The sequence below is a fragment of the Oreochromis aureus genome, linkage group 14 (genome assembly GCF_013358895.1).
Source record: "Oreochromis aureus strain Israel breed Guangdong linkage group 14, ZZ_aureus, whole genome shotgun sequence".
Classification (NCBI taxonomy): domain Eukaryota; kingdom Metazoa; phylum Chordata; class Actinopteri; order Cichliformes; family Cichlidae; genus Oreochromis; species Oreochromis aureus.
Window position 1 is genome coordinate 24,737,676 of NC_052955.1, and position 288,358 is coordinate 25,026,033.

The 288,358-nt window shown below is 39.9% G+C and overlaps 5 protein-coding genes, 2 long non-coding RNA genes and 1 other non-coding gene across 15 annotated transcripts; 2 read left to right on the forward strand and 6 right to left on the reverse strand.

Annotated features, from left to right (window-relative positions):
* Nucleotides 1–1,259: 1,259 nt before the first annotated feature.
* kcnj5 (potassium inwardly rectifying channel subfamily J member 5) lies at nt 1,260–24,000 on the reverse strand. The gene is made up of 4 exons (XM_031743572.2): nt 23,945–24,000; nt 13,822–13,901; nt 10,842–11,715; nt 1,260–1,822 (listed from the first exon to the last, which is right to left on the reverse strand). The coding sequence occupies exons 2-4, from the start codon at nt 13,882–13,884 to the stop codon at nt 1,437–1,439; spliced, it is 1,323 nt and encodes a 440-aa protein (XP_031599432.1). The 5' UTR covers nt 13,885–13,901; nt 23,945–24,000; the 3' UTR covers nt 1,260–1,436.
* Nucleotides 24,001–30,688: 6,688 nt separating this feature from the next.
* Nucleotides 30,689–33,682, forward strand: kcnj1a.1 (potassium inwardly rectifying channel subfamily J member 1a, tandem duplicate 1). Its single transcript, XM_031743610.1, has 2 exons — nt 30,689–30,836; nt 32,457–33,682. The coding sequence occupies exon 2, from the start codon at nt 32,496–32,498 to the stop codon at nt 33,615–33,617; it is 1,122 nt and encodes a 373-aa protein (XP_031599470.1). The 5' UTR covers nt 30,689–30,836; nt 32,457–32,495; the 3' UTR covers nt 33,618–33,682.
* Nucleotides 33,683–36,296: 2,614 nt separating this feature from the next.
* On the reverse strand, nt 36,297–66,819 carry fli1 (Fli-1 proto-oncogene, ETS transcription factor). Of its 7 annotated transcripts, none has more exons than XM_031743589.2 (10): nt 66,635–66,819; nt 64,861–64,947; nt 55,795–56,006; nt 54,906–55,057; nt 53,821–54,024; nt 47,124–47,192; nt 40,980–41,039; nt 40,522–40,581; nt 39,750–39,797; nt 36,297–39,595 (listed from the first exon to the last, which is right to left on the reverse strand). In XM_031743589.2, the coding sequence occupies exons 2-10, from the start codon at nt 64,897–64,899 to the stop codon at nt 39,066–39,068; spliced, it is 1,374 nt and encodes a 457-aa protein (XP_031599449.1). In that variant the 5' UTR covers nt 64,900–64,947; nt 66,635–66,819; the 3' UTR covers nt 36,297–39,065. The 7 variants fall into 7 exon arrangements, with proteins under 7 accessions (XP_031599449.1, XP_031599448.1, XP_039453873.1 ...); XM_031743588.2 differs by having other exon boundaries at nt 54,906–55,060; nt 66,635–66,818; XM_039597939.1 differs by lacking the exon at nt 66,635–66,819 and adding an exon at nt 66,286–66,409 and having other exon boundaries at nt 54,906–55,060.
* Nucleotides 66,820–81,587: 14,768 nt separating this feature from the next.
* Nucleotides 81,588–116,691, forward strand: ets1 (v-ets avian erythroblastosis virus E26 oncogene homolog 1). 2 transcript variants are annotated; one of them, XM_031743578.2, is made up of 10 exons: nt 81,588–81,679; nt 83,101–83,177; nt 86,705–86,852; nt 105,583–105,702; nt 106,287–106,487; nt 106,773–106,850; nt 107,367–107,615; nt 109,297–109,557; nt 113,214–113,332; nt 113,514–116,691. In XM_031743578.2, the coding sequence occupies exons 2-10, from the start codon at nt 83,109–83,111 to the stop codon at nt 113,727–113,729; spliced, it is 1,461 nt and encodes a 486-aa protein (XP_031599438.1). In that variant the 5' UTR covers nt 81,588–81,679; nt 83,101–83,108; the 3' UTR covers nt 113,730–116,691. The 2 variants fall into 2 exon arrangements, with proteins under 2 accessions (XP_031599438.1, XP_031599439.1); XM_031743579.2 differs by lacking the exons at nt 81,588–81,679; nt 83,101–83,177; nt 86,705–86,852 and adding an exon at nt 94,394–94,780.
* Nucleotides 116,692–125,028: 8,337 nt separating this feature from the next.
* On the reverse strand, nt 125,029–144,630 carry LOC120432943. The gene is made up of 3 exons (XR_005608219.1): nt 144,569–144,630; nt 125,678–125,820; nt 125,029–125,279 (listed from the first exon to the last, which is right to left on the reverse strand). It is a non-coding gene; the product is annotated as an uncharacterized LOC120432943 (long non-coding RNA).
* A 33,709-nt stretch (nt 144,631–178,339) lies between these two features.
* On the reverse strand, nt 178,340–182,845 carry smtla (somatolactin alpha). The gene is made up of 5 exons (XM_031743595.2): nt 182,715–182,845; nt 182,346–182,536; nt 181,038–181,151; nt 179,948–180,127; nt 178,340–179,350 (listed from the first exon to the last, which is right to left on the reverse strand). The coding sequence occupies exons 1-5, from the start codon at nt 182,725–182,727 to the stop codon at nt 179,156–179,158; spliced, it is 693 nt and encodes a 230-aa protein (XP_031599455.1). The 5' UTR covers nt 182,728–182,845; the 3' UTR covers nt 178,340–179,155.
* A 16,086-nt stretch (nt 182,846–198,931) lies between these two features.
* On the reverse strand, nt 198,932–200,773 carry LOC120432853. Its single transcript, XR_005608137.1, has 2 exons — nt 200,457–200,773; nt 198,932–199,892 (listed from the first exon to the last, which is right to left on the reverse strand). It is a non-coding gene; the product is annotated as an uncharacterized LOC120432853 (long non-coding RNA).
* An 83,775-nt stretch (nt 200,774–284,548) lies between these two features.
* Nucleotides 284,549–284,622, reverse strand: trnat-agu. Its single transcript has one exon. It is a non-coding gene; the product is annotated as a tRNA-Thr (tRNA).
* Nucleotides 284,623–288,358: the final 3,736 nt, after the last annotated feature.

The following is a 288,358-nucleotide window of genomic DNA, read 5'->3' on the forward strand; positions in this document are numbered from 1 at the left end:
CCATAAAGTATATAATGTGAAACATCTAGGGCTTGTGTGATGGTGGTGAATTTGCAGACTGAATGTGTGTGCTCACTAAAAAAGTTCCAGATTATAAGGCAAAAGCTGAAGGTGGCCTTCAAAGGGGGAAAGAAAATCAGAAAAAAAGGCAAGCGATAACTTAGCCAGATGCTAAAGTCACGAAATAAGACATCCTGTTTATATCTTTAGTACATTTAGCTTTAATGCAGCTGAAAATATCAAGGTCGATTATCTGTAAGCTTTTAAAACAAACAAAAAAAACATAAAAAGGATACATGGAATATTACACTTTGCTTGAGGAGCATTTGAAATGTTCATATATAAAAATCAAGAGCATTTCAAATAGGATTTGAGCTTGAACATTACATATAAGTGTTGAAAGCTATATCTGGATGTTTGTTTTAACTAGAACTGACATGCATCAGCCAGTGGCGGTGGCTAGGTGGGAGGGTAGGGTAGGTCAGTGTGGAGTCCCCTTTATAAAAAATTTGTGCTTTATGTACCAGGGGCTTGAAATGAAAGCTTCAGTTGCTGCAGTGGGCAGGGGAATTAAATCTTTAACCAACCATACCGTAGCACATTTATGCAGTTTTGCCAGCATTTGCCTTGTTGTTGTTCTTAATTTAAAAACCTGAAAATGAGTAGAAAATGAGGTACTAGCTGGTTTGTTTTGGGTCAAGGCTCCCAGTGTGTCGAGGACAGAATTAGACACCTATAACGAGACACAGCACAAACGTGAGGAAAAGTGCAATCAAAGAAAATAACACTGGACTGTGGTTGCCGGCACACGTTGCCTTCATAATGTTCTTATTTGCTTGTGCATACTTGAAGACTCGTTCCTTCTAGGTGAGTGAGATTTCTGACACAGAAGAACAACAGTGACAGAGAAAGGAAATAATAATAATCTCCTATATTAAATCATAAATCGCAGATAACAAGGTTCCATTACCACACAAAAGCTGCTGTCAGACACACGAGCTGAGTTATGAGATTATGCTTTAACGAAGCTGAATTAACACACTCTAAAATGAGAATACTGGATTCATAATAAGCCCATGGTAAGCTGTCATGGCTACCAGTTTCCGCTCAAGTTTACATTATACAACTTGAACTTTCAGAGTTATAGCAGTAAGTGGTCATTATTGATTATAAAAACACAATCTGAACCCCCCACCTGTAAGTGTAGATATAGGTACTGTACGTGTGTTTCTCTGTATGTGGACTATTTGTCTACAAAACCAATCTATACTATAGATTGACACTCTAGTAGAGGAATATTGCATGAGTTGGCGGCTGGAGATATGTCTTTTATCTCTGAGTGCTGCAATGGACCAAGCCGGCCATTGACCAAATGAAACCATATAATGTCATATGTCTTTATCCAGAGTTTTCTGGGCTTTTAGCTGTCAAACCCATCAGTCAGACAGTCCGTCAGCAAGTGGGAGCTCCTCTAAAGCAGCGGCTGAGCCATTGGTCTCCCCTCTGTCACCCCCGGAAACCCTCTCTTCATTCTCCTCATCTTGGCTTAGTGGATCCTGCTGTGACAGTTGGTTTAGGGGGTCAAAAGTATGCATTTTGGGTTCGGGGCTGAGGAGTGAAAGCTGTGGCAATAACGGCTCCTCACGAAGTTTAGCCGCCATCTCCTTGGCGCTGCAGGTGGGGGTGTTGGTCTCATAGACATCGTGGAAGTTATTGTAATCTACCTCGTAGAAGCCCTTCTCCAAGGATAGCACTGGAGTGAAGCGGTAACCCCACAGGACCTCAGTGTCCAGGTACGAACTTCTTGCCTGACACGTCATCCCTGCCAAAAGGTAAAGATATGTGTATGTACACACACAAACATTCACACAATATGAAAGAGCACACACATGGCAGTCCGAGGGGTCCATACATGAGAAACCAGAGAGCCAAGCACACACAACCAGAGTGGATAGGCAAGCACACAATGAGATAGAAAGAGGCATAGGGAGAAAGAGCACCAGTTAATTATTCATGGTTACAAAAGAACAGCAAAGAAGTGCATACTGTTTTCTCTACACTCCTATCATCAGTCTCCAATCATTTAACTAGAGTATTTTTAAAACACGGAACTTTTCGGCTAGTTTGCTGAATTCACACATAAAAAAGACTGTATGTATTCCATTAGTTGTGTTTTAACAGTAAGCAAATCTGAATAAAAAGACTACACTTCACATGGCAGTCTTGTGTCTGCACTTGCTTCGGTAGTCGAAAGGCAAAACAACTACACCTTGATTAATTTAAATGCTAAAGGCACAGCTTAAATGCATGGTTGTAGCTTTTGCTCAGTAACTGTATCGACAGGGTCTAACACGAACTTTGATGTGAACTTTGTTGTGTTAATCTATGGTTTAACACAGGTGTGACATTTTGAATAACTAGCAACAATGGTGTCACTCAAATAGCAATAATAATAGCTTGGTATAAGTATAAGACTTGGGAGGCAGCATTCACAACGTATTTTATAACAGCATTTCTGCTTGCAAAAGCACCAGTGCAACTGGTAACACTAACAATAATTCAATGACATTTAAATAGCATTCCTTTTTGATGAGCTAGATCCATGGTCTTGTTATTATACATAGTGGATGTGTGGCACAGTTACTGGAGCAGTGCAACTGTAAAAGATATTTAGTCCCTTTGTGTGTTTTCTTTTATGACAAGTGCAAATGTCTGCTCATGTTTACATATCATTTGTAGGCCTGAGAAAACTGGCTGACCTGAGTCGAACTCTTGCTATCGTTGTCATTAATTATAACTGTGTTTTTCCTCCAGTGTAGGTAGTTGGTGTGAAAAAGCCTTAAAAATGTGAGCTGCAGAAAGTTAGTGGTGCAGTTAATGCGTTCTTATTAAAAAATTAAATATGACCTAAAGCTAAATAGCAGCTAGCATCAGAAACCATTGCATTTTTCTTTGCTGGATTTTTTTTTATTGAGGATCAAATGAATCAAAATGGGAAAAATTAATAAAACAGTATTCCACCATACCTCCTCACTGACAGCTTTAAAGCAATCTTAAAATGGAGCATTTCAATATTTAATCATATACAGTTGGGCTCAGAGGCTTACATATATTCGTCATGGGCATAAATGTCTTGCTAATCTTGAGCTTTTATTGATTTCTTTGAACAGTTCTTTTTCCTGGGTGGAATTTGAACAGCATACATCTTTAATGACTTTACAAAAAAAAATTAGGTGCACAAGTGTGGATTTTCTCTAATTCACACAGGGTCAAAATTATTCCTACAGGGAACCAAACTAATATTTGGCTAAATATCCAAATATTGTTGCACCTTAACTGGACATTAGGTTTTTGCATATTTCTGGCTGCATGTTTTGACCCTAATTCTTTGCAGAATTAGTAGAGATTGCTTAATTTTTTGGTTTTCCTAGCACGGACCAGGCTTTTAAGCAAAGTCTACATATATTCATGGGGTTGAGGTCAGAGCTTTAGAAAATAACTTGAGTGTGGACAGTGACACTGATGTTCTAGCAGTTTCCAGTTCATGGTAGGCTTGAGACTTAATGGTTCCTGGGCTGTTTCTGAACATCCTAACCATTTCTCTGTGTTTGGCTCTTCTTTTAGATCTTGGCAAAGGGGTGCCACACCCAAATAACTTATACTTATAGATTTGTTTGAAATGCTGCTCTTGGAATCTGCAGTTGTTTACTCAATATTCCTTGGGCTTATCAAGTTAAAAGATGTATAACCTTCAACCTTATTAAATTATTTAAGTGTGTGTATAGATTTGAGTCTGCATAGATATGCCTTTGTCATTGCATGGAACAGAGAATTCCAAATTGTATGGAAGCTTGTCCATGCAATTTTTTTTTAAATCAGTAAAGATGTGTCCTGTACAATCATAGAGAAAGAACAGTTCAAAGAAATCATTAAAACCCCAAATTACCATGGCATTCATGCTCACAATGAATGCATAGAAACTTCTGAACACAAAGTAGGTTTTCCCATTTCTCAGTATTCTGTCTGTTTTTATATCAGCAGCTCTGAAAAGTCTGCGACAATTAGCTAATAAGACTTACAGCTTTTAAAATAGCCACAAAATAACCACTGCCACAACTTTCCAAGCTGGAGCAATCATTCACACGCTCGATATGTAGCTGTATATCACTTGAAACTGCAAACATCTGACTTTCCATCGATAACCTTTGAAATAAATAATCTGTATGTATGTAACATTCCCAAAAACATCAAGCAAGGATGAAACCGATATGGTATCTAGTGTGAGAGGAGAGGCTTTTGCACATTTTCTTCAGCTTTCCCTCTGGATATGAGTGGCCTACTTTCCACATTTAACTTGTGAAATGTTGCTTATTTCTGTGTCTACCTCATCAAAGAAAATATAGCATCTTTCACTTCCTAATGACAAGAGATTCTATAGTGTATTTTAAGGTTGTTGACACAGTATTTGATGTGTTTGTTTTAAAGCCCTAGTTTAGTAGTCTAAATCCATTAAGCTGCTCAGTTAAGATCTTTAGCTTCTCCTGTTGGCATTTAGTGGTGCACAGGCTTTGTCATAACTGTCACAAAACAATCTTTGACTTTATATTGGCCTTGTGGAAGACAGAGACCTCACAGATATAGTTACAGTATTTTGCTAATGGATTAATTTAATCCCTATTGTTGTGATCAGGGATTAGTTGTTTCCTTTAAGAGATAGTTTTTATTTTTAAGCAAAAGCAAATATAACTTGATACTGTTTTTCCCCCCTTTCGCCCAATGTTTGGTCAAAAATGCTATTGAAAAAATTATTTAAGAAAATCATGTAGCTTGTGTTTGGTCTAAAATCTATGCAGTTGGCTTCTATGTGTTAAGTAGACATATGTGCTGTGATATATTCATGTGCTTCAAGAAGTTGGCAGATGTTCATTAGCCATTTTAATAAACAAAGGTCCTCCTAATAGCCATGTGTAGATTTTCACTGTAAATTTCATTGTGATGCATTATACATATACGGTTATCAAAAAAATGGATGTCAATTTGGCCACTTCCGCAGAAGCAGTATCTGGGGATTTCCACAGCTTGTAAAGAGCATGCAGATTTGTTTCACCCAAACAGTGAGTGCAAGGAGTGCATTTCCTCCAAAACAATGACACACAAATGTAGTAATCAGGGCCAATTTAACAAAAAGAATTGGTATGCCCTTTGAATGTATATATGAACCATCACAACTCTGTAATTAACAGACATTTTACATAACTGATGATTTTACTTGTCAGACACAGATATATTTAATTGGTTTCCATTTGAGGGTGTAACTTTAAGGATCATGGTATCACGCCTGCTGGAGAGTGGAACAGAAAATGGAAAAAGGCTATCATGGAAAACCGCTATCATGGAAAAAGACCATGACCTGTGAGTATACCATGACTTGAAATCCAGGTGGAAAAGTTTTGTTGAACTTGACATATCCTTACGGTAACCAGTGACCATGATAGAGCCGAGAACATCACTGACACATAATGTGCACTGACGTTAGTACAGTGGTGAGTTTGTTGACTATCAGTGGGTCCATCGTGCAAATAGTTTTAGTAATCATGCTAACAGATAAATCATATACACAGTATGATAATTAAATTAAATTGCCAAGGTCAAGGGTTGTTGAAGGTTGCAACTTGACCATGTGTCTTGTCTCTTTTGTTTTTGCCCTCAAGGGTTCCTGTCAGTACACACGTGTCCTCTGATGACAAAGCTCAGAATTCGCACGTAATCTAGCCACACACAGAAGTGGCCACACTTTCTGCTTTTTTTGTGGACCAAAGTGGAAACCTCGCAACAATCTCTTAAAATCTCTGAAAATCTGGTTGAAAACATGTTCTAATGAACTAAACTGCTGATACATAGGCTGCAGGCTTTGCATTGTAAATCATAAATCAGCCTCTATCAAAGAAGCACAAATGATGAACAAACAATGATTCCTGAAATGTCCTTCGAAGCTTATTCACTGTTTGTATTAAACTTTAATGGCCCTATCTCAGTGTTTGAAAAGATTGTTTGCTTTATATTAATTCTGGTAGCAGATCCAAGTCTACAGTCATATATTTACTTTTTTCTTTTCATTTTTCTCTCTTTTCTAAATCTTATTTTTGGGTCCTGCAGATATCAGTTTTATGAATTTTCTTGGAAGGTATAAAACAAAAAACAGCAGTGCAGACAACATTGTTTTCACAAGCAACAATGATGATGATGCAATATTCTTTCTGTATTCTGAGAACTGGCATAGAACAGGGTTTATTTTATATGTAAATAGTTTACTGTGAAGGGCACAGGGGACAAACCCACTATGTTCAGTTCAGTTTAGAAACACTTCCCACAATGACAACAAAGTCTGTTGTTAGCAACATAGTGTATATGACTGGGCCTCCATCACAGCAAGTACTAAATACAATGAAGCATGGTCACGTACAGTGTTAGTTTCCTGATATAAATAATCAAAACTGCATCTGCTGTGTGTTGCTGACAACAAACCTTGAATTTATTGTTTTAAAGTACCGCAGTGAGTGGTTTTATGAATGAAGATGCTGTATGACTTTATCTCTTACATTGTTGTGTATCAGTTCATCGACGTTTGTGAGCCTGCATTTATGCACAGCTCTCTTAAGCTCCTACCACAGGATTTCATGCAGGTTTTGGTCTTTTCTTTTTCAGCCATTCTGTTTGATTCTGTCTACTTGGGTTCATTGTCCTGTTTCATCACTCAGTTTGGGGCAAGCTTTAGCTGTAGGACAGATTCAGACTCACATTTAACTCTACAGTACAGTTCATGATCTACTCAATGACTACAAGGTGCTCAGGGACTATGAATGCCAAACAAGCCCATATTATTAAGCCTCCACCACCATGCATGACAACTGGTATAAGGTGTACGTGTGGATATGTTGGGTGGTGCTATGCATTATAGCCAAACAGCTTGCTCTTCTTTTTTTTCACAGTTTTTTTGAGCCTTGAAAATCTGACCTTGGAATGAATTTATTGTGATATCCACTCTCGGGAAGATTGGCAGCTGTCTTGAATGCTTTCCACTTGTGAATGATCTTACTCACAGGAGACGATGGATTTTATAACCCTTCCCAAACTGATGAGATTTAGGATCATTACCTTACAATCTGAATCACCTCGAGGCCACTGTTGTTGTAATTTGGTGCTATATAAGGAAAATCTAACTGAATTGAATGTATTTCCTCTTAACATTGTTTTAACCTGAATGTTTCAGACCTGCCAAATACCTAAAACTCTACCTTTTAAAGGTGGCCACACCTGCTGATGATCAATTTATTAAGTGCATTTAATTATAAGCATCTAGCTGCTACTTATTCCCTGAGTTTATACGGAAACATCGAGGGTGTACCTTTTTTCACACACTGTTTTGGAATTTTTGTCATTTTTTTTGTTTGAATAAATATTTACACAGTGTAATATATATATGTCCTGCTTTGCAGTTCATATAAGGCACTGTTATTATTTCTTATCATATCCCAATATGTAAAACTTTAGAATTTAAAGAGCCATAACTGTACATCTTAAATCTAGAGTCTGACTCAAAGTCACAGGCCAAGTGCAACCAATGAGGAAATTACAAGAAAGGCACACTTTACTAAATTGAGTAATACAATTTACTTCCATGTTTTGACAAATGTTGGCCCACATTTCCATAATTCTTGGCCACAGCATTCATTCCAATGTTGTGATTAATTTATGCACATGGAAAAAGAGGGTACAAAAGCAAGCACAAAAGATCAGCTTTTGAATGACAGAGTGCTCTGCATTTGCTACCATAGTTAATTGTACAACATTTATTCTAAATTCACAGCCCTATAACCTACATGCAGAACAGTGCAATAATATTTCCTCTTCTCATCCACAGTACGATAGACAATGAACCACAAAGTGGAAGTCATTCTCATTAAAGAAGCCAGCCTCCTAAATGGATAATTGGATTGCACTGGACCCTATCTGTGAGCAGCTGTGATGTAACTGAGAAGAGACCTACAAAGTGCAACTTTGTAAAGGGATATTTACCCCAAATCAGTCAAGACATCAAGAGCATTCACCACAACAATTTGTAAAAACAAAAAAAGAAAAGAAAAGAAAAGAAAAGAAAAGAAAAGAAAAGAAAAGAAAAGAAAGACGAATTTTGCATCATAATTATTGTGGGGAAAATAACTAAAACCTCCACTGCAAAGAAGAATCAGCAAATTGCTGTTTGCAATCACTGAATGACTTCTCTCTTATGCTGTGTTGCACCCTAAAAGCTCAAAACAAGGCACTAATGGTCTCATGTTGGGTATGGCTATTTTGAGAAAGATGGATGGATATTTATTAATTGAGTAAATACAATATGGATTGCATGTTTGAGTCTGCATGCCAATCAATGAAAGAAGACTGAATCATTTATTTGCACTTTGCACACAGTCACTGTGTGCTCTTCTCATAGATGACTGCAAGCCAATGTTATCTGCCTACATGTGGCTTACTTTCATGAAAATTTGATTGTACCTCATTGTCCCCCTTTTACAACAGGGCAGAGGTGTTTGTGCTGTTGACCCGGGAAGTTTGGATCTGTGCTCTTTCCAACAAATTAGCAGGTGCGGTGACCACATTTTATGTGGGAGAGAGACTAGCCTGTTGTTCTGGGCTTCTCTATGAGCACTTATCACTTATATAGCATGGGCTTTTTAGTATCTACATCTATAGATATGTATGAAATTTTTAAAAATCAAATCAACACCTTACCACTTTGGAACCTTAGGGGCTGTAAAACTGGTTAAAAAAAAAGTTTTTATTATTCTAGTAGACGTAATTCACATGCTTTTGCAACTCATTAAAACTTTAGAGAAAAGGGAGCGGGGGACGTAGGGGTGACTTTTTTTGTTTTTATTAAGTAAAATCATTCCTTGCTTTCAATTAAATATGAAATTTGTAGCTTTTGTTGCATCAGCTAAAGTGAAAGATGATCCAAAGTACAGGCTTATGTAAGGATCTCATTCAGTTTAAACTTAAACTAAATCCAATTTAAATTTGGAATAAAAAGTGTGAACATGGTTGCATAATTTTAGATTTCTTGTACTCATTAGACTAGTTTATTGTATCGTGACATTTTCTAACGATTTTAAGTTGACTAACTGTGAAGTGTATTATAAGCTGCTTTTATTTCAGAGAACCGCTTTCGTTAGTGCAATTACACTTGGAAAGCAAAATGTGGTTTAATATGTCATGCTTGTGTTTTACTTTTATTATTATTTTTTTTAAACAAATAATGTGCGAGCGCCTCTTGTTAGTGATTTCCAGAGCCTGACTCACCATTATGCTGCACACCACAGGCTACACAGCTAACGAGTAATGGCTGCGAGAGCATGAAGCCAGTTTCACCACCCACATATGTATCACTTCCAAAATTTATGTCACAACGTCCACGTGAGGTCGTACTCAGGATATTTTATTTATTTATGACTTTTTATTTTCCTAACGAGGCTAGCCTGGGTCTGAGGTCGCTTTCTGTCTTTCACTGTGTCGTTTGTCACGCACAGAATGGATCTCTCACATACAAAAAAGGAAGTGGGGGAGGGCTGGTGGATGGTCAGATTAGTTTGTTGCCTAGCGGTCAAGCATAACCCCTGCATGATGCCATGGTCTCTGCCGGTGAAGCGAAAGGTGATTTAATGCCCGAGTCAAGTATCAAGCAGCGTGAGCAGGAAGCAGGATGACTGCTGGTGCTTTCAGGAAAAAGGAAATAAATAAATAAATAAGATGAAATAGAGCAGAAATGTTCACACGAATGCAAAACTGTGCCCGGTTACATGTTAGAATTTTCAAAAAGCTAACTGTGGGTTCATCAAACTGCTAATCACTGTGTGTCTCCATTACTGATGTGAAGTATGATGCAATCCAATAAAGTAAATGAGCAGCATCTATATTTCAATGAATTTAAAATGAGTACATTGCCTTCAACAAAGCCCATTAAGCAATGCATTTTAGGCACATAAACAATTATTGTTTATATGCCTGATTTATCCATGGGCCGTGTTTTTGCAAATCCCTTCAGTGACACATGGACATGATAATCTTTCATAATTTTTTTTCTTGTGTTGAACTTGCGGCCTTGACTGCAGTTTTAAGCTGGGAAATACGAGCTTTCTGGAACTTCACAGAAACACCTGGTCATCTCTGCCTCATTAATGTAACCAGCCTGCAGCACTTTTCAGGACAGCTTGGCCCTTACCAAAAACACACACCAGCATTGTGGGTAGGTACGCTTCATTGATTGAAAACAAACAGTATCAAAGGCAAAACTTTGAAGTAGCAACAGTAGAGATGCCGGTACAGATAAACATTTGTAAAGAGGTTTTAGAGTTCAGTTGTCTGCCTCGGTTGAAGGAAGACGCATTTAGTTTTGCAGTTATAGGTTAAATAAAAGAACAGTCGACAACTGTTGTGGAATTAAGAAAATATCAATTTAAAACAATTTATTAACTCCAAACTGACCCATATAGAATAGAAAAGATATAAAAGAAATGTTTTCTATCTTTCATGCATTATTATTAGGTTTTAATTAGTATCTCTGTCTTTCCATCTGTTATTCCATTTCCAATCAGCAGCACTTACTGGCAGGCTCACCTTTCTGCAATATATTCTTCCAGGCAAACCTCTTCTGCCTCTCCATCCATTAATCCATCCTAGCTCACTACTTGCAACATTTCCTCATCTCTTTTTTTATTGACTTATCCTCATTTGTATGCCCTCCCATACTTTCTTTACCTTTCCTGATAATCTTACCCCCTTCATACCTGTGGCCTCCACCATTCCCTCGAGAATAACCACAATCTCGAACTCCTCCTTTTCCATTTGCGCCATGGACATTTCCCAGAAGGGGCTCTTCTCGTTTATTTCATGAGAGATGATGAGTGGTGAGACCAAGAACAGCCGGTCGTCCCCTGTGTCAAAGCCAATGTTGATGTCAGTCTGGTTGAGCGGGATGAACTCCCCCTCTTTGGTCTGCTGTGAGCGGATCAGCTTTGCTCGAATTGATGCCTCCACAATGTGAGAGTTCCTCAGGTCGCCCACCCGAAACATCAGGCACATCTTGTTATCTCGCACCGATATGACAGCGTTGTGTGAGAACATGAGGGTCTCGGCACGGTTCTTTGGCTGTGAAATCTTAACAAACATGCAGCCCACCATCATGGCGTTGACAATGGAACCCAAGATGGCCTGCACCAAAAGTAGTATAATACCTTCAGGGCATTTTTCGGTGATTACACGATAACCATACCCAATGGTGGTCTCCGTTTCAATGGAGAAGAGGAAGGCTGAGACAAAACTATTAAGGTTCTCCACACAGGGGGTCCAGCCCTCCTCGTCGCCATGCACTAGGTCCCCACGGATGAGTGCGATCAGCCACCAAAGAAACCCAAAGAAGAGCCAGTTGACCACATAGACCAGTGTGAAAATAAAGAAACTAAGACGCCAACGTAGGTCCACCAGCGTAGTGAACAAGTCACTGAGGTAACGGTAGGTCTCTTGCACGTTTCCATGATGAACGTTGCATTTGCCATCCTTTTGCACGTATCGCTGACGTGGCTTCTTCGCTGGGTCAGCTATCAGGTGGGTTCGCTCTGTAGAGATCTGAGGCTCCCTCAAATGTTTGGGAAGCTTCTTCACCTATGTGGAAGAAGAAAGACAGACAGTGCCAAAGTAAGGAAAAGGAAGACGGTCAAAGAAATTAGGCATGCAAAGACAGAATTAGAGGAATATTTTACCCACATTGATTTGCTCTGAAGAATTTGTTAGCTATAGTGTGCTGGAAGATGTATGTGTTAACTATTACTGCAGTATGGGATTTTCTATCAGGTTTTGCTAAGCCTCACTAGAGGTGAGGGAGAGAAGATAAGCGAGGCAAATCAAATTAAGAGCCGTTATAAAGTCACTTTGTAGATGTCTATGTATACACAGAGGGCAAAAAAGAAACAGAGAGTAAGGACACAACAAGAACACAAGGACACTCAAACCTTTGTCTATGTTGGCCCAGCTCCAGCGAGGCAATCTGGCTCCACAACTGTGCCCTGCCTTCCACCCTGTCCCTTGTGTTCTTTTGCACTCACTGGAACATTTGCAACCTCAGATAACAACAGATCTACCATCCTCCTTTAAAAAGACCCTTTAAAAGACCCCAAAAAACTGATGTATAACTAAAGAATCACCTTACACTTGTATGCATTATTATAATATCATATTTTGTTGAGTTTATTTATGGTTAGAAAAGGCAATGCTTCACAATCTAGCTATAAATTCAAACATGATTTGGAAAAAAAATTACATAAAAGACCAACATACACCAAAGACAATGCTTTAAGGCATCTTTCAGAAAAGCACAAGGACTCTTTATTGAGATACTGACGCTGTCGGATCTCAGTTGATAAATGAAATGATTGTGTCGAGACAAGACGACGATTGTGTCTCTTTCTGCTAATCTTACACCTGTGAACCATTTCTCCCCACAGCCACACTTTCATCAACGGGAAAGTTATATCCTGCGTAGTGCATACACTGGCTTCTCCTCTGCACCATCATAGGGATGATCATTATCGTAGTTTAGCTGGAGAACAGCACAGTGTGAGCCACAAACAGTGTCCTTTTTGGTGCATTTGATTGTAATGCCTGAAAAATAAAACCTGCCGGATTTTTATTTTAATTTTCAAATAATTTTACTGTGTCAGCTGCTTTTTAACTGCTGCTGTGCTGGGTCACATCTATATACTATTGATTTTCTAGATATAGATTTGATGTAATCCGTTTTTAAGGACCATTCAGACAAAGAAGAACTGAAAGACTATTCTTATTGATCTGCATTGCAACTAGTGGCTTGATGACCGTGTGTTCACTAAATGTCAATGCGCTCCCTTATTACAGACCATAGTCAGGGAAAATGCATCAAACAGTCATGCAGAATGCAGTCAGAACACTGCTTTTTAAGGAAACCTTTTAAACATTTCTTCTCTACTGACAAGATGACTTGACGTATGGCCGTGTTTTCTCGAGTTGTTAAAAGCTACTACAGAGGTTTTCAATGAAAGACAGTCAAAACAGGCCTTTTCATTTCCACTCTTTGAGCTGGGTTAATTGAGTGATAGATGAAGACATCACAGCTAGTGCTGCCCAAACTCCAGCCTTTGTAGTCAATACTGTCCCTGGGGGTGATGGTCCTTAAAACAAATTCATTAGCTGTCTCTGTTTGGCACTAGTAAGTACTGGGGGTTTTCTCTCACTGAGCCTCCCTGGACAAGGTTGAGTAAGCTGCATAAGTTTCAATCAGCTTGGGGATAACAACTCCAATAGTTATTTGGGATGGCTGTTTTTTGGTCATTATCTTCACTGCCAGGTAAACTGAATTAAACACTTATTTAAACTACTAAAGAAATTACACTTTAGTAGCCTTAATTCAAGTCCATAGTATTTATTTTATCTATTAAATGATTCTACAGCATATCTATAGGGTAGATAAGATCTATATACCTTGAGCATTTCCATAATTTTTTCGAAAATGTCAAACTGCTTTGTTTTCAGTGACAGATCTTTCCATATTAATCATTCTTATCTTCTCTCTATATATATCTCATGTAGTTTTCTTCCCCTGCTTTCCCAAAAACGAGGTCTCACCTCCACTCTCTCATATTGTTTCTCTAGTATTTCACATTTAGTCTCTGCCAGTTGTTTAAATATTAAGTAATACAGATTGGGCGATATACAGTGTGTGTATTGTGTGAATACCTGTGCAGGGGTGACGCCTATCTCCATGTTGTGGTCCATTAGGACGCGGGAATCTCCTGCCATCCTCAGCTGGAGCTAACCTGTCAAAAATGAAAAAGTGCTTCATGGGATTTGAAGTACCAGAATGATCATTTGTTTATTGGTCACTAACATCAAAATAAACCAATGCGACAAACAATAAAAAGTCATAGCTATGTTACTGAAAGAGTACATACTGCATTGTAGGTACAATCTCAGGTTTTTTACATTTCAACCCTTAGGTATTGCATTACAGGTACAGGTATTAACACATAGCATTTAGTTGCATCCATTACTGAAGCTGATTTGGTCCGCATGCAACTGTAGCAAGATTTGGGTGCTTTGGAAAGGATTTTGGTCATAACTTTTGCAGACAGGATTTGTAGGCACAGCCAGTGGTTGTGCTGTTTCTTCTTCACTCTTTTTTTTTTTCACTCACTGTGTTTTTACACCATTCTGAATTTAATCATTAGTTATTATTATTAATCTCTGGCTCTCCTTCACAGCATGTCTTTTGTCCCGTCTCCCTTCCCTCACAATCAACTGGTTGTGGCAGATGGCTGCACGTTCCTGAACCTTGTTTCTTCCTGTTAAGAGGTAGTTTTTCCTTCCCGCTGTTGCCAAGCGCTTTCGTTGGGGTTTTCTCTGTATTATTGTAGGGTCTTTACCTTGCAATATAAAGTACCTTGAGATCACTGTTGTTGTGATTTGGCACTATATAAATAAAATCTAATGAAAACTGAATTAAACCATGATGACTACAACATAGGTAGTGAATGAAAGAATAACATTACCCATAAAAGTGCACTCTTTTATAAAATATAGTCAATAAAACAAACTTCAAAAGGTTTCTAGGTTCACTCTTGGATCTCAGTAATGCAGGAAGTATTCAGATGGCACAGTGAAAGGAGCCAGTTTGGGCAACAGCATGGCTCCTGGACACTTCTTAAGGCGAGGTGTTTTGAGCACCCAAAACACTTCGTCTGAAGAGGATACACTTAGGAGCTCATGTATCATCTGGCCTGGGAGCCAGTGGCTGCATAGAAAGAAGGTGCGTCTCTGCTCAGACTGCTTCTCCAAGACCAGGACCCGGATAAGCAGAAAATGGATGGATGGCTTTGAAATCGCATGAATTTGTCATTGTGTCAGGGTTTGCCAGATGGTATATTAAGACGTCACAGAAAGCTATAAGGCTAAAAAAGGTCAAGCCATTGCAGTTGTAATTGTTGCAATATATTTTTAAAAAAGTCTATATAAAGATTTTTTTCATGGAGGCATTTCCAGGGATGTACTTGTGGGGGGAAATTATTGTTATGGCATCGTGTCTTTGCTGTGTAGAAGCAAAAGTAAGCTTATTTTTGAAGAAAACAAAAGACATTCAAAATATAAAGGCACAAAATGTCTTTATTTTTACCTCTATTCAACTACTTGTTAACCTAAATATCTAACCAACAAATCACAAGACAGCAGCTCAATGTATATAGCAATGCAGACATGGCCAAGACATTCAGTTGAAGTTCAAACTGTGTCAGAAATGAGGAAGAAAGGTGATTTATGTGAATCTGAACGTGGGACGGCTGCTAACCTGCTAGGATTTTTCCCATTTTTCCTGACCTTTTTTTTAAATTTTTATAATGGTCAGTAAAAGACAAAATATCCCGTTAGTGGCAGTTCACTGGCAGAAAATGTCTTGCTGATATTAGAGGTCAGTGGAGAATGACCAAATGCTTACAGGGAGACAACAATAACTGAAAAACAAAGCAATAAAACAAAAAAAACAAACACTAAATTACAACTAAGTTATGGAGAAGAGCATCTCTGAAAGCACAACATGAAGCAGATTGGCTACAACAGCAGAAGACCACACAGGTCCCACTCATGTCATCAAAATGAGGCTACATTAGAAAATGCGTCTAGTTGTACCAGTTAAGTAAAGCAGCGCATCTGAATATTGTTGCTGACCACATTGGCGTAACTTTGTGCTGAACATTGGGGGGGTCAAGATCTCTGTCTAAATAAATAAATCTGGGTAAATTCCCAGATGATTAAACATGCAACTATTTGCTGGTAATAACTGAAATGAGTAAAGAAAATCAACAGCCTATTTATGCAAGATAATTCATAATTTTATTGGGGGGGTTATATTGGTTGGGTCTGATTATTGAGGGGGTCATAACCCCCCTAACCCCCCTGGAAATTACGCCCCTGGCTGACCATGTCATCCCTTTATGACCACAGTGTACCCATCTTCTGATGCCACAAAACTCCAGTCACCTCAAACTGGTTTCTTGAACGTGACATTGAGTTGAGCCTTAATCAGTGAGAACACAGCCATATGTATTTATTAGTATTTAGCTCAGAAAACTGCTCTACCTGTACCTACAGCCAAAAGGAGCTAGCATCATGGCCGCACACTGCTAGTTAATGAACACAGCACACTGCCAAAGTAGAACACTGAACGTGCCAAAATGTTTGCTGACAGTGTAGTTTACATGTTTTACCAATAACTGTACTGGCAATGCACTATCTGCATGTAGCAAGTCAAGCATGAATATTTTTTCACGGTTATGTTTTGGTATACACAGCATAGGGAACATTTGAGGTCAAGACTGAATCACGAGACAGGATGTGAGCATTTGTTACATAAACCTAACCACACTGAGGATATCAGCTGTGAGGCTGAGCATTTCCATGAATTCAGTTTCTTGTAAACTAGGTTTGACAAAGCAAATCATTTGTGCATTATTTTATGCACAATATAATGCACACAAATGGAGAATGTGCGGGCAAAAGTCAGCACCTGAACAACCCTGAGGTGCTCACTTAATTTTATTTCCAGTTCTGACTCATGAAGTAAATATTAAATATTTGACTATAACCACCCTGGCAAACAAGACCTAAGTAAGGGATTAGCTGACCTCATCACATGGGAGGTGACCCAGTGCCCAATGCTGACCAATTTGCTTGGATGATGAGGCTCAGCTGCACACTTTATTTTAATGATGTCATTTTCCCAAAGAGCAGGCTCCTAATCGCCATCGTTGCCAGTTCTTGTGACTGCATGTACCCACTCGCACACACCGCTCTCTCGTAAAAAACAAAACAACAACAACAACAAAAAAACCCAACACTGCTTTCACTCTTTTCATCATCCTGTCCATTAAATTTAATGATTATTCTCTTAATCAGTTAGTTGCAAAGAAATAAACACCTTCAGCTGTTTCCTTCCCTTTATATTCATTCCAATATAAAATGAGCATACATATTATCTTTGTGGTTGTTTTTAGCACAACTGAAGCCAGTAGGTGATGTGCTGTGACAGTCTCCAGTGCAGTGTGATGCGGTTTTAAAGAGTTTTTCCTCTGCTGTTGAGTTGTATGACAAAACAGGTATTTTTAAACATCTGTTGTGTGAGGTCCAAAGTGACAGGGAAGGTAGAAAGGGAACACTTTGAATGTCTCCTGAATGATGTGGGATTTAATTACTGCCACTACTATAATTTTAGAGGGAAGTGGTGTGTGTGTGAGGGGTTTCAGATAAAGCCCTAGTTTTGGAAGCAATCTTACTACACCTTTGGAGCCCCAAAAGAGGCAATTAATTTATAGAGCCCCTGGGTGTTGTTTGAAAATCAGATACTTTTAATTTGCTCAAAGAACAAGGGATACACGGGGCCTTGTAAGTAACCAAGCAAAGGAACAGTAAATTACCTTTGTGGCTCGTTCTTGACCTTAACAACACCTGACATTTCTTTGCCATCTGTCTTTGATGTTACTCTATTTGATCACTGACAAAACGAGGGGAGGGAATACAAAAGCGAGCACAGGGGAAGTGAGAGGACCACGTCACAAACCAGATCCACACAGGAATGTAGTGTTGACAATGATCGTCCAAAAGCAAAGGGCAGAGTGACGTGACAGGCATCTGAGCAGAGAAAACACAGGCAGACAGACAGACAGACAGCAGAGGTGCGCACAAAGCTTTCAGTATAACTTGCTGAATACATTGCAGGGGTTGCAAGGTGTCACTTTCTGACTCATTTTTTTAGGTTCTCCCATGAATTAAACATGATTCCCCAGAGATTTGTGAACTCCAGACCCGTGTGCGCTTTCAGAAAGGCTGTAATTGCAGTGTCTGCTCGCAGTTGCAGATTCAACAAGCCCGAATGAGAAGTGTTCGAAATGGATACCAGCTGGGGTGTTTTATCTCAGCGCTTTAAGAGGGTAACAAGCATTTATCTTGTTACCCGAAGAGTGACAGGATGCTTTGGCTGAATTGTGTTTGTGTCCTGATAACAAGAGCACTCATCTATTGTGTTTAAAGCCAAGAGGTACTAGTAAACCAGGCAACTTGCCTCCTAAGGGATATCTACACTACATATATTTCCCTTATTTGCTGACACCGCATGCTATAAACAATTATCCGTACAAAGCGCAGCAAAATGTGCTTTGTTCTCCTTCTAACCTGTAGCAAGCACTATAATTTTCCCTCAGGGGCTGACTGGTACTGAATAGCACTTGCTTTGTGATTTAATTTCCTACATTTTCTTGAACTTCAGAAACTTGTATTGTCAGCTTTGTGAAGTAAGAGCGAGCTTGTAATTGAGCTACGAGAGGTTCGTATCAATACTAATCACCAACATGCAAATAAAGCTCTTGAATCAGATCCGATCCTGAATTATAATTCTTACTTGATCAACATAATTGTAAACTGTTTGGTTCAGTAACCTCCCCCATTTCTTCTTTATTTCACATTATGTGGAGATTATCGATTGTGCTTTCCTTATTTCCTGTCGGAAAGCTTCGCAGTTGTGCTTATTTTGCAAATGCTGACGCTGCTGCTCGCCCCAGTCAGGAATATAAAATCTGCAAAATAAAATAAAATCTGCAGTATTTTTAATACAAATAAAACAGCATGCATTTATAGTGACTTCAGACTAGACTTTTACCTGACAGTGGTGCTTCATTTCACCATTCCTCATTGACCTTTCTGCTGAACATGACAGGGTTACAAATGGCAGCAAGATATGCAGCAAACACAGCAGTATCCCTTAGTTCAACGGTAAAAACAGGACTATTAGCGGGATCTCATCCACAGATTTTGAGCTCATGGATGAGTGTTTTCTGTTGTTTCATCAAAAAAAGAAAGACAAATGGTGCTGATAGTGAGAAAATTAAAAAAAAAAAACACAGACTGAGGATAAAGAGTAAGAGAAAAATATAATAAAATGAGAAGAAAGGCAGAAGTTGCGAATTTTGTGAAGATGTTTTTAGGATTATCTTAAGATATTAAGACATCAGCTAGATTTAGGTTTACCAATCCCTCCATGTTAAAGATATCTGCACTGGTAGAGTCTTTCTACAGGAGCACAAGAGCTTTCTATTTGCTTGACTGTCCACACTTCTCCACTCCTCCCTTCAGTCATAGTTACTGGACCTGTCATGATTATCCAAGGCTAAGACTGGCCCATAAAATAACATGGCTTCATCCCTATCTCTGCTCACTTATGACACTTTGAGGTCGAGCAGGTCAAATGACTAAAAATGTCCCCAGCTAGTTTGTCTCCAGGCTCTGCAAACACATACACGCACCCACACACACGAACTTACCAACTTACCATGTACCATTTTCCCATTATGCCCGATAGTGAGCTGAGTGTATCCAGTTGTGCCCTTCCTGCGAATGACCTTCTCCGGAGTGACACTGCTGCACCAAGACATTCCATTCACACTGGAGAAATAATTTTCCTAGTGATTCATCCATCTCTCACTCCTCACACACACACATCCTTTGCATCACACCTTCCCTCATTGAGTCTTTTTACTACTGTGCAGTTTTTGCAAAAAATTCACCAAAGCCAAAAATGTCAGTCTTCCACTAAGATGAGCACCTTTAAAAAAGAAAAAGTGATGGCCATTTCACATTGCTGCTGAAGTGGGAGTCGATGGGATTAAAACCCAACACCTACTGGAGCCAAATCGCACCCTCTTCAACCATGCTGGCCTGAAGTGTGAGAGACGTGATGGAAACAGAAGTGAGATGTGTGAGGTAGAGAGGTGGATATGCTCCCTAACACCCCATTACTTCTTCTGTGCAGTCTATAAATTGGACCCACTGATACAAATTCTCCGCATCCAAACTCAGTCCTAGTGTACTGCGTGTTGCTTATTAATCCTCTGCCTCATCTAACTGTAGAGGACAGAACAGGAGGGGAAGATGAGGTGAAGTGAGGCCCCAAGCATGGTAGGGGTGGGGCTGCAGAGCCGGGCAGCGCATGGAGAATGGTGGAAGAGCCAAAGGTCATGATCTGGATCAGAATTCATAACATGCTTCACTGTGTCCCCGTGCTTGTCCCTTTGAGGATGCTCCTTCTCCATAGTCAGCACATACTAAGTCAGAATGAAATGAGATTAGGGTCCGTCAGTTGCATGTTAAAAAACAAAACAAACCCAAACCTTATTCCGGTGTGTTGGGTATAGCAGCAGAGTAACAAGGTCTCTGCTCAGTGCATTTTTTTGCTGACATGTCCTTCAGCGGAAAGCTCAAACCTCTGTTTCTGACAGCAGATGACATGCTGTGAGTGAGTTGGTGTTGAAGCAAAAAGCAGAGCAATCTTGAAAACATTCTTTCAAAAGATGTCAAATTAAAAAAGAACATGGTGTCACTCCACAGGCCTTAACCGTGCAGCACGTTGCTCTTGCATCTCTGCTAATGAATGGTAAATGTACGGGGACTTTGCAGATCCATCATCTTCCTTTCGGTGATGGATGCTCACATCCCATGCATAAAACCTGATAAAAATCACCCTGATCCGATAGAGCAGAGCTGGGGTGCATTTACATTTTCATCCTTTTTGACGTTATTATTGTAAATTTTTTTTCGAGTGCTCAAAATTAAGTATGTGCACGAGCAGTATGCGCTCTTCTGTATAAAAAGCAGTATTTATCGCGATGCTGATTAATGTGCATTGTTGTTACAAAAAGAGAAAGGAAAAAAACGTGGTTACACAATATGGATCAGTGTGCGCTGCGAATTTAGTCAAGCTGTCATTGTGTCTGCAAATGATATTCAGGGGCATTTGTTATACTGGCCAAACAAAATAGCAGACTGGTGCATTTCAAACTAAACAACATCCAATCTTGCCAGCATGTCTGAAGACGGATATTTACAAGTACACGCACCATGTAAATGTCCCACAATGCAATTGCCCTTGTGTGATTTAGCTAACTGGCCTGGCTTGAAATGTTATCCACTGGATACGAGACATCAATGCACATCTCCCACAGACTGCAATGCCTGACAAAGGCAGCCGTGTGCATAGTGCAAGCATTCTCCCTTAACATAGTTCAGTAAGCCAGAAAGGCTAAGTTAGAAATAAAGGATAGTGCAAGCCATAACCTGCTGCTAACAGAAAGGAGCGCGACCCATCATGAGCATGTCCACTTAACCTGGAAATGTGACAATTTTTCAAATTTTTTAAAATGTAGCCAGTGACAGATAACATTTTACAGTCCTGTTGAGGTAGCTTTGCAGCATTAGTTTTTAATCCTCTCACACCACCTGGACAGCATATGTTACTGGAAAGCTCACTGAGGGATGATCAGAGCAAAGTGTCCTGAAACAACCGACAATTTTTAAAAGATTTCTTGGCAATTACACACTTACAGAACAACACTGCATCAAGCTACAAGATCCCTAAAGCTGTTTTTTCCAATTCATGATGGGTAACCCGAGGTGTATGTAGAAGTGTAGACATGCTTTAATGTTTTTTGTGTTAGTATAGGTGTGCTGGACAAAAACACAACCATGACACAAAGCGGTGATCCCTGAAGCAGTCATCTCATTACCAAACACAGGGTGAAGGTTTATTTGTGTTGTGTGTAGGCTGGAGCAGCAGCAGCAGCAGTCTCATGCACTCTATCAACTTTATGTGTGACGAGACTATAGAGAAAACGCGTGCTCTGTGAAGTCGTGGCAGAAGCAGAGAGTGTGCCATGCTATAAATCTGCTACATAAGCATTGTACGTGCCACTTTAACATACAGTGAACAAGCACCAATTTCCATTGGCTGCAGATTTATGAGGGCATAAACAGAGTGATTGATCTTCCTCAGGGAAAGACTAGATTATTTAAGAAATTGTATTCAGCACATCTGTCTCTTGCAAGTAACACAAGCATCAGATTGCTTGCATGTACAGCTCACAGAGAGGCGGGGCTTTGAAATATAGACAGTAGTTTATCAAGAGCACAAGCTAAAACTGAAGGAGAATTTATAGATGGCAACTAGTTCAGTAGGGCTGCATAAATAAGGCATCTTTATGTAGATCTATCAAAAAATAAGACACTTTAATTCTGAGCTGCACTCGGAGATGGATGCACATTTTCCAGGGCGTGTGATACAAAAAAAAAAAAAAAAAAAATGATGCAAAAAGCAAAAGAAAGACAGACAAAATCTTCACGGCTGGCTAATCTCTTGACACAAATGTGCCACTGTGGTATTAGAGAATCGCGGATGTGGTTTTCTCCCCATCCCCTTGAGACACGCAGTCTTAACAAAATAAACACATCCAATTAATTATTCACACCTTTAGATCCTGCTGAGCATTATTCCTGCCCTTTGCCCTGTTTTGTCCGTTTGTTAGGGAAATCTGAACATGGGCTTAGTAGGAGGGGGGAATGAGGTGCACTGCCATGAATTACAGTTGCAATGATAGCCCAATAAGGTCAAAGGCCTATCTATCAAAAAGCATTACATCACAGCAGTTCACACTTTCCCTTTGCAGCCTTGAAATAGCAAATCGCCGTTCAAGCAGATGCGAGAAGGGTCACGGTGAATTGCAGTGATTAAAAATAACGTCGAGTGTGGCAAATAAGCAGGTTTTTGTTGCAAATTTCGGCATTAAGATATCACCCCGGGCTTTCCCTTTTTCTGGGTATGAGTTTGAGTGATGTGTAAAAATGTGGTTAATGATCAGAGCATAGACAGCTTCGGCTTTAGTATTCCTCCACATTAAAAAAATCATGATCGAGTCTGCACATTGCCTTGACACCGTCTTCCCGATGTGCCTTGATGAGACGATACCAGGACAGACAGGAGCTTTAGAGATCAATTAATGTGGCCATTAAGCCCGCTGCAATGTCATCAAAGTTTTACAGCAGCAACTCTTGAGATGTGTCTCCCACAGAGTCCGCTGTACAGTAAGGGTGGTTGGAAAAAAAAAAGTGGGGTGCATGAGACATTAAAGCGAGCAGCTGTATAATCTCCAGGCCAGAAAAGAGGAATCATTTTCTCTTAACACTTTTGATGCAGTCTGCAATATTCATGCCAGCAGCTATCACGACCCAGTGTCCTTTGCTTCATCTCCAACTTTTATAGAATGTAAAAAAAGAAACATGTAAAGCCCAAACATGCTGCGCTGCATGTCGGACGTGCGAGACCCCCTCCTCTACACACACACGCACACAGTCACGCTTACAGTAACACACAGATGCACGTTCACTTTAGGTTCGCTGCTGCGCTTGTAAAACTCCTGCATTGTACTGAGAGAACTACAGCACGGAGCCCAAATAGGCACAAACAGTAGAAGTGTTGACAGGCTTTTCTCTGCTTGCGTCAGAGATATTCAATGCCTTTTTGATTACCCTGCCCCCTGCAATGAGGGGATGCATAGTGATGATCTATATATCACTGCAGTGACATAGGATTGGGGGTGGGGGTGGGGGTAAGATGTGGTGATAAAGGTTATTGCTGAACTACCATAAACATTTTTCTTTTCCCGGTCTCTTCCTCTTGAACTAGCTTACATCTTCTCTTTCTATCGGCCATTGCACTTGCTGTTTCCAAATATTGGATATTGGATTCTCACAGTTTTGGATTTCTCCTTGTAGTAATGCACACTTTTTTTTTATTTGTCAATTCTCAAACAAATAATGCTGTCATGCCATGCCATTCGCAGTCAAACTGAGAGAAGACAGCTTGGACGTGGTGCCACGGTCGTATCATGCATCAATGGCTTTAAAAACCTCCCCTATCCTCTTTTGCCTTCCTCTCCCTGTCTCTTCCTCTGCTTTTTTTTTTTCTCCTCCATCGGCGGTGAACGAGGCTTACCTTCAGGTCTCTGCAGGAGTAGCTGGCGGGCTCCCTTCGAGGCATTTCACAGCGGCTCTTCTCCCCAGGACTGCACGCTCCTTTCCTGGCTTTGTTCAATAAACAACAGCCCTCCTGCCTCCCTCCTGCCACCCAGCTCCTTCTGCTCTTCACCACTCTCTATCTACTCCTGTGTGAGAGGGGGGTCTGTCTGTGCTTGTGTGTGAGGGAAAGAGGGAGCGAGAGAGAGAGAGCTAGAGGTAGAATGGATGCGAGAGGAGATGGGAAGGATGTTAATATGCATGTGTTTTTTTCTCTTGAATGTTCCTGTCTTCTCACTTCGACCGAGATTGTACTCCCCGTCTCTCGGGATTTGTCCTTTATTGGAGTGTATGTGTTTTTGCCTGTTTGCACAGAGCATCAGTTTCAGTGTGTGTGTGTGTGTATACATCTACCACATGGTTCCTGTTTTATCTGCTGCATAGGCAGAGAGAAATAGCCTCAGAAAAGTCAAGTACAGTGAGAGGGAGGCAAAGTCAGATGAGGCTGTGTGTGTGTGTGTGTGTGTGTGGCTGCAGACAGGGAAACAGCAGTCATGTACAGTAGTGTGGTATAATCAATTGCTCTAGAACTGCAGTTGAAGAAACACCCTGAGGGTTTGAGAGAGATATAAAAAAAGTAGAAACAGTGAAAAGAGACCTCATATGAAAAACAGCCACAGCAAGACAAAAAAAAGAGCTGAAAAGGGAAAAAGGAACAAAGACGTACGAGAGGTGAAAAGGACCCTTTGGACCTAGAATTTCAGTTTTCGAGTCAAACACTAGCACCTAACATAGAATAAAGGATGCCTATTGTATAAACCAAACTGAAACTATAGTCTCATGCAGTCACATCAGCCATGCTGATGGTCACTGAGCTCGCGGGGCAATGATCAGTGTGCAGTTTATTCAAATACATCCGTGCGGATATTCATTAATCATATTTCAAATGTGCATTAGGCTGCAGGCAGAGAGGTGGATGCTTGACATTGAGATGTTATTAGCATGACATACAGAAAATTGAATGTACACTCCACTTTGAGAATGAGAGCGGAGAGAAAGAAAGATAAGGAGATGATGATAAGTAGGGGAGGAGCAACAGAAGCAGCTATTACCAGAAAGGCTCTTCTTGTACATCCTACACCAAGTTTGGAAGGATATTTATGACTCTGCATGCCCCCCCTTTTTTGTTTCTGCACGTCATCCCCCCACCCACCGCTGCCTGTCACCAGGATAGACTCTTCTTTTTTTTTTCCAATATTCACCGACTGGGGAAGCGATGACAGCGGATTATGGGACATCAAGGAGCGAAGCTGCAATAATGAGGAACCTGGGATTTGGCCGAGGGTTATGAGTTCTGGACCGTGCTCAGGGTTAGCGGCGCTAAGCTCGGCGGTGATAATGAAATGTTGTGATTTTAATTGTAATAATTCAGGTCCTTCAGCAACAGCTGCGCCGATCCCGGGTGTGGATGAGCCCCGCGTGGCTTCGAGTTGTTCAGATCTGGGGCATGTTTAATTATTTCCCCTCCTGAGGTTACACCGCTACTGATCAAAGCTTGAACCCCCTTCCACCTTATTACTTCTCCACTTCGTGCTGTGGAGAAATCCCTGCAGTTGACTTTACAGATATCACATTAACCACACATCATACATTAATAAAGCTTCCTGGCACATTTTGCTATTACAAGTGCTTGGAGGAAACCTGTGTATATTGTACACCCATTTGTATGATGCTTAAGGGGTGTACAGTATAATACGCTCTTTGTTGTTCCTGTAATAAATAATCCATTAGAAGCATGAAATGGTATTATCCTGCTAAGGTGAACTGCAGGATAAAGAAGCATAATACAAATGTGGTTAAGTGTCATGTATGCTTCGAGTCTGATTTAATATTCATCAGTGCAGAAATTTCCATATGAAAAAAACGCGTGGTATCTCCTCTTTTCAATGCAGTTATTCTTGATTTCCTTCCTACAAAATGAAAAATATATGAGGATAGCAAGCACTGGGTAAGCTGCGGTTTAAATCTTTACAAATAGTAGAGATTGCAAAAGGGAAATGTACGATGTAGAAATGTCGGCAATGCCCATTTCTCTGCAATGTAATGATAGTATGATAGGTCAGCAGATTGTGGTCCACAGATAACGGTGTGTGTTATTCCACAGGAAGTGAGGAAATGGAAAACTCCTCCTCACATATAGTGAGGTGGAAGTGCCATTTTTCTTAATCCCCCTCACTGCCTCCTTGGCACCGCCACACCCGCCTCCATCCTCACATTCCTACCAAGTCCCCCTTTGGCGCCATCCCTCTTACACTTCTCTCACCTCCTCCTAGGCTTCATTAGCTCTGATTGATCCTCTTGTCAGAGCTTGTGGCACAACGGTGAAGTGCATTGTTACCATCAACCCAGAACACAGTGGGAATGAAAAATCAGAGGCCAGCCGGGAAAAAAATATAGATAATACAGAGCACTGAATAGTTTAGCAGGATTTCTGAAGCTTGAAGCTGCTATGATTTTTACTGCTATAGTCTCATACACTGTATGGCCAAATGGAAATTACACCTCCAGGAGCTGCTCGGCCATGGAAACCCATGATATGATAAGATGGCCTTTATTAGTCCCACAGGTGGGAAATTTGTTAAATTGTGAAGTTCCCATAGTACAGGTTTCATGCTGATGTTAATGCCAGAGGAGGTTTCAGCTTTTTTAGCAACTTTCAGCGATGTGTCTAAGTACTCTGCAACCCCACATGACTGAGTTTCTGCGGTTCGTAAACAGTTCCATTCTGCAATAATACTGCTTACAGTTGGTGATGGAAGCTCTTGGAGAGGTTGCATTGCAGCAGTGGTATTCTTTTATAGTACAAGGCTTGAATTCAGTGAGCTCTTTAGAACAATCCACACAATGTCACAAATGTCTGTAAAGACAAACTGATACTTTCATCTATGTTATATATCTATAATACTTGAAACAAGTATTTTTTGTTTGTTTGTTTTTTTCATTTTGCACTACAAAACTAAAGGGCAAAGCTGTAGGTTGGAATTTCATATTATGACAAACCAGTCACTGATCCATGATCTGAAAACCTTACATACTTTATCCTTAACGGAACATAGACAACATATCAAATGCTTGAACTAAGAAAATGAACCATTTTAAGAAAAAAATTGGGTCATGTTGAATTGAATTGTAGTGTTGCTCTCATTTCAAGGCCATCTTGATGGGCATATGCTATGCTATAACATATATGTGCCTTTCTGCACTGTTGCAGCCTTTCCTGATGTTCAAGCTCCCAATTCCATGCGAGCTAATTCTCCTTTCTACCACCAGAGATGCAGGCTTTTGAAGTGAGTGCTGGTCCCACTCCTCTTTATTCTGGAGGATACAATGTCCATGTTTTCCAGAAAAGAATTTCAAATTTCAACCTGTTCGACCACAGAGCAGTTTTCCACTAATTCCATTTTAAATTAGCTTTGGCCCAGAGAGGGTGATGGCATTCACATGTTCACATATGGCTTCTTCTTTACATGACAGAACTGTACCCTGAATTTCGTGGATGGCACCCTGAACTATGTTCACAGACACTGATTTCTGGAACTGTTCCTGAGCCCATGCAGTGATTTCCATGCCTGGATTTAATGCTGTGCTGTCCGAGGACCCGAAGATCACGGGCATCCACTGTTGATTTTCAGCCTTGTTGCTTGCCCACAGTTTTCTCCAGATTCTGTGTACTATGAGATTTTCACTGTATTTGCAGTTTTAAATTAAAGAACATGACTCTAAAAAATTTTTGTGGCTTTGTACATCTTTGCCCATCTTTCCTTTTGACAAACTCTGGCTCTCTAACATTTTTCATACCCAGTTAACCTAATTATTTGTCAAATGTTGCCCCAATTGTTTCTTTTTAGTACTTTTTTTGCAGCCTTTTTGTCTCCCCTGTTCCATTTTTTGAGATGTGTTGTTGCCATTAAACTCAAATTAAGCTAGTATTTTCCATAAAAGTCACAGTTTTAACATGTCATGTGCTACTATGTTCTGCTGAAAAAACAAGAAATATGGGTTTATGGGATTTGTAAATCCCTGCAGTCTGTTATTTATATTTTACTTTTTGAAATTGGAGTTGTGCTGTAATATTTCACTATAGAAGCAAACTGCTGTAATTGTATCAAAATGTATCAACACCGTAAGAACATTTTTAAATGTAGAGTCTTTTGCATCCATGACTGTTCAAATCATAAATCCTCTTTTGCTGTTCTACACTTTTAACTGGGTAAAGAGAAAGTGATCCTTTTATAGACACCACTGCACTGCCCTGACACAGTGACACTATGTGGTGACAATGGGTATAGCAGGCAATAATTCCTGTATTGCTCTTCTGTAAGAAGTTTAGCATTTGCAAGTAGAAGAATCCTTAAAACCAAACAACTATGGCCTCTGAACTGGAATATTAGAATCTAAGTTTTGGGGAAATATTTGTTGTCATAAAAGCTTGTCATATTTAGTCTCCGATTGAAGAGACTAAATAGATTGCATTTTAGTATCTGTTTCTGTCTGCGCTACATGCATGGACTGACATAACAAAACTATTTAAAGAGTTTTTGCTGGCTTGCTTCCTTCCATAATCTTCTATTATCTTAGGCAACACTTGTTTGTTAGTGTATTCTCACGCTAAAGGGAAATCTTATACATTTCTTGGGATCTCTCTTGATTTCTTGATATGCCACACTGACAGACTGAAACACCACAAACAGCACTTTTCATTATGATGAAAATAAAAACAAATGGGGTTTTTTTTTAGGAGTGTTTATAGTTTATATTTAGAGTTTTCAGTTGAATTCAGAGCAAGTATGGTTATTACCGGAAGAGTCTTAGCTCAAGACCTGAAGAACAGGACACCGAGTACTGCAGTGGTGTAAACTTTTGCTGTTTTGAACATTTAGAATTTGTAGTATAGAGCAAGGAAATCATTCAGGCAAGTGAACATCTAGTAAGGATGAACTGAACATTGTCTCTTCAAAAACAATATCCGGTTCTTGTTCTCAGTAGGCCTCACTAATCCTATTGCTAAGAAATGTGTACGAAATCGAAGCTCGTGTCTTAGGTATGGCATTATTTGATGTGTTCACAGGGATCGGATAGCCTACGCAGTTTTGCCCTCGACTTCATTTTCTCATACGTTCTTGCCTTACTGTTTCCCTCCCACCATTCAAAGGACTTCAGCTTGCATTAGTAGATGAAAACAATTAACTCAGTGAAGAGGAAATAAAATACAAAACCCCTTTTTTAAAAGCTTAAATCACTTCTCTCAATCAAAGTTGTTTTTTTCTCACCTCACCACTCTGCAATCGCACAAAGGATTGCGAGGAATAAGAACAAATTAAATACTATATAATGTGAAATGACAAATGCTAAAATATCACTCCACTGAAAAAAAAATGTACAACTGTTCATTGGCCTTGATTTCTTTTTATATTTGAAAGGGTGATATGAGACCAATAAAAAGTAAGACTCCTGTGTTATGAAGGCTACTTTCTGCTGTGCAGTGGTTATATCAACAGCACTTGCCTGCCTATTAAGGCAAACATTAAACATTTTAATGCATGCTGGTACAGTGATGTAGCATGTACCCCAATAATTAGTTGTAAAAGTAGAAAAAAAAAACCCTGGAGTACTTGCAGGGTCTTAAAAAAAATCTGTTAATAACTGTGAAAAAAAAAATGTGGAAAAAGTTTGGAACTGGGATAATTTTTTTTTATTGTTGTTTCAACACAAATTAGTACAGCAATTGTCTAAAATTTCATTACCATTAAATTCATATAGTCTCCACTGTTCATATGTTGTTAAAGCAGACCAACATGTGGTCTTGTAGCTAATAGCCACACAACAAGAAATAAAAGAAAGAACGAGGGCAAATCATTCCTTTGCATTTAGAATGATGCAATCATTTGATTCCTGACTGACCGCTAACCTTGCAGCATTTGCACCACACCTAATGGTGTAGTGCAATGCATGTGTTGCACTTGTTGCTGTATTCCACCACAATGGAACGGTTTACTACAACAGTAAAGAGGGGAAAGTGTTTTTTGCTTAGAGAATGATGACTCAGAATTGTGAACAGTGTGAGTGCAGATGTTTGATTGACAGTGCTAGCACTACGCATGCAGTGTGCTATTTATATTCTTGTAGTGGTCATTTTTGGTAAAGTGCATGACTTAATTGTGAAATATACACGCTACTTGTTAAATGGACAACATACCTGTTAAAAAACTTCAGACACAGAAAATAGTCTCACTGTCCCAAAAAAAGAGAAAAGATTTCCTCCCAAACTGTAAAAAATATATTGTGTGTATAGAGTTTACAGTAAATACTGCAACACAGTCTGCTTCGTCATCAGCATCCAGAACACGAAACGTGTGGTGTCAACACCACACAATATCGAAGTGTGAGGGCACGAAAGCTGCAATTAAAAAGAACCAACAAACTGTGAAATCAGAGGAACTCCGACACCACAATAGGCAGGAAGTGTGATGCACAGAGGTAAGGGTGGCTCTAGGTGCCAAGCATGTATGAAATAAACCGTATTTCTTTTAACTTGGGAAGCATGCGCGTGGGTGTGTGTCTTAGTATTCTTGGTCATGTGTATGTTTTGAGTCAGAAGTGGGGATGGGGGTGGGGACACTTGATGTGTCTGTGGGCGTAAACATCACCTGGGTGATTCCAGCACATTGAGACAGGATGATATAAAGCCACTCAGGTACAGATCAGCAAGCACAAGAGAGGGACACGCCTAAACTGTCCCAATCAGCTGGAAGCAAGAAAGACAGAGACGAAACTGAAATCGATCAACTTTTCGACGTGAACTTTTCACTTCGGTGAGTTTGGCTTCAGGTCTTTTATTTTAAAATGTGAATTTTTACATGTACATTTTTACTTCAAGGAAGTTTAACAATGTTACTTCACTCGTGACCTGTTTTTGGTTTGTTTCTACCACAGCAATGTACATATTAGACAAAAAACATACATAAGATACCAATCGTGATATTTTTATGGGTAGCTTTAAGAAAAAAAAGTGTTTTTGCTACAGCATTTCAGTCACAGCAACAATTGCTCAATCAAAAAAAATCCATGAATTAAATTTTCACTACAGAAAAAATAAAATACAGAAATGTACATATACTGCTTTACAAACATGAATTACATTTAAACTTTGAATATACTAAACTTCTAATATACTATGCTTTAAATTTTAAACTTTAAGCAGTTTTAATGTACATTTAAAGCGATGAGGACACATATCAAGAGTCTCTTCTATGTCACCTTGTCAATTGGGATTCTACCTGTTTTTTTGTACTTATCATATCTGCAATTAAAAAGCCTATATAATTTGAAATTACTTCAGCATATATCTTGTTACAGCATGACAACATGGTGACCTAATGATTAGGTGTAAAATGACTAGGTTTGCTTCTAAAAGCATTAAAGCTTGCCAACAAGCAACAGCGTGTAATTATCAGATTTCATTCGGCAAAATGTCACGATTTGAGCTTTGATGACTGCAAACAAAAAAATAAACTCGCTGAACTGACTTTTTTGTCCTACTTCACACTTGCTAACAAGCACAGCATGATCCAAATGGCTGTTTGCATGGCTTGGCAAGAACAGAGGCCATACTTACTTGGAAACCTCTGTGCAGCCAACACTGCCAGCTACCATCCATCAAGCACCAGACTTATGAGAGAACTAAAAGCTTGAATAAAGTCAAAGATTGTTATGCCTGTGAGCTGTTCCCCTTCTGGCTGGGTTTGCTCAAATTATTTTAATGCCACGTTAAGTTATGCTACATTGAAACTCAGCAAACAAAGATGATCCTTGTGTTTAGACACTTGCGTAGGACCAAGGTTCCCGAATTATTTGGTTTATTTGGAACACTTACATGTTATGCTTCAGTGGAAACTTTTGTTTCTCATTAATGTCAGGACTGCACTGCAGCGCTGCATTTAGGATTACAGGCATTCAGTGATGATTAAATTTACTGTGGGACAGGGAAGCTTGGAACATTTGAGGCTGTGCATAGAGAGTTTACCGTGAGACTCAGCTAACCATGGGGCAAGGAGTAAAATCTTTCAACAGGGTATCAAAAAGTAGAAAATGCCCTGAAATAAAATATAAAATCTGCCTCTTAAAGTTCAAGAATCATTGTTTTTTCATTTACAATTATGTTATTTCATAATTTTTTAAGTTTCAAATTGTATATAGAACTCAAATTGCGTGCTAAAAATATCTTTTTGTCAATATTAAGGAAACTAAGTGGTTATTAGTCAGTTTTATATTCTTCTTTATTATAACGAGTGCAGAGCATATTTCTTTTTCTCAATATTTTTTTGTCATTTTCACAGCATCTTTGGTCTAGAGACTGTTTAATGATTTGCTATTGCGTATTTACATGTTGTGCATATCCACGTTATATCATTTCCTATTTTATTGTATTTTAGGCTGCTGGCTCGTGAAACAAAACAAAAAAACAAAACAAAATGTGTGGATCCATAGGCACAAGAATCAGGATGTACCTGGATGAAAGAAGAAATCACAGGACCAGGCTAGTGACCAAAGATGGCCGTTGCAACATTGAATATGGAAACATCAAGTACAGCAAACACTTTGCCTTCCTGGCAGATTTCTGGACCACCTTGGTAGAGGCCCGGTGGCGGTTCGTTTTCTTCAATTTCACTGCGACTCACACCCTCACCTGGTTCATTTTCGGTCTGCTATGGTACTGGATTGTGCGTAATAATGGAGATCTGACCTGGCAAAACCCCTCACCAGATCACACTCCATGTGTTTGGGGTGTTGCAGGACTCACCACAGCATACCTCTACTCCCTTGAAACACAGACCACTATTGGGTATGGCGTACGAGCACTCACACCTCACTGCCCGGGTGCTGTTGCTCTTGTCACTATCCAGGCAGTCCTCGGAGCAATTATTAATTGCTTCATGTGTGGTGTTATAATGGCCAAGATCTCTTTACCTAAAAAGAGAGCTAAAACCATCTCATTTAGTCCAATGGCTGTGATTAGCCCCAGAAACGACTATCTTTGCCTTTCAATCAGAGTGGCCAACCTACGTAAGAGTCTGATGATTGGCAGCCAGATCTATGGTAAGCTCCTGAGAACGACAACCACACAAGATGGGGAGACAATAATCATGGATCAGGTGAACATTGATTTTATGGTGGATTCTGGGAAGGACAACCTCTTCTTCATTTGTCCTCTCACTCTCCATCACATAATCGACAAAAGCAGCCCCTTCTTCGAGGTTGCAGTCGACACACTCCACAATCAAGACTTTGAGCTGGTTGTCTTCCTGGACGGCACAGCGGAGTCCACAAGTGCTTCTTGTCAAGTGCGGACCTCCTATATTCCTCGGGAAATTATGTGGGGCTACAGCTTCTTGCCCATCATCTCAAGGAGCAGGGATGACAAATACAGAGTCGATTTCTCCAACTTCTCCAAAGTGGTGCCAGTAGCCACTGCACACTGCGCCTATTGTTTCCACAACATCAAGGGTCATCATCACCACTCCAGAGAAGGACAAGACAATCCCGGCTTTGAGGTGATAGAAATCACTGAGTCCCAAGATGCCACCAAAATGTAAGAGTTGGAAATGGCAGCACATTGTGTAGCATTTAGATATGAAGTAAAGAAATCTGCTTACTTGCACTTCTTTTGTGTGTGTGTGTGTTTTAAGCCACCATAGATTCCATAGCATTATTGTGAACTATTTAGATATAAAACCACACCTGCCACTGTCTGCTGACCATAAGCCTGTTTTAAAAAAGGGGAGGCCTGGTTATACAACATGATTCAATGCAGGAACAAAGTATGCTCCTGCTTTAAATGAAGAAAAGTTCTTCTGTTTTACCACTTGCCTTACCTCAGGTTCATAGAGCATGGACATGAAGAAAAACAAACCAATGTGTAAAACTGTATTTAACCCTCACAATGCAGTTGAAGAAGCAATGTTGTTGCCTTTGGTGAGAAAACACCAAAGTTTAGGTTTTCTTTAAGTACTGCCATAGCGTGTAGAAGAATTGACACATGAACTTGAACCACTGAAATATTCTTAACTATTCAGATTCTGAGGTACAGGCAAATGGTTGGGTACTGGCGCAAGTCTTTTCAACACTAGTTTATATAGTTTCGTGTCTGTTCTGTTTGTTTGTTTCTTTGTTTTTTTAAATGAATCGAACAAAGTTCATAGAAAACAAGCGTGCAGCACTGAGTACAGTATGCAGTTGTGTTTGTAAAGTCTTTTTGTATTCTCTCTCAGGGAGAAAATGTTGATATTAATAAAAAGAAATGTCACTCAAAATGCAGTGTTTGTGCCATTTTACTGTTTCTACTGTCCATCTGAAGGAATCAAAGCTCCTTACAAGGACTTGTGATCACAAAAGGTCAAAGCACATACTGTGACTGGTGCCAACCTCTATTGTGGCTGTTTTAGCTGTACACAGTGTAAAGTTGTGACATCAAACAGGAAGGAAAAGACAAACTAGCGTAAGAATTCACGAGATGACAGCTGGGAGCTTACAAAACCATTATTTAGATTTCAGGGTCAAAACATGAAACCAAAATTCACTATTTGGAGAAACAGCACCACATACAGTTCATTATTAAGGTAGACCCCAGAGCAGCTCTCTGTTCCCAGGCATATACTCTCATGCAAAAGGCTGAACATGATGTTGCAAATCAGTAATCCCTTACTTTACTCGTTAAGCGTTACTGCCCATCTCTGATTGCCATCACAGACATTTTTTTGCTTTTTTAAATTGAAATATCATTCTGGAGCATGTACCATCTTAATTTCTTTCTAGTAATTTCACTTATTATTGCAAAAACGGTAATTAGATTACTGTTACTTTCCCGTAAGCACGTTGCGTTACTGCGTTACTAAAACGGTGATTTTTTTTGCGAGAGTGTCTCATGACAATGACGTAAGCGAGTGCGGCGTTCGTGACAACAGCTGTGTGCAGATCAACAATGGATAATATATTGAGTGCGGGAGAGAGTATGACCGTGCAGCTTTTAAGCGTGGAAGTACTGACCTTACTTTGAGTTTGATTCTGTAAAAAGTGATAAAAACATTAGCGTCCGCTGTTCACTGCGTGGGAAGAAAACTTCTTTTTACAGCGAAAAAAAACCCCTTAACTTCCGAGCAAGCACCGAGTGCGCTAACACGGATTGGAAAATTCACAGACAAACTCCCGGATTCTTCCACTGACCGCTGCGGCACACCTGCACCAGGGCAAACATCCGCCTGCTATACAGGTGAAAATAGAGCAACAGGACCGCTGAGTCTTTGAATTTATTTATTTTCTGCTGTGTTTCACTTGCATTTATTTGAAAGACTGAGTGTAAACACAAAAAAAATTATTATTATTTTATGTGCTGGAATGTGCAGAAAATAGGTTTAAATGTTAAACAAATTTCTTCCAGTCAGAGAATGTTGCATATAATTAAATTTTTGCTTGATGCATAAAGTTAAAAGATTAAAACTAATAAAACAAGTTTTAAAAAGAGACTTTTCCATTTGATTACATTTTGTATGATGGATTATGCAGAAAAAATAGAATTGGGCTGAAAGATCTATCGCTTTATCACCTGTTCAGGTTGTAAATCGTGTTTTTAAAAAGCTAAGTAAGTAATTAATTACCTTTGAAAATAAGTAATCAGTAAAGTAACGGGATTACTTTTGGGGGGAAGTAATCAGTAATTAGTTACTGATTACTTTTTTCAAGTAACTTGACCAACACTGATGGCGATTCTCTTTCCCTGTTATATACATTTTAGCCAGTATGCTCCCACATAGCTGCAGTTTGACACAGACAGCATGCACAGATGCTATTTAGCTGCCAAAACCATTATTTTAGGCTGCCTTCAGAAAGCCCATGAAGACACATAGAAGTCTCACACTGCTCTGACCTAATTAAAACTAAGGAGTTTTGCATCTGCACACATAAATGATTAGATTTCACCATGGCAAACAAATATAACACATTAACTTTGACCTATAGGAAGAAATGTGTGTAAATAGTTGCAATTCTAGGTGCATTTTTCAAGAGGATGAACAGGGCACATGAAACTCAGGTACATCTCTGCAAAATATATTAAAAAAAAATTCAAACTCAAAACGGAGATGTATTGTGTAATTATGCAAGCTACTGTCAAGATTACACTACTGTGCTTTTAGAGATGCGGTTTCTTTGAGTCTTTGTTTTTATTAGCACTCACTTTTTGGTGAAACCACAGAAAGGCAACAGGGCATTAATTGAGAGGTAAAAATATTTATTTTGTCACATTTTCCTATACAAAAGCCCTTTTCCAAAAGGTATTACTTCATACATTGCAGGAATGACAATAATAACAATAATACATCGGTTAATTGTAAAATATACACTATATATATATATTTATATATATAAATATATATATATATTTTTGATATCCAAAATACATTGCATATATGAAGTAGCAGAGATCCCTTTTCACTGATAATGCTTGTGAAACATGAATAGTCAGGGTGCATTAGAATAATTTCTTTATACTATAAATCATATTCTCCTTTCAATTTGCTCACTGCATGTTATAAATCATCAAAAGAAATTAATCGTGGATAATAATACTGTTAGTATTATTTTGCATAAAATACCTGAAACTCTGTCATTTGGCAAGAAAAGTGATTGGCAATGGAAACAAGGCATCATGATCACACATTGCATATATAGTAAAGGAATCCCCGGCCATCGGGTTATCATTCAAGCGGAATTCATGGTTTTGGGAATACACAAAAATATAGTTTACACCTAATCGCACTTAGGATTTTATAACTAACTTGAGAAATAATAACAATAAAGAGAAACCAAAAAAACAAAAAAGGTAAAATGTATTGCCCAAATGTACAGATATAAAAACGCTTAAAAGGCTTAACAAACCACCTAGCAGAAATGGACTTAAAAGTTTTGCATTTTTGACCGAGGTCAACTCGTGTATTAATTTTCTTGACTTTTTTAATACTGTGTCACATATGAAAATAACTCTGCATAATTTATACAGTAAGTTGCTTTAATGCCTAGTTGACTGATGCTTATAAAATAATAAAAAATAGGTCTGACAAACGCACAGCGCTTGCGAATCTGAGGATTTCTTTGCTTCGTCTCGTCATACTTTATCGGATTTGTTCTTTGATAAAGTTCCCAGGTAATTTATATTCAAGTGTCCATTCTCAGTTACGTTAAAGGAATACTTCCGATATTAACAGCTTTGAACACCTGAAGATGGATATGTCTTCTTACATTGTGGTAATGAAATCCTGACTTGAGATTCATGTGCATTTAGCTGGGCTTTACGATCAGTGAGAAACTAACATTCAGACACACATGTTACTCTCAAATTAGGATCCAGCCCTGGTAAAAAAAAAAAAAAAAAAAATGCAACTTAACTGTCTATTAACATGACTTGATGCATAGCCACATCTACTGTGCTGACCTATATGGTCGTGACTGGCCTACAAAGAGTAAAGAGACACCACGGCAGCTTTTACTGTCAGAGTCCATTTCAAAGTCCAAAATTGTCCGATTTGTGGTGCGATAATTCATTGCGTGCACTTTAAGATGAAGTGCTGTCTCATCTTTAATGAATAGACAAAATATGGTAAAAAAAAAAAAATACAAAATCAGCAGTTAAAGCATGGCAGGATTTTCAGGACAGCACATATTCAAAATAGAAGAACATTTAAGACAATTTTGGATAGAAAATAAATAGCCACCAAATGGCAGTTGATAACATCTACACGTCAACATGACCACATCTGCAAAAAGGCACGTTCGTGTTCTATATCCATGATCTCAAGTGTGAAGGAATTACTTTTTTTTTCATCAAACGCTTAAAAATAAAAATGAATACTTCTGACAAATTTAGATTTTTGCCAAAGGGTATCCCTTTTTAAAAAAAAAATCACAAACCAGAAGACATTCACATTAATACTGACACGGTCGAGCGACAACACATGTGGAAATGGCACGGTTGAAAAATGCGAAGACTCTGCAAACATTTAATAGCCTAATGTGTGGCCCCAAGTGAAAACATCTGACCTACGTTGAATTATTGTAACAAATTACTGCAATTATATCTTGACTCAGCTTTCCTGGCACAATCGAGTCAACACTTAGCCTAGCTCAAACGCCGCAAACAACTCACAAGAAAACATTTTAAGCAACTGAATTGACCCAAATCAGCAAAAACATACAGCGCTTCCCTCTTAACTGCATTCAACTCTTCTCTAGCCTTCCAGTTTGGAGGATAAGTTAAATGGCATAGTGAATGGCATATTCCAGTTGCCAAATTTTATTCAGTGCTGAGAAAAGTCCACCTCAATGAGAGCTCCTTCTTGTCCAGCGAATTCCAGAAGACTCTCCACATGCATACACACACACACATGAAAACATGCAGATTAACAGACCAAAAAAACATAGACAGTCAAAACAGAAGGTTAGATGTAGTGGGAATAAGAAATCCTGTCAAGGCTTTAGATGAATGGAAAATGGCAGATGCTTTACAGGACAAGGTACATACTGAGAAGGATGTTTTTTGAGACCCATAAGTAATAGGCCCATGTCTGGTACTGTAAAGGGAAAATGAGGCAGACAGACTTGCGGGTTATCTTCTGTCTTCAGGCTTTGGTTTAGGAAGCTTCTTGAACACCCACTTGCAGCTACTGTAGGTGCAGCTTTCAGGAGGAAGGAAAAGGCACATGAAACTCAGATAAATGTCCATAAATCATAAAAAATAAAAAAAAAACTTGGTAGTCATTTAAAGGTAAGTAGTATTCCATTTTTTGGACCTTAATATCCAGTTGTTTATATAATCATACAAAAAAAAAATCCTTTAGTTTAATCATCCTTCATTTTGGATCAAATTTCTTCAGAGGACAAAATACCTCTGTCTGTTCAGTCTTCATTGGTTTGGCGTCATTGAGAGTGCATGTCAGCAAATGGTGTGGGCCAGGGGAGGTTCAAGGGGTGGTGGATGATCAGAAAGGGTGGTTTTAATAATAACTACCCAGGTGAGATGGCACATGCGTGTTAGGATGGCGAGGAACATTTGGGTTGGGGTAGAGGCCTGGAGTGGGCGAGCTCCAGTACTGAGTAGTGGGTCCAAAGAAATTGGCGGAGGTGACTGGCATGGATGGAGGGTGCGGGGATACAAAGTTGACCTTCTGCTGGTGGGTGTGGTAGGAAGGCACATAGGCTAGGTCCGAGGGGTATTTGTACATAGAGGACTCGGTTGGGTGCGGTTGCAGCGCCTGAGCGATGCCATGGAAGTCGAACTTGTAGGCATAGCGTTTGCCGTGCACTTTGGTCATGATGTTTTTGTCATAGTAGTAGCGCAGCGCACGGCTCAGCTTATCGTAGTTCATGTTGGGCTTGCTCTTGCGCTCACCCCAGCGTCGCGCCACCTCATCTGGATCTGTCATCTTGAACTCGCCATTGGTGCCCTCCCAAGTGATGCAGCCCGCATTGGCACTGTCAGACAGGAGCTCCAGGAGGAACTGCCACAGCTGGATCTGACCTGAGCCTATTGGACAACACAAGAGCAAACGTTCAGGCATGGTTGCTTTCTCATCCATCTGACGGCACAGTTAGATACTAAAATTGCTGTTCAAAGGTTTTGGAGAAAGTGTGTTTTTACAGCTGATGAATTGAAAACCTTGCTATGCTGAGAGACTTACCTGGGTTGGCTAAACGACTACTGGTGGGACCCAGAACCTGGTAAGGGTCTGTGGGCAAAAGGAGAGCTTTATGAGTCATCACAACTAGTGTTATGGCAATTAGTGCTGTGCGATACTGCAGATTCTGTGGGTTACACATTTCAATGACGATTAAATCATTATGATATTTACTTTCCACAATTATTAGTTGAAACAATCAAACAGACCTTTCAACTTCAAATAATTGTCATTGTGCATGACACACTGAACTTAGTCTGTAGATACTCTAAAGTATCTATCCTATCATAAGTATCCATAAAAAATGAATCAACCATTCAAATAAGTGGATTTGGATCGATTGATACAATTTCACTTTTTATAGCTTTTTTCATGACATTACATTTGAAATGAAGTAAATACAACTAACAGCAACACTGACAAAACAAAAGAGTATTACACGCTGAAGTTTGTCATTATAATAACGCAAGCAGAAGAAACAACTACACTTGTTGTGTAAGTGTCAGTAAACACTTTGCTTAAGGCTGGAGGATTTAAAGAGAAGCTTTAGCAGAATCAGTCGAGCAAACAAACACAAAATACCAGGATCTTAGAAGAGATAATACAATGCTATTATAAACACAGAGTGATTATGCTTCACTGTCTCGACTGTTAACAGAAAGACTAAAAGAAAGATCTGTCAGAACAAGCGGCACAACAGAGAAGCTGGTATGACTTGGATTTGAGTCTGTGCTTATACTAAGTAGGTCAAGAAAGACACCAAGTAAGCCAGTACCTGGCTGAGCTCTGGGTTGCTCAGTGGACTTGGTCACATTTTGAGTAACCACTGGCGAGCCTGCAGAGAGAAATGGAATAAGTGGGGGACAAGAGAGACACAGAAGACATCAGTAGGGGTGCTCTGCAGATAACCAATATACACATCTTAAAGGCATGTCAGCAGTGGTCCAAAGTAAATAAGGCAGTAGCTGGTGGTTGGAGTGGCTTCTTTTGGCCGAGTGTAATCTTTAGGAGGCTTTCCCACATGTCTAGACTCTCTGTGGATTCTGGAAGGGCTGCTAGCATGCTGCAGAGTTGCATTAAAGGGTATTTGAAAACTATTTAACCTCCACCCCATAACAAATTATTGGGTTTGTCACAAATCATGCCCCTGCTCAGTAAGTTGCTCCACTCATACTTACCATTACTGTTCAGTGAAAAAGCTAAAGAGATTATTGATGATTTGTGTGCCCTCACCTTTGCCACTGTGCATGTTGTTGGACCACCCTGTCCGCCGTACAGCATCATATGAAGGGTCTAACAACAACAAAGACAAAAGGACAGACAAAGTTTCAATAGGAAAACAGTTACCGTTTTTTTTAACATGCTAAGTGCAATTCATAAAATACCACGGTGCACAAGCCAATCCTAACAATTACAGCTGGCCAACAGTTAGGGCATTAATAAATCCATCAAAACATCGTTAAAATGTTCTTCACAGGATATCTGGACATGGAAATGTGGTTTTGTTTGGCTTGCTGCAGTGGTTAAAATGTAGATGGCACAATCTTTTACAGAGAATACAGTTGGTTAAAGAGCTTGCAACACCCCGACCACAAATGAAAGGGACTGATGCAAATTAACGTACAACAGAGACACACACAAAGACAATACGTGTGCATGATATCCACTATCATCCTCTCTTCCCACACATGCGGCTTTCACGAAACCTTGACAAACAGCCAAACTGGCCCGGTTTCTATGGGCTCTACCTGCTGTGTGTGTGTCTGTGGTTCAAACTAACCGAGTGTGAAGCTGGACAGCTTCCAGTAACAATCAATCACTCTGACACAAACAGATAAAACAGAGGCTGTGTCGTTCCTCTGGCAGTGAACACCCTTGTATACTCAGAGTGCACCTGGCCAGCACCCTTGATGGTTTGTATTATTATGGAGTAAAACAGTTCAAACAATTGTCAGAACACGAGGGGAAAATATGATGAGCGCTGCGGCCAGACGTGCTTTATGCTGAGTAGCGCTCAACGGTGTTATTGTGATCGGCCAACTTTTTTTTTTGTCAGCAGCGTTGCTCCCAGAGGGCAGCAGATAGAGATGGTGTAATGGCGATGACAGGGGATGTTGTAGGAAGTAGCAAGCTGCTAGAAGGTCAAGAGTGGGATGAATCTGTAGTTGTTGGAATTTCTTGTTTGATAAATCAGATGCTGAATTGATACTTTTTAAGACCAGATATGTTTGAAAAGATAATGTGTGCTGGTTTTTGTAAAGATCTGAGACGATTCCTATGCTGATTAAAGTGAAAACAACTGAACACAATTTCATCTCTCTTCATGCTTGTATAGAGCTGATGACATTAAACTGTGACTTTGTTAACTTTGACTTAGATTTGTCTGACAAGTAATGGCAAATTTACTTCCATTTCCATTTCATTAGATCCTTGCAAGATATCAGTCATTAAAAATATAAAACTATTACATTCATTTTAGTGTAATTTCCTGTGTTTTTCTAAGTCTGTAGATTTCAGTTATGGGGAAAAAATCACACATTATCAAGTAATTATTGTAAGTGTGCCTGGCTTTTTTTTTTAATGTGTTCTGGGTATAGCATCTTGACCCATATTACCTCATATAGTCCAAGTGGGAAAAAACCAAACCAAACCAAGAAACAAAACATCCAGTGACATCAAATTGTGCATCATCGGCTTCACTACAGGGACAGACATTTCTACACACTGTGCTGCACTGCCCTCCAGTGGACAAGAATATGTTAGCATCGGTGTTTTCCTTATAATAAATAATGATGACAACTTAATCTCACTACAGCGAACAAACAACGTTTCCCAAGTTTGGCTGGTTCTAGTTATTTGTCTTTTTAAACACATTTTATATTCATGTTGAAAATATAAAGATTAAAACTTTAAACTCAATTATGTGTCTTGCTCTACTTTCAAAGAATGTTTTGTTGCCTGGCTTTCCCCTTCCCTTACTAGTAAAATATCCTCAAATGGGAAAGCTTCGTGCTGCTCAGGGACCTCTTGTTCTCTTCACTAAGTTCTATCATTTCAACTTTTAACCTTAAACGCTTCAGCAAAGGACTCGTTACAATCTGCAAACAAGAGAGGTTGTCCCTGTCTCTGCGTCCTCTGCAGAGTTAACAGCGGCAGATGCATGAAGCTAAACATATATGAGCTTGCAACAAGAAAAGAATTTGGAACACGATCAAATGAATAAAAGAAAAGACAGTATATGAGGAGAGAAACACAAAAAGAGAGAGAGGAGGGATAAATAACAAGCGGGCTGCCGTGGCTCAACGGGGCTGTCAGGTTCAATCTGGTGTGGGCTGGCAGGATAGCCAAGGAGCAGTGACTGGGGGAGAGTCCTGAGAGACTTGCGTTTCCTGCCTGCTTCGCCTGCAGACAACCTCTCTTTGTTTTACTGGCCCTTTTTTCCCCTCTACTCACCGCCAGTCCCTCCACCACCACCACCACCCCGAAAAAAAAAAAGACGGGGTTACCTCCATCTACGTGCGGAGGGGGTTTAGGAGATGGTGGGGGAGAGGCACAGATGAACGAGAGAGATGAGAGTGAAAGTGAGGAAATCGCAGAAAGACGTACTGAGAAGCAGACAAATTACGGTGAGGGTGTAAAAGCACAAAAGAGGTACAGAAGAGAAAGAAGTGAAGAAGAAAATCAGGACAGAAAAATGATGAAAAAAGAGTCAGACAAAACACAACTTTGGAATCTGGAAAGAAAACAATGTCTGCAAACTCAGCTACTGTCAGCTGCGGAGGAAGAAGAGGGGAAGCTGTGTTATTTGGGTGTGTTCCCTGCCTTAAGACACCTTGAGTGGTTGGTAGCATCTGCCACCAAAACAATTTTCTATGGCCAAAGAAAAATCTCAGCAAATAAACTTTTCACCACTACTGTGCATTAAGTTTTAGCTTCATTGGATCCAGTGAAAGTGAACATGCAGAAGGAGGAAGAATCACAATGCACGGCGGTTTAAGGGGGGGCAACCACACAAACGTAGACTCGACTGTGCACACACAGAGCCGCCTCACCCCTCACCACCCACCCCCCTCTCCCGCCTTCATTTTTCCAGGCCTCGCTCTGACTGCGACTTGAGCCAGTTTCCACTCTGGTCTCGGGTGTGGTGCACGCTCCTGGGAGACTTCAACTGCAGGACCAGTTAGTCAAAACAAGGCCCGAGTGCTAGACAGAGAGAGAGAGAGAGAAAGAGAGAGAGACACAGAGGGAAAATGAAAGACAGCGAGACAGGCTGGGAGAGAGAAAGAGCAACTGAGCAGTGGGAGCGGGATAGAGAATGAATGGAGAAAAAGAGAGAGTGGAGCTGTGGACTGTTTTTAACCCAGGGTCCGAGCCAAGGAGAGAAACCCAGACAGGGTAAACTTTTTTAATACCCATAATACAGGTGCTTTAAAAGCCATCTGTGTGAGCAAGGAGCCATAAGAGGAGGAGAATGATGGCAGAGTACAGGAGTTAGACACAGCGAGGAGACAGTGGGTGCACTGGAACAGAAACCCATCAGAGAAAAAGAAAGAGGGAACATCTTCGCAACACTCTTAACATTAAACGTTTTCATTTCCAAGTACGCAGTTTATCTTTCATTATATTTAGCACAGAGCAAGGTGAGCGTTTGAAAAAACACAAATCTGAGATTGTTTGTGCACGTAATGAAGCATTTCAAGCTGTTTTTGCCTTTGACTTGGCACCAGAGGAAATGCTTTTCAAAAGGTGAATCATCTTTCCTCAACATGGCAGGGGAGGATATGAATGCCTTTAGAACATTTCGACATTTTATTGCCGTGCTAATAGATCAGAAACCACAAAGGAGAAAACAAAACCAAAAAAATAAATCTTGGGGAAAAAAAGTAGTTTACAACTAGAAGTGTAGATGTTTACTTGTAACAACCACATGATGTCTAATTCCCAGCAACAACCTATAACTCTTACACTCATGAATAATGAGTGTAAGAGTTATATGCAAAGGCATAGTATGTATGTATATATATATATATATATATATATATATATATATATATATATATATATATATATATATATATATATATATATATATATACACTAGTAAGGTATGCAGGAACCCATACTTACAAGCCGATCAGCAGGCAAATAGCAGATGCAGACTTTGAGAGAGCCACACACACATCGGCGCGCACGAGTCCTTTCATAGCTGCTGCATTCCGTGTTTTATATGCTCTCTTTTATTCATAACATTGCATTTTACACCGCAGAGTCTGGGGCAGATTAAGGGTTGTCTCCTGCTGTATGCTCGTGCTTACTCTACCCCAAAGAGCCTGTATGGTATTTGACTGCTCTTGAAAGGCAATATGAAGTGGAACATCTGGCAGTGCTGATCTGAGCAAACGCTGATAAAGGCTTCTCCTGAAGCAACGCATCTTTTATTGCCGAAGCAGAAACTCTGCACGAAAGTAACACTTTGCGAGCAAAAACACTGTTGTATTTCCTTAATTTGGAAAAGTTAGCATGCTTTAAATGCTACAAGTGTTCTACTTAAGGCCAGAGTTTTAGGCCACAGTTAGAGGCAGGCAGTGTTACAGGAGCACTCAATAGAAATCACCTCTTGAGAAAGGGAAATGCTGCTAATGGGAGTGACCCTCTATTCCTGCCAGTCCAAATACCTGGAGCTGAGAATCAGGAAGACCAAGGTCGGGGGGTGACCGAGCAGAATCTTATCTGGCCTGCCCAATGGCCTATTAGTATGAAGCTGGGCGAGAACCACTACGTGGCCTGGAACTCTCACCAATGGGGCAGATAGAGCGAGAGGCAGAGAGCATTCTCTGACACTTATCAGACCTAGCATTTCCTCTGCTGCTGCCTTGATAGGGCCTCTCATCCTGTGAGCAAGGCTATCATTGTTATTGCAGTCTTTTCTCTCGACTCTGGTGGTGACACCATATAGCCTATGTAAAGGATGTGTAGCTTTTTTCTTTTTTTTCTAAACAGATACGAAGCCATCGCCTGTCTGAACTGTGTCAGCACAACAGTGTTTGTAGGGTGAAAAAGGTATCGGGAGGAAAAGGACCGTCATCCTGAGCTGCTTGGGGCATTGTTCTCAGCTTAGCACACTAGACCTGGTCTCTTTTGACCGCTCCTCTTTTGCTTTCAATAGTTCAATTAGTTCATTGTATTCTTTAAATTTTGGCCAGATTAAGATGTGGAGAACACCAAGCTGCTTGTATGGTAACATTTAAAAAAAAAAAAAGCCATTTTCACTATTGTTTTTAATCAGACACTGGCTCCTTAACCACTAAATCTCTTAATAAAACCAGCGAACAGTTTATGTTAAAGCCTAGGTTTTACATAAAATAGTAGAAAATGGCTACTAACATTAAAAGCAATATATATATATATACTGTCTCACAAGAGTATATTTTATATCTAGTGTCCCCTTAACCTCTTATCATGATTTCTGCCACTATTTCACTCATCAGAGACTCACACATGTAACCTTCTTTCCACTCTAGTCCAGTCTAAAGCAGCCAATCAGCCCCTTTCTGCCATGTTTGCCAAGCACATTGTTGCTCGGGCACCTGTCTGTGCTGCCCGTCCTTCCAGTAAACAGCCTCATTCACATAGATTCTTTCCATAATCACTACATTTACAGTCTGTTCATGCTCCCGCTGCTATGGAAAGAACTCATCAGCACTCTGCTTTTGTTTTATTGTTAACATACCTCTATTCTTCGTGTTCAGGTAGTAGTCCCGAATAGCAATAGCAGCTTGACTCAAAACAAAAGGTGTACTTGCCCAGAGCTTCATCAGAAACAATCGGCGGCTGCATTGTGCTTCCTTTTTGCTAAGCGGCGTTTGTTCTCACATGTGTGTGCTTTTCTTCATGCAAAGCCTGCAGGGTTTGGTATTTTATATTTTTGCCTTACGTGATCACCTTTAGCTTTGGTTGCACCATTCCCACCTTGTTCTGTCTGTATAGAGCATAGGTGTCAAACTCTGGCCCGCGGGCCAAATTTGGCCCGCAGCCTAATTACATTTGGCCCGCGAAGCCATGCCAAATTACTGTTAGAGCTGGCCTACTGGTATTATACAGCTAATATATATATCGTTTAGTATTAAGCTTTGCTTGTTCCATATTCAGTTTTTCAGCAAAACTTGTTTGAGTCCATAAGAAAAGATTCATTCTTATATCTGGAGGAAGATTTTTTTTTCAATAAATATTAATGTTAGCCCACGACTTTGTTCCAGTTTTGAATTTTGGCCCACTGTGTATTTGAGTTTGACACCCCTGGTATAGAGCATTTAAAACAACTCTAAATATCTGGAAATGCACAGAAAATGTATTTAAAAAGGGGGAGAAGTTTCCTACCCTCTTTGGCAGCCAGGCGTGGTGATGGGTCTGTGTGAGATGTTGTATTGTAGGATAATGATGAGCTACCTGCAATGAGACAGAAGAGAGCATGGTAAGATGATTTTTGTTGGATTTTTTAATTAAAGAGTCTTCATTGCTTTATAAAGTGTTTAATTTAGAATAAATTATCTTGAAGAATACACGCAGAATATATTTAATTTGAACTGAAATTTGCTGCATTTGCTGTGAGATTTGTTTTTTTTGTATGAGTGACAAAAAGCTCAAATTTCTTCTACTCCCAGCAGGTGGCAGTAGAAGGTTCAGCTCGATACCTATGACATGCCACTGAAGCCACTTTCATTCGATAACTTTTGTACCTTTTGCTCCTAAATTAAAAAAAGAAAACAGGAAAGCTAATTAATGACAAAGAACTCTATTCTCAAATAAAGCAAATCCAGCACACAGTCGGTCCTTTTAATAGTGGTGGGGAAGCCCTGTAGTATGTCAACATTTTAACTGGAACCACTGCCCCTGAATAAAGCAAGACAGTGAGTTAAGAGTCCTTGTATGGCTGCCTGTTCATTTCACCTTATGGAGCAGAACTCTGCACTGCATTCCTCCACTTACACAGGCACCCTGGGCGGCACCAAAATGCTCTCTTAATTTTAGCTGCCCCCAGGCATAAATCAGTGAGTGGAAAAACAGACCCAAAAATGCACAGAGAAAACACGAGAGCAGTTACTACATGGAGAGTGTAGACAAGATTTAGCACTGAGCCAGCAACAGCAAGTTGCTGAGTAGGGACCGTACCTTTTTTGGGGGGGTGGTGCAGAGAAATCTGAGAAATGAGCTAAAGTACAAATGGAAAAAGAAAAATCCAGAAAGTCTCTGATCTTAAGATTCGATGCAAGGTCCCCAACTAACGTGCTGTGCTGCTGGTGGTGGGTTGGGGCCTCATAGTGGCAGACTAGGGGTCTGTTTTTTTAAAGGGGGGAGAGTGGTGGCTGTGGGGTAGTGTGGGGTGCTCCACAAATGTATTCTAACCCTCCAAACGTCCCCACCCCTCCCAGTTCCACCTATACTCCGTGGCACCCCCAAGGCTCTGGGTCTAGTTTAGAAGGATGGGGGCCTCAGAACAGGGGAGCCATTGTATGAGGAAGGGTCCCTGCATGGCAATCAAACGCAGCTCCCCCGTACAAAAATAATTCCACACGCAGAGCGTAAGCTCACAGGGGCAAACGAGCCTCCGAAGCACCGACTTCTGGAATGAGGGAGAGGGTGTAAGAGAACGAGGAACAGAGAGGATGGAGGAAGGAGGAAGGGGCTGTTAACCCTTTTCCTACTGTGTGCCACATATGTGGTCTGACCCAGACAGGCAAACAGGCAGCATTGCTGAGAAAACCTCAAACCATCCCACAGAGAAATTCGGGACTGCTGCATGGGAGAGAGTGAGAGCGAGTGGAAGGTTGAGTGAGTGACTGAGAGTAAGCTAGAGAAACACCACGGCTGACGGTTTTGGTGGAGAGAGCCTTGGCTGGGCTGCCTATTTATTTGGATGGCCTCTTCCTCTCTTCGAAAACAAACACATCCCGGTAATCTGACAGCACAGTGGGAGGACTGGCCAGTGTTCAAGCTTTGAGACCCTCACTCTCTTGCTCTCCTTTTCCAATCACATCTGCTTCAGACTCTGTGAGATTACATAACACCCGCAAACAGTTTTCTTTTCTCTCCTTCGTATGACTGTTCGGTTTCACGAAAGCGCCGCCTGACGTGCACGTAATATTGATAGATATTTCTAAAGGCTTGTACAGCACCATGTAGGACCTCTGGCAAGCCCCCTGTACTGTTTATTCTGTATAGCTATACGATACCATTGCCTCAACATGTGGTCTGAGCTTTGTCAACAAACTCAGGGTCCCCAGTCACCCTGTTTTAGGCACCTTGCCACATAAAGGGGGGCACATAAGTTTCAGCCATCCCATTTAGTTGTACTGGATAACGCTGCACTGAGAAGACCTGCTGCCTGGCTTCATATTTCATATGAGGCATTTCTGAGTCTTCCACTACAAAGTATTGGAATTGTTTTTTTAACTTATGACCCTCCTTTCAAGATGGCACTGTTTGCAAGTAACTAAAAGAAAAAGAAAACACTCTTCTCATTAAATTACATTTGTGTTGGGCACGGATTGAAGTTCCTGCCCTCACTTCAAGACCGCCTCAAGCTACCAAACCAGTCTGCCAACTGAAGAGTTATACGGGTAAAACAGGTAGTATCAAATGCACAAGTATTGTTGTGCAGGTAAAAGCTTTTTTTATGTGGAGGCTGTTGTGAATTGATGGACTGACAAGTGCCTCTTTTCCATCAACATAGTTCCAGTTCTGGTCCCAGTGCTAATGTGGAGCCAGTTCTGCAGTGATGCCCTTTCAGAGCCACATAGCAAAATGTTAAATGTTTTCCATTAGAAGATAACCATGGTAGATGCAATCTTTGGGTTATATCTGCAAACTGAAATTCTTGCCCATAGCCACTGAAATCAGTGTGTTCAGCTTTGGGCCTAGCAGCATCAGTCCTTTTTGAGTGAAATTATTTGGGACTAGTACTAGATTAGACTTAGACTTAGTGTTGGTGGAAAAGAGGTCGAATTATGTGAAGCTGACACCAAGATTACATCCCATCCTGCCAATGATCCAGAGAATGGTTATAAATGTTCCATTATGTATGAAAGTGAAAGTGTTTATTGGTTAATGGTCAACACTTTTAGACAGACTCCGCTTGAAGGTATTTATAGTCATAAAAAAGGGCCAAAAATAGCTATAACATATCAATCCAACCCGGCCTCCCTCCACACACCTTCACATATCTGATAGTTTGCTGCGTGAAATGGGTGCAAACATCAAATTATCCATTTAGAAACGTTAGAGAGATCTGGATCCAGTGCTCTCATATCTGATTGGACAAGTGAGAGGTGAAATGTTCAGAAATGTTTAATCACTATTCTTAGCTTTAACAATATCCTGACCACAGTTTATATGCTGTTCCTAACTGCAATCATGCAGTTACCAGTCCAAGATATGATGGGAAAAATATAAATCACTTAAAACAATTAGCATTAATGTTAAAAACAGGACTATAAAACAAGGTATGCAGAACTGGCTGACATCAGTATTCGTAACTGGAAACTTACAATTATTATCTACATCTCGCTTCAATTATAGCTAGGCTCATCTCAGTGTTTACATGAATAGCAACTGCTTATTATCCACTTCCACTTATGCTAATGTGATATAGATATAAATTCCTGCGAAGCTAAGTGGCCGAACCCCAGCAGTTGAGTGAGCAGCCGCAGACTGCTCTGTAATGGTGGCTAACAGCAGACAGCAAACGGCAAAAGGCGCAGAGCCAGACTGCTGAGCCCCTCTGCACCAGTGATAATCTGCCAATAGAAAGAACTAATGCAAGGGGAGCTCAATAAAAATGTTGTGAGGGGAGAAACAGGAGAGAGTGAAAGACAGAGAGAGAGAGAGGGAGAGTGTGTGTGTGTGTGAGAGAGAGAGAGTTCTCCAGACCTCCTTTTTCCCTACTCAGCCTGCGAGCCCAGATGTTTATGGTCTGTATAAACTATTGAGGGCTCGAGAATGTCCCCCACTCTCGAGCGAGCAGCAGCAGTGCAGAAGCCCAGACTTATCACTCTCTCTCTCTCCTTCGCTCTTTCGCTCTCTCTCTCTCCTTCTGGACTCCCTCGCTGTAAATCCATCCAGACACACAAGCAACGGCGACAGCTGGGAAACAGAACTATTGCTATTCTCCAATGGCACTCAATCATGACCATCTCGGACCGTTTCCACACTCTTCGCAAAAAAACAAAAAGGAATAGTTCAGCCACCAAATTTTTTTCTTTCTTCTTTTTTTAAATTTCGCACTCCCTTTCTATAACAGCCTTTCTTGCTTACACACACTCCTGTTTTTGTCCTCAAGCAACAACCCTATCTGTCAGTGACATATTTCTTAATCTAACTCCTGCTATTATGTTCCTTCACATGCTTCTTTGGATTGTTCTGTCTCCTCAGTCCCTCCCCTCGTTTTTGAATTCTCCCCCCTCTTCCTCCCTTCTCTCTCCGCCTCGCATCTCTATGTGTCAGAAGATACAGTCTCTCCTTGTCTGAGGTTTGCTGCTCTGCTCCGTTTCCAGCACATGTGGTATCAAACCGACCTACATGGGTGCGATAAAGCAAACAGTCAGCAGTCCCCTCCCTGACAGACTAATTTGAACAAATTCTCAAATTGCGCCCCAAATTGAAAGCACATTGGGGTGTGGGCGGCCATCACTTATGAAAATCTGGATAAGTGACCAACAACGAGGCCAAAATAATGCACGGGCAACTACCCTTGTTACTGTAAGCAGCTGGGAAGCCAGACAGATGTTCAGGTTGTGCCAGCGGTTGCGCCAGTATGGATGTCTGAGCGGTATTTCTGTGTGTGTGACGTGGCAGGAATGTTTTATTATGGTATGGCTGTAGGGTGTGGAAGTGCGTCTCCCGCCCTTCACCAAGTGTACATACAGGGTCTAATGACTCTGAGGAATGTTAATCAGAGGTTCAATAAACAGAACCAATCACACATATGGTGCACACAGATGTGTATGAAATGATTGCAGTATCCCTCTGGACCATCTATTTTTTATTTTTTTTATTTTTTTTTTTTTTTTGGGTGTAGGACGGGAGGTAATAATGAAAAGATTCAGTGAATAAGATCACATGACCTGTAATCACTAATACTTCCAGGGCTTGCTTGAGCCTTTCCCCTTTTCTCTTTGTTTCTCTGCCTCCTGGAAACTAGTCCCAGCTCCAACTCTTGTGAGTGAAAACAGAGGTCTATTTTCTGGACAGGGTTACTCCTAGTCTCTGATTGTGTTTGTTTGTGCTGTGGGGGGAGACGAGAGAAAGCCTTTCATTTCTAAATTATCACCCCGTGAGGGTCGTCATAAAGCCTTGACCCCTTTCCTTTGCTCACAAACTGTTTTCACACTTGAGCTCCGGACAGTATCAAGAGAATCAGGATGCTGTCTGATGTTTTCATACGTGGCACGTGGCAGGAGATGGTCTCACAACTGGAAATAGCCTTTTTGATTTAGACAGCGAGATGGTATAACCATGCGCTAGCTGTAAAATCTGTGCAAGTGCCACATAAGTTGAAAAACTGTGCAATAGGACATGACAGGCGCTTTGCAACAGAAAGCTAGTAAGCTAAAGTGTGTTCAGTGCCTGATCTGCTTTGGATATTTGTATTAAAATTGTAATAGATAGAAAATTTTGTATGTGCAAGGCAGGTACAGTATCAGCACTTAACAAAGCTTGCGTCTTCCGAGAGCTGCCCTAAAACGGGTTACTCAGCTCAGGCAAGGGAGCGTTCATTTCGCTGATTGTTAGGAATTAATACAAAGCAATTTCAGCTGGCAAGTGGAGAGGATTCCCAAGACATCTTTTCTGTCTCCAAAGCACACAAGGTCTATTTTTTTTTTTTTTTTTAAAGAAAGAAAGAGAGAAAAAAGGGGCAAAATCGTGATGCAGCACGCCTAAGCCGTGGCTAAGTCCCGCAGCCATTGGCCATAATGAAAACTGCTCTGCGGAGTGTGCCCAGTGGCGGTCAGACAGATCCACCCGCTGCACCGCTGCACAATGAGGCTGTTATACTCATGACAAGCATCTCTCTCTGCCCAGACGCAGTGCATAGAGAAAACTGTTGACACCCACAAAATACAGTTCCCATTACATCACATTGAGGCCCATCGCAATTTTTTGAGAGTAATGTTAAATTTAGTCAAGCCATCAGTCACTCCACCCAGTGTGCTGCCCGTGATATTCTGCAGCCGCGGCACAAGCAGCTCTAACTATTCTACAGTATCCAAACTTTTTAAAGATGGGGACAGACCGTTCCCTACACGTGCATCAATCGCGCCACTCGCTTGCTAATTTTTATAGCACGCGGCTGATATTTAGCATGCGAACTCGACACCACGCTGCATGTATTCAAACCAGAGCCTCACCAGATGTTACGTTTCATATTAAAATGTCATTTGCATACCGCATCAGAAAATTGGCTTCGCTTCCTCACAGAAACATATGAAGCGGGGATTACGGCGAGATATTCTTCAAAGGTAAGGGGCTCAAATTTAGCTGCCGCCATTGCAAATTGCAGATCAACTTTCTTTTCTTTGCTCTGGACATACAAGCCTAGCGTGATTCCTGAGGCAATGCACCTGGGCTTCATCTTTCTGTGGGCCATGTGGTATAAAAGTGTAGTGGGGGAGGTTGATGATGGTTATCTGGAGAGGGGAAAAGAACCCTTTTGGTTTCTATGCTGTGCTTTAGATGTGTTAGCTATCGTAGAGAAATTAGTTACCGGCAAAGTAATTTCATTCTTTATTTGGTAATGCGAGTATAGTGTGAAGGAAAAAAGGTGTCATCCCTTTTTTTTCTTTCATGTTGGGCAAATAAGGTCATTTTCATTCACACTTTGAATCAACAACTAGAAGAAAAAAACCCCAAATGACTTTCACCCTTTGGCAAACGTGGATGCATGGCATTGCTGACTTTTCACTGTGTTTAATACTTTCTGATTTATTTTTTCTCTTCTGTTTTAAACTGTCAAAGACTTTTTGTTGCACTCCTATATTTGTTCCAGAGACCCGTCAAGTAATTACCAAAGTGTACTTACTTTCCCTGAGATAATTGAGATGAGAGAGAAGCACTTCTGCGTTGTACATGGTGGTGAGCCGTAGAAAGTCATCCTTGCTCATCTTGCAGAGCTCTTTGCCGTCCGTGTTTTGAAACATTGCCGTATCAATCTCTAACAGGCCATACTCCTTGATGGCCCACTCTAGCCACTGGCGCACGTGGTCCTGGGACCACAGTGATGGGTCTGCAGGAAGACAGAAGGAAAGGAGACTGGTTTTACTGACTGTTGTGGGCAGACCTCAGGAAAGACATATCTCTAAGTTAAAGGGAGGAGGAGTAATAAACAAACTGAAGGCATTATCTGTTTTCTTTGTATTATTGCAGGCTCTTTACCTCACAATATAAAGTGCCTTCCGGCAACTGTTGTTGTGATTTAGCTTCATATAATAATGCTGAATTGAACAGACTTCAGTTTAAGTGTGTAGTTTAGACAGGATAGTAAGTATTGCTTTTACTTTATTAAATAAAATGAAAACAGAGCAGATTCCTGGTTCAGTCATCTATCATAGAATAGTATTCATTTTTGAATCTCATCATTAAATTGACCAAACTTTGTGATACCAAAGAAAACTCAGTATTTGCAAATGTTACTTGACCCATGCCTGATACACAGCACAGCCAATTTGGAAACCAAACCACAAACTTGCCACTTTGTGGTTAAGGAGTGGCATCCAAGTGAGCTCCTATTAGGTTAATAGATGAGTGGCCTTTGGCATCAGCTAAACACTAACACTCGAACAGCTTAAAAATGGAAAATTTACCAAGTCTGCATTCAGTTTTAATTAAATAATCTGGATGTTCTCATTTTTTGGCACACTGTTTGGGATTCTGAAACGTACTGAAATGCCTTTTGTTTGGACTCTGAGTGAAAGACAAATTTCTTAAAATAAGTGTTCAAACAAAGGGTATAGTAAAAATGTATATATGTGCTTAGGTTCATTAGATTGTGCCTCAGCATCAGTGACTTTATACCAGAACAGGCAAGTGACTGCCATCTAACAATGGTAATCAATTTTGTTCTTATGTCCTGATTTATTTTTCCTAACTATACACATCTGTTCTTACCTGCAGGTACAATGACTCTCCGTTCATTGGTGGTCATGTTGGGGGGAGGAGCATTCTTCTCATCCATGTAGTTTCCATAGTTCATCTGAGATGTATCATTACCCCCCACCAGCTTATTACATTTACCCACACTGCAGTCCACTGGAGACTCCCTGCTGCACAAACACGCACACACACACACACATGCACACCAAGTAAGTTGTAAAAATATTATCAGCAGATAAATTGGGTGTTGTTGAATTTCCTTTCCAGCCATTGACTTTGGCACGAGATATTCAAGCCCTACGCTCGTCTGAGCCAAGCATATCAAAGATTAGACGCGAAACGTGAAGGTTAGCTGTGGTAAAGAAACTGCCCGCTGAATGACAAACGACAACAGCAGCAGAAGTGTCATACAAATGGGTGACAAATTAGAAGCAAAACCTGAAAATCTGCAATGAGTGTGGATCTGTTTGATCCACATAGCAGCATAATGTGCCATGGTTTGGGTCCACATGTCCCATTAGAGGGAAGGGTCACTGAAAATAAATACAGCGTTTATCTGAGAGATCGTGTTTATCCTACGCCGAAACATTTCTATTATGAAGGGAGGGGTCTCTTCTACGATGACAATAGCCCTGGCCATCTGGAGCAAGGAGTTACTGGATGGTTTGAGGAAATGCACTCACCACATCTCAACACAGTTAAAAACACCTAACAGTGAATATTACTCCATCTTACCAGGTGAACTTGAGAGACTTGGAGAGTGAAAGCCATGCCTAACTGAAACTCATTGTTGTGCCGGTTTTGCTTTTTAATTCATCACCCGCTTGCATGCCTGATAAAAGTGCATAAAAACCCATCTCTACTAAACAATGCATGCCACAGGGTGTGGCTGTCATGTCATTACCTGGATCCGTTCATGTGCTCATATTCTCTTTTGACATTGACCCTCACTGGCTGGTTGATCCACTCCTGTTGTGGAGGTAAGGGGTTGATTTTGTGGGTCTGGCCGTAGTCCTGTGTGCCAGATGCAGTCATATCTGTTTTGGGTAGAGGGGCAGCAGCAGCGTAGGGAGGCTCAAATAAGGACTGGTCTTCACTCACCACTGATAGCGCCTCCTGGAGGTGAAAATAACAAGTCCTTGGTATTTCTTTCAAAACTCTTTAATGCTTGTGAGCTGTAGAGGTGTTATAGCAGGGTTTATTCTTTCTAGCATCCCAATTTTGCACTATACTAAATATCTTTCTCTTCTGGCTTCACATACGTCAAAGCGATTACTTGACATGAACAAATACAACTCAAATTTCTTAGTTGACACTATCCAGAAACTTGTGATGTCAAATTTCGAATCTCTAGTGTATTTTTTGTTTACAGTAATTATGTGCAGTTATGGGTCATATCGCTGTCTGGCATCCTCAGCGGTTTGTGTTTACAGGAGTAGTGGCTGTAGCTTCCTGTTGATGTTACGATGACTTCAATCATGCCCACAGTGGAGTAGGGGAGATGTGAGATAGGATGCCACAGGGCCTTCTGGTGTAGTAACATCAATAATAACAATAATATTAATCAAAACACACGGCCAGCAGCGGTCACCTAGTGGCTCCCATATAAAACGACAAAAAAAAGTCTTCTAACTAACAGTTAACAGCATCCTAATCTAATTTTTCCTTATTCCTGGGGTGCAATTTTTTTTTTCTTATCGCCATCTTTGTAATTTCACTGCACCCTGAAATCCCCCTGTCAGGCCCTGGTGTGGCTGCCCTGTCTGGTGCTGGGCTTCTCCCCACAGCAGAAGACTCAACAGAAGCATTCGGGTCACGGCTCCAGTGACCCCCTCTGCTTTGACTCAGCTGGAGCAATGTAAGTTTATTAAAGAAAACAAACTCTGAAACGCAGGGCCAAGACACTATGCGGTTTCAACATGCTCCTCATGTAATGTCTTGGAAGTAAAGACTGGATTATGGAGTTTGATGGTCACATTTTAACATGCAGATGTCACCGGTTTGTGTCTGACAGGGAGCAGAGAAAGACAACGTCACCAAGTCAGATCTGTGCTCAGAATGTGTATACATGTTAACAGGAATGGAATGAGTTTTATATTAGTTTTTCCATTTATCTTTGTGGAAAAGAATAAAACAAACAAATACAATGAAAGAAAAACAAAACAATAAGACAAAAGTTTAAAGTGAAATCATTACAGCCATATGCCTCTGAGGATCGGGCCTAGGTCTGATGCGCATCTGGATCTGATAGGATGTGATGGCACAGCTTAGACTGAGACGTGTCTAATCCCCAAGGACTGAATTATTTCATTCCAACATGCCAGATATCTGCCTCGGGGGGAAAAAATGCTACTTGATATTCATTGATCAATATTTCCAACATGCAGCCGTTGCATTCTCAAAAATGTTGCTTTTATGAAAGTGAAATCCTCAAGATCTCACATAACTTCACTACTATTCACTTCTAAGGCATTTCATGCGAGTGGAAAGTTTTCACTTGCCCTCATTTCAGTGCACTTTCTTTTTGTAGGACACATTTTTCTTGGTGCAATGGCATAACTACCGTAATATATAAAATGCATGTATGCACATGCATTAAATACAAAAATGGCAAAAAGAGAAAAAAGGTGAGAAGACTCTCTCATCAGCTACAGTTTGAGAGCTTAATAAGGGACCTAATGTGCCAACCTTCTCTAAAACTTCAGTAATAACAATGGGGGTGTCTGTTGTATTGGTGCTTTTCTTATTACTGCAGTGAAAAATGATATGTCACATAAAACTTATCCAATGATCAGAAGAGATGTTTGATAGTGTCTTATAGTCACTGCTGTGGAAAAAAATGTTAACATTTGTATGTGCCATTTAGCACCATCTGTTGCCTCTCTATTGGTTGTGTTTACAGAACTGGATGCAAAACATGGATAAAATCGATTTACAGTGCATGGGTGTGGCAAATAAACCGGAGCTTTACGGGCTTTTCGCAAACTGGACTATATGGTTTTGTGTTTAACGCTGTGATGATTTGGATTAGCAAGCCTCAGTGATGGTGTTCCTTTAAACGCTGAGGAAACGTCAGGTCTACGGGCTATGGCAACTGTAGACCAAACTAGGGATTTTGTAATATACGACTCTTCAGGTTAATGGGTGGATAAAAAAAAAAGAAGAAGAAGAAAAAAAGGAAAAGCTGACCCTCTTAACTGTCTGCCAGAATTAGACTTTCCAGCGATTTTCATCAGAGGATCTGTCATAGTCTGAACACTGGCAGCAAGACACATTATCTGAGCAGAGCACAGCAGCTAGTCTGTGGATGATAAAGTGTAAGGGAGTGAGGCAATGTCTCATTGCAGCCTGATAAAGGGTTTGTTAACTACTGTGACTATTGCACGTTATATTTACAGTGACATATCAGGCTGCACAATTGGAGCAATGATTGGCAAGTGGTGTGTGCCCATCAGGATTGGAGTACTCTTTTTTTGTTTTGTTTTGTTTTAGATAGGAGTACAGCACTCTCGCAGAAGAAGCTGAAAGGATGACAGAACAGAGCCAATTAGCTATGTTTTCTTTCTAGTATCTGAAAGGAACACACACATACTACCAGTGAGAGCTACTACAGGCAGCCGATTACACACTCTTTGTCTGGCTGAAATCGTCCTAAGATAAGTCGAAAAATGTGTTAATCACCAAAGAGGAACTTTTCCTGAAGAATCATAATCACACACACACCTACACACACACACATTTTCAGAAACTTCCTAAAATTTAAACATTTTTGTTAATTAATCCTTTAAAGCCAATTCCCCAAAGCATGCTTTCTGCTTTTTTCACTATAGCTTTTCCGCAGCAACCAGACAAAGGGGGAAAAACATCAAATAAATCATAGCTCAGTTGTGGATCAACACGCACCATTATGACCATTGTGTGAGTGTGACACCTGCTGGGAGCAACCCCTGCTCTGTTTACATCAGCCAAGTCTATCTCCGCAAATGCGTCACTACGTGTCTGGAGCTGGCTGGATACTGCGTGGAATAACTCCACATCCAGACTACACGTGTATCTGTTTGGCGTTCACACACAGCCATCTACCAGGAGCCACCCACGGAGAGGGGGGGGCATTCCTGTCTTTTGTTTAAGGAGGAAGAGGAAACCTGTCAGGAAAAGATTGTGTAGAACAGGAAGCTCTCATGGCTAGAGAGTCCTTCCTTTCTTTAGCGAGCATGAATGCAAGTAGCAGCCAGTCGTTTACACCAAAAGGATTCAATTATGACTGCATTAATTGTAATGCAGCTTCTTGCTTTGTTAGAAAACCCAGGCTTATATAGCCATGTCCTCTTGCAGCCGTGGGGGGGAATTTACTTCAAGTGCGCTACAAAACAATCACAGCGCTGTGAGCGATGAGCGATTTAAGGCTATATGTAGACTGACATTTTTTTTGTCTGGCCAACGTTTACACTCTTCCAAAACTCACACCACACCCAGCCGCCACAAACCAGCTACTTTAAATTTCCGAAAGAAAACAAATCGCATTAGGTTTTCTTGCAACAATAAGAGTGAATACAGATGCTTCATTCTTCCCAGCTCACACTTGTTAACTAAACGCGTTGCAGGGTGAACTTAATAGGGACTTTGCCATTCAACATCTGGTGGCTTCAGCCATAATGCATCTGGAATTTGACTGTTGGGGGGGCCGGTAGCCAGTGGTAATGTAGACCAGCGCTCAACCAGCAGCAGCACCATTTCAAAATAGTTGTGTAACTGCACGAGGAGCAAGCCAAGGTATCGTTGTGAAGGTTTGCGGTTTAAAGTGTCGCAAACGGTGAAGTTACTGTGTGAAGTAACCGTATGACAGCCTTCCTTAGACTTTCACAAAACTCCCTGTCCGGCAGCGGAGGGGATAACAGAAACAACAACCAACAGAAAAACAGGGAGAAAGGTTATTCTTCTTCTTTTGTGGTATATTCTAAGCCGTCAGAGTTTTTAACCTACGACGAGATCTTCGTACCGAGCCGGGCGATGTGCCACACCACTGTTGCGCAGCTCGAGACATCTATCCAGCGGTACGTCCAGTCATGTCTATTGCTCAGCCCCCGCTGCCCAGACTAAACCAAATCGCTGAACACAAGTATTACTTATGAGTACAGGAAAGTACAGTCTACATGGGTTTGTATGAAACAATTCATCGCTCCTTTGTGCCTTTCCAGACGCGCGTAATTGTGCGCTCGGTCCCCCAAATCCAAAGGGTGATCTCTGATTTAGCCTCGAATCCACACCACAGCAGTGCCCTCGCAACCAGTCACATAATATATATATATATATATACAAAAAGCGAGAAGGATACTTTCAAAGAAAGAAGAAGGAAATCGGGTTACCCGCTTTCAGACCGACAGAAAAAAGCCGCTCATCTTTGCCTGACTGGAGATCCCAGCTCGCAGACGACACAGAGGGGTATTTCAAACCATTGCTTAAAAAAAAAGGAGGCGCAACTCCGAAAAAAAGCAGTCTCCCACAAACTCATACACCCCGTTCTCCACCCTTACCTTAATAGTTCCGTCCATTTTGCGCAATTTTCAGCGGACCCGGACGATACCCCAAACATGACACGCTCCTGAATTAATTCCAGTCCCCGGTATGTGGCGGAGAGAAAGAGACACTTTTACCGGATTGAGTTTTTTCTTTCCTCTAAATTTGGGAAGTGAAGTCACCACTGTTGAGAAGGTTGAGAAGGAAGCTGTGTGTCACCGAAAGCCCTGCCTTCAAAAAAGCAGGATACTGTCCCAGAGAGATAAGCAGGGAAAACAATTGAGTGTTCGCTCCGCTGTTATGTTTTTCTGGTCGGAAATATTTACAGGATGGCTGCCTGCGTTGTGCACAGCCATTGCTGTGTAGCCTGCAGTAAAATTGTGTTGTGTGTTTTGCTTTCCCAGTAATGCCACAGATGGTGTGGAAGGGTTTACTGTTTCTCCGGCTTATGAATTATTCCTGCTCATATTTGACTGAGATTTTGTGGAAAGAGGTTTTACTGTCGCCGGACAATCTAAGTTATGCGATTGCATGTTTTAGAGCGCTTTTAGTTGACGCCTACACTTCAGACTCACATTTGGCCACTACCTCCGATTCTCTATAAATCCGCTTATTCTCTCTTTTTTTAAATTTTTTAAAAATGTTTATTGTATACATAGTTAAAGTGATACATTAAATAAACATTGTCTTTGAACCTAGACAGATGTTGGACACATCTGTTTAGGTTCGATGTAGCTCTAAATCAAATAAGGAGAGCAACCTGAACACCTCTGACAGGAATTGTCGCAAACTCCTTTTTTTTTTTCTATGAAGCCTTTGTGGATTGTTTTTTCTCCCTGAGACACCATTAATAAAATCCAAGCATTTAGCTCCAACCGCACTATAATCTAAGGGTCTGGGCTACACGTGTGCGTCTGCTGTTCAGCACAGGGCTAAAAGGATGAAGCTCAGAATGCATCAACATAAACCCACTAAAAAAGGGATTATTATTATTATTCGATATATTTACGTTTTTGTCATTTTAATCATAGCTTTTTAAACTTCAAACTTTCTGTTTTACTCCATGTTTGCCTGAGTCTAAAAAAGAAACCCCAGATCCCCACCCCCACATATTTTTCCTCTTTTTTTACCTCATGAAATTCCTCCTCATCAATTTAAACCCAATTTTCAGGCACATGCTAGACGAGTAACCAGGTCTGAATATGACCAGACCAACAACACTACATTTGGTAATTCTGAGAGACGGGACATATTTACATCCAACTAAACAGGTAACTGACTTTAGAAGCCTTTAAAATGCTCACCTTAACCAAGGTTGCGCAATTGCAGGAGTCTGAGTATAAAATAAAATAAATGAGAGACTTTCTTTACTAAACTGAATGCACCTGGTTACAGTGTAATTAAGATGATAATGATGATTTATATTCTTGTGATTTGAGGGGTGGTTTCGCTTTGAGGAGCGACCTCAGTGTGCACAAAAAAGAAGCTGGGAGCTGCTGCCAGCAAAGACTGGCAGCAGGGCCGGCCTGTCTGCTCTCGGCTTGGGGGTCTGGTGAAGCTGTGGGCCCCCACCCTTGGGACCACCACATCTGGATCCTGCTAAGGGTCAAGGCTTCTCCTGCCTGAGGCCAGTTCAGACTCGTGTAATTAAGGGAGACACCTTGTTTAACTCTTCAGTGACTGGCTGGGGTTGTTTTTTGTTATTCTTATACATTCCAAAGTCTAAGGTTTTCATTTTTTTGTTGTTGGGAGACTGGTGATAAAGGGGGGAAATTAAAGAAGTACTTAAGCTGCGACCTTGAGCTAGTGACTCACTATAAGGTTTTATGATCAGCAATAAAGAAAAGGATCTCTTGAAACACTGCATCCCACCAGTGTGTGATGTGCATCTTTGGATTTAAATCACTTTCCATTAATAAAAATACACTCATCCCGCTGTGGTGTCAAAATAAGTTTAGGTAACATAAATAAACGAAATATCTTTGGAAACAGAGCTGCAAATTTACAGGATATTATCAAATGACGCAAACCCCCCTACTGCTTAAAGAAAAGAAAATATGTGATTTTGGAAGTTAACAACATGTCCTTTTGATTCAAGGCCATAACCTACCTGCCACTCTGATTTATCAAGAAGACTGGGGGTTGGTGGTGGCAGGATCTACATAGATCATAATGAATACTGTGGTAACAAACATTTTGGAAGGCCAATAAACAAATGCAAGTTGGTTTACACAGCGAACCACAGAACATCTGGCTTGACGCTGGAACTAGACAGCCAGACATTTCTTCTTACACCACGAGCCAGTAGCTCCTCTGTCTCTCCGCTGGGGCAACGAGCCAGAGGTGGGCGGACACTATGGTGAGTTTATGTTCTGCAGCTTTTCAATTGTTAGGCCCATCCTTTCTTCTTTAGCTTATAGAAGGATCTGCTGAGATTTGTCTTATGTAAATCTGATTTACAGCCAGTTAATGAGTTCAATTGAGTATTATGGTTTTGATTTGAGCGAAGACAAACAGTCTGTCAAAGGAGTGATATATATATATATGTATATATATGAATTCTTCTTTAACAATTTTAAACACGAGTTCGCTACTCTTTGCCCAGTGGTATGCACCTGGAAATCTCATTTGGCTATTCTTGAAGTGGGAAATACGTAGAGCGGCTACTGAGTGTTGTGAGAAACACAACTGTTCCCAGAGTGTTATTTCAGCGAAGAAATAGTCCCGGTCCATGCGAGTCTGTTGGGGTTGCTGTTCATTAGAATGCAGACTTGTATTCAGATCATTCCTTCTCTGGGGCTAAAAGACAGCTCGAGTCAAAATACTGAGGGCAAAAAGTGGAGTCTGCAGCACATATAAGCACGAACTGTCTGGCCCCTCGCTCTAGGCCATAATTAATTTGAGATTTATTTTTATTGGAGAGTTCCAGTCTCGCCTGGCCTTAACCAAACAAAACCAAATGCTTGGCCGTGGATCCGCTTGAATGGGGAATATTTCTTTTTAAATTTTCTATTGAGGCGTGCCACATTCAGACCAACATCTCTTTGAGTGCGAGTGAGCCAGAGAGTGCTGGACTTGCACGCAAAAAAAAAAAAACACCAAAAAAAAAAACAAGGCACAGACTAACCCTCAACCCAAACAGGAGAATAATAACTGTCATTTAACAAACAATGAGATTAAAGCAAACGTAAGCAACCCGGGCTGTAGCAAACTATAAGAGGCTAGCAAAATTGAAAGTTAACTCCAGATATCAACTTTCCTCCGTCACTGATCTCATATGTCTCACTCCCTCTTATGTATATATATATATATATATATATATATATATATATATATATATATATATATATATATATATATATATATATATATATACATATATATATGTATATAATTTTTAAGGGAGCAGAAAGACTCTTTTAAATGCGTATTTTCTCCTTAAACATTCCCTGCTATTCAATTCTTTCACAACAAATCCGGAATTGTTCTGAGCCCCGAAACGCAGGGTCGCTCAGCAGTGGCACAAACGCCGTGCCTGGATGAAAGGAGCCCTTATTCAAAAGGGAACGGGTCTTCAAAACATTAACAAGAAGCCCGTGGAAAAAATACCTTGATTATGAAGATATTACAGCAGCTTTGCTGCTGCACAATGGCTCATTTTAATGAGGCGCAATCCAGGCAATCAGACCCGTGCAGATTATTATGATGGATTTGGGAGTGAACGTCACGCAGCCACCCAAGTTTGCTTACACTTGTTGACATCTTCTAGTCTTACATACACACACACACGTTGCAATAAAGAGAAACACTTAATGGTTTCAGCCACAGACATGCGGCTGTAGCAGTTGCAGGTAGTCACGCCGAGCCATGTGTGACGTGATGCAGGTTTATGTGAAAACCAGATGTGCGCTGTTTGCTTTATTTACATTTTTAGAACCAAGAGAAAGAGAGACTCAGAGAGAGAGGGAGAGAGAAGTTCGTGACGTCAGACATGTTTATGACCCGTAATAGCAGCATTTTTGGAGGAAAGAGGAAAAAAAAAAGTTCAGTCGAGTTTGGTAAATCACACTGACCACAGATCCACACTTCAGCACTGACTTGACAGTGTAAACATGTAGGCTTTTTCCACGCGAAGAAAAATAAAATGCCCCCCAAAATAACAAAGTGGCTATCAATGGCAACAGGCAGGTACTCAGGCTACAGGTGTCAGACTGAGAAAATGATACAAAAAATAAGGAGCATTTAAAATTAAAATAGGCGCATAAAATCAGCATTAAAAAAGCCTATTTTGGCAACAGGCGGGGGTAGAAACACCGGTTTTAAATACAAATAAAGACAGTGGTTTGCTAAAGGTTTTAACATTCACTATCATTTCACTGTGCGCAGTCTTCAGTGAAAGGACCCCAAATTGTCCCTCCAACATTACCTGATCCAAGAGACGGTGGTGTCTTACCTTGACGTAAGACGACGTGTCAGGGACAGTTTGAAACATGTCTACTTGACAGAGACAGGCCCAAGGGTGCTCAGTGTCCAATGGGCCCTGAGAAAAAGCAAAAGAAGACAAGCAATTATCAAGATTTCTTTCACCATTATTTATTTATTTTATTATTTCTTTTAAACGTTATTTACACTTGCTGAACTGCAAACATCCACAGAGTACCGCGTGTTTTCACGTGTTTTGTGAACTCCGGCGTAGTGCACACATGGGTTACCACTTCCACCATAATAAAGAGAAAGTCAAATTTGCTTAATAGCCCCCGTGCACGTCAGACTCCACGCATAATGGCTGGATTCATTCATAAAGGTCTCATTTTTTTTCACCAGTGGTCAGCGGTATTAGATACGGGTACCTTTTAATTACCGCTGTCCATAGCTGACATTCAGAAACACCATTAGATGGAAATTACACCACTGACCTACTGCTAACATGGATGGATTACTTCATGTCGCCCAATAGGAGTTGGGCAGCAAAAAAAAAAAAAAAAAAAAGGAGGGCCCCATCCCAACCCCCATCACGTTTTCCCCCTAAAGCTTACCACATATTGAAACACTTTTCGCTTTAATAAGTGCAGCTTACAAAGTCTAGGGTGAAAGGGCACTTAGAGGACGGTGTTTTTTAGTCCATTCCCTCCCTCTGCAATTATTAGAAAGGCAACGGCACACGGCACCAGAAATGGCTCTTGTGCTACGTGATAAAGCAAATAAATGTATATGGACTTGCAGGACGCACCATTAAAGCTTAACATATTTTAACAAGGCGTACGGGACATCGTCGTCCTGTTCAGCAGCTATGCTGCGATGTGTCGTGGTTAGAAGCACGCAGTCGTGGCCATATTTTGATAATCAATTTTTTTTCTGCTGTACACGTTTGTATTTTTGATGCTGATCACGAGCCTTTGCCATCTTGTAGAAAACACCTGTTAAAAAAATCCAAGAAAAAAAAAACATGTTTATACCAGAGTCACAGCAACACAAACTCTCTCTATGTGCAGCGCAATTTCGAGTCTCTTTTTCGTGCCTCGTGATAAATTGACCAAGGAAGAGTGCATTATATATGAACGTGCCACGGTTTTAAATCCTTTTATTTTGAAGTTTGGGGGTTTTTTTTCGATTGCTTCGGGCAAAAGCAGAGCTCGCCTCATAAAGTTCCCCAAATGCATCCAATTTCTACGCGGTAAAAAGACCATAGGATACCGCATCTGTAGCCAATTAGGCAGAGGAGGACTGGTGAATAACGGCGTGAACCTTCCTCCGAGACAGCCCCGTGGGCCGGGACCCCTCTAGTGTTACATTTTAAGCATCTTACCTTGCTGTTATCCATCACAAACGAGAGCCAACTGATTTTCGGCTAATACGCATTCCATTTTGTTTTTCTTACCTTCCCCAAAGTTAGACTGTGAAGAAGTGGCTTGACAAAAGATTATCACGCTATTGCTTTACGATATAATTCGACCCTTAAGTGGGAAAATTAAACGTCTGATGCAACGATACGCAAAGATTAACACAACTATTAAGATGTAGCTGCTGCAGTTTCATTTCACTTTTGGAGTCATTCCGAAACGTCCACTCTCGCTGAGGTGCAAACTCTACATCCGTTTACGACGTGACTGGGCATCAATAAAAGCAATAAAACAAGCAGAAATGATTTATTATCCTCCCGCATTCTCACCCACGCTGTGCACAGTTTACACTACTCCGTATTTTGAGGATTATTTTTCCTCACTCACCTGTCGTTGTTGTGCCAGACGCTTGATCTCTCTTTCTTGCTTTCCTTTTTCCGATTGCAGCTAATCACTCCTCCAATTTTAAATAATTAGTCCCGTCCAGGCAAAGCCGTTTTCCGAATGATGATGACAGTGAGTTATTTTGAAAGGGGCAAAAAGGAGCGCCGGCTGTATGAATGGAAAAGTTAGAGAGATTGAAAAGCCGCGACCAATGAGCAGAGAGAGAAAAACCTCCCCTTGCCCGGCGGTGTGAGGCCACTGAACCATGAAATAAGGGAGAAGCAGAGAGAGGGAAAGAGCGTCATAAAGCTGATTTATAAAGCCTGTTTTTGAAAGAAAGTGTCGATATTTTTTTTTTAAGTGCAAAAAAAGATATTTCGAGCAGCTTTATTATTTATCACAACGAGCAGGCAAATATCAGCGGGGATGGCACATTTGGGCAAACTTCAAAAAGAAACCAGAGCCACTTTTTTGTGTTCAACAAACTTGTTGTTACCTGTCCAGAATAAAGTTGTAAACAACGTTCGTTCATGGATGGAATTATAACATAAAGCAATTTATATGACAGATACTGAGCAATCCTAAAAATATTATCCACAAGAAACTGACTTAGTGAGGAAATCTCCCTCTGCCACATAAACAAGCAACCCTCCAGGTATTAATACTGATGCTAATATCAATAATCAATTATCTCTCATGAGTAGCTTTTCCGTTCATGTTCCTCTCTGTCCTCACGGTGACAGTCCCCGCAGGAATAAAACAGCAACACGAGTTCCTTTTCCTGCATCTGACCCCACTCGCTTCACTAAATTCATTTCCTTCACGTTTCTGCCCTCATCTTCGACCCGGAGTCCTCCAAAGGGTGTGGGGGCAATTCACGGTGAGGAAAGTCGCCCAACCATAGCATTTTATAGCCTCATCAAGGTCGCTATTTCACGCAGGGCAACCAAAGTGAAACAGAGAAGTCGGTTGTAACTTGTTGCGTGCGAGAGCCTATAAGATATGCTTAAAATGAGTGTGAAATGTTGGATCTGATGCGGTTTTTTAAAGACCTCTCATACTTTGTAACATACATACTTGTCAGAGCAGAGAGGTGTAATGTCCTCATAGCCTCATAGCCTACTTCTGTGATGGGATTGCTTCAGGCTATAAAACGAGGTCAAGAAAATAAATACATTTGTGTTTTTTTCTGACACATGCCTTTAATGACAGGCGTCCGAAAACAGTCTTAAAACGCTAAAATATGGCCTACCGAGCGCCTTCACTCATTCTTTTACAGTGATGGGGTCATCTGGTAAAAAGGTCGTCTTTCATCACCGGCTAGACCTTCTGTTTGTTGCACCGTTTCCTAATGCAGTGATTAAGAACAACAACGCTGATAATAGTGTTCCCAGCACGAAACAATTGGCGGAAATCCCAACATCCTTTTTACTAAAAAATGGCATTCATGCGCCTGCTTTGTTGCCTTCCTCAGGATACAGCAGAAGACGTTTTCTAACACATTTGAACGGCAGCTATTACATTTTCACAAAAGAAATAGACAAAAAAAAAGAAACAACAAAAACGACAGAGTATATGTGCATCTATATGCTGCACAGTGCAGGGTTTTATTAACATCCAGCTGTCTCACTCCAAAGAAAGCCCAGGCTTTTATTTATTTTGTTCACTCTCAAATCAGCACTGAATGGCTCCCATATTTACTGAAATCTAATTTTTGTGAACAACAGGAAACAGAAGTTGTCATATATTAACACTGGGGGACAGTTTTACACCGATAGTGTTGCGCTATCTTGCACTTTTCACTGTTGTTGTTTTTTTGGGGGGGTTCCCTGAGACTGATAGTAAATGTGCAATGTGGCTCATTATGCCTCCTGCTAATGGTCCAGGCAAACATGCTGGCAGCTTTATGTGTCTTGTTTTAATATTGTTTAGCATCTAAGCCCTAATGTTGCAAACAGAATCTCATTGTGTGCTTAAGCAAGCAGACGTAGCCTCTCTCTGCCGCCGGTGCCGAGCAATCTGCCATCAGCAGTTTTGCCACAAGCAGTCAACTGCTAGTCCTCGCTCTGCACTGGTATGTTAACATTTGAGAGCGCCTCTTCTCTTGGGATTCACAACAGAAACACTTTTATTTGAGATGATGCGGGCAAACCTGCAGACATCTGTGATTGCATCGCTCAGAGTAAATGAAGCTCCTCGCTCTGAACTGTAATGAGTTATTTATTTAGCTGAAGAGGCTACTGAGAGATGATCTGAAGATGGAGGTTATTGGTCCAATCCAAACCTTTCTTTTGTAGCTCCTGGGGGAGAGAGAAAATGGCAGTGTGGCACCAGGGAAGGCAGGGCAGAACCTCAAATGTTTTCACGCAAGCTCCCAGGCACTTATGATCCAGACGTGGAACGGTGCTTATGCACTGGGCTCGTGTTCAAAAGAGTGAAAGCCACTATATGTATCTTGTGTATGTGTGTGTATGTCTGTGTGTGTGAGTACGCTGAACAACAGCAAGGAGATGGCAAAATGTAAAAAGTGACAGATGAGGTTCTTTCAGGAAGACTTCAACCATCTACCTTCTCTAAATTCTCGAATAAATCAAGCTGAAAGAAGGAGAAAGTAAAAGTTTCTTTTCAGTTGCTTGCAAGGGCAAAGACACTAAACCAGCACCAGAGTGTGGAGCGAAAACAACAAAGAAACAATCACAAAGCTGCATTCTGTAGGTCCACAGCAGACAGCAGCCCACTTCTGTGCGTGTGTGTAGTGATAATTACAGAGGGGAAGTATTAAATTAAAGCAAAGCAGTCATTTTATGAGCCAAGCATTTATGAAGGTAATAGCGTCCCTATAAATTAACGACCTCCCGATGTCTCTTGATGTGTTTCCCCTTCGTCGGGTCCGGAGAAAAGCACTGATACTTCAACTATTTGACCCCCACCTGTTCAGCCTTGGTATTTTCGCTCCCGGGAATAATGCTGAGACCAGAGCTTGGGAGTGGTGTTGAGACAAAATGCACGCTGCCACTTCACACAGTGTGTTCTGGTATGTGTTTAATCAAAAGAAGAGTGGTCGGTGTCTTATTGTGAGACACCTTGTCCACATAATTGCTTTTCCCAACACCACAAATTGCTCTGAATTCACGACCTCATACACACCGGTCTTCCAGACCACCTATCCCATGCCAGTTCAGCCGTAAGTGTCGGCACACCCTGCCTCTATAGTTCAGACAGGACATGGGAAACCAAGGTGCTCGCTTTACATTTTAAATCAGTCTCACTTGCCAAGGGGGGAGTCATCCCTACACGAACAACACGAGGCTGAAATAAAGCCCCTGAAAATGACTGCTCCTGTGGAAAAAAAAAAAAACAGTTGGGAGAGTGAGAGCAGGAGGAAAGCAGTGCCATTTAGAAAGCCTAAATCATCCCCTGAACTATAAATCCTGTGACCACTCATCATTCAGCAGCATTTTAAAAACCCCTTAAAGAAAAACACTGAGTGAAATGAATATGCTGTCACCTCTCATTTGGGTCTGGCCCACTAGCTCAATAAGAAAAGTGTTGTTCCCTGGAAGGCTGCTAGTCCGAGCTGAGCTCTCAGGTTTAGGGTTTACCCCTGTCCCGCATTCTCAATGCTTTGAGGCCCAGGTCTCTCTCGTTCCTCCCCCACGTCCCCCCAGACATGTCTGACAGGCTGAACTCGATGTGGGCTGCTCACCAGACTACAAAAATCATTCATCTGTGGCTTCAGACGGTCAAATCTGGATCTAATAAAGGGAGCCTGCCTATTGATCCTATTTACAGGGGAAGGCAGTGCAAACTCTTACCACTTGGGGGCTCTGTAGCTCAAGTTTGTGACGGCTTCTTGATCACTCTGGTAAAGTCTTGCTCATCATAGGAGACAGGAAGGGCGAAATCTTCTAAATAAACTGATGTGATTTGTTATTAAAGGAACATCTATCCCTGGTTTAATAACTTTTTTCATATTGATTTTCTTTTAAATGTCTTTTATCTAAAGGCAGTATTTTATATAAATGTGTTAGCACAGATAAAAAAAAAAAGACATTGACATCTGCAAGATAAGACATTCCTGTTCTGGACTATTTGAAGCTTAAAAAACAGAACTTGTGGGGTTATTGAGGCCAAAGATAACAACAGTCTCCTCCCTTTCCAGCCATGACACAAATAACCACATGAAATCAAAAATAAATAAAATAACCCTTGAGTGTATTATGTATCGATAATGTCGTTTCCAGGTCGTTTCCTTCTAAATACAGGAGAGAAGCAGAGTGAAGGCACGGGAAGAATCCTCACACTGACAGAAAAGCCAGAAGAAGCATCTAAGAATGAAAAAGGACGCAGGGAGAATGAGTCAGAGCTACTTTCAGGGTTGTGTTTACGTGTTGGTGAGGGCACTACCCCAAACGCCTAGGCAAAACCACAGCATTCCATGTAAGCCTTAAAGAGACAGAGCGACGCTGTCATCGTGGGTATCTGGGGCGTAAAGTGTTAACATATGGAGAGGGCTATTTGAGACAGCTGGTGAGAGGCGCAGAATCAGTAGGTGGCTATGCCAGCACTACGATAGCATTCAAGTTGTGTGTCAGGTAATCTCTGAGAAAGTGCAGATTTTTTTTTTTTTTTTTTTTTTTTTTATTTCACATTAGTTTCACTAAAATTTGACTCTTTTTTCTTTTTTGATTTAAATCCAAACAGACTTGTGGCTTGTGTCTTGCTACGGCTAAAAAAGAAAAAAGGGGGGAAAAAAGACAGGTTACTGTGGCTGCATTTCAGAGACACTACAGAGGGCGCAGTTGAGCCGTGAAACAAGTGCGAGGAGAGGAGACCTCCACACATGAGCAGAGGCAGACTTGTGTTTGAAACTTTTTCTGTATAAATCACAAAGATTTGATTTAAGCATTGCCAAAAAAAACAAATATACCAGAAGGTCAACCACACAACCTGTATTTCTGCGCTGCTAGCACTGGCATGTTAGTCCCTGATGTTACAAAGAATTATACTTTCCAGAGGTTTCTAGGTAGGTGAACTGAGGTGTATTCTTGTATCTAGTTTGTAGTTTTAGCTAAAATTCTTCACAACGTGGCAAAACTGGCATATACAAGTAGCTAGTATTAATTCTGAAAGTGTCTTCACTCAACATACAGACAGCAGAGTGGCTTGAAAAGTCTGAAGATGACAGGCCCAGTTTACATGCAGAGGGAAAAAAAAAAGCTCACTGCTAGGAAGAGCACAAACCAAGACGAGAAAACGAGAGAACGGTGTAGGTGTGAGGAGAGAGGTGAGAGAGCGGTAATGGTGTTGATGTTGACAATTGGTTACAGAGAGGGCGAGAGAAAAAGAAAGTGTGTTGGTTCGAGGGCGTTTTGCAGAGAGGGGTAACTGGGATGGAAAGAGAGGATGCAGAGAAGGAAATGAATGGAAGTGAGGGGGGGCAAAAGAGAAACAGCCTGTTTCCTCACTTAAAATCCAGGGCACAATATGGATATCCTTAAACTGTCAACGGTGCTCTAAAAATAGCCCCCTTTTTCTGCACAGTAAGAGTTGGAAGTGGGAGTAGGAATGAGTGAGGTGAGGGTGAGCGGTGGCGTCTGGCAGTTGGAAATGGGAGAAACAAAGAAACACCAACCTGCCAGACAGCTGTGAAAAGCGATGGGTCAGAGAATAAGAGGCCTCAGATAGAGAGAGAGACTAAGTGTGCAGGACTGAGAGAGTGAAAGTGGATAAGAGACGACCCCAGTTGAGATGAAAGACTTCCCTGTAAAACCCTCGTTTTTTCTGGAAATAGTCACTAAAAAGTGAAATTTGCTGGGATCACACGTTTGCTTACCTGTTGCATACAAGGAACTTGGTGCAATTAGCAAGTTTTTTTCAGTTTTGTTTTAATTGAGAGAATTAATGACACCTGTGTTTATGATTTACATCACACATTCAGGGAAGGACTGAAAACACAGCACAGAACCCCTTGAAAACGAGCCACTGAAAAGCAGCTCCTTCTTTGCTCTCATCACCCTGATAACCCCTCCTCTGCAGGCTACTCCACAGCCCATCACCGGCTAAATATATGCTGAACAAAACAGCAATGCTACCCGTGGCTGCATTATTATCAGTATTAAGACTCTAATGAGTATTTTGTGGTCAAAACGTGGCCACAAAATACATAGGTAGGTTTTGCAGACTCAATATAGACTCAAGACCTCCCTAACCTAACAGATGGAAGAAGATTAAAAAAGTGGTTATCTGAAACATGACATTTCCTTTGGTGACTAAGCCCAGGTTGTTTTTCATGGGCTGGCGACAACATTTCAGGGACGCTTTGAAAGCCATCATGACCCCTAACATGGCTTCACGGCCTTGCCCATTGTAACACAGCACTATGATACAGCATAATGTGAGGCTTCCTATGTCACAGCTTTCCTCTTAAATCAGATGGAAGCTGGTTGATGGTCTCATATCCCTGATTGGGTTGCTTTGCCTTGATATACACTAATATGCAACGCTTAGTGTTGCACTCATAAACAGCTCAGGAGGAATGTGCAAATCTCAAGTTATCAGAGGAAAAATGTGTAATCTGTCTGTGTTTATTTCTGGTAGCACTGAGCACCAAATTCCAAACCATGTTCTCATATTAAGATAATCATTATTAACATTAGTAATAAATATTATCATTAGTTTTTTACAGACAGGCAATTTTCCTGGTTCTTGTAACTGTGCTGCAATCATACACTTTGATCCAATGGTAATCAATAATTACAGATATATTTCTAATCGTTATTTCCTCAGACCAATTCTTTTAAAAGTTTTTAAAATATAGAAGGAATATTTTTGAACTGACAGTATGTATGAATACCAGTATGGTTTCGTAACAAATCATAGAACTGGAACAGCTCTTACCAAAGTCATCAGTGACCTGAAGAGCAACAGTGATTCACAGAGTTTCATTCTGAGTTCTGCTTGATCTCACTGTTGCCTTCGACTCTGCTGATCTTGACATTTTAATTCAAAGGCTTCATGATTCAGTCAGGTTCTCGACCGCTTTCATACCTAAAGGGCAGCGGTTTTTATGTTTCAATAAGTAGTTTTAGAACTGCGCAAATAGAACAGGTGTTCCTCAAGGGTCTGCTCTGGGTTCATTGCTCTTTAACTTTAACAAGCTATTGCTTGGTACTGTAATAAATACAAACATCTCCTTTCACTCTTATGCGGATGATATACGGTTGTACCTATCATTTTGATGACACTAACTGCTGGTTGACTAGAAACGTTTTAGACCTTTAGCCAAGACAGAAATATTTTTTCATATATATCATAATTATTTCCAACACAGTAAGGAAGCATGGGTGGTGATTTTTGTTTTGATGATCATATTAATAAAGTCGCCAGAACAGCTTTTTGTCACGTAGAAAAATATATGTCAAAAGTTAGAGCATTCTTTTCTCAGCCTGGCTCTTGGTCCATGGATTGCCAGCATATTTAGAATGAAGCAGAGTCACTCATACGTGGAAATTTGAACATATTACCCCAGTACTGAGGACATTTCATTGGCTCCTAGTTCAATAAAGAATTACCTTTAAAATCCTTTGATTAGTTCAGAAAGGTCTCAATGATTTGGCCCTTCAGTATATCTCTGAATGGTTCAGTGTATAAGCCTGTTTAACTGTTCCCAGAAATATATCTGAGTGTGCTGAGGGTTACTGTGGTCCTGTTCTTTGAAATAAGCTGTCTGCTGACCTGAGGTCAGTTACAACTGAGTCTACATTCAAAAACACACTCAAATCCCTTTTATTCTCACAGACATACATTTAATAACTGTAATTGCAATTGGCATCGTATTAATACACTTTACACTCCACTGTTGTAGCATGAAGAGACAAAAATCATGGCACCAGTGAACATAGCTACAGCTGCTGAAAATACTTGTCAGACCTTCTCTGAGGTTTCACAAACAGTTCCTTTCCTTCATTTATGTTCAGTACACCCCCCACCCCCGAGTCAGGCACAGTTAATAAAATATGAGAACAAATTTGAACAAATTTTAAGAACATTTGCCTCACAACAGACTATGTGCAATGATGTTCCACTGCTTTGGTTAGCAGGCTGTAATTGTCTTTGCTGATGTTTTGCTAATTCCTTGCCTCTTATTTGTATTTAGAAACAGCTCACAAAACAGGCCAGTGCTTTCTGGTCACCTACGTGGGGTTTACCTCTCTTACCGAGGACTTAGATTAAAACCCTTCTTCGAGATAGCCAAACTCTTTTTCAAAAGGCTTTGAACTGTAGCATTGAATAAGGCTAAAAGAGGGTGAATATGTATTTTATTAGTGCACACCCCCACTTATGTTGTCTTATTATTATTTATTACGTGACACAAAAGTCTGTAAACAGTGTTTCTCTCATCAGCTGTGTGATGCTATCAGGGCACCCATAGGGCATCCTTATGCACTCGGCAAGAGCCTTATCCTTACTCAATGCTCTCCTCAGAGGAATAGCAGTGAAGGAAATCTTTCATGGAACACATTACTGGGCATCTCCATGAACTTTCATGTGATCACTACATTTTAAGTGTGCTGGACACTTAAAGAAGTGTTAATACAGGGAGTGCAGAATTATTAGGCAAATGAGTATTTTGTCCACATCATCCTCTTCATGCATGTTGTCTTACTCCAAGCTGTATAGGCTCGAAAGCCTACTACCAATTAAGCATATTAGGTGATGTGCATCTCTGTAATGAGAAGGGGTGTGGTCTAATGACATCAACACCCTATATCAGGTGTGCATAATTATTAGGCAACTTCCTTTCCTTTGGCAAAATGGGTCAAAAGAAGGACTTGACAGGCTCAGAAAAGTCAAAAATAGTGAGATATCTTGCAGAGGGATGCAGCAGTCTTAAAATTGCAAAGCTTCTGAAGCGTGATCATCGAACAATCAAGCGTTTCATTCAAAATGGTCAACAGGGTCGCAAGAAGCGTGTGGAAAACCAAGGCGCAAAATAACTGCCCATGAACTGAGAAAAGTCAAGCGTGCAGCTGCCAAGATGCCACTTGCCACCAGTTTGGCCATATTTCAGAGCTGCAACATCACTGGAGTGCCCAAAAGCACAAGGTGTGCAATACTCAGAGACATGGCCAAGGTAAGAAAGGCTGAAAGACGACCACCACTGAACAAGACACACAAGCTGAAACGTCAAGACTGGGCCAAGAAATATCTCAAGACTGATTTTTCTAAGGTTTTATGGACTGATGAAATGAGAGTGAGTCTTGATGGGCCAGATGGATGGGCCCGTGGCTGGATTGGTAAAGGGCAGAGAGCTCCAGTCCGACTCAGACGCCAGCAAGGTGGAGGTGGAGTACTGGTTTGGGCTGGTATCATCAAAGATGAGCTTGTGGGGCCTTTTCGGGTTGAGGATGGAGTCAAGCTCAACTCCCAGTCCTACTGCCAGTTTCTGGAAGACACCTTCTTCAAGCAGTGGTACAGGAAGAAGTCTGCATCCTTCAAGAAAAACATGATTTTCATGCAGGACAATGCTCCATCACACGCGTCCAAGTACTCCACAGCGTGGCTGGCAAGAAAGGGTATAAAGAAGAAAAACTAATGACATGGCCTCCTTGTTCACCTGATCTGAACCCCATTGAGAACCTGTGGTCCATCATCAAATGTGAGATTTACAAGGAGGGAAAACAGTACACCTCTCTGAACAGTGTCTGGGAGGCTGTGGTTGCTGCTGCACGCAATGTTGATGGTGAACAGATCAAAACACTGACAGAATCCATGGATGGCAGGCTTTTGAGTGTCCTTGCAAAGAAAGGTGGCTATATTGGTCTCTGATTTGTTTCTGTTTTGTTTTTTTTGAATGTCAGAAATGTATATTTGTGAATGTGGAGATGTTATATTGGTTTCACTGGTAAAATAAATAATTGAAATGGGTATATATTTGTTTTTTGTTAAGTTGCCTAATAATTATGCACAGTAATAGTCACCTGCACACACAGATGTCCCCTAAAATAGCTAAAACTAAAACAAACTAAAAACTACTTCCAAAACATTCAGCTTTGATATTAATGAGTTTTTTGGGTTCATTGAGAACATGGTTGTTGTTCAATAATAAAATTATTCCTCAAAAATACAACTTGCCTAATAATTCTGCACTCCCTGTACATCAGATGCTTTTGTGCACATGCTAAAAGATGTTGCTCTAATCCAATTATGGATTAGTAGGTTGTATTGTGTGTTTTCCTTATTCCAAATTCGAGGGCCTAGCCTTCCATGAACTATAATTGCGCTTAAGTACTGTGATGCCAGCCTAAGCGTATACAATAGGCCTCTAAGCTGGCTCCACCTGTGTCAGATGAAGAAAACTCAGGTCACACAGGTACAGTATCCACCAGAGAACCAACTGTTCCGGATGACACATGTACAATTTTGCTTTATACCTGGCATAGCTTCAACAAGACTTTCTGCAGTCTTCTGCTAAATGTTAGGTGCTGGGAAATATACAGCAGTATTTATCTGTTTCTTTGACTAATAAGTGGGCTGGAGCCTATCTCGGCTATCATAGAGACCGAGGACAGGTCATCAGGGCTGATAGTCATTCAAACATAAGCACAATTACATGTTTTTCCACAGCTAAGGTAACTTTCCCTTTACACTTATACTCATTATTCATACTCAACTTATCTATTTCGTTTTACATCACATTTAAATAGGATGACCCTGAGAGAAAACCGAGGAGGGCTTGGCTTAAACGACCTCTAGAAGACTTTTTGAATATTAACGAGAATAGCAGTTGACTGAGGTAAGTCGTTATAATTTAGTCCAGATCCCAGTAATGGTCAGTTGTGTCCCTAGCTGGCACGCTGAAAGTCAGAAACCTTGCCCCTCGACATGTAAGTCACTGTTTTTCTTGCTGCTCTAAACACGTTATCCCCCGTATGTTCTCCCTGTCCTTCTGTCCGTCTCTCTCCCCATCTGTCTCCCCTGATTGCTCTCCCTCTACGTGCCTCCCAGGCCTGCCTCTCCACCTCTCCTCTCTCGCTCCAGCCCTTTCTTTCGCTGTCCTAATGAGAGCGTGCGTTACGCAGGCATTCAGAAAACCTCTGTTAATTACATGACAAGCATCTCGTTCTGGGACACTAATGAAGAGGGATAGCGAGCTGGAGACGCCACTGGAGTGGTGGTGCTGCGTGTATGTGTGTGTGCGTTGGTGTGGTGGTGCTGGTGAGGGTCAGTGCTCACCACTGGGTGGGGTGTTTGAACATGTGTGTGTGAGTATGTGTGTTTTTGAGGGGGGTAGGGATGGGGATTTTGGCGCCAGGCCAGCAGCTTATCAACCAGTGAAAGTTGGACTGCGCATCTAGTCCTCTCCCTACATCTTCAGACTGCTTGCCTTTCATCTTACTACACTCCCATCTTTTTTTTTTCTTTTAGTGTAAAACATCAGTGTTTTGATTTGTTTTTCCTAAGCACCATTACATTTGCACTTATCAAAGAATGCATTAGCTTTGAACAGCTTTGACTATGACACACACAACTGCTCGATATCCTGATATCGTGAGCTGTGCTGGCCTTTTTTTGGGGGGGGGTAAAAGACCAAATGCATAGTGTTAGCTTCAGCACGAATCAGCTTGTTATGGAATTAATTAAACAAAGTATTGACTGGCAAAAAAGCAAGAGCTACAGTTCGTGCACACACATAGCTTACAGATAAATCCACACACAGAGGAGTCAGAAGACCAGCGGGGAAAGAGAGCATGAGAGGGAGAGAGAGAGAAGACCTAGGCAGAAGTCCAGCGACTCAGCATGTGATTTGGAGGAACTTCTCTGTCAAGAGGCACACTCGAACAGAAGATTGCTGTCCCGTACCATCCCTCGTGAAACGCTTGAGAAACACAAACCATCTGGAGGCTATAGTGCACACTCTCAACCCATCAAATATTGAGGATGTTTGTCTGATTTACAGAGCCTATTTAGAACTGTTTGGACAACTTGGCTGAAGGATTGGTGCCTTAATTAAAAATAATATCAAGAGCTAATATTGCCCCCGAGACCTTTGCCTTGCAGTCAACAGTGCAACAAAGTCACGGTTCTGTGGCTGAAGATGAAAATCTGAGCCACAAGCGCTTCTAAACGAGTATAGTCAGGCCCGAAACAAAGGCTTCTCCACATTCGTGATTTCACTGAGGTTACTGTCCCATGTGCCCCCCCCCACACCCCTTTTTCTGTCTGCTGATGCCAATAGCAACGTAGGCTGTTCTAGGCCCAAGTCCACCACAGTGATGGCATATTGATACTGTCATAAAACATTACATTCTTACTTTATTCATTAGAACTGCGCTTTAATCTAAAAATATCATGGGCAGAGAATAAAACAGAGTTTTCAACAGCAGAAAGATTAGGCCTGCACTTCTCTCGCTGAGCACCACAGCTCGGAAACACTGAGGCCCAAAATAGATGTTCCTCTCATAAAGGGCTCCTTCTTTGTAGTTGACATACAGCAACAACATCTGCAGGGCAGTTTCTATGGGGGGAACAGATTCGGGCAGGCTATCAAAGAGAGGCGATCTCCTGTGAGAAGTGGTGGGTGGAGGACTTCCATATTCTCCCTCTCTGTCTGTCTCTCTCCTTCTTTTTTGTTCTCCTCCCTCGCTCTTTTTATCTTGCGCTTCCAAAAAATCTGTAGCAATCAGGACGATGCTAATAAAAGACCATTAATATCACCTGTCAGTGCTATCTTTGGAAGATCCAAATTGAGAAAATGAGACAAAAGGATTCACAGTCTGGAGCTGCTCAACAAGATGTGGGGTACCAGTGGAGGACAAACGGCTGCAGCGTTTGAGCAGTGAGCTGACAGGAAACCATCAAGAAAACAAGAAGGATGATGAATATTCCTATATATCGCAGCTAAAAGGAAAAACGTAGTTAAAGTGATGCTTTAGAACAGTGTAATTTCAGTATAAATATTACCATATTTTATATAAGGGGTTGTGTATCAATATGGGCTGTACATAATGCTATCATGACCTTAAGTTCACGTGGTTTTAGATAAAAGAAAAACATGAAAAAAATGTATTAAACATTGTTCTTCTGGTAAAATAACCCAACATAAGTTTAATTCAGAGCTGATGCAGATGCAGTTCAAACCAAGAGAGTGATTGTAAAGGTCGTAAAATCCTGCAGGTTGTTTGACTGATGGTTTTCACCGACTGAGATGGCAAGGCGTTCACTATCTGTTTAATGTAAAACATGAGCACAGCCAGCAGACAGGCTGAGGCTCTGAGCGGAAAAAGATGGCACCGTAATGGGGAGGTGAAAGGCAAGGGGCAAAGTGATGATAGTAGCTTCATGCAGAGCAGAAGTGTATCTGGGGCCTCGCCTTTGAACTGGTGAGCCGGCTAATTGAAACAGCATTGCCAGGGCATCGGCTGAAGATCTGGATCTCATTCACCCCTGCTTTTATTCAATTTGGTTTCATCACGGGGGCGCGTCTCGTGCTTTTTCTCTCCACATGGCAATAAGTCATACCCTCGCCTTTTGCCCTCGACGTGTTGCCCATCTGTGTCCCCTGGGGGCCCAGAGTGCTGAGGCCCTGAGAACACCAAGGGATTCAGATGAGGTCTTGAGAAAGCCCCTTATGGTACTTCTTCACGCCTCTCACCTTGGACTTGACCCCCACCCCACATCCCCACAGCTCTTCACTCACTCATACACAGACACACACACACACACACACACACACACACACACACACACACACACACACACACACACACACACACACTTTACCCCCCAGACTTAAGATTTACTGGTAAGAGCAGTGGTTGTCAGGAGGTTTGGACCGTGCACTTTCTAATTCAAACAAATGCGGCACTGGGGTCACGCTATTATCATGGAGCCACAAGGTGTTTCAGATGCCTCGCAAGTGTTGAGTGCTGAGCTGATAGAGAGAGAGAAGAGGGGAGAAGAAGCAGCCGGGGGGCTGGCGCTTCATGCTGTTAGGGAGCAATGCAGTGGAAAGCTTGTGAGTTTCCAGCGTGGAAATAAGCAAACAAATGCAGCAATGAATAAGCAAATAGACAGATAAGACTCCGCACTCTCAATTAGTTATCACTATCCTCTATCAGAACAGGTGGATGTAGATTTTGCCTTGTAGTCGGGGAAGGGGGGGCTTCTCATTTCACAGAAGAGCAGTCAGTGTTTCTACCATAGCTTTAATCAGTGTCCCGCATGCACCGGCCGATGCTTGCAGTTAAAGGTTGGAGAATGATATGATGGTCAGTGATGTACAGTAAATAAATATGCAGGTGCTTTCTGCTAAGACAAATTGATCTGACAGCCACAGTTTCCTTTAAAAGGTAATTTCAGCCTAGGTTGATGCCAGATCTGAGAAGTCTGGGATACTGTGCCAGGTTATACCGACAATACAAGGATGTAAAATTGCTGCTTGACACACATGCTCAGACATCTGAGATTGTTGTTTTAAAGAGAGAGAGAGAAAGAAATTTCATTTGTCAGACAAATAACGGTGTCAGAGGACAACATTACAGGAAAGTCAACAGTTGCAATCATAGTCAAAACCTTTGTTTTTTGCCTCCCTGCTGTTTCCCCCCTGCCATGACTCTGACAGAGGAAGAGGAACAAACAAACCAAAAAAAAAAAAAGGAAATAAACAAACCTAAATCTAATTTAGCTAAAAAAAAATAAATACACTATTATATTTACTGAAAGAGAATATAGATATTATAAGCTTTTGAAACACAAGCTGACTGAAAATAGAGGAAAGCTACACATGGCAGCACAGCCTCTCTACAAGTTTACACCTACTCTGGCTGCATGCGAACCACATGTGAAGTCCAAAGACTACATACAGAGGAAAAATGGGATTTGGAGAGGATCACCGTAGGACTGAGGGAGGGACTAAAAGTGTGCATATCATTTCTTCCTCCGTGGGATTCGCTGCGAGGCAGGTACAGCATCTCTGCAGTCCACCGCTCAGCTGTCACACTCAGCTGTCCAGTGCTCACAGGAAACTTTTAAACACCGCAGTCGGTAAGTACAGAGTTGTTGTTTTTTCTTCTCCTTTTCTTTCTGCATCTTCTTACAGGTCAGTGGTAGAATAAGAAGACGCTGTTATTATCTGCGCTCGTCGCTCCTTTGATCCACAAGAGGGAAAGTGTTGGCTTTAAAGTTTTAGTTTTTTCCCGTCAGGAATTCTTCCGAATGCGTGACGCGTTGTTTCCGACCTGTTCCACCTTTACTTATTTTGCGCATAAAAAGTTGCCTTAACGTTTTTGTTTTATTTTATTTCTCTGAAGAAAAGAAATTTCAGGATTGCTAATTGCCTTCAATTAGCGGGCTTTAGACTGACTTCTAACAGAGCTCCGAAATGTAGCTTCATATATAAATAGCATCTCTTTATATGACTAAATGTGGAGTTAGACCCATATGGATGTTTTATCTAGCACTGATTTATTGATTTTTTATTTTTTTGCCTTTTTCTCAATAAATCAGAGAGACTTGAACGGCTAAAAGTAGGCATGCGTTTGAATGACAGAAGTAATTATTCACTTTGTGCTATTTTTTTCTTTCTACGGGAATAAAAGCATTTGAATCTTTTTTTATTTTATTTATTTATTTATTTATTTTGATATGCCGAACATCTGCAAGCATTGAGCGGCTGCACATCTTTCTGTCAGCAGCTGCCACAGACTAGAAATGCCAAATTGCTTAACATATGAATGTGACGAAGATGAGACCTGTATGAAACACAACACTGCCCATATCACAACCCACCTCTAATGCAGTCCTTCAGTTCACTTTTCAGTCTCTTTTGTTGGTGCTGCTTTGAGTAAACAATGTTAAGTGATAAGCAGAAGCGTGGAGGAGGGCGGCAAGGAGAGGAGGAGGAGGAGGAAGGAGGGTGAAGGAGAAGAGGAGGAAGAAGCGAGGTAGATGAAAGGAGGAGGCAGACTGGTGTAATGGGAGGGAGGAAGACAGTGGAAGAAGTGGTGGAAATGTTAGATTCCCTCAGTGGATGGATTTACTTCAGCTGAAATCCATTTTTGTTGAGAACATCCAAAGATTTTCTTAAAAAAATAACATCCTGTCAGACTTAAACCATGAAGTAGCGCAATGTGAGATATTGATTGATTGACTACATGTCAACAGAAATAAGGTAACACAAATATATATTGTAAATCAAAAACAAATGTAAAAAATGACATGATGACAAGATGTTGTATTTTTTTAAAAACAGCTCAAATTTCTATTTCCCCGTATTATCTCGTCTCTTTTTTGACCCCCTTTCCTCTCCCAGCTTTTCCTCTCTCACACACCTATGCATACATGCACATATACCATGGACCTGCACACACAAAGTGTAAACAGCGTGTGACGGATAGGCTGCTTCTCTCTGCCTGCACTGTTTGTACGTTGATCCCTTCAGCAGGCCCTGCTTCTCCTGTCCACAGTGTCCGTGATGAGTTACTACATGGATCCAGTTTCTTCCTACCCAGCCCTTCACCCCTGTGACCGTCTGGGCACACTGGTAAGACCTCCCTCGTAAATTATCTCTGTGTTAAGACTGCCTTGGCTACCTACCACACAGCCATCCACGAGTGTGAGCGAATGAGCGTTTGTGTGTGTGTGTGCAAACTGCTCAGTGCAGGAATGTGTGCAGGAGCATTAGAGTGGTGTTCTTGTCAGTGTATTAGCAACTCTGGATTCCATCACCTTACAGGAGGATACTCTATTTCTTTTTTAGTTCACTCCACCAGGGTTTGCAGTAATAGTGCCTGTATCTGTACATGCTGTTCCTCATGATTTCATCAAAAGTTAGGAAACAGAGCTGTTGAACAAGACAATTCTCTACACGGCTGTGAAATTGCCCTTCGAGCTCCTCTGTGTTGCACAACAAGCCTGCACCGTGTACTTCTCTTTAGCAAGTAATATTGTAAATAATGAGACCTAGGCCTCCAGCCTTGGCACTAACCAATCAAACTGGAGTCAGGCAATCCCAGCAGACCAGCACTTTTCTCAGCTCAGCCACCCGCGCTGTGCTTTGCAGCAGTGTGTTTGCAAGAACCCTTAACACTTACCAAATGGTAGCGCTGAATACAAAGTCAGAGACAGTTGCTGGGAACATTGGGATTCCTGTCAGGTGAGCATTTGAAGGGTGAAGGCCAGTGTGCTGCAAAATAAATGCCTCCATTTGTATGCAGAGCACCAGCACATTAGGATAATAGACTGAGGTTACATGCAAATGGCAACCCCACCCCGTTCTAATACAAAACACAGAATGATCCCTCTCCCTGTTTCCTAATTGGCTCAGGTGGTGGGGCTTGCCTTTGAAATTGAGACTACTGTATACAAGGGCAGCTTGGTCAAAAGGTGAGCCCATGTCACCTCGGTAGCTTTATTCTCTTGAATTTACATAAATTATCAGCAAAAAGCAAAGGCTCTGATATTTTTTTTCTCTCTTTAAGACAATATCTAAGTTCTATGTATTCCACAAAGGCAGTATGCAGAAAACAGCTGCAAAAAAAAGTAAAACTCAAAGAATCAAACAGCTTGTTGAAAATGAAATGGATACAAATGCAATTAGTTTCATTTGTAACTGTAAACCTTACCTTTTGTAATGCATTGAATTAGTCCTTTTCTTTACATATCTTTTGTTCACACAAACGGCACAAATAATGAACACAATGAAAGAACCCCAGACATGAAGGATGGAGTGAACAGCAGCAGGTTGCAAGGGCTGTGCCCAGAATCACTCATTACCTCCACAATATATGAAGACCACTCATTGTTTTACTCAAAAGTGAGTTGCAAATTTAGATTTTGGATATTTATGCACTCCATGTTGTTTGAATCTTTGAATGCATGGTGCAGAAATTTCACTTTAAAAAAATGGTGATGCATGGACATATGGATGTATGATTTCAGACACGGTTAAGGACTATTATTTTTGGATATTTACATTTTGTATTTGCAGAAAAGCATAAGTGCAACAAATTATAACCTGTTAACAACACATCATTTGTATTAAGTATATTAAGAACCCTTGCACTATAGACCACATTTCTTTCAAGTAACACAAAGGTATGTGTAATTAAATCTGCCTGGTTTGCTAGCAAGGGCTTTCCTCTTAAAACCACTCGGTGGTAATTGAGTATGTGTTTGTGCACATATGTTTGATTGTGACACAGATGTAGCCTCAGATACATGCTATATAAGAATGCTGAAGTCCTATACACCAAAGAGTATTCAGTTCTGCAACAACAGTAAGCATGTCATGCTCTCACTGATTAATAGGTATAATGTTTTGAAAAAAAATGTCATTTTCACACATTCCACTACACATAAACTCAATGTGCTTAACATCGATTATTAAAACAAATGGGATGCTGCTAATACTCATACTCAAAAATTGTGAGGACTGCAATCCCCACATCCAAAATATATGAATTTTCATATACAGTAGTTGTCCCCCGGAGAAATTACTTGACCCTAAACTTATATTAGATTTCCCAATACTTTAGTGCCTAAAATAACAGTTAGGCCATATAAAAGCATGCATTATAAAGGCAGGCTCCTCCAAATATAGGCTGACCCCAACATTTAAAGTTGTTCTACATGAGTTGATCAAAGAATATTATGGTGTCGATAGTATCTTCATTGGTATCTGCGACAGCCTGTCTACTCCATAAATCCTCCATGTGGCTCCCTTCTTCCCTATCTAAGTTTCCCTCCTTTGCTGACTGACTTGATAGAAGATGCACCCCCCCCCCCCCCAAATGCAAATCTCTCAAGAACCTTGTAAACTGGCCTCCTTGATTCTTTGGTCATGTTAGTCATCCATAAAGCTAGATAGCTACTGATAAATGGTGCTGTGCTTAAACAGGAGCTGCTTATCAGATTGCCAGTCACTCTGTCTGCCGGGGCTGTCACTTACACATGTGACATAAAACATAGGATGCTGTAGCTCTCAGTCTCTTTCCTTGTGCTACAAAGTCAACTGTCTTCTACTGAATGACACTGTAAGTGAGACATTTGTGAAATCAACATAATTTCATTTCCAGATAAATTGCACGTAGCATGAATGCTGAGAATGTATTACTCCAGCATCAACAGGCTAAACACTGTATATCAGTATTCATAACCTGGACATTGATGTAAGCTCATTCTAGGCTGTATGAAAAGTATAGTTATGTATATTTGACTATAAGCCGCCAGTTTTAAAGAATGGTATTTCCTGATGTTCTTCATCAGTGGTCAAAGGTAGATTTTGATTTACTAAAAATGGTTATCTTCTTCCCCACTGCCTCTTGTTTCCTCAAAGAATTTCATATCTCTTTAGCTCTGCTGCCAAGTGCTGACTTTAGACTTCCCCCCCAGTGCAGCCTCTTACGTGAACAGTTCTGTGATAAGCAGGATAAAACAACAGAGCAAAGATAAACTGAATGAGTCAAATTTAGCTGCAGGGGTTATCTGTATGTGAATACAATGAAAAAATGTTTCCAAAATACAAGGTTACGCTCTGGGACAAAACCACCGGACAGCTATCTATATAGATAAGCTCATACGTGAACATTTTTTATTGGTTAACAAATCAAATTTAGCTGCATAATTATTCCATGGAAAGGCACACTAAACAACAGGCTTTGCCTCTTGTTCTTCAAGGGTTCAAGTGATTTTGGGTGATTTTGAACCCTGACCATATCTCTTATTCAAACACTCACACACTACAGAAATTTTAATAGTAGCATTTTCCATATACATCCTCATTAGCTATGCTATTCGAGCTCATTATAACCAAAATCACAATTAGGAAGACTGTATAACTTACTGTTAGAGGCATAAACTAAGCCCATACCACATTCAGTGTTGCTAACTGATTTATTTAATGTTTATCAAATAAAAAGTCGCCATCTCTCGGTTAAGAAGTTTGGGCGATTTTAAAAAAGAATTATTTGAAGATTCTAGTCTCTGCATGCAGCTACACATTCTGTTTGTCATTTTGTGCATAAATGATTACAAATTAAATTTTGTCTCCATTGTGCATTTTGTCTCCAGAGGCAGAGTGGAGGTGTGGCAATGGGGCCACAGACCCAGCACCCAGGTGTGGTTCACCCTCATCAGCAGTATTACCCATCACAGCCCCTTTACCCTCACGATATACCCCTGCAAGAGGTTCCGGACGGACGTGAAATGTGTCCTACAGGTAAGAAATCATCAGTCTGATCTCAAATGCATGTAGTATTTAATAACTGATTGTCAACCAGGACCCATAATTTAACAATTTTTAATTGTGATAGCGTTTTGATCAAGTTAACCTTTTACAATAAAATGTTAAAGTTCCTAATAGACCCTTAGTTGCTTGATAGAAACATTGTCATAGCTAGTATGAAACCACAAGACACAGAAGTGGTAATCTGTAAGGAAATAGAGATTAAAATTTGCCTCCTTTTTAATCCTTCCTGTATGTGATTCGGCACTACAACAACAAAGAGCAACCAAAAGAGTTTGTATGCTAAATGGATTCATCTCTTCGATCATGGCACACACCAAATCTTGCTCATTTTGTTGTTATAACACAATAAAGCTATTTTAACACATGTATTGTCACCATGAACGTCAAACCCCGATGCCTGTTTCAGTCAGAGCTGACAGCCTTTAACTTATCGGCTCCCTGGTACAGAATAGTGAAGGTAATTGTCTGGAAAATGCCTGCATAAGCTCTATGCAGGAGGCATCAATGTTTAAATAAAACCGAGTATTTCCAGTTATGTGAAAAAAGTCCCTGCTGTGTGCTAGATGGGAAAAAGGGGAGCTCAGGACAAGGGTCCAACCTGATTGTCATCTTCCCTAACCCTCAACCTAACCTTAAACCAAGTTTTCAAAAGTAAAATGTGATGATTTACACTGTGGACATGCTTTGCTCCTATTAATAGAGACCCCAAAGTGGAGCAGATTTATGTCTCCACAACTTCGGTATTGCACACATTTAAGGACACACACACACACACACATGCACGCGTGCAGAGTCTCAACTTGGCCTGTTGTTCTGCATCTGCTGCACGGGGGATGTTGGTGATGCTGACCCTGAGGGCAATGCCTTTACCAGATACCCTCATACCCCCCTCTCTTACGTTCTCTGTCTTCCTCCCACTATGTTTCTGGGGGCAAACGCTCTCCATTTTTCTTCTAACAGCCCTCTCTTTCTAGGTTTTTTTTTCGTTCATTGTTTTTCAAATTAGTTTTATTTTAAACTGGAACATTCCTCCCAGTGCATTTGCCTGCGTTTGACTCTGGCCTCTTCTACTTCTCAAAAGTGATTGATGCTGTTGGACTGGGACACACGCCACGGGAGTAAGATAGGGGTGCTGCGGGGCACAGGCTTTCTTCCGTCACCTCCCTGAGCTGGATGCAGGGGCAAGACAGGGGGCCAAAGGGCGGCCATCTTTTTCCCAAGCCTCTGGTTTGGTCTCTGGAGAGGTGGAGGGGGGCTAAGTGCTCGTGTGTGTGTGTACGTGTGTGTGAGAGTGTATGTGTGTGTGTTTGTACGTGTGTGTGTGTGCATATGCTTGCAAACGCCAGTACAAGAGGGAGTCAGGATTTGATGGGATTTGCTGATGTTTGTTACAGAGACACACTCTTTTGGAGCACTCACTTCATTCCTCCCAACGCTAAACCATTGACATAAACATTGCTAAGTGGAAAAAAATGACCGAGTGCTGACCTTCTTTTTTTTTTTTCTTTTCTCGTTCTCGTCTCCAAAATCCATGGAGACCACAGGTCTCAGAGCATTTGAGCCACCTGGAGATGCGGTTAGAGTCATTTAGCTCTTAACAGCAGTGTCATAAGAACTGCTTTGGTTTCTGTCCTACCACCATACGCTGTTATGAGTTGCTGTTAACCTCAAAAAGCTGCTCAATAACCTCTGACACAGTCTCCACACCCTGAGCCGTTGATTTGACTCATTTCTTTCAAACTGAAAAAAACAAAGAGAAACTTCTCCTAATAATTTCACATTTGCAAATTCTGAATACCCACAAACGATTTGTGTAGACTTAGAACTACAGGTGCAAACAATTTTAAGTTTCTGGTGCTGTGCAAGCAGAGCTTTGGAGATTTCTCGTATTTGAACGCATACTTGTTCTTTTTCAGACCACTGAGGTTTTGCCAGTTTTAAATGCTGTTATTTTTTTCACATCTTTTAACGCCCCTCTTTATGTATATTCATGAAACATTGCTTTGGCGCTATAAATATAAATGCAAACATGTTATGTCTGTCTTGGATATTTGGGATGAAATATTTTGTGTGTCTTTTAAAGTGGTTAGAGCCTGATTTTGCAACTGAAGTCAGTATTTTTCCTCTTGTGAATGGACCGGGTGTGTTTAAAATGAAAAGTGTTACTGTGAGAAAGAAAAGAGTACAGAGCAGATGTGAGGCAGGGATTTTGGATGTTACATGCTTGGCCCTGAGCCCAATGTCACACACACTGCTTCCTGACAACAGCCATGCCATGGTGATGTTTACACTAACCCAGCTCTACTCTATACTCTCCAACACTCACACCAAAGGATCTGTTGCAAACGCCTACTGAGGAAATTCACTTTATGTGCACGTGTGAGTTAAGTATGAGTGTGTGTGTGTGCTAAAAAAAAGAGTGAGCGTGCATTTCTGCACAATCTCACCAAAATCCAGGCACAGAAATCGCACACATGCAAACACGCTCCACTAACATCCTGGAGTGATACACACTCGCGTATTCATTCATTAAATTCACACCCTGCACTCTTGTGTGTATTGTATTACAGCATCCTTCCATTCAGTGAAACAGGCACACACACACACACATACAGGGAGGCGCACACACACATACATTCACTCCCAGGCTCTCCTGAGTTCACTGTACATTTAAACATGCACTCCCATTTAGTACACGCAGACACAGCTGTGATCTGGCACTCAGAGACCATTGGCCTGTGTTTTATATGATGTGATTTGACAGCTGGACAGTTGCAAGAGGAGGGGAATTGGGGGGTGGGGGTGGAGTACAATTTTAGGAGCGAATATGGATAGGGAAAAAGAGAAGTCACAGAAGTGGGACTGCAGTGGTGGGAGGAGAAGAGATGAGGGGAGGAGGATCTAAGATGTGGGGCCTTGAGTGGAGTGGGGGGGGTTCGCCTCTGATGAGGGGCACGTCCTCACGGGCGAAGGCCCATTTTTTATTTTCTAAAAGTAAACAGGCAGCCTGCGGGGGTCTGGAGGGTTATGGGAAAGGAGGAAACATTGATACTAATCAGGCCAGCGCACACTTCCCCCTCTAACAATAAAACAAAACAAGAGTGGAAACACGGAAAAGCGACAGACAACTGCGGGGGAATGGGCTACACGACGGTGCACATTTGAACCGCATGGCATGGCGATAGAGCTAAAGCAAGAAATGCAAGTCAATGAAAATAGTGAAGAGTTCATCTGCTTCTACTACACTGCACATTTGTAGTTTTATTTTTAGATGTCTGAACCGTTTGAATGAGTTTCCACATTAGGCTTCTGAGACATGGTTTACAATAGAGCCACTCTGGAATCTCTATCCCATAATTCAAAGTTCTGCTTCGGTGAACTGAAATCTTGAAATTATTTTTTCACTTCTTCTCCTTTGATGAGCCATTTCCTCCAAAGCCTTTTTAAAATATTGCTTGAGATCATCAGAAATGCGTTTTTCCTCTTTTCACCTACAGCTTATGGCATTGTACCCTGATTGAAAAATGATCGCTTTCTTCCCTGTTAGCGTTTTAATTTTATTTATTTATTCTCTTTTGGAAACGCTTTTAAGTACCAATCATTTTTTAAACTTTCCTTTCCCAGAGTTCTACAGGCCATATTTCTAGGAAGTGTTCGTGTGGTAAGTTCCTCTTGATAGCGCAGTGACTAATTACAAACCACTTCAGTAGGAGAACATGCAGTTCTGAAAGACATGCAATCACTGACGGGGGTGATGATGCAACAGATGCCAGCTCACCAGGAAAGGTGGTGCTTTAACGAATCCTGTGATAGACCTCCCATTGTTTTAATGTTTATGTCATGAGCATAGCAATATGCACAGCCTTTAACAACAATGAGTGTACTTTACCAGTAGCGGTAAAAGTGAATTCCTCTGACTGTATCCCATAATTTGCGTTGGTTGTTGACTCAAGTCCACTTTGTAGTAGTTAATGGTCAGTTGCTCACTTTAGCATTTTAATATAAACTGAATTTATACAACAATTAACCAAAGGAAGAAAAAATAAGAATCCAACAACTGCTTGTTTCTTAACTGAGTGGACCATTCCTTTGGGCGTTGCTATTTACTATGATACACAACCTTCATTTTTCATATGAAACATAGAGCAACACTGATGTATGATCCCTTTAGCTGTGAGGACTAGCAGACTGTGAGACTGTGCTAATAACGGAGAGGAGGGAGGGAGGGAGGGAGAGGAACGCAAGACAAGTAAAGGGAGGTCTGGGAGGCAAAGAGACGCGGAGGGGGGTGGGGATAATTGAATTATCTGCACAATGGAGTGATGGGGGGCACGTGGTGCCGCTAATGGAGGAAGAGATGTCCTTTTTAGCGGAGCTAATTGTTCAGAAAAGAGCTGAGCCTTTGTTCAGGGAGGCCCTGCTACTTTCCCAGTGCACTTTACATCCACACAACTTAGCGGCGTGTGTGCACACACATACACACAAAAACACATACACGCGCACAAACACATTCTGGAAGAAAAAAGATTTTGGAATGCGAGGCATAAGAAAGAGATGTGCACAAGCACAGTAGACATCTATGAGCAGAGACAGACTCACACATACAGGGACACAGCACTCCTGTCCCAGCTAACCCTCTGATCTCAGCAGGAGTGCATCCAGCCTGTGGCACCTTCAGACAGCATCCACCACTGATAGAGCTGAGACTGAGCTGTTAGACAGAAGCCACAAGGACCCCACTGTTTTACTGTTTGACTGTCTGCCCTGTGTGTGTGTGCGTGTGCGTGTCCCATATGTGTGTGTGTGCTTGAGTGGCTGTAAATAAATGACTGATTGATTACATGCTAAATGGCTTCTATTCACGCAACATACCATACCCATCAGATCATAGACATTCTCTGGGACTTTGGGATTTTATCCCGGTCATCTTTTAAGGCTTCACGTTTGTAAATGTGTGAGAATGCACACGCCAAACATCGAAAGCCTCAGAGCATCCAAGGCTCCTGCAACTACTGCGAGGGCGCCGCCATCAAAGACAAATATCACTTGACAGCTGTATGGATTGCTCTAAATCAAATAACCTTTCAGTTAACTCTGTGAAAAGTAGCAGGTGCAACGGTTACATCTGAGGATTATAGACAGGCAGAAAGCACAGATGTGCCAGTAAGAGACTGACAGCAAGCAGCAGCGAGGAGAGAGAGAGAGAAGGCTGTTTTTGCCGGGGGTGCTATAAAGCAACACAAATGAGTGAAGGCAGCTAACTGTCAAAACCATGGAAACAGCATTTGCCAGGTGAAGAAAAAGAGACACTGCAACCAAAACTTGTTTGATCTAGGACATGTGTCCTGGGGGTACTGTACATGCATGAGACGATCGTTTCATGTTTATTGCTAAAAAGAAAACGACACAATTGTTTTAGCAATTGCTTATGGAATTCAGATTGTTCAAAACTGTGTTATAATGAGCTTGTACCACTGATGATGAGAAGCTGATTGTTTAGCATTTAACCTTTCGTCATGTCAGAGTGCTGTTCGCCTTGCTTTTAAGGGTCATTGTACACCAGACTATCTAAGGCAATGGCCACTGCTCTGAGAAACAGCTCAACAATGTACTAATATAATATAAATATATTCAGATGCATAGCAGAGCCAAGAATTTAAAGAGCTTTTGTAATCACTTTTTAACAGGATTATTATTAAGGTATTAGTTTACCAATTAGTATGCACGTTTCAGCATGAATAGACCACTAAAATCAAATGAAATATTAACAAAATATCTAAACCAATAGAGATGGACAGGAACAAATTGAAAATTATCCAGAGTGTCACCAGCCCAGATATTAGTCAGCAACACCATTAAACTCTAAATGGCTGCCCTTAGGCACAAAAGGACCCAGGCTGTCCTTTTAAGAACAGATACAAGGGAGTTCATTAACAGAAGACAAAGAGGTTCAGTCAGAGCGTTTGAGAGACCGACGTGCTGACTGCTGGAGAGCTACTGTTTCTTCCTCCATTCTTCTCCTCCAACACCCCCTCTACTTTAAAACCCCCCCTCCCTCCCTGGTGAGGCTGCTTTTCTCACCGCAGAACCCACCAGCACTCCTCCCAGATGAGGCTCCTATCAGGGCAATGAAACCCGATCCAGGGCTGCTAATGGAGTCGGTGAAGTACCACCAGTTGAAAAATATCCATGCGTGAGCAATATCCCTGGCTCCCCAGCCTCCTCCCAGATCGTCCCATTTAGACGTACAAGTGTACAGGACATGCAGATGTATCGTGTGGATGTGCATCATAGGATGTACCATTGATTCATTCTAACTAGGTTTCTTACGACGGGGCTGGCTGTGGGATATGTGCCCTAAAGAAAACTATTTACATTTTAAATTTCTTACAAAACCTGGTTAAGAATGAATGATCTGTTATTACTGCTTCTGTTGCCATGGGAGGTGTTCCTTGATGGTAGTAGCTTGTGAAGAGTGGAGTCCTACTGTGGCAAAAAGCCCAGTCTTTCTTTTGTCTTTATTCTTTTTCAGCAGCAGAACAAATTCATGATTCAATTTCCAGTGAGGCATGGTCATTGTTCCTGATTATTGGCAGATAAAAAAAAAAAGCAAGCAGAAAACTAAAGAAAAAGCAGTTTGCATTTCCCAAACTAGATTTTCATTGACGGTCTCGGTGACGCAGATCGATTTAAACATCCAGACAACTAAACCTCGCACTACTTTTGCGCCTTATTTTTATTTTATTTTTATATCTTCATTTTCAATAAAGGTTAATAGGGCAACTGTTTGTAAAGACAAACTTTGTTATGACTGTGCTGCAGCAGCATAAAGAACACAGACGTGGCTGGCTTTTATTGATCTCTGCAACCTGAACAGGAAATACTCTGAGGTGTTTATGAGGGTGAGTTACAAGTTATGAGGATGCCTGGACCCGCAGAATATAGGACAGAGACAGGCCAGGTTCTTTTAGCTCTTAGTAACTTCATCTCAGCTATATAGCTTATTTGTTTTGAGATTTTAGTACTATTTCCACACAGTTATTTAATAACTGTCTCAAATACTGGTTGGGCTAAAAGTGTTGCTGTTTTCCCCAGTACCTTATGCCCCAGACTCTGATTTATAGATCTACATTGATTCATTCCTAATGTTTTGGCATGCTAAATTAGGTGATAAAGACGTTTTTGCCGTTACTCTCTCTTAAAAATATGTGTATACATATTTAAAATGTTCATCATCAAATCACCAGCGTGTTTCTCAACATCAAGAGCAAAGCGCCAAGTGCGTGCGATGACGTATGTAGGCTCCTCGGGGTCACAGGTAACAGCTTTCACATGAGCTGGTGTGTGTGTGTGTGGGTGTGTGTGTCTAGAGGGAAGAGGTGGGTGTGGGGGGGGTCCTTGTAATTGAATTGTGAATCAGCTAGCAAGTTAGACCCAGTCACCGCCCCCTTCTCTGTCGTCGCACTGGTTCTTCGCAAATGCAACGCCCATAGCCACAGATACAGAGGAGGGAGTAAGTGAGTGAGTGTGTGAGTGAGTGAGTAAGAAAGAACGAGGAAAAGAGGGAGTGTGTGTACCGGAGAGGGAGAAAGATAAGTTAGGAGTAAAAGAATCTGAATCGTTTCTTTCTTTTCTTTTTCCTTTCTTTTTTTAGTGTGAGAGGAGAATATTATATATATATAAATATATATTTTTTTACAAAATCAAGAACTGATCGGGACGCCAGAGGAGGAGGAGAAGATTTTTTTTTCCTTTGAAACATACATATATTGCGCTTTTGGAGGTGTTAGAATTAAAGAGGGAGGCGGCGTTATTAATTCACGCTGATCTGATGATCATGACGGCAGCTGTCGATATGAAACCGACGTTAACAATCATAAAGGCTGAAAAAATGGACGGTGAGTAATCTCAACTCTTCTGAGCGCTTTGACAGCTAACACGAGACTTACTGTACATTACTCCTCAATGTTTCCTTGTAACACAATCGGCTGTCTCCGGATTACGCTCACGGTAAAGCACGCTGTTAATTCTCGAGAACAAGTAGATGAGCTGAGAGAGGGACATAACGTCCTGAACGCATTTCTTTGATCAAGGCGCTGCTGGTTGCTCAATATTGGACTCTACAGGCAAGACTTGAGAAAGATTAAATAGCGCCTGAGGGTCTAGAGTCTTGCAATAGACTGTATGCATGCATGCATGCGCGCGCGTGTGTGTGTGTGTGTGCTCCTTATTGCTAGAAATCCGGCTCTGACAGGTGTGACTGTTTAAGATGTGATGATGTGCTAATATGAAAAAAAAGTTATGACACTGGACTTTTTACATTTGTGATCAGTCATCACAAAGCGTGCTGCTTTGCATAGCATTGGAAATTTTTACTAGTACATGCAAACAGCAGTGTGACTTTTACTGTTTATGTATGTGTGTAGCTGCCACTTTAAGACACACTGTATGTTTTATGACAGTTCTCTGATGATCTCAAGCATGAACAGCTATCCGAGTTAAGTTTTGCCACATTTCCTCTTTTTGTACAGATGGTAACCCTGTCTCTCTAATCCTGCTTTGATCTCACCTAACACTGACCCATATATTCCATGCCATGCCATGCTGGAGAAATCCAAGGCATATTGCCCAGCCGGCATGGGAGACAGGCAGTGGTGCCTAATAACCCCCTCCCCTCACCCACCAACCCCACTGCATCTTTTTTCTCCCTTTCTTCTCTGCCTCCCTCCCCACCACCTCCTCCTTTAGTGGCTGAAACTGACTTTCCAGAAGGCAGGAGAGGCAGGCTGAGGTGATGAATCTGCAGTGCTGAGGCTTGCCTCTCTCTTAACTCCACTGCCCAGAACCCTTTGGATCGCTCCAGGGCGCAGGCAGGGGAGGCCGCAACTGTAAGCTGTTTTCGTGTTGGGGTTTAAACCTTTGCGTGGTTTCACTTCTCTCTTTATCTTTTTTTTTTTCGTTACATATGGTGGCATGTTTGCAGGATTTGCATTCAGCAGCTTTTTACATTAACCAATCCCCCTGTGCTTTTGCAGTTCAGGTGCAGAGAACCTATTAGCAGAGTAGCAAGCACCACTGATGCATCATGGAAATCTGATACTAATTGCTAGTGCTGACCCACTAAGGGGCTGTGACTCACCACATTAACCGCCTTCTCCCTGCTGTCAATACCTGCAGAGCATAGATTCATACATGCACATCACACAAAACTCGCAAATTCTGCTGACAGCTGCAGAATTGTTGCCAAAGCGTAGCACAATCTTGCAAAAGCATTTCGCAACTCTCGCTCCTACTTACGCTAAGTTGGGTGCACTTAGGTCAAGCCAAGCCTGCCAAGGAGCAGTTCACAACTTCACACAAACACATCTTTTCTTCACCTCCCTCTTGCATGCACACACGCACGCACACTGTTCTTGTTTACTTCTTGGTGTTACCATAGTCGCAAGATAGATGCGCTACTAATGCCCAAGGCAGTTCTTCAGCCTGATAAGAAATAACAAATTTACAGGCACGACCAAGTTGCACTCGCCCTTTGCTTACAGCTTACTGAAAGAAAGTAGTCCACACAGGTCAAGTTCTTGGACTGTTACTGTGAGAAGCAGCTCTGCAGCAAGTGGTGATGGCAGCTCAGTTTTAGGTCTATTTAGGCATTGTTTTGAATAACACCTGCAGTCACACACTGCACATGCATGCACACCCTGCTAACAGGCTCAAGTGGTTTCTAGCCCACCTTGCTTTTGTTTGTTTTCTTTTTTTGACGGAAGTGACAGCAGAGGTAACTCTTTAAAAGGCATTCGCGCACTGCCAGGGCCAGAGGTAAACCCAAAATAACACTGCTTACTTCACTGTTACGGGATTCACTTCGAAGCACCCCAAGCTTACTTTGTTGTGACTCAGCCGGTGGGGTTGTTGTTGCTGAAAGCACTCTGTAGCCACGAGGAAATTTCTACAGAGACTAATTTGAAAGATAGAGTAGAACATTACCTCACCGGGCGTATTGTAGTACATTTGAGAAACATTTATTAAGGCTGCCCAGTGATGGATTTAATATTCAACAGAGTTAATTATTTACAATACAGTTTTTAGACCTGAATGAGCAGTGCCTCTTTGGTTTATGTCTCTGCCAGGCCTGAAGGTCGAGGTTCAGTGAAAGACAGGAATGTTTTGTGAACATGCCCTGCTGGGTGGTATGCATAGAAGCATAGAAAGAGCTTTGGCAAGGTTCAGTTTTATCTGATCAAAAATGCTGCACTTTGTTGTAACTGGCAGTTCTGACGTTTCTTCCGAGAGACCTTATATGGCATCCAAATCCACACTTTAAAACAGGCAGCAGACGCACAAGCACATACAGGCCATGGCAAAAACAGTAGACTCTTAGAAGGACTTCACCTACTTTCTCTTTCATGGTTCCTCTCATGTTGGTGCACTGTGGAGAGGAGTAGTAGCTTGAGTCAGGAAAGAGGGAGTTACATAAGCTTCTTTTTTTTTTTCTTTCTTTAGTGCGTTTGTGACAGCACTGCTTGAGTAGCACAGTGTAATATATGCCAGTGTTTGAGTGTGCGTGGCTGGCTAGCAGCTGTGCAAACACTGTTTGGGTGATCTGTGCTTCTCTTGATGTGGTCTGTCAATGAACTGGGCCAAACAGAGCAAACGGGTCAGTTTTTCTTCTGATGTCTGGCGTGTCGAACTGAAGACTATCTGGTTTGTGAGATCAAAACTTTAGTCCAGTGCCTCACCTACATAACATGAGGTTTCATTTGAATGGGATTCGACTGTCCCTAGAGGGCAACAGATACCAGTTTGCTCAATGGGACTCCCTGTGACAGTTAGGCTTTCACAATGACTCTTTCTTTCTTTCTTTCTTTCTTTCTTTCTTTCTTTCTTTCTTTCTTTCTTTCTTTCTTTCTTTCTTTCTTTCTTTCCCGTGTTGCACAGTGGTGCCACTTTGTTTCATTAAATGGGTTATTCCCGCATCCAGTCAGCCAGCCATTCACTGGTTCCTACATCTGTTGCGTTACCCATAGAAACATAAAACCGTTATTGTGCGTGGGTCTTTCTTGATGCTTCCCTCGTGACTACACACCTTAATATTTGCTTATAAAGCTTAGTCATAAAAAAGGCGTGCTAGCTCCACAGACAGCAGTCGACTAAATAATAAGCATATGGTGAGTAAGGGGTTGAGGAGCTACCAAGGTGTGGCCAATGAGGCTACAGTAAATGGCTATAAAAGCAAAAGAGATCACAATGGCTAGAGTGCCTTTCTCGCAGCTTCTCATTTTATTTGCATTACATAAAAACACCAACAACCAAAGCAAAGGAGAGAGGAAAAGAAAGCATTAACAAGCATTTTTTGTTACTCTTTTCAGTCATTCACCCACCCACTGACTCAATTCCTCCACTAGCGTTCTTCCCCCCTCCTTTCCCTTTCTCCCTCTGTTTCCATGTCTTTCTGTTGGCCACATGAGTTTCTCTCATGCCCTTGATGTGGTATATTCTGCAGTGAGTTCCTGGTGAATGCACTTTGTCCCATCCCCAGTCATTCCTAGTTTGTAATCCCTGAGTCATGGGGCTAGACGCCTGCTGCACCACACGCCACTGGCTATGCGCCGGTGTTGATTAGCTAACAGTTATCACAGTCCTCTGCCCCTCATTACTAGTATGACGGGGAACCCTGACTAGCTTTACACTGTCCAGAAAGGCCTCCAACAACTGCCCACGGATCTCTACGTTGTCTTGAAAATCTTTTTTTTCACAGAGTTTCTGTTTTATATTTCCACATTTAGTAGCTGTGTTTCCTATAATAAAATGGAAACTTGGCCGGTTTAGGAACACGCCTGCTTTGAGGATCAGTCCACTGTCTTTAAAGGTAGTCAGTTTGTTTCAGTGCAGATGTTCGGCTGTCCACAACGAGGTCAGATAACTTATTTTGCTCGGCGTGTGCTCCACATTGTGCTCACTTTCTTCTCTTTTGTCTATGCTTGCTTCACAACACCTGTTTTTGGAGTTGGTGCGCATAGCATGCTGCTTTTGTAATCAGGTGAGCAAATGGGGCACAGCCACCGAGTGTGCCCGTATCAGACCCACAGCGTCAGATGTATGTCGATCGACCAGCCCGCCAAAGCAACAGGTGACAGAGAGGGGTGGTGTTTGCTTGGTGTTTAAGTGTGATTCTGCGATGCCTGTAATGAGCGACACAGTCAAATGGAAGACACATGTCCAGAGTGTGTGTTAGTTAGAGTACTTTTTTTGTATAAAACATTTCTTCACCATCATTCTGTCATAGAAATTGGGCTTGTAGACCATTGTTATTTTGCTTCACGTCAGTTCTTATTGCAGACACTTTTTTGTTGCTCTGCAACATGTATTTGTTTTGTGTGTGGTTTCAAGGTAACTGTGACCACATTTTGAATCAGCAGCAGGAATTTTACAAGATCTGGTCATTGCTTTCATCATGACCAGTCACATTGTCAAATGAAGTAGCACGATATCCCCTGACGTCCAGTCATCCTTTGACTAAATGAGTCACACCCTGTCTATGTATGCTCGTCTATGTGAGTGTGTGTGTTTAAGAGAGAGAACTAAAGAGAGTGAGATAAGACATTTTGAGCACCAGTTTACACAACTGCAACGTTAGTCTCATGTTTTTTGAAATCACTTCCATCTCTTATTGCAAAACCCTGAGTTGTAACTTTCCAGCTAAAGATTTAAATCCTGGTTTAAATCTTTCAATCAGTACAGTCAGCCAAACCTGAGAAATTTCACAGCATCATGAAAAGCGCGCATATCTTTATAAAAAAGATAAAGGAAGAAAGATGTGGTCAGATGTTTGATGTTTTACGCTCCTATTAGCTGTGGAGCCGACATGGAGCCCAAAATAGAAAAGCGATTCATCTTCTTGAGCCGAGACCATTTTGCCACTCAGACCGCGAGTCATTTTTGGTCGCGTTAGAGGAAAACAAGAAAGCTGTGAGAAGCACATTAGCGATTGTAAAACAGAGGTGGAATGCGAGGTATGCAACATGAAAACATGGCGGTCTAGGGAGAATTTATTTATCAAGTATCCATCTGCCGCCCATAGTTCGCCGTCAAACAAGCAACAGTCTTTTTATATGTGTATACGTATGATGTCTAATTGGACCCAACCGTTACAAGACTCACAAGCATGCATGTTGCAGACCGTAAGTATGGTTGTGTTGCAGACTGCTCCGTCCAAGTGTGTGAACGTGCATCTTTATACTGTCCCACATGAATCGTGCATATATCAGGAACCCGATTGCGGAATGTATCAGTTTGGACTAAAAATGGGGCAGGCACCATGTTTTGTGGAAAAAATGCAACACGGAAAGTAAACTGTTTGTCAGATATGTCGTGTGTTTGGTTTAACGCCTAAACAGTTCCTCCAGAGCGTCCCATGTCTGTTTATAACAGCAATGGAGCCTGGACATGGCTAGGCTAGCGCCACCTGCACTCTGGACTGTAGCACTTCCCTGTCAATACCCCCCCTTTTTTTTTCTTCCGCTATGCACTGATGCATAAAACAAGATAAACGGATCTTATTGGACTAAGTAAGTAAAAACAGACCTTTTCACACTGTTAAAGACAGACCAGTGCAGCTTTTAGGCAGTTAAAGTTGCAGCAAGGAGCCAAATCCTGCTGAAAGCTCTTTATTTTTATTTTTTTTCTAAAACAGAATTTCTAACAAGCTTTTAGCAAAAAAGAAAAAAAAAAGAAAAACAATGTTAAGTGTCTCTTGGTGATGGCGTGGATCATTTCAAAGTGAATGTCATATCAAGCACCGAGGCCATAGCATAAACAGTAGCGTTAATGCACTTTCACATCATGGGCTAATATGATTTCAGAGAAGGAGGGAGTGGAGGAAAGAAAGACAGAAAGGCAGCTATGGGGTATTAGTCTGACTTATTGTCTGCTTCAGTAGCCAGTGTGTCTGTGGTGGTGATGATCCTGGGCAACTCTATTTTCATGGCCAAAGACAGATGTCAGCAGTACTAGGCTTGTCCCGTACAGCAGCTTTACACCACCACAGGCTTGTGTTTCAGGAGGGCAGCCAGAAGGCAGTGGTGAAGATCTAAGAATAAAACTAGTTATTCAGCACTGCTGCCTGTGATGGTGGGATTGTACTGGTTTGCGCGTGGGAGGACTTCAGCCTGACGTTGTCCTGCTTCGAAGCATGCTAAGGTCTGCTGCCGGTCTGGCCGGCTTCATCGCCTTGCATACACTTCAATTCCTGGTTTCTTGGCATTGAGATGGAAATTTAAACAGTGTGGCTGACTGAACAAGCAGCCCTCTTAAAACCAGACCGCCACCCCGTCCTTCTCCTTTTGCTCCACTGCAGCCTTCAGTCACCACTTTATCACCCTGTGGTGCTGAATGGGTCCCCTTCATACCGGCCGAGTTTATGACCCTGCTTTTGCAGACCGGGGGTCTAGATATGTATCTCCATCAAAGGCGTTCTCACATACCGCTGTCACCTCTGGTCAGCTGTGGGCTGGTCTGCCTTAAAGAACCAATTATAAGCTCTTAACTATTAACCAGGAGCTCCTGTTTTTTCCCTCGCAGCTTGCCGTAACCCTGTTTAATATGTACGTGTGCGCATGTAGGGATAATCAGGAAGGGTATAAGCCCTTAGTGGTTGTTATGAAATGTTTTAACCCTCACCCGAACCCTCAATTCACCTCACCTCCCACAGGAAGTGGCAACTTAGCCACAGGAAATGGACTTATGCAGATCTTTATAAAGACATCCCCTCACCCCCCCATGTGCTATGATGTGCGTATAGTGGGATACCCAAATTGCCACAATCTGGTATAAATAAATGACTATGCAGTCCTAAGTACTGGCTCCTTACTATTGACAAAGGCTATCAAAAGCCCAGCTTTGATTTACCTTTTCAGATGATGTCCTTATTTTTTTAATCACAGTCCAATCTTGCTTCCTCACACCAACACACACCCACTCATAAACTCTATAGGCCTATTTATAGCTCAATCGCATGATAGAAAGCATATTGTCCCTTATTTGTTGGGTCTGGTTGCCTGCTCTGTTGTATCATTGCATCATTCGGAGCAGAGGCAGCAGTCCAGGCTTTATGAATGAACTGACTCTCCGCCAGAGGCTGGGAGATGGCACCGATCCCACTGTGATGTCATGCCACAGACAAGGAGAAGAGAGGGAGCTTTATGAAACCTCCCATTCATCGGTTTCTCTCCCTCTCTCTCTCTCTCTCTTTCTCGCTCTTTTTTTTTTTTTTTTGCCCACCCCTCACTCAACTCAGTCACCCATCACCCACCCAAGATGCTCTCTTGCTATCTTCCCCAGCCCTGTCCCGCCCTGCCCATCCGTGCCTATTCCAGCCCAATAGACTTTGGCCCTGGCTGTGAAAATCCCAATTTCACACCCACGCTCTGGCGCACAGGCAAAGACGGCCACTAATTTGGCCACTATGTGTGTTTATGTGAGTCACTTTAACAGCCTGAGGTGCCAAAGAAATACCTCTGTCTAAAGTTGGGTTGGGCCTTGCTCACAAGGGCAGAGCAGTAAAGGTGGACCAGCCTCAGCGAGAACCCCTGGGGGAAATATCGTCGTCGCACTCAGCAGCTTGTCCATTACTCATTTCATGGCAAGAGGAGAGTGGCTAATCAATACCTTTTACTGTAATCCAGACTAAACATCAGTCTCAATTCGTCAGTGATTCTTAGAATAGATGAACTTAATATGGGTTTTACCTCATTAGTAAAATTGGTTTCATTTTGTACTTTTTGCTGCAGAAGCTCTTTTTTTCCATTCTTTTAAGTCAGATACTTGTCAGTGAAATGCCATAATGTTGCCTGTGATTTACATCCATTCCCACATTTCATGAGCTAAGTGGATGGGACTCATTTTGCGGACAGACCCACACAGTCTAATGTGGAAAGTGATGACTAGTGGATGCTCTAGCTCTCAGTACATACTGACCGTTCTGTATCTAATGGGGCTCGCAGGCATTGAAATCGTATCAGGACTTCATCATTTACTCGAGACTGTCTAGATCCAAGCTCGCCTCTCTCGCTAATGGATGCACATTGTACATTAGCACTGCCGCAGATAACTTTCATATGGATCATTCACCATGGAGACTGCTCTATTATCACTTCACTGTTACATTTAGCGTTCTCCTTTCAGCCTTGCTGAACATTCTGCATCATGTTTTTAGGAGATCAGCTCAGATCAAAAAGAAAAATTTACAACAAAGGAGTGTATGTACATAAAACACACTATTTGACTGTCACCTGACAGTCAACCTTCTTCTGTTTTTTTAATTGTGTTTGTGGTTTGAATAAGAGCCTGAGCAGGATTTTAAGAAGTATTAAAACAACCCAATAATGATATGCTTTGTAGACGGGGTTCACATTTTTCTTTTTACTCTCTGCAGTGTCTAATGTTAGTTCTCATGCACTGTAGTGTTAAGTGTCTTTGATGGAAGATTTAGTGCTAAAGTGGGTTCAAGTCTGTGTGGGCAAGTACGCACTGCGGATGGGTTGATAAAAGCGATGTGGAGGGAGGGGTGTAAGCGGTTCGAAAGTGCAGACAAACTCCACTTGAGCCAGCTTAAATAAACTGCCACATTTTGCCTTTGCTTTCACATCAAAGCACAGACTGTCTGAGCCCCGGTCACATCTCAGTTTGCAGCCATTTGCAACATGTACCTCTCTGCATTACCAACACTACTTAAAAGCAAAACGAGCTCAGTAGAAACTTAGACAACCTAGCAGTCTTTTTTTTTTGGGTCAAATAGAGAAACCAGCTTTATTTTGATGTGTGAGCCATGTCTGACAGTAGTTAAACAGGGTTTTTGTGTGAGACTGTAAAACAATGGCTGTTCTCAACTCTTCAACCTTTTACCTTCACTTCTGACTGAAATGGTTACATTCTGTTTGGTCAGAATATATTATTACAGCCCAAATTGAATCACAGGAAGAAGCAAAGAGCTCCTCTGTCTTCTTTCTCCAGTCTGCTCCAAAAAAGCTCGAGAGGGGGAAGAAAAGGGGAAAAAAAAAAACGACCTAAAGACCGAAAAAAAGAAACTGGGAAACCTAATTTTACAAACAGCCAGACAGACATTGGGCGAAGTCGGGACGGGGGGGTAAGCTCCTGTGCATTCCAGACAAGGTCGCGACGTCAGCGAGTGGTGAAAACAAGCATGAACTGTATGTTGCTCTACTATACTGCTGGCAGATAAAACCACCAGCCGGTAGAGATGCCAGAACATCTGGGTTTGACACATGGCGGTGCTGCAAGTGTGACACAACCACTCCTCACAGCTTGTTTGCCCTGAAGACAAGTCTTTCTGTGATCTGGGATTAATGATTTTAAATTGCATGTAATGGACAAAGGAAAAAAAATGACCTAAAGAAATAGACTCACCAGTGAAATCAAGACCTTGCTGACTCTTTGATTTTCTTTTTATGTGTGTGCATGTTAACTTACTTGAGACCTAAGCTGACCTGTTGTGTTTTTAAGTTTTGCCGTATGCACATCGCCCCCCCCAAAGTTGATTACACAAGATAATGACATTAAGCTTTACCGCACAGTAACAGATAATAACAGATGTAATTGTGTGCTGTGCAAATGTGTGTGTGGACGGTTTGGAGATTTAAACGATAAAATATGCCTTAACTGAAACTCTAGGTTCTTTTTTTGTGGCTGTTTACAAGTTATTTGTTGAGCCTAGGTTGCTTGGTTTTTTTGGTTTTTTTGTTTTTGTTTTTTTAACTAGTCTGTTTTTATATTAGAGGCCAGAGGGTCTTTCCCCTTCTCTCCTCATCATCATATCCTCTGTTTTGCCCCCTTATCGCCATACTTCTGCAGCCCAGTCAATCTAATTAGATGAGTGCGAGTCATCAGGCACTGTTTAAAGCCATCAAAGGGAGCTCTGTGTCCCACTGGTTGCCCACTGGCTGTGAGCCGAGAACAGTAACCCTAGTGTGTAACTGAATCCCCTCGAGACGGGCCACCCCCGACTTTCCAAGTCACTCGCCAGCAGCCACGGTGACATCATCACCTCATCCCTTGACCCTTGACCTGTGAGAATGTTTGACCCCGTGCTGGGTCCTGTGACAGTAGGCCCACTGTGTTGGGGCAACGTGGTAGGAGGGCTAGCAGAGGTCATAGTGTCGATGATGGGCAGCACTGGCCACTGACCACTCTCCCACTCTCCCACCCAGGATGTACAGGTAGAAGATAATAAATGTGGGGTTTACCAACACAGTATACACACAGTGACACGGCTCTCCCTTGCTTTTTAAACAGGTCAGAGCCAAAGTTGTGACAGTCCTTGTTTCAATAGATTGGAGCCGATATGGAGACAGTGTCTGTCTAGACGGAATGTAATTGTTGAACCATGTTGTTGATCACGGTAGATGTTTGCTTTGTTTGTGTGTGTTTGTGTGGACGTGGATGCATGTGCGCGTAACTGTGTCAATGTCTAACCGAAGCGCACATTCACAGGACTCTTCCCGCCGCCTCTTTGTCTCAATTAAATTTTCCATTCAGTGAGCTTTATCGGCATGAAATATAATACAGGATGCACTGCCGCAGCCTCGGTTGTCAATAGGAGTGAAAGCAGCATGTAATATTAGTCATTTGGATTTCAAGTCTAACAGATGCTGGTGTTACTCAAAATATTCTTCTTTGTGATTTGCAGATCCCGAGTGTGGAGATGTCCCCCTGCTAACTCCAGGAAGTAAAGAGATGATGTCCCAGGCTTTGAAGGCCACCTTTAGTGGCTTCACAAAGGAACAGCAGCGACTGGGTATTCCCAAAGGTAAGACTGCCAGGTGCTTTTTGCTGTCATTAGTTCCTGTTAATGTTTTCATTTGAAAACTCAAATTGCAGCAAGAGCCCTCTAAGAACACCTCAGTGTGTCACATATCAAGCGCGCACATCTGCAGTTCTTTCACATTACGGCTTTCTTCAGAGGATTCTGAGAAAGCACCTCTTAGAAAGACTGACTAAAAAGGAAACGCCCAGTTATTCCAGAAATGGCGTTGCATTATATATATGTTCAGTCCGGGCAGACTGGCTGATTGCAACATCCCAAGAATTGAGACACAGAGATAGACAGCAAAGAGATGGCATTGAAAACTGAAGCAATTACAGCAACCCATGTACTTATATGATCTGCAAATTATGATTTTTGGCTTTTCATTACCACTGTGGTTTACAGTCACTTCAGCTTCCCACTTTGCTGTTGGTTATTAACTGAAAGTTGGCTCCAGCTCAGACTGCAAAAAATGAGAATCGCTCCTGTCGTATCATTCACAAGCTGACCTGAATATTTGAGTACATGTGTCTGGATGGTGTTGTCGACGTTTAACAGTAACTGCCACTCTTTGCAATCCTGTGCAGATCCTAGACTGTGGACAGAAAAGCACGTGGCCGAGTGGCTAACGTGGACCGTGAACGAATTCAGTCTGAAGAACGTCGATTTCGACAAGTTTGGCATCAACGGAGCCAGCCTGTGTGCGATGGGGAAGGAGCGATTCTTGGACTTGGCGCCTGACTTTGTGGGCGACATCCTTTGGGAACATTTAGAAATGCTTCAAAAAGGTAACGGCGTAAGATGGTTATCTTCTGATTATTGGATAAGTTTAAGAGATTTAAAAGTCTCAGTTTTGTGATGCAAGTCAAATAAGAAAGCTCTCACCACACAGGCTGACATCAGTGCTCACTCCAGTTTAGGACTGTTGGTATTTGCTCTTGTAACAGGAGCCAAACAGGAAGACACGATTTAGCTCAGGTCATTAATTTTTGATAGAGCAGGGTGCAGTTACATGATACATAAAATCAATGATGAGGTCACTGATTCTCATTCTCCATCTATTTTTCATGAAGAGGATACAAAGCATTACCCCATGAATGGACTGAACTCTAACTTCCAGGAATCCCGCTATACCTCAGACTACTTTGTCAGTAAGTATTCATCACAGTCAATCTAATAGCATAAGAACACAAATATTAAAATATGAAAGGGAATCCAAATAGAGGAAGTGGATGAGGTGGTTCAGTGTGGTAAGTAGGTTAGGGTTAAAGAAAACATCAGTTAAAACTGATTTGGGTTTAGTGTTAGCAAATAATCCCCCCACACACATTTTTTTTCTTGGATTTATTTCCTAGATATTGATCCTCAGTACATCTTTGCAGCTGTAGATGAATAGTGACCACACGTACAGTGGCATCACTGTGAATTTTTTGCTGAGGTTAGGTCCAATCAATATGTCTTGCTGAAAATCTACAAGATTGTTCCCGTGTGCTCAGGGCTATATTTTCTTTTGGACTATTCACACGCCGAGAACTTCGGCGGCGGCTCAGCACAAGAGGGATAATGACTCCACTCCTTTTAAGATTGATCTTCCTCCTCTGTGTTGCTCCTTGCTTGCCTTCCTTCTCTGCTTTCTATCTACACTCATTTCCCTTTGTTTGCTCCAGGCTATGGTGTCGAGCACGCTCAGTGTGTCCCTCCTTCTGAATACTCAGAGCCCGGCTTCATCACAGAGTCCTACCAGACACTTCATCCCATCAGCTCAGAAGAACTGCTGACCCTCAAATATGAGAGTGAATACCCTGCTGCGGTCATCCTCCGGGACACGGCCCTCAACTCCATCCCGGGAGACTACTTTACTGTCAAGCAAGAGGTGGTGTCACCTGACAACATGTGCGTGGGACGCCTCAGCAGAGGTGAGCGATCGTACAGTGCATAAGTACGTAGCTGAGATTTGAGGAGACATTAAAGAATGTGGGATTAGCCTTGCAGTGAAAATGCGGTGCATTTACTTTGTGCTCTGAAGGTTTGCTCGAATTACCTGCTTAATAAATGCGTCCACATGCGCTTGCTTGAGTTTGTCTGAATGCATGTTAAAGTTGAAGGTTTCTGTGGGTGTCTGCCTGCGTGTGATTGTGCTGAAGCTACCAGAATCTTGTCATGCCACATCAGTGTGCAAGTATTAGAAGAGAAGAAAAGCAGGCCTTCTGGTTGGCTTGTGGTTCAAGCAAACCCGACTTGTACACTCTAGACTGGGTTGGGAAAAAAAAAAACTCTATTGTTTTTGTCAGAGCGATACACGAACCAAAGCCACAATGTGTTCTGTTCTTGCCGCATGTCCCTTATGTAAAACAGTTCAAGTGGTGTAACCTTCAAAAAAAAAGAAGGTATTTTTTCTCTTTCTTGTTTTTCTTGGCCTCCTTTCTTCGACGCAACCTTAGGGTTCTGGGTAAGGAGATAGAGGTGTCATCCTCAGTTAGCAAGCGTGGGGTTTTCTCATGAAACTGTTTGCTTTTCTGAATGCTCGAGCTTGTTTTCTCTCCCAGCAATAGTTTACAGAGGAATTAGCGGTATGATTTAGACTGTTACCCATAAAGCTAGGGTTTTTCTTCTCCCAAATCCCCAGCTGTATAAATTATTAGCAAGTGCCATGTAAACCATACGAGTCCTCCATCCAGTGCTTTAAGCGTTTGGCTGCAAGGCTTGAGATCCAATCCCCATGCATCACACATACCAAGTGTTTGCGCATTGAACTGTGATCTCCCAACGTGGGAAAGTATTTTGTAGCACAATTGATATCCACATGTGGCTCCAATTTTACCAGTTGAAGATTTCAGCATCAATAGCGGCACGGCATTATCTGTCATTTGTTAATGGCTTACCACTGAAAGACTCCTCTTATCGTCCTCAAGGCCAAAAATAGCGGGACAATTTGTGTGAATGTCTTCCATTTAAAATCAAACCCAAATGCTGGTTGTGAAAGTGAAATGAGGTGTGAAATGGAGGGACGTGGCACTGTACAGAGCAATAAGCTATAGCTTAGTCAGAAGCAAAACAATTTACTTCTAAGGTGTGGCTAATGTCCCTTTTATCAAATCTCAGCAAGGTTTTTGCAATTAATTCAGTTTTATTTGCAGTTCAAGTTTCGCCATCAGACAGTTTTGGAGGTAATGGTGATTTGTCATAGAATCTATCTGTGTCATAAATCGAGTGCACTTATTTCTTTTCCATCGGTTCAACTTTGGCTCTTACTGAAAGCCCAAAGTCACTTTCCGTCAGGCTGTGGTAGACTTGGTTCATCTTGGGATGACTAAAAAAACAAAGACTGTGTGTGACTGTGACAAATTGAATGATGCTATAAAACTCCATGAGTAATCATTAATGCGCAATGCCAATATCAATGCAACACTGACGGGAATCATCTTAAGTATTTTTGCCATCATCAAATTGGCCTAAATGCTAAAATTTAAATATCATATAGCTTGTCCACAAACAATGTTTGAAATCCCAGTAATGTGTGTGAGTTTAGAGTTTCTACCTACATAACAATGGCTTTCTTGCCAATTTTAAAAATTTTTTTCGCCCTTTCCCTTCCAGGTAAGCTTGGTGGCCAGGACTCGTTTGAGAGCATTGAAAGCTATGAGAGCTGCGACCGACTGACCCAGTCCTGGAGCAGCCAGTCTTCATTTAGCAGCCTGCAGCGGGTACCGTCTTATGACAGCTTTGACTCAGAAGACTACCCCGCTGCCTTGCATGGCCACAAGCCCAAGGGCACCTTTAAAGACTATGTGAGGGAGCGCTCAGACCTCAGCAAGGACAAACCCGTCATCCCAGCAGCAGCACTGGCAGGATACACAGGTAAGATGTCTAGAAATCACACTTTATATTTATATGCAGACATAACATTAAAAGAGTAATAAAAGGTCTATATGTATTTTTTCTGATCGCGTGCATGCAAACGGTAGACGTTTATGGAAAACCAGTCCGATTGTTGTGTTCTGTGAATATAATTTTAATATAAACACTTCTGTAGGGCACAAATTGCAGTGTATAATGTGGTGTAACAAACTTGTTGATGCTCTGCAAAAGTGCCAAATCTTGTGGTGCCTGAATGCAACACTTTTAGACCAAAGAAGGAAAAAAAAGCACACCTTTTACCCAGGCAACCCAAGTTATGCACATCACAGGAAATAAAACAGATTTCACTCATGCCTCCTTTTACTTCACTTCTTCTTCTCTCGCTTTTTTTTCTCTTCTTCTTTTCTGTCTTCTCATCTACCTTCTTCTTATCGGCAGCCCGCATCTCAACCTATTTTTTCCAGGTCGTCCTAGCAACGCTCGTGAAACTTAGAAATTATGCCTGCCCCTGCACATAACACCAGAGCAGAGTAAAATTATCTCTTCATCTCATGAGGCATCTTCTCACTCATGCATGCTGAAAAAGCTGCTTTATGTATGTTCTTCAAGTTCAGTAAGATGGAGAGATATTTTAAATGCTCTTGTGCAGCAAATGCACTATTTTAGCATCTGGCATGACTTTTGGTTTCAAAAGGGTGCAAAAAAAAAACAAAAAAAAAAAACAACTGCCGCTGTTACTACTTCTTAACCGTTTATTGGCACTGAGCCATAAATACAACTTTTAAGTTAATATGAATCAAGAAAGATGACATAAATAACTTGGTGTTTTTGGCCTCAAGTTAGCTGTCTTTTAATGTCAATTGCCATACGAACATACGAAGAGAACAGTTGTCAAATCCCTGCAAAGGGGTTTAATTCATGTTATTCTAGTTTAAAGCTGAACTGTAAACACAGCTGAACACTGACACAGTTGAACGCTGATGCTGAATCGACTCTTCACAGAGTGTTTGGGACTTTTTCGGTCTTGTTTAAATTACAGTCACACGGCAGTAAGACTGCCAGCATTGGAAAAAGGGGGAAATCCAAGCATATTTTCCAACGTCACAAACAATGCATACATCACATCTCTGCAGAGTGGCCCAAAGTTGGTATGCACAAGTTAATTGGTCAGCTGTATGGTCATTAGTTCAAGAGCCACTTTTGGAACAGTGAGTCATTTATGAAATGTTGGAAAGATATAGTTATGAATTTATAATCAAATGGTTAAGACGAAGACACAGAGCGTCTCTAGAATGATATAAATCTGTTTTCTCCCTGCGTGCAAAACCAGCAGAGGCAATGCAAACTGGCTGCAGGCAGTCACGGTGTAAACAGATTTTAAACAAGTCATAGTTGCATAGTTTCCTCCTCCATATGTTTCCCCAGCATCTTTACAATAATCTGTCTTTTTATGTACTGCATGTTTCAACTCCAAATTGTGTACTTGTAAGGAAAGCATGGCAGCTGTTTTCAGCCTAATGTGAGAAGAGACTTGTTTTGACTATGAAACTATAACTATGAAGATAATAATGCCACAAGCACTCCAGTTTTTAAGACAAAAAGAAAAAACTAAAAAAAGCCCTTCTAACTGCTGCTCAGGACCCTGCTATTTTAAAGAGCAGTGCAAAGAGAGTTGTGGTCTTTCAAAGATGGAAGCATTTTTGTGTTTGCCCATGTGCATGTGTGGGTGGGTGAATAAAAACAGAAGAAAAAAAAAAGATCGGGGGAGCAAGAGAGAGAAAGAGCCCTCTATCTGGAAAAAAAAATCCCTCAAAATAAAGAAACGAGCTCTTGTACAATTCCAAAACAGTGTTTATGACAGCTCGACAGCTTGCTCTTGCTCGACTTCCTGTTTAAGTCACGGGGTGACAGGTGACACTTGTAACGAGGACAAGGGACCTGATAAGGCTGCAGGGAGATAAGGCTCCAGTTGCCATCTGCGTGGTTTCCTGCGACAATTCATCATTTACACCTCTGTCTTCAATAACATCAGGCCACCTTACAACATAGCGAACTCTCATTTTGGCTCATGATATTTCGCTCTCTGTCTCACTATTGCATGTATTTGCTCGTACACACAGAGGGCTTTTGCATTACAATGCTGTAAAAAAATAGTAATTTCCCGGTGAATATTAGCTGGTCTCACCTTTAAAAAATTGTATCCACACCTTTGAATTATCGTCCTTTAAATAGCCACATAGGTTTTAGACTCATATAGCCATGAATTCGATACTTAACGTTATGAAGACGAGCCCCCACCTTATGCTTGTTCAGGCCCATTGTGCGTTAAGATTTTAACCTATTTTAAAAAGGGTTGCCTACATTGTGGCATGAAAGCACGAGGTTCTGGTATTACCCTTGTGTGTTCTCACAGTTACTGCAGCAGGAACACGAGTCAAAGCTTTCTGTATGAGTGCAACCCGGTGTTGCAGAGCCACTTATTTTCCAAACTCGGAATGGCTGCTGTCATGCACCTTCTTCTTCAGTCCCTGCGAGGCCTTAGAGGGCTCTAAATTTCGAGTTGTTCAACCCACACGTCTGTTTCCCTGAACGCTTTTGTTTTTGTTACAAAAAGGGTACGTTTGGTTTTCTGAGGCACTCGAGAGAGGTGACTTTTGCTTAGCTCCAGTTTTGCTTAGGCGGTGTGCTGCACTGGCAGGTGTGATTTCAACATGCAAGCCTCAAAAGTGGGTGGGTTCGTGTGTATGCTGAAAAAAAACAACAAAAAAAACCACACGATCAAAGTGCACTGCAGTGAATCTAGTTCAGAGACAAAACCAGGCTTCTTTTTTTTTATCGCCTTTGTTCTGCTTTCCCTCCTTTTTTTCCATGAACTCTAATAAACCTTTTGCTGTGACATTGAAATGATGTTTTACTAGTTTATTCATTTAACGTTACTTATGGAAAAATGCACCCTATTAACTTTGCATTGAACTTGGCAACTGCTCTCTTTCTTAAAACAGACTCTATTCAAGTACAGTAGATGTGCTGCTGAAGCCTAAATGCAGCCCTTCTTATTTTTAAAATAGTGATTTCATCAGTGTGGAACTCTTGCAGACACAGACTCTCACTCTAGATTCACATACTGCACAGGGCAACTGGCAGACAAGGGAATACATGATGAATGGGACTTCTGTGCTTGGGACGACATTTGGTTCCACTGCTGTACTTCAGTCTGACCCAGATTAGAAGCTTTACTTTGTTCCTCTTTTCAAACTAAGTGAATAATTTGCATGAATATGTAACACTTTTCATATATAGCATAAGTACTTAGTGCTTCTTCTGGCTCTGACTTTTATCACAGACAGTACATTGTACAGACAGTGCTGTTCCTCAACGCATTCTGCATAGCACATGGACTGATGGGAATATATCTCATAGATTCGGCGTATTGTTATGTGAAATGTACTAGTTTAGTTCGATAAACTGTTAAGCAGACTATGGGACTTGGGAGCATTTTCCAACAACAGGAGATCTTTTGCTCTGAACTTACCCTCACCTCAATCAATCCCCACAGCAACTGGCATCTGCACAAACAACAGTGTGTCCTCTCAGTGTATATAGCTCTTCTTCTTAAACGAACACCTTCTCCCCTTCCACCCCCATCTGCTCTGCAGGCAGTGGCCCCATCCAGCTGTGGCAGTTTCTTCTGGAGCTACTGACCGACAAGTCTTGCCAGTCCTTCATCAGCTGGACAGGCGACGGCTGGGAGTTCAAGCTTTCTGACCCAGATGAGGTGAGAGGTTGCGACCTCGCTGGTCATCTGGCACACGTGCTGGGAGGTCTTAAGCAGTTAGCCAGATGAACAAGATGGCTGCTTGTTCCATGTAGCTCAATTAATTGCAAGTTTCAACAAAAGTATGTATTCTAATGTTTCTGGCACATCTTGACAGGCTTGTTCACTGTGCTTTTTTCAGGTTGCTCGAAGGTGGGGCAAAAGAAAAAACAAGCCCAAGATGAATTATGAGAAGCTGAGCCGTGGCCTGCGTTACTACTATGACAAGAATATCATCCACAAGACATCTGGGAAACGCTATGTCTACCGCTTTGTCTGTGACTTAAAAAGCCTGCTGGGGTACACTCCCGAGGAGCTGCATGCAATGTTGGATGTAAAGCCTGATACGGACGAGTGAATCAGATATGAAAAAAAAAAGGAAGTGAAGACAAAAAGTTAAGGAGCCGCTTGGACTGAGGCTCATAAAGTGGTCTTAACTGTTTGATAGAATTGGTAAACCAATTATTTTGGGGACCAAAAATGTTTTGTTTTGGTTTTTTGGGTTTTTTTCCTGTTTTTTTTTTTGTTTAAACGAATAACTGTGGTCTTTGTCAACTTTGAGCTCCTGTCTCTCAGACCATAATTTTAAAACCGAAGGCAGAAGCCTAAAACCTGTATTCTTACCCTGTTGCATTTGAGGTGCGTGTGTGTGTGCACGCATGTGTGTATGTGTGTATGAGTGACTTATACTGGTGTCATTTCGCAGCTCAAAGCAAACAAAGCGTTACCGGGTAGATTTCAGGTTCTGTTCTGACTAAGTAGCAAAGTGGGGGAGAACTGAGAGAGCGAGAGAGACAATAAAAATGTTGGGCTAAACGAAGCGGAAAGTTCCTGCTAAGAAAACGGTTGCCAAAATGCAGAAAAAAAAAAACCTGAACTGAACTGAACTGAGGAAGGTATAATCTCATACTTGCATACACGCTTACTGTTTTTCCTTTTGGCAGTGACAGACTTTTTTCAGCTAGGACCAAAAAAAAAAAAAACAAAAGAAAAAAAAGTGTCTGGTATAAATTGCTGTTTAAAGAGCATACGCTTGTGCCACTATACTAATGCCGATTTCTCAAAACAGCCACTGTACATCTACAGCTAAGTGTTGTAAAGGGTATTTTTTCACATTGTTCTAAGTGATGGTATTACAGTGGAACCAAACAATAGATGCCAAGTTTTACTCGTCTGTTCTCAAGGAACCTTCAACTGAAATGTGCTGATGCGTTATCAGACAACACTATAGACACTGGCCCCTTGCTTTGTAGAGTGTGAAGACCTGGTGAGGTTACTCATAGCAAGAGTGTCTGAAAGACAACTGAAAGTAGCCGTTGCTTTTGAAACTGACACGTTCACCTTTATGTACATGTTTGCCACCTCGTTAGAGACGCATATTGTGACTGAAAGTCGTACATTTTTTTTTTTTTTTTGCATATACCACCAGTATTAGCAAACTGTAGACAATCTTATGTGGGGAAATTCAGGAGTAAGAAGAGCTGTTTCATGTGCAGATTAGATGCATAATTTCATTTCACTGCCCATGTAATCTTACCTTTAGACACGTTTTCATATTAATCGTGTTTGCCTAGAGAGTAAAATTGCAAGTTGATTTGCTGTTGTTATTTTGGATAATTCTCTTTGAAATGTGTTGTACGTTTTGGCCATAAGGAAGGGTAGTATAGTGTGAAGGTACAGTGTAGGAAAGCAGGTCAGGTGATAGGAAAACTGACCATAAATGTTGACTAGAATCTGAAACTTTAGAGGATAGACGGAGGTGATGGGTGATGTGGATAATGTAGGTGATCTCTCGTGATGTCTGATGAAGACGGGTGGATACAAGTGATGCGAGTTAACTTGCTTGAGACGTATAGGACGGCTGGCGGATGCTTCCATTTCAATTTTACGTTCTTTTGCAACTCATCTACATTCAGTTCAGAAATGAATGACTGGTTACAAGCAAATTGGCAACAGTTTCCTCCCAAACAGTGGGAACAGTGGCTGTACACTAGCCTTATGGGAAATGCCAAAGTTGAGTATTATATTAGAATACAATGTTATTGTTTACAGTAGCTGAAAGTTACCCATATGGATGAAAATAGCTTCTGAGATGTCTATTTGTACAGATTCTGTTTCATAATGCTTTACTGAGACCCAGATTACACAAATAAGCAAAAGACAAAGCAGGAATAATAACCAAAGCCCATGTGAGGTCTTTGGCCACGGTGCACCCACAACGTTAGAAGATGGGGACCAGAAACCTCTCACATATTCGTGAAATGTCGTCTTTTATCTTTTGTTAATATGTCAGAAAGCACACAGCTTAAGGACAAAGAGTAACGCCGATGTTTTTTTTGTTCTTTTTTTATTTTGGATACCCGCTGAGTTTAGGTAAGAGATGACGTATACGTTCATACTGTGTAACTGGTAACAAATTGTCCATTGTTATTCAGCACTGGCTCAACGTTTCCTTATCCAAGATAAAGAATTGGAAGTTAAACAGTTGGGTCAGTAATAAGCTGCACTGTATGTTCATTCCTTTATTGCATATGTTGACGCCAGTGTTTTGAAAACCTCTTTTCTCTCTTTTTTCTTTTTTTTGGTATTGTTCAGGTATTTTTCTGATGTCAGTGTTCTGTATTAAAGTGAGCTTTAAAGACTTATTTTTTACCTGTATGTATTAAAAAATGTTTTCTTTTTTCCTCCCAACACAAACGTCATAATGTTAGTATGGTTGGCTTCATAAGATCAATGTGCTTGAAGAAAACATTTCTGTTACCTAAAATGTTAATATTTTGACATTTATTTTGTCAGGAAATTATACTGTTGTTAAATGTCAGAGTCTACAGTCTACTGCAGGTCTTATGTATTAATGAACCTTAGTCAGGCAAGTGTACACTTAACAATATTTTGTGGCATATGCATATCTCGGAATGGATTCAGAAGGAAAACTTGTTATTTTGGATGTTGTTTTTTTTGTATATTTTATAGTGTCTTTGTATTTTTGTTATGAGATCATTTTTATTGTATTTAGTTCACAAGCATTTGAATATTTTTCAATAATTTATATTTTATAAAAGACGAGATGCAGACAGCTGGTGCTTTCATGGGAATTTAAAGGTAGCGCAGGACAAAATAATGTAGCTAATTTCTTTTTGTTTTTGTTTTTGAATTCTTTTTTTATATAGAAAATAGACCTGTCTGCTAGAGGTAAAAAAGGCTGATGCTGGCCCATCAATGATTTCTGCTGGAAAGGTTTTATAAACTGTAGCTTCTATTTCCAAAATGTACTTAATGTACTTCAAAATGTTATAAAATATATGTGAAGAAAGATTTTATCACTGTGTGTGGTGTTTTTATTGTGAAAGTTCACATGAAAGGTTAACCATCTGCCTACCTAGTGGTTTTCTTCACGTTGCTATATAGTTTAAATGTAGATTTAACTTTGATGTTGGTCACAGTTCATTGAGAGTATGGGTGTGAAATGTAGGGATTACATGCCATTACTGAAAATAACATATATGGAAATATTGTATGTGTATATGTAATGTACTTTAATTTGCAGAGTTCTTTTACACCTATATTCATATTTTGGCTGCAATACCGTTCTTGAACAGCAAACAACAACTAAATGATGAAATTTAATCATAGTGTTATTAACATTGCTGTTTGCATTTCCAGATATTGTGCTATTGTTACTGTGATAATACTGCACAATAACTGGGCAGTAAAATGACAGTTATCACTCATCTGCAGATCACTTTGTAAAATATGAAGTGAAACTAGGAGAAATTATTAATCATGTCAAAGTACATACCCCAGACACTTTATTAGGTACACCTATTGAACTGCTTGTTAAAGTGAATATCTGATTAGCCAATCACATTGCAGCAACTCAGTGTATTTAGGCGTGTAGAAATGGTCAAGATGACCTGCTGAAGTTTAAACTGAGCATCAGAATGGAGAAGAAAGGTGATTTAGGTGACTTTGAATGAATCATGTAACAGGCGGACTGGTCTGAGTATTTCAGAAAATGCTGATTTGCTGGCGTTTTCCCTACACAACCATCTCAGGGGTTTATAGAGAATGGCGAAAAAAGAGAAAATATCCAGTGAGCAGCATTTCTCTGGGAGAAAATGGCTTGTTGATGTCAGAGATCAAAGATATGGCTAGAGTCCTTCAAATTGAAAGCATCAAATAACCACTTGTTATAACCAAGGCATGCAGAAGAAAATCTCTCAATGCATAATATACTGTAACTTGAAGCATATGAGCTAGAGTAGCAGAAGACCACACTGGGTACCACTTGTGTCAACTAAGAACAGGAAACTAAGGAAAGGTGTTGCCTGTTCTGATGAGTTTATTCCTGCTGCGACATTTGTATGGTAGCATCACAACTTGGCATTAACAGCATGATAATGTGGATCAATCTCACCTTGTATCAAATGTTCAGGGTGCTGGTAGTGTAATGATATGGGGGATATTTTCTTGGCACACTTTGGGCACCAGCTGAGCATTATTTAAACACCTCAACCTACCTGAGTGTTGCTGCTGACCATGTCTATCCCTTTATGACGACATTGTGCTCATTTTCTGGTGGCTGCTTCATGCTATCTCACAAAGCTTAAATAATCTCAAACTGTTTTCTTTTCAGATGACAGTGAGTTCACTGCATTCAAATGGCCAACACAATCATCCAATCAATCCAGTAGAGCACCTTTGGGATGTATTAGAACAGGAGATTCACATCATGGATGTGCAGCCAACAAATCCACAGCTGTGTGATGCTATCATATCAATATGGACCAAAGTCTCTGAGGGATGTTTCCAGCACTTTGTTGAATCTATGCCATGAAGAGTTCAGCCAGTTCTGAAGGCAAATGGGGGTACCGAATAAAGTCTCCAAAAAGTGTACGCCTGATGTGTTTATATAAGTATAGTTTCGATTTACTAATGAAGACAAACAAAAACAGATGCGCAGAATAATTATTTGAGTAAAGACCTGATTCTGTAATAACCTCAAGGTCATAGTGGTACAAATTTGTCAAACACATTCATTCTTTGTACATATTGCTGTGGTGCTTCAAAGGAGGCGTATCGTTTGCCTTTGAAATACATTCCGTCCATAGTGTGTCTGAGTTTTAACAATTGTGCTTCGTGCACACTGATGAGGTGACATAAAAACGAAACCAACACACTGAGGCCCATTCAACCCTTCAAATAAATTCCACTCCAGATAAAAAACATGCAAGGCCGTTGCCTGCTGCCCACAGCTGTTTGGCTCCACTATAACAAGCTAAAGTTACAAAAATAATCATTAAACATATTTTTGTGTATTTTTTTTATTTGATATGTTATTGTTATTATTTTGGGGGGTTTAAATGTATTTATTTAGACAAGTACATTTTATATTGACAAATGTAATCCTTACAATAGACTGCCATGTAAAAAAAAATGATGTAAAGTGATAAGACACATGATATGATAGAGCTGTCTTCTGACGAAATTAGACCCATATTCTTCTCTTGGATCAGTGTTTTGTGTTCTTGGCAGAGGACAAGCTGAGGTTACGCAGGTGGGTCTTCTCTTCTTCCACCTCCCTCTCTCTGACCGGGCTGATGATCCAAAGCAGACACATTCACGAGGCAGGTTTTTAAAATACTTCACCAGACAGTGCATGTTCCAAGAGACCTGGAACGAAATCCAAATCATCACGATACTACTCATACCCACCTCTTCCTCATCCACAGACACAAAGCTGGCTCACGCAGACACAGTACTCTTCTTTCTCCCCTTTTGTGCCTTATTCAAAGAAACCTTCCACTGATTTAAGCAGTGTCTCAAGGTGAGAAACAGAAAACTGAGACATAAAAGGAAGAGGACGCCTGTGTTCAAAGAAGTGTAACACCTGTCAGTCTCGGGAGGATATTAGATCATTTCTCCATTTTTTGAGGTTTTAAAGTAACTTGCAATTAACTGTCAAGCCATTTTCTGGTCAGACGAAGGCTATTGCTTAATCATTACATTTACAAATGTATGAATAATAATGACTGCAATATATGCAAATGCAATGTATGCATTATCTAAAATCGGTAACATCCCAACTGGTTAAATTACAAGATTTTTTTTATTTATTTAAAGTAGTACACATTTAAATGCAAGACACAAAACAAAAAAAACAGTGAGAGATTAGACAATTAAAGAGCTTACTTACTCATCAATAGCCATATTCAGTATTTTCTAAAATATTTTAGGATTAGTTGCAGAGACATATGTGACACTTATACATGGAAATTTAAATACATACACACAATGTGCCCTTTGCCTTGGATCAAGTGTTAAGGAGCAGTATAACATCCAAATGTAATTATAGGCAGAATAGTTGCTGTGCCAGATTACAGAATCATTTTCAACAAATCCTAAATAACAAGCATGTGACAGATGTTGCAATGTTGTCTGGTCCCTAAGTAACATAGTAATTTTTAATAGATTAAGTAAATCACCCCTTGGCTCATTTAGTCAAACTCCTCAGAGTTTCTGAATGGAACCAGAACAAGTTGTGGTGACGCTATAGTATTTGTACTCTATCAGTTTTTCGTATTAGACTACATGTATACAGAGTTAGAGCATCTAAATGAACTGTGAAGAAAGCAGTAGAACTGGAACAGCCATAAATCCAACACTGGAAGGGAAAGTGTGTAACACAGTCTACATGTTATTATATGTCATATAATATGGAATATATAATATGTCACTCAACATATTATTTTAGGGTCTTTACCTTAAAATATAAAGTGCCTTAAATTGATTGTTATTGTAAACTGAACTCCAAAATCTTTTCCAACTTTTAATTTCTTCTGTAGCTCAATCTTTAATGTTTATGACCTAAAATTCTGCTATGGATAGAACATAACTACATCTGTCTTCACTGCCCAACATTATATCCTCTTCATTGAAACAGAATCCCTGTGACGCACGAGACAACAGCTCAGTGGTTCCATTACGCAGTTTTGAAATACAACCAATGTGTCCCTGTGGGTCCTTATGGCCCAACAGAGAAAAAAAAAAAAACTGTTATCAGAGGACATATTCATGTCCTATTGCCCTTCAAAGTTGTGCTGCCTTGTGTATAGTATGCAGGCGCTATCATAAACAGAGTTACAACCATTGTCTTAAAAATGACCCTGCTAAAGGATTATGGAGGTTTGCCATTTCATAGAGACTACTGGTCTATCTCAAAAAATAGAATATCATGGAAAAGTGAAGGTTTATTTTAATTAAACTTCCATTTATTGTTTTGTTAATACACATATCTCAAATATTTTCCAAGATCAAGCAACAAAGTTTTATACAGAAATGTTTACCTTGTGTGTTGATTTATGCATTGATTTATTGATGCTCCTTTACAACAAATTACTGCATCAGTGTGGTGTGTTATGGAGGTGTTACTGCTAAGGTGTTGCTGAAGTTGCTTTGATAGTGGCCTTCATCTTCCTCTTGACAGTTCAGGCCAGGTTAGTTGGGTGGTGAGTCAAACACAGTAATAACGTTTGGCATAGTTTTGGCATGGCAGGTAGATGCTAAATAAGGAAATCTGCATCTCTGTAAAGTTTGTCAGCAGATGGAAGCACGAGTTAATCTAAAATCTACTTGTAGATGACTTTGTTGACTTTGGACGTGATAAAACATAGCAAACTGACACCGGAGGACATTGCAACGCAATTCACCGCAGAATGCAGAAACTTCACGCTGGACTTCAAACACCTTGGATTCTGTGACTTTCCTCTCCTCTTCTAGACTGTATGGCCTTGATTTCCAAATGATGAAATGCAAACTTTATCTTTATGTGGAAAGAGACACTTCTTGCGGCTTTGGTTGAGGAGTGGCTTAATATCAGGAATGCAAGAGTAGCCTTGATGTACTCAAACCAGCTTAGTGCATTCTTTGTGAAGCTCTCCCAAGTTTTTGAAATAACTTTTCTAGACAATGTGTACCTTTTGCTACCACACGTTCCCTTCCACTAAACTTTCCATTAATATACTTTAGTACAGCACTCTACCAACAGCCAGCCTTTTCAGCAATCATTTTTGTGGCTTACCCTTCTTGTGGAGGCTGTTGATAACTATCATCTGGACAGCTGTCAGGTCAGCAGTCTTCCCATGATTGAGGGTGTGTGTAATGAACTGGACTCAGAGATACAGTTTTCGCTAGTAAATCACGCTGAATCCTACACACTTGGCCTTTAACCTTAGTATGGAATATATCAGACAAAACATAATGGATTAATTTGCACACAGTTAACAACAGGACACAACAGATTTTCTAATAACACCAGACTAGCTTCAATGCACCCTGGTATGAACTGCCCAAGTCTCTGGAGCTACTACAAATATCACCCACCAGTCCTTTAAAAAAACATTTCCTCTTTTGGTGTTATGGTGATTGTGGCGAAGAGTGCTTTCTAGCATGTTGGTTTCAAAATGTCAAATACGTGTTAAACCATGTTGACGTCGTTTTCATGAGAACAAAAAATACCTTGAAGAATGGTAAAAGGTTGTAGAGACCAGTATTGTTCAATAGCATATTAACTTTTTTTTTTACCCAATACAAATTGTACATAATGGGGACTTCTAGACAAATCAATGAGAAGTGACAGTGATAAAAAGAAAACTCTTTTAGTTACCGGTGTTATGATCTCGAGGATAGACACACACGCTCCCTTCCTCTCACTCATTGTATTGTTATGTTTGAGACGTGTTGAACCGCATGTCTTAGCAGGTGTGTGCTGACTGTATTATGCAGGCTTATGAAGGGCAGATCCAGGCCATCCCCTGCTTTGGATGGCAATTTGCATTTTTATTGCCATTGTCACATCCTCAGTTAATACACCATTGACTCCCGGTGCCACCCCTGGACCTAACGGCATCACCTCGCTATCCCACCTGAAATGAGAGCGCCTGCAGGGCCCTGGATCTTCATCGACCGGAGCTCAGGTACCAGTCGACCTGGCATTCTGAGACGGAAATGGAGTGTCTTCTCATGTTAATGTGGACTTTCCATTAGGAAAGATGATTGATTTGTGTTGTGCCGTTGCTGTGAATAGGCAATAGACTGGCACAATAAAAGAGTGAGATGGAGCTTTGTGTGCAGGTGAGGCCATATGTGAACTAGACTGTGACTGAATCTGGGTGCTAAAGATGGAGGGAGAGGGGGCTGGGGGCAGAGACGAGCAGAGAGATGAGAGATGGAATAGAAAAAGTTGAATGCAGGAGGGTGAAGGTTAGGAGGTGAAAAGGAGCAAAGGAGCAGTTGAAGGTTTAGAAGTGTGAAGGGATGGGGAGATGAGGGTGCGAGGAAGCTCTCATTCGCATTCATTTGAGCCGACTAGATGAAAGAAAAGAATTAGAGGTCTTAAAGACATTTTTCTTACAGACTATTCTTCTTAGGTTTCTTTTTGTGAGGCAGTTGAATGAATAACAACTTGAAAAGCAATCCATTTCAAATGTATAAATCTGTAATACAGTGCTAATGTATTCACTGTCAGCTTTACATGCACTGAGAGTTCATCTGGATTGAAACTTGCTTTGGTCACTGTCCAGTTAACCAAGCAAATGTTTTCGCTTTCTTTTACTGTGAGTTGAGTGGGATTCAGCAACTTTCCCAGGACATCTGCTCCCAACGCCCACGTTCACGTCTTCATCCAATAGAAGTGCTTAGTTCACCCCAAAGACCAGAGGGTGCTCTGCAATGATTGGTTGCCTGGGCCAGGGCCCAGAAAGGGAAGGCTGAGCCCTGAGAATTTTCCGAAACATTTTCTTTGCTGTCTTGGCTTCGCCAACATCTGTTTCCAATCAATGTTAGTAAAAAAGGCCGCTTTTCTTTCTCCCTGCTGTCTGGGGTGCACACACATGGACATATATACACAGACACATACACATACGCACTCTCCTCAGTCATCTGCATTCCTACTTGTTAACATAGAGGAAATTTTATGTTTTTGGCAACATTAAAGATACTTCTTAGTCAAGTTTATTTAATTATACCAGTATAGACAGACAACAGACAATTTTATGTTGACATTTGATACACAGCCATGATACATCATTATTCTGTTCATGAAACAGATCTCAGTGAATTGAGTGAGAGAAACATTGTATAAATTGGTAACATTTTCAAAATGTACACACTCGAACACATGTTGAACATCCTTGTAACTGCTGTCCTCAGCACAGCGTCCCACCTTTTTCATGATAAATTAGTACTAAAGTTCAGCTTCCTAGCACAAATTTTATGTGTTTTCTTACTGCTTCTTACTTTCTATCTTTGAGTCACAGCTCTGCCCTCCTGTGTGGTCATTGCTGTTGCTTCTATTGTATCACTTTTGACTGCAAGTCAACAAACTTCAGAAAACCCTGCTTATTATAGCAGGTACTTTCCACAGATATTCAGAAATAACCATAGTGATTCACTGTAGCCAAAGAGAAACACACAGTGTAAGCAACAGTTCCTTCAGTTCTTAGCAATACCTCCCCATTAGTAAGGCTGCCTATGTTATTTCTGCCAGCAAACTACTTAATAGGCTTTGGCCCCCTTGGCTAAACAACCATGGGAGAAATAACTTGGAAGTTATAAGGCTGGTCAAGTGAAATTTAGGAGTTCTTGCAGAAAGTTTTTTGGAGCAGCTAGACCAAACTGTAAAGGCCAGCCCAGCTACAAATCTAAGCATTTTAAACAGGTAAAAAAATGCTTACTTATGTTTCCTTTAATGAAATACCAGAACACAGTACTGAGATTGAAAGATGATTCAAACATGCTTGAATGTCATTATATTTACTTGTTGGTATTATAAATTACATTGTAAACACATTGTTAGTATAACAACTGTGTCATTTAGTGTAGATAAAGATATAACTAGCAGCTGCCTGATTTTGAGCTTCCTCCCAATGACCCTTGACCCTGAAGGCTATTGACTTTGTGATCCTGCTCCTGCTGGGCACAGCTTGATTTACAGCGCAGTAGTTACTCGGTCTTTGAATGTAATCCTGGGTCAGACTGAGCTAATAAATCTGAAGTGTGCTACTTTTGTTGGTATTTTTTTAATCCTGTCCTTAAAGCTTAGATTTTTTTATCATAATTCGGTAGGTTCATAGCATCTTTATATCACTGTTACAGCATTTAAATATCCTGCCGGCAATACATAACACTGGGTTTATACTTCAGAACATGTTACAATGAGTTACATGTCTGTGTTAAAATGAAACTACGGGTGGTTAAGCGTGGAGGTTTGAAAGTTTACACGAGACTTAATGAACGTATGTACAATTCTGCAATGCAATGCATCTGGAGGGAAGAAAATGCCAATCAAAAGTAGTAAGCATTGTGGAAAAGGAGAATTCATATCTCTGCTGACTTCTTGCTCTACAGAAGTGTATAATCATACCAATTACCAATGATTTTTTTTTTAACAGAGCCTTTATATTGCTGTCAATCTCTCCTTAGTTTGAATTACAAAAAAGTCACTTGCAATTACCTTTGCCCATGCCAGGCATTTCACAGATGAATGCCGAAAGAAAGAGAGGCTGATGATGGCGGAAGAATGGATTAAAAAAGAAAAAATGGCTAAGGGTAAGCTGAGGAAGCGTGAAAGGAAAGGTGTACACTTTGAATTCAATTTAAACCAGTTCCCACAGAAACCTCCCTTTTCATTTCAAAAAACAAAGCAGGTTGATCAAGTGAAGATGTGTAATTTTCATGCTTTATTTGGGCTTTGCACACGTGATTTGCACAAATATAATCTTTTCCATCTCGGAGGTCCCTTTACCGAGGGCAAGGCAGAATCTGAACCAAAAATTGAACCATTTCTTGAAGGTTGCCAAGCAATACATATTCACCATGCTCCAATGTAGCATTTCTTGTGCTTTATTTCCTGTTGAAAAGGTTTGATAACATCAGTGTTTAGTGGATTTTTACAAATGTATTTACTTCCTAATTGATGGTTTTCATGAGGGTCTCTTATCCATTCAGTTCAGGACTGTTCTTTTTTGAATCGTAGCTTTCACTTATAGGCTAAAATTCTGGATATTTGTTCAGGTGGAAATGTCTAAAAGAAGCTGAGACCTTAAAGAGGATAAAGGGGATTGACAGCTGATTAGAAGCAATTATTGGTTTAGCACTCAGCTGTTCATTTGATGGCAACGCTGTAAATATTCGGTGAAAGCATTTCTGTTTAAATGAGATATTTGAGGTTGTCTTTAAAAACATGGTCAGTGTAAATACACAAAAGTTATATGTAAAGAATAAAGAAGAAACCAAGTTTCACAGCACCTGCTGATCTGCAGTTTGTAGAGAGTCATGAGAACTGGCATATGACGTGTTTCATGAGATGTCTCAGGCTCTGTTTTGGCTTACCTTCTGGACAAGAGGTCTGAGAAACTGTCTCGTGTGGATGAGCCCAGCATATGATTTTTCTGAAAAGATAAATTAGATTGGCATTAGGCAAGAATGAAAATGAGGGAATAATAGCATTATGATCCAAGCGTATTATTTACTGAGCAGCCTGAAAAGCAAACAAAAAGTTAAAATAACTAGAGAACTGATCGATTTTAGCATACACTCTTATGCATCTACAAAAATTACTGAAGCATACTGTTTAACCTTTGGCACTTGAGAGTTTAGAGCTTTGTGTGAAAGGACAGAAACACCCATGAATTATGTGAAGGCATGTATAGACAACATGAGTCAAATATCTGTGCTCTGATAACACAGTTAAATATATATTTTTTAAGTCTGAAGTTATAACAGCACTAAGAGGAAGAGTGCAAGCACTGAAAAGCTACAAGCAACTATTACATAGGAAGAGGACTCCTAACCAGGTATGTATATGGATCATCACGGCATTACGTTGATACAGTCAGCTATAATTTGGTCAACAGAAAATATATTAACCTTCTAAGACCCGAACTCTTTCATGGCATACATTTTTAATTTCTCTTTGCTATTTGGGGTGATTGGGACCTGATGAATGTAAAAACAAAGAATTACCTTTTTTTTGTACCTGATTTTTGTTTCTGTGAAAAATGAGATCCACGTATGCGGACATTCGTTTTAAATTTCGATAGAACAGTGGCAGTATAATTTCAGTAATTATCAGGCCCTTGTAGAGCAAAATTTTGTATTTTGGTCTAGACAACCTAAAATGTGATGTCCAGGTCCTAGTAATGAATTTAAAAGAAAATGAAGTTAATGAGGAAATTAAAGATTCCACTAAATCCCTTCCTGATGTTATATAGCATCAATCTCAGCTATACTTTATGGCAGTTAGCAATTTTAGCATGCTAGCATGCTAAACTAAGATTGTGAATATGGTAAAAACAACAACAAAAAAAAAAAACCCCACCCTCTTTGTTTGCATTACTACTGTAACCATGTTCTACAAAGCATGCCCAAAAACACCACTGTGCCAAGTAGTCTCGGAGAGCCATTACTGTAGATGTTTGGTCTGCAGTGCTTTATGTAATTATAATAATAGAGACATTTAGCAACTTGGATCTTCGCTGAACCGAAAAAAGCAACTTTCCCGGGCCGATAATGTCTAAGCTAAATTATTTCTATCTTGCCAAAGCAGACTGTCTGATCATGTTCCAGTAAAACAATTATAAAATCTCTATAACTCAGTTGGAGTAAATGCATCATGTCGATTATCCTCTATAGAAGATGTTTTAGGAGAGCTTTGAACAGATTTATTTTGGGGTAGACAGAGTCCCATGATTCGCCTCTCGACGTCCAAGCTATTTTTAGTCGTGTCTCCAAAAGTCAGCAAATACCTGCAAAATCCTCCATCCATTCTCTTCCACTTGTCTTTATCAGGGTCATGGTGACAGTTTAAAATATGTGTGAAAGTTTAAAATGAAACTTAATTCCAACATTAAAGTCTAAACAAATATAAGGAATACAATGAGTAACTTCCTTGTTTCTTTCAGGTGTACAGTAAGTGACATCTGTTGTAAATATATGTGACTATTTCTCCCTTAACTGTAACCACAGAACATTAGTCGTTTTTTAATGAGCTACAAATACCCTTGAAACCCACAGTCAGCAGCATCTTGCCTATATATACATGGACATGCTAAAAAACTCTCTGTGGTTGCTATGTAATCATGTGTTTACTGCAAGTCTGCAAAAATAGTCTTTTTTTTAACAATAATACTGGTGGTGTGCTCACATCCTCCCCTTTCTCACAGTGTGTGAGAGTCATATGACAATGTGCCAAAAAGCTCTTGTTCAGATAACCACAAACCAATCCCCACGCCCCAACTCGCAATCACACACAGATACAGGGGGCAATCCTTGCTTACGCTGCTTCCCCCAAGGGTATGACATTGCATGTATCTCGAAAAATCCAAGAAACCTGAGTAAATAAACTGTTTTCCCAAGAATCCTTCTCTTTGACAGCATAAGCATGACTCTCCTTGTGACTCAGAACTAATGTAAAGCAGACACTTGGCGATCTGGTGCCAACTGGTCACTCTTTCACTGAGACAATGAAACTCAAAGATAGCATTAAGCTGTGGAGAGTGTGGAGGGGGAGTTTTTCACATGGCGTGGAGGGGAAAGTCACGCCTCAGGTCACAGAGTTTCCCATACAAAGATTTGCTTCCTCACATATGGACTGTGAATCAGTGCAAAACTCTCAGCTGAGAGAGGAGGTGTGTATGTGAACATATAGCAATCATGACATCTGATTCCTAATTTCTGCACAAATAATAATAATAATAATAAAAGCCCTTTCAACTTCTTGATTTGATCTGCTCTCATAAACACATTGTGACACAGAAGGTGCAATCTGTGGAAAAAATATTCCCATTCCCATGGCAAGAACTTCTCCTGAAAACATGCAACAGCCTTAAAATTATAATGCTTTCGAAGCCTAGATGAAGGTCAATGATCTCTTTTTCTCTTTCCTCATGTTTTGACGTTCTTATCCTCTCTGCTGATGCAAAGTCGTTTTATCCAAGCATGTGTGAGCATGTGCGTGTGTTTGGCTTGTTATTGCATTTGACACTGCACAGACGCTCCTGCTCTTTGTCAGTATTACAAGGGAACAAGCCCGAGATTACTCACCGAGCCACCACGCAGTCCCTCACGCTTGCCATGGAGGTTGTGTAACTTTCAAATGTTAGCCATGCAGCTGGAGAAGAGTCATTACACTTGAAGCGGTTGTTAACAGTAATGATTATAGCAGTGGCTTGTTACAAAAGCGGTAAGAAGGCAAGAAACAATATGGGTTTCAAAAGCTGCAGGTCCGGCCCGGGAAAACAACTCTGAAGCCAAACAGATGCAGAGTGTATGGAGATCTTTTTAAGTAGTAACACAAAGTCACAAGTCACTGATGCAGTGCAGCCTTACTCATTCCCACTGCAACTTGTGTGGCAGTTTGTGTTTGGTCTGAGCCACGGTGAAACAACATGGTAAAGAAAACAATCATGAAGTGAGTCTTCTGTAATGAGCACAGCCTGGCCTGCTTGATGCTGCAGCTGAGAGGGCTCCAGTGATAGGTTTTAAGTCCGGGATGTCTGCCTGAGCACGCTCAGTGGGACACCCTCCCCGGCTTTTCCCACATCACTGGGGGCCGGGGAAGGGGAGGTGGGGGGTGGTGCGGTTGTGCTGAGGCGAGAGGTGGGCTCCTTGCTCTGCAGCAATCTTTTCGGGCTGTGGCTGGGAAAGGCTACGGCCCACTGTTCTCACCATCTCCCCCTGTAGCAACTAACCCAGGAGAGAGTGAGCAAGAGGGGGGGGTCGGCGGGAGCGGAGTTAGAGATGACAAGTGACACTGCTCATGATTTTGGAGTAAATGTTTATTGAGAACTTGGAGGGATATTTGCTCAATTGGATTAACGTCAATGTTTCTCTGTCGCAGATGTTTTTGTGTACATCTATTTCCAAGCCGAAGTGAATGACTCACCAGACAACTGTATAATATTATCAACTCAGCGTGCCTACGCAACATGTGAGCCTCCTGCTTACATTTTAGCATGTATTCAGTGTCCAGAGAGAAGTGTTGCTTGATTCACTGCACAGCATTTCATTTTGTTTGACTTGAGCCTATTTGGCATGAGAGCATTGCGTTCATTGTTTTGTTTTGCAAGGTATAAATCAGTTTATGTGCTCGTACTTCCCTGTGGTCTAGTGGGCTCCCTCCCTTTATCAGCCAATATAGGCTGGTCCATAATCCTGGCTGAATTAGTGCTTGCATTTATTGATCAGTTTTATTCTATTCAATTCAGTTTTATTTATGTAGTGCCAAATCCCAACAACAGACACCTCAAGGCACTTTATGTTGTAATGAAAACATGTATATCGTAATAAAAATATATAATAACAGAAAACCCTAACAACCAGATGACCCCTATGAGCAAGCACTTGGCGAAAGTGGGAAAGAAAAACTCAGTTTGAACAGGCTCAGAGAGAGGCAGCCATCTGCTGCGACTGGTTGGAGGTGAGGGGAGGGAGACAGGACAACAGTTAGATTTGCACTCATCTATAACTGTTACATGCTGAAATATGAGCATTAAATCACTCCCAAATTACTCTTATTCTATTTATTTTTATTTCTTAATTTAATAATAAATAAGCAAACACTGATCCCTGTTGTGAACAGTGGGAAGCTACAAAATACATATTTTTCCCAGATTAAGGCTACATCCACACTAGCCTGGATAGATTTGAAAACAGCGTTTCACATAGTTGTGCGCCCACATTGAAACGGCCGAAAACGCTTGCGTGTCAGTACTGTGCATGAGTGAAACGCAAGACGATTCGACCCGCCTCATTTCTGTCTGCCGTTTATTTACTTTCCGGCTCTTTGAAACGTTGCGGCAGAATGTTGAGGAAAAGCAGTTTTTTAAATGGACTAACAATGAGGTGGAGTTGTTGCTGCCAGTAACACAAAAGTACAAAGTTGCAAAAGTGAGTGAGAGTTGAAGAATTTGAAGAAAAGCTATCTGGAGCATGGACAAACTGATATTAGTCTTTTAAGGGCTGTCAAAATTCAGAGTAAACAAAACAACTGCTGTATAATTCCCTCTGCTATCTTAGTTTAATTGGACACATGACTGCATCATACGACTAACATGTATCATCGTTTTAGAAAGTCTGCGTTTTTGCTGTCCACACTAGACGCGAAAGTACCGTTTCCAAATGTATGTTTTCAAGAGCGTTTTCAAAACACTGCGTTTTCCATCAGCCAAAACGCCGTCTCAGTGTGGACGGGAGGTTTTCAAACGAAAACACATTAGTGTGGACGTAGCCTAAAAAAAAAACTAAAAATAAAACCCCGTCCAAAAGTTTTAACCCACTTCTCATGTCTTTATAGTTTGTTAGGAAAATGGGAAATAGGTGGAGCAATTTATTGAAGTACAAAGTGCAAAAAAACAGAGTTTGCATAATCCTATTGCTAAAGACCAGTCTAAAGAAACTATTATTGGCTCAAGACTTTTGCACGTCACTGTACTTTTGTCTTATTTGTCATATAGTATGACATAAGTCAGATAGCGTGTTAACTATGAGGCAAACAAGCGAGACAGAAAAAACAAAACAAAAACAAAACATACCTTCTGTTGAACAAGCTATAATTTAAAGTTCACCTTTCACTTTTTCATAAACTTGTCAGCTGTATGTCAGCAGAGTGCAGTGAATGGAAACAGTGGTTTTAGGCAACTGCGGCAGTCAGTTTGTGAGTGGGCATGAGCATTAAGTTCAGCTTGATTTGGAAAAATATCTATTGAGGATCATGACAAAATGTAAATTTTACTGCTCGTGACTTTTAAAATCCTGAGTGAATCTTCATGATTTAGAATGAAATTCAGTATGCTGCATAAAATGTTCGAGAAAACTGACACACAGGAGTACCGTCTTGCTCACCCTTGAAGTATTGAAGTAGAAATCGATGTGTTTACCTAAAGCCGCTACGGCACTTTCAGTTTCTGCAAACTTGGTTATACCTCCCATTTTGCGAATGAGAACGAGTGGGCGGCAGTGGCAGCACAGATAAGGGCTGGTAAGCTGGAGGAGGAGGTGGGGTTAGAAGGGTGGAGGGGGCTGTGTTTTGGGGTCACTGACCAAGCAACCATTAGCAACTTGCTATACAAGTTGTAAACACAATGTATAAGCAGTGGAGAGGTCACACATGCATATCAGCATGAACATGTACCTCTATTTATAGACACACACAAACACACGCAAAGTCGAAAAACGCGCACGCAGGAATGACCTAGAGGATATATTCTGCTGATTTCACAAACTCTACTTTTTATTTCGTTAGAACTGCTCTCTCTCTCCCTCTCTCTCTCTGTGTTCGACACACGCACACACTTTCTCACTAAAAGAAGCATATACAGGAAGTCATATGACTTTTTTTTTCTGCACCCGCAAAGATGAACGCCTCTAAACCAGCTCAAGCTAAAATATGAGCATTGTGACGGCCCTGCACCACAAAGCTCCCCAAACAACCGTTTCTAAGAAAAAAGAAAAAAAACATTTTAATTAAAATTCTGGGGGAAAAAACTGAAGCAGTGTAGTCAATGTAGTGTGACATAATAAGAAGAAGTGTTGATATAGTTCCTCGAACTTTCAGATGTCATTAAAAAAAACAAAAAATAAAACTTGTGTTGACAGAGACTCATTACCTCTGTCTACCTCCAGAACCTCAAAGCCAACACATTCTGATCAGGACAGAGCTCCCAGAAATGAAATTTATAGTATAACCTCTACCAAACAGCTTCTGGTAAGATAGTGAAGCCAAGCATCCAAAATGTCAACAGAATTTAGAATTATTTATCACTCTGACAAGACCTCACTAAATAAAGTAATGTGGTAACATTGTTGCTTAATGCTGGAAACTGGGCGATCTTGCCAATATAAGTGAAGTGGCCATAAAATTCATATATAAACTTGCATGCAGGTATGTTACTTTAACTAGCGAGTGAGGGAAAAACAGACAGATCAGCATTGTTCGAAAGGAAACTCCCACACCGCTCGGGGTTTTCTCACATTGCTGCATTTTTCATACCTTGTTAAACATATTTAGAACAACGTTTACATGAAGAAATCCGCACAATGTGCATTCGTCACAGTGCAGAAGTTAATGTTTACAAAAGAGTGATGAATAATAATCGCAGTGTTGATAGCGGTTGTAAAAATGGGGCTATCAGGTTGGAAAGAGTGTAAACGCTTGTGCAGCTGGGACTCGGGGCTGTGCGAGCAATGGCAATTGCTAAAATATAAAGTTTATTTTTCATCATGAGTAGATGTCATCGGCAGGCTTTGTCAGAAATGAATGTCAGTGTTAGTGCTGATAAAGAACTGTGCTATTGGAAATACAGCACATGAAAGACAAATGTGTTGTATTAACGCTCCTGCTATTCTGAGTATATCTTGAAAGATATCTATCAGCTTTTTACAAATTATATTTGACTAGGATCTTTTTAAAGCTCTTTGGCCATGTACCAAATGACTTATTACTCTTAAACCGTATGCAGGAAATTCTTGGGCAAATTCTAGCCATACAACTGCTGCAGAAATAAGAATGAATACCAGGGGTGTACATCTAGAGGCAGTTTATAAATGACTGTATTACAGTGAAGCCAGGAAGGTATTAATGCACAGCATCTGTGCAAGTCAAGGGGTAAATCTATGTATTTCTGACCCAAGTTGTGTTTTTTTATTTACCTATGAATGAGCAAAGAGCTGATTTATCAATTCATCTCTTGTATTCCACGCTCTTTCATTCCCCTCCTCTCCTCTGGAGAATTAATCACTCGTCTGACACATCCACCAAAGCAGACAGGGAGGTAGACAGAGTGAGGGAGATAGTAAGAATGATGATGATGATGATGTGTGTGTGTGTGTGTGTGTGTGTGTGAGTCAAATTGAAAACATATCCTTTCAACATGCTCTACCTGAGCATTTCTTCTGTAGAAAGAGGCGTGGGGGTAGTGGTAGTGGTGTCACACCGGTGGTTCAAAGGCCCAGCTCAATTCAGTGATGAAAAAATCAAGAAACCTAAACCTAAACTCCTCAGAAACCTAAACAACTTCAACAGCTGCCAAGACACAGAAGTATCGCAAAACTTGATTCCCAGCACCTGCAACCCTTCAGACAGGTCTCATTAAAATGAAAAGAAGCGCATGGGTCAACACCAAGGACATACTCCTCCCCCTTTTAAGAAGAAGGACTTGTGAACCTATGGCCCTCGCCTTGTTTCTATATATATCTGTGTCCAGGTGGGACTGGATGTAGATGTGGCACCTGATCACCTTTTTCTTTCTCTTTCTTTTTCTCTGTGTGTATGAGTGTGGGGTGTGTGTGTGTGTGTATTCGCTTTGAGCCACAGTTTCCGTGCTCAAGCCTAACCCTTTCAGTGCCTGCTTATCCCTGATTCCCTGGAAACTCGATGAGGCTGAGCTGGAAATTCAATCAAACAGTGAAAAAACAGCATCATGCGCGCATCTGAAGCGTGTGAGCCCTGTAATGATTTGGAAATCATATAACCAAACAACAACTGTAATTTCTTGATCCTTTGTTTTTCTGCAATGTGCACAAGATGTTAGCTGCTACCATTACTTGTTTGGAGCGGGAGCTCCCCAATCTGTCTTGCAGATCACCTGCTCTTTATGACTGACAACAGAGGTAACTGCGCCATTAAAATAGCTTAGGGGTGTAGGTGTATATTTTTGTATGAAAACAGAATATGATATAATCCTATACCAAAAAAAAAAAGAAAAAGAATCTGCTCAGTGGTGATGTTGCAGCTTGACCACATTATAGGCCCATTCATTTTAAGTGCTAGGGCAACAGGGGGTCATGTCTTATGAACCACTGGCAGGGTAGAATACCCCAGGCCCAGTGGGTTAACCTAACAGGAAACCTGGAGGATACACCCTATTAGGCCTCTACTTCCTGCTACTTTCAGGCATGTACAATTTATGAGCCGAGAGGTACAGTGCACCACTGCAGATCTGATGGATTTCCTCTTTCGTTCTCCAAAAGAACTGAGCCAGAGCATTCTATAAAAGAAAAATGATAAAAAAAACAGTCCAAAAAAAAAGAGCCAGATAAGGTGAATAAAAGAACCATCTGCTGGGCACTCTGCAAAGCTTTGTGCCAAACGGTCTGGAAAGAATCACACATCTTGGCAGTACACTCTATAAATAAACTCTGATCCTTATAATTCAAATGAAATGTAGGAGGATATTAAATAGATCCTCTTGCCTCAAAGCCTCTTGCATATTAGTGCCAGTGGTTTTAATACAGCAAGAATCAAGAATAGGTGCTTTTTAGAAATGACTCAAAACTAATAACAGATTTGCAAAGATGGCTTTAGATCAGCTGCAGTGTTATATTGTGTCTCAGATCTATTTCGCAACAAACTGATACATATTCATACTTCTCCATTTATTGAAGAGAGTTTCTTTTCTGTGAAAATGCTTTCAAATGAATAAGCAGGAAAAATGACATAACTTCAGCATCATAGTGATGCAGGAATAGAAAACCACAAACACAGCAGAGCAGTGACAGACATAGGACCCAGTGGATTTCTACAGTAGGTGTTTTTGTGCGCTAGAATGATTACCTACCAATGTTGTATGGCTGCAAAAGGGCAATGAACACCCCCCATTCCTCGCCCCAAGTGTTCCTCTTAACGCACATGCCTCTGTTAAAGTTCACATCTTAAAGTTTTTGCAGTTTGCTTTGGGGTTTAAAAAAATCTGCATAAACTACCGTGTGTACGGTCCTGGGGTTTTTTTGTGTGTGTGTGGGTGACATACATTTGCCAAACCATCAAACAGTGTCTGCTGTAATCTGTCTGAAGCTTTCAGACACTTCACTTTCATGACGAAACATGTGCGTCTTCTCCCCCACCTTGTCGTATAGCACCTCGAATAACAGAGTCGTTGTGCTGTGGTAGATTTTCTTTTTTTGTAAATCACAGAAATCGAGCGCATGCTGTTCCGAAGGCAGATGAAGTACTACTGCTATTAGTGCTACTGCTGCTAAAAATAACAATTATATTAATAATGAAAAATTAGGAAAAATACTTCATCAAAAAAACAATGGAAAAATCTAACTTCTAGGGATGGAAATAGAGAACCAGTTCTTGTAAAGAAGTGGTTGGTTGCCAGTCGTTCAGTTCCTTGCAATGTTAGTCAATTCCAGTTATCAGTTCCACTAATGTCAGGATGCATTTGCATGATGACGTGGTCCGTATTTTGGTTCAGAACATATCCAACATGGAGCTGAGGCAGAAGTGCTCTAAAGCATAGTCGTATTTCACAAGCAAAGGCAACGTGACGAATGACAACATGGACAAACATTTCTCCACACAGCATGTAAGTAATTTGCACGAATGTAATGTCTTTGATACACTACCTAGCGATGTTGGTGACTCTCAAAGTGGAACTTAGAACACAACATCCTCTGTCTTTAGCCTTTAACTGAAAGAATAGGAGAAGGCCGGTTATCTTCGGCAGTCCCTGTGAATAAAGCTCAGTGACTGTAAGAAGAACATGGTTCTAACAGTGATCTCAGTTTTAGCTTTTACAGTTTGAGCTTGGCATGAAGACACAATAACAAAAATCCACTGATGGGGGCAGAAAGGTCTGCAGGTGATCTACTAACAAAGGACTCATTTATATACACAATGACATTACAAACTTTTGGACACGTTGCTATAATCACCCCCTACACACTGAAGTGGTGCTCAGCTGTAACGGAAAACAACCGAAACCGAGTAGAGTCGAGTCAACTATTCTTATTTTTTCATGCCAGTTTTAATTTAATTGTTCTAATCAAATGCAAAATGTTTGTAGATACTTTACATTAAACATGTAATGCAAAACAAATCAATGTATACATTTTTTTCTCTAACCCGATGAGAATCGATAAGTGATAACGATAATGAAATCAGAGTTGCAAAATTCTTATCAGTTCCCATCCATACTAACTTTATTACAGCCTGCTACTTCTGTATTGGTATCAGCATCAGTAGACAAGCAGAAACAGGATCAGTAGACAAGAATAAACAGAAAAAAGAGACATGAGGAAGGACAGCAGGATGAGGTTACGTTGAGTTTGAAGGGGATTTAAGAGGGAGGATGGCTGGTTGGACAGTTGTGTAAAGAAGTATATCAGGAATAGGAGGATGAGACAGGAGATAGGCAAGCAGTCTCCACAGCTGTCAGAGATGATAGACCAACTCGGCATCTCGTAAGAGTCTGTCTCTGACTTTTATCAAGGTGCAGTAAAACACTGATCCCTGCATGGCTTAGATACAAACACGGTAGATTGCTTTTTCTTTCCCTTCTGCAAATGAAGTGGTACAATATAGCTAGGCCCCACTCCACGGGGATGCCTTTAAACATTAACCATAAGTAGTGAGTAGAGAGTGCAGGTAAAACAACAAAATTACTAAAAACTTAATGATAACTTTACCATTGTCCAGCAAACACAGCTGTTCGAAAAAGTATGTATGTGGGTGAAACATTCAGTGATTTTGTCAAATGAGCTGTAGTCATGATGAAAAGAAAGTGCAGCCACTGTCAGTTCCACCAGCTCACCCTGTTCAACCTGAGATGAATATGAAACACACGACATATTACACTGTGTCATTAGTACTTTAAAAAGAAAGGCTGCGCCAAAATATAGCAGTGTGTCAAAAAAAAAAAATCCCCATGACTCAGTAGCTTATAGGACCACTATTAGCAGCACTAACTTGATGTAATTGGTTCGTCTATGAATATCAGTTGCTAACGTTGTTGCGAAGGAATTTTGGCCTACTCTTCTTTACATCGTTGCTTCAGTTGATTTAAGTTTGTAGGCGTTTTTTTTTGCACAGGTCTCATAAGGTCCGACGATAGCATTCAGTCAGGTTGAGGTCTAGACTTTGACTGGGCCATTCAAACACCTAGATTCTTTTCATTTTCAGCTATTCTGCTGTAAATGTGCTGCTGTGCTTGAGATTATTGTTCCGTTCTAAGACCCAATTATGACCAAGCGTTAGCTGACAGATGGCCTCACATTTGACTCTACAATACTTTAGTGCATAGAAGAAAACATGGTGAACTCAAACGCTTGACAATTAGTATGAGGCGTTTGTGCTGATGTGCTGTGTTTGGTTTTTGCCAACATGGCACATCTCCTCTGTGGTCTCGTCAAGGACATTGTTCCAGCAGGCTTGCGGCTTGTTCAGATGCAACATGCTGTGCTGCCATGATCCTTTTAGACACATGAGGCTTTGTCCTGGCAACACTTCCACTATCTTTAAGAATATTTTTTTTTCTCACTGTGGAATAATGGACTTTTTTACAAATTGCCTTATAATTCTTCTCAAGTTGAAAGGCAGCCTAGGCCTATTGATACATAACTCAGGGTGGATTCACATGATCCAGCCCTAACTGTACATTTGATCAATTAAAATTGTATTCAGTTTAATGTTATTTTTATAGCACTAAATCACAACAAGGTACTTGATATTATAAGCTAAAGACCCTACAATAAAACAGAAAACCCCAACAATCAGAAGACTCCCTATGGCCCGCTGACCCTATATTCGGTTTAACCTGGTCACTAGTTATTTTTATGAGCTTTTCTTTTTTGTTTAAATTCTTCTTCAGAAGGATTTATAGAAGAAGTCAGAAGTCAACATATAGTAAAGTGCAGAGGTTAAAGCTGGCCATGGTCACTGGTCACTGTATGTGTAATTAAAGATTTTATTATCCCATCTAGTTCAACAGATTCAAGTTCAACTGAAACTAAAATACAAATAATATCTATTTTGTTAATACTAATAACTTGATGTCATCACAGTATTGCAGTTTTTTACTGAATCTTCAATTTTGCTGTTTGTTTTCAAACGTGCTAATAATCTGTAAAGGGAACATGCATCAGGCGCTGGAGGCAGACAAACAAAACTTGTCAGCTCTATAAATGTTGTTGTAGCTTTGTACTTGCACGCATTTCAAAGTCAGTCCTACTTCACACTGTTGTATTAAGATATATTTGTTGTTTTTGTTTCATTTGTTGTTTCATTCAACTGAATCACCATTAACAAGGTTGTGTACGTGTATAAGCTCTGGAGTGGTTGTCAAATATCACATCAGATATTAAACTAATGATGAAGTCATTTTCCATATCGAAGTCTAAATTAGCATGACTCACATTGGCTGTCTTCCAAACTGTATCTTAAACAAACAAAGGACACCATTATTTAACGAAATAAGCAGTGATTGTTGTCACGTAGGCCTCAGTGACTTAGCTTCAGTTGTCTGAGTCAGTTAGCTGCACCTTGATACAATACAAATACATGTAGTCTGAATAAGATCATCAGCAAAGAACAGAAAATCCTCCCATTTGCCCTATATGAAGGCCAAAGCACTTGCCCTGTATCAAAAATAACTTGCCTCTCCCACTAACAGATGATGACATTTGGAGCATGATTTAGCCTTGTCGCCAAGTTAGTATCAGTGTGGGGCCTTAGGTAAACACATTTGATAGGACCCAAAGGTCTAGCACCAGCAATAGACTGAGAGGACAGGCAAGTGTGCAGGCCCTTGGCCCTACTAAGAATCAGCAGAAGCCAAGCAGGAAACATCTGGAAGACCCAGTGCAAACAGATGTCGGAATGAGATAAGAGCCCATGAGTTAGAGTTCAGCCTCCCATCTCTGTATGATGAGGCTTTGTAATATCCAGGTGGGCTGTAGCCGTGACTCCAACAGCTCAAAGGTCCAAATAATCAAACTGCAGGGTTTTTTTCTTTCTTTCTTTTTTCTCACACTAGCATCTGGTCGGGCTGTGAATGTTGTCAGTAACTTGTGTTCCATTGTTCTTATAGTCTCATTTTGATCCATTGTCAGCCAGACTCTCATGAGACTCCCTTTATACAATGTTTTTGCCTCCCCGGGTCACCATTTACATCATTTCCTGCCATAGTTTTAACATCGGCTGGGCAACAAAGTATGCATGAATAGTTAGCCATTGACTTGTAATGCCAACACTTGAGCTTCATTGTTGTGCTGCGGATTGTTTGATTTGAATTCTAGTGTCAACTGTATTGTTTATTTTCAATTGCTCATCTAAACACTTGAGGCCATAGTTTATGAAAAACATAAAAGTAAAAAAAAATTGGCAAGAAACTGGCAGAACCAAGCATGCGTGTGAATGTAAATTCAATTTGAAAGTGTATCATTGTGCTCCAGTTTTTAACCCTTTGCCTTTCCGCCGTCACAAAAACATATTCACATCCTCCTTATCACTGTTGATTACTTTGCGTGAGGAACATAAAACAGAGAGGGAAAAAATAACAGATAAATTATGAAGAAAACTATGTCATTCGCACAGATGAGTAGAAGTCACAAGGGAGGTTTGGTTCCTGTTAAACTATAAAAAGGACCCTCTTGGGACATAAGATCTGAAGTGGAACTCACAGATTGTTCTGCAATCAGAGGCGACTGCACACCACCAGCCTGGATCTTCATAAACTGATAAATAATGGGTCCTTGGTGACATGGAAAAGTTATATAAAAGTTAGTCAGGGAAAGGCTATGAATATATGATTTCAAGAAAGTACCAGGTAAAAAGTTACCAAGTATTTCTTTTAACAGTCAATCAAACATAAAGTTAGAGATAAAAAGCTACTTTGTCTCAAAAGTGAAAGTCTGATTTCATGTGCTCATTTCAACAGCAGTTACAAAAACACTGGAATTGCCCATAAATGTGAAGATATGAAAATTACCTAACGACCCTTTTGTTTCTTTGAGGACTGAGATATCGACTCATATACCTGATATTTATTGTCTTATAAAGTTCTCAGACTTGTTAATGTGTTCAAAAGAACTTGATATTAATCAGCATCAATAAACTCCCCCAAATACAAAATACTGTAGTGAAAAGCTATACAATCCTTTCTATTAAAGATCAGGTTAAACTTGGGATTTTAGTGTCTTATCTGTCTTACCTAGTTCAATTCAACTCAGTTTTATTTATATAGCACCAAATCACAACAACAGTTGCCTCAAGGCATTTTACATTGTAAGGTAAAGACCCTACAATAATACAAAACATGTTACCAAATGTCTACGTGTTCATTTCTAGCTTGTTCATTGCCAGGAGCTGGAGCTCAGTTGGTAAATTCATTAATCACTAATGACGGCTGGTGAAATCATCATGTTGAGATTCAAGGGCCCTTGAGTAAAACATCAAACCACAAATAGTAACCAATGTGCATTAAGTCTACAGTATATGATGATTTTTTTTTCTTTTGGACAGAAGCATCAATAAAATGTAATGTGCTATGGCATCAATCTGCACAAACGTCTGGCATTAGCATATCAGAAGCAGACACAAGATGCAATTTTCTCTACTTCACACTGTCTCAATCACACCCTTTTACCCACGATAATTAAGAGCCAAACTACCCCGTGATGACCACCGGCACACCACACAAACAGGAAGTAGAGAAGAGGTCAGTGAATGAAAGGAGGAAGCGCTGGCAAACAGCAACAATGCAAGAGGAGGAAACCCTTGCATTATAAAAAGGAACAGACCCCTGCAGTGTGCTGTTCAGGGTCATGACTAGACAATAGGGGAACAAGGCCGCTGGCTGACCAGCGTAGGTGTGTTGTGTATGTGTGGCTGAGATAGTAGAACGTCAAGGGTCAATGGAGACACGAGCAAGCAGTGGCAAAACAACAATGAAGCGCATGATAATTCAAACCCCAGTGCTGAAGTACAGAGTTCACAACTCCTCAATCTTTTTGCTCAAGTATGTAAAATATATGAGAAATGCAGTAAAACCCTTGACCTTTGGCCAAACATTGACCTTTGGCCAAACATTCACTTGGCTCCTTTAATTTTTTTCTTTCCAGTATGTCTGTGTATTTGCATGTATATATAAATACATATATGTTCAACTGTATGCTATGCGTGTGACAGAGGGAAAAAAAAGACACCCTGTTTTCACATAAAGCAGACTGTTCAGCTGTTAAGCGATGGACCTCCACCCAGTTTCAATGAAGCATCATCACAGCAGCAGCCAGACACTTCCCAGAGGAAATCCTTTGCCAGGCCAGACACAACAATATAATTATTATCACAATGTACCATCTGCCTCTGTTTTTTGACAGACTGAGTCAGTATGTGTGTACATATGCATATTTACTCTATGGCTATATGAGTCATGTGAGTTTTTATTTTCGTAATTGCTAAATAGAACCGTTTAAGGTTCAAACATTCTTGCTTCAGTCACTTATGTTTTCACGGTACTTTGCATGCAATACATGATTTTTGCAGAAATGTAATTAACTCTGAGGAGGCGGCGGGCTGAGGAGACAAATGCCACTGACAGAGGAGACAAATCATACCTGTGGGTGAAGAACAACTGTTATCTTGAGAGGCAAGTCCTCAGATAAAAAATGACAAGTGTAATTTTGACAAAAAAAGAGCACAGGGTCTTTAGGCCTGCAATGGATCACACATCAATTACTATATTTGGATAGATTTTGACGGGTTTAAATGTGGTACATAAGCAGATAATGGTTTGGGAGATAATGGAAATTTAACTGGTTTGAACACTGCCATACTGTCAAAAAGATAAATTGCCAGGTCATGAAAGGGGCTTAAACAAAAGCGGAATATTAGTTGACAAGCATGCATATATTTAAATTATTATTAGCTTACTTTCTTTACTGCAATCCATCATTTTTAGGTGAGAATACAATGTTTATCTGACATGTGAGATTCAAACTAATCACTGCTAATGACTCGCGCTAGATTGAAAAATACTGAGCTGGTGTGTGGCAGTGAGAAGGGAGGAGGCAAACATGAATTATCTGTAGCGTATAAAATACCGAATTACCATTTGTGCATTCAAACGAGTCTTTGAAAAGTCATGTGTTTAATTATATGTTGACACAAAAGGTGAACACCAGCTTCACAACGTGAAAAAGCGGTAATACAATACCTTGGCATGCCAAGACCTAGGCACAAACTAGTCCTTACACACCAAGGAGGAGGCTGAAGTCTCCAAGGACTTGGCTAAGCCAGGGGAGTATGTAACATGGAGGGCAATGTCCAAGGCCTTTCACCTTGGAGCTGTTAACAGTCAGGCCTGTGATCCCAAGGCCTGAGTTAAAGACCCCCTTGGGTTTAGGACCGTAACCAGAGAGTTGGAATAACAGAGGGGGCAAGCACCATGCAGTGATGCGGTGGGCTCAGTCCTACTCCCTGCTCGGGGCCTGGGGAGAGGTCGCAGGGTAAAACTTTTTTTCTTTTTTGCTGCTTCACTCCATCTCTCCTTTTCTCACTGTTTTTGTCTCACCGAAACTTAGACCAGTTTTGCATAAGGTTAGAAAGAGGTGGCTTTCTGGGGCTGGTGGTGGGTGGACACAGCTTCCTTAGTCTCAACACATTTATCACTGAAAGCCTTGAAGGTGTGGAAGGAAAAAACAGCAAGTGTGAAGTGCATTTTTGTGTCAATGTGCATGCATTGTAACTAATTTCTTTAATTGTTACAATTATTACACACAATATGCTCAGTCTCATGGTTTCTTCAGACGCAGGTGATTCAATTTTAGCTTTTGCTTAAATCCCAGCTGCACCATTTAACCTCAATATTTAATATGAAATAATCTCAAATAAAATAGCATAAAATGTTTTCACTTAATATATATATGTTTTTTCCGCAAAGGTATTTTCCTACAGATCAGATTTATTAAATAGGAAAATGTTTTGGATTTGTTTTGTGCAGCACATCTGCAATTCTCTGGGCTCTAACAGGAATGAGGTGAACCTGTTGATTTACTCAGTTTGAGAATTTCAGAACGTGAAGAATTATAATGCAATTTGGCCCTTTAACTTACTTTTTTTAGTTAGGAAGGATTTGTTTGTTGTTGAGTGCAATGTTAAAATAAGTTCTTTAAAAAGCAAAAAATTATTTAATATGAGCAGAGAGTACAAACATGTTGAGGGATTGGTTGTGTTAGTTCAGTGAGAGTTTTCTGTAAAGAAAACAATTTTCACTAGCAGTCAAAAACTAATGTGCACACTTATGTCTGCATTTTTATTTTGTTAAATACGAACAAAATTATAGCAGAAGTGCTGCCACGTGTCCGGCCAGAAAGAGAGTAACAATTTGTTTATTTGGTAGTTCAATGAAAGGCTTCAGAAAAAAAATTGTGTTCACATTTGCAGTTTTATTTGAAATTTTTAAAAAACCAAACAAACACTACATTTTCTTGTTTGGTGGTTTGTTTTTTTGTACTACTTGAACACTAAAGTATCCCTCCAAAGAGATGACAGCAGTGGCCCACAGCTCATTTAAGTTTGAGACCCCTGCATTGCACCATCAGTTCCAAAGCCAACAAACCGTGCACGTAATTTCCTTACAGAAAGCAGCCCCTTGCATAGCTAAAACTTATCACTTTGAAAGAAGAGTTTTCAATTGTGTCACGAAGACGTGTCCAAGATGTTATATTATATCGTCACTCATGAAACGTGCTTCTTCAGAACGAGTCACTTGGGTGAGTGATGACACGTTTCTCCCATTGAAAACGTTACATCCAGATGAACAGAATCAACCTTTTGGGGCATAAATAGGAACATGTAGACCACAACAAACTACCACACCTCATCTTTGCTAGTAGGCAATCTTTATTTACAAATTTGTTAGCTAAATTCCAAGTTGTTTAACATAATAAATAATCTAGTATTGTGTTAGCTGACAAAGGTTCTATGCATGGTAATATTTGTAGTAACATTAGACAAAACAACTAAGTTTAACTTGGCTGTGTTATTTGGAGCTTGCATTCAACTGTTAGTTTTGAAAAGAGCAGGCTGAATAATTTACCGGCGACTCAGCTCTCATGACAAATAAGCTGAGCCACCATAGCTTGCAATTCAGGTCAGCTAACTTATGCTCACATTAGCACAAAAAAGGTAAAAACATTCAGCCAGACAGGCGTTACCAGAGAAAACTGGCTGGCATGATTCACTCTTGTTTATTGACCTATTACCCCATTAATGTTTTAGTACTACAGAACTATAAAGTGCTACCAAAAACCCCAGTTATATTTAACATGCATTATGTCACGATTAGTGGACATCAGGGACAGCTAAGTCAAAGGAAATATTACTGTTTCAGAATAAAAATGAACCATCAGACTTACTTTAAAAACGGGTCCGTTTCGCGTATATGTTGCTTCATTTTTATGTCAACATAAGGTGTGTTATGAAGCGGTTGCAATGTGTGCAGGCTACTTTAGCGCCAGTTGTCATTTAAATTCATAATAAAAACACACTTTCGGTTTCACATCACAGAACGAGGATCAGAGTATGCAAAGTCTAATCATTTTATCCTCGTAGTCTGTCAGCTCAAACCCTTGTGTATCAGTTTAGTTAAACAGAGGAATGGAAAAATTTAAAGGTCAAGTTGAGCGGCGGTTGATTCAGTTCACACAACTTTGGTAACCTGATTTTTTTCCCCCTCTTACCTGATTTGCTTGTGTGAACTGAAGTGAGGTTTAAATAACCCTTAAAAAAAATCTCACACCTTCAAGAGGGTTGGTAAACAAATGCTAAGCATCCCATGGGTGTGGAGCTCGGCGAACCGCAGAGCCTTATTTGCTCCTGCTTGTCTCAGCTTGCGGCTGTGTATTTCTGTCCTTCTGAAGATGCAAAGGTAGCATGGTAGGACACACATCAGTACACACACTTTTGTGCATACACCCTTGCAGAAGAAACACACACACACAAACATGCAAACGCAGCGTACTTAAACACACAGAGCCCTGCAACAAAGCAACCAAAAATAACAGGCACCTGTTGCTCAAACCACAACGTCTACAATGAAGCCAAATTAGAGCGTCTCCCTAGCAACAGTAATTTCAATCACAAGCTGCAGCAAGCAGCCTAGAAAACAACCACACTTAAACATCGCTGCTATGTGAGTCACCTGTAAACAATGAATAAACATATGTGCATGCATGTTTAGCCAATTCCTTTATTTGATGAAAGTGGATGTACAGCCTAATACTGAATGATATGTGACCCTCTGAGACGTCTGCCAAACCCCTCCACTCTTTGAGGGTAGGAGGAAATCACGCTACCATTAGTGGCTGAAACATGATTGCAAGGATTTCATTGAAGTGTTACGATAAAAAGCTTCCCAGCCACAGACGGCAACTACTCAGACTCTGACCGAGTGGGCTGCTGTGTTCATGTGTTGTAGGGGCTCCTCTAGTGGTCGCAAGCAAAAACTTCAGGAAGTTGATGTGTTTTAGCAACTACATTGTGTCTCAATGAGAAAAGCACATTTTTTGATTGCCTGTTTAGGCCGTTTGCAACGGAGACAGGTGTGCAATAGGCATGTTGTATTTACACCTGATAGCACTGTCTGAGAAAAGCAATAAAGGTGAATACATGTGCATGAAACCTATATAACTTAAATCCAATTCAAATATGCAAATGGGATGGGAAAAATATTTTTAACAGATTGCTAATGAGGGCAGTTTACCATTATACACATGCCATTTATACATATATATCTCTTCATGTTACCTAAAGCTGGCATGTGTGAACGCAAGAAGGAGGCAGCTTCTTCACAAAAGAAAACTTAATTGGAAGCACATGTGTTGCACTGTGCAGCAGTTTAGGATGGTTTGGGAGGTGGGTGGTGGGGGTGTAGGGTGCTGCTGTGAATGAGGGTGTTAGTGATGGGAGGGAGAAAAACACAAGAGGGGGGGAAAAAAATCTGTTTGTGGGGGGTGGGAGCGAAGGCCTGGCGGTTGGGAGGGCATGAGAATGTAAACTCCGACGTAAGTGAGGCGATTTACTCAAGCCTGGGAATTCAATGCGGGGGTGGAGTTGGGGGGTTAGTGTGAGTGGACTCAATTTAAACCACATTGCTATCATAAATAAGACATGTCCTCTTTCCGTGTCTTCCTTTTTTTCCCCTATTTTTTTGCTTCCCTTTCTCGCCATGACCACAGTGATGTACAGCGTCTGTCACTCAGAGCAGCCTGACATTTGTCAGTACGCAGATGGCTCCGATAGCACAAGTGCGCCCTTCGTGCTTTTCGGTTTGGTTTTATTCACAGTCCGGCAGCATTAAAGGTACAAGGGAATGTAATTCAAAGTTGGATAGGATAACGTGGATTTGTGCTGTAATTATGATTCATAATGGCAGTCGCCTCGTAACTCCCGTTCTTCTCCTTAACAAATTGGCTAATGGAAATGCTTCCAGCTTGAAGGACCCTTGTTTGGATGATACATGAAGCTACTGTAACACGGACTCTTCAACCGAACAGTTTTATTTCAGTCGTCAGCCCCCCTCCCTCCCGCTCGTTGCTGCAATAAGAGACCAACATGAGAACAAAAGGCCATGGGACCGAGCTTATATACCTCTCCTCTGTGGCTCAGTCAGATTTATATACTTTCATAAAAGTGGACCCAAAATGTCTGGCTCGGGGCCTGAAATCCCATCCTTGTGTTTGGACAACATCCAGGAAAATAATGTCTTATCATAAAAAGGGCACCTTTTTTTCTTAAAATGTATTATTATAAATTACAAAGGGTAGGCAGGTGAAAGAAGAACAGCATAAACGCTGAAAGAGCTGAGTGATGAGCACATGGAAAGTGGGAGCAGGATGAAGATGAAATTTTTTTTTTTTAAAAGGAAGCTTTGTACAAGGATGCTGAGGATGATGGGATCAGGAGGAGAAAGATAAGTGTCTCAGAGGTTCACGGGGAAACAGCACTGACTGCGGCTTGAAAACGCGGGGGTCACGTCGCTGTTCTCCACCTTTACTTCCACTGAAAGATGTTTGTGCCCCTCCCACCCTTCCAAATGGTGCTCAATTCTGGCAGCACCTGAATACTGGGTCTCATCAGAGCTACCTGCCAGGGATTAACTAGAACCTGTTACCCCTCAGTGTCAGATGAATGAGCTCTGTCTCTCTTTCTCTCACCCACACCCACCAAACCGTGCACACACGCGTGTATTGTAAGAGTCTGTAATAGGAACCAGCTGGGCTTTCAAGGCCGCGCAGTAGGCCAGACAGACCCATTCATAACCCTCTAGTGAGTTTTAATGAAGGTGGGTTCAGGGGCAGCAGCAGCGTGGAGGGGAAATGATGAAAGAGGGCAGACGGTCTACTCCTTCTTCCTCATGCTCTCCACCTTCCAGTCAGGGAATGTACTGTACTCAAGCTTGAGTAGGTGAGAGGTTCACCTTTAGCCCAGTCATTCAAAGTTAGTGTATAGATAGATTTCTTAGCTGCTGCACTCTGCACAGAGTGAATGAACACTAGTATGTTTGGACAAAAAGCTGAGACTGGAAATTGAGAATAGTTTCTACTCACTTTAAAGTTTTTTAAAAAGCACCAAATACACTAAAAAAAATAACTGAGTCACACTTTTAAAGGCATGCTTTGCAGCCCACATATGAAAGGAAGTTATTGTTATTGAAGGTATTGTTGAGTTTGTGTAAGTATTTGAGGTAGCACATTTCATTTAAGTGATGTGGATGTAATGATGAGCTTCACAAACACGATCCATAAATACACAGTAATCAGTGTTCACTGTTGAGACACTATTGAGATCTTAAGATTACAAAGCAGGAATCAGATCTGTTCCGGATATGCCTTCATTCTGTGTGTGACGGATACCTTGCACGATGGGTGCATTTTGGGATCTTTTATTTGCCTATACATAAAAATCCATAGTGAATGCCAAATGCTGTGTGGTGCTGTGGAGATTTGACACATTTCTTCATTTGCATATGAGAAAACAGGGTTGTTTCAAGGAATAGTCACCTCCATCTTGGTTTTTCTCAGGCTCGATTGATGGTGTGTAATCTGAGCCGGTGAAGTAACTGTGAAGAAACAGCCCTTTTACACCCTGAGGTCAGGCTGACGTGAACACCAATAAACGGGGCACTGGCACACATTCCATTTGTAAAATGCACAGATAAACAAAAGAGCTATTCTAAAAACCAAAAGTGTAACGATCTAATGTCTGTATCCCAAAAAATTATTATTATTGAAAGGTTTTGAGGGAAAAAATGGAAAGAGGCTGTCTGGTTTTGGTTACACAGTATGGCCAAATTTCAATAGTTTAAATAGTCCCACTTTATATAGTGCAATAATAAGATTAGCATGATGTATTAGATAGTAAACAGTGCTAGTCCAGTGTGATCTGGCATAATGATACTTCAGTCACTGTAAGGAAACATATCCAAATATGTGCTGTATGTTTCATAAGAGTTTTGTTCTCTGTAGGTAATTTCCGCTTGATGCCTTGGCGTCACACTGTGTGGGTGTTTGAGGTGCAGCCCTAAAATGGTTCAAATCATTTCTTGCACATATAAGTTTCATTTTCTCTGATGGAGGCTAGGTGTCAGATTCCCCTGCGGCATGGTGTCCCACAGGACTCTGCTCTTTGGCCTCTGTTATTTATTTCATATTAGTGACCTCAGAGAGAGAAATGATTGAAAGTAGAACTTTCAATCATCTTCAATCATCTGTACTTATTTGCTAATGATATCCAATTCAAATAATCTGCAAATAAGTGTTAGTATTATAGACTGGAGGCTACAGTCTCACACGCTGACACAAATTAAGACTTCAAAGCAATCGCAGTGATTCTACTGTAGAAACATGCGCAGACAGAATGAGCACTCAGGCTTGCAGCTACAGTGCTGCAAGCCTGAGTGCTCTTCACTGCTTTTGTTCTCTGGCTTCTCGACTAGGGTTGGCATACACAGAGATTTACCATCACTCCGAGTTTTTTGCTAGCTTTGTGCTAGCATGCTGTCTTTGCAGATGTTTACAAAGAGCTAAAGTTGTGTTAGCCATGTCGCCCTGCATTTGTCATGCTCTGTCTGTTCACTTGAGGCTGGTTGACTCTGTGGACTCTAGCATTTCAGACATTAGCATTTGTTTTTTATTTGCATCTTGCTGGGGACTAATTAGCAGGTAACTGTGCATATGCGATGCACCCATGCAGTCTTTAGTTGCAGCTTGCTAATGTTAGCATGAACTCATAACTTAGCACATTATCCTCTTTTCCAAACGTGGCCATGTCTGGCTCGAGAAACACACTAAGATGACAGCAAATGAACCAGTGGGTGTTATTATGGTGGCTATGACCATCATTCATGTACAGTCTTAAGGTGTGAGTCAGGTAAACATTATGTTGTATGAACAAAATGACAATGTGGCCACTTTCAAGAGTAAATTTTAGCATAGGCACAAGTTTCATAAAATTTACATGACTGTTAACAACTGTCCTGGAGGTGATGAGTTTTTTTTTTTTTCATTTCTTTTGGCTTCATTGAAATTAGGTGGAAGTCCACAGCAGAGCAGGCAAACAGTCTCATTAGACACACACAGCCATGCATACTAACTACACTCACACGCACACAAATGCAGTACACAAATGTTTTGGTGGGCAGATGGAAAGAAATCGGGGGGTATGTCACAAACCTCCCACGCTCTTCACTTCAGCCTTGGTGGCCACACAGCCTTTGATATTTCCCACATAATAACTTGGTGGTTTTTCAGCTAACCCCAGGAATGTTCATATGAAACAAATAGCACAACGCATGACTTCGTTGCGCAGTCTTTTGCTTGGTTATGATAATGATGCAAGAAATATTTCAACAGTGTAGAAGCTTGATCTAATCTTGCTTTCACCTTTGTAAATCATTGTGGGATTAAAAGAGAGTTTGCGTAAGCATAAGCCTGCCTCAGAAAAACTGCTGAAACATTAGCCATGCTTATCTATGATGCTATGTAAGCAAAAATGGATTAGCATAATGCTGCTTATACCACCTGTCATATTATGGAATCCACATATTAGGCCACATATGAATAACAAAAATACACAAGAAAAAAATGATTCAAATGTCTATTTTAAATAAACAGATGTAAGCTGATTAGTAACCATGTGCCATGTTGTCTTTCTGTCTTGCTGGACTCAGAAATGCAAAAACTGTATGATAATGGCATAATTTCTGCATTTCTACAATATACCATCTAGAAAGGTACTAAAGCATTGCACGCCCTTAGCAAACTGGGTGTGGCGATATACATTTTTATCATACAGGGCTGAGACTTGAGTGAGCAAGAGGTCATCCGTAGCTGAAAAGAAGATGGCTCTCTTGCTCTTATGGGTTTTCCTCTCTCATCACCATCTGCATGCTGAAGCACCATTCAGTCAGGCTGACGGCCAAGAATGTGGGAGCAGCTAGGTGGCGTGCTGGGTGATTTCCTGTCTGAGGGGTCTTCTCGTAGTCGTAACACGATCCGCCTTCAGTCCAAAAATAACCAATGTCCCTGCAGGAGATGGTGCTGCATAGCTCATGGGGCACTAAGGCAGCCTGACCTGCTTCCTTCCTCAGTGGCTCCTGAGAGGATGGAGCTGGTAGTGGCTAAGATTTTTTTTTTCTTTTTTTTTCTTTTAGCTGGAAGGTCGTGCAGGGCACCTTTTCATGTGCGTAAAGCAGGTGATTCTTTTCAGAGACCTCAGTTATATTCCTGTAACAACAATGAGCCAAACTGCTTCTGCTATTTACTGCTCTTAATTGCTGCTTTCATGACTTACTAGCAGCACGCTATTATCTGAAAGTTTCAAAAAGGAAAGGGAGTGAAAATCAAAATCAGCATAATCTCGCAAGACCTTAAATGAAACTGACATGCCACCATGTTTATTTTCGCATGAATGTCAGATTTGGGCGCTGTGGTTTCACAGTTTCCCTGCTCTGTGACCTCAGTGTGCACCAGCATTGCGAAGTCAGAAAGATAACAAATCAACACTTTAGATACCTGTTCCACGTGCTGGAGAGATAGGCAGAAGGAAAGAAAAAAAAAAGAAAGAAAGATAGGCAGAAAATTAGCTAGTGATGGATTTTTATCACAAACGACTCTAAGACTGGGTGTGGGAATTGCATCAAAGATCATAGCTGAGGGTAAAGAGGGAAAACAGATAGCACACTTTGAAATATCTGACCCTAATAGGCCGATTATTTCCATGAGCGCTTTGCCTCTCCATAAACAGAGCAGCATATTTGTGCAGGTTTGTCTGTGTTGTTTCAGAGAGCCTAGGCTCTCCTGGTGGGGGATATTTCACGGGTTCATTATGCAGCAATTTGGGTGTCTGGGTTAGCATTTTTTTTCCCTTTTTTACAGCACCTCACAAACCACAACGTAAGAGATAGCAACAAGGGTGGAGACCCACAACCAATACACTGGTTGCTTTGAAGAGGATCCACCAGAGTAGCGTGGACATTGCCAGTAGCTTCACAAGGAGCCAAAAGGAATGAGGTGGAGGAATACCTTTGAGAGTTAAATTGCTGTACACGGGGAGGAGGGGGGGGACTAAACTGAGAGTGTCTCAATAATGAAATAAATCTGCCCACAGCTTTTTTGTTTAATGAACGTGGAGCTGATTTATTTTCCGTATGGCTCGGCAGATTTTTTTCTAGCGGCAGAACAGAGCGCGCTCTGTTCAGTGCCTTGCCCGGCAACCAGGTGTGAGACAGACGGCGTGAAACAGTTAAAAGTAAACTGAGTGCAGTGAAAACGGTTGTGCTTCAAAATTTTGTGGCCCATTTTTTTTTCTCTAATAGGCTTTCCAGGAGAAATAGATTTGCTGCGGCAATCACAAACAGTCTGGTTTTTGTCACTGCTCAGTTCACCAGCTAAGTGTTTGCCACATATCTGAACTGCTGTCAAAACAGGTAGCCTCTTTTTTTTTCATATTTTCTGTACAAAGCCCTCTTCTGTAGACCTGGGATACAAATATGTCCTGATAGGGCAACATAAATAAAGTTTTAGACTATGAATATCATGTGAAATGTAGTTAAATGACAGAGAATAATGATGCAAGCCTTTTAGAGAGAAAATAAATAGAAACCTACTATTCAGGATATAACACTGAGAGAAGAAAGAGATAAAAGAGAATGTGAAAGAGGAGGAGGGAGGAGGGACATGGAGGAGAGAGAGATCGCAAAAGCTGAGAAGAAAGAAGAAAAGTACAAACAAACAGCAAGGGGGGAAATATCATAAACACATCTACTGAGACTATCAAGCAATGTAAATATGAAAAAATGCCAAGCTCAAGTACATGAACCCTTGTAGGAATGAAACCCCCCTTTGTGCCACAGTAACCTCTGTTTATGAAGACAAGCTATGCTTCTCAAAGAGGCCACCATCAAGTATGGTCAGTATTTTAATGTTCTGCCCTCCCTCTGTCTTACCCAACACGGCACACAATATTCATCTTGATCAAAAACATTATTAGTTACACAGCAAGTCAGCAAGGGCGCTGGGCTCAGAATGAAATGTTGATAGATAACATTTTTCCATTAGACCGCACTGTAACGCATACCATAGTAGTGTCCCGCTATCTACTTATGTGTTATCTTGATTTTTTTTTCTCTTCAGATTTTGCAAAAACCCACAAAAATTTCCACAGAGTTCAATTACACTCCACGCACAAGCTCTTTCATACTTGCCCAAGCTTCCACTAAAACTGAAACTGTTCGAGTTTGAAGGTTTTTTTTAACTGACAGCAGCGGGAGCATTTTGAATCAAGAGTGCATGACATGAACTATAAGTCAAGCTGTGAGTTAATGCGTTTTCATGAGTTTAAGAGAAGGAAACCTAAGAACTTCTACTGCAGGTTGTCACAGAGAAAATTACTTTCCCAGTTTGGTTCTATGGGATGGTGTAAAGTCTTAATGGGACACATAAGGACCGTTAGAATCTCTTATATGGAATGCTGAAGTAATAAAAAAAATTCTCAAAAGGCCAACACAACAGTCCCAAAGATTAGAGAGAAAAAAACAATATGACAAGAAGTTGATGGTGACTTTTAACTCCCCGATACTCCCCTTGTCATGCACTTTGTTGCACAACGTCAGGATGGTTTACCCGGCATATTTGCTTATTGCTCAAATTAAGTCATGCTCCAAACTGACATATTGTTTCAATGCAGTAATGTGCAGGCAACCACCAAATATGGCTGGCAGACGTTCAACTATGCTTTGGAGATGGAGCAAATGGTGGTTTGGCTCCCCTTAGACAGACACTTTTCAACAATGAATCAAACAAGCTTAAATTGGACAAATTAGGAAGAGTGTGATCAGCTTAAGTTCATGGCTTGTCTTTGGCATGCGGCTCTGGTAAGAGACCAAAACGAAGCACGTTTACTTCTTCTTCTGTTTTTATAATGGCTTACTGCTGCCCTCTGTCAAGAAATAAGGGTTACTGCAGCAAGACATGAAAAACAGACACAGTAGCAAATGTTCCAAACCCTTTAAAAGGGAATAAAACGATAACAATAAAGTGTCCATCAAATAATTCCTGGTATACCGTTTCAGCCGTGACAGTCATCCCCTCTTTTGTCAGCCTGCGAGTCGGCTTCCAGGAATGCAACTGCATACGCAGCACTTCTGCGTCCCAATGTGTATTTCATTTGGGTTTCTGTCTCAAACACACATGTGGCTCAAATATGTGGCCCAGTCCTCCAACAGAAACAGACTGCGATCCAGCGAGGTCCAAATGTGCAAGTCACTGGAACATGCCATGCTAACACTCAACAAAGTCAGACAGGGCCACGTGTTCAAAAATTCAGGGCACATTCTTCAGAAGCTCTGTCACAGCCCTCTGCAGATAAGTCGACAATGAATCAGGGGGTGTCTGACAAAAATAACTGCCTAATTAACAAAAAAGGAAATGTTTAACAGAGATTCAAAGCGACGCAAACATAAACGTCTGTTACCAAAGCAAATTGAGTCAAAAGAGTCACTAAAACCTCACAACAAAACTGAAACTGTTACTTGAATAACAGAAAGCCAAAGCCTAAACCACACTGTCAACGAGCCTCACAGGAGGACCATGTTACACTGCTCTGCACACACCACCAAGAAGATAAAGATTTTGAATTGAATTATACCTAAATACTGTATTTATTTATTACTATAAATAATAAAATAATAGCTGAACTTTATCTCCACATTATCAAAGAAAGCATATGGCCTGCTCCAAATAGATATTATTATTACTTCATGACTTCACACATACTGTTGAAACTTTTGAGGACATGATTAATAAACGAAGGTAAAGTGGCAGAATTTCACATCCTGAACACCCCCCACCCCCATTTGCCGATTATTATACTTTCATTATATAAATCTGTCTGAGGCTCTTCTGTAATGGTTTTGTCCAGAGGGAGCCCTATTAGAGGGAGTGGCATCCCACAGAGCAGGGTGTAGCGTGACTTTGCGGGGATTCAAGCAAATACTCTTCACTAAACACACAACAGACTGTAAAAATCTGACCTATTTGGTACGCTGTGTTTCCATATGTGTGTGTTGTTGCTGTTGTTGTTATTTATGAGTGTCCAGGCACCATTTTTTTTTATCACTTTAGACTATAGAGAACAGAATGGCTGTGTAGACTTTCACTATACACTGATGTGAGTATATGTTGGTATGTGTGTGATATACACCCCACCCCAGAAAGCATTTATGTTTGTTTTATCTTTACCTTGTTTATAGCTGGCGAAATGAGAAAATCGAGCTCAATCAAAGATAACACATCTTCCAAAGCAGATAAAAGTAAGACTTACAACCAAAAAAAAAAAAATCAGTGATAACTTCAATAAACTATGTAATCAACAGTAGAAGACTGAATCCACAAACACTGTGTGGGATTTAAGACAGCAAACATTCACCCTGCAAAAGGAACTTTGAACAAGACACTGGAAGCAGACAATATCTGGGGGTGGTTGTACTGTGGTTGACCTCGGATTTAGTTTTGGATGAAAAGCACACGCAGAAATTCTCAAAAGACTATTTTCAAAAAATAAAAACGACTATAACTGCAATGATTGACGTTTACATATTCAGCCTAAAGCCCAGTGGAATCGCTTATTTGTTATGTCCGCCTATATTTTCACATTATCTACCATTCAAGGCTGAATTGTCTACCATGGCTGGTCTGAATTCTGCTTTGCATGGAATTTCACTTTAAGGAACTGTAATCCATAAAAACGTGATAGAGGCCCACAGGAGAGTTTAGGAACCAAGCCCAGCCGTATAATTTACAACTTGGACACACTTTTTTGAAAAAGCTCTTTAGAGTGTCTGCTCTCATGACAGGACATATACAAGGATTTAAATGTACTCAGTATGTTCTTACTATGAACTAAATAACAGGTCATACCGATTAGCCACAGTATTGAAACCACTTGCCTAATATGCTGTACAGTAGGTCTCCATCTTTCGGCAAACACAACACTGACCCGTCAGATTATGGGCATAGGAGATTTGAGGGTGTCTTGTGGTCCTGGCATCGGGATGTTGGCAGTGGATTGTTTGGGTCATGTGGGTTTCAGGGTGTGGCCTCCATGGATGAGGCTTGTTCGGGTGCATCCCATGGATGCTCAGGGAGATGTTAATCTAGGGCGTTTTTGAAGGCTGAGTCAACATCTGAGGCTCTCCACAAGCCAGATAGAAGCCTGTTGTAGGGTCATTTTGTGGGTGGGTGTTTGGGGGATAGGGTCAGGGTGAATTTCATGTAAATAAACACCCAAAGTTTCACAATCAAACACTGCATGGTAACAAGTTGATCAATATCACTGTTCTTCGGTATGCTATTTTTTGTTGTTTTATTGTGGCTGATCAATATATAAAATATAAACCTTAGGAATAGTTAAAGTAAGACTACTGAACAGAAGGCTGTCCTACACCATTAAAAGTGCTAGTTGCTTGTCGTTTTCTGCTATTTCTGGATAGATTTCAAAGTTTCAGTCCTATGATTTTTTTTTTCCTTCAGAAAGCTTTTTACTCTAGCTTCATATTCCAGATGAGTTTGCAAGTTCTGGCATTATCATTGCCATATACTTTACCTTGTTTCCAGGTTACATTCAGGGAAAACTTTGTTTTTTTGGAAAAACAAAGGACAGAGAAACATGAAGAGAGCCAGTGTGTGTGTGTGTGTGTGAGAGAGAGAGGGAGACAGAGAGAGAGAGAGAGAGAGAGAGAGAGAGAATTATGCTTCCAAGGTATAGCAGGCTGCTTGCCAGATGCACTCCCAGCAGCTGGATAACAGATACAATGAAATTTTAGATCATTCTATAAATACCGCTAACAGCTGCTTTAACTTAAAGTCAGATGATTATTAAAAATGCTACAGATGAACCGTTTGTTAACAGATTTTGAGGAACAGTGCCCCTTTTCTCCGAAAAAAACAACAGCTACAAACAACAACAAACAACCACATGGTAACAAAACTTGTGAAAAGATGCCTCTTCCTTTTTAATGTGCAAAAAATAAAGTTATTTCCTCTGTTTCTGTCCTTCAGCTTGGTAAAGCAAATGGTTTGTGACAAAAAAGGAGGCATCATAAATAGGGAGCTGCTGTGTGCCTGCAACCAGGGACATACAGAGTACCATAAGAACTCATGAATACAGAAATATATTTTATATATGAGATGTCTTCAAAATCCTATACAAAGATAACATTCAGGGATAACAGTCAGATAACAGGGATGGAATGCTCACACTTGGAATGGCAGTCCTTTTAGCATTAGAAATGGGGAGGTGAGTGTCAGCAGCAAAACCCATACATATTATTATTATTATTATTGTTATTATTATTATTAATGTATTTATTTTAAAGGTTTAATTTATTTTTTTAAGTCTCAAACTGTGCTTGAACTGACACTTGATCAATAATGGAGGTAATGTAAAAATTAGCAAAATGTTTATCTAAAATCTCTACCCTTTGTTAAAGATTAAACTCTCATTTTATTTGAGCTGAACCATGAAGCATCCCTCTGTCAAATCCAATCTTTCTAACATAACTTTCAGATCTTCAGAAGACAAGATGCCACCCATCCAGATGACAGGCTGCGGAGGTCTCTGCTCGGCTTTGCTTGGGGAGATGAAAAGTAGCTGCACAGTTATGTATGTATGTTGAGCTCAAGAAAAGAACTCATAATGAAGTTAATTGGAAAATGTCTTTTATATACATGTAAATAGAGTGTTGAAGGAATACTGGAACACAAAGCAAGTCTAATGGATCTTAAAGGGATTATGAAGTGTTTTGTCTGGTTGCTTCATGGGGGCACGAGTCTCCTTTTTGTTGCATTTGTCTGTGTGGAGCTTTACAAGGACTACGTGGAGGTCATGGACATGGGGAAAGATGCCATTTTTCATTTGTCTCCAAAATGTCCCTGAAGTGTCCCGTAAAGGGTTCTTCTGTTGTATTCTACGTCCTCCAAGTCAACCAGTCTTTGGGTTGAACACACTTTTAAAAAACAAAACACATCGCAATATGTAAAGAACAGAACAGATTGATCGTCAGAGATTTCTGAAATGATATTGGCTAAATTACATACAGTGTTTCTACATCTGAAGAGGTTGCACCTCATGAGAGGCACATTATGACTGAAAATGCATTCATGAGGTTAACCACGTCCTGCTGCTGGTCATAATCAGCAGGACATCAACTCACTTGACCCGAGTCGTGAGCTTATGAGCAAGTGCACGATCTTGCTTGACTGCAAGGTCACTCATATGAAGATAAGATGCATAAGACATATAGTACTGTGTAAAAGTCTTCAACCACCCTTGGTTTCCTTATCTTTTGTTTGAAAAATGGGAAATGGGTGCAGTGATTTATTGATAGAGGCAAACGAACATGGATACAGGTTATATAATATGACATGATATGAAAAGAGGAACACCTTAGTTCCAACTACATGTATTCTAATTTTGTGCAATATACTGGGATATTTATAATTAGAGTTATTTGTATTTACTAGAGCAATTTTTTATATTTTGTATTATTGTAATATGTTGTAATATTTAAATTTGTTAAGTTGGTGACTGGTATTATTATCTTGAAGCAACTGTGACCACATAATTTCCTCTGGGATTATTAAAAGTGTTCTGATTGTGATTATAAGACATTATAAGTTTGTATAATTCTAACAAGCTTGAATTTTTTGCAAATTTGTCAGGAAGGCATTTAAGCCACCGAGTGTTTGAATGAGATTCTCTAACGTTTTGTTTGCGTCTAACTGTGTCACTGCCTTTTTTCAAGTTGGATCCCAAAATGCTGCGTTTGTGCAACTCCTGTATACAGAAGGTCAATGACAGGCAAGGGCTTTGAAAATGTAATTAGAATCCATAAAGTACATTGAAGCAAAAAGAATCTCTCACTTTAGTATCATTTAATCATTCAGAACATCACTGGACCAAGACAGCTGAGCCTGTTTTGATTATTTTGTTACTAGACCATCTGTGAATGCTTGAGCTGCCTACAGGCTTGATTCAAGTCTCGCATTTCACCCTAACCTGACAGAGCTGACAGCAAACTCTGGGGACTTGCATACCCCAAATGCCACTGTGTTGGCAGGGACTAGCTACAGGTAGAAATACATGGGAATACAAATGAAAATTGCTTCAGGCTATGCTTCAGGAGAAAATGGCAAATGTCTATATTGTCTACATGCATTTCATACAGATATATATATATATATATATATGCACACACACAGCAGTACAAAATTATGGTTTTCATTAGTGGCAGACATGTTAACTGTCAAGGCCAAAATTCCACAGAAAAGCCACCCAGTTGATTGTGGTGATGTGGCTGGCTGTGTGAGGGGTGTGACTAATTTACCCATAAAGTGACACGTATTCCTCGCAAGCTGTGAAGCTCAAAATATTCCGATGACTCCGTCCTTGTGTCACTAAAGTCTGCATTTATCCTCATGTTACTTTTACTCTTCATCTGCTCGATATGGATGCTTGGGTGCTCGTTCAGGACGCTCTCAACTTCAAAACGTGACATAAATACATAAATAAAACATCAGTGCCAATTTTTCACTCGCTAAGATGAAAACGATGACTTTCCAAAAAAAAATTCAACCATCATCTTATACTCTAGCATTACTGACAGTGTGCTGAAGCCTGTGTCTGTGTGAATGTGCTAAAATTCTGTGGGTTTCCAGCTCAGTAAAAGCTCAGCTTCATGCAATTTGATTGATATTGGCGAGCAGTGCACTGAAAACCCTCAAACGGCTGTGTGCAGACTTTTACCTTAGCCTCACTCTCCACAGCTGTTTCCTGCCCCAAACTGCTGAAACAGTGGTTTAGCAGAACCAAAGGTGGGCCAACACAAATCAAGGGCTCTCTGCCACATGTGCGCACACACACACAACAATGAGGGCATACCATCCCCACCTCCCCGTAGACTGCTACTGGTCACCTTGCAGCACTTCCTTTTTGAGTTGGGTCATTTCCTCTTTCTTTTCTGCACAGGGATGATTTGGGCTTGGCTGAGGTTATAACTCAGGAGGGAAGAGGAGCAAACAAGGTCATGACTTCCTCCCTTTAATCGTCTTCAGCCCATCACTCACTTACACATATGCACCCACCCACAACATACCTAGAAAGACATGCTGAAAGGTTTTTGTTCCCTTTTTTAAAAACATTTACCTCAAGAATATGTGCACCAGGACTAACTCTGAAAGCCACATTTAACTCTCATGTTGCATACTTGTTTAAATTCACATCTGGGTAAAACGAGGCCTTGTGAAACTGCGGGGCTCATATAATTCTAAATAGAGGATCATGGCAGTATAAAAGGCTGAACGACGGGTTTGTGACTGAATGCTGTCGGTTTAGCCTGGCAGTAGGAAAAATTCTTGAGTAATGGCAATGTACCCATTGGCATTTACCCTTTAGCGAGGAACTTACCTGATCAGGGATGGGTGAGAGTGTATAATAGGATAAAGTTTCACTGAGTTCCCAGATGTGCAGTCATTCACTGGCAGGAATGTAAATTTCTTTTTCCATGATGAAAATGCATAAATGAAACTTATTTATTTAGTGAAATGAAAAGAGTTTGCATGCAGAATCCAAGGGAAACAAGAGCAGACATTACACTTTGTGTTTTGCTCACTAAATATTTTCCCCTCCATCTCTGATGATGAATCAAAATAACTCTAAATGGACTCTGTTTAGACACAATCCCAAAATGCAGACTGCTAAGACTGGGGGTTCTTGAGAAACACTACAGAACACTTCAAAGTACTCCCAAATGAGCATACTCATAACTGGTTTGCTCCCCAAGTGTCCTCAGTGGAGTCATTCTCTACTAGCAAGGGTAAAGAAATGAGACAAATTGTTTGTGACAATTAGGCTGATGCCAGATACTGCCCGCTATGGCCTGTGCAATCACTTGTCCCCATCAGCCAACTCTGTTTATCAGTAATTGCAATTTGGAAAGAACTCTGAGGCGATTAGGTCCAGGGAGTGGTCAGGCAGAGAGCTTGCCCAGCCCTAAACAACGGGGCAGTGTTTGGGTAGAGTCTGCACGAGGTCCCACTGAGAGAAAGAGCAGGAGGGTAAGAGAAAGTGTGAAAGAAAGGAAGGAAGGAAGGAAGGAAGCAAAGAAGGAAGGAAGGAAGGAAGGAAGGACAGAGGGAAGGAAGGAAAGGAAATGGCAAATATGCAGCATTGACCCGTACTTTCCTAAAACCTATCTGATCTTAACCCATCCTGTCTGATAAGAAAGGATAATTTTATCAGACTTTCTCACCTTCAGTGTTCTACAGAGTGCTTTACAACGTGTTTCTCTTTGATCCATTCACAGTTTCCATGTAATTCTTCATTTATGGTACTGCATTTGTGCAATACCATAAATGCATTTGTGCAGTACCGTAAATGTGCATATGTGTTTGCATACAGCGAAGAGTTTTCAACCAGCACAAATGCGCTCCTGTGGTGTCTTCCAAAATCCCAAATGCAAATTGCATGACGCCAAAATAATGTAAACTGGGATTGGTTGACTAGTGGGCCAAACCAGGAAAGGAAGCGACAGCAGAGTTTACTGGGAATGGGAAAAGTGTGAAAAAACCCCATCAAAAATAAATAAATACAGCATGAACATTGGCTGGATACTTTTCATTGTTTCTAATGTAAGGTTTCTCTTCTTCTCTTTAAATGTTACGAATAATGGCTGGCTGACAGGCCAACAACAGCACGAGCACGAGTCTGTGTCCCACAGACCGATTGTACCACATATTTTTGACACTGCCCCCATTTGACAACTTGCAGTCCATAGCTGCTCGTGGATTGCCAGCATTGTACCACTGCTGAACCACTGTTACTCCTATAACGGAACTTATGGTTGAGCAGAGAGAGCACGTTTGCAGTCTGCTGGCTGGATGCCCCTTCTACCTGCACTGAGCTCTATCGTCAGATGGATTGATTGAATAAAGTCATTCTAAAAGGATATGATTTAAAAATTGAACTTATTTCCCTGTAATACCTTAAGTAATTACAGAGTTAAAGATTGCACAATTTAATTTGAGCACGAGTGCCTTTAGAGCCTCAGAGTTTTAAGCAAAAAAACAAAACGAATAAAACTTCTCACCAGTAGTGTCACACTTTTGGACAAACTGCTGGTAATCTTATACATCGGGGGTGTCCAACTCCAGTCCTCGAGAGCTACTGTCCTTCAGCTTTTAGATGCATCTTTGTTCCGACACACCTGAATCAAATGAATGGCTTGTTATCAGGCTTGGCATGCTGAAGAGGTAATCCAACCATTTGATTCAGCTGTGTTGGAGTAGGGATGCATCTAAAAGCTGCAGGACAGTAGCTCTCAAGGACTGGAGTTGGACACCCCTGTTACACATGAGCAAGAGCTTAAGCAGACTCGGTTCAAACAGTAGTGTTTATGTGTTATTCAGAGCTCAGGTCTTTGATACTGTTTGGTGAAACTCTAATCTAGCAGCAAAAAACAATGAAACAACAACAACAGGAAAAAAACTAAGAGAAGAAATTAAACAGCAATAAACTGAAAAAGAGCCATGTGCAATCAACATACCATACTCAAGACCATCTAAAACAGTCTCTCTCTCTCTCTCTCTCTCACACACACACACACACACACACACACACACACACACACACACGCAGTTGTTTTCAGCCCATTTTTCAAGTCATTTTTTTTCTTTGAAGCAGAGAGCATTAAAGGAACATGACTGTCATCTAGTGGACGTTTGCAGTAACTACAAATGGAGTGTTTGAGGTTCATAATTATTTTCTTCACACTTGCATGATGATGTATCAGTGCATTAGCACAGCAGATGGTGCGAAACCAGCTGGATACTAGATTTCACCATCACACTCTCTGACTGTTTAATGATTCTCAAACCTGTTTTCTTTCTCTCTTCTCACTCTGTTTTTCCCCTTTATGAGTTTAACACATGCACATGAAGACATATAAACAAAAAAGCAATAATGATTGCAGCTCTAACTGCAGTGTTGTTAATCACTAACATATAAATATGAATGATAAATGTTAAATGACAGTTCTAGTTTTTGACTCAGTATATTATCTTCAGTGTTTTTGCAACACACCATCCGTGTGCCCAGGTGGCGTGGAAAACTTAATAGGCAATCATCAATAGATAGATAAATGGAACCCCTGAAAAATCACAGGGGACGAAATAAAACACTACAGTGTTGTCCCAGATTACATCTATCAGTTTACTCCAGAGAAAACAAAACAAAGCGAAAACAAAAACAAAACAAAATATGCTATTTACGTTGTTTCACTTCATTTTTTATTATTACTGAAACATTTCCTGAGGATGTGGTTCACATTAGTGTGGGAAGGGATTTGAGTCAGAATATCCACTGTCAAGTGGGAAACACTGGGGTTACTTAAGGCCTTTTGATGGCCTTCCTGCCCTTGATGTTCATATACAGTAAGCTCAAAGGATATCTGTGACTCAAACTGTGGATAGTTTCCTGCAGTGCTTCTCTAAACTGTGTGCCTACAGCATACAGTGGAATAGGAACAGTATGTCAATCGAGCAACTATAGCTCAGTCGGCTGACATTAATTGAAGTTTTGCACTTAGGATGATACACTAGATGATGTAGTCAAGCTTCTGTAGGTAATTGTATTTCATACTTTATTTTATTTCTCTTTTTTTTTCAAATACATGAATTTTACACCTCAACCATGATTTGGATATGTGGTTCAGAATGTGTACCAGTATAAAGTAGGTCTTACAAATAAGTCTTACAAGAGGGACCTTTTGAACTCTCTTAGGCAAAATTTCTTCAGAGTCTTCAGGAATAGTTCTTCAGGCTTCCTGGAGGACATCCAAAGCAATTCTTTGGATGTTTGCTGCCTTCTGTTCCATTTTCTGTTAAGATGATCTCACACTGATTCATTCGCGTTGAGATCCTTGCTCTGGAGAATCCGATCGTTGACCCATAGTGTTCCATTGTCTATTCAGGTATGTTTAGCTGCATTGACAGTGTGTTTGGGATCATTGCCATGCTGAAAAATTAAGCTGTTGCCAATTAGACACTTTCCAGATGGCAGGGTATGGTCGATCAAAATCTGACAATATTTTTTTCTGTGTTCATAATTCCATCAATTTGGCTCAAATGTACCCCAAAACCATTAGAGAAACTCCAGTGTGTTACAGATGGCTGTAGACACTCAGTGTTGGAGCTCTCTCACGGCCTCCTCGGCACACATTGACCAAAAATTTCAAATTTGGATTCATCCCTCCATCAGACATGTTGCCACTGATTTTGAGTCCAGTTCTTGTGTAAACTGGCATGTTTCCCTTTCTTAAGAATGGCTTCTTGACAGCCAACCTTCCACTGAGACCAATTCTGATGAGGCTTCGGTGAACAGTAGATGGATCAACTGAAGGGCCAGATGCATCTCTTAGGTCCCGTGTCAGGTTTTTGCTGGATTTTTTTTCTGTTTTTTAAGGACGTGACTTACATACACTCTTCATTTGCTGTAGCTGTTATGCCTGCTCTTTTCTGTTTTACCTTTTTTTCGTATGTTTGAAAAAACAAACTGTATTTTTGCAACAAACTGCTATTAACAAAAACCTAGAGATGCAATTTAAAATTGCTTTTTTTCTAACTTTTATGTGAGGACACAACACTAATTCATCCCTTAGTTCATTTTCTATGCTTACATGAATCCTAGGTCAGAGATAAGTGTGTTAACAAACAAACAAAAAAACATTCCTCAAAGTTCCTGAATGAAAAAAAGCAGCCAATATATAAAAACACCCAGCACGCCCCTACGGGCGGTTTATCCTTCAAGCTCGGGTCCTCTACCAGAGGCCTGGGAGCTTGAGGGTCCTGCGCAGTATCTTGGCTGTTCCCAGGACTGCGCTCTTCTGGACAGAGATCTCCGATGTTGTTCCCGGGATCTGCTGGAGCCACTCGCCTAGCTTGGGAGTCACCGCACCTAGTGCTCCGATTACCACGGGGACCACCGTTACCTTCACCCTCCACATCCTCTCGAGCTCTTCTCTGAGCCCTTGGTATTTCTCCAGCTTCTCGTGTTCCTTCTTCCTGATATTGCTGTCATTCGAACCGCTTCACATCGATCACTACAGCCGTCTTCTTCTGTTTGTCTACCACCACTATGTCCGGTTGGTTAGCCACCACCATTTTGTCCGTCTGCATCTGGAAGTCCCACAGGATCTTAGCTCGGTCATTCTCCATCACCCTTGGGGCATCTCCCATTTTGACCTTGGGACTTCCAGGTTATACTCGGCACAGATGTTCCTGTACACTATGCCGCCACTTGGTTATGGCGTTCCATGTATGCCTTGCCTGCTAGCATCTTGCACCCTGCTGTTATGTGCTGGATTGTCTCTGGGGCATCTTTACACAGCCTGCACCTGGGGTCTTGCCTGGTGTGATAGACCCCAGCCTCTATGGATCTTGTACTCAGAGCTTGTTCTTGTGCTGCCATGATTAGTGCCTCTGTGCTGTCTTTCAGTCCAGCTTTGTCCAGCCACTGGTAGGATTTCTGGATATCAGCCACCTCCTCTATCTGCCGGTGGTACATACCGTGCAGGGGCCTGTCCTTCCATGATGGTTCCTCGCCTTCCTCCTCTTTCTTGGGTTTCTGCTGCCTGAGGTATTCACTGAGCACACTGTCAGTTGGGGCCATCTTCGTGATGTATTCGTGGATGTTTCTTGTCTCATCCTGGACTGTGGTGCTGACACTCACCAGTCCTCGGCCCCCTTCCTTCCGCTTAGCGTACAACCTCAGGGTGCTAGACTTGGGGTGAAACCCTCCATGCATGGTAAGGAGCTTTCTTGTCTTGATGTCAGTGGCTTCTATCTCCTCCCTTGGCCAGCCTATCCAGTGCAGCTGGATAGCGTAGTGGTTAGACTACACGCCTTTGGAGCAGAAGATCGCAAGTTCGATTCCTGCCTGGGGCGTCTGTATCCAGTAAGGGTCCTAAGGCTAGACCCCCTATGCTAAAGTGAGCCTACCGCAGACATGAGCGAGACAGATAAATATGAAGGCATGCCGGCTCGGACGTCGCCCGGATCAACAAGGTCCGCGTCAGGTGTTGAGGAACCAGGGCACCCTGACGACAAGTGGGCTACTGGAACAAGAAGGCATCGGTGGGCAAGAGACGAAAACAGGGCGTTGTTGGAATGCTACTACGCAAGTAACCCTGGCGGAAGGGGTTACATGAATAGGATGAGGGACCTATGGATATATATATATATGTATATATATATATATAAAAACACCTTGGAATACCTTCAGAAACCCTGGAGAACTGATTTTCAGGACCACCTTAAAAATGATAAAAAGGTCTGGCTCCCTGGAAACAAAATTAAAGAATTCGGTGGCTCAAGACAGTAATGTATACAGTATTATGCAGTAAGCCGGTGTGTGATTTGCAACAAACGATTTGTCTTGATGCCATAGATTGGTATCCATAATTCACTACTCACAGCACAACAAACAGAGAGCAAATCAAAACCAGAATTGGTAGTGAGTTGCATCAGGTAATTTCAGATAGTTTCAGCAATTCCAATAAAAAATACAATATTAATGCGGAAATTGAATCTGAATTATTTCATGTGATCCATAAAGCTGGTCCCCTCTATTTAATTCATGGAAAACTCATTCAAAAATAATATGATTTTGCCTTTTTTGTCCTTTGTTACCTATGTACACACACAATTAAACAATTCGAAGCTTGCGCTAAAGGAAAATTGTGAACTTTCAATGTTCTCACCTAAAAATCAATTTAAAGTCAAGTTATGCTTCAGCAACAAAGCGAAGAAAAACAAACAACAGGAAGACATCAGCAGAGAATTGGAAAGTCAAATAAATCACCCCTATCACTTTTAAACAGAGGGAACCAGTGGATCATGCCAAACAAGAGCTTGTTTTTGTACCTATAATAAGATATTTACCTTTTAGAACTCACCACTTGGCAACAACATTGTTCTGAAATTGCCAAAGCAAGAACAAAACTAAAGAATGGTGCTCTTAGTTCAGTCCACCAGCTGACAGAATACATACATTTGTCATTGATTTTAATGTAAGCATTGCAGAACAGGACAGCGGGACAGCTGCTTTGCTTACAGTGCGGTACATGTATGTGTGTATGCTGCCTCACAACTGTGTAAGTTTCAGCTCAGTATTTTGCACCCTTACTCCATACTTTGCCATTGTGCCAGCACATTTTGTTCATCTTTTCTTCCACTTTGCTTCATTAATGTGTAATCTGCTGTCAAATGCAACAAAGCTGAATAAACCAATCCAAATATTCAAATATGGTGTTCTGCATATAACTTTTTTTCTTTTTATATTTTTCACCTGTACTGTGCATCTTCTACTAAGTACTTTTTTGTATTTTTCCATTTGTGTCCTCTAGCCTTTGCCCTTCCCAGCCACCCCCCCACCCCCCACACTTACTGCTCTTTCCTGTCTGCAGGCTGCCAGGCACAGATAAGGTGTCTTGGCAGGGAGTTGGAATGCTGTCCTTCGCCTCACTGAATGGGAATCCAAGAACCTGTGTTCACACTGTGTCGCTGGAACAATAGGACAGGGCAGAGGGATAACATTTGGGATAAAAATGAAAAAAAAAAATAGTAGACAAGAAAAACAAGTGAGGGACTTTGGAAGCTTTGCCTGGCCTGAGCAAGGTCGCAAGCTGCGCCAGTTCAAAGTGGAGATTTTAAGAGTCTATCCATTTTTTCATTTCATTTAATTTCTTTGCAGATTTAAACATATTTTATTATGTCTCATTTTGATAACTGGTTATTGTCAACTTTAACTTGAACCATAAATGCAATGTAAATGTATGAGTTCCATGTAATTTTGTAATCGCACTGCTTTGGAGTTCTTAAAAAGTATAGGATGTGTTGCTAATGATAATCTAATCAGCTGTGGTATTTGCCACTGCACAAAGCTGGCATTTTTTCTTTGTTTGATATGTTGGTATAAAGAATAGAGGAGGATAAAACCATAACTTCCACTGGTGAGCTTTCAAAATCCGTTGAAGCAGAAATTTAATTTTTATACAGTTTTAAAGCGTTATAGGATAAAATATACCGGACACTTACTATATATGTCCATAGTTCTGACATGCCACTGAAGAATTTTAAATATCAAATTGTGTACAGTATATGTGCATGTCTGTTGACAGCTATAGATGTATACTAAACAGTACGCTATACTGCAGCAGAAGCTGCTAAACTTGCATATGGTGTGGCTGCACAATTTGCCATCACTCCATGTCTGATTTACAGTCAGACATAGAGGCAGGCACATGTGCATAAACACACTGTGGGTAACTTTGTTCACATCCTGTCCACGTCCACACAAACACTTTCAAAATCACAATGCCCCACCTTTCTGCAGTCTTGTTTCATTTTGTCAGCCTCTCTCTTATTCCAGCTAGGATGATTTACAAATATGCAGCATATATAAAAATCCAGTCTACAGTAATGCTATGCTTTTTTAAAAAAATGTTTTTAAGGAGCAGGGAAGAAGATGTAATTTTTTATTCATCATTGTCACAACATTCTCATGACTTCTGCAATAAATAGATGATAGAGCTGTAAAAATTAATAATGACTGGTCATGCTCTCATTCGGTGAATGGGGCGCCTCTTGACTGACAAGGATTATCTCTAGATTAGGAGTAAACTGAGCTTTGAAATGGATTCTTGGAAATGCTGCTGAATGCTGCTGTTTCTGCTGTATCACATCCCAATAATGTTTCCATTAGATGAGGCTGTAATACTACACTCGACTTATTTCTCATCAAGTTTTCTCTGTGGGGAGAATGGCGAGGAAATAAGTGTGTTATTAGAGAGAAAACTTCTCTGGCTTCAAGACAAACTTGCAAGATAGACTCAGAAATTCCAATTATTGTTTTGTGTACCTGCTAAGTGTTGAAAGTATAGCCTTGTGCTTCAGAAATACCAGCATTTTTTCATACAAAAGTAAAAATATTGCAGGAACTAAATGGAAACACTAGCAGGTGTATTTAATGATTTTAGCACTGAATATTGATTTCTTTAAAGTAACAATGTGTAGAATGAAGTGCATAATCTTAGGTACGGTGGCTGGGGTGGGACAAACAACCCTGGCCATCTTTTATGTGTAATGTTTGTAGTAGGTTGTCAGTCCATTCTTAATCTCAGCTGTGAATATGTAGGGCGAGTTGTTAAGGATATCCTGAATGTGTCTGTTTGTAAGTACTGCTATTTTTGCCACTGTTAGTTAGTTGCTGTTAGCCGCTGTTAGTTGAAACAGTGAAACCATCATTGAGGTGCATCTAACATTACTGGACTCAGGCACTTAAAATGAATGAACACTTACAGTGTTTATCAGAGTGAAAGTGTGATTTTGGGGCATTAGCTGGCATAATGTTAGGTTGTGATCAGCCGTTGTTGTAGGTTAGCTAACTCATTGTCAGCCTATCGTCAAATGTCTAATCTGCAAACAAGAAGTATTTGCTGGAATCTGACATAAATAAGCATCGTTCTGCACATATTTGTGTGAGCCTTGTCCTCAGTTCAGCAGGGCTTATATATTGTTAACGAATGCGCTTGCTCATAGGGGGTCATGTGACTGTTGGAGTTTTCTCTGTTTTATTTGTTTTATTGTAAAGCACATTGAGGACACTGTTGTTGTGATTTGGGACTATATAAATACCATTGAATTGAACTGAACTGGATATACACCACATACATTTCCAAGGTTGTTTGTCCCGTTTTTGCACTTTTCTAAGTAAATTTGTCCTTTCTCCATTCTGCCTCCAGTGTTGTGCATTCAGATCTTCTCTTACCTTATTCTATCTCAAACGTTTGTTTCACAACAGCCAAATGCTTCTGATGCATAAGCTGATGTAATGTCTCTATTCATAAAACGGGCCCTTTCATTTCACTCTGCTATTATTCTCAAAAAGTATCTGACCTCAGTCTGTCGCATGAAAATAAAAACACTCTCTTGGTCTGTTGATCCAAAACTGCATAAACAGTTGGCCAGCTACAGAGATTATGGGGGAAAGCCTCAAATGTGAGAAAGTACAGGGTGGTGGGGGGCATAATAAGTGAACATTGTAATTCAAGACATCTTGGATGGATTGGCCAAAGTTATTCTTGTTGCACATATTTTGGCTGTACTTCCAAACTAAAACTAAAAACAGGATTCCCTGTAAACAAGAGGCTTTGTGTCATTATTGAAGTAAGGGAAATCATAATATTTATAAATATGGTTTATTTTTGTGGTTTTTGGTAGGTTTATTTCCTTATTTAAATAAAAAAACACATGAGTGTTTCAAACACACGGTGTCATTAATTCACCTGGTAGCCGATTCTTCTGACAGGGTCTGAAGCAGGTGCACAAGGGGCAAATATGAGGACTATATAAAATGCTAAAAGTGGAGTCCAAATCTGGTAGTGAACAAACATAAAAGCTACAAAGTTAGCAAAACATTTAAGCTTGCTATGTAGAATTAAAACAATCCATGTGATCAAACAAAGCGTCTTTACCAGCCAGCCTTGTTCCAACACTTCTAGCACTTCTGATAGAGAAACACGAATAATCTTAAGGACACTTCACTGTTCAACTCTTCGAGTGTTGGCATGTCATACAAATCTTTTATATTTTCATCAATGCACTTTAGTGTATTTGAAATGGATTGCGCTTCCATTTCAAATAACATTCAGTCTTTCTTCTTTATAGTGCCGTATGTCAGAGAAGGGAGGGATTTCTTCGGCACGCCATTTATATTCACTATTTCTGCCATCAAGGGGAGGCAAAACAAACAGGAAAATAGGCAGAGGATGTGAGTGCTGCTTTCCTGGAGCCAAACCAGAGAGGCGGTAAATCATAATCCCTGAGCTGAAACTGAATTCACCACACCTATCAAAACCCATTTAGGATCAGAGGCCAGAGGTCCAACCATTAACTGTATGTGAGCTCCCCCTTTTTTCTTCAATCCTTTTCTTTCAGGGTAAGAAAACGGATAAATGAAATCCAAATACACATGGATAATCCTCTGCGTCTTTCCAAAAAGGAAATTATTATATTTGAAGTTATGAAAGTGCTTCCTGAAGTGAAGGAAATGCACCAGATTTTTTAGGACTGTGTCTTGATCTAAGAAAAACATAAGCAGACGCACACTGGCAGGAAAATAATAAATGTGTTTCCACAGGCCTCCCTTTTCTCTTACTAGCTGAGCCCCTCCCTGTCCATTGTGATTTACAGTATATCTCAAAGCAGGCTTTTTTTTTTCTTTTTCAAAAAAAAAGGGAAAAAAAGGAAAAGAGGTAGAAAACTCTCAAAGGTCCTTCTGGCCAGAGACATGAAGGGAGGAAATTGCACTGATTTAAGCTCAGCTTCTTTTGGCATCTGTCTGCCTTCTTCATTTTTCTGAGAGTGAGGGTGTTTGTTCCACAGCCGCTGGTCTAGATGCAGTCCTCTCAGATGTTTTCCCTTCGTCTCTCATTATATCCACAGCAAGCTGATGAGTGGAAGTGACTCGGAGCATCACAGTGCCTTTATAACAGAAACTGTGAACTTCAATTACAATCAGCTTTTCTGTGCTGAAGCCTGAACAGAACTGCTGCCTTCATTCTCAGAATTAAGTATACAATGGCGAGAACACTGAAGATGAAGAACTGGAATATTAAACCACGTAAACCTGATTACCTGAATAGAGGTGTGTAGTTATATTCTCTTCGCTGTACGAGAGCCATTTCCCGACTGTGTCCTCAGCAGGCTCATTGAAGTTTTTCAGATAATTTTCAGTCTGTGAAAAACGTCTAATAATCTTCTTTGCACTACCTGCTCTACACCAAACAGACAGTGACTACAGCGGAGCATCGGCTAAAGTGCTAGGATTTTCCCTTAGGATTTATTGAGAACAAAAGAGTCAAAATAGAGTCAAAATCTGAGTTATTTATGCCACTAAGATAAAAACATAACTCCAGATTAATGTGACGCCTAACTGAGGTGAAGGTGAAAATGAAATCTGTTTGATGCACCTGGATCAAGTATTCCTACTGTCTTTAGTACAGAGTCTGCATGATGTTGATTACTTGTCCACGTAAGACTATTCAGTGAATCTCAGGAGCAATTTTCTGCAGCAGATGGACAACCAAAACTTTGCATCTTATAGCAGCATGCACTAATTGCCTCCAATAGCACCTGTGACAAAGTTTAGTATAAAAGTGAACTTTTTAGCTTTTTGTCCGGAGCTGTTTTTATTTTTAGCACACATTTTCTCCATGTCTTCACAACTTTGGAAAGCTCAGTAGGACAACAGATCTGTGATTCTCTGCTTCAGCGGAGAGACGACTTTGGGACGACTGATGGGCGCTTCCCCACAGAGCTCACATAGCATCAGCCTGTCTCTGAACAGTCTCCAAAGTATTCAGCTAATTTCCTCATGGTGTAATATCTGCCAGCTTCTCCCTTTGTGTCTGCACAAGAAAGCATAATGCATAATGATGCACTGATTTAATGCTTGAGCAAATAAAAACAAAAGGTTTAAAGTTTATCCACTTTTCTATGGATGTGCTTAGTCTAAGTTTTGTAATGGAATAATGTATATATAATGTAAAAAAATAAAATAAAACCGCAACTTCTACTTCATTAAACTGCATATACACAACCTATAGGTGTACTGAGCTCAGGATCAGTAGCCCGCCTGTTTTGTTTGAGGACAAACTGCCATTAGTTTTCAGTGGTATGAACTTTTGCAGACATTAACTCAAATGTTCTAATTTAAAGGCACTTGTACTTGAGTACAACATGCAAAGTATCATCCCTGCTTAAGTCCTGTACTCATCTTGAGCAGCTGAGATGCAAAGGGAAGATGCAAAGAGAAGACATTCCTCGTCTTCTTTCTGTTTTCCCTATTTTTGTATAAATGAAAAAGCAGACCATTTTAGTGACAAGTTTAAGCTACCGCCTAGAAATGCTGTTACAGCAGAGAAAATGAGAACGGCGGAAAGGCACTGAGCTGTTACTACATGGAGATCATACAGTGGCTGTGAGACTGTTTTAGGTCTCTCCAAGCCGTCATTTTGAGCCATAAACGAAAGTAGAACAACAGTGTGGGAGCCAGCTGAGCCATTCGAGGCTCAAGGATTTCATACTTCAAGTCTCGGTTTCATATCAAGCCAACACAACTTCTCAGCCTTAACTCCTCTAGCCGTGTACCTGCCTTCCAGTCATTCATTTTCTCTCTAGATTCAACCTACTTTCCTGCATGTCACACTTCTTAGAGCTGCTCTCACATCCTGGTCATTTCGATTGTGTATTCCCTCTCATTTCTCTTACACTTTCCTTTTCTATGTGGTTGACAAATTTCAAATAGACTCCCTCTTTTTCCTCTCTTTACCTCCTTTCAGTATTTTTTTTTTTTTACATTTCCCGCTCCTTTCCTCGTCTCTCCTTTTCTGTCTCCTCTGCTCCACTTATGCATCCCAGCAGTCTAGATTTCCTTTCCTCGGGTTATAATAGTTAGACTGTGAAATCACCCCGGCACAACACCCCTCCCTTCATCCCTATGCCCTTCTTTCCCCTTCTCTAACATCTTTCTCTCCCTCCTGTCATCCCCTACCTTCTCTTACTACTTACAGTCAATCCTAAATATTTATGGCCTCAGAGCTTGAGAAGTAGGTGGGGGCCACAAGGTTTTTCCTCGCCCATGAATACTTGGGTGTTGTCAGGAGCCAAACAAGGTGAGGCTTTGGACTGCGGTCCTGCAGAGGAGAACAGGGTCTACCCAATCTCCTCTGAACCCCCATGCTGAAGTGATTAGGCCACAGGAAGCTGAACCTGACATTGCTGACAGTAGGCCCCCTTTACTGCATCCTGCTTCGACATCCACCCACACGGCATGACACCACCTGACACCTGATTCACTATTGGCAACCGCTGACTGATTTACATCTTCTGATATGGTCAAAGAGGATGGAAAAGCAGGCATTATATTAGGGGACACGAAAGTGTCAAGGGAAAACCTGAGACGAGTTTTTAAAAAAAGAAAATGTTTGTGGAAAAATCCTCATCTCAGATTTAAACAAACAAACATACAAACAGTTCTTTTTACACTTAAAGGTAAAGAATCTTACCTGGAAGAATGTAAGGCTGGTTTCTTTGCTATAACAGTGATTATTTAAAAGCAGTAAAAGTTGTTACTATGGTTGTCATGGCCCCAAAATAAAGTGGGAATTTGAAATAGTTTCATTTTTTCCTTGTCAGAATTTGCATTTGGAGCTACAATGTGCAATACCATAATATGCACAATTGTTCAAAACGTAAATCCAGACTAAGAAAAACCTCTATGACAGAGCACTACTGCCCTCTAGTGTTTTGGGGTGGAAAAGACAGCATCAACAATATAGAAATATGGAAATTACACTTGCTTTGTTGTCTCAATCTTGATGGTGGAAAACTGAACCAGTTTATGTAATATCATGACAATGTGATAAATGTATGGATTTTGCTCAAGATTAGTAACTTCTGCTTGTATGTATATACTTATATTTTCATATTTTAAATTTTTTGATAAAAGAAAATAGGCTTTGAATAAGGATGGTCAGGAATATCAGGAATAACAAGAATCACCTCATCAGCATTCTTTGTTAGTTAGAACTCTGGAGATTTGGGTGATTTTGATGGGAGTGGATGTCTCCTCACGGCAGAGTCCACCACACTGCCTGGTGTTGTCTGTGCTTGTATATTCATCCTTGGTTAAATGTTTGTTTTTTGGGTCTCATAGTGGTGCATTTTCCTGGCCTTTTAGCGGTGTGAATATTAGAAAGATCACCTTCACAAATGTACATACAGGCGAGGCCATGCACACACCCACACAATAAATAAATAAATAATAAAAATGGGGGGAGGGGCTCATGATGCATTGCCACAATATTAACTGATGGATGTTTCAACCTGTAGATGCTATTACATAAGACATGTCAGTTTTCTGCATGCAGTTGCAACAGCTTTTACTGTCAGCTCTTTTCTGAAGGCCCTCCAAGAAAAAAAACAATAAATAAATAAAAGCAGGACATCATGATATGAGCTGAAGAAGTAGCTGAGAAACAAATTCATTGACATCTATTAGGCTGGGAAGGGTTACAAAGCCACTCGTACTGTAGGCAGTGCAGCTTCACCTAGTCAAGATGAAAACCATTATTTACAATGACCTGCTTTTACATGGGATTGGACCAATATAATAAATAATTAGCCACTGATGGGGTAAAAGGGCTCACATATTTTAAGGACAGGATGTAATGGTGTGGGAGTTACTGTTTAAATTGGCTTTCCAATGACTGTAAGTCATGTCATGTGTTACAATAATAAACTATTATAAGTATTTCACAAAATAATCCAAAGTCAGGGACGTGCTGTCCTCTGCCGGTACTGCAATATGAAAAGAGTTGGCGGCTCAGGAGCTAGTTTTTGATCATGCACAAGCTGTTCACGTGCCTTAGACACATCACCAAGGCTCACTTGGTACTCTCCATGCCATATACCCCCACAGATGGTGGTGATGGAACAGATGAGCCTTACTCAGCAGAACCACCAGTTTTCAAACAAATCAATATCATTTTTTAGTTACAGCCTGCCTTTGTGCCATGGAAAAGGCTATGAAGAGCAAGAAAATGTTTCAGAATATTTCAGAACACTTTTGTCCAGATAAGTCATTTCACCAGTCTTTTCCAGTATGTTGCTAACAGCCAATCATTCTGCAAAATAGTCCACACCTTCATTTGGAAAATACAAGCACACAACTTTTGTAAAGACTACAGCCACTCGATCGAAACCAGGGCTGCCTGGAGGAAATGTACCTGCAGTTTATATTGTGGATAGTATATTTTAATCTTTTTTTAAACTGAAATGAAATGAAGCTGAAATAGTTCTATAAGGAAATTCTGTAATTGCTCGTCTGTCTATTCTTTACATAACATTCTCTGAATTGAAGTGAATACTGTATCTGAAACGGAAGATTGAATCATTTCCTCTTTCCCACATTGTGAAACTCAATACTGACATTATTACTCTGTCCAGTCATTTTCTTGCCTGCCTTCTGTGACCCAATCAGCCTCTGTTTTGTGTGCTGTAAATCTCAGTGCTCTTCTTTCATGCTGCCTTTCAGACAGTTCGTGCAACCCACCTCTTCCTCCCCATCACTGCCTCACCCTCAACCTTCATCTTCACAACTACCAGCATCTACGTGGACTGCCGAAACCACATCCTAATCCCTGTCAGTGCCATCGCTAGGATGGTTCATTGGAGTCTTATTACCAAATAGGTTATTAATTAAATCCTGTATCTCAAGAAATCATTTTCAGTTCTTCCAAACAAGCTTTACTTATTGAAATTAGTCTAGACTTTGAAATTTGGATTTGATCGAAACAATAAAAATTTAAACATTCCATAATGAATTCTATAGAACTGAGCGGGGAAAAGACATATTTTAAAGTTTTGTTACTCAAGTCAGAAAAAGTGTAAATTTGATCCATATATTGAGCAGCAATCTGGGGCACAGTGTAGTGCAAGGTCTATTGGAAACTGGCTTTTGTAAAATCTGTACAGACAATTTAAGTTATCTCTCCGTCTACTGCTTATTATTCTCCAGATTGTTTTACATAGTCCACTATTAGAAGCATCTTAGACTCTCCTCAGGACTTTAAAAAAATCTACATTTAACATTGCTATTGCATGTCTCATTGAGAGTGATAAAAAAAGACACACTGAAATCTGATTTTAGTGGTTAAAGCAAACAGGCCAAGAAAAAGCCTTAGAATTGAATTTCAGACGACCTCCAAATGTGGTTTGGATTAAATTTTATTTATTTATTATTATTATTTTTTCTTGCTGTCCAGAATAAATTCTGGCTAGGAATCTGAACTCTACTTGGCTGCGTCTACTAATAGCATACACTAGCAGGCAGGCCCATAAATATTTGGACAGGGCATAGTGTGCAGTTTTTCTTGTGTACACCATCACAACAGATTTGAAATGAACCAAAAGCTTTCTGAAGAAAATAGTTTTGGCTATACTCAAAGGGTTTAAAAGTCTTGCAACAGGCATTTAGAAATTATACTTTTTTATCATTTTATTTCTTCATAAAACTGGACTGTTGGCATGATGCAGAAACTTGATTTCAGAAATGAGCTACACATACTGGCCACGGAAAAAGGGATCTAAACATTTTTCAATGTTCTAAATGCCACACAAATATGTTGGAACTCATCAAATGTTGATAAAGATGCTATTAAGATTTGAATGAGTTGAGCTCCAACTGTTAATTTCAGCTAAATGGGATTCAAATGGAGAAACTACTGACTGGATGACATGCCTTTGACGCTTGCCATCTCAAGGCAGCCTTGAGTTCCATACACTGTGCACCCAGACAAAGGGTCCATTTTCAATCAAACTCAAGCAGCGAAAGTTATGAAACCAAACGGCTAGCAGCATCAGTGCACATTCATGGCTAAAATGGTTTATATTGGCACAAAGGTAGAAACGTACATGCTCATTTTGTCACATATGTCTAAAGTAGTTTGACTCAACTCTTCTTTTTAGCCACGGATGGATATTTAATGCTCCACAAGCATTAATTACCGTTTGCACATAAAATGTGTTTGCACCACAAGTTGTTAATAGTGGGAATTAATATAACAGCATTCTGGAATCCGGAGACTCTGACGGCCTGAAACAATCTGAGAAGCTGATAAAAGGCAGTGAGTTAGTATCTCTTCTGCAATCAAGAACAGAACAAAAAGACTAAATGGAAAAAAGAAAGAGTTTAAGTTAAAAGCAAAGGTAACAGGAAGGGGTAAAATTAAAAAAAGGGAAAAAAAGGTTGGTTCAAGAAAGAAAGGAAAGGATGAGGGCAACAAGAGGAGGTCTATCTCCTCCGCTGCCCTCCACTGCTTCATCTTCAAGGCTACAAGGGATGAGCACTGTCTATTTTGGGCCACACAGCTTTGGCTGGAATTGGTGGTGATCAGGAACGAGACAAAGATTCACAGATGGAAAATGGTATGCCGGCTGCGTTATTAACAGGCTGAAATAAATTTCACCAGTGCTACAGCATCGCATGCAACAGTAGCTATTTAAGCCGACAATTAACAAAATGTTTTAAATAAAGAAGGGACCAAATCAATTTGTTTTATGCTCTGTATGATCTGTTTTTTTCTCTCCATAAATTCTGACTTGACTTTTCCTCAGTGCACACAGATGGAAATATACGAGGTTCAAATCTTCCTTCTCGAATACCATTTTATGTGGAGGAAATGGCACATGCAATGTGGTGCAGTTTTACATTTGGACCCAGCTAGAACGAGCACGCTACACTGATGCCTCACGAGTGAATGACTGAGTTTTACATGCTGAAGCATGGCCATTGGGTTAAGACAGAAAGAGAGAGGCATAACAGGGAATTGACTGTAAAACTGATGAGCCACACATCCACGTCTAATGCACTCTCTCAAAAAAATAGCACACAAACGACCACATTAAAAACAATGTTTTTTTATGCTTTTTGTCTTGCTTTATTGACTTCTTAAATGAACAGCAGAAAAGCTATGACAGTACACTATCGGGTTCTTTTGTTCACAAGAGAAAGGTAATCTTTATTCTCTGGATTCATAATGTCTAAGAATATACATTTAAATGTTTTATTCCCTGAACAATTGAAGTGAATAAGGCACATCATTTATATATGTTAGATCCATGTTAAATTATGCACATTTAGGCATAGAATAATTCCTGTTTCCTTCAAGAGCTCCAGCTTTCAATTCGACTGTTATTTATTTTGTCTCCGTCTCATCCGCTCTTTTGCTAATCAAAAATATCTCTCTCTTTTTTTAATAGTGATTGCTCTCTGTTTGACTCCCATCTTTGGTGAAAGTGTTTCGTTTCTCTAATGCAGAAATGAAACCAGCTCCATTAAAAAAACGAGAGTTTCGCTCAGTACTCTAGGGGCTGTGAGAATAGTCACAACACTGCGAGACCCAGCAAGGAATAGAAACCCCAGTCAGGAACAAAGGAAATGGAAATCAATGGCAGGATATGCAGATTTTTTTGACAACTCGACACACAAATAATCTTTTGGGAGTTTGCTCTCTCTTTCCTTTGCAAGGTTAAAATAACAACTAAGCAGGGAAAGAATATAAAATGCAGTATGTTGAAGAAAGGGCAAAGCATTACATCTACTTAGTTTTGTGTGAAGGTGTTCCAAAACAATCAATAAGGAATGCACTGCATTACAAGCAAGGTTGAGTCGCCTAAGGCATGGTCATATCTTGAAGTGCACACTACCAACCTTAAGTTTTAATTTAAAGCTAAGCACTGTATTATTTATTAGCTGCAGTTTATATTTTATGCACAGTTGAATTTGTCAGCTTGACGACACTTAAGAAGCTTGAGGAAAGTCTCCATCTTATGAGCATCCTTTTTAAAGCAGCTGAGCAAGGTATAGTCTCTCATAACAGATTCCAGCATATCTGGCAGAGTATCATACTGAAATAGGCCTTGTTCATTGTAGGTTGTGGTAAACGTCCCCTCATCCAACATCTGTGTAGCGAGCATATGGAAACACAATAGAAATAGTCAGAAAAAAGACAAACAAGGGATATAAGAAAATGATTATTTTGAAGACTGCGCTCTTCTGGACAGAGATCTTAGGTGTCATTCCTGGGATCTGCTGGAGCCACTCACCCAGCTTGGGGGTCGCTGCCCTGAGGGCTCAAATTACCACGGGGACCACTGTTTCCTTTACTGTCCACGTCTTCTTGAACTCCTCTACCTTGGAATTTCTGAAACTTCTAGTGTTCCTTTCTCCTGATGTTGCTATCATTTAGTATAGCTTTATCCATCACTATGGCCTGCTTCCTTTGCTTGTCCACCACTACTATCATCACCAGTTTCTCTGTGTTTATCTGGAAGTCCCACAGGATCTTAGCTCAGTCATTCTTACTTTGGGACTTCCAGGCCCTACTCTGCACAGATGTTACTGTGGATTACGCTAGCCGCTTGGTTATGGCATAATGCAATCTTGCACCCTTCTTTCCCTTCTATCTTTATTCATCTATATATTTATTAATTCCTATAGAAGTTCCTCAGGGATTTATAAAGTATCCTCGTGTGTGTGTGATATGTGATTTGACCCACCTTCTTAATGAGGGCAACCACCCCTTGCTCCAGACTGACCAGTTTCTCAGAAACCCATTTTGTCTTGTTGACCAGCATTTCAGGAGCATGATCATAGCGATCCAGTGTCGTCTGCAGGTAGACCAAGGGCTCGATCCATGACTGAACCAGCATCAGCACAGAGTGGAGCAACCATTTATCCTGCAGGACAGAAATGCTTTACAGTCTGCCTCAAAGAATATATATACATAGATATATGTGTGTGTGTGTGTGTGTGTGTGTGTCTATACATATAGTACTTCTTTTAAGAAATGGATCATTAAATACAAACCATTCAACATCAAAAGTAGCCTGAAATGGCATGTGAGCCTCTTTAAATCTCCCTAAGCAGAAGAGAGTCTAAAGTATGTGCAAATGACCACCATACAAATGGCCATTAAATGGCAGTGCAGGCAATATTCCAACAGAAAGAGCAGAGGATAAATTACTCATAAAATGGGAGGTTGCAGTATATGCTGTTTCAAAGATCACATTTACTGTTATGTGATGACATAACTTTTAACCAGCAGTTTCAATATTGCTAAAAATGATCCTGTGAAGAAATTGCTGCTATATACTATGGCCTTTGTTAGTTGAAGGGTGATTATTGCAGAACAGCCTTCACAGGCCTGCTAAGCAGCTCAGTCTAGTTTCTGCCCTACTGACCAAGCTGGTATTTGTAGCTAGATAGCAGTCAAAACCTCCTTTAATGCAATTACTGCAAACATCGCATAATGTATCAAACTGCAGAAGACGGGGAGGCTTAACTGAGCTCAAGGATGTGCATGTGCAACAACACTAATAATGCATTAACAACGCTCCAAATCCTCCACACTCTCACTCACATATGTGCGAGAAGCAGACAGATTGTTGAATCCATTCAAATCCACAAAAACATGCAAGCATGCAAACCCTCACGGAAGGAAAGCGCCTCTATAAGCACGTACTATATATGCATCGATACAAAAATGCAAAGGCGTGAACACACAAATAAAAGCAGTTTTTACACATTAAGATGTTAGCAAAGAAAAAAGAAAGAAATAACAGTGGTATTCAGCCATAGTGTGCTTACAGATATCTGTTCAATTTCACTTTTGGAGCTGGGGATCGGTAATGTTTTGGTGATACATGCAAAGCCAGCCTGGTTACTCTGAAGTCGCAAAGGGAGTGGGATGAACATCTCTTCCTGTAGCCCATGCAGAAATGGTGGTAAAAAAAAAAGAAAGAGTAGTACGGTTTAATTTTCACATTTAAAATGATAGGCACACACACCAGTATTACCGTCTATATTTGCTTTTGAATTCGGTTTCTTTTTAGCCAGTATGAAAAAATGGTTACAGCCTAATCCTAAGAACTACTGTCTACAGAAGAAGGGGAAACAGATATTCAATCATTTATATAAAAAGATCAATCAGGAAAGCAATGACAAAATCTTTACCACTGTTTACCACGAGAGAAAACCCCACAGAGACATTTTGTTCTCTAGCAAAGTCTTCGCTGCAGATCCTGTGCAGCATATTTTTAGAAAAGTCTCATTTCAAAGATCATTTTGACTGTGCAGCCACAAAGTGAAGGATATTTAACAGAGTGCCAAACCTGTGCTTTTACTGTTGCAGTATATCATTATCACAGACATATTGCCCCACTGTAGGCCTGCTTCTTCAGTGAAATATCTTTTACTCAGAAGAGAGAGAAGATTGCTCCGAACACTGGCAGTGTGGGAATGGTCATGCAACGAATACACAGTATCTAAAAGTTTCACGGGTCTGGCATTATCGTAAAACAGCCAACAAAAGTTCAAAGCTTCACATTTACCAAATTATCCAAAAATGTAGATTTAAAGGACTAAGACGTTTGCTGATGAGCAATGGCTTTTTAGCTCTGACATGCAAATAAATAGTATCATTCCCGCCTCGATGTCTTAGGTTTATTGCACTTATGTTCTGTATAAAAAGTAATAGCAAACTTCTTTTCAAATGAAAAAATAACTTGCATCGCTATCACTGTGGCCTTTGCCTAGAGCTATGTTTTTATAGCACTGCTTTTCAAAGTGCTTATTTTGCATTCATCTCTCTCTCTCTCTCTCTCTCTCTCTCTCTCTCTCCACATATATATATATATATGTGGAGAGAGAGAGAGGGGTATTTTGTCAGATTACAGTCTCTTTCTAGTGACAAAATAATTCAGCATTAAGTTATCTTAGTGTGAGAAGTGATTTAGAGCGATAACTCATTCTAGGTTTCGCCAATATTCTTTTCAAGCACGTGAATGCAGAAGCACTGGTGAACAATCAAAACTAGTTTGGGTTTTTTTTTTTTGTTTGCTTGTTTTTTTACATTAAAAAAGTGAAAGAGCAAAGATGTATTTTGGAGTTACTCACAAATAAAGAACACGATTCTTCTGAGACACGGTAGATGAGCTCAGCATGATGGATGACTCTGTCAAGAAGTTTCTCTTGTGAGATGGAGGGGCAGCGAGTAAGGCTGCCCGGCTCTTCTTTACAGTCTAGTGGCATGCTTACAGTAAGAATATAGGGCCAGAGCAGTAGACCCCACACACCTCGCTGGATGACTGAAGACGCATATGGTATATACAGATGGAACAAACGTTAACAAGTAAAAACAAATATGAGCATTTTTATATCAAATATGTTATTCATTTATATATTTTATACATTTATATCAATGCAATTACAAAGAAAAGCAGAAAAAAAAATTACAATAAATTGGGGCTTTTATTGATACATTACCAGTCATGCCCATTCTATCTGTCGTCTTCAAGTTTTTCTTGCTATTGTGTTATGCTGACTTCTTTATAAAGCCTGATCAGGCCATGAATAAAGAAAAAGACATTTGAGTCTTGCGTAGGTTGTTGTAAAAAGATACCGGTCATCCCAAACCAAGACATTTCTTTTCTCATGCATAATACCGAGATGGGACACATTGTATTCCCAAATAGCTTTGTTCTTCATTTGAATGATGGTGGCTTATAGCTCAAGAAAATCTGATGCCCAGAATCTTTTTATTTGAATATTTTCTAAAAATCAGTGAAAAAAGGCTCTACAACAAACAAATAAATAGAGATACAGATACATGTCTGCTGATCAATAATCTGGCAATAAAGACTGATTGGATACATCGAACAAAAGTTGAAAGAGAAGGGAGGTTAAAAAAAATCTTCCTTTTATTATATACAGTATACGCAGTAACCCATGCTTGTTTAAATGAGTGCCAGCATAGGTACGTGTAGAAAACTCCACTGAATGCTACATTTTTCTGTTTTCTTCTACTGCCTGAGACATTTGCTGTACTACTTCCACCTGCCCTTTAAATTACTTAATTTTAACGGTAATTAGATTGTAGGATTACTGGATATGAGTTACAGACAATTTCTGTTAATAAATTAATCTGTGTATTTTTGATGCATATGATATAAAATGAACACATGAGAAATAAAATTATTTATTATTATTCAGTAGAAACCATAATCATATTTTTAATTTAAAAAATACAGATACAATTAACACTTTAATTAAAGGAGTTTTGGTTTTCCACTACCCAAATCACAGAAATCGAGATGACATTTAAGACACTGTCCTCACGTGTTTATTTCCGCACAATAGCGTGTTTAAGCATAAGCCAAAGACAATCAGAGGCTCAGGAAGTAGCATCTGACGGGTGTTAAGTTACTGAATTCAGCGTCACAGACGTGGTTGCTATTCAAGATACCTGGAGCCTCCTTTTATGTATGTGAGCCTGTTTAATATAAACCTCTGTTCTTTTCTTGTTGCCTTTCGTATACACCTCCTCTTTTTCCTTCCCCATGTTTTCCCTCAACATACTTTCCTGCTTTCTTAAATGCCCTAGTTGTAAATCTTGATAAAAGAAATTTATTACAATCTGTTGGGTACATTAGGTACATTGGGTACAAAAGATTTTAATTTATGTGATACTGAGTGACAGTTCCACTCACGACTTTTTGACATCAGGGTACTTTCACTCAGTTTGACATAATTACCCAAAAGGAATTTGTGGCCATTTTGGAGAATAACCTTCACAGATTCACATTCAATCATTGTAATGAAAAAGCTACATATTCACAAGAGACAAGCATTTTTTATGCACCTGCACAGATGAATAAAACTGAATCTGGTTATTCATATGACCAAAAAAGTAGTGCTAATATTTTTTGCTACAGCAATAAGCAGTCTTTATTTAATTAGAAAGCAATTTTTATTTATTCCCAATACTAGAATTTTTTTCTTATATACTGCTTTTCTACTCTATCTGAGCGCTTTACACAAATTGCCTCGTTCACGTTTTCATACAGGCACTTTTTTCGATGCTTTTTCTATCTAACATGCTCATGCATTCATACAGTCATACATACGAGAACAACTTGGGGTTAGTTGCTTGCCCAAGGATATTGGGTCTGCTCCAGCATGCAGACTGGAGTAGTCTGGGATCAAACCACCAACCTTCCGATTGGTAGGTGACCTGCTGTGCTTCCTGAGCTACAGCCAATTACTGATGAAAATATAAATGCTGGAAATTGTTTACGTTGTTTACTGATAGTTGCCCTGTTATCAAGCATAAGTGTTTTGTAGCAAATGTTAGTAATAACAGGTACAAGAAGAGAAGCAACAATAAGATATTCCCATAAATGGTTTTGCAGGTGGTGGCCAACAACTGCTGCTTTCCTTTTATCCTTCCTGAGTGATTTTTTTTCTTCTTCTTCTTCTTTTTTTTTTTTTTGTCCCTTACCGTAGTCTCCAAAAGATACCAGAAGATGGGCACAATCATATGGAAAGTTGGGTATGACCAAAGTTGGGCATCAACCCGGGATTATCACCAGCTCTGTTTCTTTAGGCAAGGAGGAACAGGACTGCTAGACCCCTACAAAATTATTTTCAGCAGTTAATGCACATGTTTCTAACCAAACTGTCCACCTCAGACTCCACTCCACTGACTAGCCAATGGCACCCTGACAACTGTTAGCTATCAGGATGATAGCTGGGTTTCTCCAGCTGCAGTAGGATCTCGATATCGATGCCACTGACTGGTCCACATGTTCTCCAGACCTGAATCCAATTGAAAAAGTCCTTATTGTTATGTATCAGTTCATTAAACATGGCCATATAGCACCATAGACTCATTGGTGCTCTTATCCAGGTCTGGGAGGAGATCCATTAGGGCAACATCCACCATCTTATTAGAAACTCGCCCTGAACACATATTATTTGAACACAAGATAAATAACTTAGTGTGTTTTAATTGTTACATGCACATGTTTTTGTTCTTTGTGATTATTACTTCCTTTTTGCATTTTGCATTCATATCAGCATCATTTTTTCCAAGTCCAGCTCTTTCCTATCAAAACCATTCATCGCTTCAGCACTAGCGATTTTAATTTTGAACAATGTAAAATGAACTTGAACTAACCTCAGCGTACACCAGAATTAATTTAACTTAATCTATTTAGTTGCTAGTAGCTGGCAGCTTTTGGGTCTTACGAGTCATCATCTAAATGAATTGCTAACTGCTGTAAGCAGGTTTTTCAATTTCAGTGCCAGACTAAAGGACACTTGCAGTCCCACAAAATGAAGGGCTTGAATGCTGTTCATCTGGCACCAAGTCAAGGATTATTTCATTATCAGCTATCCTGTGCAACTTAAATTTATGTTGATTAAATTTTGAATGCAAATATATTTTATTTTGCTTAATTTTTCCTTTCTTGGTCCTACGTGTCAAATATATCTGAGGATGTGTGTAGTTAGCTATAGTTTGAATGGAGAAGAATAGTTCTTTATTTGGAACTCCTAAGCAAATTAAACTGATCATTAGGGTATTGTTGCCGCAGCCAAAGTTTGTGTTGTTTGTCATTTAAAATATTCACGGAGCAAGGTTTAATGAAAACTTAGTTTGCTAAGTGCAAGATAAGAGGAAATGCACGTTTGCTGAAGTTACCTAAACTCTGAAGCAGTAGTAAGTGTCTGCCCTACTGCTCCCCTCCTGTTAAGGAGGTAGATGTCTTACACCCTTTTATTTTTCTTCAATCACACAGTCAAAATCACAACACATTTTGGAAAGTGATACTTAGCAGAAGTTATTTTTTATAAATGTGCAAAAAAAAAAACAACCAGATTTTCAGCTCTGTCAATGACTGCAAACCTCTCAAAGTTGAAAAACTTTGTGGCTCTGTAAAGCCTGTGTAGCCTCATTTCACCTGTGGTATTACTTGTTAAGTACAAATCACTTGTGGTGATGGCAAGGAGCAGTGGCAAAGGTGTGATCAGCTGTAATTAGCTGAATAGCTTTGACTAGAATTAGCTAGAATCATTCAAGAAAAATACTGACTGATCAGTGCATCTGCCAACTTAGGTGATCAATATATATTATACGCCTTTGTAAACTCTTCCCTTACTTTTTTATAGTGTGGCAGGACTGCTGTTGGGGATTTGTGTTGCAATCAATGGAGATGTGCTTGGCCTAGAGCAATGTTAAGCAATGTTAAATGCAACACTGTTCGATGGGAAAATAGGAAATTAGTTCAAACGTAAATGGAAATTCACCATATAATTCTAATGAGGTTGGAAGTAAAACATGAAGAAATAAAGGGTAGCTCAGGATTTTTGGGCAAACCACTTTATTCTGATCTGATCACCAAGAAATAAATGGTAGAGTGAGCATTGATGTCAACTGTGTGCCAAAAGCACACAAAATGCCTTCTGCCATGTCCTGACATGGCACTAATACAACTCAATATCCTGGATTCACACAAAACTCATAGATCACACAGTTAAAGATTCTTTTGGGCAAAATGTCCACTTGCTCTCCCGGCCAATTTTAAGAAGGCAGAGGACTAATCCTATTGACAGAAAAGCCACAGTGAGAAGTATGACGGGAACACTGTCCAAATCCCAACTAGGGGCCCTGCATAGCATTAGCAAAAGAGTTTGAGCAAAACATCCATGTGCCTTGGCAGACACTTCTGAGGAAGGTTGGGAAAAAGGTACAGTTTACTTTTTAGTCAACCTAATGTTAATCACAACAATAAAGAGAGAGAACATAGACACCAAGAACAATGCCTGTGTCGCATACAGGTGATGACAGACTTATCACATGAACAGTGCAAACAAGGACAGCTACAACTACATGAATACACAGTCAAAACATCTGTCAACAGGAAAGAAAGTAGGGAACAGAATGAAAAATTAAATAGTGATATTTAAATCAGCTGACTGCAGAGCTGCAGGCATGGCAGATATTGACAACTGTGTGATTTTCACATACATTTACCAATAATTGTGATAAGTAGCTGCACCCATTTTTTTTTATATAAATTGATTGGGAGAAATTAGCATTTACTTCTAATGACTTACTGTGCCACATGTGTAAATGTGCATGCTGTGTGAGGTTTTTATCAAAGTTAGTGTTACGTATTGTGAGATTCTGACATCAATCTACTACACTTGGTCTGTGCCCCTCACTGATGAGGAAAAATCACACACAGAGGGGACAATGTCACTTTAGCTTGTTGGTCCAGTGAATCTGACTCAGTTTGCAGTGACTAACAGGTTCTCCTCCACACAGTCCTCACTTATAAAGTGCTCTACAAACACAGCTATTACGTCCAACAGGTGGATTTCCTGTTGCAATGAACAACTACTTACTGTAAAGAGACAGAGTGAAAGTTGACAGTATGTATTCATTTTTTTTAAAACACAAAATTCATCAACCTGAAATCACGGCAAAACGTGTGATAGGCACGCTGGTCCACTGTGAAATGGACAGAATGATCTGTGGTGAGCATTATAGGGTCCTTATTTACTGGAAACGATTAAGCTAGGTGGCTAATGTATTTACATGTAAATATCTCCCTCTGTCGTTACTGCAGATTACTGCAACTTCTACATGCGTGTCTGTTTCACGATTTGGAGAGGCAAAGCGTGAAACGGACTCTGCGTGTTGAACGCATCGCTGCAGTCGGAGACAACACAAAAGGTGACCCTGATAGAATTATTGGTTTTAGTTTCCTTGTTTTCCACTAAGTTTTCAATTCTGTCACTGGCTAGCTAACATGAACTGATGTAAGTCTATTAGCAGCAACCAACCAACCAACCAACCCAGTGACTTCCCAGTCTGTATTAGCACAAGATGGCTCTGCACATACTGTTCACAGACGGTGTAAAGTATATGATCATTGTTTAAGAACAGGATTCTATGGTGTAAGTTTGCCTTTACATGTTTACTGTTTCATGTCCACTTTAAAGATGCAGTAATACCAAATTCTCTTCATTTCAAAGTAAGAAAGTCATCATCCATCAAGAAAAACATGATCCTGCCAGTGGCGCCAAGAGGGATGATGTTTTGAAAGACTAACCTGATTGTCGTTGTATTTTAAAGAAAAGGAGTCACACTTGGAATTAGAATTGAAGATGCATCTTGGCTGTGCCTTGTGGACCTTTCACAATTACTCTTATAAAATTGACGGCCAGGAGTGACACAAATTTATCTCGCATGTTTAGTAATTAGTTTACTCAATTCAACAAAATATATGTTTTTTTCCCACTCTCTGGGGTTTTAAAGACCAAAAGAGAGGGTCTTGTTTTTTATCTTTTAAGCTACCTTGCAAACACCAATAGATTATTTGAGTAGGTGGAATTTAATTAACCTTTATTGTAATTAGATGGCAGGAGGAATTTCTTGAGGCAATTCAACAAACCTTGTGTACAATAACCTAACACAGAGATGAAAAACATATCTCTGATGCTTTTGTTGCTGTCTCCCAGCGACTCCTTGGCTCACAGCTGCACAATTCTGGAATGTATCCAGTTCTACACTTTTTGTCTTTCATTACTTTTTTGCTGGAGTAACAATATTACAAGTTGCTAAGGGGCTCTACTTCACATTTTGAAGAAGCTGAGGAAGATAAATATGGATCCATATCACTGGACATGTTGTCTATACAAAATGTAGGAGTTTATCTTAAGTGTGACAGGGCAAGAGACAAGGTACACTTCGCCCAGGTTAGCAGTCCAGCTCAGGGCGCACGCATAGCGACAGACAGCCACACTGTCTTAATAAGTCTCTGGATTTGTTAGCTCAATGATTTAAATTGAAACGCAATGTCATCCTGCTTCTGAATGAGATGCTTATCACAGTGCCTCTTTTTTTCTGTGAAGATTAGTGTAATCGTAGATTGTGACATACATATCATTGCATTTATTTACAAACTTGGTTTGTATTGACTTGTTTATTGTTTTCCTCCTAATGTTCCCTGTAGGCATTTGCTCTAGCACTAACACTTCTTAGTTCTTGCACACTTAAACTCCTTTGACAAACCAAGGTTACTGATTCCTCCCCAAACCCCCTATCTATATAGGGCCACATTGCTAAGACACTATGGGCTTCTAGCCATTTTCTGATGCAAGCACTAATCATCCTCTGTACACTCAAAAAATGATTCTTGGCCCTCAATAATATGAAGCAATAACTGTGAGTAAAATGCAACTGAAATATATAAAATGAAAGGCTTATATTCTAAATAATTATTCAAGAAGAAAACTATGAACTGATATAAACTGAATGTTTACCAATCAAACTGATTTTATTTGTCTAGATTTTGCCTAGACCTCATCATCGAATTAGTAGGACAAATGTGGTGCAAAAAAAAAAAAAAAAAATCAAGTAGGTTCAGTCATTTGCCACCTGTTATGTTACCATGCTTCAGTGTGTTACTTCGGTAGTATAATAATTTTAAAATGCATTTCTGTTTTTGTACAGCTTAATATAATTGCTATGACCTTTATATATTTATAGGCTGGAAAAATTAGGTAAGTAGTAGGTACTTGCTTGTACCTACTACTTGGTTTTGCATGACAAAGTAGCATAGCTTTGATACATTTAAAGGCCACTGTTTTGTTTTGTTTTTTTTACCAAATATGACTCTGACAAGGAAGTCTAATTTCTGCTGTTCAATACTGAAGAAATATCAGCTGTTACAAATTATGCTAAATTGCAAAACTCCTATGTCTCTAATAAAACCTCTGTAACTTTGCTCTGCTTTACTTTTGCAGCATCAGTCTTTGTACATGATTTTCTTATATGCTATAAAAGACCAGGCCAGGAAAATCATATATTATTATTGTGTGAATATATTATTATATTCATATATTTTAGTGTTTTATCATCGGTTACTTTGACACAATGGCATCTGCTGTGAGGCTTGCACCTCTGATTAAGTCTCACAAGTTTCAGCTTTGTTTTTGTTAAAAGAAAATTGTACATAATGTGATCAGCTACATGAAATGTGCCCTTTTATGGATCACTAAGCAAACCACATGTCTACGTGACTTTTCACCTAATAACTTTTGTGATGATAAATTTATTTACCAACTAACAGCTTCCTCTTTTCTGGAACATACAGACTTAGAAAAGGGGAACCTCAGCTCTGAGTTCTTAGAATAACTTTGTTATCTTTGTACACACACAAGCTTGTATAAATAAAGAACGCAGACAGTGATACAGCGCGAGTCCGTGAGTGCCTCTTGCGAGTACGAGCGCCCTATGACTGCCCTCGGGAGTAAAGACAACTGCAGTGTTTGTGTTTTCTAACTCCGGTGTCTCAGCTGAAGAACTGCGGGGTGATTTTTAGAAATCCCCTGTCTGTTTTTATACCTAAAAACCTTACACTATATGCACAAAAAGTTCAATTTTTCTTATTTATTTTTTTGGCAAATGTGACATTAGTCTTTTTTTTCTAAGTCGTTTTCAAGTCCTGATCTTTCCATTTTTGCCCAGTCTAGTTGTTATTGTTCAATCATGAACACTGACCTTATCTGAGGAGAGTGAGGCCTGCAGTTCTTTATGTCTTGTTCTACTTTCTTTTGTGGCTTCCTGGATGAGTCGATGATGTGCCCAGTGGCTTTCACCGTGGTTCAGTGGAGTCTCAAAGCATTACAAATAGCTTTGTGACACTTTTCAAACTGATTGATGTCCCAATTACCCAATTCACTTTGTCAGAGAGGTTTTATTTAAGTGATTTCCTGATTCAACAAGTCTAAACAAGTTTAACCTCCTAAGACCCGAACTCTTTCATGGAATGCACTTTTAATTTCGCTTTGCTATTTAGGCTGACTGGGACCTGATAAATGTAAAAGCTAAGAATGATCTTTTTACCTGATTTTGCTCTAAATGGGCCTGATGTCCACACATGTGGTCGCCAGGTCCTAGAAGGTTAAATCAGCATGGTTTATAAATTTTTATGGCTTTTTCTCACTATTTACACTCCACATATACTGCTAGTCCTTGATGCACCTATCTATACTACCAGTCAAGAGTTCGTACACACTTTCTCATTCAATGTTTTTTTGCTTTAATTTTATTGCTTTTTACACTGTAGAAACATAGTGAAAACAACAAATATATGAAACAAGAATTATGAAATTACAAAGGAAAATAAGAAAATGATAAATAACTCTACATATGTCATATTCTAGATTCCTAAAAGTAGCCACCCTTTGCTTTGTTCACAGCGCTGCAAACCCTTGGCCTTCTCTCAATGAGCTTCATGATGTAGTCACCTGAAGTGGTTTTCACTTCACAGGTGGACCTTGTCAGGGTTCATTTGTGGAATTTCTTGCCTTGATGGGGTTGGAACCATCAGTTTTGCTGTGCAGAAGTCCGGTTGGTAAACAGCTGGACAGCCCTATAGCCCTATAGACAACTGTTAGAATTCATATTATGGCAAGAACCAGTCAGTTACATAAAGAGAAACAACAGTCCATCATTACTTTAAGTGAAGCTCAGTCTGGTAAGATCCAAAAAATTTGAATAGATGGTGTCCCGCCATGAAGTATGGAGGAGGAGGTGTGATGGTGTGGGGGTGCTTTGCTGGTAACACTGTTGGGGATTTATTCAAAACTGAAGGCACACTGAATCAGCATGGCTACCACAGCATCCTGCAGTGACATGCCATCCCATCTGGTTTGTGTTTAGTAGGTCAGCATTGATTTTCAACAGGATAATGACCCCAAACACACCTCCAGGCTGTATAAGGGCTATTTGACCAAGAAGGAGAGTGATGGAGTGCTGTGCCAGATGGCCTGGCCTCCACAGTCACCTGACCTAAACCCAGTCGAGATGGTTTGGGATGAGATGGACCGCAGAGTGAAGGCAAAAGGACCAACAAGTGCTCAGCATCTCTGGGAACTCCTTTAAGACTGTTGGAAAACCATTTCAGGTGTCTACCTCATGAAGCTCATCGAGAGAATGCCAAGAGTGTGCAAAGCAGTAATCAAAGCAAAGGGTGGCTGTTTCAAAGAGTCTAAAATATAAAACATGTTGTGAGTTATTTCACACTTTTTTGTTTATTACATAATTCCATATATGTTCATTCATAGTTTTGATGCCAGTGAGAATCTACAATGCAAATAGTCATGAAAATAAAGAAAAACCATTAAATGAGGAACTGCGTCCAAACTTTTGACTGATAGTATGTATATTGCCCATTTGGTTTTGGCCCTAAACATACCACCCACACCCTTTTTCATTACATCCACAAAGTTTTCCACTTCTTATTTTAAACTAAAATTAAACATAATCTTTGTCTTAACTGTTCCTCTTTGCTTTAAGCAGACCAGTGACTGTAACTGTATAACCTTTTTTATTCATTAAATAAACATAAAAACTCAGTGTCACTTTCGGTGTCTTTCTGTCCTCTATTTAATTTTACATAGCTATACTCATTCACTAATTCTCTGGATATTTAGTGTTACCTTCTGTTGCCTCCCCAGTGACAGAGATCCTGATATCGCCTTCTTCTAGTCACAAGGACAGACATGCATTTGTCTTTCCTCTACCTTTGGTGCTGTGTCTTCCAGTTTTCTTCCTTTTAATTTTGTTCCAGAGTCTAAAGGAAGGTGTACTGTCTATGAGTCATGCTCCACTGCGCCATTAATTTCACGTTCTGTTTTGCATTTTCATATTGCAATATGTATTACTGTTTTTCAGTATCTTCTATTATTACACTTACTCAAGTCATAAAAATGAGATTTTAATCTCAGTAGGATTTATCCGAGTGAAAAAGCTCTACACACAGACATCAGGACTTCATAACATGCTTTACAAAAATGTTTCAGTCCTCTTGGTTGCCTACATCTTTGTCCACATGGTAACACATATGATATGATTCACAAGGGAGCAATTATATGTAAATCTGTAAAAGGTAGTAACTTAAGATTCAACTTGTGTTTGCTCATGTCGATTCAAGCTAATTTTTTATGAATGCATAGAAATCAATAGACAGAATCCCTGGAGGTAACCACCATGACACCGAATACATCACTCAATCTTTACAGCTGACAGCAAATTAAAGTAACATGACACTAAACTGAGGGCATTTTTTTTTTTTTTTTACTTTTTTAGCAATTAAATTTGGTAATAATTAACTGAGTTGTCCTTATTTGTCTGGTTTGATAAATTATTATTATCATCATTTATTTAGCATTAGTATTCATTTAGCAAAGCTGCTGGATGATTAACCTTGAGTCTGTTCCAGGGCTATCAGATTTGTTATTGGGCCCAGTGAAATGGAGATAACCGAGTAGGTGGGCTTTTCTAATGAGATCTTTGATTTACAAAAAGAGAATCAATTCTTTAGCACAATACAGTTGTTGGATAATTAACAAGATTATTGTGTTATTTTATGTGTCTTTATGACGTGTACCTGTGCCTGCTGTCGTACATGTGGTGTTGAGTGTGCATGCTAATGTGTGTATATGAATAATTAATGAATGACAGAAGAAATGTGCAGTCTTTAATGATCTGATGTCATAGCATGTCTTTAGATTGATGTAGTTCACAAATAGAGAGAAAAGGAATAGTAATGAACCAATTAAATAACCTGGTCATTTTGCGTTAGTGTTTCAGGGAATAATTTCTTCTTTTTTTCAACAGCACTGTCTACAAAAAGGACCAACAAGTCCCAGCAAGCTATTTTTACTTACAGTGAAGAGTTGAAGAGTGCACAGCCAGCATACTGAAAATAGTACAGCCGATAAGGCAAAGAAAGTCTTTAATGCTTCAGAATGCAAATGTTCTGGTTTATACCAATTTAGTCTACAGTACGAAATTGCCTGTAAGTGTGTTTGAGTGTGTGCATTTGTGTGCGTCTGCATTTGACTGAGCCTTTAGGGACACTTAAGCCACTTTTGATTAGTAAAAGATGAAATTGCCAAAGTCTCTTCATTTGTGATATTCATATCCACAATTTAGAATTCATCCATAATTTACCCACATTCATAGTTTACACTTTCCTAATAGTGCATGCCGTGATAACTTTAGCTTCTATGTACAGAGCTAATTTTAATATTTTTAATTAATTATTTATTTGATGCTTTATTTTTTTAAAGTTTTGTTTTCTTTCTGTTTTAAACTATATTTTGACATAGTATGCTTTCTCCCTTGTTGATATTTTGCACCACACCAGTTGCCGTTTGACTTGGGCCAAATGAATCGTTGAAGTTCTTATTCATTTTTCCCACTTTGATTTCTGTGGGTTGACAGAAAACCGTTCCATCATCAGAGGCAAGCCATAGTTACAGATGACAGTTCTGGGCTGATCCATTACCACTTTGCCCCAGGCTTAATTACCAACTCCCTCCAGTAACATGCAACACTCTGTGTTTCAAATGCAATCTTTCTTTAACTTCTCAGTCTGGTTACAGCAATAGCAACACTTCTGTTCCTCCTGCATTTACACTCCCGCACCCATGGGATCTATGGTGAAGCACACCTGCAAGAATTAAAGAGCAACAATGATGATCACTGGTGATGAATTCATCTCCCAAGTTTGTTATTTCCCAGTGGGATTTGATGCTGCAGAAGCGCGAGCAGCTGCAGCAGCAGAAGTATGACTGCCTTGCAGTGATGCCACGTGTCATTTTTGACAAGTCTCAAGGATAAAGAAAACAGGCATAAAGCTTTAAATCAAATTGGTCACACGGCCTTGCCAATCACTGTGGACAACATATGCAGGCTCACAACCAAGGTGAGGCTCCTCTTATGCGTCTAGGCAGCAAGCGATCTCACTGTGCTCTAAAATGGAAATGAAACTGTTACACACCCACAGCTATTGAGGAAGGGATTTGTGTGGGCTGAGGTACAACTATACTAGATCGCCACTGTGGGAGAAGCTTTAGCTTTGCCCTTCTTTAAAGTGAGATTTACAAAAAGGAAATGCTTGGGTTGGTTTATTCAAAAGAAGCTCCTGATGGTGGGAAGACAAAAGGTACTTCACACTATCCTCCCCGGGGCACATGTACACCAAAGCTCCACTTCTCTGCTTTTACTCCTTATTCTAAGTACATGTTCCCCCCTAGAGTGCACTGCACTCTCTCCTGCTCCTGCCTCATCTGCTCAGTCTTTTACCTTCTCTTTTTTCTATATTTCTCCATCCTCATTTCCTTCACTAAATTTCACCCATCTTCTCCCATCCCGCTGTCTCTCATGCTTTGCTTGTTCTTCTTCTTCTACTCCTCCTCATTCCCACTCTCACCTTTAAGTTTTTCTTTTTTACCTCCTGCTTTCTCCTCCCTCTGCTTCCACTCTTCCTCTTTCTCTCTCCTACAGTGTGCATCCACGTGTTGGCTAGCTCAGAGCAAAACCCTCTATTAACAGAAGCCGAGGCCAGATGGTAGCTCAGAGATGGATCATGCAAACTCTGATGATTTCTTGGGATTTAAAGACATGTTTTTTTTTTAAATCTCAAAAATAACTTGCACTTTACTATTTTACCTACAAACCCATTAAGTATAAGCTTTGTGACACACACACACATACATATATGTCCTTTGCTTAGTGAGCCAGAAACAATGCAAAGAAAGTGATTTTCTCTTCTTTCAGTTTTTGGACATCTCTTTCATTACAAGATAAATTCCTCCGTGCACCCTCACTAAAGTCTGTCAAACTGTGATGGGTCTTGTTAACACAGAGTTAAAATCCCCATAGTGACAGAAAATATTCCCAAATGTGTGGCTGTAGATGAGAAATGTAACATGTCTATGGATCCCAAAAGAAGAAAAACAGGTACACCTATGGGGAGAAAAATCCCGCAGTTTGTCTAATGAGGCATAGCCAGACAATATAGTTTGGTCAGTTCGGGAGATGAGCATGAAATTCCCCATTAGATAATGTGAATCTCACATTAAGAGGCCCTCCTGAGGCAAAGTGACTGTAGTAGGGATGACTAACTCAATTAATTTAACTTGCCTCTGGAAGTTTCTTTCTGAATAAAGGACTTGTTTAAGGTTCTGTATGTCAAAATGCTCATTTGTCCTGTCTCCATGCATATTTTACTTATTTATGTATTTATTTGGTTTTTTTTTTTGTTCTTTTTTTGTTGGAAACTAAAAATGAGTGCACTGGAGCAAAGATGGTTAAGGCTGACTGACAATGGCTTACCCTCGCTACCAAAACAAGTCATCAACTTCCTGTTTTGTGAATCCACATCTTTGCCTGCTGCACAGCAATGATTGTCAGGTAACATTTAGAAACCCCCGTTCCCTTTCTTTCTATTTGTTTGCCATGGTAAAGATCCACTCTTGCCATTTTTCCTCCTCCATCCTTTTCTTGCTGAAGAAAAACAAGTTCATTGTGATTCAGAATGCAGTTCCATGGCTCAATGGGTTCTGTTTGAAATGAGATTTGAAGGAGTGAGCATGAGAGAGCAAGACAGAGAACCTCCAGCCGCCTTGCGTCTTGATGAATAAAAGATGGAGGCACTAGCATCTTATAAACAACAACAGAGCATAATTAGTTCAGTTCTTTTTATTTTAGGATCACTTTATGTGACATTTCCTTTGTTTGGCTGCTTTCATCACACACGTCCTGCCTGCTCTACACGTCTACAACTTCTCTCATTCTCTCGCTTCCTAATCAACAGGGACGATATTTACACTGTATGCAAATGTAAATAATCACATGCATGATCCTATTCTCCACTTTACAGTTTATGGTTGTAATCTGCCCCTATGTATACAGTCCACAGTGAACTTACACCAAACATAAACCTTTGGGGTACTTAAAGTATGGAACTTGCCATACACAAAGACGACATAAATGCTTCATGGAAGAAAAATAATAAATAACCTCACTGGTTGGTAGCAGTGTGACTCATATATTAAATGTTGAATAGTTTTTTTGCTTTTTGCTTTTGCCGTTTCTCAAGGCTTCACAATGTTAAATATTGTTCGTCTTAGCTGCTTTTAAAAATTATTAATATTTTTTTTTCCTTCCACCAGTAATTGCACCAGTAATTTGGGCACAGATTATTTGTCCTTTTTAAACCTTCAATGGCTATCCAGTGTTGCCTTTAAAAAGTCACATTAATGGGCTATTTGTCAGATCTCTTTCAGTGGACTGCTAATTGGCTTTTAATGTAATATTACCTATCTTCAGCTGTACTGGTGATTGCAGCTAGGATACTTCAAAGTTCTTTTTCCGTAAAGTGTTTACATAATCTTTGTCAGCGTGTGTGCGTTTTGATGATTGACAGCTTATTTGACATTATAGAAAGTATAGGGAGACAGTGAAGGTTCATGTGATTGAGACTTTGGAACATGAAACAAGTGCTAAAGCTGAAAGATCAGTTTAGAACTAAGGTCTGCACTGTTGTCCTTTGATGCTTTGTCTGCAGTTTCTCTACATATCATCTACTCTGCTGCTTGTATCCCAGTCTAATGGCATCTATGATATCCCTGGAGCACACTATGAGAAGCTAATGACAGCGCTTTTTTTCTCCCCCCCTTAATTTTATTCCTCCCATAGGCACTAATAGACAAATACACACATGGTGTGCCTTCTTAATCTTCAACTCGCCTCCCCCGTCCATTGTTGATGCTTCAGAGTCAGAGCCCTGTTAAGTCTTTAGCCTCAAGTATCGCCTCAGGGTCTGAGCAGTAGTGAGGACAGGCATGGGGATAGCAGAATCAAAGACTGATTATAGCTAACATATTTGTATTTATATGTGTTTCTTAGTTGTGCCTTTTTGCTTATACTTTTTTGCTGTTCTTACTTTCCATCCTCTTTACAAGTTTTTTTTTCTTTTAAGTATCTCACCTCTTAGTTCCATGTTCCTGCTCTTTAAAGACTAAAGAGTACACTGAGCAACATTAACATTTTGAAGCAAACATGCTGATCTGCACCACAATACAAACGCATACACAGGCGACCAGATTCGCACTCGTCCACATCACAAAGGTTATCATGGATATAAAAAATCTTTTATTCCATTTGAGACTCCGGTAAGATAAAAAATAAAAATGCAGATTTTTTTTTTTTAAACCATGTACAAGAAGAGCACTTTAATGCCTTAATCACAGCTTATTCCTGCTGCAAAGATTAAAATACCAATTATCAAGCTCCACTGATGGAGCTAACAGCCTACTTTCCCCCCACTTTTTTTTTTCTTCTTCTGATGTTGTGATAATTGGATTAGTTTTAAACACAATTCTCAATTCAAATTTAGACTGCTTGAACACTGGAATCAATTAAAGAACACGGCCTTCACTGTTTAACAAGAAAGGTGCGCTGCTTGGAGACTGTTTCTACTTTGAGAGAGAAAAATCACAAAAGAGAAACTTCACATGAGCTGCTTACATGTCACATTTTCATTTAAGCAACTCGTCACACTTGTGTTTGCTGATTATCACTGTAGGTTCATACAGAGGCAATGATGCAGAATTACTACATCACATGCTATATACAGCCTGGGTATTTTGTGTAAACAGCCTTAAACATATTTGGAAGACCCTTCACTTTATATAAGGATGAACCTGAAAATCAGGGCTTTCTGAAATGAAGACATAAGCACACTATTACAGATTATGCAGCAGTGGTTTAGTCAGGTCACCAGTTCTGTTGCCACTGTGAGGGTTAATTGCACATGAGCCTGATGAAATACATAATAGCACAGCTTCACAAACAAGCCAGGGCAGACAATGGGAGGTACTTGCTTTGGGTTCACGGAGGTCACTGCTGATGCATTTGACACTACTTTTTTCTGCCTATGAACAACTTGTAGTAAGGTCCATGAGAGTATTTGATGACACTGATTTTCAGCAGGCTGTGCAGTATTTTAATGGCAAAAGCCTCAAAGGCAAAAATTTTAACACTGACTTCATACAAATAGTTTCCACAACATGCTGGTGCAGTACTGTTTCATAACAGGAGCAGCTAAGTCACTGGAAAGCAAAGGGACAACGTTGGAGGGCGGTTGTACATTACCAGGAAAAGTTGTAAAAAGCACCAAACATCAAAATCAGACTTCTTAAAATGTGTGTGTTTATTAATGTTTGGATGTTGGGTGTTTAAGATTAGGACCATTTTAATCAAAAATAATGTTTTTATGGTACAACTAGAGATTAAAGAGCCAGCAACAATATTTTCCTCCCGAGCAATTTCCTGTATTCACTTAATTTTGATATCACTAATTTATCGTGTTACAGAACTCTGTGTCCAGTCATCACCTAACAAAACCTGTTTTTCACTGCAAAGTGAAAAGTGAAACAACCCACATCCTTCCTCACCTACGGTAATGAACCTTAACAATAAGGTTATGGGTAAAAGACGCTGAAAAAGGTTATTTCCAAACGGTGGTGATAGCCTCAGTCATTCAGGACGTACTCAGCGTAGAGCTTCCGCAGCTGAAGTTACTGGCATTTGACCAGGATGCTTCCTGTGCACCTCACAGGTGAGGTGTTTCAACATGTCCAACCGGGAGGAGACCCCAGGGCAGACCCACGACACGCTGCAGAGGTTATGTTTCTTGGCTTGCTTGGGAATACCTCTGTATCCCCGTGGAAGAGCTAGAGGCAGTGGCTGGGGAAAGGGAGGTCTGAGCATCTCTTCTGTCTGCACATTCTGGACTGAGGAAAGTGGTACAAAACAAAACAAAAAAAAAAGAAAAAGATTATAATGAGATTCGTCTCTGAAAAGAACCTCAAGTGATACCTAAAGTATTCTAGGTGTAACACATCAAAAATATGAGGACAACAGAAGTACAGTCACACAAATGCTGGTTGGTTTTGTTTCTGACTTGCTTTGTGGCCTGAGGCATAATGCTTACATTACCATCTCCTCAGGGACAAATAAACGCAAAATAGATGCACAAAGAGTGAAAATGAGACAAAATTGAGAAGAAAAAATAAAAAGCAGAAAATAAAAGAAGAGATCAAGATAAATAACAAAAGAGACAATCATTATTAATTACCCATGTTCAAAATGAAATACACCATCTTCTCTCAGCCACGAGCCAATTAATACGGCTTTGATTGACATTTAGGGTCCAAGATATCCATTTATAATGTGGCCAAGCTTCTGCAAAACAGCCGTTTGCAGACGGGCCCATGGACAGCATGACACATGACAACCTTGAAATAGCCAAGGCTTTGTTTGTCTAGCAGAGACCCACCCCTGACTGTCGATCTCACCGTTTTCTCCCCCGTCTCTGTCGCTCCCTCTGTCTCACCTGGCGTCAACAAGTGATCTTTGTGGAACCATGGGCAGCTCCTAAGGACTAGCCGGAGCGGTACCGCCACCAGCCTTTTGAAAGCCTTATTATTACAGCGAGCAAGAAGCACACCTCACTGACAAAGAAGCCAGAGAGACAAAGGAAAAAGAGTACCGTGGGGTGAGCTGGGGTGGTGGGAGGATACTGAGAAGGAGAGGGCAGAGAATTGGTTGATGTAGACGATTTATGAGGAGCCGCATGTGTGTGTGATTACTGTGTGTGTGCGTGCCCCTGTGCAGCATGTGGGGGAGGGGCGGGTTTGCTCAAATTTTGGCAGCTTTCTTGGCATATTGAGCAGACTTTGTAAGGATAAGGTGGACTGAGTGGAGGAAGGAATAATGGTGCAGGTGGATAAATGTGCATCGTTTTAGCAAATGAGTGAACGGTAAACCGTACCCTTTTGAAAGAGTACTACCTTGACCTTGCACCCCCCCCCGAGAATCCACGTCATGGCTCCATCTGAACTGGTGAAAGCAAGAAACAGTGTGGATCCTGAATGGGGTGCAGGACTTTTTCCAGAAACAGGCTACCACTGTCAAAACATGTCCTTTAATCTCTTTTCCCCATGCCCAGCCCCCTTCTTTCTCTGAAAATCTAGGACATTCTTTTTCATCATCAGTGTGTTCTCTGGTCTCTGCGGTACGCTGAGTCTTAATGCCAAAATGAATGCCGTAGTTAAGGAGTCTCTTTGTTTTTGCTATAGTGTCTTCGGTCTCGGGCAGTATACAGGGGTAGTTGCCATTTGGATGTGACTCCTTTTGCATCTAGTCACAAAAAAATAAACTAAAATAAAACACAAACTCAGATATATTAAAGATGAAGTGGGGTATGTGTGGAGTTGGCTCCTACAATGACACTGGTGTCATTACACGGTTGCATTTGCAGCAAAGAGAGGCAAAACACATTTCCGAGTAAGATCAACAATTCAAAGACAGAGATGTTTGCCCGCTCATCGGTCTGTTTGCATGTGTGAGAAATGACTCTTTGTTAGAACTCATTAGATTAGGATGGACTTCTGGAGTAAGTCTTAAACTGCGAAACGACTCTGGAGTTTGTTTTGTTTGCTTTTAAAGAGAAACTGCTCATTAAGGATGTATAAAATATAATTGTTGGAGAAATAAGACATTATCAGCGGCGCACTATTTGTGGTTTGATGATATACCCTGGAGGAATACAATGCACATCAAGCATGTATGATACGATATTGTCTTCCCTTATCATTTCTATTGCTCGTTTCGCTAATGACGGATTCATGCCACAACATTTGGCTTATGAGCCATTATGTTATTTCCTTAATGCCTTTAAGAGTAATGAATAGCAGTGGCAAAGGTGATACTCCTCCTTCTTTCTCAGCACTTCAAACCTCTCACTGCTTTTCCTGATGGTGATCTTAACGGTAAAGAGAGAACTTTATCTGATTCTACATAATCTAAGATAACACAGGGTAATAGGAACCAACTACCTATTTTTGGCTCATTAATAGGGATAAATTCTAATAGGAAGCATCTTTTACCTAATTCACAAACAATGCCTTGTTTCAGACGCTGCCACTAGGTGGTGCTGAAATCATACCCTCCCTAATCCACAACGCCCCATGGGTTTCCTTAAATGAGGCTGCCTCTGTTGCTGTGGAAGGAGTTTGGCAGGCACAAGGAAAGAGTTAGTCCCAAGTTTAATTGTGTTTTAAATTAAAGGGAAAAAAACAGCTATACTAACAGAGGAAACACAATAAAGCTAAAATGGACTCCAGAAATTCCACCTTAAACACTGAACAGCAGAGCAGTTGGCAGCCTACCGTTTGGTACGAGCGATAATGTGAAGATAAAGCTTAAAGGGAGCGTTCTGTTCTCTTACCCCGTTTTCAGATTTAGCCTTGTGATCTATTATTCATTCTGCTGATTCTTCTCATTGCAACTGGTTTGCATAAATCCACAGCATCATTAAATGAAAGAAGCTAATTGATTAGTTCTGCTGTAATACACACGGTCCTCACTGTGTGTACAAAATATCACAAACTTGATTTTCTTCTTTTTCTTTTTTTTTCTTGGCCCGTAAAGCCCTTGTTGTTATTTACCCCCATTAAAATCGGTTTTGACCATAAACAAGAGAAGACGGGCTAAATAAGTGTTGCGAGTCTGGAGACTATTGGTATATCGACATGACAAAAATGAATCCAGATCAATAGTGAGAGGGTGGACCCATTAGTGTATCTTTTACTGATCCTACACAATATGGTAAAACTAAGCAGTGCAAAACTTACAAAAGGAAACATCTTTCAGCTCCCAGCTATGTGGGAGAGAGAAAGACAGATTGTATCTGGCAAGAGGCTATGATCTATAAAAAGGAGCTGAGGAAAGGATAGACTGACTCTGCAAAAGCAAACAGATATATTGGTCTCCACAAGAAAACCTCACCTAAGGCTCGAGTATCAGCAGTATTTGCTTCTCTGCTGTTTCTTAGCAGTACCCTCAAAGTTTTACCAAGTCCAAGATTGCCTGGGATGTGGTCTAACACATAGTGGCATTTGACTGCCGTTGGAGAATTAATTAGAGAATGGGACAAGGTTAAAGACACATAATGAAAGTTATTGGCTATGTCACTTCATCACCCCCACAACCCTATTACTTTCCATCGGGTTAGCCGGCCATGAAATAGGGGGTTCATATGATGCAAGGAGGAGTGTGCCACCACACCTTCACCAACAACACCTCCCACCCTATTCTCCCAGAGGGTTTGCACATGGATGATCAAGGCACTTAGACTAATGTAGATGGTGCAAGGCGATCAGGAGGGACTGAGCATGTTAACCCATCATTTTGCATTATTACAGCACATTTAGGGATCATTTTTTATCAAATGGCTGCTTTCACCACCAACTCTACCCTGTATCCACCTATTAAATCTATAGTCACCTTGGGCTCATCATATGGGTCTTTGGCCATAACTAGAGTCCCCTCAACACACATAGTTGGGCCAGTGTAATTGAATTGCCATTCATAATTAAAAGATGAATGGGCATATCTTTTTCAATTTGCTCCCAAGTAACCCGAAAGAATTAAAAAATGCATCTCTTTTCCAAATTGTTCAGCAAAGGTAAATGAGTGCATATGACTCATGTTTAAATCAGGACTCCTAATTTCAAGGTTGACAGTTACCTCAGATAGTTAACCAAAGTCAAAAACCTCTGCAAAGACAGCAATTCTATATCATATCCCTCTTCAGTTTCACACCTGGAAAATGTAGAGCGTTTAGCCTGAGCGTTAACTGATGTTCACCACTTTTGTCTCTCTCTAAAGAAACTATTAAGTTGTACATGTGCATTGTCAGGTAAATTCTGCATAGGCTCCAGCACTGGGTGTTGCTCTAATCACATTATACTTTTCTTTAATGCACTAATGTAATACATTACTGTGCTAATGTTGGTAATCACATTTCAGTTACTAAGCAAGCAATTATGCCATTACTTGCATTGTTCCCAAATTGCCTGCATGAAGGGTGGATATAAAAACTGCCCTTTTTATCCTGCTCCTTTTTCCTAGAGCCTGAGGCACGTAGCCTAAAGGTTTGTTGTTAACTTCGAAATAAGTGGCAATACATCTCAGACTATGTTGTAAAGTAACGCAAAAGTAATATAATGAGTTTACTTGGTGCAGAGAGTGAATATGTAACATAATACATGACTTTTTTTGAGTAAGAGCTACAACACTGACAGCCTGCATGTGTTTTTGCATATTTTCATGCATCATTTTTAGTGCCTCATTTGCTTCCTCTATCCAACCCCAGTCCAGTCAGACCAGCCCAAACAAGTCTGATACAGTTAGCTTCTCCTTACAAAGCAGACCATTTGTTCATTTTCAAACTAACAATGTTGAGTCTTTTTTTTCCCCTGACAGAACACACAATGATGGAATGAAATAATGAGGGATTGCACACACCCTCAGCTGAATTAACAAGTCTTATGTGCTGGATATGCATCGACTGGTTTAATTTTGCCTTGTGTTTCACCCTTGCGATTGAAGTTCTGTTTTTATTTTATTTCGTTTTTTCGTTTTTTTCTTCAACTGACAAAAATACATCCTTGAGAAAACAAACAGGGAGAAAACAGCCTATCAGCGCGTTGCCTGCACATATGAGAACCAAGATGCCCATATCAATACACACAATATAAAAAGATCCAAACAAAAGGCAGTTCTTTTTGTTTGTTTGTTTGTTTTTTTACTTTCATGCTACTCCAACATCATGGGAAAGTTGTAATTAAATAATTAATTGACTTCACCGGGAAGACCAGCTGAAGTACTGTAAAGAACTGAATTAGATTAAGCTTGTCAGGTGAAAGCTTTCCCAGCAGCAGAGCATATGGAAGGCACATAACAGATTATTACGTCGTACTTGTGCAAAACACCTTCAAATGTGCACACACAGATACGCATTCTTTGCCGTTTCCATGTGTTCTGTGCTTCAGTGGCCACCTTTGATGTGAAATTTGTTTGAAAAATGAATACAGACCCTTTTTGTTTTTGAAGAGGTAATGGGCAAAGAATCTGCGACAATGGTAATAGACAAAGAGATCAAAACCGTAAATGAATCATCAAAGAAAACCAGGGCTATAAAAGCATTTACCATGAAATGACAGTGTGAGCAGTTTATAAAGTTTCAAAACTGTATATCTCCTGCTTTTACTCATTCTCTGCTCTGTATTTTTTATTATTATTTGGTTTTTTTTGTTTTTTTTAGCTTCTGTTTAAGAAGGGCCTCATCCATCACGTGGGCATCTCAGACACCAGCACGGTTCTCCGAATCAATGGCTCATTGACTGCCCCAGCAGCAGACATGGACACACGTCTGTCTCCCTGACAGCTGCAAAAAAGAAACAGGAATACAAATTGGGCTTCACTGTCTGATGGAGGGCAAAAGAACAGATCATTGACAATCATGACACAAATCCATCTCTGATTCTTGAAAACCTATTGTTTGCCCTGGTTCCCCTAGTCCCTTGCTTAGTATCCGTCGATATAGGCATGGAATAGTCATTTTGTTTGGTTGTCTCTGCAGGAGTTCCAACACATGTGCTTTAGAGGACATTTTAACAATGGGGGAAGGATTGAGGCGGAAGCCTGTCAGTGGCTTCGCTGTTTATTGATTGCAAATGTGGTGAGAGCTTAATTGATTCACACTTTGAGATCAACACGATAATCTCTTAGCCTTGGGACTACAGTGGGCTGCACAGGTAGGAAACAGACATCTGGGAAGGGCATGGAAAAGTGTGTCCATGCGTCCTCACACTCTTGAAGATCTGCAGTCTGCCTGCACCAGATCCAGCCTGAGTGAAAAAGAAAAAACAAATTGCTCATGTTGTAATAACTTACTAATACACACAGCTGTCTTGTACTTTCACATTCTGTTGAACTTGCCAAAGATTTGCTTCTCTCATTTAGGGGGAGTTAATTTGCAAGTCTTTATTACTTTATCTATTACATCTTTGCTGAACTACTGTAATTCATTATTAGCAGCGTGTCCTAAAAACTTCCTGAAAAGCCTTCAGTTGATCCAAAATGCTGCAGCGAGAATATTGACATTCAGTACAATGACAGAGCATATTTCTCCCATATTGGCTTATCTCCACTGGCTCCCTGTTAACTTGAATTGAATAATCAAGCCCCATCTTATCTTAAAGACCTTATAGTACTGTACCAGCCCAATAAATTACTTCACTCTGGGAGTGCAGACTTGCTTGTGGTTCCTAGGGTTATTTAAAAGTAGAATGGGAGGCAGAGCCTTCAGCTTTCAGGCCCCTCTTCTGTGGAACCAGTCTGGATTCAGGAGAAAGACATCCTCTCTGCTTTTAGGATTAAGCGTAAAACTTTCCTTTTTGATAAAGCATGTAGTTAGGGTTGGATCAGATGACCATGAATCCTCACTTAGTTATGCTGCCATCGGCTTAAGCTGTGTGTGGTTGTTTTTCATTCACCTTTTTAACTCACAAAGTGTTTATACACCTCTCTCTGCATTTAATTATTAGTTATTCCTTGGCTCTTTTCCACAGTGTCTTTGTCCTGTCTTCCTCCCCTCACCCCAACCGATGGCTGCCTTTATCTGATGATGGTTCTGCTGGAGGTTTTTTCCTGTTAAAAGGATGTTTGTCCTTCCCACTCTTCCCAAGTGTTTACCTAAAGAGGGTCATTTGATTGTTGGGGTTTTCTTTGTATTATTGTGTTACCTTACAATATAAAGGGCCTCAAGGAAACGATTGTTGTGATTGGGTGCTATATAAATAAAAATAAACTGCATTGAAATAAAGTCTGACAAGTCTCCTGCCCTCAAATTCTTTTACCAATCTCTGCCTTGCTTGTTAGATGAATTGATGAAAATATTGGAAATTTGGAAAATATGTCCCCATAATGTCAGTAAACTGAGGTTATAGACATTATGATATTACCAAAAGGTAAAAACCATATACAGATGTACACACTCAAACCTGTTTCCTTTGACCTGCACTTATGGATTGTGCACTTAAAGTGTCTCATTAGTGGAAACAACTATGATTTCTTTTTAAATTCAGATGATCTTACATTAACTACTCCAAAGTCTCTAATTCATAGGGCTTGAGTTTTAAAAGATCATCTATTGGTCCATTGGCCCTTTCATCACAGCTCTTTCAGTTCTCTCTTATGCATTTCATCCCACACTAAAACAGCCCTTAAAAGAGCCATTTTCATTTCATTAGAAATCTTCTAACAGTTTTTTTTTCTCTCCCCCATCAAAACCAAAGGGCCAGTTGTTCCTCCATCAATATGACTTCCCAGGGTGAAGCCTTGAATCTGACAGGAGACAGAAGTCACTGATGGGATTGCTGCTAGACCCGCAGGCGGCTAGCCAGGCAGACTAACAAGTAAGTAGATGGACACCTAAAAGAGTTTGTCAAAATGAAGCTGCTTTTTCAGTGGTGTTCTGGGGCTTAAAATGGAAAAGGCAGGATGAAAACAAGGCTACATGGGACCACAGCCATTTCTCTGTGTTCTGTAGATGAAGAAAGGATGCCTGATCAAGCGCAGCAGGGGAAGAAGGCAGGCTGGGAGGCCAGAGGGATTTGTGCTTCTGTTTGTCTGTATGTGTGTGTGTCTGTGTGTGTGTGCATGCTTATCTTGCCATGTGTGTAAGTCTGGGCATAGAAGTCATATGATTTTCTGAAAAGTAAAAAAAAGAAATAAATATAAAAAGCTTGCAAGAGGATACATATCACCCATAGGCCAAGCCTGCAGAGTCCAGAAAAGTTTAAACTAGAATGAATACCCTGTAATTAAGCTGCTCATTCTGACTGAAAATAAAATAAAACAACCAGTGCATGATTTATATATAATGTTTGAAACCACTGTGTTGAATGGAGGAATCATGCGGTGAAACAGAAAATGTGCCGGGCTTGTTGTTGTGCTTTCTGTGGTTGACATTCCTGTCAACATGTCCGAGCTTTTATAATTAGACTTGAGATTTAATTTGCTGCAGTCCATTAAAAAAACACAACAACAACAACATAGAAAAACAAAACACTGTGACAGGAAAGACGCTGTAATCGAAAGTACTTTTAACTTTCCTTGAAACTTGAGTTTGACCTGAAAAACTTGAGGGAAATACAATAATCAAAGCAAAATTTCATATACACGTGAATCTTGCCAGTAGCAATACACATCAATAGTGACTGATCAATATTTTGTCTCCAAGGCCTGAGCTGGTGAAAGTGAGCTCAGTGAAATGCATTCATTATAAAAGCATATTCTTGAAGGGAATCTATTGAATAAAAGCCTCAGTGGTATAGGAGATGTACAAAATTCTCACACATAAAGAGAATGTTTTTAGAGAAGAAAGAGTAGATGTAGTGTACTAGTGTTCTTTACAGTATAGTTAGTTAGCTAAATAATCTGTTGTGGTGACTTTGTACCATGCTTTTTTTTACCACATAGATTTAATATGACTGGCAGAGAACACTGTGAAGACCAATTATGTATTTATCGCCAAAGCTGCAAAATAAAAGGTGTTCCAGCAACCACAAAAAGGTAAATAAATGAACATTTTAATTTCAGTATGCAAATGTTAGTATGCAAATATTTGTGTTTTTTTTAGCATGAGCAATGCTAAAACGGTTGATAGAGAAAATGTTTAGCTACGTGTCTAGTATGTGGTGCACAGTATGGTCAGGCTCCATCAGCCACAGTCATTTGGATGAAATCTTTATCAGCTGATGGAGGAGTTCAAACAGCAACAACAATAAATTCAGGTTCTGATTAAGACAGCGCGTCATTTGATTTTGCTTTGCTGTTCTATTACTGGGGCATACATGTTTAATATCATCATATCATGCTCATTTAATTGTGGGAAGTCTAAACGGTGACTGAGATTAAAATTAAACTAATGGTATCGCCCTATGGCATGGTTGCTACAATTTGTTGGTGGCACAGGGCAATACTTTAAGGACTAGTTAAGCACCAGCTGTGTAACTGATGAGCATGAGCTAATAGTGGGACAGCATTCCTCTCTTACAATGCCATATTTCAATCATTTGCTCTCCATACATATAAAAAAATACCCCAATTTTCTGTTTTCATTAAGAATACAAAGTGATGTAACTTTGTATTCAGGGAGACATGTCAGAATGATGCACCGAACCCATGAAAAGCACGTGAGATATGCCAAGGATGAGAAATGCACTTAATTGATATGACGTGACAAAATAGATTTTGTCCTCAACATCAAGACCTCCTCTTACCCGTCATCTGCTGTTGCCTGATTATGTTTTAGCTTTTCCTCTTCGGTGCAGGTCTCAGCAGTTTTCCAGTCCGGCGCAAGAAAGATGTTACCCTCAGGTGAGACATTGCTGCATTCTACCACTTCCCATGCTTCAGGATTAAGGCATGAATGTCTGTCTTGGCTGCTACAAGTAGTACAAGAGTTAGCTGCACTCTTACAGCTACTTGACTGCCAAAATGCATAAACCAGCACTAAACTCTAAATAATTAAATATCGAGGTGACATGGCTTAGCAAGAGCACCACATTGCTTGATTAAAACTTTATCACCAGACACTGAAAAGTTTCCAAAACAATTAATTACCGGGGTATTAATGGTGTCGCTATGTAAAACATGATAAAATGGGCGACTTAATTAAAAAACTCATTATACTTTCTTTTTCTGAATTTCAGAGTTTTAAAATGCATATGGCATGGTTCTTCTCTCTCTGTAGCTCTCTCTTCTTTCTTTCCTCCTCTCCTTTTTTACACACAAGCTGAAACACACACACTTTCCTTCAGTGCGTATAAATGTGCCACCTCTGTGGGTGCGTGTGAACTTTTGCATTCATTGTCATAATCATATATTTAAATTCCAGCTCTTTTTTTCTGTCTCATTCACCTTTTTTTAAAAAAATGAAAAATTAATTTCTGCTTTACTCTGGTGCAGACACTGATCTACAAGCGAAAGCTGCTGAGTCTCGCCTGTGAGGACATGAGGGTGATGAACACCTCAGTGACAGGTGCTCTTTTCTTCTGTACCTCTTCACACGCCCTCACTCAAACTTGCCCGGACCCAGTCCTCATCTTTTATGGAGTAAAACTACATCAGCATAGTCTCTGAAAGAAGCCTTTCATTGCACCTGACCTCTATCTACCAGGCATATTCGGTCTATGGCTGCACCCCCATTTAAATATCTTTGGCAGCACAATGGCCAAAGTACAGCACAAAAAAACCCCTGGCTCCTCACTTAGAGTATCCTGTCATAACAAAAGTCATCTGAGGGACCTCAACCAGACAAAGGGCTCTTGACAATGCTAAACATTTTGACAAATGCTTGAACAGAGATTGCTGGTGGGTCAGAGAACCCCCACAGAAATAAAAGAAAGCACCACTAAAAGGGCATCTACATAAAAGGCTGGACAAGCAAGCTTAAAACGGGGAGGTCGGATTGAGGGTAGCCTGTACTGTACACAAACAGGAAGATGATGACTCACACACAGACACACACACACATTCGTGGACTTGGCATTATTAGTCACAGCCGCTTTCGCATAAATGCAGGCAAAAACACCGGGTTAAAAAGCACAAGTTTTATTCATACTCAAAACAAGCAAACATGAAGCCGAGCAGAAGGATATTTTTCTTCAAAACTCACTCTCAGTTGTGTTGTGAGTTTAAGCAGCTGAGGTCATCTCAGCTACAGCTCTCGAGACGGTATTGTATGGCGCTCAATAGGTCCAGCCATTAGTGGAAAGAAGAGGTAGCTGTACATCTAGGCTGTGAATTGCTTAGTTTAACTCCTCATGTTTTCTTAGTGGTTGGTTTAGGAACAAAGCATAGGTCAGGTGGCCGGGTAGTAAAAAAAAAAAAAATCTGGAAACGGATGATCCTCTTTCATATCCCTTAGAATTTTAACTAGATGAGCTTAGAGGACTGTGTGTGTGCGCGTGTGTGTGCTGCGTGTGTGATATTCATGAGGCTGAGGAACAGAGCAGGAGGGTAATTTTCTGCACTCACTGAGCCAGGCATTCCTCAGGACAAAGAGACTGGGGAGACACATAGATTACAAGGTTGAACAGGAGTGATGAGGGGCCCTGTGTGCACACACACTTGCATAACCACCGTCGCACACACAAACGCACAGATGTACACGTTCCACACCCCCGTTTTCTCCTCTCGCAGCTTCGCCAAATCCGACTCCACCCCACTAGCTCACGGCCGCCTGCTCTCTCAAATCCCTCTCTATTCCCAAATTGCTTGTCAAAAGGACGAAATTAGAAAATAAAACTGTGCGGCTGACAAACAAGATTACATGCTGTTTGCACCTGGCCGTGGCAATTAAAGCTCTGATGACAAGCGAGGATGGCCTCCTAATGTGGTGTCTCAAGGCATATCAGCGTTTTCACAACAAGATTGCACCCCACGTGACTTTGTGGCGGCGCTGCCAAGCCGCACCGCCTGTCATTCTTTGGGCTTTTGTGCTGTCTGTTGTGAGCATGTCTAGGATATGCTACATTGAGATATTCATAATTAAAACTGTGGCAACAGATGCGGCTGTACAAGTGACACTAGATTTAAAAGCTGATTTAGCCAATCCAATAAGAAACGATACCAAAACCAAATATATACACACACACACACACACAGAAAAAAACAAAAGAACCTGTGTTTCTGGAGACGCAATTCACATTTAGCAATCCAAACTGCAGATGTGTTTGAATAGCCGGAAAATATTGTTGTAGGCACATATTAGAGCTCAAATATGCACATCAAGTAATTTCTAAGTACACTGTAATTTGATGTGCTGTGTGCTCTGTGTAAACGGTGCATTCTGGTGCTTCCACTCCAGCTCCTTACGCTCAGCGGCTCCGACTCAAGGGAATACTCTGAAAGCCCCCTTTTTCTTAAATGGCCCCTTTGAGTGACAGCAGACAGGCAAACAAAATTGTTTAAATGTACCACTTACATGAGCTGATTGCCTTTTTTTCCTCTTATTTGTGCCAGAATAATAAAACGGACCCTTTGCGTAAACAGACGCCACATCATTATTTCATAAGTTTGCTGAGTTGAACGCTGTAAATTATGTACACTTTGCTTTCTTGCGGAAGACAGGCTTTTCCCTCTACATCAGTGTATAAGGTGCCTCAATGGGGACAATGTCTTTGTACCATATGCTGCCAAATATATCAAGGCCCAGAAAGAGGATTCAATTTAAGTGCCTGACTTCACAAAAATAATAGCTTCTGGAAAGTGTAAATCTATGGCTATACTCTGTTTGAGGTCCCGTTACTCTTCGATTGCATGTCACTGTATATAGATAAAAACACTAAAGAAATGCATTCCATTATTTTTAATTGCTCATACACTCTGTTCGCCACTTAGAAACCTTTTGCATTGCTTAAGTTGTGTATTCAAGTCATAAGCACAATACTGAGTCGTTTAAAGGAGCCCTTTTTCTTCTTTGACTAGAAATCAAAAAGATAATGTTGGCTTTCCTTGTCCCCTTTTGGCTCCTTGACTGTCTTTTAAGGTCTATCATTGACTGTGACTAGCCTGTAAAGAGCTCAACTCTCCTCATTAGCAGTCACTCTCCTCCTGCTATGCTGGCTCTGTGTGGTACCTCTCCCTTTAGTGGTTTCCAGTGTCTCTCTGTCGGTATGTGGAGAAGTATTGGAGAGCTGGGGGCTTCAGAGTGACAGATGGAGCCTGCTTTGTGACCCGTAGAGATTGGCAAGCCCTTCTGTCCCCTCTTGATTGAGTGTCTAACTACCGGTCGCTCGCCTCACGTCAAACAACCCTGCTTTATGTTATCTCAAGCCGCTCCCACTTGGCCTACTTGGTGTGATGGCAGTGTCACATCCTGACAGCCGTTGTCATCTGCAGCTAACAGTGATGCCGCTGAGGCTTGATGAATGGCACTTTTATGAAAGTAGTCAACAGGCACAAGTTTGAATGAAGATATGAGGAGTAAGACAGAAAGGTGTGAAAAGAATCTGCAGGTAATTCCTGGTTTTATTAGTTATGGCGACTGTATGTCGTGGTTGCTAGAGTGTCAAATTTCTAACACTATGATAACATTTTCTATATGTTAGGCCATCATGTAAGCTTTTTCATAGACTTACTAGAGTTTTATTGTGTTTTATTTATTGTGGTTATCAGTAGTCCAGTAATTCCAACCATGTTTATGTTGTTTCACAGTGCACAAGACACACAGCTGCCAAAAAAATACTACTAAGATTAGTGTAGGCCTTGGGTACTCTAGGTTCTTGTATTAAACTTCCCAGGTGGGCCAAATGATGAGGCTCTTCAGCTAAATGGCAAAAGCAGCCTCAAAACGAGGTTCTAAGACAGCAGCATTGACAGTGGTGCTAACTGGCCCACCACCCTCATAATTTATCTTTATTTATTATTTCTTTTTTTTTTTTTTAGTTATGTTTTGTAACTGCTGACAAACAAAGCTGTAGGGCAGATGGGAGGGGGCAACGCTTCCGTCTCCAGATAGCTGCCAATAAGCCAGCTAAACAATAACAACAGCTGGTTATAAGCTAACATTATGCTAGCTAATGCTAGGCTAGGCTAGAGGGTCCTGAAATCACACATTCCCTCTGATAAACAGTTTCATTACATTCTCACATCGTATGTATTTGAGTTTATTCAATAAGTGTTTGAGTTCATCAATGTTAGAGCCACTTCAAAGAAAGTTTCACGGCATCTAACAGTAGCTAACAGCAGCCAAAACCGTACCAATTACAGCTTTTTACAGCCTCCTGCAGAATAAATAGATGTGGACCCCCAACATATTGACAGCTGACTTAAACAGCAGACTGACAGCCTACACTCACTGTAGTGACCACTGTAGCTAGGATTATGTATTTTAATTTAAAAAAAAAAAACAGAAACCAAATAATTGAATTATGCTATCGACTATCTAGTCTTTAATGTATTTTTCCAAATTTATGTACTTTTGTCTGAATCTCTGCTTTCTGAATGTATGCTGCTGTGGCATACCAACTATACTTTTTGTAGTTGTTTCCAGTTTGATTTTGAAATTGTTTATATCCAATATGTTTCCATTATTGTTTTACACCCAGCCTTTGTTTTTCCTGTCACCTTTACGTGTCCCCTGGGCCCCAGTAGCAAGCCAGTCCTTTCTGTATATATGGTCTGTAGTGACATTTGTTAGTTTCCAGTCATTCTTGCCACATTTTTTTTTCTTCTCTTGGATGACCTCTTGCCAGGTCCTGATTTTTATAGCAGCATGTCTACAGAAATGCATTTTTGTATCTGTTCCTGTCCTTGCTTTTGCTTATAGTCTCAAACCCAAAAGCAAAGTCCTGCTGTCATTTTTTCATGCATTTATTTATTGTTACATTTATTGGGTTTCAGTTTCCTTTGTAATCCTTATGTTCCAGTCAGTTCCCTGGGTATCAGTTGTTACAGCTGGTCCAGTAGTGTTGTATAAACATAAAAATGTCAACTGCACTACAGAAGCGGATATTGTTCTGCTATGCTAATAAATACACTTTACCTTTGTTATGGATGCATATACACCAGAGGCTGTTTATGCCCCTGTTGGCAATTTACAACAGTCACGCTACTTTCAGTTGGTTTGAGCTCCACTGACTGACAGTTAAGAACATCTCTCTCTGATGTATGTGTTTCAGGATTATTGCAGTTACAACTAAGTGTAAAAAGGACAGTGTTCCAAAGAGACTCTCAAACAGATGTAAAACACATGACAAAAGTTGCACTTTGACCTTAAAGTCCCTGTTCTATTTCATATCCTATTTTTCCCGTTCCACTGAGCAAAACAATGAAAAACTAAAATCCTAATAGTTTCTGACAGCACTGCATATTTATTTTTATGCAGTGCAAAACATTTACCTCTGAGTTTGTAAATCTTTTGAAGACGTTTTTTTTATTTTTTTTTATTTGATGCACTGCTTAGATGCTAGTTTTCAGCTCCTGCACAACCAGTCACTGAAGTGGAGAGAGTGTCTGGTCTACTCAGGATTGAGAGGCACCCACAGATGGAGTGTTCTGCCTGGTGGTGGAGATCAACAGACCAAAACAGAGTAATCTAAAGCAGAGCGCGAATGCGTAGTGTCCCACCTTCATTTTCTTGGTGTCTTTCCCTTTCCTCTTTATTGCACACTAAATACATAAACATTATGTACAAGACTTAAACAGTGCTGAGGATTAAAAACAACCCAGAAACATGATATCTAAATCATGATTCATCCAGCCTATGCCTCTGCCAGCTTGTGTGTTGCTCTCATTATAATGGTACCGAACATTCTCCTGTGCATACCATAGTGTGTACCAGACGAAGACTAAAAAAAATAAATAAATAGAAGTGAGTTCAGTTATACATGGGCCTCTTTTTTCTCAGATAATATTTTGGCATCTCCAAAATAGATGCACTTTGCCTTTCAGCCTTGCTGAAATTATCTGCTGCTCTGTAATTGGCAACAGAGAAAAGAGGAAAAAATAAATCAATATTCACATATGAGTTTCTCAGTCTATTTCAGAGCAGCCTTGACTGATGCAGAAATGACCTTTCTGTGTACACAAAGTTATACAAGGTTGGGATCTTCATGTGCTTTGTTTGTTTGTTTTTTTGCTTAAGTAGATAGTCAGGCAAAGCACATAGTGGGAATACTAATTCAGCTAATCAGATACCGAAATAAATCAGCTACTTAAAAGAATGTTTTAAAGGTATAAAAAGTTTGCCTGACACCCCACCACCACCACCACCACCATCCCACCCAAAAAGCCCCACTTACACCAATTTTTAGGCGAAAAATATCAATGTTTTTATACAAAATGCTTTTATTGCATTAAAATCTTGTATTTTTGCAATGCACCACACTGTTCTGCGATGGGGGCAGGAGATAGTAGAACTTGTCTAGACAGTTACGATGAACCTGTGCCCTGCAAGACAGTCTGTAAACACTGTTTTATATTCACTCTGTTGTTCTATGACTGTATGTTCAAATATGATGGGAATACAAATGATATATAATATATTTTCAGACTCGAAGGCTTTACATCCTGTACTCAAGATATTGTATTCCATTACAACAGTTGTGTTTAATATTTCATAATTTTATAGATAGATAGATAGATAGATAGATAGATAGATAGATAGATAGATAGATAGATAGATAGATAGATAGATAGATAGATAGATAGATAGAATGTTATTCATTTCATATTAATCGGTTATGTTATGTTATGTTGTCTTTGTTATGCACATTACATCACTTTCTAATGCACCTGGTATTCTTGATCATCATTTGTTCAGTTATTCAAATGGGGATATTGATATGATCTTTTCCTAAAATTAAACATGTCTTCAGGAAAATTTTAAAAAACACAACAGGTAAAAATTAAACTTTGTCATGTCACACAGGAGCATTTACTCTCTGTATCTAACATTGCTGTAGCTGTTGCATCATCATCACCAAAGGATACCTTGACCATATCTCTTGCCAGTGGTGAAAATCAGAAAGGATATGCAGTTTCACACTTATTAAAAAGGAGGGAGGTAGCTCTGGCTATGAGCCTTGCCAACACTGCCTGACTTTATACTTTCTGATCTGCATCTGAAATAGAACTAATACAACAATATTATCTTTTATACAGCTGGATTTTCAGGATAGTGTGAAACAGGAACTTCCACATGCATATGATAGAAATCACCAGAGGGAGAGATGTGACAAATAATGCTGCAGTTGTAACAGGGTATTCAAACAATAATTTGCTGGAAGAATGACAAACAAAATAGACTCTCTCTACTAAAAACCAACTGAGACACAGTTAAGAATAAGAAAATAAGAATATTAAAAGAAGGGGAACTGAAAGCACAGCAGCAATGCCCAATAATGGGAGAAATCTGCAAAGAGGAAGATCAGCTTCCAATAGCTTCTTTCTGATAAATTAATCAGACTTTCCATATCTAAATAGCCCTTTTTTCACACATTACCTTTGTGGCTGGCAACCTGAATTTCAAAAAACCACACCAGTGAATGCATGCCTACACAGACTGGCATGCATGCGCATTTTATGATGGATGATGAATCATCTTCCAAGTCATCTAAAAAATCACAGCATGGAAATTATTGGCAAACACAAAGTTTGTCAGGTTGATGCATTTATGCATAAGGCAGCGGCTATGTGAATAGGATATGAGGAGGATAACTGGTAGACTTAAATTGAGGGAACAGTAGCATACATTTAAACAGTTCCTGCCATACGTAGGCGAGTGAATTAATCAATAATGCGAGTCACTTTTATCATGCACAAACATCTGCATCTTCAGCTGCCAATCTCTTTTTCTCTGATCTTACCCCCCTCCTTTTTTTTTTGCAGGATTCTTCAGTATTATATAAATGTCAGTCAGAATGTAAGTGTGGACAGCAAATACTGTACACTGCTCATCTTTGGTCCCTGTGCAACCAGTCGCTTAATATACAGTCTCTCTTTTATGATTTTATTGCCTGGTAGTTTGTATGTATGAACAGAGTTTCAGTTTTCCCATTACACCCAGCCTGTGTAAGCCACCATGAAGACAAGTGATTAGTTTTCCTTACTTACCTTTGCATCTCTTGGCATAAATACAAATACAATAAATCTGAATGCAACCTCATGTAGCTCCATCTCGAACAATATGCTGTAAAAATGCAGGCATATATTTCTTCATCTATACTTTCTTGCCAGCTCCTGCTATCTCTGTGTGTATACCTTGCAGTATCAGGTTCTTAAACATCCTGTTGCTTAAGTCTAATAGTGTAAAACTTTAAGACTAACATGATGGATTTAAATCAGATCAAGTAATGCACTTTTTTTGTATTTTACTATTTTGTATTTGTTTGCTTTAAATGTATATTGTGCCTACTCATATAAGGAATCAGTCTCATGCATAGCCTGACTGAAAGAACAGGGACCAGTACCAGTGTGCCATGTATGATGATAACAGATGATGATTATGTTTCATCACTTATGATACATCACTGATGTTAAGTTAAGCTAATATTAGCTAACGGGACACTGTGAAATGAAATGTGTTCAAGAAGGAATGAAAATCCTATGATACAATTATGATTTTTAATTAGACATCAATATAGCATACAGGCTGATGAGTACCACAGCATGGGATTTTCCATTCACAACGTAGAGCTATTGAGTCTCTCTCAGGAAAATGTCTCTGTCCATGGTGCTGAAGTCCACAGTGCAAAAGCCTTTGCTGACAGGATTTAATGCCATATGCACAGAGTTGCATCACGCAATATATCCACACATAATTGTGTCTGATTTCATATTTACTGCAGGTCACATAGTTCATACTGAAAATCAGAAATCTCGTGTCAAAATAGGTAGAGTAATACAGCACATGCTTACCTCAGGGTATGTAATGTTATAGTCAAAAATTGTATTTATCTGAAACTGCTTTTCAAACAACACAAGTTGTCTGTGTGTTGCACTATCCTGCATCTTTGCATCTTAAGACAAAAAGAAGAGGATGTGAAAATGAAGGACAGATAAATGAAGACAGCGAGAATATATCCTGCTGTTCATTGGTTCTCAGTGTCTTCCCAGGTCCAGGAGGAGCTCTGTCACATTTTTGCCTAAGAAGAGCTCCCACAGCTCCCTCTCCTGGGTTTTCAAGCCCATCCTTCTCTTTGAAGACTTTTTTTTTTTTTGCAACATCTGCTTTTTTTTCCTTCTCCCAGCCTACTGCTACATTGCCTCCCTGCCTCTTTTCACACTTTGATTGCATGTATCTCTCATCGGAGTCCTCTGGGTAATTGCATCATTCTAATGGTCTTTTTCATGATCCTGCTCTGTGGTAAGTTGACGTTTCATGCAGCTTATTAATTAGAATTAGCGAGAATAGGACAGAAAAGTGAAGAGAAAGTGCTGATCAGTAGTTTGGGTGTAGAAATCGCAATTGTCTTGGTTCAGGGTATTTGGGACCGAGAGGGGATCAGGAAATGAGCTCGAGATCTAAAAAGTTTACATCATTCCTGGCTAACCCCTTTATTTCAAATCCCATGACATTCCCAACATAAATAACCACTCAGTCTGTGCTCATACCAGCAATCAGCCAACTGTAGTAGTGCTCTAATGTTTATTGACAGGCTATCTGAATTGGCTGCAACCATTATCAGCAGCATCCACACACCAACAGGACTTGGCCTGCTAGTGAAGAGAGTAGGTGTCTCCATCCTCATGTCATAGCACACACATGCCCGTAGATACACACGCACATACACTCACAAACACACCCACACAAATACACAGTGTGGTAGTGAGGATGTTGGAAGTCTCCTCCTTTAGCTGGAGGGCTTACCTCTCTCTCCCTCTCCATCTCCCTCTCTTCTTCCACTCTCAGTCACTCCGAGATGCTGCCACGTCAGTGCAATTTAACAGTTCTTTGATCCATGTCCTGAGAGTGAATGGCAACAAATTAAGCAAATTATCTGAACCACCCACGGGCCTAAGGCAAAGAGAGGGAGGTGGAGGGAGGAGGGACTGGAGGATGCCACAGTTGTCAAAAGGAGGGTCGAGTGTGACTCGTGAGGGGAGGGAGAGGTAAAAAAAAAAAAATGAAAAGAATGTATAGGACAGTCAATAAATGACCTGAATGAATATATTTTTGAAGGCAGCAACACAGTTACTGATGATCTGACAAATATAAGAGTTGTTAATTAATGCGCTGCCACATTTGGAGTGCCTACAAGGACATCTGATCAGCTTGTCAGATAAATTAAATAAAAAAAAACACACAAATAATTACACGTATTCTCAAAGCATTTCACAGCAGTTACAATTTGTCAGAGGTGCATGTATTTGTGGAGGTTGAAAAGAAATAAGTTCATCCTATAGGAGTTAAACATTTAGAGCAACTAAGAATATCACATACTTGTTCTGTTAAGGGCAAGTAAGATGGGAAAGAGCATTACTTAGTATGATTCACTGCTAAACTAACTAAATTCATTATGCATCTAGTCATCACATCAAAAAGTGCAGACAAACTGTTTTTTCTGTATTCGTTTTTTGCATTGTCTTAGCTTTACATGCTACATCTGCTGACAGAATTTATGCTGCAGCAGTTACAGTTACTCCTTACATTGCTTGTAAATTCTGCTTGCCGGGTAAAAATAATGAAGGTGATGTAAATCCAAGTCAATTTTTCATCGACCCAAAATCTTTCTTTCTAACGAAGCCAAGTACGCCCCGCAATATGTCAATCATTCCTTGCCATTATTTCTTTTTCCAGTGTGCCCACTCCTGAAATAACTTTCCTCCATAATATTTGCCATTCCAGCCATCATGATTATGTCGCTCTTAGTCTTCAAAACTCAGAGAGTCTCCTGCCCCATATCCCTCCACTCAGTCATCAGAATTTTAAGTTAGATGAGATGTCCTGGTCCTCTGCTCAGTTTTCTCAAGTTAACCACAGGAACTGGGGAGACCGAAGCCCCGGCTCCTCTATTCATAATGTAATTTCACAGCTCATTAGAGTCCACGGACCATTCCCTTCAGATGGTGACAGTGAAACTAGATAACCTTGCAGATCTGGGCCAGTATTTACAAATCATTTGTAGCTTTTTTCTGTCCAAATGTTTATATAAAATGTTATGTCCTTCAAAAGACTGGACAATTACTCCTGAAGATTACTTGAATGCATCAAAGAGTAAAGGTGATCATGCCAAATTTTGACTTTCAAGCTCATAAGAATTGTGTTTTTGCCTTACATTCTTGATTTCCATGTATGTTTGCACCTGATAGTATTTCCCAATAAAAAAGCAAAATATAAAGAAAAGAGGGGTGGCTTAGACTGTTTGCCAAGATTGATGATATCTTGGCAAACAGGTGCTCTGTGCTCAGTGTAGGGTAAAATAAACACTATGGATTAGCCTTAAACCTTGTATTATATAATATGTTTGTGTTAGCTTTACAGTATTCCTGCCTAATGAAAAACACAACACTTTGTTTTTGTCTGGAAGTAAATCTGACAATTCACAATGGTAAACTAATTAATGCTTAATGCCTCACATTATTCTAATGAACCTTAATGAAGCATTTTCCCAGAGCCATTAAGATAAGATTGTAATGGATTCAGCACACAGGTGTGCTAACATTTATCTTCAAATCAATGGATTCTCACTGCCTGAGCTGTAATCAGACTGCCAGACTCTGATAAGGGTCATGCCAAACTAGTGTTGTGTGGACTCAGCAAGTGCCTGTTAGGGAGTAGTGTGTGTGTGCATGTGTACCTGTGGGTGTCTGCCTCCATGCATGCACTGTATGTCCACTGCTACTTCAGCTAAAGGTGGCTTTGCAACAGGCTTGTTATAAATTATCTGATTAACCTTGTGAGATTGAGAGTAACTCTTGATTTTCGCTCAAGGTGCAACTACTCTCTTTTTATGTTCCACGGCAATGGAAAAACCCCCAACATGTAGTCTGAAGTAATTTTCTGAGGTTATTGTATGTCAGTAGATAGTTTACTGTATTGTAAGCCTAGTAACAAGAAATGAAAGCTTGATTTAGTCCTTGGTGTAGTGCATCAAGCTGTTATACACTGCTCACATACAGACACACACAAAAAGTGCCTAGACTCCTTCAGATCTCCTGAGAAAACACAGGTCAGAGACCCGAGTTAGGATTAAGAAAATAGAATCAAGTCAGAAAATGCTTTGAATACAGATGAGCTTAAGTGCTGTATACAGTTTGAATTGATAATGGCATTTGCCCTGTTTGACCAAGTGAAATGTAATACAAAACAGTTAATCTTTTACATACACTTTGGAATATAATAAGGGCAATGTGAGTGCTCATTTTAAAAAGCAGCTTAAACCATCAGAAAAGATCACATCAATATGTTTACTGCCTATTTAAAACAAATCTAAGGAATTAAATGAAATATTTATACTTGAATCACATGCTAGTCTTCCTTTTTAGAAATGAAATGATGGGAGGCCTCTGGCAGGTTTGATCTTCGAGGGGGCCATTTACTTGATGGCAAATGCCTACAAGTGCCAGACTCAGAAATGTGGCTCCAGATTAGTTTGGCTATAAGAATATAATATCAGTGCCCATCTAACTGCCAATTAAATTATACAAGAGATGTCAGCATGCCAGCTATGCGTGTGAGTTAAAGTAAATACATTTAAAACAAACATTCGCATCCTTTAAAAATGAAAAAAACATGAAGATGAAGAGCATAGATTGTTACTATATCCTTATGTCTATACCTGTGACCTGTTTTCTTTTATCTAAAGAAGTAAAACACACACTTCTAATCCATCAGTTGGTCAAATGATAATAATTAAAAGAGCACAACACAAACAATGCAATACCTGCAATACTTTTCATTTTAGAATCGTATGGCATCCTCAACGATATAAATGTTGTCAGTAAAGAACGTGAGACATCTCAGGCCATAGCCCCACAGACCAAGGGACTGTTTGGCAGTGGTTGATGAAGTTTGATGATAATTGCTGTGAAATTTAAAATGTAATAAATCTGCAGCCCCAAACTGGTTGACAAGAAGTAGCTCGCTGACTCTTCTTGAAATTAGTCACAAAGGAGTGTACAGCGCTTTGCCAAAAAACCTCCCTACAACTGCTTTGATCACCAGCAGTTTACTGCAGTCAACTGTACTTTTGTATGGAAGACCTACAAACACTGCAAACATCAGTGAGTCTATGAAGAGTTTGATGCAAACTGGAATCAGAGACTGTTTTGTTTTTTTTAATTTGACGATGAATGTTCTCCATTTCTATTTTCCATCACACATTGTCAAGTTTGCATGTGTCTTCATCTTACTTGGAAACTATGGGCAATCATGGCAATCTGCTAGTGACCAAAGCAATCACTAAGATTTTTTTGTTGCAGAAATTTCACGTAATGACAAATAGCAACCACTTGCCAACTTTTAGTGGAATAGGCATTTTTCTTTCGCAACCAGAGGTTGCCAAGGAGTCACCATGAGATCTTTAGGTAAACAGTAAATATATGGATGGGAAAAAATTTAAATAATAAAAATGAACATGATCAAAGGTTAAAATGGGATTTGACAGGTGGCTGAACCCTAGGATCAGGTATAGTAGTGGGGAAAAAGTGGGAAAAATAAACACTGAGCTACCCTTGTTGCTGTAGCTCTGTGCTGCTACTTCAATATTCAGTGATTTTTGTCGATTTAGGGCTCTAACTGAATTTGACAAGATATAAGCAGATATTTCACAAGCTACAAGAAATGTGGCTGACTTCCAAACCTTAGATAGTGTCATGCTACCACAAAAGGTTGAATTAAGTGCATGAATCTAACCAAATCCATATAGTAACTGATAACATATTTAATAATAATTTAAGTCTGTTACCCTTAATGTAACTTTCAGCAACACATCATGTTGTTAAATGATGTATCTGTTTTAAAAGCTCTAAAATGAATAGAAAATTTCAAGTTTATACAACGCTACATTCTGAACAGTTCTTACCTTTGAAAATCATCTGTCATCTTCAATTTTTGTCTCTTAACTACTGTCTTTTCAACTTTCTCCATCTCTGATAATGTCATATTTAGTTGGGTTTTTTTTGCTTGTTTGTTTATTGTTCTCCCTTTGATATGCCATAACTGTACTTTTAGCTAGCAGACATATTTTGTGACAAACTGTGGAGAAACAGTTTTTGTGTTTGGTGATATTTTGAGCTTCTTGAAAAGTTGCACTTGAAATTACCTTGTACTTTAAAAAAAATTTTACTCCGTTTTGCTCATTTCTCTTCTATGGCACTAGCTAGATGCCGTGACCAACTAAATTTTCATCATTTAGGAATTTTCATCATTTAGGAAAGAGACATCATAACAGGAATGAGAAGAAAAAAGGATATATTGAGTGTGTAAGTGGGCCGTGGGATGTCATTATTTTCTTATTACTGAGCAAGTATCTCCATGCTATCACTGGAAGCAGTGCCAGGCTGCAGGACACGAAAAATGAACTCTTTCGACTGTAATATGCATTAACATGCCTATCAGATTTAAATGCTCATTAACTGAAGGTGTTGGAACAATGTTCCAGATCATTCTGGCCTCTGGATGTGATGAATATTAGCTGGTATCACCAGTATATTTGATACCTCTTTAATGTATTTATGAAAAAAAAAGAAAAAAGAATAAAGAAAAACTTGAAATGAAGGTGGACCTGTTTGTTCTTTCTAAGCCCATAAACTTTCCTCCTTTATCGTCACATCACCGTACACAAATTATGGACTCATTGAAATGAGGAGAGAAAAACTGAATCTGAATCAAGTTCCACATAGCTTTAAAATAGCAACAGTGCTACTTCACTGGGTCACATTTTCAAGGGGCTTAATAAGCAGCAGTGTTCACTCAGAAGTGAAAGTACTGGTACACGCATCACATAGTGATCAAAGTATGTAAATGAGCTTAAAAACATTACAGCAATTTGTAATTTGGGGGTGTGGGTGAGTAGATGTGGGGGATTCAAACCTTCTGTGCACCCTGCTTCACTTCATTCCTGGATGTTAAGGCTTAGTCAAGCATTATGGGAAAGGCAGTAATTACATGTGCCCATAATCAAGGCGTCATAAAATATTCATTGACTTTATCTTCAGAAATGCTGTTGTACTTGAGGCAGCAAGCGCTCCTTTTCGTGCATAGGGTTAACAGGGGTGTTTGCTTTTTCTTGACTGACAATGGCTACAGGTAGAGCAGCTTCATGCCTGTGAGCATATTTTTGAGTCACAAAGCATTTCTAATTGGTCATGACAGGAGCTTCTGGTTGGCAGACTTGATGTATATAGCCACTGGAATATTTATTGTTTAACATTACCCTACAGTGTGACCTAAATAAAAAATAACTACATTTTTTAGACCAAGTGGAAGGGCCAACCAGAAGCCCATAAGTATGATAACAAATTTCCAGACAAAGAAAGGTAGGAATAACTTGAACACATAAAAACTGCAAATCTTGAAAGAAAGGAAGATAGAACTTGCACTCTTCACTTTTTTATTGTCATTTTCTTGCTTTATCTTTAGGACTAAAGTCATGCAGCTGAACAGTGTGATTAATTAAATTCCTTAGCACGACGAAAATAGAGAGAACCCTGTTCTTACAAGCAGCAAGGGCCATGGATATCGACACACTGTAAACATTTCACAAGACTTGACTACAAATGTCAGTGTTGGGTGATATATTTTCCACAGTAAAAACCCTGTTTCTGTCGTCTAAATTTAGTATTTACATTACAGCTGCAATTATATTGTTACTTGCGTTACAAAGGTTCTTCAGTTTTCTGCATGCTGGGTGCAAAAATCATCTGATTTAAGTTTGTTTACTTGAAGAAGAAAATGGTAAACGGCCTGTTGTATATGGCTTTCATTTATAGTGGTAATATGGAGATTACATTTACTGAACAAAAGAACAACAGCATGATGTTGAAGTAACAGCATAAAGGTGCAGGAAATGCTAACAAAACTTCGGCTCTTTGCAAGCCTATGCAAGGATAGAATGCTAACACACAGCTGGAAGCTGAGTGTATGCTGACCTCTAGTTCAGCAGCCAGAGCCTGATCTTTAACAGTTAACATAGGCAGAGATAAGCAGCAGGCTTGCAGCCTCTGTTTCTACCTGTTGATGTTTTTATACCATAATCAATGAAGTCTGTTTAAGCTGACATTCATCTTTGCTTTGTGTTGCCGGCTTTGTGCTCACATTTGAATACTAAAAGGAAATCTCTATGTGCATCCTCATTAGGATGCAAATTTCTATTGCGGTGTGTGAAGTATCCAGAGATTTATAATTTTAACTGGTAATTGTGAGTCAATGCATTTCAGATCAATTTAACAGAGGAACAAGAAAGTAATGTAATGAGTAGTGTAAAAAATTACTTTCTCTGGTGAGTAATTAAGTAACATACTGCAATACTTTTAAGAAAAGTAATGAGTAATGTGTAATGTGTACATGACTTTTCTTGAGTAATGATCCCAACACTTCACCTAATATAGGGCGAGTCACAAACAAACTTCATTTTTACAGAGAACTTTTAAGTAATTTTTAAAGTTAAGTCTAATAATTATGTTAGTGCTTCTTCAAACTTATTAAGTTTAAAAAAAGAAAATCCTTCACACTCATTGTAGAACCTGCACTTGAATTTCTAGGAACAGCATGTGAACTAGATATATCACTCTTTTTATGCCACAGAATTAAACAGACTTCTAATAATATATGAAATCACAAAACCCTAAATCCAAAAACATGGTGAACACACATTCTTTTAGTTTATTATTGCATGTTTTACATCTCTGTCACAGAGCTACTTTGATCCTATGTTGCTTCTTTAAATAAACTGCTGGTAGTTCAGATCAAAGTCCACTGAGCACATTGTAAGTGAACCTGGTTTATAGCGAAATGGTTTATTATATTCCACTGGGGCATGTGCAAGCTATTGTATTTATTTTAAAATTTATGGATGTGTTATATTATCATCAGAGCATCATTCACATAATGTAGAGGTTAAGGGGTCTATTTATGCAAACAATACGCTGACCGAAACGGCCTGTTGTATACGGCTTTCATTCAAACAAGTACTGCTGCTTGCCAGCAGTACGTAACAGATGGTTAGCAGTGGGGTTTTTGTCCATGCAAACAAAATAATGTTATATTCCTGTGTGCATAATTCAAGGGAATCAACCGCATTATGCTAAATTATGTTCAATAATAACAACCCTGGTCAGCTAATGTCAAATCTATTATTCACATTCTGATCTCATCCTCGCTAATTTTAATATTAAGGGTTAGACGAGCTGATGCATAACAAAATATAGCGCGACATCTGGCCCCTCTTTAATTGGTCTTCAAAGATTATTATCATGTAAAAACTGAATTCTAAACATTGACGTTTGAACATGGAAATGTGACATTAGATGGTAGAAAAGGTGGCATTTTGAGCAGACTGAACCTGAATAGGAAGTAAGTTCATTAGGAAAGTCAAAGAAGTGCTCTGTATGAGACATGCTTTTTTGGAGAGCTAAAATCAGCTTAGATAATGTAATGTCAGAAAATCCCTATCATTAGTGGAAATATGGTGATATCCTGTCTAAGCTTCACTTTCCACTATAATCTGACTGACAGAAACAGTGTTATAATGTGACAAAAGTTGTGTTCAAGAGGAGCACCTGAAGTAGGTTCCAATAAAAGCCCTTATCTGCCAGTATCCCGATGGGCTGAAGTATAACTTTATCTTCAATTAAAAATATTGAATATTTTATTTGGTTGACCTGTGACACTGAGAATGATCAAGACAGCAACAACAACTGGGAGGCATAAGCTAATTAGGGTAAGTCTGAGTGTGAAATATCTTTATATATGTGGTGCACATACACTAAGAAAACACATTACAAAATTCCAAACAGCTTGCCTGATGTCAGCACATTGCTTCTGCTTCCTGTAGGCTTTTAAGCAGCACTATGCCTACCCAAAGCAGAAATTGGAGAAAGCTTCTTTTAATTCCCAGGATGCAAAGTGATGGAGCAAGGGGAGTTTTCTAAATGATGAGCTCTTGCAAATTGATGACTAGTGGAGATCACTGACAACTTCAAAGCTGTGCGGATCCAGGTCAGCTGAATTAATGTGTCCTGGTTAAAGATGAACCTGCATTGATCCACATCCACTCAGTCAATGATGCAGTATATTATTAAGAAAAAAATAACAAAATAAAAACGATGGTCTTACCCAGAAATAAAACCAGCCAATCATCAAATGATTTCTAACATATAAGAAACTGCCTCAATTAGGCACCACTTTGTTTTCTAAATTTGCAAATCCCAGACCCAACAGTCTTTGATTTCTTGTTTTGCATAGTTGATGCAAATATACAGTATTTGCTGTGATGCTTGTCTGGTTTTGAGTGTCTCATAATCCATCAAGTAAGCAGTGGACCAAGAGGCATGTAGTTTTCCTCTCATTTTCCTTTCCAACACAAGTAGTTGGATCGCTGACATTCTTTGACTGATACACAGCGGTAGAAGTTGTTAAGATGGTTGAATAGCAGAAAAGTGCAGTCATGCAATTAGCATGGCAGGATGTTTCATTCTTTAGCTTTAGAGAAGACACAACTTTTAAGAGCAGCCCCCCCCCCTCCCGTCATCTGTCTCTTCCGCCATCAATTTGATCTTTTAAAATAAACACAGCATTCCCATGTGTTGGAATCCTGCATCAGAGATAAATCTGTGAGCTGCACAGACATGTCCTGCTTGGTTTATTTATTCTCTTTTACAGCTTGTCAGTGTAATTTTTATGTGGATTTCACTGTCACTTCTACTCAATTAAGTTTTTCTAATTGATATTAGAAAAAATGCTCAAACTCTCTTAATACTGTAGAGTATTACTATTAACGACTGCAAACATAATCACTTCACTTTCAATTTCAATTCAGTTTTATTTATGTAGCACCAAATTAAAACAGGAATCACCTTAAGGTGCTTTATATTGTAATGTAAAGACCCTAGAATAATGCCCCACTGAGCAAGTACTTGGTGAGGGAGGAAAAATGTCGATTTAAAAGGAAGCAGAACCAGTCTCATCAAAGTGCTCTATTGGGATTATACAGAACTATGTCGGTCCTTAAGATAAGATCGAGCCTGATTATTCAAGATCTTATATGTGAGGAGATGGATTTTAAATCCAGTTTTCTCTCTTTCTAGTGCCAGTCAGTACACTCCAACATTTTGGCTTTTCAGGGAGGATTAATAAATGTTTGTTAGGAATGTTTGTTGTTTGGGGAATTTAAATTGTAAATTATGATATATTAGCCATAAAAATCAATCTACTCGCAGCAATGCTGCAAATATTAGTTTGATATTTTCTAGGAAATGTTCTTATTCACAAGTTAGAAGACTCGATAACTGGCTGCTAGTAGGCAATAAGCCAAGATGACTGGAAAGATAGCACATGGACATAGAGTATATTGCAAAAAGTATTCACTCACCGATCCAAATAATTGCATTCAGGTGTTCCAACCACTTCAATGATCACAGGTGTTTAAAATTAAGCATCTAGGCATGCAGACTGCTTCTGCAAACATTTGTCAAAGAATGGGTCGCTCTCAGGAGCTCAGTGAATTCCAGTGTTGTACCGTGATAGGATGTCAGCTGTGCAACAAGTCCAGCCGTGAAATTTCCTCACCACTAAATATTCCACAGTCAACTGTTCATGGTATTATAACAAAGTGGGTAATTTAACAAAGAGAGTGGGAATAACAGCAACTCAGCCACTAAGTGGTAGGCCATGGAAAATCACAGAGCAGGGCCAGCTGATGTTGAGGCGCATAGTGCACAGAGGTCACCAACTTTCTACAAAGACAGATTAGCTCAAGAGAGCTAATTTCTTGAGAGAGACCTTCATGGAACGGGTTTCCATGGCCTACCAGCTCCATTCAAGCCTTAGATTATCAAAGCACCAGATGCAATCTCCAAAAGTTGAATCTGTTCATCTGGACGTAGCGTTTTGTGGGAGAAACATTTCGTCACTCATCCAAGTGACTTCTTCAGTCTCAGCTGACTGCAGGTTTCCCCAAACCTTATAAACAGTACATTTGCATAATGACTGAAACCAGCCCACTGAAGGAACAATGGGCTGTGAGGTCAGTTCCTTAATCATAATTATGCAAATTGCCATGACCATTGATCAACAACCACTGACCAAAACCCACTGATCAAAGAACACTGATCAATGGCCATGAGTACCATTCACAGAGAGTTGGGGAATGGCTGCAATCACAGCATTGTAAGATGGCGAAAGATGTACCCTTAGGCCCCCTCCTCGATTCAGAGATGGTCTTTCCCTTTTCACGTAAATGGCCTCCTTGACTCCGATGCAATGGTGTAAAGCATGCCAACACTGGACTCTATAGAAGTGGACGAGTCACACTTCTTCGTTTGGCAATCTGATGGATGAATCTGGGTATCGCGGTTGCCACAAGAACGGAACTTGTCTGACTACACTGCGCCAAGCATGTAGTTTGGTGGAGGGGGCGTTTTTGGTGCGGTGTTTTTTCTTAGGAGTTGGGCAGGGATGGTTAGTTCAAGTAAAAGGAACTCTTAATGTTTCAGCATACCAAGACATTTTGGACCATTTCATGCTTCCAACTTTGTGGGAACAGTTTGGGGATTGCCCCTTCCTGTTCCAACATGACAGTAAACCAGTCCTGACCTCAACCTGGTAGAACACTTTTGGAATGAATTAGAGTGGAGACTTCTTCCCAAAAATCCCATTGAACACACTCCTAAACATTGTGGAAAGACTTTCCAGAGGAGTTACAACTGTTACAAATGCAAAAAGTGAGCCGACATCATGTTAAACCCTGTTGATAGAGATCACAAGTTCACATGTGCGCGAAGGCAAATGAGTGAATACCTTTGGAATATAATATGAGTATTTTATTTAATACATGTTTTTATATACGTAACTTAAGGTAGTAATTAGTGAACTTAAGAGGTGATTCTCTGACTAAAACCACACATTTACATTACAGAAATGAAAATCCCATCAATCTTCTCTTTGAACTATTTGCAATTAATCACATCAACAAACATTCGATTGTCAAATTATTCTTTTAAAGCTCCATGACAGTTACAGGACAGGAAGTGACATGTGAGTAATTTATTTCGAAATACCGCTTTCAAAGGAACATGTGCACAGCTAAATCTATGGACTTTCCTTACTTTCCTTCAGAGAGCCAGTGAGGAGTGTTTCTGGCTAACAAAGATAACAATGCTTTGCATGCGCAGTAACACATCCAAACATACAGGCTGAAAGATATTGCAAACTGGAGAGAGGCACTGTCAGGGAGTTACAGTAGAAATGGCAGTCGTTCAGCTGGGTTGAGTACTGGGACACGGAGAACAAAGGAGGCCTCCGCACAGATTCTGTGCTGGGAGTTTGCACTGTAAAAGGAAAGGATGGCTAGTGTTTCCTTTCCTTCCATTACCCAGAGGTCTTAATTAGTGTAGGTTAATCATGCACTGCTATAATTGACTACCGTTGTTTCTTCTTTTCGTCTATCAATTCACTGCCTGGAACCAACCTGGAGTGGGGCACCTCATTTCACGTAACAACACTGATACACCCCAATTCCCTAATATGATTGTTCTAACGCTCCATTCCTCCTTCTCTCTCTTTCTTTCTTTAATCTCTCGTTCACACATTTCTCTTTGTGTCTCACACAGACACCTAATTGCAGACACAACACATATTGTGCCAATATTGCTTTGTTTTTTTCAGTCTTTTCAGTCTCTTGTTTACAGTTTTAAGCAGGAGGTCCATGACACAAGATTTGAGACTGTGTGATCATTAATCACGAATCAGTCCAGTCTAATTATAATTCACATTTGCTGCAGAAAATTGCAGTTTGTTGATGGTTAAAATAAGTAATCTAGTCTCACACTGTAATGGGGTTTTTTTTGCACTTTGATTATTTTATCATAAAAGCTAAGACATTTTATATACAAAATCAGCAAGAGGGCACTTGTAATCACAAGGTGCACCCGAAAAACATTAATCAGAAATGCTAATTACTTTCGGTTTTCAGGTGGCATGCTCCTTGTATGGGTTTAATCTAAGCTATTTGTAAAGTTAATGAACATCAGTTTTATGTAGTTTATGACAACTTCAAACTATTCAATACTTGGCTGTTTCAGTATCTACATAGTTTTATAGAAAAATGTGTAGGAACTTGTTTATTCATCACAACAATTACATATGGTATATACAGATCAGAGTTCTGGTATTATACAAAGTGTTGATTAGCTAAAAGTCAGAAACAGGCTATCACAAAGCTGGTGAAAATGTTCACCTGCATGCCAATTTCTAGTGATCCTTATCCCTTTGTTTTTTCTCGTCATTTTCATTGGGATAGTTCAAAATCATCCCAGTCACGTTGCTATAGAACCTTGTGGGGTGGATCACAGAGCAAGCAGACTGCAATAAGGGGATTTTTTGCATCGTTACATCACTGACATATTTCTCCTCCTGTGGCCAGCTTGCTGTTCCAGCTGTGTAACTGATGACTGGCAGGACATGCATCTTGATGGATTCAGTATTATTCCTATTGTTTTGAGCTGTATTTATTTCTCTGGCTAGCTGACCAGTGCTCTGGCTGACCTCTGTGCAGTTGGCTTCTAGTCTTGTTTTCCACAACGTCATTGAGTTCATGACGTAGGTTATCATTTCCCTCTCAGTACCAGATTTACTAAGAACGGCTATCACAAAAACATACCGTTGGTAGTGAAATGTTCTGCAGGAGATACTAACAATGGGCTATCCTATGAACACAGTTATAGGCTGTTCAATTCAACAATGACCAAGGCAATGTACAAAGAGCAGCACCAATTAGAGGGTCAAATATGAGCAGTGAGTAGTCTGTTTGGTTAGCAGAATTCTTGCACTCACATATGTCTTTTTTGGAAACAAGATCAAAAACAAATCAGTTAGGCAGCTGAAGGACTGATACATGTTTTTATATAAAGGCAAACTCTTGAGCAAGTTTTGGGGACTGTGTGTGGGACAATAAAACAAAAAAAACACAATCTAACGATAGATGAAGGTGATAAATGAATGTCTACAAAACCAGGACTTGCGTGTAATTATGCAATATTGGAATAAGCGGTAACTGACACATCAAAAGCTGTTGATGATTGCAGTGGTGAGTTTGCGATTGCATTTAACAACAAAGTATTTTAAAGTTCAGAAAATTGAGGGGGTTGGACACTGGCTCTTTTTCCACTGATTTTTTCAGTCTAGTCCTTGTACCTGACTATTTTGAGAGCTTTTTTCAAATTTTCATTGTTAAGCCACTGAACCCTGAGCTATGAATCATTTAAACACAAAACAGGCTTTTTATTCAAAAGGTGAAGTCCTATTATGTCTACACATAAGAGATGACTTTGCAAAGAATCAATTTAAATGACATTTTTTGGCATTCTGTCACGTACAGCCTGTTTGTTTCTTAAGTTTTAAGGTGAATATAATTAAAAATACCAGACATCACACAGTTTGACAGGCACAAAATATTCGTTTTGCAACAACTAAGTGATTAGTGCAGAGCTCTTAGCTAAAAACTTGTCAAAAGAGAAACACGATCAAAGTGATCTTTATTTGGCCACACCTGTTCCCATTGCTCTCTTCATGATAGATAGATAGATAGATAGATAGATAGATAGATAGATAGATAGATAGATAGATAGATAGATAGACAGATAGACAGATAGATAGATAGTAAGCAAAAACAGTGGTTTATTCCATATCCCATGGTGTGCAATGTGGCGCTTTAAAAAATTGGAGGAAACTGGAAAAGTGTAAAACAAAATATGTGGAAGGCCTAAAAAAAACTGTCTACAGCAGATGAAATGAAAATCACATCCGTAGGAAATGAGGGGGGGGGAATCCAGCAAAGGACTGATAAAGGACCTGAGAGACGCATCTGGGTCTTCAGCAACTACTCAACAAAATAGTCATAATGTCAAGAAGCTGTTCTTAAGGAAGAGAAATTGGGAGAAAAGCTGAGCTATGCAAAACTATGGAAACCTCAAGCAGAACCAGATTCAGGGAGGGACAGCCATCTGCTCAAGGGGGCTCAGCCTTTATTTTATTACACAGTAGTGTATTTCCATATATGCACATTTCTATAAATTGCTGCATCTATCTCCCATTTTCTGAGCAAATGAGTTGTAGTTCAAGACTTTTGCACAACATTGTAGGTCAAAACAAGGTACAAAGATCAAATTGGGAAGCCCGAGCATTACTTCCAAAAAAGATGACTTGCCCATGTAGCTAAAGAGTGGGAGAATAATCAGAGCTTATTCTAGGAGTATAAGGTTATTGGAGCTTCAGTTGCAGGTGTGTCAGGTGACAGTTGCATACACCCCAGGAAGTCACACTTTAGCTGAAAGGTAGGCACAAGGTGAGGGGGAGGATAGAATGCAAGGGAGAGGTGTAAGAGGGAGAGAATATATATTTTTCATAGGGATATACTATAACTAGGGGTAAAAGAGAGAAGGGGGAATGGAATGTTAGTATGAGTCTATGACACAGGCATAGCTAAGGTCAAGAAAGAGAAATGCCAAAGAATATTCTATATTTAAATTTTGATGATGTCCCTGTTCTGAAGTGAGGTGTAATTCAAACGAAATAAAGGAAAGGTGTTTGGGGTTTTCTTTTGTCAGTCTTGATTCACCACATGGTCACATGTGTGGGCACTGAATCGATTTCAGTGCTTTTACTGGAATTTTCGATGGTTAATCATTATCTGGGCAATGTCCATCTCAATGTTAAACAAAATGTAACTGTTTCTGGGATATTCTGAGCAAGCTGGGAAACTCATGTGCTAAACATGCAGCAGGCTTGGAGGTATAGGCTAGATACTGGCCACATCTGTAAAATACCCAAAACAGAAGAGAATAGAAGTTGTACACATTTGTGTGCCATGGAGGGAGATTTCATTCAGTGTCTTCCCCTTCACTCTCAAGATACAAAGCATCATACCTATGTTTTATTTTTGGAGAAAGAGTCCCCATCATCGATAAATATCACTATCTTGGCCTTCCTGAACTGAAGTTAGGGCCCTAACACACAGAAACGTGCACGTTCTTCATTTTTCAGATAGTGTCGCAATTGCTTAATGTCAGCAGATAGCTCTTCTGTCTCTGGACAGTTGATAAAAGCCGGTTAAACAACAGCTGGTTATAAGCTAACATTACGCTAGTCAATATTACTTTCTTGCTAACATAAGCTAACATTAAGCTAGCTAATGTTAGGCTCACGTGTCCTAAAAGTCTCACTTTCTCCCTGATAAACTGTTTCATTAATTCCCAGACAAAATTTATTCACTAAGCGTTAGAGTCCAACAAAGTTACACCAACTTCAAAGACAGTTTCACTAAGAGTGGCAAACAACAGCTAACAGAGTCTAACAGCACCAAAAATAGCAATCTTACTGAAAGTACAGTTTAGCATATTCTTAGCAACTTACCTCAGTATCACTGTCATGAGTCAGAAGTTAGCTTCTCTGACTCAGGAGGCAAAGGCCGTCTAGACAGACCCTATTTACAGCCTGTTTTAGAGTAAATAATAAACATGGACGCTTCTCAAGCAGCATTGATAGCTGAAGTTAACAGTGGACTGACAGTCTTCAGACCAGTTCCAGATCTGTTCTAAGTAGTAGCAAACACACTGACTGACCACAACTGTTACAGAGTAGCAGCTTGTAGCACTGAAATAAACACTGAATGTTTCTGATCTCAATTTGCTAACTAATCTAGAATTTCTTACAAGAATCAGCTATGATTATAGAGTTGAATTAGGAAGGATAAGAAAGTAATTCAATTGTAAAGTAAAGAGTTCAAGTGACTGCAATCTGCAATGTACTGACATCTAGCAATTAAAATTTTACACACTAACTTTTAGATGTTTTTTGTGTTTTTTCAGAATTTCTTGTGGGCTTTACCAGTGGTTTCCTACATTATTATTCATTTTAAATTTGTCTAGGACCTTCATTATCGGTGTGTATGCAGGTTTTGAGTCAGTCTTGAGGGAAATAGAATAGTGGGGAATCCCAAATTTATTGTTGAAGCACATATTTGTGAGTATGTACGTTTTATGAATGAAGCCCAGTATCACTATTCTGCTCAGAAGCATTTACATTCTTTTCTTAAACTTGTGATAGTAGCTTTCCTTTATTAAGTAGTGGGGAACCTGCTGCTTCTTAGTTAATATAGTCACTATTGGTCCTTTGGTCATCCACAGTTCTCATATATGTTGCATTTAACTGTTACAGGAGGAATCAGTTCTGTAATCTGAGTCATGGTCCATGTCCTCATTCTGCAGCCTGCATCTCATCAGGATTGTCTTAGTTCCTGAATACTTTACTTGAAGCTTGTTAATCCAGATGATGACTGTGTGATGACTTTAGCTGTGTTTCTCTCATTCAGTTTCAGAGATTGCACAGCATTAGGGGGTGGAAGCCCTGGTTTTGAGCCTGGGGCTGCTTACTGGAGATGTACTTTGCTGTAGCTTGCAGCAATCAGTAACCTCATACTTTACTAATATGCATTTTGACCATCATAACAAATATTAAGAATTCTCCCTGAGTGGAGTTAATCTAATAACCAGTTCAGGCAATTTTACTCTATAATTTAGAGCTCGGTTAGCGATGTTGTTGAAATTCCTACCCATATGGAAAAGATATATATAAATCTTATAAAGTTTGTATCTGTCTTGTGTGAAACTTGTATGAAAAGCATACAAGAGTGAAAACAGATATGAGATCCCTAGAAAAATTATATAAATGAAACTTGTATGTTTTGGATACTTACTAAAAACAATATATGAAAGTAATGAGAAAGTGGCCACTTTCATGAGTAAATCATATAAGTTTTAACTATATCTTTTCCATATGGGTATTACTAACTTGCAAACATGAACATGAAAACCTACAAGTAAATCAATATAGCTAGGGCTCAGTCCCAGAAATCTTTAATATAACTTTACAAGTCATCACTAAAAAATATTTTCTGACCCTTTAAGTAAATCCTTCCAACTTTACAGTTAAGACTTCATAGATAATTAGTTTAACTCTGAAAACCTTGAAAATCCATAATTAATAGAATAAAAGCATATTTCACTAACTTAAATTTCAGCTGCACATCAGGCCATGAGGCAGCATCAGCTTCACAGTGCTTGCCCCTGAAAGGTGCAGGTGCATGCTTTTGAAGCTATCTCCAATGCAGTTTTGGTCTGTTTTTACTACAGCTTCAAATCACACTGGGAGTTTTTCAGACGCAGAGGGTTTAGTCTGCACTGATTCTTTTATGTCAAAAATTGACTGAATTCTTTATGCCGTTCGTCTGTCTGACTTCTGCGCAGGTTAAAATGACCCCTATGAAAAACAGTCCCATCCCTGTTTTAAGCAGTAGTTGAGTGAAAAGCTGCTCCTGGGGCGATTGGAAATGCAAGCATTCTCTGATTCTCTTGTGTGAATGTGATCAGCTCTCGCAGCTCCATTGGAATTATAATGATACACAATTTTTGACTTTTACCCATAAATGTATATATAAATTGCTGATCAAAAAGATGTCTCTTAACTTGGTAACACTGCCAGTGTCTTTCACAAGATTGGCTTTTTCTTTTTTGTTAAATAAAATAAAATACAAATAAAGGTAATATCGGACCCCAGTATATACAAACTCTGAGTCTGACTTTGTCAACCCTGTTGGGAGGCACAGGGCGGGATAATAGCTACTGTCTGTGCACACTGCATATGTGAGAACATAAGTGTCTTTGTCAGCGTCTCCTGCCGTTTCCTTCAGGGCTGAAGGGCATAGATGCAAAACAGAGATTTTCCTTTTGAGTATAAAAAACAAAACAGATGTGTTGTGGCATCAGAGAGGGTTCTACTGCAGCTGTGGATAAAGTAAATTTAGACTCAATCGATTCTGGCAGATTCTCATATTTCCAACAATTCAGGAGAAAGATTAAACAGCTGCAGAGCAGCTGATGTGGTCCCTCTTCTCTTGGCACCTGCACTCTTATCAGCAGCCCACTGCTTTTTCCCTTTTTTTTCCTATGAAGAAAAATTAAAATTATCACAGAGAAAAACTCTGAACATCCTGAGCTCACCTAGAGTTGATATAAAATAAATAAAGGAATTTCACACCAACTGTGCAAAGCAAATGTGTTTGTTTTTTTTTATTTTTTCCGTCACATTTTAATGGTGTCTGTCCCTTGAGGGCAAGCTGTGCTGTGCGAACCTGTTTCCTGATTGAGGCATATCTTGGTGGGTTTTCATATTCCAGTTTATGGTGCCCTCAAATTGTTCATGTCTAATTTTGGTGTGCCACTTTCTGTGTTTATTCAGGGCTAACAGCAAGTCTTGGATTGGATGACAAACCAAAGAGACAGGCTGACACTGGGCTGTCAGGGTGATGCCAAGCCATCTGCTCCTCTGGTGCTTCCAAGTGGGAGTGAGGTGGGCAGGAGTGGAGAAGAAAAAGAATAAGAATCCTAACACTAACCCTGCAAACTGTCTTTTGGCTCACCCACAGTTCAGACGGTGCAGATATCAGTTGACAAAACATAAAATTCTTTTAGAAAATATGAGAGGTGAAGTCTTCGGTTTCCATTGGAAGGCTGCTTACAATCCTAAAGGACTAAACTTTCACAGAGATATTGTGTTGCTTGTGGAACCCTGAGGAGAATCCCAGATGGCAGCACCTCAGCAGCCTGGAGTAGTCTGGTGTGGAGCGAATAAAGGTCACTCCACAAAAGGATGAAAGAAAAGACGAACAGGCTGATGACACAGATGTACAACAATTATTATTACTCTGAAGGTATGTATAGCATGTAGATAAAAGATGATAGTAATTCCTCAGTACTCACTGAAAAAAATGACATCACTTACTACTCATCAAAGTAGTGTGTTACGTGGCCGATTACTCATTTCTCTTGACTGTTATTACTCACCAGTGCTTTGTCTGGTGCTTCTGAAAGAACAATGGCAAATGCTCCACATCTATCCATCCAGATCTAGCTTAGCCTTTGTGATGTCCAGAAGTCCTTAACATAGCTGTGCACTCCTTTTAACGCCAAATAAAACAATTTAATGCATGATTACCTGGGGCTGTTAGCAATAAACAAGCTGACAAACATCAGGCAGAGCATTACTGAAATAACAAACACAATTTTATTTGTCTCAAACCTGCGCCTTCTTTTTTATTTTAAATTGTTCCTCATAAAAATTTGGGGTTATGCCAGAAATTATGCCATGTTTATGTTTGGGTTAAATGGAAACGCTGCTCAAACTTTGATTGACACAGGAAAGATGTTACGCTTTGAACATTTTTGTATTTCTGTTTTTAATAAGAAAAAAAAAAATCCTGGTGAGAGTAACAACTACATTTGTATGCACCTTCTGTTACGCCTTATGTTTGCAAAGAAACAACTATACATCTTCACATCCCAAGTCAGCAGGCACAAACAAGTCTTGTTTAAGAGCAGCAGTGCTGTTGTTTTTCTATTTTGGTTGCCTATTTGTTAATCTGTACAAAGACTTGCAGTTTTATTTCCGTAATGTCCTGAAAGACAGTGTCACTGGCGTGCAAACCCTGGTATCAATTACCTCCATTGCACTTCTACAGCTCCTTTTCCTTTCAGTTCTTTACCTTTAAGAAGGAACAAACAGTGACTTGCAGGCATATGAAGTCCTAGTTCAGTGATGGAGTGGATGACAGGCAATAACAGGTATAAAACAAATGCGGTAGAACAGAACAATAAGAGACAGAGAGTGCGCCGCGAATGTGAAGACTGGCTTACACAGAGGAACTTTCTCCATTGTTAAATATAATCATCCTCTGTTCTTCATGCACTCTCAAGAGAAATTCCCCTGGGAGTTCATTTACATGAAACTTGGCAGATTTAGCAACTCCTGAGATTCAATGTGTTTTTGAGGTTAATACATCCCACTAAGTGCACTTGGGACTACTTTATTGCTATTGATTGCTATTCAAAAGTGTTCAGAAAGAAACTCTGTGGATATTGAGGTTACAATATTTTTATGCATTATGTGATATTTTAATAATCTTTGTGTTAATATCATGTCGACATCTTCTTCGTCAACACAAATGTCTTTACCATGAAAGTACCTTTTGAAAATGGGATTTCCTCTGTAGATACTTTTTGGTATAAAAGTGAGCACTGAACATTAGGGAATAAATAAAACATGGATCTGTGGGAAGATATTTGCAACAAGTCTTTTTTTTTTTTTGAGGGACTATTTCCACTAAACTCTTTCAAATGCTGTGACTCCCAAACATGTCCTACTTACAGCAGCTTCAGATGTCAGAATAATTAGAAAACATTTGTGAAAGCAAGCCAAAGAAGTCCGCAACTGTGTTGTTCGCTGGATTTCCTAGCAACTGAAAAGATGCCTGTTTTTGTTTTTACATAAGTACTAATTAAACATTTATAAAGGAAATAAGATACACAAAACATAAGTCTACAAATATATATATTTAATATCCAACAAAGTGGGATATTGTCTTTTCTTTGCAGTTGTTCTTTTTCAGGAGCAGGTTAAGTCTGTTGTGTTGTGGATTGCTTATCTGATAAAATGCTGAAATGTCTCGTGTCCAAATGCATTTAATTTTGTATTCGGACTAGCTTTTAAAGTTTTATTGGGTTCTTTTTAAAATTTTAAATAGAAAAGTAAGGTGGGCATTTGGCTCTTAGTTTGTACATCATCACTGATTGACACAAAATGTTATGCAAACATCCAAAGGATTAACCCTTCTGACCTCGGGGGTCTTTTGACTTTTCCTGTAGCATCAAAATGACATTTAGGATTTTGAAAAAATTCATATAAATTGTTGCAGCCAATCATGCCACCCTCGGGATGACCTGTAAATGACAGCGATACCCTGACATTTCAAATAGCATCATCATCAGCTTTGCTTAAACTTCTGGTTATGACCAAAGGACCAGAAAACAATGACACTCACCTGCATTATCTTTCTCTTGAGTACACTGCTAACTCAAACATAATAGTAAAGCAATATATTGTAAAGTGGACCAAAATTAAAGCTGCTTCACGTGTTAGCCTTTAGCCACATTGTATTCGCGTTATTGGTGTTATTTAAAAAAAAACAAAAAAACAGCCAAATCAACGAATAACAAACTAAAAAAGAAACATAAAGATAAATAAATGAAAGTGCTTTTTTGGAGATCTATTGGATAATTTTATAGATATTGCTTGATACACTTTTTTCAGTATATCAAGACTCAGTTGGTAATGTTGCTGCACATAAAGAGGAGATAAATGAGAGGAAAGCCAAGGTGAACGGAAGGAAGTGTTACCTACAGTTAGGTCCATTATCCCTTTTATACAAAATCCCCCATTTTCAGAGGCTCAAAAGTAATTGGACAAGTTCATATAATTTCAAATAGAATGACTGTTTTTAATACTTGAACGACTTTGACTGCAAAGTCGTTCAAGTATGACTGTCTTAAGTACAGAAACCATGAACATTACCAGTGCTGAATTTACCCACTTTTTAAGAGACGATCTGCCAGGCCTTTACTGCAGCTGCCTTCAGTTGCTGCTTGTTTGTGGGTGTTTTTGCATTCAGCTTTGTCTGAACTAAGAAGCGTGCTCTGTTGGGCTGAGATGAGGTAACTGACCTGGTCATTGAAGAATATCTCATTTCTTTGCCTTGATAAATTCTTGGGTTATTATTGCAGTATGCTATGGGTCCATTATCATTTTTCTCTGTATAGAAGCATCTGGTCAGTTTGCAGCATTTGGCTGAATATGAGAAAAGATTATAGTCATGTATTCAATTCAATTCAATTTTATTTATATAGCAAAGCATAACAACAGTTGCCTCAAGGCGCTTTATATTGTAAAGTAAAGACCCTGCAATAATAGTGTGTACACTTCAGAATCTTGCTACGTCTGTCAGCAGTCACATGATCAGTACGAAGCCGTGGCCCAGTTCCAGTGGTATTCGTACATGCCCCTACCAAACAAGTTCATTTTGGTGTCATCTGTCAGTGTACCTACCTCCCTGAGAATGTCTTGACTTGGCTTGGCTGGTTTTAAGTGATTTTCCTTACAAACTTCAGTGGTCTTCCAGGCCTCTTGGTGTTTCTGAGGTGGCCAGTATATTCATTGATGTTAAGAGTATTCCAGTGTGAGCTTCATCAAGCTCGAAAGATGCAATGAGGAGTTGACAAGACCTAGAGCAATTCTGAAACATGAAGTAGATTTATTTTTCCACTCTCAAAACACGGTTCAGCCAGCACCTTCCCATAGAAAGACTTGGGCACTGTTTAAATTCTGTCTGCTGCATAATAATGAAACCTTGATTAAAAAAAGTTTTTTTGTCACACAAAAATAAATTTTTACATAAAACCATTTCCGAAACTATTTACAAGCAAGCAAAATGCCTAATAAATATCAGCAAAAACCCATAAAGAAGTAAATGTATCTAAGAAGTAAACCCAAACACCCTACTACCTATTACCCACTTAATATTACCCAGAACCCTGATGCTCCCAGAACAAATAAAATGCATTTGCACCCCAAGGGAATTATTTTGCACAAATCCTTTGGGAGAATGGAGAACAGGCAGAGGTAAGTTTGTGCAATGATGGATCATATTTTTTCTGCTGTCCTTTATATTAGCATGAATCTTTTTACTGGACAAACATCTAGCAAACAGTAAGTCATACAATATGTTTGTTTCTAATTCACCGGCCACCAGCCAAGTGGAACAACGCTGAGTCACTCTTGTGCCCATGTGACTCAACTACAGTCCAACATCCAAAGAAACCAACAATAAATGTCTTTATGCATGCCAGTGTATCAGTTTTGCTCATCAGCGCTTTCATTAAACTCCTTGAATTAAAGTCAAAGGTCTACACTTCAACGTTATCTTGACTCTTAGGTTTAAGAGCCACTGTAGTAGTGTACAGAGGCAAAATTACAAAAATTATGACCTCTATAGTCTGTAGACTTAGCTGCATTTAAACTGAATGCTGGTGTTTTACAACACAATCCAGTTATTTTCCATAATCCTAATTTAGCATCTTTCCCTGAAGAGAATGAAATTAAATGGGGGCAGCAATTTCATTGTTGGCGATATGAAGACTTTATTTGCTTTCGCATCACCACTTCAAAGGAGCTAAATAATAAATTCTACATTCAGCAGCCTTTTCAAAACAGTGTTTAAATGCAGCAGTTGCTGTTTATGTACAGGCGAAGGAGTGTGCACTACAGAACAAACTCAATAAGAGGAAAAATAATCTTGTCATTTTCTTGTTTGGTCTTCGATATTTTCAACAAACTGTCAACAAACTTAGCTGCAGTGATGCTATTTTTCTCAAGAAACATTGTTTGTGCGGGATATCATAGAAAAACATGGATCCAGGCTGTTTGTGCATTGTGTACTCATCCTTCTTTCTCTCGCTTTGTCTCACACACACACACACACACACACACACACACACACACACACACACACAACCCAAATGCGTCCAGATCCAACTTTGCTTTTAAGACTTGTGGCTTGACACAAAGGGGATCCTTCCTTCCCTACACATCATCTGAAAAGAAAGAAAATCAAAAAGACACAAAGAGCCGTCTTGCTATTCAGTGGGGAGAAAACTCATTCTGTCACCGCTGCCGTTCTGAATGAGATTACAGTGGGGACCCAAGGCCCATGTTGCCTTTGCATCCCTCTTGCATCCTGTCATTGATGGTTTGTGTGTGTGCATAATGAATGCTCTTCTGGAGGAGGTGTCAACACGTTTGTATTACTTGTTGTGTCTATATGTAGGTAATGCCAATATGTGCTATCCAGGATATACACATGTTCTCTATGATTCAGATTATTTCAAGGCTGCATAATTTTTCACAGATGACCTACGCTGCTTAGCATCTATAATTGTACAGTGATTTTCTCTGAATATTTGCTCTAATCGTTTTCATTTTGTCCACGCAATTCGAAAAAGCTAAGAAATTGTGTATTACATTATATTATTATGCACATTCAAAACTGAATAAACATTACAGAATAAAGAAACCAAGGACTCAAAAAGTTGTTTTGCTCTTTTCCTGTTTTGCTGTCAGATGAAGTAAGATCTCCGGTTACCGTGATGCTATTGTATGGCTTAACCAATAGAAAGTAAGTGAAATAAAATTGTGATTCTATACAGGACTTAAAAATTCTTGCCAACATTTCAGTTTTTTGTTACTGACCTGAAGTAGAAGTAGCAGAATATTTATATCTGATGGTACTCACACAATATAGAATCTTCTAATGCATTATCCATGCACATACCCAGCAAGACTTGACCAGCACTTTGCAGGATTTGCGACCTTCATTCACAAAACCAAACCAAATTTTAGAATGAAATATAGAAGATGGTTTCTGCAATCAAAATGGCATTTTGATTGACGTTGCTCTCATATATCAAATAATATCATAAAAATTTAAGATACATGTTTTATGGAAATTTGTCAAAAAAAAGATTCAACTGGAAATCTTGGAAACAGCAAGATGAAAAAAAGGAAATACAATTAAATTAGAAAAAGTAAGTAAGTAAAGAATAAGAAGTAAGTAAAACTGCATGCATTACTTATGGTATTTATATTGCTGCCCCAAATAATCAAAAAGAAGAAAAAAACACTGACCATTTTGAACACTAATTTTGGTTACTGATCAGCAGAAACTGAAAAAAAATATTTATGATATTTATGCATGTGCCTGATCACGTAGCTTTTGTTGAACTGTGGACTTTTCAGTTTATTTACTGTCTGTTGCCACAGGTTGCACACACTTTTCCTATTTGCATTTTCTCATGAAAAAGCAATTATGCTGGATAACAGAGTAAAGCCAGCAATTCAGAAAGGCTCTGCTGTGTTAAGACTAATAAGAGATGTGACAACAACCTCCAAAATGTGATCAAAACAAAAAAGATCTGATGTTGCTTGTGGGTGGAAATGTGTCTGCCATTACTGTCTTCACATCATTTTAATGTTTTCACTCATGGGAGGAAAGTATAGCTAAGATATAATATAGCTACAAAAGTTTTTTAAAGCTAATAACAGCTACAAAAGTGCTCGAGAACACCAGAACTTTCAAGTTCACCAACTGGCACCATGTTCCCTTCACATATGAGAGCTGGTTCAGACTACCTGTGACAGACATGAAGGAATCTGGATACAGTGTGACAAATGTTATGCTCCCTACAACTTCATTCAGCACGGCCAGTTTAGCGGTGGAATCCATGATGGTCTCTGGCAGCGTATTCTCGGTGCTGGGCTGTGAGCACTAAATGACATCTGGACCTCATGTGGCAAGCATGTTTCTTTGGTCAGAAACATGCTTGCTGCAGGTCATTATTAGTGCTCTGTCACTATATATATAAATATATACACATATATATATGTACACATATATAGTGACAAGTTAAGTTTTACACTCCAAGTAAATGCCAATCAGATAATTTCGTATTATCGCAGCAATAAATCCCCTATATCTTGAATTAAACACCATGGTATAAACACTAAGGCAGTCTAAGCCATCTATAAGCCTGTTTACAAGTTTCATGTCCCCATAACAACATTGTAATGTGCAGCAGAAAATGAACGAAAAGTAATTTCCCTGAGAAATCCTTCAGCAGAAACTGAGCAAAGGGATTCACTTTCTAATCCTCTTTCAAAATGTCCATAAATGCTTTGGCATTGCTGACAGTGGTCATGTATGTCTAATCTATATGAAACTCTGACTGCATGTTTTACAGGCCCTGCCCTGCTCTCATTCCACTGTTCCCACGGCAACATTTCTTCCCCAGTAATCCCACCAATCTTATAGCCTGACTGTGTGGTCAGAGCGTAACCTGGGCCGTGTTACAGTTATCAACCTTGGCCACATTGCGTTGGAAGACTGCCACTTTCTTTGCACAGCCAGAAAAACAAAACTCAGATCTCAGTAGATTCAACACACATGTGTGTAAGCAGCAAACACAAAACTGGCATTCCATATAAGTCAAATTTTGGTTCCATTCTTCCGGATATTGGCATGTCTATCAGTTATGAAGTTTTAAGATAACTCTATAATTCAGATTAATGGTTAAGTTGAAAAAAATATGTGTAAAAGTTTAAAAATGCTGCACTGTCTCCATTAGTACAGTCCTGCTGAAAAACAGCTATACATAAATTCAACCCCATTCCCACCTACATACACACACAGAGTTACACATCCCACTCCCTGTATTTGTTAATTTGGGTCACTGTGTCACCTCAGAGGAGACCAAGGTCCTCTCATTACCACTATGGTATAAGCTAATGCATCAATGTCCACCATGGGGGAAACAAAATAGACCAAGTAAAAAAAAAAAATTATGATAAAAAAAAAACTATGATTGTTTTAATGCAATTATGGGGGTGTTTCAACCTAGATGATACAGAAGAACTGTTTTATTTTACGGCTTTCAGTATGATTATGAATGGGGCAAAGAAGACAATGGAAGGCTGCTCTTATTGCTGAGAGGGTATCATTTCATTTCACAGCCTGGCGAGCACATTCACAGGTGTCTTGATAAGGATGGGATAAAAGATCAGAGGAGGTCATCTCCAACCTGGGCACCTGACAGCATGGCGAGCATAATTTTGTCTGAACCAGTGACCACAACATTATCATATCACAGCAGCAGTTATCATTCTTTGTGTTAAACTTGAGTATAAATGTTAATGTATCAAGAGGCCGTTACTAGCCGATGCGTTTAGAGGTTTGGAATGAAAACTGCCATTGTATTGTAATGCGAAGCATGGCAAATAATTAGCTTCCAATAGGAAGAGTTTAAAAATTCCAAAGGCAATGCAAGCAGGATGGATTATGTCACAAATACTGAAACATAAATAATGGAACTTCAGGAGTTTACACCTACAGCCAAGCATGTCTTTGGACTATAGGATTAACAAAGAGAGAAACAACATGAGAACACAGGGAATACATGCAAGCTCTACACAGAGTTCCAACTCAGATTTGTGTTACAATCTAAAATGTAAGGACACACTTCATTCACTTGATCGGGCGATTGATGTCTTGGGGATGAAAGATAAACATCACATGATGAACTTGTTGGGTTTATAATGCCTCTTAATATCTTTAAAATTTGACCTATATTGTAAAACTCTACCAAGGCAGTAGATCTCTAAATGGAAAGCAGAGTAGGTCTCAAACATGAAATCTGAATATTTACCAAAATCATGTTTTTTTTCACTTCTAATTAGAGTACCATGAAGAATTTTCTTCTATTCAGTTTAGACCATCTACTGATATTTTTGTTTTTGTCGTACAGCTTGTGGTACTTGCTCAAACCAGCATTAATTGTTTTTTGCAGTGTGAAGATTTTCATTAGTGAGTAGTGGGACTCTTTTTTTCATATTTTAACTAGTCAATATTAAAATGTTTATATAGCCAAGAACATTTTTTTGACACGTATGTTTCAGATTCACAAGTCCTGAAGAGCCTGAACAGAGGCCGGTGAATCAGGCTTTTATCTTTAATGGCTTTTGTGATATTTTTTTCCAAACGTTGTCTCAGATTTCAATGTGCGAAAAAAAGGCCTGAAAGCGGGTCAACGGGCCATTTTTCAAAAAGTTGTATCTTGAAAAAGATTCGATATATGAAGCTAAAATTTCACAGCAATCATTATATATGTTTAAACTTTGGACCATAAAAACTTTATGCAAATCAGAGACAGCTGTGCAGAAAGCCCACGTTAATTTGAAATGGAATGACCCTACACGAAGTGGCACTATTAATAAGTCAGGCAGGCAGCATTTGTAAGTACCGAAGATGTAACACAATGGAAAATACATGTACTGTCATTTTAAAGACCCATGAACTCTGTGTATTTTGTAGCATAACTCACTAAGTACTTTCACTAGCACTGGCCGGGGAGCGTCAGACTTTCCGTAGTTCCCTAAAATAATGGGGTGGGGGGTATTTTTGCATTTTTTAAAGGATTGAAATAAATTACCTTTGTTTCAGCATCTCGTTTGGACCTTTATTTTTGCATTTTAGTCATTCAACCTTTATTCACTTTTTATTATCACGTTCACTTGCTGTTGACACACTCGCCTTACATGTAAAGCATGACATATACATTTTTAATTGTTATAGTGACAAACTGATTAGGTAATGGTAGTTTGAGTCAACAAAGAAATCATTTTATTCCAAACTGTATTTACACAAGAGCAATTTCATTATAGCCACGCACCAGTCAGTCACAAAGTACAACAACTCTGAACAACAGAGTTTTACTTTTAACAAATAAAAACAGTTTTTGTCCTACAGCTTGGTTTTGGCTTCCAAACAAACATTCACCAGGGAAAAGTACCCCAGAAAAGTGCTAACATCAGTGTGCAGGCTTGAGTGCTCAATTGCACTGGTGGCACACACTAAACAGCTTAAAACTACACATGCTAATGTGGTCAGTTGAGATGCTGCTGTAGTCGTCTTCATTACCACTGCTAACAGAATCCTGTATGCTGTTTGTTTGATATCCACAGCACAGGCTTGTTTCTTTTTTTCTGCACGTACACCTGCTGTCCGCCATCACTCAGTAGTGAAAAACGATTTGAATATCCTCTCCTTCTCATTTCATGAAATAATAACTTTTAGTGTAGAATGGTGTGCTGTTTTTGGCCCACTTTGTATTACACCCTTGTTGCACAAAATAATTTATGCCATCTGTGTGGCATGCATTATCATTATCGTTAACAAAACCACCACCTCCTCCACTCCAAGAATGGAATCTGGTCATGGATGCCAACTTGCTTGTTCACAATGGATCTCCGAGGAACCATTAACCCCAATAGCTGCAATTTGTAAATACACTTCCAGCCAAAGATTTTCATGTGACAAAAGCACAAGAAAAGAATAAAATACATCCTGTGGTTACTAAGGTATTTGGGCGATGTCTAAGGTCTGGTGCTTTTGTGGTCCCAGCAGGATGGCTTGCAGTTATCTGCTGTTTACCTTGCTTAATTAACCAAATTCCCCAGCCTTCCTCTCCTGAACAGCCACCTGTACAACGCACCTAAGAACAGACGCAGATTATGGTACTGAGTCCCGAGAGCTGCTCAAATCAACAGCCTGTAATGCCTTCTCAGCTGGGACACACTGATATTTGCTCTAAAAGCCGGAAAAAATAACAGCAAACATCCTCCGACTGTCACACAAGCACACATATGAAGACATGGATGCATCACATACACAGATGGATGTACACTACATTACCTTAAAACATGTAGAAAAATTATAGAACTTACGCATGCACTCACACTTGTATTTGGATGACGCAAAACCTGTGCAATACACTTAACTTTGAAATGGATTCCACACCTTTATTACACGTTTAGGATTAAACAGAAATATTGAACAACAAAAAGACCTTTCTTTCAACAAACTATAAATTATTAAGTAGCATGAAGGAAAAACAACTCAACCATGTGATAGATAATGCAGTACTTAGTACTTGGAAGCATCGCCTGTGCTCTAATTTAGTTAGATTACCATCTGTTTATTTGATTTTCCTTGCCCCATAAACTTGGGGTGGCACAAGCAGATTAAAGAGTGGCTAAGCAGCCTAAATTGCATGTCAAGAAGTCCATTAATGGCCAGGAAAAGGGTTTGGGGAAGAGTTATGTGGATATGAATGGATCCATAACTAAAAGACATGTTTACAGCCCTCCTAATGGATCTCTGTTGTAAACTCATTTTAAACTCCACAGGATATCACTGCCTTCACGTCTGTATCTTCTGCTATGCTTCCTCTGTCACACAAGATGTGTGTGTGAGTGTGTACGTGTGTGTTTAATAATTACACGAAATAACACAACTAATATTACTTCAAAATGTAATTAAAATAGACTGGATATTCAACTGGGTTAAACTTTAAATTGCATTATTTATCAACAGTCCCCCAACTGATCTTTTTAATAAAAACAATTACTTGAATTTATGAAATGAAAAGACAATTTCATACAGTTTAACAAATCTCTTGAAGAAATGAAATGCTACTAGATAGGGTGTCAATGCACAACAATCCAGGCTAGAATGGTATATTATCTTTATAAGAGTTCCCACTGTATATCATTTCAGAGTTGGACTCTCAGATGATGACATTTGTCCATTTGACCATTGTTCCAATCTTGCAAATTAATTTGTGTTTCAGCATCCCGCTGCAATTAGTCTGAAATCCACTGACCTACTAATGCCCTCCACTGGGCTCAGACACGTCTCAGACACCGGTAGCACATTTGATCCTATACTCTTGAGCAGAGATGTTAAACTCACTTTTCATCATGGGCCGCATACAGCCCATTTTGATCTTATGTGGGTCGTTCGAGTGAGGTTTAACAACACATTTAATCAACAATAATTCAACTGCATGTCTCGGTTTTTCCACATGATCAAGAAATGCTTCTGTAGTCCAAAACCTGTCTACTTTTTCACATATTCCAAAAGCATGACCCCTGAGCCTTGTGTTTTGACACCGCTGCTCTAGAGGTTTACTCGGTTCAGTAAAAACAAAACCAAACAACTTATGCTTGATCTAAAATCACATTATTTCTTAAGAAATAATAAAGAACACAATTAATACACACTTGGTAGATTATTATATAATACAGCTACGTACGTAAGTAGGGCTCTTTCTAGATGTGCCAAAAACAAAACATTTCAGCTTGGTGTTCTAGGTAAATGGACTGGTTCTTATGTAACTCTTTTCTACTCCATCTAAGCACTCAAAGCACTTTACACAACTTGCGTCATTCACCCATTCACAAGCACTTTTTTCTGCTCTTTCAATGTAAGTGCATCTAATTTAACATTCACACTCCGATGAATGCATTGAGAGCAACTTGGGGTTAGTATCTTGTCCAAGGATATTTGGCACGCAGACTGGCACAGAAGGGGATCGAACCACCGACCTTCCGATTAGCAGGTGACCTGCGGTGGGGTTTAGTGTGTACAGTCCGTTATGAGAGATTTACGCAGTTGTATAGTTGTCAGTGAAAGAAGTACCAATATATGGGGCCACTGGCTCATTTGATGGAATAGGCGTAACCATTTTCCTACTTTTCTATTTTCGTCTCCTGTTGTGCACCTCCAACTGGTAGTACTCGCATAAAAATAAAGGGAAACTAATTTCTATGTCTGTGTAATTCCCAAAATAAGGTAAAACTTTGGGCTCACCTGCCAGTCTTTTATGGTGTCTTGAGTTTGCCACCTGCATGGATAATTATACTCTTTCAGTGGTTAATTACAATCACTTTAACTACCTTACTTTAATAAAAAAACACAAAAAAAAGATAATACAGAGAATGTCATTTATGTATTTTGACAGAAATACATACTGCATTTTTCCGTTTGTTTTATAATCTGAGGAGGAGGAGATTTGTTTAATGTAATGATTTAAAAACAGTAATGAAGCAATTATTAATCAACGCATCCGTTCAAGACCTCAAGTGTTGATATGCTTAGAAAAAAAACACTATAATCCACTGCATGTGTGTTGAGTTCTCAAGTGTATAAAACATACAATTGTCTTCAGTCTTTCTGATTCATTCCTACAGTGAATATAAAAAAGCTATTTATTTTGTACTTTGTTCCCAATGGGTCATAATAACAGATTTTTCTACTTCTTGGTCCGGCTTGTGCAATTTAGCATTGGAATGGAAAAAATCTTTATAACGGCAAAGGCAGTCTGGTAAAACAATTCAGTGTGCTGCTTTTTTACAAATACACTGAATACCATTTTCTCCTCATTTTTGCCTTGCGTTTATCTTTATTTACGATAAATGCGCTTTCTGTGTGCAAGTAAATAAGATCTTGACTCTGTCAGTTCTTTGCATATCAGTGGAAAAAAAAACAGGCAGCGACGGTAGTGGTGCATGTATGTGTGCGTGTGGCTTTGTGGGGCTGAGTGGAGCAGGATCTTTGTGTCTGTAAAAGTGGGCATTAGAACGTGGTATAGCTTTCTTGAGATTTATCTGTTTGGGTAGCTACTGCACACATCATGCACGAATACTATGTGATAAAACGCCTAACAGTGATACGTAAAAGGCTGTTTTTTGTGCTATGTTCTTGGACAAAGCCTTGGGTAAGCAGTTCAATACAGCTTCATCTCATCAGACCTTGGCACAACCACCCCACCCCCACCGAGATGCACTAGGGACATAGAAGAGATGCTGCCAACTGTAGACCACGAGAAGCAGGAGGAAGAAGGAGTGTTTGTCTTGTGAGGACACAGAGCAACAAGTCCCAGTAAGTCATTTGCTCCTTTTGCCACCTAATCAATGCCTCCTGAGCCACAGATAAACAAATGGGTTCCTCCTAAAAGGTCACAAAAGCCTTTACAAATTTCTGTGTTTACTGAGTTAAAGATCAATGTCATTCATTTTGCCACATAAGTGGGATTCCCTATGCACACAGACAAGCATATAATGCACATGTAACCACATGTAACCACACATGCAGTGTACATGCAAACACACAACTGAGTATTTGTGTGCAATCTTGCCTCCAAGGAACTATATCAGTGCCAGCATCTATCTTGTTAAAGGTGAAATGGGCAGAGCAGGCAGTGTGCTGTCAACTTATTTTTCAGAAACCATAAATTCAGTGCATAAAACTCACTGGAGTAAAACTCTCAAAAGGGAAAAGTACATTTTCTTTGCAGTCAGACAGCAAGATTTAAAGTGTCAATAAATGTTCAACAAAGCCTTTTCTTCCCCGTCTTTTACTGCAAAAGTGGAAACATTAATTTACATTTAATATTCATACAGGTATTGCCAAGTAAATAAATAAATAAATATGACACCAGCACTAGATTTAATTTTAAATCATTTGCAGTAGATAAGTCAAGTTTTCTCTTGTGTTAAAGCCGATGCTCTTATGCTTCCAGCGGCTGTTGCAGTAAAATCAAATAACAAACTCATTATTATCAAGGGACTTTTAATTTGAGGGTATACTGTACATTTAAGCATTATGTGTGAACTTCTCTGGGTGCCATGCTGTAATAGATTACTTCCACTATGATGTCAGCTGAGATGATAAAGTGTTATCATTCGTCCATGACCCGGTAATCAATCACCACATTCAATTTGAAGCTGATGACAGGGGAGGGGCCAGTGAACTAATGCCGCGACAAGGTAAATTTAGGACACTCTTCCCTGTTGGCTGAATACAGATGACCTCAAGAGGATAATGTTGGAATCAATGTTGAGACAACAGCTATAGATTGTCTCTGCTACCACAGGGGGAATGGTCAGCCGAGACATGCTTTTGCCTTATCGACTGCCAATGCGAAAGCTTGAATTGTGACTCAGACATTGTTTAGTTTCCTCCCTGTTCTCTCAACTTGGGACACTGATAATGATTTTCACTTTGACACAACAAGCCCTGTGTGTATATCATGAATAGAACTTGAGGTAGGGCACATTCTGCCACCTCAGCAATTAGAGAAAAGTAAATAGTGACCATCAAACAGAGCTTTGGTTGCACAATTAGACAGTTTGGTAATGAAAGGCGTGGTCCGCGACAAGAGGACAGGATGGTAGGAGACGACTCTGAGGGCTTCATCTTTCTCATGACATCTCCCTCTCTCTCTCCCTCCCTCTGTCCTTAACTCACTATCTTACTATCTCTCCCTCTGCTTCATTTTGTCTGTCTGCTTTTCGTCCTCTCCAGCAGAGCACGGTGTAATCTCCCGCTCCCCTGTGGGTGCGGGGAGTAAATCAGCACAGCTGGATCACAGGCATCAATCTCAGGCAGCCCTCAGGATGGGCCACTTGTGAGCCCACAGGGAGGCATTTCCTCTTCATTTCAAATGAGAGACAAATGTTGCAGGGAGAGAGCAGCACTGCACGGTGGGGGTTGGGGGAGTGAAGGTGAGTGAGGAGGAGGGTGGGCAGGGCTGACAAAGGTGGCGGTGGAGGGGTGGGGAGGTTTAGACAAGATTGGCAGAGAGCAAAAGTGACAGGGTGTGGAAAGGAGACGAGAGGGCGAAACAGGAAAGAAAGTATACACTGCAGAAAAATGTACAGTCAGCACTAACTCCCTGTCTACTAATGAAAAAGCGCTAGTAGTGTGAGGTGATTTTACTTGTTTTCAGTGCAGCAGACTTTCTCAAAAATTGCAATGAAACTGAACGGCATCCATGAGCGATTCACCTTTATGGCACGGAGTATTTTAATAGAGTGGGGGCTGGCTGCAGGAGATGGAGATGGATATAATCTCCCTTGCCCTCTCAGATGAGAAGGAGGGGGGAAGAATGTGAGTCAAATATACAGGACATGTCCTACGGCACAGATCAGAAACCCCAAAATACACCAAAACAGCACTAAAGATCTAGTATGAACTTAAATATCAACCACAAGATGACTGTGAATGTTTGTAAGTGAACGAAAGAATAGATTTTAAAGTTGAGCTTGAAAGTGTGGAGCTATTTTACTGATTTGACATCTTGTGTGTCTCCCGTAGATGGTCATATTTAGATCAGCTTTTGTTGTTCTGGGCACTGTTATAACCTGGTGTTGTGTCAATATAGATTAAATATAGTAGACATTAATTTCTCAACGTGGTACTTTATGGCTTCAAAGGCTTTCTTTAAATGATGGTAATGCTACCTCACTTAATAGCCTTCATTATAATTAATTTTCATCATGAGGAAAAGTGACAGGGCTGACGTGACACTGTAATAGCAAACTGCTGTTGCCTCATTTTGGATAACATTGATCTTCAGAAGGAGAGCAGGATGATGTTAGAACAAACTGCAATTGACTGAAGTCATTTTGACATTTTGCTGAATCTGAGCAGGCTGTCATGTCTGTCCGTGCACGAGAGTCAGAATGTCCACACTGACAAGGGCATAGCTCTACATTAACATGTTATTGTTTGGAATGTGATTCTCATTATGAAAGCTTCTGGGGCTTCTCGCTGCAGTCGGCACATTTGATAGAAGAATTCAAGGATGGCAATAAACTTTTAATGTAATTTGTTCTTTTAGAAAAGTGTTTCCAAACCTTTTGGTCACACTGTATATTATTTCTATTATTATGTTGTGAGAACTGGTGGTCTAATTTCCCAGCTGACCATACAAAATGAGCAAGTTCCATATTCAGTTTATGCAATAGGTACCAACATATAAATCACATAGTTTCAATATGATGCTAAGAAGGGACAAAAATAACTACTAAGTGGAAACAATGGCAACCACTGCAATGCGGTTTGTGTCGTTTAAACTGATTAGGGATGTACAGTAAAAGTATCATTCTTCAAGGAAAGATGATTAAAAAAAGAAACGTAACTCTTTACAATAACTATAGCCCATACATTGACAGGTAAACTATCCTTGAAAGTTATCTGGATGGTTATTTTAAAGTTGCTAATGGGTTTTAAATGGGTAAAAAGTAAATAAATTGTGTTTGGTGCATGTACAACGATTATTTTAATGGGTATTATAAAGTTTTGAAAATATTAACTTTACTGTATTTTTAAGTACAAAAGTTATGCTGGTCAAATATTAATGGAATAAATCACAGGTCTGTGAACCTAAGGACAGAGTTTCTGTGCTAACTTATTCACTTTTAAGTTTTTACTTTTACTGTCTGTTTGGTTAGATTTAAGTATTTAAATCAGGTTAACAATAAGACTGTACAGTAGCTTGGGTTAAAATATGATAGGTAAGTTTCCCTGTTGCCTCAATTCATACACAAGGCATTGCCCTGGTAATGAGAACTGGCACACTGATCAATAATTGCAAAACCACAAAGACATTTGGCCATCAACAACAAATACAAATGACAATATTGTTGCGTTTGACAAACACAACAATATTCTCATCCCTTATGTAGCAGGTTTATCAGAGAAACTCTTGGGGTCTTCTCCAAGCACAACATCCCAGTGTACTTCAGGCCCAGCTACATACTCAGACAAAAACTGGTGACAGATGACAGATGGTTTGAAAGAGGAGTGAAAGAAGCCATCTATGCCCACTGTGAACGACCATCTTTGAACAGAGGCGGTGGTTTACGACATCAGCTGTCTGCCATCTATAATCCAGTTTTTAGATCCCTTCCCAGACGCCTTAACACCCAATCACATGATAGGGTGGGGCTAGGATTGTGACCCAAGCCTGTTTTCACACCTTAGCTCGTGAGATTAGGTAGAGGATCAATAGAGGGTCCATGACCCCCTTGGGGACACTCCCATAGGGCTTAAAATCTCTTAGAATTGAAGAAGCTTCTCGGATGAGAGGTGAAACGTCTTCAAGAAACTTAAAGACTTAGACTTAGACTAGAGACTTAGACTACATTAACTATGATTTCAGAGTTTGTTAACATTAATAGAATAGATACTAAGTTTAATTTACTATTAATTTATAATGGATGTATAAATTATTCATTTTGTATTTAGTATAACATGCTCCATCCTCCCTCTGGTACATATGTTTAGTTGTACATTACTAATATTAGTCAAATGACTTTGAATGTGCCATAGTTATTGATATGCAACAACTTGTCCACTCGTCTAAAGAGTCCAACACTGAAGCAGAAGACAAAGTCACACTCCTGCCAACTAAGAACAGGAAACTGAGGCTACAGTTCACGACTGGACAATAGAAGATTGGAAAAACTTTTGATTTCTATGTATGAATCTACACCACAAAGAAATAAAGCACTTAGTACTAGCAGAGTGTAACTAATAAAGTGGCCAGTGTGTGTGTAGATAGACAAATAGAGAGAGAGAGAGAGAGACATGGATGCAGTGGACGACATGCAGAAGGTTGGTGGAACTGAAGAGGGTGCTAGGGTTAGATGGAGGCAGATGAGCCACAGTGGTGACTTCAGCTAAAAGAAGAAGAAGACAAAAGAATTATATATACTAAAGGTGAAGCTCTTGAACCATGAAGAGCTCATGCTCGCATTCAGCTGCAGCACAAGACAAATGGTGAGACGAGCCTGGGGTTCGGGATGGACAGGTTTAAGGATATTACGGTGGTAAATACCCATCTATTAACCAAAAGTCCTGAATTGGCAGTCAAGAGCTCTTCCATTTTACTGATTAAGGGGCTCAATATTTTATGGGTTGTCATCACATAACGTAAATCTGCTCGGCGCTGTCATGCTCAGATCGTATATGTACACTGAGAAGATTTAGCGGTCCACTTTGTACCACATTTTTCATGTAAGATGCAACTGCTACAATGCTACCAATGGAATGTGAAGGCATTGACCAAAGTGCCTTTAACTGCGACAGCACAAAGCGCATTTTTCTCAAGAGCCTTTTCAGCCTGAGCCCATTATCTGCGGTTTCAGTTTCTCCAGGTGAAATTTATTGTAGCGAGTTTTTTCTTTCTTCTTCTTTCACTTGGTCTCCCGTCCCTTTCTGTTTTCTCCTCTGCAATTTTTTTTCTTTGTGTTTATAAAAACAAGTTAAAACAATGTGAGAATAACTAAAAATAGCCACAGTGACAATTTGAAATTTAATTATTCTTTCCAAAGATCCTTTTAGTCATTGCCGTTTAAAGCTCCTAGCTATTTACTCTTTAAAATTTGATGTGAAGCCTGTGATTTCATAATCCTCTACCAATAATAAGGAACATGCAAATTTACACTAACTAGTTCATTAACTAAGAGAAATGTTTGGAGAAGGGGAAAAAAGCTCACTGTTATTCATACAGTGGTATTTTAACATTTTCCAAAAATGCAGTCTTCAAAATCTCTAGCTAGAGTACAGCTTTTCTGATATGTATTGTCTTTTTTTTTTCTTTTTCAACAAAGAAGCCGTTAGCTTTGGGTTATGCTTGTAAATCACCCAAATGACACTCGTGCAGAGACGCCCGACTCTTGTCACAAGCCTGAATTCTACAAAGTCTATTTTCATTTGTGAAGGAGTTCATTCTCCATGTTTTGAAGCTGTCTCCAAAGAGTTGAAGTGCTTCGGCGGCACAGCCATGGGATGTGTTGACAAGTCACACAAAGAGCATACCTGTATGCAGGAGATTAGACTCCTCGGCTCAGCAAACACTAGAAGGGTAACAGTAAGCAAACAAGAGGTAAAGCCATTTTTCTAGAAGCGACATAATAATGTTCAGCTATTAGAAAAACTGCATATGGATATACAGGTGCACTATGCACAATAAATAAGTCTTAAATTCCACAGTGTCATTTAATAAATACTAATTTTTCATCTTCTACAGGCAGTGAAATGTATACAGGACAATATGGCTGCTATCAGTAATGAGTTCTAGTGATAACTTTGGACTTTAATGTGTGCTTAATTGGAAATTGGCTTCTCATAGTGGAAAACAATACCTCAACTGCTAAGCGTTTGCTGTGGCTAATGCCCTATACAATCCGACATTAGTTATACTTTGTAAAATTTGTGATGAATGCTTGTTTGCTAAATGCTGCCACTGTACCAATATTAATCCATCAGTTTCCCTGAAGCCTTGCCTAAGTAGAAATTCTAGACAGGAGATTGTGTGTAATGCAGTGCAAGGCTTTGAGGGCCCTCAGAGGAATCACAACAGGCAAGCTGCGGGTTCTACGCTGAATTAATCAGCTGGTACAATCTGTGAATGAACAGTCATCTCGGTTTAGGAGGGGCCCCGAGCAGAAAAAGCGCATTAAGGAACACTGCATTTCTTTTTGTCAGTACATTTTAATGCCTTGGCTATATCTCAGTAAAACATATCCTCCAAAAAGCTCTCCATAAAACAGTTTCCCAGAGAGATCAAACTCGGCTTCTCTGAGTGATATTTACCAGTCACCCAATTATTTTTAGCATGCTGTCAATGTGTGCTACACACACCCACGTACCAGGAGACAGGGTTGTGGAGGGGTGTTTGATTGCGGCCTTAATACAGGAACCTTTGCGTCAGATGCAACAGCTGTCAAAGGAGCAGCTCCCTTCATTAGCAGTCCTTCCAGAGTGTTCCAGCAGCTCTGCACCAAAAGCCAAGAGTTGTGCTGGAAAATGCTCTAATCTTACAGCAAGGAATGATGGGGAGAGAGAAAGAAATAGAAGATTTGGAAAGGATTTAGGCAGGGAAAAGATTAGAAACCCATATCGGCCTTATCGTGCAGCCTCCACACTGGGGAGTTGAATGAAGCAGCTGTCAAATTTGAAACATACAAAAGCAGTAATCCTACAGTAAACAGAATGCTAGGTTTTAAATACAGCAAAATCCAGAGAGGGAGAGAGAGCAAGAGTGAGAGAGCAAGACTCTATCCGCATCTAAACAGCCTTCCTATGGTGAGTACACTCTGCTAGGGTCTTCCAGTACACGGGCTTGACTGTCAGCACTGGCAGGAGAGAGCTGGCCACATGGGGAGTGGGTGAGGGTGAGAACGTGCAAATATTCTGACAAAGTCTCCCACAGAACAGGACATTTGGAGACTATTGATGTGTCATCATGAGAGACAGAAGGGTCCACGGTCAAGTTTGAGAGAGGGTTGTACATGGCCTCACAGTGGAGATTATTTGAGTACTCACCTCCCTCTGTGACCCCAGTAGAGCAAAAGTGATACAGCCCGCGGAACAAAAGCGCAGGGGCCTGAGGTACAAATTGAGGAGATATCGTGTTGTCCCTCTACAATTGCTATTTGAAGTGGCCTTTAGTAACAGAACATTAGGAGGTGTGTGTTCACACACATGAGTATGTGAAAGTGTGCACGATTTCTTTATTTATTTACACTATTGAATGTGAAAATCAAAAATTAGAATACACTGCGTCATATGCCCTTGGCAGGATTCATTAACTAAGAAAAAAAAAAGGATTAAATGTAGTGGATATTTTCATACTTGCTCATCTTTCCCATCTTTAATTTTTCAGTCTCTGTGACTCATCAGCCACTGATAATATCTTGGATGATTGTGAGGTCAGATAAAAAACGCATGGATAGAAAGACAAAAGCGCAAACACTTAAACTGCCCTGCAATTATTCCCATCTATTTTTTCACATCTTTAGCTTTGAGCACCTTTGCACCTTTGGTTTAGTATACAACGTACTCGGGCAGCACAATCAACAGTAGAAATATTGAGTTGATAATAAAAGAAAGACAAAAAGGGAGAAAATGGTACTGAGGAAACAAAGAAATGTAGAGATGTAATGATAATAAAAGTAGTGGCTCTTTAGAAAGCTTTTTCACATCCACACTCAGAGGCCACAGCGATAGCACTACAATGATGTCAGCAGTTGAACTGACAGTTTATTCCCCCATCCCAGGAATACTTAATCCTCTTTTTTTAGAGCACATATTTCTAAAAGTTTCTGTCCTTGTCTGACAGTATGCATAGCAAAACAAAGTTCCATTACTGGCCATTATTTGCCATCTTTACTGAAAATACATGCATACCATATACCCTCTTATGCTATATTCTCTACAGAAATCTCTTTCATTATGCGCGGTTGAAAAAGAACAACACCATTATCATAGAAAAACACATTTTTTTAACCTCACTGCAGAGCAAACAACCAGGCAACCAATCAAACCTTGCATGCTAAATGCTATAGGCACCACGGCTGAACTACAGCACAGGCAGAATATTAAGTTGTAATCAGAGTTGGTGACCCTTTGAAGAAACAAACTCTACTTCATGCCTGTGCAGGAATTAAAACATTTTGCTCACAGAACACAATTTGAGTTTCTTTTGTATGTGTAGAGAAATGCCTTCAAACCACTGATTTGAAAGACATATTTGTGGGACTAATGGGGCTGTGGCCCAGCTGTGTCAAAACAGCCCCCAGAAACGCTGCTGTGCGGTTGTTCGTGATTACTGAACAGGTCATTTATATATGCATATTCAGCAGCGCGTTTGATACCCCTCTCGACTTCTTTGGCCGATTGCTTTTAAAGCAGACTTGCGCTGCTTGGTATGCAACCCACACAGGCTCTCCTTCAGGGCATCATCAGTGGAGGCTGAAGTCTGATGAGGAAAAAGAGAGGGTGAAGAGAGGGAGAGAGAGAGAGAAAGAGAGAGAGAGAGAGGGAAAAAATGAAAGAGAAAATTCTTTACACAGCGTACCAGAGAAGGCACAGCATTTCCAAAAGGCGTCCATGTTTGGACCACAGTGTTTTGATTTGAACTATAGCTCAAAGGCAAACGGCTCCTTGGTCTCTCATCATACCAGTCATCGATTGCTGAGTAACTTCTGGCACCAAACTCCGACAACTACTTGACTGGTACACAAAACCATATCTTTCTGTGTTTTATGGCAGATAGCATCTGAAAATGAGTACCTTGGTTGCCTTTATCCTTCCTAACTTCACCTCATAACTCCTTTGAGAAATGCGGCAAGTTGATTTGCCATTCCTGAGCCAAGGCCTTAATTATGTACTAAGTCATGGCTGGCACAGAATTCTCATCTCCTTCTGCCGTATTTGGCCGACTCCCTGTGCTGTGCGTGCAGATTGAGTACTGGATGCAGTGTGGATGCAGTTTGGACTTGGCCCTTGATGGTCTCCCATCAACCCTGATGAGAGAAATTTGAGGTCATTGCTGTGCCTGTTCGCAGTCCCTGCACAGCGCATACCTCCACATACAGTAGAAAAATCTCTCCACAGCTTCAAAGGCTATGCATCTATAATGACATACTGAACTAATAAAGGGAGTCAATCTGTTTTGTAAATCCCACTTGTGCAATTTTAGAATTAAAGGAAAATTAGAGTGGAGGAATGAAGAAAAAAAAGCAAGAAGGGGAAGAAAGAAATGAGATTGCCTTCAATTGCCAGAAGCTTTCCAAAAACCCTTTCTTTTTTTCCCTCTCTTTCCTCTTTCTCTCTCTCTCTCTGAGCTTATTGGTATCTTATTAGATATGTCTCTGCCATACAAAGTTATTGTGCTGGGAGTCTTTTCAAGGTCCAAATCCCAGCAAAGCCTGTAATAATCTGTCAGCTGAAGGAGATACCCCTACAGACAAGGGTCTCCTAATCCACATAGATCAATAGCTGTCTGACTGGCTAACTCCCCAGTCCACTGTACCACTGTCCACCCAGTGACAGCCTCCTGTGGCTAGTGTCTCCCTCTCTGCCGCTGATCACATTCTCAAACTCCCAGTAGGCTATCACGAGGTTAATGAGTGGGATAATGGAGACATATTAGAGTCAATATATGACCTTTGGATACGGGTCAGTGAGACTGAAGGGAGAGGCACTACGGTAACGCAGCCAATAAGCATCACTAGAACTAATAGGACCTTTATGGAATGCAGGCTTTCCAATTACATTGCATGCTTCAGCACACATCTGCATAAAGCTGTCCCGGTTTGTCAAAAAAACAGAGGATTTGCCAGAAGATCCAGCAATTTGAGTTGTAATTTTCCTATGTGGAATGAAAACTACATTATATGGCAGGTCCCGTATTTTTAATGTGGTTGAGAGTCTCTGGACTGACAGATTTGCATCCAAGTGAACTAAAATGAACTTAGAGGAGAACTGTATCTCAGTATCCTCCTTCATAAAAGACAAGGAAAAATGCATGCTGTCTTTCTTTCCTTCTCTCCTACCATCTTCCAAAAAACACAATCTCTCTTTCTGTCCGACTCCCTTCAGTTCTCCCAGCTCGAGGGCAGAGCAGACAGTCTATGCCAAAAGAGATGGACTTGGAGAACGGTGAATGACGGTGATTTCATTCATTAGATTGGTTGAGATCACTGCTAGATTATAAACTCTGACAACGAGCTGTCATCTTTGAGACAGGAGACCATTGGTATTTTGGTTCTTAATGTGGCTATCTCCTGGGATGTCCGAGCCAATCATGGCTGTAATGAGGGGGAGACAGAAGTGAGGAGCAGTACAGGATATTGTTCCTTCAGGCTGGTTAGCCTGCTTTATAAATCAGTTGTATGGTGAGTGAAGACACATGTCAAGCGCTCACGGTGCTGTGGAATAAAAAATTGCATCATGACACGTCTCATATTTTTACTGAGAGTGACAGCAGTACCCAGATGAGACAGTCATTTTTTAGCATCATTTATGAGTGTGTGTACATTTTCATCTTGTAAGTCTAGGTACATCTACACATCACTGATGTACTTGCAACAAGTAAATAATATTCCCCAAATGCCCCCAAAGTTCCAATAATACCTTTTCAAATATAGAGAGGAGCATAGTTATCGTTAAAATAAAGACATACACTTTGTGGTAGTTTGAATCATTTACACATCCGATGTTTCGAAAGTCAAAAGCAGCTCAGTTAATGCATTATCAAGAACCAATAAACACTAATAGTACTGTGAAAACATCAGTTGAAAATGTGTGAAATGTACATTTTTAATACTTGATACTTACCATATATTTAGAGTTTTAAAAAGTGTATTTGCTCTAGGTTCATCTACACAACATCACTGTCAAAGGATAAAGCTTCTGCTCTACGTATGCGTGTGGACCTCACTGCATATCTGATTGCAAATATTCAAATATGTGAACATGTCTATGTTTCTGTCAAAGAACATTATTTGTAACACATAGGGACAAATTGTCATGTGATTTTAACACCCCCCTCCCTCTCCAATTAATCCTGTTGCAAGCCCTTGTTCATTCCTGACTTGGTGTAGATGTACATTTGTAAGAAATGTTGTGAATTTTTGATTTGTGGCTTGAGGCAGTGGATTTCATATGCAAGCTTCAGTACTGATTATTTTGGAATAATCATTCCATTACACGAACATGTCTCCAAGGCATACTGTGTGTTGTGTGTTTCCTCAAAGTAAATATATTTTTATCAATGCAATAGTTTCAAACAGAGTAAAATATGAATTTCCTCCAAGCAATGAAAAAAAATTATCTGAATGACGGTCCTAAATGAGGAAATGCCCACAACAATTTAAAACCTACAATACTGCAGGGGTTTGCTTTATCACGGCAAGAAGATGCTGTTAGGAAAATCATTATTCAAATTGTGTAAACAACTGATTAATGACAGACGATAACTGAATGAATTAAAACAAAAACAACTAGTTCTATGTTATCACACTAGTATGATATTTGTAGGGTGTGCAGATTATGAGCATCTTTGGTTGTTTACATCCTAATCAACACTTATTTACTGTACCAATAGCAGCTACATGCAGAGTCATGTCTAAAGTGCTATAAGGCGTAATGAGAGTGGCTTGCAGTTCAAAAACCACAAGAGCAGAAAGGCCTTAACTTCATAAGCACAGCATGACTACTGTCTCATATTTTATGATTCCTGACACAGCTAAGGGGAAAGACTTAATAATATACATATTTCATAAAGAAATAACACAAAAAAGTCTTCTTAGCCTTGAAGGAAAAAACAAAACAAAACAAACAAACAAGTAAAAAATAAAATTGAATAGAATAAAACATGAAATATGAAACACTACATGTGGAAGAACTAGCATTGCATACAAACATACATAGTGTTGTAAAAAAAAGAAAATATACTCCCTTTCAAAGAGAATAATTTCTGTATCAGGGTATATTAAAAAATAATCTGGTCCTTATCAGGTCTTAAAATTAGGTAAATGAAATGTCAGTTGAACCATGATGTACCGTGATTTAGGCTGTGGCATTATCTATTAAACAATAAGCCAAATTGCAGGGTCTGAAAAATTAAGTATATCCCTAATATTTCATAGAAATTAAGAGGGTAAGTAGCAGCCAGGTGCTGCTAATCAAATACACTTGATTAATTGACCATTAGCACGTGTTAATATCTCAATCAAAAGAAGTTGAAGAAGTCTGCGCGAAACATTCAAGTGTGTGTTAATAAAATGCCATGGAGTGGATGTTCCAACAAATTCACCCCAAGGTCAGTCTGTGCAAGAGAAACTATGTAGGCTGCAGTTAGCATGTTAAATGTTAAAGTTCATGATGATAAAATTAGAAAAAAGACTGAACAATATGGCTTGTTTGTATTGCCAGGAGAAAGCCTCTTCTCTGTAAAAACAACATGACAGCAAGACGTACATCTGATCAAACCACAAGACTTCTCGTAGAGTGTCCGTTGGACAGATGACATCAAAGTGGACGTGTTTAGCCATAGTCCACAGTGCGATGTCTCACAACAAAACAAACTCAGGATATCATCACAAACAGCCCATATAAACTGTCACGCATGGTGATGGAGGGGTAATGATTTGGGCTTGTTTTGCATCCATAGGACTTGGTCGCCTTGCAGTCATTGAACTGACCATGAACTGCTCTGTGTACCAGACTGTTTTAGAATCAAATGTGAGGCCATCTGACAGATTTTGGCCCAAATTGCATCATGCAAGAGGACAATTATCATATGCACTGAAGCAAATTTACAACAGAATGACTGAAAAAAAAGAAGAAATCATGATAATGGCCCACTCAGTCCAGACTTCAATCAGACTGAAATGTGATGGGATTTAGAAATTTCACGTCCTAGTACATAAAACCTAAAAGAATGTGTTTATTTCATTCTTATATAATGCCATTTAAATTGTAAATATAAATTGTAAATTTATGCCATTTAACTGCAACTGACAAATAAAGCTTATCCTTATCCTTATCCTCATATATATATATATATATATATATATATATATATATATATATATATATATATATATATATATATATATATATTTTTGTATTTAGTTAGCAAAGCCTTGTGACAATCGACTCTCAGTTAGTAAGTATAGGTTAAGTGTTCGCAGAACTGAATGGATGGATGGAGGTTAAGTGTATCTGTTTCCAAATAAGATCAAGGTTATGTATTGTAGCGACATATACCTTACACACGGTTTGGAGAGTTTGAATGGAAGGCACAGAGACTTTGCAATGCTTTCATCGGGGTCTGCTCTGGCCTCTGTGCAGCGGCGCTAAATTGAAACTCTGCAGGGACACAAAGACTGTACAAATCACAATCACACAATCTCATCAGTGTAATAGATTGGGGAGGAGGCAAACCAGAAACTGGCATAAAATTCACTGCAAAAGCCACAGGTGCCCCAACAAATATGCACAACCCCCACTGAGGCCACATGAAGCATAGCTGAGCTTATACTTTGTATGTAAAACAGGGCTTTGCTGAAGAAAAGGATGCATACTTACCCAATCCTATAGATAAGTAAAAACTAAATACAAACTGAAAGATCATGCTGTATAGTTGCAACAAGCAGAAAAAGACTCAGTTCAAATTGAGTGCAGCTGTCTGTCTCTGTGGGGGCAAACCAAACCAAACATTTCTCAATTCATGAATTAAAACTTATTCCTCTCTCACTCTCTCCGTTGCTGCCCTACGTTGAAGGCTAGATGATGAATTGGTCAAGTGCGAGCATGTGACGGGAACTGCATTGTTCATGGACGATCAACCCTTGCTGAAAAGTCTGGGGCAATGATGTGTTAGCACATCCTCCCGAGATGAGTCACCCTGATGCCTTCTGACAGGCCTCATTCCACTAGTGAGCGAGGCTAACCAGGAGTGCGCCTTAGCCCCAAACACATGCTTCAGGGTAGACTCCATCTGGCCCAAAATGAGAGCAAAGGAAGGGAGTTTAAAAATAACCAACAGAGAAGGTGTGGCAGAAAGACAACAGACAAGATGAAAGCATGCAAGCATGGTAGTTGGCTGCCATTGAAGCAGAACTGTACACCAGCCTAGAATGAGCAAAGGAACTTTATTGATTTGTTTTGTTTTATTCAGACAGAATAAAGTTCAAATGAAAATGTTATCCCAACAGTGACGCCTATTCGAATAATATACATGACATGTGTAGCAAAAGCTAATCCACTTGTCAGTTCAGAGAACTAATAGTGCCATACATGTGACTTTTCACAGCTTTTTCCGTCAGCTCAAACAATATCATCATGTTGGAGGGACATATGAATGGCATTTTCATAAAGCAGCCCGGATTAATATCTAATCTTTCATTTTGAGGGGGATCAAAGACAGTCTCACAATTATGGCTTCCTTTTTTTTTTTTTTATAAAAAAATCGCCTATTTTTGTTATTTAAAGCAGAAAAGGTAATGGATGAGAAGCCACTGCCATCGAATATAACTGAGAGCCATTATAAGAAAACCAATATAGCAAAGTAGATGTTTATTTTAAGATTGCGTTAACTGAATCTTACAGTGGAAAATTCTCTTTTCTTTCTTTTTGAAAGCTGCTTGTCTTTCACACGTATCTTTAAACGTGTTAATCCTGATTGCTTTTGTGGTCCCGTGAAGCTTTTTTTTTGAGAACCCAAATATAGAGCTCCGCCCATGTCTTTTCTCTCTTCCATGAGTTCTTATCATCTCACCAGACTGTAGGCAGAAAACCAACATCAGAAAGAGTGCTCGTTTGAAGACCTGCTCTCTGCTGTCACGGTTCATTGTGGAGAGATATCTGTCCATTTCCTGTAAAAAAATAAAAAATAAAAGTTTACGGGTCAGTTGGGATGTGTGGACGTGTGCCTCAAGCTTGGCATTACCCCCACACAGCTCTATCTTTTGCCCCCCCACCTGTGCCTTTTTGGTATCTTCGTGGTTGGTTAGTTGGACTTGGATGGGGAGGGAGGGGATGTAGTAGGAGGTGCTGGGGTAAGAGGGTTGGCTGGGGATGAACTGACAGGTTATTACTGGCTTTGTGGGGGATTATTCCATAAAAGCCCCCTCAGCCCCGTGGCCAGCATGGCCACAACCCCCGCAAATAAGATAAAATAATCTCTGTAAAAGTGGACTGAGAGACAGGGAGAGGGACTGTCAGACAGTTAGGCAGAGATAGATACCCAAATACCCTGGTGCTCCTGAATGAGAAAAAAAAAATCTTCTTCAATCTGTCCTAATTTTTTTGTTTCCTTTTTTTCTGAAAAAACTGTGCCTGGGGATATGTCAGTTGGAATGAGATTAAACTCCCACAGTATAGAGATGGAAAACCAGAGTGGAACACATCTAAAATGCTTAGAGCTCCTGTTTAGAGAAGCTGTATTCTCTCTTCTGGTTCAATAGATGAGAATCTGACTCATGTGGGCTGTTGCATAAGCAGGTGCAATCATTATCAGGAACCTAGTTTGGTTGGAGGACACTATAATGCTGTAAGATGCAGGTCCACAATTTACACTGTAATTTTGCTGGTCAGTCAGGGACCAAGAAAATAGAGACTGGCATTTGTTTTGATACCTGAAATTGAAGCACAGTGGAAATAAACAAAGACTGGCATAAAAACAATCGGGCGTTTTAGAGGAACTTAATATCAAAAGAATGTAGTCATTTATTTCTGTAATTTCATCATATACGCATACATTTTTTGTTTTTTTTAACAATAACTTGTTTTCTGGGATTTTCTTTTACACTCACTCAGTTTTAGGAACTTGGTGTAAACAACTGTGTTGCTGGGATGAGAATATACATGCATGTACATATATAGACATATATATTTTTAGCCAAGAATTTGACCAGTATTTTGATTAATTTTGTGGATTTCCTAAAATCACTTAAAGATTAGGTATGTGTATTTCCCATCTGGCTCTATATATTATTATTATTATTATTTTTAGTTGTAGTAGTGGTAGTATGAAAATGGTATGCTAAATACTGTCCTGTTTGTCATCTTATATTTCCTTCATATCCTACAATTTTATATATTAAATCCTTGAAATGTGGAAATGTGTGGTTGAGATCAGCACTTTCATATTATCTCCTAATTCAGATACTATGAGTTTCAGCTGGGTCCTACATGCATATATTAGCAACATACCCATATAACAAACCCTGTACATCACAGTATTATAATAATGAGTTTGCAATAACGAGTTTAAAATTAGGTTTGTTAACAAAGGAATAATGTCCCATGAGGTGCACGTTATTAGAGATTAATGAGCCAACAGGATACCAAAAGGGATGATTTGCATATTTCCATGAAAATTGCTATCAAAACAGGACATTTTTCACAAACCATAACTTAGCGACACCTGCAAGTGTTGTCACAAATACCTGGAACAATTATTGCCATGTCATAAGATTATAATGCAATGAAAACACGGCTCAGTAAATAGTGTGAACCTGGGGACATGTATCCACATCTGTTGAGCGCACAGAGTTCTGCAGCTCAGCTGTGCACCACAAAGATCCTGTTATACTAGCAAGATTCAAAGCCACTAACACTGGTTGGTTGACGAACAATGAATGAAATTAAACAGTATTCTAAGAAGATCAGCATTTCCCCGACAAATCAATATCATGACTGTCACCAACGGCTGATGAGAGATGTGTACTAAAGCGAGCAGAATAGTGAAAGGGATGTGATGTGTGATGATTGTTTTGTGATAATTTCCCATGGCTCAAGCTTGCAACAGAAAAGGGGGTGCACACAAGAGCATTACAAGTTAACTGATTTTTTTTTTTGCTTTACAAGTTGCAAGGAAGTTGCAAGGAAATAAGTCATGTGGTGTGTACTTGGATATGTGAGCCATATGTGTGTGTGCGTGTGTTTGATGGGAAGGAAAAATACTTTCCAGCTCTGCTCTTTATGTACTCTTTGCCACAATCAGCCGCTGATGGTCTGGGTCACATGGCCTACAAAGACAGACTGACAATAAACCAGAGTTTGAGTCTGATAGAGACTCTGGCCAGCTGACGCCAGACATGCGACTGAAACTTAGATGCTTTAATCATCAACACTGACAAAATTTGTTTACCAGTTTTACTCAGGTTACCATAGTTACAAGTTCATCAATTCCCTGGCTCACCAGCACCTTTCTCAGCAACTTGGGCTTCTCACAATTAAATGAGCCTGATCAAGTGATATTTAAAATGCACCACTATTTAAAACATAAAGCAAAAGCAAATCAAGCACTCTCTAAATTAGCACCTCACTATGATCCAGTTACAGCTGTCTCTTGCTTTAGGTTTCCTCTAGATGAGTACCACAAATTTAGCGTAAACGATGTTATCCAAGAAGAAATAATATGCAAAGAGTGCTGTAGAGTTACACTTCAAATCAACACAAGTAATCTATTCAAATGCCTGAAACCACACCACAAACTGCAGTATATTTAATACATGAAGGCCAAAAACAATGCAATAGTTGCTAACTTGAATCCTTCAACATGAACTTAGACATCCATAAAAGTGAGCCCGTACAGCTTGTCTGGTCTTGTGTCGCACTGAAATGCGACCATCAAATGACCATAGCAATCACATGTTATTTGACCAAAGATGTGCCCAAGAAACACAGCAAGTAACAAATGTTTCTGAAAAATCATCAACATGTTGAACAATAGATAGATTATCCCCTTGCACTTTGTAGCTTTGCTACGTGTTTTATTCACATCCATCACCAGGTACAATGAATGAAGTGAGAGACGTTATATTACTTCTCTGCAGAGACTGATTTATAAAGATGAACTAGCACAGTGTAAAAATTAAAGCAGTGCCGTGATGATTTCTTCTAAGAAACTGAATTAAAGTGAATAAGCAGGACCGATTTCATTCTGAAGATCTGAACAGATGTCAACGTGTGAAAGCCTGAAACTATTGCACTGTTTACATCACAGTGGAATAAAATATTTTTTGTCACTAAACTCTAGAATCATGATCTCAATACTACACAGAATAATAGTAATTACCATTTTGTCTATAATCATGCAGCCCTAATATAAAGTCACTTAGTCACAAGTTTTTGCAAGATGTTAGCTTGTTAATGTTCTGCATTAGGGTGTGAACAGTTTTTTTCTATGTCCCTGTAGCTATGGTTACCCACTTTTGATGCAGGCTGAGCTAGCAACTTAGTTTAAAGCAATAAACAGTCAGTTTTTATGGAAGCACTTTGTAGTTGTCCTCAGGATTTAAGGGACACTCTACAGCCAGTTACAGTATAATCAGGTACTCCCTCAGACCATAATCTAAGTTATAATAATCATATCTCATTACCTGATATAAAAATGAAGCTGGAACTGGTTTTGTAGGTCCTTGGAGTGATGAAAGATTATCAAATGTGAGGCTGTGATATAATTAGAAAATCCAGTCCGGCCCTGCTTAAGACATAACTGCCGGAGGCTATTGCCCTCTGGTTGACAGACAGATGGTTTTACTTATTACTAAGGAGAAACTCAAAGTCTAGTCTGAGCGCACCTGCAGGAAAGAACACAAATATGCAAGAGGTTGCCAAAATAACATAGTAGACTCAACAAATAAAATAATCAAATCAAAATTGAAAAAAAATGAAAAAGAAAAGTTAATATTTTTTATATTTAAAAAAAAGAAAAGAAAAAAAGAACAGCATAAAGTAAGATATACAAAACTACTCATATGTTTCCCACACGTCAATACAATTCTTAAATAAATAAAAATAATAAATAAAATAAAATAAAACCAAACGCTAACTGAGAAATCAAGTTTAGAGTTGTGTGGTTTAATCTGCAGTATGTAGTGTTCAGTCAGCCAAATAAAAGAATTACCTGAATGGATTCAAATTCATTTTCAAATAATACAACGCAGTCAGTGCTGGAAAAACATTACTTGAAGAGTGCTACTGGTACAAATATGATTTGTAAAAATGCTTAATTCTTGCTGAAAATAGTTTATTAGTTTATTATTAATATAGTCCATTTGCAAATAGATAGAGCCTATTTGGAAACATTTACGAATTTGAAGCTTTTTAGGTATATCTATACAAACTTACCCCAACCAGTCGTGGCAGATGGCCTCCCCTCCCTGAGCCTGCTTCTGCTTGAGGTGTCTTCTTCCTGTTAAAAGGGAGTTTTTCATTCCCACTGTCGCCAAAGTGCTTACTCTTGGGGGGTTATATGAGTGTTGGGGTTTTCTCTGTTTTCTTTGTATTACTGCAGGGTTTTTACCTTACAAAATAAAATGCCTTAAGGCAACTGCTGTTGTGATTTGGCACTATATAAAAAAAACTGAACTGAATTGAACTTCTGAAATCTGACTTTGGGTAGTGTATGCCATTCCTTCCTGCTGATCCTCTCAAGCTCTGTTAAATTGGATAGGAAGCATCTATAAACTTCCTCCTTTAGGTCTCTCGGTTGTTTTGCGCAGTTTGACTGTAGCCTTTCTTGGTTTTCTTTAGAGACCTTTCTGAATTTGTTCTGCATTCATCCTCCCAAAGCACTGCACACTTGAGTGTAGGGATGATCCAGGTGATGAAAAACTGCTTTGAGTTGGCAGGAAATAGTGGTTGGAGTTCAGTTTGGTTCAGTTTCATTCAAATAATGTCAGTTCACAAAGGACATGTATCTCATTGTGCTTTACACTGTGGGATTGTTGGATCATAGAGAATTCCTATGATCCAACAATCCCCTCTGAGCAAGCATTTCCAGAAGGTTAGGGATAAAAAAAAAAAAAATTCCCTGTCACTCTGTGCAGAATCTAATATGTAAGAAATGTGGTCTCTTTTTCTAGTCCTTGTTAATTCTCTTGCTGGACTTTTTACAATCAACTGAAGGGATTTTTTTTTTTTTTTTTGGAAGCTATTAGCACAATCTGGATAATATCCACACCTAGAAGTAACAAATGGAAGTTGTTGGGTTTTTTTTATAGCATCACTCTCAGATGTAGGGATAGGAGAGTATTCAAAGAGTTTTTCCTGGTCTCATTAGACGAGAGACTTTTTTTCATGCCCTGTACTCCTTTACATTTAAAGCAGACGATCATGCCTTTTACTCCAGAGGCTTCTCTTTGGGCAACATAGAGGGCTAATTGACAGTTGTCCTTCTGGAAAATTCTTTCTTCCTGCAGAGGACTTCTATAGATCTGTTGAAGTGACTCTTGGTCATCTGCCTCATTCTCTTTTGTTTTACATTTTACACGAGCTCAGCTCTTTTGTCATTATTGGTGTCAGTAGATTGCTAATATGTGTTTTTTCTTGGCTGACCTCTTGCACTGGTATCCTTTTGCAGTACCGAACTGGAATTCAGTAAATGACCCATATGTATATATATGTGTGTGTGTGTGTGTGTGCTCAAATAAGTAGCCTGTGTGATATGCTAATTAGAATGAAAAGATTGGACCCCGTGCATGGCAGAACCAGCTGTCATGTATTGTAAGTCCCAACATTTTTTACTTTGAGTAACACCAGTATATACCGTATTTCTGCTTAATTTGGGGGAGCTGATATATGATAAGAGCATAATAATATTTCAGTCCAATATCACATTAACAATACATAAAGGCCTTTGATTTTAGTGGGTGATCATTTTCTCTGATACAAACCCCTTTATCATCAACTCGGTAATGCAGTGGAGATTAATGCAAATCACATTAATATTTACTGCTAGCGTACTGTTATTAGCTTATGTGATTTCTTTTACAAGACACATTTTATATTTTATGAGGAACAATCCCAGACAATCTGCATCCCAATTATGTATCTCGCAGTGGACAGAGAAGGATGAAGCTTCATTAAATATCCTTGAAGTGAATGTCACTTTACTGGTATGCATCATTATTACAACTCATTAATCTTGATCTGCAGGAATGTGATAACACTCTTCATTAATGAGTCTGTGATTCATTTCAGCAGTTAATTTCAGAGGGAGTGACCACTGAGGTCTTCTGATCACCAGCTCTAAGGATTACATCATAATGCAACTTTTCAAAATGGTTCCATGCTATGACTTTTACTGAAACACAAGCAGATACAATGACATCCTGACAACAAGAAATCGGATCAGATTACAACTTACGGTTTTTGTGATTTCGCGATGGCTGTCTTGCATCTTGTTCCACTCTGCATGGTCATTTTCACTTGTCATCAAAGTAATTAGCATTTGTTGACAATGATGAATGCTGGAGAAAATTTAAAAGTAAAATTAGCAATATCCTGCTATCAAAAGACCTTAGAACATGTGAAACTATATTATTGACAAATTGAGAAAATACAGTTTTCTGCAAAAATGACACTCCATCGGTGTTATATTGATCAATATTTAAAAAGTCAAAACATATTCCCAATATTATAGGTAGCAGATATATTTATACAACATGAGTCTTTTAGTGTAAAGACGCCACAATATTACAGAAAAAATAGGTGAAAAAGTCTCGTTCATGAGGCTTGACAAATGCTACAGATTTTAGTGGAATTGGAGGCAAGCAGCTGGCTATTGTCTCTGGACTTCTTCCAGAAACAATAGCCTACTGCAGCCACAGCATGGCAATAATTTAAAGAATGAATGAAAGCGAGCCAAAAGCTTTACAGCAGAATGCTGCTTGAGATGAAAGGAGATGCTTTAATTTCTTTTACAAGACACATTTTATATTTTATGAGGAACAACCTCAGACAATCTGCATCACAATTATGTATCTTGGAGTGGACAGAGAAAGCTGAAGCTTCATTTAAATTGAATACCTATTTTTAGATTTCTGTGGACAAGCACTGTTTGCATTGCATGCCCTGACAGTGCATCACTGCTCCATACTTAATAAACATGGTTACTTTGTTGTGCTTTTAAACTTGAGGAATTTTTGTCTTTTCTTCCTACTTTTTAAATATTTGGTGAAAAATACAAAAAAGAAATGTGAATTAGAAGTTTCAAAAGGGAAAGTTTCAAAGGGAAAGTCTTCAATATGTACTTTATTTTCTATTTGCATCATATAATATATGCTCTTTATTATTATTAATAGTAGTATTAACATTGGAAAAATGGTTAAAAAATATAATACAGTGTACTATTATCAGACTGAATGATGGATAAGTGAAATATGGCAGTAAATTAAAAACCTTTTAAAACTCAGTGCCAGTGAACTATTTATGGATTTTATCAATATTATGCTTGTTGTTAGCTTTCTACTTGTTATATTATATAGCCTAGCTTTCATTACAGTGTCTGATTTCACTAATAACCATAGTCATTCTCAGTATATGTAAACTGTAGTTTGTGACAGTGGTTGAGTCAAAATAATTTAAGTTCATTTGGGTCCTGCTAGAAAAAAAATAATGATGTGCTACATTTTCCATTTCTGGAGTTTTGAATGACCCTTGCATTTGACCCACAGGGGAAAAGCATGTGGAAAATCATCTTACCCTCGCTGCTTGAATGACTGACAGAGCTATCAAAGAAACAGAGAAGAGGAAAACAGTTGCCTGGAGAAACGGTGTGATTGCTTATTGAAAAGCTGCTGGAGGTGAGGCCTGATGTCTGTGACATGCCTGAAATAGCATATGGCCATTGTCAAACTTTTCAGTCCAAGACACAGTGTTGTGCAATAGGTGGCATTTTCAAGCAATTTTCTACTTTTTTTCTGCAAAGTTCATGCAACACAATACAAATTTCTCAGTGAATGAAAGAAAGCCTTAGGCTAATGGTCACCTCACTTGGACATCAAAAAAAGTCTAGCACAATTTACAGTTGAAGTGTTGGCTAGTCAGACACAAAACAAAACATATGAAGAAAAGGAAAAGACACTGTTAATACCTAGTGCATAATTCATGTTACATGAATATTTGTGTAATAAAAAGGTATATAAGAGAGTCTGTATCCTTTTTTTGTTTTTGGTTTTAAGCTGGAAAATCTAGATGCTGGTCAAGTGAGGAAAATATGTGTCCAATCACACATGAAAAAATACTAAAGAAATATGAAAAAATATAAAACTGCACTAGTATGTACTTAACAGTATAGTGCACAGTCCATTTCTCTCTATTTTAAAAAAAACATCTTTATCCTAATGGATAAAATCTATCCTAATGGATAAAAAGTAGTCAGTGTTTTTGTCGTTAACATGACGCTTTCACTGTTCATCATTATTCGCTTCTTATTGGGCAGCAAGCAGAGAACGAACAAGAAGTAGCTTTTCCACTGTCTTCCACTACATCAGAGTAGTTATCTTGTGATTAAGGTGTGCACATGAACTTCATTGACATCTGTGAATGCTGACCATTATCTTTTAATTAGACCAGTGAATTAAAACACTCCCTTGATGGTTGCCTAGGATTGGGATGAGCCGGTGATGGATGTGAGACAGAAATTACCACTCAAAGTACAGATGCCAAATCGACTTGACGATGAATCAGAGAAAATGCGATGAGTTGAAACTGAATCATGTTTTATTAGCTTTCACTTTAATCTTGTTCATCTGTGATTCAATTAAGGGAAATGTTTAAAATGTATAGATTGATTCACCAGATTGCATGCTTGTAAATATAGGTTCACAGTTTCAAAAATTTCTTAAGAGAAGGTTAAAAATGAATCTTTCAATGTCAACAACCTTTGGCTTTTTAATCTTTAATGTTTTAATGTTGATCTAGGCCTTATTAATAAGAATAAATAAATAAACAGGTCCCGTTGGGGATCCACTGGCATCCAAGAAAAGATTGAAAAATAAAAATGATAAAGTAAATCTTTAAAACCACAAAACTACAATTCAACTTTTTACTTGTTCTCACTTTACTTTCCACTAAACACTGTAAATGATACAAGTGATTCAAAAAGCTGTTTTCAGTAGATTTAATGATTCTTTAAAGTAAGTGACATAATCTAAGTTCCTTTTGTTTAAAGTGGACCAAAATGTAGTTACAGGAATACATCAACCAGTCAGACAGTTATTAAACTCCAGTTGATAAACTGTGACTCTGTGTCTGAAGTGATGTGCATGGTGTAATTTGTTATTATATCTTCACTGATTCTGTCTCAGCACCTGTATAATCTTTTACGAGTGTAGTCAGTGCTGCTGTGCCATGTGTATAAATTCATGCAACAAACTTAATTATGGATGGATCTTTTTGCTACCTACAAGTTTGAGTAAACCAGAAAAAATATTCTGCAAACAGCTGGATCCTCGACAAAAGCCTTGAGTGGTTGTTCTGTTTTGGGTTTTTTATTTCAAAGCTCAGATTATATTTTTACCTGTCAGTCTTGTAAATCTGATAGGTCACAAACTCTGTCCCCTCCATGAATCACCACCTCCTCCAGAGGCTAGGTTTGCCACTGGTGGTATCCCCAGGGCAAATTGGTCCCAGGTGAGGGGCCAGACCAATTGCAATTTAAAAGATTCCTTTGATATAAAAATAAAACAATTTCTACATTTGCCTATGGTCATGAACTCTGGGTAGTGACCAAAAGAATGAGATCACAGATAAATGGCAGACACCCTTCTAGGCTCTCTCTCAGAGACAGGATGTAGAGTTTGGCTATTCTGGAGAAATTGAAAATAGCCAGCTTAGTTTGTTTAGGGATCCGACTAGGATAACTCCTGGTGCCTCCTAAATGACGTGTGGAAGGGGGCCCTAGGGCAGACCCAGAACATAATGACACCACTGCATGTCTTGGCTAACTTGGAAATGCAAAATTGGCCTGGGAGAGACCGTTCTTGAGTTCTCTATTTTGACTGCAGCACCTGTAACCAAGATCCAGAGATGGATCAGGAACTATAATGAAATGTGGATAAATCCCGATATTAGGATTTTGTCTTTAGAGACTAAAAGTGGGTGTCTTGGGTTAATGTTGATAGTGTTGGCACCTTACTTTTGCCTTACCTTGTTTTGAATGTTTTTCCAACACTCACTCAAACACTCAAACTGCAGGATACATACATAGGTCTAATTTTGTGTTTGTGAATCCATTAGTGTGCCAGCATATATTTTCATTTTAGTTTTAAGTTTTAAGTGATATATATAAATGCTTGCTTTCGTGAATTTATGAAAAAGTGACCAGGGTACAAATTCATACATAAAAACCAATCTGTTCTGATGTTAGATAATGGAAAGGAATACATGTATGAATGGGTTTGGCATTCCCAGTCCCAATATCTTTCTACTGTAGCTGTTTTCTATGCAGCTTGTCAATAATTACTATCGAGTTTTTAGGTCTTGCTTGTATCATGATCATATCTGAAAATCTGAGTTGATGGATAGACCTTAAGTAGTGAAAACCACTGTCAATATAGAAAAATGTTATAAACCACAGTTCAGAAGTTAACTAATATGTCAGTTAATTTACACAACATGTTTACAATGTTTACATTTTGTATTTTACATATATGCTTTGATGACAATTTGATCTGATATCAAGAGCAGTGCACTTTTCCCAATGCACATAGCAACAGATTTGTAACAGACAGCAATAGATTTGCCTCTTATCGCTGTGTTATTGGAAACTAATTGCATGTAATTGCCAACTTGAGCCTGTTCAGTCAAAACAACATAGTATGCCTACACATAAAGTGGCATTGTATTGGCATTTTATCCCAATTTTATTGGCGTCTCTATGCACCAAAGTCAGTTTGAAGATGGAAGTCGGGAATCAAAAACTGGTTCTTGTGGAGGACTGGTTCTCAGTAGTTCAGTTCCTCTGAGTTGTTAGTCTGCTTTCCTGTCAGTTCTGCTTATTGGCTCTACTTATACTTGAGCTACAAGAATGACAGCTCAATGGTAAAGTGAAAACTGTAGAACAGAAAGAACTCCATTATGGTGCTATCTCAACTCTTTGCAGCAAATGCACAGACAACATGCTAACGTAAGGCTAGCAAAGAGCATTGATAACACTGCTGTCCCCAGCCCAGCAGCCACAGCCTGAGCTTCAACAGGTAACAAACAAAGGAACAGTCAGGCTTTAGTCTCCGTTTCTACCTGTTCATGTTTCTAAAGTAGCATCACTGTCGTGTTTGCTTTAAAGTCTGTTTGGTTGATTTTCATCTTTGCTTTGCGTTTGTGTTCATCCCACAATACTAAGAGAAAAATTGTTTTTAGGGATAGGGATTTGTGTTGTATGTGGGGCTGTAGCCTGAGGTTTATATTGTTAACTGGTAATTAAGAGACAATGGTTTAAGGTGAATGTACAGAGAACACGAGTAATGTAAGAAGTAATGTAACAAATGAGTTTCTCCATGAAGTTATTAAGTAACGTATTTGATTACTTTTAAGAAAAGTTTTCTATGTAATATGTGTAATACATCACTTTTATAAGTAATGACACCAACACTGATCACTACAAAGAGCGTCCAACATGCACGACATTTGACCACATAGCATGCAATTAATGTGCACTAATGTAATGTGTTTGATATGCTGTTTAGCGATGGTGGTGACTGTCAAAGCAGAGCCAATGAGCACACAATGAGAACGTGAGTGATCTGAAATCTGATTCCAGTCTTCAAAGGCTTCAGAGGCAAGATCGCAGGTTGATTGCACACGGTCGCAGTAATTTTGGTCATGCAGCGGACTCCACTGATTTCCTTAGTGTGACTGTAGCCTAAGGTAGATCCATTATGACATAATGAACTCTAACATTACATCTACTTAATATTATAATGATATGCTATTGCTGAAGTCACACCCATCAGTTAAGATTGGTAATTTTAAGTGTCAGGCATTGAAAGCCAAGTCATGAATGGTAGTCACCTGTGTTTCATGTCATCTATAGACCATTTTCACAATGTTCTCACTTGCCATGAGTGTAAAAATTACATTCATGAGAAGAAAACAAAAGAAATGCTGCAGCAAACTGGCTGAAAATACATGTTCTGAAAAAGATGAGATAAATTTTACCATTTTACTTTGACTGAGAGCCCAGCAGCACTCGAGGGCTCAAAACTTTTCCCATTTTCTGACAAAACCAGAAAGGACTTTGATTGTTTATGTGACGTGTTGTACCTTTCAGATCGTCCAAGACTGCTCCACTATCACAACAACATACCTCCAGTTTGTTTAAATGATTTGATTTTATTTAACATATAGAAAAAACTGATCGTTCTTTTTGTTTGAAATGTAAAACACAAGTATGATGCTTTTGCATGAAAAAACTGACTAGATTATACAGCTTTCAGTTCATTGTCTCGCAATCTCTTCCTGGCACATATCCTGTGGCTCATGTGATTGTGGGTGACAGCTCAGGCTCTGTGTTGGATACAACAGTTGGCAGCTTGGGAGCCTGATTTGCTCTAAGCTGTTGGGGTACAAATACTGGTAGCAAAATAAAAATAATTCATGCTTTAAACAAGATGGCTGGCTAAATGGGTATGACAAAAAAAGAAAAAGAAGTTAAATGTGCATGTGGCCAGAACTGCCAAATTTGAACCCCAAATCAAAATTGGGTATTCTGGGCAGTAAAATATCTCATTAACATGTGCCAAGTATTTGCTCTCTTCCTGATTTCTCAGGGTTTTTTTCTTTACATATTTGTTACACTTAAATGTTTCAGATTATCAAACATTTTAATATTAGACCAAGAAAATCAAATTTAACACAAAATACAAGTTTTAAATGATGATTCCATTTATTCAGGGGAAAAAACAAAACCTACCTGGCCCTTTGTAAAAAAGTAATTTCCCCTAAACCTAATAACTGCCACCCTTGACAGCAAGAAGTGCAATCAAGTGTTTGCAATAACTGGCAATGAGTGTTTCACCTGCTGTGGAGGAATTTTGGCCCACTCTTCTTTGCAGAATTGCTTTAATTCAACTAAATTGGAGGATTTTTGATGCATGAATGACCTTTTAAGGTCATGCCAAAGCATCTCAATGGACTGTGTAGGTTTTCAGTCATCCAGGTCATGGTAGTCTTGAGAGCTTGGAAATGAAGGCAGTTGGACTTCAAAGTCACAGATGTCAATGACTTTGTTTTCCAGCTGTTTCTTTACAAACCTGAAGAAGTTAAAGTGCACAAACTGATGGCCAGACATTCCTCTTTAGGATTTTCAGGTGGAGAGCAAAAATCATGGTTCCATCAACTATGGCAAGTTTTCCGGGTCTTGAAGCAACAAAGCAGCTACACACTAACACCACCATGTTTGACTCTTCCTATGGTGGTATTTTTATGAAATGCTGTCTTAGTTTTATGTGACTGTAACAAGACTCAAAGCTTCCAGAAAGTTCAACTTTTGGCTCATGAGTCCAAAGAATCTTCTCTTGGGTATCATCAAAATGTTTTTTTGGCAAATGTGAGACAATCCTTTGTTTTCTTTTTGGTCAGCTGTCATTTTCTCTTTGGAGGTTTTCCATGGATGCCATTTTTGCCCAGTCTTTTTTTTATATTTTTGAGTCATGATCTCTGACCTTAACTGAAGAAAGTCAGGCCTTTAGTTCTGATGTTGATATTGTTCTGGATTCTTTTCCGTTTTAGTGGATGAGTCATCATTGTCCTCTTAAAGTACTGTTCCTGGCTTTCTGCATTGGTGCAACGGTTTAGTCTCAAAGCCTTAGAAATGGCTTTCCAGACTGACAGATGTCGATGACTTTGTTTTTCAGCTGTTTCTTTAGATCATGGCATGATCTCTTTCAGTTCATTTAACCAACTTCACTTCGTCAGACAGGTTCTGTCTAAACGATTTATTCATTCAACATGTCTGGAAGTAATAAGGCCTTGGTGTTTCTAGTGAAATTGAACTCATTACAAAAAAAACACCTTCTAAAAACATGCTTAATCACAGTTAATTCATGAACAAGAATTAACTTGCTCATTAATTAACAAGCCCGCCTTACTGATTTTTCAACCAATATTTTTTTTGCAATTAAAAAAAAAAAAAAAAAAACGCTCTTTTGTACAATATACAGCTGTCATACCTGAAAAACACTGACAGTACTTCAAGTTCCACAAATTTCTCACACTTCACTGAGAGCACAGAAGAAGTAACACCTCAAATTGTCTGTCAATGAGGCTACTAACTATGTTTGGTATAATGATAGTGGAGGCGCTTTGACACGTCAGTAAGTTTGTCAAGGACATAAAAATCCACCTTCTATGCCTCGACACCCTCAATTTCAGTGGGGTGAGTGGGCTCTATTTACAACTTTAAACAAATTTGGTTTTGGATCTTCTTTCATCAACTGGTTAAAAATATTATATAATTCCCCAACAGCTTGTGTCAGAACAAATGACCAGACATCCTCCAGCTTCGTCTCCTGAGGGGCACCAGGCAGGGATGCCCACTCTCCCTTCACTGTTTGCAATTTTATCGAACCACAAGCAGCAGCAATTAGACAGAATTCAGTAATTAAGGGCATAAAATGCAAGAACGTGGAACATCAGCCTTTATGCGGATGATGTGTTACTCTTTCTCCAAAATTCACAAACCAATATCTCTGGGGTGATTGAACTGATAAACTCTTTTGCAAGAATATCAGATTACTCAATTAACTGGTCAAAATCTACAGTCCTTCCGATTAATTGCTCCTTCCATAATTCCTCTTCTACTCCACTGCAATCGGAAATATAAAATATTTAGGTATTAATGTTTCTCCCAAGCTTGCAGATCTAACTAAATTAAACCATATCCCACTTTTAAAGAAAGTAGAAGGTGATCTGGCTAGGTGGAAATGTCTACCCATATCACTCATGGGAAGGGTTGCCGCTATAAAAATGATGGTATTACCAAAAATAAATTATTTATTCTCAATGATCCCAACTAAACCGCCGCAAGATTGGTTCAGATCTCTAGATTCATATATGTCCAAATTCCTTTGGAAAAATAAGCCCCCACGTATAAGCTTAAAAACACTACAAAAGACCAAGGATAAAGGAGGATTAGAACTACCTAACTTTCAGCACTACTTCTTAGCCAACAGGCTTCAGTTTATCTCAGGATGGCAAAAACATACCCTCTTAGATGAACCTTGGCTAGATGTAGAACAAGCACTTTGCAATAATCTAGAGATTTCAAATCTACCATTTATCAGCTCAAACATCCAACGACATGAATGCTTCAAAAGCATCAACATCAGCTCTTCTCTGACAGCGTGGTGGGAGTTTCTGAAGTTGACAGAGTCTTCATTAATCCCATGCAAACGTACACCTATCTGGAACAACCCTGACATATTACAAAACAATAATATGATAAACTTTTCAGATTGGAGTGGTAAAGGAATCAAATATTTAGAACATATACTAGAAGGAACAGAATTTATTTCATTTGACAGACTAGTTACACAATATGGGATCAGCAAGAAAAGATTTTTAGAATATCAGCAAATTAAATCCATAGTAAAAAGAGATTTAAACCAGGTCAAGATGAACTACAAACACCACCAAGTGTGGTTCAATTTCTGACTCTTAAAACCCCAAATTACTGTCCAAAATATACAGAATGCTTTCTAAAACAGATGAATCAATATCACTTCCTATTGCAAAATGGGAAGCGGATTTATCAGTTAACTTAGACCAAAACTTCTGGTCTCAGATTTGCTCAAAAACCTTTCATCTAATTAGAAATCCCAGTCTTCAATTAATTCAATACAAAATACTACATAGAGTGCACTATACAGGTCATCGGATGTTCAAGATGGGCTTTACATCTACCAACAACTGCTCACACTGCCAAACCAATTCACGGACAATTATATCCACGCTCTTTGGTTCTGTCCACCAGTTCAGAAGTTTTGGCGCGAGATATGTGAAGACTTATCAAAGTGTCTGAAATGTAACATTCCAACTTCCCCTTTAGTGTGTTTGTTGGGCAGCTTAGATAATGTCACTACGGAAAAGAATATAGCCCATATGGTTTTCACTGCACTATGCATAGCCAAGAAAACAGTCCTCATGAACTGGAAAAATAAAAATAATCTTAATTTTAACCAATATAGAAATTATCTATTAGATTACATTAGTCTTGATACAGCCTCTGCCACCACATCAGATCAATTTCTCTGGGCTCCTTTGATCAGCTCCATCACCTAGTGGGGTGGGGGTCATAGTTTGGTCCCGCCTTCACTATTGTGATAGGTGTGGGGGTAGGGACAGGCTTAGGGCATCGGGGGTTCCCCAGGAGCATCTTCCTTGGGGGGCTCAACCCGGGGTAGCGGTCATGGCCAATTAAGGGCTCTGTTGGCTCTTGGGTGACGGTTTCCTCGTGGCTGCGTGCAGCAGGGCTAGGGAGGTCTCTGTGCTGACGGACGTGGGTTACTGACCTGGTAGCCTGGCTGCCCCTGGGTGGGTCCGGGATGGGCGTGAGGTTCTGGGGCGTTCCGTCTCTGGGCTGGGGCCCTGGCCGGGCCTCAGGGGCCTGGGTCCTGGTTGGTGTGTTGCCGGGGTTGTGGGCGGGTGGGTGTATGGGGGCCCAGTCCTGGCGCAGGGTGCCGCTGGTGCATCGAGCCACCTGGGGGCTCTTCAACTGGTGGGGAGGTTGTCACATCTTGCAGGAGCTTTCCTCTCTTCGGGAACTCTCTCTGCAGGAGGGGGACATACAGGAGAGGTGGAGGAAGATCTCAGCCTGGGCGTCTATTGTCTTGTGTAGTCTGGAAGATGAGTGGATGATGGGGTGGGTGTAGTTTTCTCTGTGGTGGGGTCAGGTGGACTGTCCCGGGCTCTGTGGGGCCGGCGGCGTTGCTGCACTGGGCCCCGGTCCGGATGGGCCTGGGCCCCCCTTTCCTGGTGGGTTGCAGAGTATGGGGTGCCTACTGGGGTCAGCGGGGAGCTGGCCCCAGGAGGGGTCACTGCCCTCCTTCCTTCCCTCCCCATCTCCAGCTGCCTCCCTCTTCTCGCTCCACCACAGTCACCCACACATGCAGGGCCTTGGGGTAGGGGTGTGTCACCAGGGTGCAGAGGAGGCATCCCCCCCCTCTGTCCCCTTCTGGCTGCCTCTGCCTCAATTTTATCCCACAACTTAGACATTCACATTACTCACACTCTCATTACACATACATATAGGATCTTGGGGGTGGGCACGCCACACAGAATCCAAATTACCATCAGGGTGTACACTTCACCCCTGGCGTCGTTGCCCACCTCTCAATTTTAAATACACGTAGACATTGAGGGCTAGCAGGAGGGGCTATGTGCTTACCTGCTGCTCTGGCAGGTAGCTCCATGCCCTCCTGGGTTTTAAATGCACCTTAGAACACACATACATCAACACTACATATGAGCGGGTGGAGGGAGGTTTGGAGTCTTCACACACCCCCGTTCTCTGCGGCCTGCTGGAGCGGGGGGGCTGCTCTGCTGTTGATAAGATAACCTTTATTATTCCGACGTGTGGGAAATTTCTTAAAAGGCACTGCTGGGATTCGAACCCAGGATCTCCTGTTTACTAGACAGGCGCTTTAACCATCTAAGCCACAGCGCCTCACATTTGGTCAACGCCAGTTGGTCATTACAGCCAAAGAGGAAATATATAGTTTTAAAAAAAACAAAAACATTTACCCTTCATTTTCACCTCACAGACTTACGCAAGAAGGAATCAGTCAGTTTTATTTTCCCACACTCATTCTCCTTTGAAACACTGACGCTTCCAAGAAATGTGTCAAACCCTACAAATTACTTTTCATTAATTTCAGATACCAGTCAGCAATTTGACTGACCTTGAGCTAAAACTTGCAAGTCTAGCTTACTCAATTCATCTTATAGATTTTTTTGCATATGTCCTTCGCAAAATTGAAATTGTGCCCCCGATATGAACGTTGGAAATTGGGTAAAGCTTAAAACCGTGTGAATAAGAAGTAAGTTGGGAGTTGATTAGACATTTCCTGTTGACAAGAATTATATATCATTCATAAGTCGTACAATTAATTTAGACTACTCTGTGAATGCTGACTTGAAGGATTAGATCCACGAAAAACCTTAGATGTGAAAAAAAAGAAAAGCGTGGCCAAGGATGTGTGCATAATTGTTAATCCCCCGATTCTGCTTTCAGGTTTTTTAATTAATTAAAGGATGCATGGCAGAAATTGAACCGTAATCTCCAACGCTGTGCCTTTTTAATTCCACCTTCATGTTTTATGACCAGTGCCTGAACGGCTGGTGATTCTGTCTTGGGCGGCACCTCTCTCTTTCTTCTTGCATTCCCTTCTTTATCGCATTTATCACAACAGCTTCACCTCTCACCTGTAGTCACTCCCATCTCCTACTGTATACTCAGCTTCACCCGCACTCCACACCTACTTCATTTGTCACTTCAACACTATCTATTTATGGTATGATGTATTTATTTTTACTTAGGATGGTGTAATGAGCATTTTTCTGTATCTCTGGAGTCTTTTCCTGTCATTAGAAATGAAAAAGAATGATGAATAATAGATCTGATGATGAGATATCCCCAGAAACATGTCACAGAACTCTCCACAGTTAGATGAGAGGAAAGAAACAAGGTGCTTTTGTTTAACAGGACTGAATATCCAACTAGTTAATACCTCACGGCTGATTTTAAATCAATCTGAAGGACACCTGACAAATGTGAGTGCAGTTTATTAGTAGCCACAACTGTACCATGATTATTATATTTTGTTACTCCCAACTCTGAAGGGGTCCTTTTTCTTTGAGCTGTGTGACGTATCTCACACCCCAGCAGGGTTTGTGAGCGGGCTAAAGTAAGCGCGAGCCCCCTATTGGTTCTGTGTGACTCCTGAGGCTCGCATGCCCTGCCAGTTTTTCTCCATACACAGCGCTCTCAGCTCTGTCAGCTTAATTGGCTCGCCTCCCCTCAGCTAGATACCCCAACCCCATCCTAATTGGCTCTCTTTTAGCTACCCAGCCAATGCTATTGTTCAGGTACACAGTGTGTCACTATGGATGCGGTGATCATTCACACATGAATTCCAGGACAAGAGGCCCATGGGCTGTCTCTCAACCAGTTTCCTGAACTGCAGTTATATTTCTGCCAACAACAACCACAACACCGCTTAAAAAAATGCTTCTCCCTTCAGGCTGATACATTAGTCTCTTCTGGGGTTTACTTTATTCACAGTCTGCTTTTCTTTCACATGTAGCACCCCATGCCAGCAGCTGTGCCATCCCCGCCGCGGGTATTTAAGTTCATCCCGTGTGATGTTTACACGTGATGATCGTGACTGAATGCCAGTCAACTCACAGGACAAAGACCGAGAGAAAGCAAAGCCAGTGGAGTGTGTGTGAGTGTGAGTGAAGACAAGAGGGAATGCGACAGAGAGAGGAAGACAGATGAACATTCCCACAGACCGCATAGACTGGAGCCAAGTCTGGTTCTGTCTGAGTAAAGGTAGCCAGTGTTACCCTGATGAGTGCCACTTTGGCCCCAGCTGGGTCAATTTCTTGCCAGTGTGTAATGAGCCCCAATGAGGGTGAACTCCCTGTTCCCCGGTGCCCTGGCCTGTCTCCACTAATGAGCTTCTGAATAAATCAGTGTTGGTATCCCCTTATCCCACCCATCTCCTGGTCCTACATCCCTTTTCAGTTCATTTATCCCACCGGGCCTGTCTCCACTCGCCTAGCCTTAAGCACTCAAGAGCACCTTACATCCCCAGCCAACATTTTCTGTCTTCTAATTGTGGGTATTTGTTTGTGGGACAGTCTAGCTTTCCCATGTTTGAAGATTGTGATATTTAAATCTCTTCATGTGTGACTGTCACTGTTGTTGCAGCCTGGAGCTCAGGCTGACTCTTGTGTTTTGGAAAAAAAAACAAAAAAAACGAGAAACTGAGTGGTATTCTTCGGCTATTTGTAGCTTCTTTCCTTCTCATCATTGCTACTGGATTTACAGTGATGAATAAAGAAATAAAACTACCTCTTGTTCCTGCATGCACCATTAGTCTGGTCCTAATTTGCTTCCCATTGGAGCGTGGGGGTGTGAATGCCTGTATTTGGCATCTGGTAGACAGACATAGGCTGCTTTATAAAAGGTGATGATGAATATTGCCAGGGATAGATTACTGGACCACAAACCTGCCCACTCTGCCCCATAAATAGTCTGAAACAGTTGGACTCTCACTGGTCAGAGCTGTGTGCGAAATAACCAGGGGACATTTCACATGCAGAGCTAGATAAAGTAGGCCAAAGCATTTGGTTTTGGTGGTGAAGTCATACCCAGCAGGCTGACTCACAGAACCCACTGGGAATTCAATTTAGAAGATAAAAAAAACTGACAAGAATATATTAAGCATTTTGTTTGCGAAACATGATCGTTCTAACCAGAGAATACATGGCCAATACATTTCTTGGTCAGAAAATTAACCAACAAGTAAGAACTTGCCAGTAGAAATTAGGCTCTATGCCATGGTGGCCACACTCCAAAAGACAGCATTATAATACAAGTAAAACAAAGAAAATCAACATCATTGGCAAGTTATGGGAGAAAAAACAAAACACAGAAAGAAAGAAAGCCCTGAGGTAAGAGCAGTTACTTTAGAGTACAGTCAGCACTGTTGTTCCCCACAGATTGCCTTTCCAAGGTGACTGACCCCTGAGCAAATGTTACTCGTCAGAGTATTGGCTGCCATGCATCAGGTTCAAACATTGTTTTTCTTTCACCTCGACTGATTCGTTTCTTCACAGATTGCCTACCCCAGAAAACTTATCAGTTGGCTTGGAGAAATCAATCATGGGGTGACACCATTCCAGACCAGAGTGTTGTTTGCGAATCTGTTGTCTGTGATGCCTGCAAAACCCCCGTTGTGATTGCCAAGACTCTCGATGTGTTGGTTTTGGAGTTATTTTTCATTGTAGGTCTTTTTCCTGTCTCCTTGGCTCTGATTTTCTCTGCCTCTCTCTCTCTCTCGCTCGGTCTGTCTCTTTTCTTTTTTCCTTTTTTTCTCCACTGTTACACTTGTCTCTCAATACAAGGCTTGGAGTGTACTGATGTAAGAAGTGCCAGTGTTTTGGGGGGGTTTTTTTGGAGATGCTAACAAACAAGCTTGCCCCACAAAGGTAACTGCCAAGTAGGGATTAATATGAAACAGAAAATATTAGTGCTCAGAGCCAGCTTCCAGCAGAGATACGGTGCCTAGTCAAGTGGTCTCCCCACTTTGTGAAGTGATTCATCTGTTTTTCCTTCTTTTAGAGTCCATTTTCTGCATTGTTCCATGTCACTTGGCGTCTCTTATTTTAGATAT

What these genes read in the sequence shown, in the direction of transcription:
- kcnj5 (XM_031743572.2), bottom strand. Translation starts at nt 13,884, where the DNA reads ATGGCAGGAGATTCCCGCGTCCTAATGGACCACAACATGGAGATAGGC. An exon ending in TAGGCGTCACCCCTGCACAG is followed by an intron (nt 11,716 to 13,821) that starts GTATTCACACAA and finishes TCTTCCACATAG; the next exon opens with GTGAAGAAGCTTCCCAAACA. An exon ending in GGGAATGGTGGAGGCCACAG is followed by an intron (nt 1,823 to 10,841) that starts GTATGAAGGGGG and finishes ACCTTTTGGCAG; the next exon opens with GGATGACGTGTCAGGCAAGA.
- kcnj1a.1 (XM_031743610.1), top strand. Translation starts at nt 32,496, where the DNA reads ATGTGTGGATCCATAGGCACAAGAATCAGGATGTACCTGGATGAAAGA.
- fli1 (XM_031743588.2), bottom strand. Translation starts at nt 64,899, where the DNA reads ATGTTTCAAACTGTCCCTGACACGTCGTCTTACGTCAAG. An exon ending in CAACATGCACAGTGGCAAAG is followed by an intron (nt 40,582 to 40,979) that starts GTGAGGGCACAC and finishes TTCTCTCTGCAG; the next exon opens with GCTCGCCAGTGGTTACTCAA. An exon ending in TAGTCGTTTAGCCAACCCAG is followed by an intron (nt 39,596 to 39,749) that starts GTAAGTCTCTCA and finishes GTTGTCCAATAG; the next exon opens with GCTCAGGTCAGATCCAGCTG.
- ets1 (XM_031743578.2), top strand. Translation starts at nt 83,109, where the DNA reads ATGAGTTACTACATGGATCCAGTTTCTTCCTACCCAGCCCTTCACCCC. An exon ending in CGTGGGACGCCTCAGCAGAG is followed by an intron (nt 107,616 to 109,296) that starts GTGAGCGATCGT and finishes TTTCCCTTCCAG; the next exon opens with GTAAGCTTGGTGGCCAGGAC. An exon ending in AGCACTGGCAGGATACACAG is followed by an intron (nt 109,558 to 113,213) that starts GTAAGATGTCTA and finishes TCTGCTCTGCAG; the next exon opens with GCAGTGGCCCCATCCAGCTG.
- smtla (XM_031743595.2), bottom strand. An exon ending in AAGAATCGTGTTCTTTATTT is followed by an intron (nt 181,152 to 182,345) that starts GTGAGTAACTCC and finishes CATGGGCTACAG; the next exon opens with GAAGAGATGTTCATCCCACT. An exon ending in GTGAAATTGAACAGATATCT is followed by an intron (nt 180,128 to 181,037) that starts GTAAGCACACTA and finishes TCTGTCCTGCAG; the next exon opens with GATAAATGGTTGCTCCACTC.